Source organism: Rhinichthys klamathensis, unplaced genomic scaffold (genome assembly GCF_029890125.1).
Source record: "Rhinichthys klamathensis goyatoka isolate OS25496 unplaced genomic scaffold, OSU_Roscu_1.1 h1tg000850l_1, whole genome shotgun sequence".
Lineage (NCBI taxonomy): Eukaryota > Metazoa > Chordata > Actinopteri > Cypriniformes > Leuciscidae > Rhinichthys > Rhinichthys klamathensis.
The window spans coordinates 247239-470403 of record NW_026607224.1 but is presented as its reverse complement, the minus strand read 5'-3'; the positions used below and the strand labels follow the sequence as shown (position 1 = coordinate 470403).

The 223165-nt window shown below is 40.3% G+C and overlaps 3 protein-coding genes across 6 annotated transcripts; 2 read left to right on the top strand and 1 right to left on the bottom strand.

Annotated features, from left to right (window-relative positions):
* The first annotated feature begins 9788 nt into the window (after window positions 1–9788).
* On the top strand, window positions 9789–58540 carry dab2ipb (DAB2 interacting protein b). Its single transcript, XM_056243823.1, has 14 exons — window positions 9789–9925; window positions 20427–20580; window positions 21116–21214; window positions 23512–24066; window positions 38296–38440; window positions 40823–40967; window positions 41600–41836; window positions 42072–42273; window positions 47629–47807; window positions 48961–49846; window positions 53398–53520; window positions 54815–55017; window positions 55534–55621; window positions 58115–58540. Exons 2-14 carry the CDS (start codon window positions 20437–20439, stop codon window positions 58280–58282), a joined length of 3174 nt encoding a protein of 1057 aa, XP_056099798.1. The 5' UTR covers window positions 9789–9925; window positions 20427–20436; the 3' UTR covers window positions 58283–58540.
* Window positions 58541–60955: 2415 nt separating this feature from the next.
* On the bottom strand, window positions 60956–88436 carry ttll11 (tubulin tyrosine ligase-like family, member 11). The gene is made up of 9 exons (XM_056243826.1): window positions 87805–88436; window positions 78848–78947; window positions 75438–75571; window positions 73749–74324; window positions 73443–73538; window positions 72546–72661; window positions 67205–67441; window positions 65409–65515; window positions 60956–62093 (listed from the first exon to the last, which is right to left on the bottom strand). The coding sequence occupies exons 1-9, from the start codon at window positions 88333–88335 to the stop codon at window positions 61822–61824; spliced, it is 2169 nt and encodes a 722-aa protein (XP_056099801.1). The 5' UTR covers window positions 88336–88436; the 3' UTR covers window positions 60956–61821.
* A 4271-nt stretch (window positions 88437–92707) lies between these two features.
* On the top strand, window positions 92708–168332 carry si:dkey-34e4.1 (carboxyl-terminal PDZ ligand of neuronal nitric oxide synthase protein). 4 transcript variants are annotated; one of them, XR_008805913.1, is made up of 12 exons: window positions 92708–93213; window positions 95555–95626; window positions 130195–130287; window positions 130440–130498; window positions 130595–130703; window positions 131169–131322; window positions 131513–131658; window positions 136212–136367; window positions 137876–138041; window positions 140304–140559; window positions 151440–151632; window positions 167528–167613. XR_008805913.1 is itself a non-coding variant. In XM_056243841.1 (11 exons), the coding sequence occupies exons 1-11, from the start codon at window positions 93103–93105 to the stop codon at window positions 168054–168056; spliced, it is 1845 nt and encodes a 614-aa protein (XP_056099816.1). In that variant the 5' UTR covers window positions 92710–93102; the 3' UTR covers window positions 168057–168332. The 4 variants fall into 4 exon arrangements, 3 of the variants coding, with proteins under 3 accessions (XP_056099816.1, XP_056099815.1, XP_056099814.1); XM_056243841.1 differs by lacking the exon at window positions 151440–151632 and having other exon boundaries at window positions 92710–93213; window positions 140310–140559; window positions 167528–168332; XM_056243840.1 differs by lacking the exon at window positions 151440–151632 and having other exon boundaries at window positions 92710–93213; window positions 140307–140559; window positions 167528–168332.
* The last annotated feature ends 54833 nt before the right edge of the window (window positions 168333–223165 follow it).

The following is a 223165-nucleotide window of genomic DNA, read 5'->3' as shown; positions in this document are numbered from 1 at the left end:
CACATGCTGTGATCTGGGACTGTTTTGTAATGTATTTGTTTGTAATTGTTTCTAACAGTGTCTGTGATGATGGGGGATGTTGGTCTCATTAGATGTTCTGGGTCACTGGACTCATGTGGTTAAATTCTGATGCCATTTTAGTGTGGAGTCACTGTGGCCAGCAGCAACACATCTGCATTGGGATTTTTAAATAGCTGCATCTGATTAAATTAAGCTTCAATTTAAAGTGTATTTATGTGATGGAGGGTGTGTCAATCTTGTGGTATTAAAATGAATCGTTGAGGATGACTCCTGTTCATCGCTTGCCGCCTGTCACTTGTGTTTATTTTTTTTTTTTTTTTTTTTTTTTTTTTTTTTTTTTGACCTGAGGTTATGAACTTCTCTCAACCTGTCAGCTTGTGTATGTGTGTGTCTGCAATTATATTGCAGCTGCTCTCATTCATAACACTGAGAAACATATTACACCTGTTCATCCACAATCTCCCTCCCTCCCTGGATTTATAGATTTAAAGATTGATTAATGATTAATTAACTTCTGCATATCATGCAAGTGAAATGTAAAGTGAAATTGAATATTATCTGTAGAAAGTGATGTGGAGCTTCTTCTACCTAGTCTGACCCTAAAAGTGACTGTCATTGGTGGAGCCTATTAGGGATGCACGATATATCGGGCACCATATCGGTATCGGCCGATATATGTTAGTTTTTAATGTTACCGTTATCGTCCCAATAAGAAAATTTGGCCAATATATTAAAGTCGATAAATAATAGATTATTTCCTTCAGCTGAGACACTTCAGATGTGCACTGTTCGCCATGATGGTTTTAATTGCTTGAAATATGATTGGAATTACTTCAAAAAAGGTAAATACAGTAAAGTGCAACATATGCAGCGCAAGTCTGTCATATAGGCTTATACAATTATAATGAGAACATCATTATAATTGTGTGCTTGGGACATGGATTTAATGGTGAGACTTTTGTTTTTGTAACCAGGCTCTCAATAATTATCTGAAAATTTGGATTTAGATTTATCGGCCAATATTTCGGTTATCGGCTTTCAAATATAAAGAATTATTGGTTATTGGCATCTGCCAAAATTTTCATATCGGTGCATCCCTAGAAGAGCCTACAGTAGCTGACTGTCCTACGGTCATGGAAAACACGGAAATATCAGGGAATTTAGAATTTCTCATTCAACTCAAGCCCGTTATGTGTAGAATGTATACAGCTTATGGCAACATGCATTGCACACATATGGAAAAAAGTGAGAGTTCCTGGAGTATAGCAGAGAATGTGTAATGGAAGATGCATTTATTTTATTTTACAAACACCTCTAACTGAGTAGAGAGAAAATAATAGATGGTGTGAAAAAGAGGAGGAATGAGAGGAGAGTTTCTCCTCAGTACCAGCTGTTGGTCGACATCTCGTCAGCTGTGCTGGAATGGAAAATTAAAGACAGATAACGTTTGATTGGAGGATATAAAAAGACAATAAAAAAAAACAGTCTAGTGCGCAAAATGTTTTCTAAACTTGCAATACATTCTGCAAATGAATGCAGAATTCATTGCCCCCCCGACTCGTTTTCCCTCAGTCGCTCTCTAATTGCACTGTCATGACCAATCTCTCTGGTCTATTGATTTGTTGTGCGCCGCTGAGGCGCGTCCGTCTACTCCCCTGGTCTCCTGGATCATGAGGAGGGTGGTATAGGGCATCATCTCCTCAGGAGAGGGTCACCTCAGAATGCTCAACCTGACCAGAGCGTCTCAGAGGTGAATGTTTCCGAGTGTCGGATCAGTATAAGAATATAAACTTCCAATGGGCAGAAATGCTTCATGTTAACTGCTGGCATATAAAGCCAGTTTATTTTGTCTGATCTGTTTAGCATGTGGGACACACTCAGAGTGGAATACTACCATATTTGTAAGTGTTATGCATCAAGATAAATACGGAGGAATCTTATCGAGACATTTTAGAACTGTTATTCCTGTCCTACAAGGCAGGAATGAATGCGGCCAGGAATGACAAACAAGTTGAGGGGAAGAAAGAAGATGAGAAATGCCCCCAGTTTAAAATCATCCATGATATATATATATATATATATATATATATATATATATATATATTATAATATATTATATATATATATATATATAATATATATATATATATATATATATATATAATTATTATATTTTTTTCTGTAAGAAAAGCTCCAGCAGGCATTCTTTCCTGAAATGTCTGCTAGTTAAAATAATAAATAGTCGTCTTATCAGTTGTCCAGCTGGAGTCTGAGGTGAGTCAGATCCCCACATATGACGGCAGCAGCAGATCTTACTAGAAAACTACTCTTATTTCAATGCATTTATCTGCTGATTTTCCTAGGTACAGTCCAAGAAACACATTTGCCGATGTATTTGTGATGTGCTGACAGTAACTGGCAGATTGTCACAGTCCCTTCACATTGTGTCATGTACCTTTAAGTGGCGACATGAATAAAATATGTTTGTGCTGTGAGTGTAGAGCTTTTCTCTACATCTGTGCTGCTTCTCCAATGGTTTTTCTGAGACCCAGATATTACAATGGACATCAAGTGGTGACCCAACACTGTGTTGAAGATGTTTATCACTCCTGTTCAGAAACATAAAAAGAAACATAACATTTATTAAGATTACCATAAATTGATTGGCACATCAATATTCAAAATGATTAACATTAAACAGACTGAATAGAAAATAGTCAAAGTCTTTATTATTTATTATAAAGTATTTTTAATGCATTGTGATGCACCTTATAATGCATTGTATGGTCACATACAATACGTATGTTATGCCTTTAGAAAGTATAATTCATTAAAACATGACAAACAACCAACTTCAGATGTAACAAGGAATCTGTGAATTTTATAATGCATTTCAACTTTGGTTAGTTACAATTATTTATGGAAAGATGTAATCGATTATAATGTACATTATAATGAATTATACAGAGGCTTTAAGTAAAGTGCTACCCAAATAATTTCCATAATATCTTTTGATTTCATTGGTTAAAAGTTTATATATATATACACACACACACACACACACACACACACACACAAATATATAACGACTTTTCTCACAAAATTTCCTATTGTAAACTCTTAGAAAAAAAAAAATTCGTTCTTTTTTTAGTTCTTTTTTTCCCTCCCACTGAGGCAATTTCAGGCTTCCATGCTCAACAGCCAGTAATTCAAAGCACAAAACAAATTGTGGTTGGCACAAGCCTTTTTGCTGCAAGCTAACTTGTATTCAGTATAGTCTGTCTTGTATTTTATTTATTTTTATTTATTTTTTATCTTCCACACTTTCGTCATGTTTTTTGGGGGGGAATGGGGGCATGTGTCACAATCTGTCTATGCTGGCATATGTGTAATTTGGCTAGTGTCTACAAAGTGGCAGATGAATATTTTGTGCCAAAATATCATCAACAACAACAACAGATATGGGAGGCGTTTCCTCTTTCTTTTTAAATGTCTATATGCTTATTTATTTGGCTACCCTAACTATGCACAATTATATGGTCAGTTGCATGTTATTATATGCATTTAGCATCATTGTTTTTCCCTGCTGTCTGTGAACAGACCTGTGACCCATTTTTTGACCCATCAGTTGAGATCCACTTACAGTGCTGTCACAGGAACTCATGCCACAAACGACCAGCTTCCAATGGAATATTCACTAGTTCATCAATAAACCAATCAATCGCACCTCTGGGAATGGATGTCGTTGCATGTATTGTCCAGTATGTCTGTCCCAGCATATGTATGGGCATGTGTATGTGTGTATACGTGTGTTTTCTCATGTTATCTTCTCTTTTAGCCTAGAGTGTGGGTAAGCAGCTTTGCCTGGCAGGTAGATAGAGGGATGGATGGATGGAAAAGGGAGGGGGAGTGAGGGATAAGAGATGAATAGATGGACGGACAGCATTATTAGTGGCCTGGCTTGGGCAGCGTGGCCGACTACGGTTATGTAACTTTTAAATCGCACATATGAAAGAGAGAGAGAGAGGAGACAAATACAGAGAAATGAAGCATGCTGTACAATTGGACCGGTAACTCTTAGTTTCTCAGTTTAATGTGTTTTATTGGCATGGCAAAAAGCAAAATCATTTATGTTACCAAAGCAATAACTTAGCTGCATAGAGGAAAAATGGAGTTACTATTTGCAGTGAAATGACACTGGCCACAATGTACAGCTATTTGCACGCTAAAGGCCCATTCGCACCAAGAACATAACTAACGATAACTATGTGCTGCAATTTTGTCATTTGCCGCTTTAATGCTTGAGCTTTTTACAGCAGGATGGATTCTGATTGGCTGTCAATGTTTTTATCGTTCATCAGCTGGAATTAAAATCATTCTGAAGTGATTCCTACGATATCGTTTCACTGTGCCGTTATCATTATAGTTGTGGTGTGGACTCTTCTATTATTTTATATTTAGAACGATTTTTAGAACTATATCTTGGTGTGAACGGGCCTTAATAGTCTGGTGAAACAAGAAGAAGGTACAAATAATACAATTTGCATGTCACAAAGTGGCCTGGACTATACAGCATGTGCATTAGTATTTGATATTGGAATCTAGATGTTAAGATTATACACTGTTAATATTATACATGTATAATAGTATGTTATTCAGTAAATATTTTATAATAAATCATTTAAATTATATACATTTATATACAATTATCTTATATACTATTTTATAACATGTTACACATTGCATTTTATTTAGCATGTTAGCATTTAGACTGGGGTGCAAATAGTATCACATTTACACTGGTAAAGGCGTGGTATCTCATTCCGAGCAGTTGGTGCACTATAAATAAAAGCAGTTTTTTCCAAACTCTGTCTTCATTAAGGGAACATTTAAAGTCCCTGTAAAGTCAAAATTTTGTATGTGTTCTGAGTTTGTCACACCACAGAAAAATGTGTTATTAGCCACCCTGCCAAATTTGAATGATAAAAAAAGCCAGCAAGTACATAAAATAAGCTGATCAAAATCTTGAAAAAATGAGCAGTAGTCTCTGCTCTCAAACGCTGGGGGCGTGTCCGCTGGCTGCGCTGAAACCACGCCCACTCGCGGGAAAGCTACCGTCGCCACACTCAACTCTACAGCCGGAATGGATGCTCGCACGGTGGGCACGCACTGCCGATGATGGCACCAGTTGTCGGCGCGACGGGAGGATGAATGCCGAGGCGGAAGATAGTCGGTTCGGCCCAGGTTCGGCCCCATTAACCACCAGTAACAACGGATTATCAGTGAATGTCTCAGTTGTCTACGAACTATCCCGTGTAAAATGATCACTTACAGAGGCGGGTTTTGGCAGTGATCCTCAGCTCTCCATCAAGGTTGGCTCTTCACAAAATTAATCCTCTTCTTCTTGATGTAATTGTTTTTCGGAAATTTAAATAAGGACACCGATCTGTTTTGTATGTGATCCGGTGATTGCATCCAGGTAGTAGGCCTACGCATTTCCGTGACGAAGGCATAGCTAGCTAGCAATCTGTAGGCTGCTGTATTAACTAATAGTACAGACCGTAACTCAGATTGAGTGGCAAAACTGATGTGAATGTGCTCTATATTGTTAGGGGAGCGGACAGCCTCAGTGGCTCCAGTGCGTCATCAAGTAGGGGCGTGTCCAGGAGCTCAGGGGCTCCAGTGCGTCATCGAGCCCCATTTTAGCCCCGCCCAAAAAATCCGGAAAATTGCAATGGTGAAAAACTGTTTAACGGTCTAACTCCACAATTCAGTACTTCACAGTTCACAGTCTTTGTAATATGTTTTAGCAATACATTTCTAACATTTATAATGTGTTTAGAATTTTTTTTTTAAATTGCCTTTACAGGGACTTTAAAAGAATATATCTACTTGAATGCAGATTATACCTTGACTATTGACAGTTAATAGACTAATCATATACAGAAGAAGCTGACCAACTATGGCCTTGTACACAAGTATAAGCCAATGCTTGTACCTTCTTAAGTGAAGTGAAGGCCAACCAAGATAATGTCACTCACTAATCTCTGATCACTCAATGTCCCTCATGTCTTTTCTTCACGCTGCAGTTCATCAAACACAGTAAATGAACAGACACTGTGCACATTGTATCAGCTGATGGTCCTCACAAACCATGTTTATCATATGGGCCTCTACAGAAGCCACTCTTCTGTCTTCATTCAAAAAAGCAGGATGGATGAAAAAAATCCACCTCGTTGTCATGTCTGTCCTCTCAATAATTCCTGTTCTTGTTGAAGGTCATTGAGGACTTTATGCTTCAACCTCACCACATCCTGCTTTTTTCTCTCCCCTCCCTCTCTCTCTCTCTCTCTCTCTCTCTCTCTCTCTCTCTCTCTCTCTCTCTCTCTCTCTCTCTCTCTCTCTCTCTCTCTCTCTCTCTCTCTCTCTCTGCTCTCTCTCTCTCTCTCTCTCTCTCTCTCTCTCTCATTTTTATGTTTTCATGGCATGAAAGAGCTTGCCTGGAATGTTTCCTTTCCAAGGTCGCATGTTTGTGCATGTTCTTTGTTTTCATCCATTGAAAAAGTATATTTCAGAGAAAAGTGTTTTAGAAAAGAAACAAATTGCTTAAGAGTGCAAAAATAGCCTTGTTTGATTTCACATGAATTTGACACTGCATGCAAACATGTCTATTAAAATGCTTTCATTTAAACATATATACTCCAACTACAGTCATGTTGTATTATTTTAACTTAACATTAACATGCAAATGTAAAAAAGGAGACAGCTATAATCAGATAAGTGATTCATGATGTAGTTATTTTAGATGTAAATGAGACACTAAGAGGATTTTCCAGTTTGTGTAGTTGTATGAAGCAAAAAATGAAAACCAGTGTCATAGATTTATGTTCCATAATCTCTTTTAGCTTGGCAAGTCATTGAGCGTGTCTGTGTGTGTGTGTGTGTGTGTGTGTGTGTAACAAGGAAGTAGCTTGTCCATAACAACCTTTGGTTAGCCTTTAACCAGATGCCCAGTAAACACCAAAGGCTCAACTGTTTGCTTGTGATAAGACAAAGGCGTGTGTGTATGTGTTGTGTGTGATATTGCTTTATACAGACAGGATTTGTTCAGGCCAAGGCTAATTTGTTTGCTGTTTAGCACATTTAGCCCATTTCTCTTGAGAATGGCATGTCTTCCCTCAGTCTGTCATTGTGTTGAATTTTCCCAGCGTCCTTCACTCTCTCTTTTCCATCCTGGCACAAACTGCATCTTTATTTCCTTTTTATATGCATATGGAGTAGCTGGCATCCATCGCCTATGTTTCTCTGCCATGATATAACTGTGAAATTGTCCATTTGGCCCATGTGTTAATGTTAGATGCGAGGGCAGGAGATTGTGTGTAACGCGTTTGCATGAAAGCTGAATCACATCCTCCCTCTTTCACTTTTTACAAAATGGACAAAAAATTAAATGATAGGGAGGTTAGTTTTTCCTAGGGGTGTGCAAAAAAATCGATTCACATTTGAATCGCGATTCAATCTTTACCGATTCAGAATCGATTCATAGAATTCCAAAAAACTATTCATATTTTTTATTTTTTTAATGGCGTGCACGGGCGGAGTGGCAATCGGGTGAGTCGGGACTTTTACCAGTGGTCCGGTAGTGTTTCGAGGCCGCGAGGGCCGGTCTGATAAATAGTTACATTGCAAGTTCTTGCCGCCCGCTGGTCAAACTGTGCAGCCTCTCTGCTCAACCCGTAAATAAATGCATCGATCCGCAGATCTTATGTTTGAGTTCTGTAGATCTTTTGCCAAGCGTGTCAGAGGTTACGGGCTCTAAACCGCACTCGTATAGTTTTTTCTCTCTCTCATCAAAACATTTTATTTTGTGATTTCACCGGAGTCTCCACAACGGCGATAGATTGAAGCGCGTGTCCGAGTGAAGACTGCGCGAGCCACAGAGAACATTGTATCCATGGCACTGATAGCAGCGGAAAACGTGCGCGCAGCTTGATTTCAAAAACAACAGATCTCTTATTTAATAGCGAACTAAATGAATGCTCTGCTAGTTAACTGGAGATACCCGCAAATTACGCCTATGAACGACTTCACTGGATCTAAACAAATCAATCTAACCATAGATGTTACCAGTAGCAGTGGCTTTTTTAAATCTATTTAAAATAATTTCGCAAGGGTTCTATGACATTAGTATATATTTTTAGGAAGTTCAATGTGCCCAGTCGAGTTCACATTTCAACAGTCACCCTGGTAGCTGAAGTAGTCCTTAAACCACATTTAGCATAATTGTTTGATCTGACTACAGCACTTTAAAGCTGCTAAATGTAAAAGCTTTTTATTTAAGTTTTATTTTAAACTTGAATTAAATGTATTTGAAAGCTGGCCAAAGCTTGGCACTTTGCACTTTTTAGTTGCAAAAGTTTTTATTATTGTATGAAAACATATAAAGTAATATCAAACTACATTTCATTTGTTGTGGGGGTTTTTTTCTTTTAAATTGTGTCTACTGCAATCAATCACATAGGAAAAAGTCAACTACATTTATATACTGCGAATCGTTTTTTGAATCGAGAATCGTTTTTGAATCGAAAATAGATTTTGAATCGAATCTTGAGACAAAAATCGGTATCGAATCGAATCGTGATATTTTCTGAATCGTGCACCCCTAGTTTGTCCACTACCTAGTAATTAAAAATCCTGATGGAAACGTTGGTCTATTCCAGGGGTGTTCAATGGGGGTCTGCGGTGGTACTGCAGAGGATCCGCCAATTATTGTTTGATCTCAAAATAATTGTGAAAAATCCAAAGGATACATATACACAAATAAGATACATAATAAGATACAAAGTTTATTTCAACCATGCAAAAAATATATTTTTTATTTTTCCCATCCATTCCGCATTAAAATGTATTGGGTAAAATTAAAATGTGCAAATGCCTCAACGTTATTTTAATGGTGTTGCATCATGACAAAATATGTAAATATTTGCTCTACTCTGTTTTCCACCAAGGGTTCCTTGGCTTAAAAAAGATTGAATACCCCTGGGCTATTGTGTTTGTGCAAACTGTAACACCTGATAGTTATGAAACTAATATATAACTAGTGCCAGTTGATCTGTGTGTAAGTGTGTGTGAGCCCCTTGTAGTGCACGTCTGGATGACCTCTTGACTCCCTCTAACATTATTTTGTCTTGCGGTGCTTCCCCCCCCCTCTTGTTCCGCATATTTTAGTCTTGATGTCATGTCCTTTCTTGCTAGGCACACAAAAATAGATCAGAGAATGTTTTATGTCCTGGACCCTGCCCCTTTCCTTTTACTTTCTATCACACATCTATGTCACAATAATAAAATAAAAATGAAAGTGTGGGTGTAACCACACTCATATAGAAGTACATTTGTTTTTAACTTTATATAGATTTTCCTATCATTTACATAAAGTGTTTTCCAGCTGATTACTGCATGTATAGAGCATTATCAACATGTAATTTGTGTGCATATGTATAGCTCATAAATCATACTGTAGCTAATTAATCAACTACATCATTTGGGATATAACAACTGAATGCTGTTAATGACCGATTTAATCTAGAAAATGTGTCTAATTAGGAACTACGGCCAATGAAAGAGGCATGAAAACATTACACTGGAAAGTTCAAATGTTATGGAGTTTGATGTGGGAAAGGGAGCGCTATCTGTTTAAATGGGGCGTGTGAGTGAGGAGGTGTGTTATCAGTTATCCCATGGGAAGTTCCCTCTCCAGCACACGGCACAGAAGCCAAAGATCCCACAGAATACCCCTCAACAGTCCATGAAGCCAAGCACGGCTTTAGGAATTAGAGAAATGCGCAGACATAACAGTACTTGGCAATATAACGGATTGATCGAGCGGGGTTTCCTCGCATTCAGTGTAAGTGAATCTATCTATTCTTCATGCTTCAGATCTAAGCTTGTTTTGAACACTCGCTTCAGTTGACATTTAATAGTGATGTCCATTGTGATCATGTTTTATGAAATGAAAAATGTGAAATTGTGAATGGTTTTGAAATTAATTTTATCAAAAGGTTTATAGCTCATTTTAACAGCTTTATTTTAGTGTTTTTGCATATAGTCACCTTTGTTCGCCTGGTTTTATAAAAAGAAAAAAAGTAGCCTTGTTTTTAAGTGTAAAATGTGTTTTAAAATGCACTTTAAGGGGTGACTAGTTAAGTTTTAGCTTCTTCAAAAAGTGCGTCTTTATAAACTGCTTTTTTTTCGATAAAGAAAAATTATTTGAAACCAGCCTGCAATATCTTCCTTATCAAACTGTAATATCGTATTGCCGCTGTCATTTACTCTAATGCGAATTGTGCGTTCTTCACGTGGGGACGTGAACATGCTTGTATTACTTGCATTACTTTCAATTTCATTGAGATGTACTATACAGTACAACAAACACTCATATGCGTGCATGTCATTCCATCCCCATTCAGCGAGTTTTAAAATTTATAATTAACAAAGAATGCTTTTAAAAATATTAACTATGTCTTTGATGTTTTTCTCTCTTTCTTGTCTGTCTCTGACCTCAAACAAATAGATTGCAAATATATTAGACAGCAAAGTATTAAAGGTTGGGGGAACCAAATGTGACAGTTTGGGAGTGAATCAATGCAAACCATATTGATGAACCACTAATGTGACTATTGCTCTCCAGTGTCCTTTCACTGTCCTTGTTGTTTAGGGTCAGTGTTCAACTGTCTATTGAACAGATTTATTGCTTAACTATGTATGAACTGTCCAATTGATAGCTATAAACGGAATAGATTTATCAAATGTTCTTTTTTCATCTTTGCTAAATGTGATGATTTCCAGTTAGATCATTATGGGTTGTGCTCTTTTTCCGGGGCTAAAATTGTACCTGTCGGTTAGTTGCCATGGAAACATTCACCTTTTCAAAGTTGCTGCCCATTCGCCAAACCCATGCAACGAAAGAGCCTATAGTGCATTGATCTCTCTCTCTCTCTCTCTCTCTCTCTCTCTCTCTCTCTCTCTCTCTCTCTCTCTCTCTCTCTCTCTCTCTCTCTCTCTCTCTCTCTCTCTCTCTCTCTCTCTCTCTCTCTCTCACTAAATGGGAAGAGTGATGACAGCAAAGCCTCAGGCTGCATGATTAATCATATACGTCATTAATCGACAGTGATTTTGGCCATATCAGTATGCAATGATTAAAGGCTGTTTTTAATGTATTCAATGTAATGAAAGCTGCATCAAACCAGTTACTTCTGGTGTATCTTGGTTTTTTCGTCAGTTGACATGGGTGATTGAACTGTGAACATGTTAAGTTTATGTTCAGTTGGATTCGTTTGGACATTGAGGTTTCAAGGTTTGATAAAAAATAAATCTACTACATTTGTTTTGGACAAAAAATGTATCTTTCTAATTTTAATAGAATAAACCTCAAAATGTATTATTAATTTGTTGTTTTTATTTATTTATTTGCTATTTTATTTGACCTTTTTTTCTAATTTAATTCCAGAAATGCTATATTGTGAACAATAACTTTTTTAGTCGTTAGCACTTAGAAAAATTGCAGCATACCCATACCACATACTCTATTATGTTTATTAATTACTCACTGTACACCAACCAATCTGTTACATCGACAACCCTTATGCCATCCCTGACCCAGTCAGTAACAGTTGTCAGTCTGTAAGCTGTGTTGTGACTCTTAGCAGTGTCCTCACATAACTTATGTGTCTATCAGACCAGAGAAATGTCTTCATAGTGAGTGTAGAGATGTTTACATGTGTGTTTGTATGGTCCCATTTCAGTTTTCAGCCATCCTGCTAAATGTGTTTGTGTGCTGGTGACCTTAACTTTTCATTTCAATGTGAGCTTCATACACCCACACTCCATGCATTTGAAAAGAGCCTGTGATGTGCACTCTGAAAGGCTGAATTGTGTGTATCAAGCAGTGTGTATAAGAGCTGTGATGGCCTGTGTGTCTGGGAGCATGTCCCTGCACATCTTCCTGTTTTTCTTTCTCCTCCCGTTTCTTTCATGTCCAGGTTCAAGGTTGCTTTGATTTGTGAACTGTATTTTGTAGTAAGTGGTTCTATCCTTGCTATAGGTCACCGTGACAGTACGATGAGTGCAGGGGGTTAAGAATTTATAGATGGATGGAAATGTGCTAAAGTTAATCTTTTCAGGGTTGTAGCAAATGTAATACATTTCCACATTCTGCTTTCCTGAACAGTACAAATGTAAATTCACCATCATGCTTGCAATTAGAGATGGATCTTTAGTGAATTTTCTTAATATGTCTTCGATGGATCAACTGGGCTTTATAGTTGGATTAGCTTAGCTTCTGTTTTTAGTGTCTACACAACTAGCCTTAAGGTTTCAACTAATTAATTTCCCCCAAAAATAACTTTGCGCAACAGTAAAAGCTCACCCAACTTATCTACTGTAGAGTCAGTGTAGAGAAATACAAAGTTCTGTCATGAAACTCTAGATGGCACAGGCTAATAGGTCATTTAACCTGTTATCACATTGTTATCTATAGGGCAGTATCTATCAGTAGCCAATGAGCTTGTGTGCTCAACCTTCAAATGAAGAGTTTGGTTCCAAAACGCGATAAACGCCATTTAAAAAAAAAAAAATAGTTACTGCAAAAATCAGTATTGTATCTGGTTGGTATTGAAAAGTCAATGTTTAATTTTAAGTAAAATGCGATATCCGCCGTGTTATTCTGTCATGTTTTCTCCCTTTCTTTCCAAACCGCGACAAACGCCAGTCTCCCTTCTCTGCAGAATGCGATATATCCGCTCTCAACCAATCACAACGCACCATTCCACGCAATGTAAACAGTAACGGCAGCACCTTAAATACACCCGGCTTCCTAGTTTTTATTATCTATTTTGTACTTTTCGATCAACAAACAAAAAAAATGAATAATTTTGACGGCATTGATGAACCTGTGGTTGTTTCTGCGGTGAGTAAGAAACGTAAGGCATCCAAATCGAATCATTTACGTGAGGAGATTAAGGCACTCGGGAGGAGGAACAAATATTTTCAATCTTCTTTACAGTTCTTAATAAAAATATTATACTAATAAACTTACGTTGTTGTGTATTTTCAACAGTTTCAGTATGAAAAAAAAAAACTTTATATTGATTCAATGGATTAATTGCATTTTTAATTTAAAAAAAAATTGGATTTATTGCATTTTGGGGGGGGGGAATAATCAATTTTTATAATAAATCTTTGAAAATCAAAACCTGGATTTTAAATTTTTTTTTGTTATTATGACCTACAAATGCTATGTGAAAGTTTGAAACGGAAAATAGTGGTTTTCATCTTTCCACTTTCTTGGTAAAGAAAACACATTTTTACTCAAATTAATCTAAATGGATTTATTGCGTTTTGGAACCAAACTCTTCAAATACTTGACTAGCATTTGCCTTAGCAGTGCAGCGCGCTTCAGGAACCCTCCACCTTCCCCAGCTCCACCTGTATCTGCTACGGGTAATTCATGTACGCTTGTACAGCAGCTGCATGTCTTACTTGCTCACAGCAGCGTGTCGTGTGTGTATTGGCAGTAGCAAGTCCCGTACTTGCTCTGTAGCCGCAGCAATGACCTACAGCAGCAGCAGCAATAAAAGCAGCAGCGTAGCGGATCTATTCCGCCAAGACCAAAACATACAACATTGTCATACCCATTATACCATGCCAAACACTCCCAGAGTTGTCATGACAGAACTGGGGTTTGTTGGAAGAATACAGCCTATTTCAAAAGATATAATCAAGGATTAAATGGCAAACATGAACCCATTCATACAAAGATATTTACTAAGATACATGCACAATATATCAGTGCTATATTGTTATCAGCCAATGTTAGAGATTGTTTTAATTGTATCAATTCACACTTATTTCCCCTATTTTTAAAATTGATAACCTCAGGATAATCTTCATAAACACTTTACATTATAATATTGTGATGCCTAAATGGATTATATAATTTGTTTTTTATATATATTTAGACAAAATAATATTAATGTATAATATTGATATATTTGTAACATTGTTATATTGGACAATTATCGGCAATCAGCCATAATAAGCAGCTTATTATTATTATGTTTAATATGAGTTTGTAATATCAGGGCATCACTGCTAGCTAAATATTTTTGTTTAATGCACATGTGCAGTAATTATTGTAGAAAATACATTTTATATATTTTTGCAACTGTCTTTTAAAGTGTGGAGAATTTATTATGGATTTTGTTTCATTGTGTAGAACCATCGAGATGTTAAGTGGCTTGGCATCACAGGCAGTCTCTAATTTGACAAATGTGTTAGTCTTCTGAATCCAGTGTTCAGCTGAAAGCAGGAGATCTTACATGACTGGTCATGTGTGAACTTTTTTCACACACTCACTGTGGATTGCCATCTTTTTGCCTTTGCCATCTTTGATAAATCCTTTGTCAAATTTAGAGAACAAGACAAGTGGCTCTCTCCTGGTTTTCTCTTTTATAAAAAGATATTGATTTTGCGTATGGGATTGCTGAGTGACCTCATTGCGTGTTTTTGTTGTTTAGCCATGGGTTGCTATGTTTCTCTCCCTGATTTGGATTCAGATTGTAATCGCATAGTCTGTTCTGTCTGTTGTCTGCTTACGTACCAGACAGAACAGTGCAGGAATATTATCCACTGATGCTTCTTGGAGAAATGTATAAATTTGGAAAATATGCATTTAATCGTTTTTAATCGTCATATTATATAGTTTAAGCCTATTTTGTGTTGAATTTATGCTGCTGTTATAAAAACGTTATTTTGTTAAATCGTTGTTTTCAGTGTCAAAATTATATCATCGTTGGGTAATAATTTCCTAAAATATGTCTTCCTCAAAAATAAGTGTTAATAAAAAACCCATCAAGAAACCAAAATCAATAAATTCCTTTATTTGGTTTGCATTCTGATACCTATTGTTACAAATATAGTTTAAGTCTGTAGCACTGAGAGCATATAATCTTCGTTTCTTCTATCAGTCTCTCAGTTCAAAACATGTATTTATAGAGCATCTCTCTCTTTTTCTCCTTCCTCACTCTTATGTGCTGTCACAGAAATTAAAAGAGCCATTTGCAATATGTCTTTAGATTTATCTATCATGAGTTTTTCATGTTTATTTTCAGACTGAAACATCTTTGGTTTATTTCATTGATTTTTTTTATTTAATAATTATTTTTAAATTTCTAAATTTAAAAAATTAAGCAGTCTGAGTGGAAAAGAAGAACAGAAAAGTAGGGATAGAGGGTGAAGTGTGACTTATATCTGGTGCAGTGTCTGAAATATTTACAGAGACAGAGATATACAGAGCACTGTGAAGACAGGAAGTGTGTGCGCAGGGGATGAATCCATTTGGGAGAAGGGGATTCTGGGTAAATGTGGGGAATAAAATAGATAAATGAGAAGGAAAACATGGCAAAATGTAATGAAAAGGATTAATTTTTTTTTAGGGATAGACAGTTCAGTCGTTTCTCAGCAGACTGGATATGTGTGCTGCTCTGTTTGAGGTGATAAGTAAGCTATGTTGGAGGTGAGCTGTTCACAGTTCAGTTTTTGCGTTAATGCCTCCCCACCTCGAAAACACACACATGGTCCCTTTCATTGGTAGGAGATGCATAACATGAAAGAACTTGTAACACATGCCATTAAGCATGCACACCACATCACTGAGCGCACTAACAGGATCAAATACATTCTCTCTTTCACACACACACACACACACAGCGTACACAGTTAGAGCGAATATATTATCATTCATACGGTGTCGTTCATTGCCTCCAATGCTGACATTAACATTCATTCTGCTAGACTGATGTGACGGTTAACCTTCTAGAGACACACTCCTTGTGGAGTAGTGGGTGTGTTTCCATGTGTTGGTGTCCTACATCCATCTCTTTATTAGCTTCACTTGCCTTTAAATCAGTTGTATTTCGACACATAGACACCCAAGGACGAGTAAACACACACACACATTCCACACAGGGTACACCTCGGCACGATCCTCTTGTCTGAACATGTCCTTTTCCTCTCTTAGGCTCACCTCTAACTCCCCGAATGCACTTCTCTCTGAGATCTGATTTGCCCAGTGGCAATATTTAGATGATCCAGAATGTGCTGTCACATCGTATTAGTACTATTATAAGGTCCTGTTCTTGGGTGTCCTTAAAAAGCATTATTTATAAGATTTGATATGATTATTTATAAGAACTCGGGATAGCACTAATAATGTGGATTTATTTCATGCATAACGCATGACATCCATGCATGAGGGCATGAATCTAACCAATCAGATAATTTGCTAAACCTATTTTACATTTTCTTGCTGGTTTTAGGGTAGATACCATATTTGAATTGGATCGGATAAAAATGATACTCCTCTTAAAGGGTACAGTGTGTACTTTCCGTACTAAAAGTGGCACTGAACAGAATTGCAATCAGTGGTTATACTTTATTTCATCAGTTCACTTTAGACATTTTACTAACTATAAGTAACTCTCAGAGTATTACTAGACTGTTAGGTTAGGGTAAGTACAATAAGTTGGCATGTTCTTTATAGTCAGTAAAATGTCTGTTGTGGAGCATCAAAATAAAGTGTTGGCAGATATTAAGCAGACAGTCGATTAATACTCTAATAATGAAAGTTAGTTGACATGTAGTTGCAAAGTTACTTTTGGTTAGTAGAATGCCCAAAGTGGACATGTCAACATTTGCTCAACCAATGCTGGCTATTTTTAATCTATAAATAAATGAAAGAGGGTATGTTTGAAATGTATTTGTCATTATTTTTGAAATTCTGTTTGGTACTACTAGTGCTGCAAAGTACACACTTCAGTTTTAAGTTTTATATTTTTTTTATTATAAACCATGTTTTTGGAGGGTTTTTAAAAATGTTTTTTAGAAAGGTATGGGCAAGGTACAAAACAATACAACCTACTGAAAGCTCTACATCTACCCTGACTGGTGGGTAATTTTAATTTGTCATTGAACAGACTGTTCTGAAATCAATTCTTAATTTCTACAATGTAAAAAAATATTTTCATGATTTATCACAACAGTTTTTTTTCTTTTGTCAAATCAACTTAGATCATTTATATGGTTCAGATAACATAATATTTAGAGTTTCTGTTGATTGAACCAATCTCCTTCATCGTATTAACTTTTTTATTTCAATGAACTTAAAATTAAAGCAACCAGGTTACTTTAAGTTAAACTAACAATATTTTTTTTTTTTACAATGTACTTAGAGAATTTACATAGCCCTTCATATCCAGGGGTTGAATTATTGTTTCATTTTACATAGAAAGCATGCATTATTTATTTTTATCTTATCTGAGAAAAAGAAGGATCAGCTTTAGCCCATGGAAAGTGCTGAACTGTTCTCTCTTTGTTTCTATGGCACTTGATCTCCTCCCAAACTTGCTGACCAAAAAAAGAGCGTCTGGGTTATTTTCAGTCCTGGTCCTGATCCCTTTTTCTCTCAGGACACGGTCTTGAAGAGCTGATCTTAAGTCCTACTCAAGAAAACTGTCTTTTTCATTCAGAAACCAGAAGCTCATTTTTAAGGAACATTCTTTTGATGTTGAAAGTTTCATATCCAGTGATTAAAGTGATTGACACTTGTTCAGATCAACACACAGTGTTTCTTTCAAACATTCTTTCGCCAAAGCTTTTTGACAGCTATCCCCAGTACTTCCTGTCAGTGTCATCCCATCAATGTTTAGTCAGGAAAACTGATGTTGGTTTCTCCCCGTTCTGGAACTCAACCTGTCGTTTGGACTGCAAGTTTGATACTCTTTCTCTTCAACGCCGTTTCAAGCATGGATCAATCCCAAAATCCCCTTTGCCCCAATTACTCTGAGTCCTCTGCTTCATTTCACCTCAGCCAATCAGAAATAAAACAGTTTGTACACACACACACACACACACGTTTTGCTCTCTGACGCCTCAGTGGTTAAGAGACAAGGCTGGTCTCGGGAGTATAGTCTTACCTCTGAAGATCTTTGTGGAAGAAAGAGAGTGAAAGAAACAAGGAAGTGAAAATAAAGGAGAGGGGGAAGGGAGGTAAAGAAAGGGTTCAGGGTAATGAAGAACTGTAAATAATTTATGAGAAACACACAGCGACAAACAGTTGATGATGATTGTTTATGGAGAGATATGTGGATTGCTTCCTATCAGGTTTATTTGTCTCCCTCTGTGGGGGAAATACGAGTTTCTGTCAAGAAATTGACATCTACCATCAGCATCACCTTTGTGAAGAGATCATACATCGCCCATGTGTGTTAGTTAATATCCACTGAACTGATTGATTAAAAGGGAAAGTGCACTCATAAATGAAAATGTTGTCATTTATTCACCCTCATGTCATTCTAATTCTATATTATTTGATCTTTTCTTTGAAACACAAAATGAGATGTTAAACAGATTGTCCGAGCTGCTCTTTTTTTTTCATACAGGATAAGTATAGAAGTATGGATGCAAAAACATAGAAGAGCAAGCTGTGATGACCGATTCACAATCAAATGCTGGATATTTTTAATGAGTCACGAAAACACTGAAAAAGCCTTGAAATCACTCATAAGTTATCTATTTGAATAAGATTCTACTTATACTTATACACGTTGTAGTATGTAAATCATATTTATACAACAAATACAGTATGTAACTACTATGTTTAAATAATATAATAATTATGTAATAAAATATATTATACAAATATGGTATAATTAATAAAATAATGTATGTAAATAATATTTATATAGTGTCCTAAAATAAATGAATAATGTAATCTAAAAAACCTTCAAGTATTGTACAAAAACTATCCAACAGCATCTCCAGTTGCAACAAATTTATACTAAATACAACTAGAAAAGTTGTTCATTCTGAAACCTTACTGAACCTACTATACTAAACATTCATCACAGCCAGATGCACAGCAACCCATTTTTTAGGGGGTATGCTGCACAACAACATGGGGGTATGTAAATAATGACAGAATTTTCATTTTTGTGTGAAGTATTCCTTGGAGATCAGAAGATGAAGAGTGTTCTGTGCACTTCTCTCTCCGGTTGACATGAAGGGATGAGTAGTGGAACTGTTCCCAGATCAGATCTGCTTTGTAGCAAGCACTAATTAACGTCAGTTCAGACCAACACAGGCTTCATCAGATGAGATGTCCCACTCGAATTACAGCGGTAAACATGTTGGATTTTCCAATGATATGCTTGCTGTCTCCCATCACTGTTTATTATGGATGCAGAACGTGTTGAATTGATGTGACACGAGTGGTATTGGCATTTTAAATGGCTTCATCCTTCACACCTGCATGCAAGCACTCACAACTTTATGATCTGGTATGTTATTTTCTTACTTGTCTTCGTGCCTTAACAGATATTGAAAAGTATGGCAGAGATTTTATAAACTCTGTTTTAGATTATTAGGAGATAATTAGCTGTTTGAATAAGGCACAAATTATCTTGTCAGGGCACTAATCAGTTCCTGTGAGCGTTAACACTGACCGACAGCTCAGTTAATGACACCTGTAGTGATCAAAGCATAGAGCAACACTTTGCTCAAACAGCACATGCCTGTGTTCATTTATATGCCTTGATGAGTAATTAATGCCTTGATGCATTATATATGTCTCAATACGTAGAGCATTTTTAAGGACTCAATGTTGTTGTTTTTTTTGTTTTTGTTTTTGCTGACCTAGTCGTTCACATTTTTTTCGCAAAAGAAAATAATTATCTAATTTAATTTTAAAAAATTGCAAAAAACTGTTTAAAATATGCTTTATTATTCAACAGAAATTATATGTAATCTTTATATTGATATATTTTTTTGAAAAAATTGTGTCCTTTTCAATTGTAAAACCATGTTTTGTATTTTTATGACACATTTTAATCGTTGTGGCTGTTTGACTTCTGTTTATTGTTAAAAAGTTTGAGCCTATGCAAATTAGTTGCAATTTAGTTATACATGTTAGGGTAAAGTATTAGGTGTAATGTTGATCATAATGATCAAATAAAAAAAAAAAAAAAAAGAAAGGCTGGAGCTAGAAACTTTTTAACTACTAAAACTAAAATGAAAAAACTAAAACAAAAAATTATTGCAAAATCATAAGACTCATTTCCAGTGAAATAGGAGTGAGATGATAGAACATTTTCTAAATGATAGCTGTTGTCTTCACACTTTGGAGACTCAAACTATGTTGTGAGACTCGAACATCTATTATTCTTTGACCCCTTATCTTCTGTGTCCTGGGGCCAGTTGCATAAACATAGTTAAGAACTAGTTTATCAGTCTTACTTTTCCAAGTCAAATTATACCAATCTACATTTTTATGTAACTGTGTGTTTCTGTCTCAGGTCTCATCTGATGCCCAGGCTGAAGGAGTCGCGCTCTCACGAGTCTTTGCTCAGTCCCAGCAGTGCAGTAGAAGCTCTGGACCTCAGCATGGAGGAGGAGGTCTTCATTAAACCAGTGCACAGCTCCATCCTCGGCCAAGATTACTGCTTCGAGGTATAGACGCCTCTTTCACTCACTTTACATTATATACACAAACAAATTCACTGATGCGATCTCTCTTGACCCTTAGTACGTTCATTTAAATTCAACATTACAGTATATCGTCATTCATAAGACAATGTTTCCTAACCAGGGGTGTGTTTCCCAAAAGCATCGTTAGCCAACTATGGTCCCAAGTTCCTTTGAACTCTATTGGTAAGGAGTCAAGGACATACCCTGCGACCATATATTGGCTTTGGGAAACGCACCCTGGACAAGTTTCCAGCGAAAAAGTAATTTGTAAAAGTAATCTTCTTGGACTAGGTAAAAAATATTGATTTCCAATTAATCGTAATTTTAATTTAATGGCCCCAGTATCAATTTTAAAATATCAGTCAGTTAATGTAGTTCAGTTTTGCATTTTGTTTCTTTTCAGTAGCATCTTTTCACATGACATTAAAGCATGGCACAGGTTTGCTTTTGTTGCAAGCAAGCCGGAAGCCATGAGATTTCTGCAGTAAGCTGACAATTAATCGCCCCTTTTTTCCAGGTGAGCACCTCCACAGGTAGCAAGTGCTTTTCTTGTCGTTCGTCTGCAGAGAGAGACAAATGGATGGAGAACCTGCGACGAGCCATCCACCCTAATAAGGTAAACTTGCCTAACTGCACCACCACTTATGTATCAGCATAGGCAAATATCATACCTAATGCAGATGCTCTGATTTTAAGTGAAAAAAATGCAACTCAATGCAAAGAAAGAAGGAAAATCAAATAATGTTTCTGTATCTGTAAGAGTGATGAAATTCAGGGCAGTTTATTTCTCTCTCTCTTTGATATAAGCACATGAGACTCAGGAGAGAAACTGCTAAACATATGGCTGCTTTGAACATGGCAAAAAAAAACATACGACAGCTCATTTCACCAATCAATGATTAAGCAAATTAATGATTAATTAGATTGGGGGGAAATTCAAGCGCAACCTTCAAGTTATATTTTGCCTTCTTCACAGCTTGCCTGGGGATGTGTTTAATGTCTCCCCATCGTTCAGTCTTACATTTTAATTACTCAGTGGGTTTCTGAGGTGAACACCAGAGCCAGGCTTTAGAGAGCTTTGCAGTGAACAGATGATGCTTTCAGACAGATGTTGATGCTGTAGTAGTGTGGAGATGATCATAGCTTAGGCATTAGCTGCTGCGGCAGAGGCGCATTTCTGTCTGCCTAATTAGTTCATTATCTGTGATGAGGGCACACAATGGAGCACCTCAATACTGAGATGCAAAATCAATTGCCTTAGTGGGTGTTTATTTGTGTGGGAATATCCATGAGCACTCGAGCCCTACACAATGCCCAGTGCCCTCAGTACAATCAACTGATGTTATAGAGCACTTCATCAGTCAGGCATTAAAGGGTTAGTTCACTCAAAAATGGAAATTGTGTCATTATTTACTCAGCTTCATGCTGTTTGGCAATTTTGAAGAATCGTTATTCAGCTTAGGGCTGCAGGATTAATCGAAACAAAACTGAAAACTGATATGGCTCAGTGCGATTATAAAATCACGAAGGCTGCGATTGAATTAAGTAAATGTATGTTTCACAGTGAAACACGGCACTGTGTTCTTTTACAAGCGAGCGGCTCATGTTTTTAGTTTATCAGAGCAGATCGGTTCACAGTTAATGCTGCTCCAAATAAACTCTAAGTTAGGGTGGTTTATAAGGTGCATTTGGGAACATGCAACATGCTTCAACCCTCTTCACAAACTTGTAATGAGAAGTGCTTATGAACTGGCTGTTGTCAACAAAATAAAAGCTTTAAGAGCCCTGTTGTTTTCTGTCAAAATAATAGCTTGATTTTTTTTTCTTACATATTTGATTTATTTCATAGTAAAATATTTCAATAGTAATATTTCCTATTTTGTTTCATATTAAAAATAGTCGTATTGATATATAATCATAACCAACATTTTTGGCCCAGTAGTGGCCCATAAATTTGTGCATACAACTAGTCTTCTGAAGTCATACGATAGATTTGTATGGTGAACAGACTGAAATTAGAGTCATTTTGTGTGAACCAAGCCCAACTCATTCATTTTGAGGGTTGTGATTTCTAATTTACATTTACAACACTAACCCGCTGTAGACTGCGGCCCACCAAATTTATAATTTTTAAATTACAGAAACCTAGAACGATGAACAGGAAGAAAAATCTCCAGAGATAATGGTAAATGTGTTTAGAAGTGTTTAGAATTAGGCTAAATTGCCCGAATAGTATTACAATTTCCATCAGCGGTAACGTTTCACCCCAGATATAATAAATGCTTCTGCATGACATGACTAATTGTGGGTGGGACACTGTGCAATGGCTAGAGGGTCAGGGACAAGAATTACTGTATGCCGCTGGTGAACGAGGGCTTTAGTCTTTTCAGTTTAGTGATTCACGATGGTCTGTGGCCTCAGAAATAACTGTGACATTTAGTTTTATTCTGATCTCATCCTCCATTGCCTCCTATGTTATAAGAGTATGGAGGGATATCTATAAGTTAACCTCTATTATATTACAACAAAAGCTTACCCTTATACAGCACGATGCAGGTCAACTTTATGGCCGTCCCTCGTATATTAAACCACATGACTTCACACTGGAAAAACTATTCTATTAAAAAGGCCAGTGAATGACATTAACTGCTGATTGATGTCACACAGTATTTACAGCACCATACTGCTATCTTTATGGGAAGGACATGAAGTGATCTAAAATAAAGGGCCTTTTAATTCCAAGCCAAGGGTTGGTGATCTGAAGCAGAGGGTATTTAATCACTGAGCCGAAAAGCACGTCATCTCTAAATCACTGACCCTGTTAGATGCCACACTGATGCGGTAATAATCCGCTACAGCCTTGGCAAGGCAGCCTAACAGTCTACTAACCTCACAATGCCCTTCCGTCTCTAGGACAACAGTCGGCGGGTTGAGAATACACTGCGGCTGTGGATCATCGAAGCAAAAGACCTTCCGGCCAAGAAAAAGTACTTCTGCGAGCTCTGCCTGGACGACGGCCTCTATGCCCGTACAACCTGCAAACTGAAGACGGATAATGTCTTCTGGGGTGAACACTTTGAGTTCAATAACCTCCCTACGGTCCAGAACATCACCGTCCATCTATATAGAGACTCTGACAAGAAGAAGAAAAAGGACAAGAATAACTATGTGGGGCTGGTGAGCATTCCAGCGGTGACTGTCACGAGCAGGCAGCTGGTTGAGAAATGGTACCCGGTTAGCCAACCCAATCCAGGTAAAGGGAAAACAGCTGGTCCTATGGTCCGCATCAAGACCCGGTACCAAAGCATGAACATCTTGCCCATGGAGCTCTACAAAGAGTTTGCAGAGTACACCACCAACAACTACATGCTGCTCTGCTCTGTGCTGGAGCCGGTCATCAGCGTCAAGAACAAAGAAGAGATGGCCTGCGCCCTGGTGCACATCCTGCAGAGCACCGGGAAAGCAAAGGTAATGTGAATGTCATTTAGCTAAGGGGTTTTCCACCTGTGGTCCAGGGAAGTGCTAAAGGGTCTGTGGAAAGCTGAATAAAATTTTTTTTTTTTTTTAAACACAATGCCATTTTTTGACCATTGCAGGGTTCATACCTACAACCTTTTGGTTTCATCTTCAGATGTTTAACCATCACAGACTGAAATACATGACCTGAAGTGTGTGTTTGTCTACTGCACACATACCATTAATAATTCTAATAGATGTAGACTTTAATGTGATGATGGTGGTTAAACATCTAGAGATACTGTAAAACCAGAGGGTTGTAGGTATTTGAATATTGGCCTTTGCAGTAACGTGCATATATTCATCTGGAAAAAGCTGACACACAAATACATGTCACGTGACCCGAAGAGATTTCATATAGTTGTGACCTAATGAGTTTTATATAAGTCTTTATCTTATATATTATTCAAAAGTTTATGGTTTTTGAAAGAAATATCTTATGCTCACCAAGGCTGCATTTATTTGATCACAAATACTGCAAAAAGAGTTACATTGTTAAACTGTATTACAATTTTAAATAGCTGTTATTTTATTTGAATCTATTTTAAATGTTATTTATTCCTGTGATGACAAAACTGAATTTTCAGCAGCCCTGACTCCATTCTTCAGTGTCACATGATCCTTCAGAAATCATTCTAATAGGCTGGTTTGGTGTACAATTTATTTTTATTGTCATACAGTTGTGATGTCAATTTTTATTTTTGCAGAAATAGTGATTCGCCTTTTAAAATAACATCATCTATTTGAAATAGAAATATTTTGTAACATTATAAATGTTAATGTTAAAAAATATATTTTGTAATTTATTCATTGATATTTAGAATAATTGTGAGATTATGGATAATTTAAACATTCACTTATAAATCATAAAACATATGTTTATAATTTATCAATTTATATTTCAATTTATGTGAGCATGTATTTACTTTTTGTAACTATTACAAATCAATTTCTGCCTTTTCCCTGACCCATGTGTTTTTTCCTTGTGCATTTAGCTTTTTCACTGATGCTCTTATGAACTTCAGAGGTCACGGTCAATCAAAAGCAATCCAATTCCAGTTATCTTCTGTTATCTCTGCTGTAGTATCCCGCTGTTATTCCTTGCTGTTTGGGTTAACAAAGGGATACTACATTAAAGAGATTGCTTGTAGTTTGTATTGGCTACATCTGTGATTCTTTGTATTTATGTGCATAGGATTTCTCATGCTGAGAGGTATTTCGGAGGGATTATCTCCCCTGGTTCTCACTGCCTTCCGCAGGATCCAGAGAGCAAAATAGCAAATCTTCCCATTATACCATAAGGGAGGGATTAATACGGCTGCTCTTATCTGTATTGGCTGCTTTAGTTGGTCTGGCCCTGATTGGCAGATCCAGGGTTGATATAGATGGTATGTTTGCAGTGACTCACAGGATGATATAAACACAAAGGCAAAATGACCTTAGATGGAGGTGGATAAGCCTCTAGTATATGTATGGCATTTAGTGAAGAACATGTTTAGACTGCACTAATGTCATTCACTGTTTGAGGGAGAACAGGACAGACAAACAGACTTTTTTAGATATGAAGTTGAGTTTTTCTTTTCTGAATATTCTCATTATCATAACCTGTGTGTGGAGTCTAATTAGACAAACTAAGCATGAAACAAGATTTTCAGACAGTGAATCTACTACGATGTTTTTAATCAGGGTCCAGGCATGAGGGTCATTTCAATGGGCAGCTCTCGGGAATACTGATTTATTGCTGCCTTACAGTCCAGGGTTTTTAATCCAACATCTTGCAGTCACCCGTCAAGTAGTTGAACTGGTGCCATTACCTTTAGCCGTGGAGAATCAGTGAAATGACGTGTGAAACAGGTTTTTTTACCAGGCTATTTGGAGGGAGTTCTGAAAACATAAAAATATGTTTTTTGTTTTGTTTTTTATTCTTAATGGTAAGATCCCTTTGAGAACCCTGATAGCGAACATTCCAGGTTTCCCATAAACCCGTTCAACCAAAAAGTATCATGGAAATAATGGTATCTGGAAAAATCAAGGTAAAATTTTGATCGTGGTAAAGGCATTGTATTTTATATAGTGAATATTCATTTTATATGTTTCATGCTCTACTACAAAATATTCTTCTAGAAATGGAAATATATCTGCTTGATAGGCTGTTGCTCCTGTTTAGTATAAAACTTGCTTCGCAATGATACAACAATGTCCCATTTGTGAGCAAATTACTCATTTCAGTCAGTTCTTTTTTTAGTGAATTTGTCAAACTTGTTCACAAATGGGGTCTCAATCAAAAGCTTTTTGTTACGTCATTTTATCCAGTAATCACAAGAAGTCACATGACTTCTTGGAAATAACAGTCAGTTTAGAACTGTTCAGTGATGTCGTCCTTGGCTTATATTTTCATGTTGGCTGAAGTGCAGTGTAAGTTGTGAACCACCACACTGTCATTAGAGATGGTCACTGGTCCACAAATGACTGACTGATCTGCATCATTATCCTGTGAGTGCTGACTCTTAAGATTGGCTGCTCTTTGCATGTCATTATTAAAAGTCATTAGTGTCTTTTACTGGTCAGTTGCACTTCACTTCTTTAACTACTGGGTAAGAAGTGTCTTCTGTCACTAAACCAACTACTTTTCACAGAAGGTCATCATAAACGGTCAGTGCGTCAGTCATATCCTCTCCTGCCCTCGTCCGCTGGGTCCCGCGGGGGGAGATCAGGCCTGTTAGTCTGAAGCTGTTAATTACTGCTCCTTAATTACTCTGCTTCTCAAAGAAGCCCTGAGGGATATGGGCCGTAACACCAGTGGAATCATCCAGGCTGTCCATGGTCATTTGTTTTGAGGACCGTATTGTAAATTGTAATTATATTTCACATTGTTACTTTTTTTTACTGTGTTTTTGATCAAAAAAAGGAAGTCTTGGTGAGCTTCAGAAACTTTTGATCAAACTTTGAACGGTGTATATTTTAGGAAAAATACGTAGGTACGTGCTACTTATATTGGTTTATATACCAGTAAATGAAAATGGTTAAATATTGTTCTTTCATTTAGTGAAAAACTGTGTGGGGTCATCTGTCATCTTGATGATTTTTGACACGATTTTAATTGTGTTTTACACCTTGCATTAAACATATTGAATATAAATAGCTGTTTGGTCACAAGTTGAAAATAAAACGCTTTGAATATGCTTAAAGATATTTTAGCTATATCGCCCAACCTCAGTTTTGACTTAAATGAGCGTTTCATTCGTGCAATGAAGACTCGGTTTAGTGCTTCAGTTTCCTAACATCATGTCTCTCTGCCTTAAGTGTGTATTCTCTCAGTCTGATTAAATCACTCAATAGTCATGTTATGAGTGTTTAAAACAGATGTAGAGGATGTATTTTGGGAGTTCTTATAGTTCTACATCAGCTGGCTTGTTTTCTGTCTCTGACTGACACATAAGTTGACAGGCCAAAATAAAATTGGACTAAATAAGGTTCAAATGAAGATGTAGCAGACTCGTCTGTGTGGATAATAGCGCTTGTCTGGACACAGTTAGTTGAGCTACCAAACAGAGCCTGCTGTGACAGATTCACGGGGAATGATTTTATGAAGGAATCTCATTGATAATACACACAGTTTGTTTAGGTAATGTAGCAGTGGTCACATTCTATCAGTAAGTAAGTAGATATGGTACCTGTATTCCTCTGACTGGTCCTGAGACCAATGTGCTCATGATGATGTGAAATATGGAGAAGAGATATCCCACAGAGACATCAAGCCCAAAAGGACACAATAACACTCACTTATCACTTGCTTGAGTTTCGTTTGGGTGTGATTTTTATGGCACATCACTTTTTTCTCCACCAATTAAGTTTAAATAAAGGGTAATTGAGGGTTCCTATACAATCATGGGAAAACCTGGGGGAAAAGTAAAAAAAAAGTCTGAAATTTGTTCTAGCTGTGCTTAAAATATTTCATCAGCTAGATATTTCTCTTTGAAAAATTTGCTTTTTTGCCACATTCAAATGTCAGGATGTATTTTTTTCTTACTGGAGAAATTTAGGTTCTTAAAATTGAATATTATACATGTAATTTGCATTTAAAGGAATAGTTCACTTAAAAATTAAAATTCTGTCATCATTTACTCACCCTCAAGTTGTTTCAAACCCGTATGAAGGTCATTCAGAAGAAAGAAATTCATACAGGTTTAAAACAACTTGAGGGTGAGTAAATGATGACAGAATTTTCATTTTTAAGTGAACTATTCCTTTAATTTTATGTATACACATGTCTATAAGTATACAAATATGAATGTGTTTTTTCTGTTCAAAGGTTTGGGTGGCTAAGTTTTTTTTTTTTATGATTTTGAAAGAAGTCTCCTATGTTCACCAAGGCTGAATTTATTTGATCAAAAATACAGAAAAAAACACAATATTGTGAAATATTATTCAATTTAAAATAAGTTCATGTATTTTTTTCCTGTGATGGCAAAACTGAATTTTCAGCAGCCATTGCTCCAATCTTCATTGTCACATGATCCTTCAGAAATTTGCTAATTTGTTGCTCAAGACAATTTTTGTTTTATTAATGTTGAGAACAGTTGTGCTGCTTAATAATTTTGCAGGAACTGAGATTTAAAAAAAATAAATATATATATATATATATATAGTAATGCATTTTGAACTATGTTCTTCGTTGCATTTTGACGTATGCACTGTTATTGTGGCAAAGCAACAGCTCAGCCGGCATCTTCCATCATTAACTTCCTTCAGCGCGCATATCTTTCCTCTCCTCATCCGTCACACTTTCTTTTTTCTTGTTTTCTCCCCATCCTGCCTCTCTCTCGCTCTGCCCATCACCTCTCTATCTCCTTATCTTGTCTCAGACTCGTGCTCTGCCATTCTCTCTCTCTATCTCGCTTGGCTGCACTTTAAGGCAGGCTGGCTCTGAAAGGATGTCATTTCTGGTCTAAAGCAGCACATTGCCCTGACAGCTATTACAGAAGTCGTGCTTCGCTGTAGATGTGACATCCACTTCAGCCGGCTCTCTCAATGCACACACACTTTTCATGCATCTCAAGAGTTTGAGGTTAGACCAGGTATTAATCTGTTTTGTGATATGATGTAATCGTGATGTCATGTCTGCACCCTGTTGATTATCAACACGTGATTATAGATGACAAGAGATGATCATGTGGACTGCAATACGTGAGACTCAATATGCAGATATTGACTGCACAATACAAAACATAGGCCTGTAGCAATCATTACATAATCATCTGATTATCTCTGAAGTGATCCATGACGCACTCTGTGTGAATTGTGTTTACAGACCCCATGAAATCTATATTAAAGTGTTGTCTTTTAATCCTGTATGTTAGCTATGAGGCCATATTTATGCTACTGTATTCTTCAAGGGTTAATTCACCCAAAAATTAAAAAAGAATGTAATCAATTACTCGCCTTCATGTCGTTCCAAACCTAAGACTTACTTTTATCTTCGAAACACAAATGAAGATATTTTAAATGAAATCTGTCAGATTTATGTTCCTCCATTGACAGTCCACTCCACGCAACTACCACTTTGTCACTTCAAAGAGTTCATAAAGAGATTGTAAAACTAATTTGTGTCAGAATAAATTGTGAGGCAGAACGTCATGACTGTGACAGCCCTAATAAAACATATGCTACACATAACACACAATTAAGACATAATTGAGTTAAATGTATGTCTTTTGATTTAAATTAAGTAAACTGATGTGATAAAACCAGCCCGATCTCACGGCAATTCGTACGAACTTGCTAATTCGTATATTTTACGAGTTACCAAATTCGTATGAATTCGTACGAATGACCTACCCCTGACCCCGCCCCTAAACCTACCCATCACGTGGGTTTAGACAAATCGTACGAGTGAGGTCGTATGAATTAGTACGAATTAGCCACCTTTTAATCACTCGTACAAATTCGTACGAATTGGTCGTGAGATAGCGTTGGATAAAACCCCAAATCAGCTTTTTCAGTTTCTAGATGGATTGTGTTGATGAGATGCAGACTGTTTAGCAAGTATAAGATGGTAAATGTTGAGGACATATTGATGTGTGTTCCTTGTCTGTTTGACCCACTTTAGTCATACAACACAACAATCAGTCTCATCTCAGAAAGCACACTGGATAAAGCTGCCCCGCAGCCTAGCATTTCATTAGCAGAGCATTTCTACATTTCACTGAGGGTCGTGAGCGCGCACGGCTGCGCAGAACAGAATCATACGCATATTTGCACACATGCAATAGAGAAAACTCAAGGTTATAGAGTGTGGGTAGATTGAGAGCTGAATTCATCGCTTCTGTGATATTTGACTTCTCTCACACACTCACACATACATTACAGCATACGCTTTCTCTCGCTCTCTCCCGACCCTCCTTTCGTCTGTCTGCTAAATAGCATCTGACCTTCTCTGACCTCTTTTTTTTTTTTTTTTTGCTGGAGAGGGAGCGAGATAACAACTTTCAGTTTTTCAGTGTTTCAGTTTACAGCTTGCCTTTAGATCAAAAGAGAAATGTGCTGAGAATGACAACCAAGTAATGATGAAATTGGAGGAAAGGTATTCATCTTTGACATTTAATGATCGCTCCCTTTTGTTTTTCTCAGTAGGTCATGTTGAATTATTGTGTGCCTGACAAAGTTTAGTGCTCATCTCCCGTGTGTGGGAGAGTGGATTACATGTATTGTGGGATTAAATGGTATACATGCACTTTGTAAGCCCACTTTGGACATTTCACATTTGCAGTTAAATAAAGCAAATTATCTAGCACTAACATATCAGGATAGCTATAGATTTTACACTATAATTTCTTGAAGTCAGCAGCAATATGTGCATTTGTGCATACAAAATAATTTGTTCCCCAAAAAAGTACAACCATCTTTATTAATGTAACTTTACATGTATTTACTTTACATTAATGTATTTTAGTTTTTTTTTTTTTTTTCAAAGTAGGAAATAATCTGTTCATCATCTATGAAAGTAATTAACGAATTAAGTAATTAATAATCATTAGCTTATCATTGTATTCCATTGAATTCTTGTATTGTTGTATTACTAGAAATGTCTGTAGTGAACAGTGAAGTTTAGAGTAGTGAAATTTTGTTCTGTATTTAAAGGGTTAGTTCACCAAAAAATAAAAATTGTCATCATTTACTCATCCTCGTCGGTCCAAACTTGTGTGAGTTTCTTCTGTGGAACGTAAAAGATGATAATTACATTTTTTTGGTGGACTATCCCTTTAATTGACTTTAAATAGCATTTTATTTACTTTAAGTTCTTATGGATTCTTGAAAAAGTCATGGAAAATCTATGGAAGTTCATTGATCAAAAGCAGAGCCATAGAGAGAAAGAGTTGCGACACTCCCATAGACCGCCATAGGAACTTTGGAATGCGGAAGTAACGCGTGTCGTGGAGCAGCCAATAGTTCCAAACACTGATAGTTTCTCCATTGAACCCCATTCATTTTCAGTGCTTCCGAAGTACGCTCGCTGGTAAATTAATGAAATTACTGTATTTTTTTTACTTTTACACACATTAGCCGACCTCTCGTGAATCTAGTCTGTAGTTATATTTTATGTAGCCAGTTTTAGTAAATGTTTATTGGAAGATAATAGGTTAATTGCAGCGATAGCTTACGTGACCAACACTTCACTAACGTTAGCTAACTGGTAACCTGATGTATATAATATATAATATTTTTAATAATATTTTATATGTATATATATATATATATATATATATATATATATATATATATATATATATATATATATAGCCTATATATAATATTATATACATACATACACACACACACAATTAATTTATTTAAATGGGTTAGGGTTATGCATGTGCTTATATGTATTTAGGAACATAGTTAATTCACTCATTAACTATCTCTCCGGTTTAAATTTATGAAGAATATTTTTCGGTTGAATATTTACCGAACATTGCTGTATATAGTCGTTGCTTTCTACGTTATGGGAGCAGTCTATTTCCCTCCTAAATCATTCATTTGTACATGCACAGCGTAATTATTTATATTTTATGTTGGTTGGAGTTCTGAACGGACTGCAGACCTCTTTGCGTGATCACGAAGGTAGGCTAATGGCTGAATCGGAATTTATAAGCAAGATCACGGGAATCAATAGCCTAATACAGCCCAGTTGTGCTAAAATAAATATCATGAGACGTCCATCATCAGATGAATGACATGGAAAAGTTAAGTTAGAGCCGCTAAAGCCGCAGTGCTATTACTAACTTACCCATGCGAACATGAACACTAAGCTTTTCCCTCCAAAAATATAGCCTAAAACTTTTCTAAGTTGTCACCCTGCCTCTCCAAATGCAAAACTGACATGAACAAAATGCAATAACAGCTTAAAAAGTACTTGGGTGTGTGTTTTATTTTATATTTACCGTTTAATAATGCAATCGCTGCTGTCTGTCCATAGAAGAACATGACAGCCCGCGTATGTTGTGGAACTATTGGGGCTTATGTGAACCACGTGACAGCCGTCGCGGCGACATTAAAGCGTGTCGCAACTCTTTCTCTCTATGGCTCTGATCAAAAGGTGTAGGAATTCTTTAGGTCTTTTGCAACAATCTCTCTCTCTCTCTCGCTCTCTCCCCCCGTTGCTAATATTGTCTCTCTCTCTCTCTCCCCCAGAATATCTTTACACAACTGAATGAGTCATCATCTTATGTCTTTAGATTAATGAGGCTGTGTGTGTTTGTGTGTTGTAGTCTCAGTGACCTTTAGTTTTATTTAAATGCCTTTGATAGCGAGTCACATTCAGCTGTCCCGGCTAACACAAACACACAGGGATGTTCATAGATGTCATGCACAAAGAATGGACTTTAATAGGACTCTTGCTTTGTTTTGTGCTCGCACATTTGTGTGAATTTTTACTCCTGAGGTGGGGTAGTCATGATACCAACGGTTCAGTAGTTTATGATAAAATGGAAAAACCATTGAACACACATTCTTTTAGTTCAATATTAATACTCGATGCTCAGTAGCCTACTATGGTACTTTTGAAAGACTACATTTATTTATTTATCACCTAATTCTTTACTAAGAGCTAATGATATTTTCTACCCTTGAACATGAACCTTGAACACAAACCCTTCTGAATTTTTACATTTTCATTAAGACATTATTTAATATGTTCATTAAGCCGCTTTCCAACTGGGGACCACTGACTCACAGGTTTTACAACCCTTGTGGGGACATTTGATCAAGACAATGTAAGCAAAATCTCTCTCTCTCTCTCTCTCTCTCTCTCTCTCTCTCTCTCTCTCTCTCTCTCTCTCTCTCTCTCTCTCTCTCTCTCTCTCTCTCTCTCTCTCTCTCTCAGGTAGAGCTCACAAACTGCTGTCTCGGTCAGATGGTTCCTTCTTTATGAGTTTTTGCTTCCAGGGAATGCAGAGAGACCTGAGGGATTTTATCTCTTCGTTTTAATCCCTCCATCCTCTCTTTATCATTTTTTCCTGTGTGCAACATATATTTCAGTTTTCTTCTGTTCCCCTGTGCAATGGCTTTGCTTTCCTGTGCAGCACCTATTTTTACGCACCTGTTTTATTTTTTGTTTTTCTGCTTTCCTTTCCATTTTAGATTTGAATTTATGTCTCACTGTGCTTAATGTCTTCTCCTCGCTTTCTCTTGTCTCTAACGTTTCCTGTGTTTCTCTCTCGTCTCGTTCTGATTAAGGGTGAGCTATAGTCTAGCTTATTAACTCTGACAGTAATGGACAATTTTCTTGGCCTTTTCTAAAAAGTGCCCACTGCTGTGTGTGCGTGGAGAGTCTCAAGGCTCATGAGATCTCCATCTACTGTGTGGCTCTAGTCTTAATGGTCCTGAGGATATTCTTCCGGCTCTGCTGATCATACCTTTTATAACTTGACAATTGACCGTTCGCAAAAGCCACGCCCCCTAGTTATTGTTGCTACGCCCGTCAAAAAAAACGGTCAAACACGACCAGCGCGACAGATTGCCATGACGGGAAGATTTTTTGGAGCAATACCTCAGCGATATCCTCCAGATCGAGGCAAAGGGGGTTACAGTATGCAGTGGAGGGATATGTTCAAAACATAAAAATACGCAAAGGAGACACACGACTACTATCGAAGCGAATGCTTATACCGGTCTCAAGCGAAATCTGAGAAACCCCATGACCTGTAACTTACCTGCTACCTCAAATGTAGTCTCGCGTAGCCAGACCTTCAGACTGACGGCTGAAGGTCTGGAATTCATAGCAGCTTTCTTTGGCCAAGGCCCGCCCATAAGGCCGTTTGACCGACATGTAAAACAACCAATTACAGATCGTTTCGTTCAGCGTCACGTTTCGGTGCGTGGAAATGTCCCCACAACAACAGACCTGCGTGCAACAAGTCAGTCAGCATAGAAAATCAAAGAAGGAAAAGAAAACTTCAAGAGTCTATGCCGTGAACCGCGCATACTTTTGAGAATCCTACGTTTAGCTGATCTTGATAAATGCTCATTGTCACTCATGTAAACACAACAGTTTTTCTTCCGCAATCACATGTCTGCGCTTTGTTTCCCGGCGGACCGAAAACAAACGCGACACTCGCGCCCCCCGGAAATCCGATAAAATTCAACCAATCAGATGACGACTTCGACATTCCTGAAGTGTTTCCAGTTAAGTGTACCATATGCATCAGACGTTTAGCCAACGTTCCATGGGCGCGTGACGTCTGAGGCTGAGACTACCTCAAATGCAACCAGCACAGCCTTGAAGAAGATTTTATAAGCTGGTTCAGTGGCTAATTGTTTGGAGTTAGAAATATATAACTCGCGCTGCATATTTAGTATTTTTGCCTCAGATACAGGATTATTCGCTTTAACAAGCAGGTTGTTCATTACCACGGCAACCGCTTGCGTGTCATGCTGAATGCGATTTTCGTGTTTAAAAAGTAACTAACGTTATACATAAGAGACGGAAAGATGCAGATAACCATAACGTTATATTATTTAAGGTTATTTCTATTCGTTACGATATTGATATATGAACTGATGTTGTCAAGTAAGCTTCATGCTTTCCCCATTGCGAACGTGCAGTCCTCTAAACTGTAACGTTAACGTTAGTCTACGGGTGCTGCACTGCTGCTCATTTTCCCCTGAGAATATCATGTTAACAACAACTCTTTAGAAAACGTAATTCCTTTGTGGATCCTCTTGATCTTGTTTCTCCATGTTTCTTTGACTAATCTCAGTGTCTCAGTCTCACTCATGCTGCATGCGAGTTAACCATGTTCGACACATTTAACTGGGAGTGGGGCCGTCCACACTGTTTTATCCATTGTAGGCACCAGTCACGTTGTGTTTTCGGCTTTGGAAACGGAAAGAACACAACTCCTCCAGACAATCTCTCGGGGTATCTAGTGTCCGATTTACAAACGCCGTGGGCGCACCGCTTCACCATCTTGCTTGGAGTCAATGTTTGACGGACCTGCTCACATAGTAACGGTTGCTATGATGTGTGATTGGACAATGGCCGTTTTGTGGGAGGGGCCTGCGAACGGTCAATTATTACACATTTAAGAATTAAAATGTAGGAAAAGCTTGAATACTGAGGATTGTTTGTATGCAGCGTCCAAAATTTGCTTTTCTAGCAAAACCTGCGGTTGGTTAAAATTTGCCAAGCATAAATATTTCTTACCCGCCATGAAACAGCATTGTGCATTATTTTCTTTTAAAAAATAACAATGGGATTATTTAGCTGTCAATCACAGCATCCTTTGTTTCTTTGTGAAATTGCACCTCACATTTTTGTTTCAATGGCTCAATGTGAGGTTTATAATATGTGCTACTGGGAAAAAAAACTTTTCTTAGATAAGCTTATAATTGTAAGATAAGGTAAAAGTTGTTAGAAGATATGGACAGTCATAGGTTGGAATCTGACACATGATGAGAGAGCCACTACTTTAAAGTCAGGATTTCTACGATCATGCAAAACCTGGAAATAGTCCGGTCCAGTTACCATGGTGACTGTTCCCTGCATCAGCGCTCATGAAGGATATTTAAGCTCTGAGGTCACCGTACATCCACACTACCCACACTCCCTTTCTCCTATATCCCAAAACAAATGCTTTTGTTTTGACTTACATAATACCTTATTATCGAGTATTTGCATAGGATTCCTCTGATATGAATTCTCTCAGTAATTATATGGAAAAATAATACTTAGTGCTGAAATTCTAAACATTGGTGGCCAAATATTTGTCCACATTTACCGTGAATGGAGCTGTGCTACTTAAAAAAAACAAAAAAAACGTAATATTGTAACGTGCTGGAAAAAGCAGGCGAAGGCGACGATCTATCTGCAAGGTTTTAATGAAATAACACATAGAACAAATAATAAAGAACTTCAGGGACAAAGAAATAAAACCACGAGAAGACCGAACTAGAATCAACCATACATGTACAACAACTGACAAAGTAACAAGTGAAACACAAGGGCTATAAATACACAGGGGCAAACAAGCTTAACTAGATAATGAGGAAACAAGATACACCTGGGGAGACGAATCAACATGAAAAACTACATGGGACTACAAAACTTAGCACAAGACAGGAAATGACAAAAGTACACACAAGACAAGTGGAACACAAGACCGGAATCATGACAAATATTGTGAAATATTATTACAATTTAAAATGACTGCTTTCTATTTTAATATTTTTAACACGTAATCTATTCCTGTGATGGCAAAGCTTAATTTTCAGCATCATTTCTCCAATCTTCAGTGTCACATGATCCTTCAGAAATCATTATAATATGCTGAATCACTGCTCAAGAAAACAGTTGTGCTGTTTAATATTTTTATGGAAACCATAATAAATAAAAAAATCTGAATTCTTTGATGAATAGAAAGAACAGCATTTATTAGAAATCTTTTGTAACATTATAAATATCTTTACTGTAATTGTTTATCAATTTAATGCATCCTTGCTGAATAAAGGTATTCATTTCTTTAGAAAATCTTTCTGACCCCAAACTTTTACTTTTAATGTAACTCATTTACAATCAAGATTGAGTGGGGGAGCTAAGAAAATAATGAGTAATGTAAATAATGAATGACTTCAGGTTCTGGTTTGGTGTTAAAGGAAGTGTCGGGTCGGGTTACAGGGTCTCATTTATGTGCCAGGCTTGGTCTTTAATCCCTGTACAGACCTCTGTTCTTGTCATCATTTCAACCACATAACTGAACGAATCCTTGGTTGAGACAGGAAGAGATAATGAAAGTGAGGCCTTGTCAAGTCTATTTTATTTTCTCCCAAATGACATTTCATTGTGTGCCCTTTTTGACACTTTATTTGCGCAGGGTTCACTGTTAACCTTTATTTAAAAGAAATACACAGATTATAACACAAGACGTGCTGGTATTATACAACACTTGTATTGTATTATATACAATAATGTTTTAACCAAAATGTCCTTTTTGAATCATGCACACTTAACTCCAAAATGGAATTTTAATGAATAAGTTTATTTCTTGCTTTGTTTTGGGCATGGGCCATTAATGTGTCTTTCCTTAGCATTAGGCTGCGTTGACCAAAACAACACAATAGTGTTGAATAAAAAACATACAGTAACTCCACTGAGCGAAATAGGATTTGAGGAGAGTGGCTAAAAGAAAGATTAGAGTGGGATACATTTAGTGAGAAAGAGAAGAGAGTTTTGTTACATGAATTATGGGGAGATATGTTCTATAATGAGAATGACATGATGATATTATTTTTTTTTTCTACACGGAGCCAAACAAGACTCACCACTGTAAATAGAGGCTGAGACACACACTGAATCTTTTTTAGGACACTGAGCTCTGGTGTGTGTGCATGTGCGTGTGTGTGTGCGCGCATCACATGTCAACAGCAAGTAGACTGACTTTTCTGTCTAACTCCCATTTGCTGGTTTCGATAGACTCCCTGCCAGATAGCTTTGATCGGAGCAGCTTTCACTTCAGCACTAGAATCTCCTTTTCTTTTTCTTTTCTTTCATGTTCCAAAAGACATCAGTAGCACAACCGCTTCGATTGCAGACCCTCCATCTACTCTGCTCTCTTTTTTTTATTACTAAGAGTACATTTTCTCACAGATCAACATGTTTTTTTGTGATTGTGTTTTTTTGTATAGGACTTCCTGACGGATCTGATGATGTCGGAAGTGGATCGATGCGGGGAGAATGAGCACCTGATCTTCAGAGAAAACACTTTGGGCACTAAAGCTATCGAGGAGTACCTCAAACTGGTCGGACAGAAATATCTGCAAGACGCGCTGGGTAAGAGCGTGTGTGTGTGTGTTATTTTCTGACATCATATCTGTACCATTTGTTATGACCACCTCCAGGTAACAAAGTGACAGGACCACCAAAATAAATATATTATATAATATAATTATATAATACTAGGGGAAATTTTATCAGTGCAAACTGTCTGTCCAGCACAAACACTAGAAACACAAAGACATTTCCAAAGTGTACTTTGTGGTTCCCCGTATTCCTTTTCGATAAGATTAAATAGCCGTGAAAACGCACACAAACATGCACACGCATATCCGACCTCCTTTGCTGTTGGCTCACTTTGTGTACGATAAGGCCTGTGTTTATTAATACCTCCTTATTTTAGGAATACAATTTTGAAATGTCTGGACTAGCAATTTATCTGCAAAACAAAAATACACACTGCAAATTTAACACGTGTATAAATATCGACTTTGGGGGATCTAATAAGCGTACGTGTGAATGTGAGTGAATACACCAAAGAGAGTGAATCTCTCTTTAGATTTGCATTAAGAAGTCATTTGGTGGTGCTGAATAATGTATAGTTGTTTTTCTTAGATAAATGTGACTTGTGAAGTGCTGCTGAATTATTAAACGGTTCACTCCTAAAGACTGACTTAGTCCCTCAGACATCAGAGCCAGAGAAGGACAGCAAAGAGAGCAGATTACACCACATGATTACATAAATAGCATATATGCGCAAGGGATGGACCTTTTGGTCATTTCATCTACTCTAGTTCTCGAGAGATAGAGCAATCAATTACTTCAGCACATTGTTGTTTTTTCAGTGTCTTGTTGTTCAATTGTTCGAATTTAAAAACTGATCTCATTTTCAAATTGAGTGACAAGATAACACCGAAAACACCAATCACAAAGTAAAAACTAAGGTCCATTATGTTTAGTTCTTGTGAAAATGAGTAATGCTGTAAAAATTAGTCGTTACGTGTTTTCTTGATTGTTCATTGTCACTTCCAAACACATGATTACTTTGGTGAACTAAGGAATTTATTAATTAAATAAATTACTGCAAAAATAGACTGATAGCTAGAACACATTCACACAAACACACACACACACATCTACATATGTACACAAACCTTCTGAGCTAGACGGTAATCCAACTTCCTTAAGGGATTTGTGGTATTACATTTCTGTCATTTAGTCTCTTTATTGGCAAATACTAAAAAGCCATTTATATAAGCTCAGATTGCACAAGATGTTCATATTGTATTACATATAATGGTAAATCAGTTGATTTTCAAGATGTGCTTTATTTTTGCTTTACCATTAAAGGACTCTTGTTTGTCAGCAGATATTGATGATGGGATTTTATCTTACTGGTTATTTGATTAGACTGGACATTTGAGCGATTAGTGTCATATTTGTGGCCTTGAATGAGTTATCTGGGTTTTCCTCTGACCTTTCCAGTCAATATGGGGTTTACCGACCAGAACTATGTGACTGTTTTGTACTGCTTTGTAGTGAGGTTATAGTGTGTGACAATACTGGGAAGTCTGTATCCACCTGCTGGAACCACTGCTGTATGTCCATTGCCAACAATAATATACTCAACTTCTCATATGTGTTCCCATTGCAAGTTATACACTACTTTTCAGAAGTTTGGGGTCAGTAATTGTTTTATTTTAGGAAAGAAATTAATACTTTTATTAAGCAAGGATGCATTAAATTGATCAAAAGTGACTTATAAGTGACAAAATAGTTTGGGTTTCAAATAAATGCTAAACAGATAAACAAAATATATATATGGTAGTCACTGCGCATCTGGTTAGTTTCTAAAAGGAAGATGAAGAACGAGGAGTCCTCTTCCATTCTGGATCAGTTGGGCGTCCACATGGTTTGTGCTACACTAGTTTGATTTTTCCTTGATGCTTTCATGCGCAACGGAACAGAGAGGGAAAAATCGACCAGTACCTGCTCTGAGTCTCTGTGGAGTGGGATCTGGCTGTGCTGTTTGTTTGGGATCGACAAAAAGGTTGTTGTATCTTCCCAGGATGGGTTTTCTCATTAGTTCTGAGTCAGATAACTTGAGAACTTTCACTAGTTGCTTCATGGCGGAAAGGGGTTAGAATATAGCTATAAGCTCAGGTGTGCTGATGTTCATTCCTGCTAATAATTGTGAGAGTTTTTGTTTGTTTGTATGAAAGATGACGGGGGTTTGTACAGCAGGTTCCCTTGCTGACATTTAGGATTGCAAGCATTATTTTGCCAAATACAGAATCATGTCAAAATGAATCAATATATGACAGCGTTCTTTATTGATTTCCTGGAAAATACTATTTCTGTTTAAACAACTAGACGTTACACGGGATTTATTTAAAAACGCCTTTGTCTTAAATGTATTTTCTCTTTCATCCACTGTAGGGGAGTTTATAAAGGCTCTGTATGAGTCTGATGAGAACTGTGAGGTGGACCCATCCAAATGTTCATCTAGTGATCTACCTGAACATCAGAGCAACCTCAGGATGTGCTGTGAGCTGGCCTTCTGCAAGATCATTGAGTCTTACCGGTAACTACAATATGCCCTTCACAGCTGGATGTTTATCTGAACCAGTGACGGATTTTATTGCTCAGATGTCGCTTTTTCTCTGTTATGTTTCTGTTAAGTATCAACTTGGTCTCAGGTGTTTCTCTTAAAGTAAAAAAAAAAAAAAGAAACTAAAGAGACAATATATGCTAGCAGTATAGAGGTATAAAATGAAGTATGAGAATTAAGCATAATTATTATTATTAAAGTACCAATACAATAAAATCCAGTTATACACCGATAACCTTTGATTATGGTGATTCAAGTGATTGGTTTGTAAGTATGTAGTATAATACAATTATTTTGCTTTATACAAATAACCCAAGTGATACTCAATACAATACTTTTAGTGTTGATGCAACAATTTTAGTGTTTTCATAACTGAAGTACAGGTTCAGTCACTGAGATCTAATACTCTGTATTTCAACATATAAAGAATAATAGTTTCATATAAAAAAAGGTTTTTAATAGAAAGCTTTTCCCTCAGGAGTTGTTTGTGAAAGGATAATAAATAGTTTGTGAAATTACTTGCCAGTAAGAATAACTGTTTATAGTTGTGTCAGGTTAATTTGTTTCCATCTAAATTCCATGTTCAACTCTCCATTCCTCAACAGTGTGTTTCCAAGGGAACTTAAAGAAGTGTTTGCATCGTGGAGACAGGAATGTGGTAACAGAGGGCGACCAGATATCAGCGAGCGTCTTATCAGCGCCTCATTGTTTTTGCGTTTTCTCTGTCCGGCCATCATGTCGCCTTCTCTCTTCAACTTGACGCAGGAGTACCCAGACGACCGCACTGCACGCACACTCACTCTTATCGCCAAGGTTACACAGAACCTTGCAAACTTCACCAAGTAAGGATTTTATTTACTCCATTGTGAGTGTGTGTGATTGGGTAGGGAGAGAGTGTTTTAAGGTTTTATGATGGAGCTGAGGAATGAGAGCACTGTGATAGCTTTTCATGTTGTTCTGAGCAAAATACTATTCATGAATGAAATTCCGTTAATAGATATAATTATGATTATAGGGTCATTAGCATTGAGTTAATAAATGCATCAACAAGTCATTCTTGTTCTCACTTTCTGTCAGGTTTGGTAATAAGGAGGAGTACATGTCCTTCATGAATCAGTTCTTAGAGCAGGAGTGGACCAACATGCAGCGCTTCCTGCTGGAGATCTCCAACCCAGAGACCATCTCAAATACGGCAGGCTTCGAGGGGTATATTGACCTGGGCCGTGAGCTCTCCACCCTGCACTCGCTGCTAGCTGAGGTGGTGTCCCAAATGGATCAGGTTAGTCTCTTCACTCTTAAGTCAGCTCCATTTGATTGTTTTTGTATTGTTAAGATTTTCAGCAGGAGTGTGTTGTGCTCCTTCACTTCAGACCTTCAAAAACACTGAAAAATGTTTATTTTTTTAATCAGTCTTGTTTCACAGTAAAAATGTGTTAAAGAAAACAACAAAACAGATTGTATCATACATTTATGACATGGGAAAAAACACATATCTCACGCCATTTTTCTAAAGTAAATTTATGTTAAGATATAATATATATATATATATATACTCAGCAAAAAAAAAGAAACGTCCTCCCACTTTTTAGCTGCTGATTTAGCTGTAAATATTTGTATGTACATAAAACGATTTGACAACTGAGACATAAACTGAACAAGTGAACAAACTGAACATTGGACAAACTAAAAATAATGAGTCCATTAACAAAAGTATCAGTCAGTATGTGGTGTGGCACCAGCTGCTTTAAGGTATACAGTTCATCTCATCTTCATGGACTGCAGCAGATTTGTCAGTTCTTGCTGTGAGATGTTATTCCACTCTTCCACCAATGGCACTTGCAAGTTCTCGAACATGTCTGGTGAGGACATATAGTTACATGTGGTTTGGCACTGCAAGGACAAGAACGATCAGCTGTCCTTACTGTCCCCTTTTAGCACTGTCTAAGGTGTCTGCTTACATTACATACATTGCAGTTTATTGCTCTGTACACATCTGCAGTCCTCATGTATCCTGCAGCAAGTCTACGGCTTGTTCAAGGAGGTGATCAGGGACCCTGGACATCTTTCTCCTGGTGTTTTTCAGAGTCAGTAGAAAGCTCTCTTTAGTTATTGGAACTGTGGCCTTAATTGTCTGCCGCCTGTAAACGGTTAGTGTCACAAGAACTGTTCCACAGGTGCATTGACAATCATTGAAAAAGCATAAAAAACATTGTTTAATCCCTTTCCAATAAAGATCTGTAAAGCTTATTTTGATTTTGTACAACATTATCTTTAAAAATACTGTATCCTGAAAAGTGGACATTCCTTTTTTTTTTCTTCTTCTTTTAATATACACTCACCTAAAGGATTATTAGGAACGCCTGTTCAATTTCTCATTAATGCAATTATCTAATCAACCAATCACATGGCAGTTGCTTCAATGTATTTAGGGGTGTGGTCCTGGTCAAGACAATCTCCTGAACTCCAAACTGAATGTCAGAATGGGAAAGAAAGGTGATTTAAGCAATTTTGAGCGTGGCATGGTTGTTGGTGCCAGGCGGGCCGGTCTGAGTATTTCACAATCTGCTCAGTTACTGGGATTTTCACGCACAACCATTTCTAGGGTTTACAAAGAATGGTGTGAAAAGGGAAAAACGTCCAGTATGCGGCGTCAGTCCTGTGGGCGAAAATGCCTTGTTGATGCTAGAGGTCAGAGGAGAATGGGCCGACTGATTCAAGCTGATAGAAGAGCAACTTTGACTGAAATTACCACTCGTTACAACCGAGGTATGCAGCAAAGCATTTGTGAAGCCACAACACGCACAACCTTGAGGCGGATGGGCTACAACAGCAGAAGACCCCACCGGGTACCACTCATCTCCACTACAAATAGGAAAAAGAGGCTACAATTTGCAAGAGCTCACCAAAATTGGACAGTTGAAGACTGGAAAAATCTTGCCTGGTCTGATGAGTCTCGATTTATGTTGAGACATTCAGATGGTAGAGTCAGAATCTGGCGTAAACAGAATGAGAACATGGATCCATCATGCCTTGTTACCACTGTGCAGGCTGGTGGTGGTGGTGTAATGGTGTGGGGGATGTTTTCTTGGCACACTTTAGGCCCCTTAGTGCCAATTGGGCATCGTTTAAATGCCACGGCCTACCTGAGCATTGTTTCTGACCATGTCCATCCCTTTATGGCCACCATGTACCCATCCTCTGATGGCTACTTCCAGCAGGATAATGCACCATGTCACAAAGCTCGAATCATTTCAAATTGGTTTCTTGAACATGACAATGAGTTCACTGTACTAAAATGGCCCCCACAGTCACCAGATCTCAACCCAATAGAGCATCTTTGGGATGTGGTGGAACGGGAGCTTCGTGCCCTGGATGTGCATCCCACAAATCTCCATCAACTGCAAGATGCTATCCTATCAATATGGGCCAACATTTCTAAAGAATCCTTTCAGCACCTTGTTGAATCAATGCCACGTAGAATTAAGGCAGTTCTGAAGGCGAAAGGGGGTCAAACACAGTATTAGTATGGTGTTCCTAATAATCCTTTAGGTGAGTGTATATAATAAGAATATATTACATCCTCTTAAAAATGTAGTATTTTTACATTTATTTTTCTCCTGGGAAACAGGTTAAAATACTGATTTAGAAAATATTTTTTTCAGTATTTCTTCATTGCAGCGTATGCCGTTGAGTGGTAGGTGAACTCAGGATAGGGTTGTGACGAAACAATTCATACTTTGATTCCACAGAAGGTTCTCAAGTTTTGCTCCAGTTTCGGCGTTCTTTGAGTGGGTGGACTGATGTGAGCAATTGCCTTCAGGCTGTAACAGTCAGGCTTTAAAATCCTTCATTTTGTTGCTTTTAATGTTCAGACCTCATAAGATGTGTTCACCACGTGTTTATTTCTTTATATCTTAATTTATACATATTTTTTAAAGAAATGATCTTCTAATCCTCCTCCTCCTTCAAATGCTAAATATAAACTAGTTTTTGTATTTGCCCAGATTTTCCACACTTAGAGAAAACTTCCAGTCTTGCAAAATGTGTTTGAGCAAAGACACATCTATATGCAGCTCACCTGTGTCTGTATGCCAGTGCAGCACCGATACTGCCTACAACTATGCAAACATTACAAATTAAATTTGTAAATGTTGGATAGTCTCATTGCAGCACTTTGTGTTGAATTATGCAGATCACGTTAAGTGGACATGCTCTGAAAACTCATGACCTCTCAGTTTTTGAGTTCTACATGGGAAGCCCATTAGTCCTTAAGGCTGCCACAGACTCATAGCGGCCACACTGCGGTCAGAGACAGTCGCCTGCTATGTTCCATGTACATGAGAACTGTTAATTGATATGTCACTATTATTTTAAGCCATACATCCACGAACATGCTTTGATTATGAAACATAATTATTTTAACGCCAGAGGGATTCAGCCAACCAGAATGTCACAGAATCAGCCAATTTTCAAACATTTTAATCAGTCAGATTTGAATGTATCTAGATCTAGCCTGTTCCATTATTAAATGCATTCGGGAAATATCAGAAAGTAAAATGTTTGCATGCAAAAAGAGTGTCTCCTCTCATAAGTGTTTCTTCATTTTCGACACATGAAGCGTTCACTGCGTTCATGGAGAGGTTCACTTCCACCTATTTTAATTGGGGCTCTATAAAGTTGTGATACCAGGTGGATGCTGCACATTGGTGGTGGTTGAGGAGATTTCCCCCTTCTATGTAAAGCGCTTTGAGTGCCGAGAAAAGCGCTATATAAATGTAATGAATTATTATTATTATTAATTAAAGGGTTAGTTCACCCCAAAATGGAAATTATGTCAGTAATTACTCACCCTCATGTTGTTCCAACCCCGTAAGACTTTCGTTCATCTTCGGAACACAAATTAAGATATTCTTGATTAAATCTGAGAGCTGGATCACTCCTCCATAGGCTTCTTAAGGGATCGAAACTCTGTGGGCCTCGAGATTTCACGTAGTGGAACTGCGCAACGCTTCTGTGTTGTACGTCACATGTAGACTCGCTATTGGCCGACGCTGGTCATGTGTGTGATGCGTGTGACGTACAACCTAGAAGCGTTGCGCAGTTACACTACGTGAAATCTCGAGGCCCACAGAGAAGGAAATGAATAGTTGAATAAAGTTGTTATTTTTGTTTGTTTTTTACACACAAAAAGTATTATCATCGCTTGATACTTAAGATTGAGCCACTGTAGTCACTTGGACTATTTTGATGATGTCTTTAACTTTTCTCGGCCGGCAAGTTTCGATCCCTTAAGAAGCCTATGGAGGAGTGATCCAGCTCTCAGATTTAATCAAAAATATCTTAATTTGTGTTCCGAAGATGAACTAAAGTCTTACGGGGTTGGAACAAGATGAGGGTGAGTAATTACTGACATAATTTTCATTTTGGGGTAATCTAACCCTTTAATAATAATAAAAAAAAACAATATATTGACCCACGTTCTGTTTTCTATCATGCGCCGTGCACATTTGCGATGGCGTAAGATGTACGCAAACGCACCACGGTTCGGTAGAATTAAGTTGAGTGTAAAACCAGACCAACGCTGCGGGGGTGCCAGGAACAATCGCACTCGGGCTCGGACCGCAGCAAACGAGCCCAGTGTGAAAGCACCGTCACCTGCCTCCGCAATTTTTTATATCAAAGCAGTGAAGGCGGGGGAGGGGGAAGGAAGAGGATAGCAGATTAACCAGCAGGGCGCGCAGAGCACACAGACTGGTGTGTGGAGGTGAATTACAGTGAGCCGTTTGAGACGGGAGACCAAAAATAAATAGCCGGTCAATAGTAAAACGACTCGTCGACTAAAAAAATTGCCGTCGACTAATTTGCATGGTCGATTACGTCGACTAATCGCGGCAGCACTGGTGTCTACACTGGACGTGGCAGCTTGAGGCTGTTTACACTGGAGGCAACAAAGCGACAGTTGCAAATCCATTTGTTATTCATATCAGAATTAGTACGAGTTCTTAGTACATCAGAAATAGAAAGGGGCATCAGTTTACTGTCATAGATTTGTTGTGTTGTGTCATGTCAAGCCGCACCGCATCCAGTGTAGGCAGAATCAAGGATAAAATAGGTTCTATCCGCTTTTGTCATGTCGCACCACTCACATCTTGTGTAGACACGGTTACTCAAAACTCTTGAAAATACTTGAAAACAGGTAGTTTTGCAGTTCAGATTCATAGTAAGATACAGATATCAGTTATGGCTAAATATTGGTTGATTATCAGTCAATCTCTAATATAGCACTTTAGGAAGTAATTAGGTTTGATTTTTAATTTTTGAGAGATGGATGCACCATTTACATTTAAATAATTGCATGCTGCTTTTTTTAATCCAAAGCAACTTTAAATGAATTCAAGCTATAATGTACATTTTATGATTAACCGTGTTCCCTAGGAATCAAACCTCTGACCTTGCTATTGTTAGTGCCATGCTCTACCAGTTCAGCTCCAGGAACTCATTTCTATGCAGTCATTGATGTTCTGTTATCTTCTACCTACTTTCTCAAGGGGGCTAATAGAGAGTCCTGCACAGATATAAGAGATCTTTGAGGTATTTGTTAATTTTCAATGGGATCTTTCATCCATGTCCTTAGAGTGCTGCCTCCAAGCTTGGACCATTACCTAGAATATTGAGGGACGTACATGGAGCGTTAACAAACCCACCGAACATACAGATGAATGTTCCCTCTGATCGTGTGCCCTCCCCTCCAGCCCCTGGATGCAGCATCTCCACTGGATTACAAAAGATGTCCATCGACAGTGACCTACCAGGGTAAGCAGAATTAATCAGATCCACTGCATCAATTTTTTTAACAACCTGTAAGCAATCAGAATCAAGTGTTTATGTAATTGTAGATGGCTGTGGAAAAAATAAAAAGATGCTGTAGATGTCATGATGAATAGGTGTTCTGACAAATCAACCAATCATCTTCAAGCTCAGTGTTATATCAGGCAATGACACTGTAATTGTGAAGAGCATTGCCGTATTTCTTACGTACTCGTCGTTATCTGTCGCTTTCAGCCATTAAGACCGTCCTCATTCCTGTTCTTAAGAGTGTGCCCTCACTTTATCCAGCAGACTGCTCTTCTAAAGAGAGCGGCTCATCTTTATCAGTCTAGCTCGCTGCTAATTCCCAACCGACATTTATGAGAGCCAGAGAGAATGAGAGGCCTGTAATTGTAGTGCACACACACACACACACGCACACACATTCAGAGAAAGGGAAGATAAATATGTTGGGGGATCAAAAGAGATGGAGGCTGTGAGGAGAAAGCATAGAGTGGAGCTTGTTGGTTGGTGTCTGGACGGAGAATATGATGAAATAAATTAGCATTTTTTGCAGATATCCAGACAATAAACAGTCTGGGTGGAAGTAAAGACAGAAAGGAACGCATAATAACCTTGCATTCTCTCTGATGTTTTATACCTGGTCTGGAGCTGTCTAGTATGGCATTTATAAGTGTTTGAAAAAGAATTAAAGTTTCTGTTTCTCAAACACTAGCTACTATATTAGGAGGGTCTAATGATTGTGCGAGATTGTGATGCTGTTCCAAAAGGTTGGCAGCAAATATTATGCGGCCTTCTAAGATACCATCTTGGACAGCAGCACATGCATCCTTTGCAGATACAATCTCAGAATGCATTGCTGTAAGCTCCGTATAAAATCCAGTATACAGATGACGTTTGCAAAATGTACTGAATTATGTCAATAAATAAGAATAAGAATATGAACAAAAAAGAACAACTAGGATGCTGCCTTTGGGAGACAACAAGGCAGCATACTAAGATTCAGAACAAAGAGATAATGCGTTGTCTTCTTTAAATTGATTGCTGTTTGTGTACCGTTTCTCTGTCCTATACTGTGCATGTTTAATTATTCATTTTTCTCTTTCTGGTCCATGTCTCCATCTCTTCGCTTTATTAGCCCGGCGGACTTCACTCGCCTCCCTTCCCCCACTCCTGAAAACAAAGACCTCTTCTTCGTCACACGCTCTTCCGGCCTTCAGGGCTCCCCTGCCCGCAGTTCTAGTTACTCTGAGGCCAATGAACCCGAGCTGGGCCTGGCCAACGGTGGCAAGAGCCTGTCCATGGTAGACCTCCAGGAAGCAGCCAGGGCGTTAGAACCCATCGCCATCTCGGTAGGGATAACTTCAGAAGGTTTAGGTGAGGGTACCATGGTTCCCTGGAATGCACGGACTCCCCAAGGCAACATTGCCGGAGGCCCTACTCTTCACAGGCCAGGACAGACTCCCACTACCCCAGGAGCAGAAGGGGCCCCAGGCAGGCCTACACAGCTCTTGGCCCCACTGTCCTTTCAGAATCCAGTGTACCAGATGGCAGCAGGGTTGCCTGTATCAGCTAGAGGGAATGCGAGTGGGGATTCTGGGTCGGAGTGTCATAGCTCCGTCAGTTCCCATAGCAACAACGAAGAGGGTCTTGGAGGAACCAAGCACACCTTTCTTACCCAGGGGGCTTCAGTGGGGGAGGAGTTTGTGAGACGTTCGGGAGATTTCTCAAGACGACAATTATCGCTAACTGATGCGCAGCACGGAAACCAGCCTATGGTTCCACGACAGAGCAGCTCCGGTCCCCAGCGGCGTATTGACCAGCCGCCTCCACCCACACAGACTGCACCCAGAGGACGAACTCCACCCAACCTATTGAACTCCACCCCCTACCCACGGCCTTCTAATAACACTTTGATGTCATCATCACCAGATTGGCCTGGAAGTGGCGCAAGACTTCGACAGCAGAGCTCCTCCTCCAAAGGGGACAGTCCGGAAACGAAGCATCGTGGACCACATAAACAAGTGCGTACATGTTTGCTAGCATATAAAGTATTGTATGTGGAGTTAAAAATAGACACTATGCTAATGATTACACATTTCTTCATATGTTTTTTTTTTTGTAACATTTAAAGTCACCATGAAATTTGACAGATCTTATTTTTTATGGAATATTGCTGTGTTTATTTTAAATGATTTAGTCGTGCAGCTCATGATTATTTTTTTTATTCAATATCTTTAATCAAAAACATTAAGATGCCCTCTCCCTCGCAACAACATCTTTTCTCTGATGACGTCTGCACTGGCACGAGTGCTGGGCAATAATCCCTCCACTCCAGCAACCTGACAGCAAAAATTAGCAAACTACAACAATCCAGTCAATCCAGAACAAAATCACAAATACGTCGCAATCCGCTAGTTAAGGCTGACGTCAGCGTTTCCAGGTCCAAACGCTCTATCAGATGCCAAAAGCAAACAACAAATGGTGCTAACTCACTGTGTAAACTACCAAAAAATCATGATCCTAACCTTTATTTCCATAGCAAAATCTCAGATGGCCAGAGACAGTGATTCATCCTTTATAAATAGTCAAAATAGACTGCTGTGTACACAGTGAGTTTTTAAATGCTTAGCTTAAATGTGTGGTATGAATAAACAGTGCTCATAAACGGTTGTTGAGATGGTATCCTCAATTGAAATGAGTAGAGGCTTTAACCCTCTTACGTCACAACAAGTGGCAAGGAAAGAAAAGACGATCACAATGTCTGTTTCATGTAGACTTTTAAATCTGTCTGTGATCTGGATCATTTATTATATATCTGAATCTAAACTTAACCTTGAAGTATATCTTGCAGCAGGTCTGAGTTATTATCTAATAATAATCAAAGGGCACCAATCATCAGCCTTTCGAAATTCACTGTTGCCACAGGCAGTCATTTTTCTCAACAGTTTGACAGTGAAGTGGACAGGAAGGGTATTTCCCATATCCACAATGCATTGTTCTCTCTCTTGGGAATTGATCGATTGCCTGAAGTGATTGATGGAAGCGTGTCTATGGAAACCACATGTGCGCACACTTTTATTACATCGCAAAGCACCTCCAGGCTCTTTCTCTGACTGTGAAAGTCACATCTGTGGACTTCCTGTGAATACTGTGGTTGATTATAGAATCCATTACATTATACCTTGGCAGAAAGATTCACATCTTTCATAAGACTGAACTATTATTTTTATTACCTCATTGACAAAATTAGACAAAAAAAAGCCAGTTTGAAAGCTAATGACATGGGAAATGAGCAGCAGTGTTGATCGTCTCTTGACTCAGGTAAACTCTGCCTTTGTTCATAACCACTCCTCGAGCCCCTTGAAACCGAAGTAGAGGCAGATCTTTTCTTCCTTATTGGGACGTACATTCGAGTGAAATGGATTATCGAAAAATAAAAATGTACGGAGGGGACTTGATTCTATCCATTGGTTCAGTGGCGGCTCCAGGATTTATGTCTTGCAAATGCAAAGAATAAAAACTAAGTGCATCAATAACTTCAATTCCCTCCATTTATTCATTTTTATTTTACCTTAAATTATACATTTACAAGGTCACATTGTAAAGTGTGCAAAGTCATTAAGCACAGTGTCAATTTCGCTGAACATCTTTATCACATTATCAGCCCTTTAAATCAATAACGGTTTATTGAAACTTTTCGACATACATATAGGGACTTTGGGACTTGTCAAAGAGAAGTCTTGACATTTTGAATAAAAATAATGTGTTTATTATTTTCCCGCCAGCATTTTTTCTTTAAGTTGCCAGCCACCTCCTGCATTTTTGATCATTTTCACAAAAGTTTCATGGCCCCCAGAATATTTTGTTGTATAAATATCAGAATTTGCAATATATCAAAAGAGTGAACAGACTTTAAAAAAATACATAATTCTAGCTTGATACGTTCCTTTTTAATCAACTCTTAAATGTGGGTAAGTTTCATAAAAAAGCAACATTTTGAGCAAAAAGCTGAGAAACATTTTTGTCAAAGACTACTGTACATCCAGATCGAATTCAGAACGATGATCAAAACATGGATGAGGTAGATCGAGTCCATCAACACCCCTAAAGCTTGCACAGTCCTATAACTCAACATGGGTCGACATTTCGTTCGGTAACATTAGGCAGTTTTGATTTATATGCTGTTGAATGTTGATGATCGCGTTATTTTACTTATGCATGTGCTTACATATGATATCGCTTTTTTCTGCTTCTTCTTTGCCTAAGTTTTGATTAGGAGATTCGCTACTCTTTTAGAGGATTGGCAACAGTCAAAGATGCCAGTTTAACGCATTAGCATGAATGTTAAGATGGAAGACAACATTTGCTCTTTTCCATCACCATAGGCTAGGGCGAACAAAGTGCAATAATTTATATTACAATCTATATAATTTGACGTTTATAACGTGAGTGTATCTTCAAAAAGATAAGGGTAGCAACTCACCAAAAGCAGATTACAAGTTATCTTCTGAGCTATTCCAAAATGTGTCTGAAGTCTGCGGTCTTTTGCTTCATTTTTAATAGCGCTCCATTATGATCACTGTTGATGAGGAGCTTAATATGATCGCCATTCACTAATGCGTGCCACGTACCTGAGCGTACAATTATAGGAACATTAAAACATTTATTAAACATTGTTTTATTTTTTAGGTTTTTAATGACTTTATTTTTTTAATGAAAGTGACTCTGAGAGTAAAAAAACAGGAAAATCTTTAGGATATCCTTGAGAGGGCTGTACCGGTGCTAAGTATATTTCTGGTGGGACTATAACCTCAGCAAGCCCCGGCCTAGAGCCGCCACTGCGTCAGTTGTTGATTGGATGGAGGCAGATCTTCATGTGAGCTTGAGAGAGATTGTAAGAAAGAGGAGGGGTTTAAGTGGATTGGAGAAATCTGTCACCAAAGAGAAGTCTTGACATTTTGATAAAAAATAATGTCAAATCATTCACAATAAGAGGAATAAAATGCTTTTATAAAACAGATTGTATTGTCATGATGACTTTTCTTTGAAAGCAAATCTTAATATCTTGCATAAGTTTGCTTCGTGAGTAAATTTGTTTCAATATTTTTGCTGGAAAACAAGACTTTTTTCGCAGTGTAATTCAAAGCTATGATTTTAAATCGAAGATATATTCACTGAAAACATTAATTTTGCTTCGGATGTAATTTTATTTTAAGGATGATAAAACATAAATGCTGATACAGAAAATCTTTTTTTGCAGTATAGTTGAGGACTATAATGGAAATTGTGTGATGTCATCGTAAACAGTTAGTATGAACTAAGAAAAATAGCCACTAATATGACCCCTTATTTGTAATGTATTCTAACTCAGCACGTTATTATGGCTAATCATGCTCATATTTCATACATGTTCTTTCTATTCAGCCTCACATCATGCTAAGTGTCATCATGTCTGCTTGTCTATGTTGTCTGTTGGGAATGCGATGCCCCTGGCATGACTTCTTTGTGTGAGTGTGTATGTTTCATGTTCAGTTTATTCATGCGTATGTGTGTTTGTGTGTGTGTCCCATAGGCCCCGTCCCCAGTGAACCCTAGTGCATTGGACCGTACTGCTGCCTGGTTGATGAATGTGCCATATATAGAGCAGGAGTCTGAGACGGAGCTTTGCAGAGATGAGCACACACAAGCTGAAAAGGTAACTGACCACCCACACACCATAGCAGCAGAGATGAGGTTTCACTCTGGATAGGAAATGAATCATCATCCTGCAGTAATTTCACTCAGACAATAGGATTCTCTCAGTGTCAGTGATCCAACATGAGTTAGGTGTTTCTGAATGCACAGTTAAGGGTGAAATGCGTAGTTTTTTATGGTAAAATCCAAGTTTAATGAGCAGAAACTCTTAAGTAAACCATCTGTAGGTTGACCTCCTCAAGAGCTCGGTGATACTTTCAACATTGCTCTTTTTCAACAATGGCAGATAGGGAAGAGGTTGTAGGATTGTTTGCAATTCCGTTTGGTGCCCTAGTGGTGTGGTGCAGAAATTTCACAGCTCTTTGAATCAATGTCTACGAGTGCTCCCAGACTTTTGTATGTGAGAGAGAGAGAAAGAGACATAATAGCCTGCTTCCATTTTTACGGTCCTCATTCCTCATCCATCTGTTCATTCTTTCTGTTTCTTGTATCTTGTGACTGTTGTGGAACATAAGCAGTAACTCTGCTATTTTCATTTTATATATATATATATATATACTCTTATAGTATTTATATATATTGTAATGAGCTTTTATTTAGATATTTTCTCATTTTAGTTTGTTTTAGTCATGTTGTTGTGCTTTTGTCATTTTTATTACTTTTAGTTGTTTTGAAATATTCATATTCAGGTTTAATTTATTTTCATTTCCGTTGTGGTTTTGGTCATTTTTGTGCTTAAGTTAATTTTATTTTAGTTAGTTGAAAGGCAGCATTTCTAATATTCTAAGTTTATTTTTTTATTTAATATTTATGTATTTTTTCAGCTTTATTGCAATTGATGAAAAAAATTTGTAATTGTTTTAGTTAACAATATCAACACTGTGCCTCATAAATTTAGTCATCTCAGACTAAACTAATAATTGATTCCAACAGAGTTTGTCATTAGCATGTTGTAGACTTTTACAGCATTTATATGTAAGTTAATGTTAATTTCTACATTTATTAATACATTTTTGAACATTGCAAGCTGTATAAATTAACATTAGTTAATGTATTATGAATTAACAATGAACAAAAGGATATTAATAAATTAACGTGCTGTAAAAAATGTATGATTATGACACTTTATGCAATAACTAATGTTACAATAGTCTACAAAAGGCACACCACACCTAATGCCACATATAGGGTACAGGGATTTTTTTTCTTTGTATGACTCATAGCTCAACATTTAGTGCGGACTGCAGCTTATAATGAGGCTCAACATGAAAGACATAAAGATCCGTCTCTTGCAGTATCAGGCAGAGATCAGCGTGCTGCAGGAGCGGCTGCGTGTGTCGGTGCAGAGGCTGGAGGAATACGAGGCCCGGCTGAAGGGACAGGAGGAACAGGCGCAGAAGATGCTGCTGGAGTATCAGGCCCGGCTGGACGAGTCGGAGGAGAGATTGAGACGGCAACAGGAAGACAAAGATCTGCAGATGAAGGGCATCATAAGCAGGTTGGAGTTTGTATTATGAAAAGAGACTAAACCAGAAGAAAGGCAGGCAAAAACTTCCAGAGCACTCTGATTGGCTGATTACACTGTCAATATCAAGTTCACAACCGGTACACAAATTGGCCTGAATGGGTAAAACTGGTGGAAATGGATGAACAGACATTCCCTTTTTCATATAGTCATTGAGTCAGATAAAAGGAAACTTAACTGACTGAGTTAGAGCATGAATTTACTTTGAACAAGCACAGAGAGCGCACTTTGCCTTTCAGAAGTCCACTACACGCCTCTGATGCCGAGTGTCATTTTGCTTTCAGCTGATAGTGTATTAGTGGCAATCTGAGAAGACAGAGAGCTTTTAGAGACTTTTAGCTTTCCTCAAGGCAGAATTCACTGAGAGCTGCTTTCCTCCAAGACTGATCTTACGGGGCAGCTATTTGTGCCCTTGAGCTCCAGATCAAACATAGAATGGGAGGATATATGAAGCTGGACTGAGTGTGTGTTTGTTTTGTGTTGATGCAGGTTGATGTCTGTGGAGGAAGAGCTGAAGAAGGATCATTCTGATATGCAGGCAGTGGTTGACTCAAAACAGAAGATCATTGATGCGCAGGTATGTCTATACCAGACTTAAAAGCTAGTTCCCAAACTATTTTCTAAATGACTTAATTTTTTTATGTAGTATTTTATGTTAACCTTTCAATAAATCACATTTTGGGTTGTCATCAATGTTCCCAAATAAAGAATCTCACAAGGGTATTGTTTAGGGCTCCTTGCCATTAAAAGGTTTGAAACCCCCTGCTAAAGAAAATATCGGAAATTCATAAGCAATAAACAATCATTTAACTTTGATGGTTTAATGCTTCCTGTACACAATGAATTGACTGTACAAAAACACTTTATGGTTTTCCCAAACCATCTCAGTGCAACAGCTTACTTTTCTTTCATACTATATTCTATTATTGTAAAGAATTGAACTGTCCTGCAGAAGATTTTGTCAATTATTTTTCATAGGATTTCTTGGTAAAGACTGTACAGTTAACAGCACTGTAAAAAAAATATCAGGTAACCTAAAATGTGCTTCATTAAGTGACTTCTTAATTTGTTAAGAAGCTTGTTTTTCGAAAATATGATTTAATACCAATAAGTTACATCAAGGGTCAAATAAAATAGAAATGGCACATTCAAGTTAAAAGTTACAACTGAATGTTGAAACCATTGTGTTTCTATGTATGCTGTACAGGTCAGGCATAAAGAATATTTTTGCTCAGGTGGCGAAAAATGTCCGCCCAATAGAAAAAAGTTTTGCTCAGCAAGAAAAAAAATTAGAGGCAACATTGGTTGTCATCACACCAAAATTTCAGTAGTTGACACAATAGCAGTAAAATTGCATGATACTTGATACTAATTTCTAATAATTAGTTGAATAAAGCATATTAATGAACCAAGAAATAAATAATTAGTGATGAGTAGTTTTCTTGTCAATATCTCATCCTTCCTCTTCTCCCTGTCTTTCCTCTTTCCTTTTTCACTATCCTTGTATGTAAGATATAAAAAGGCAGAATTATTAAATTACACCACCGTTAAAAAGTTTGGGGTCTGTAATGCTTTTTAATGTTTTTGAAAGAAGTTTCTAATGCTCACCAAGGCTGCATTTATTTAGTTAAAATTCAGTAAATATTATTACAATTTAAAATAACTGTTTTCAACTTTAATACATTTAAAATGTAATGTCATTTCTTCAGTGTCACATGATCCTTCAAAAATCATTCTAATATGCTGATTTGCTGCTCAAGAAATATTTTGTATTATTATCATTGTTAAAAACAGATATGCTGCTTAATATTTGTGGAAACTGTGATATAATTTTGTCAATATTCTTTGATAATTAGAAAGTTCAAAAGAACAGCATTTTTTTTTTAATATAAATCTTTTGTAAGTTTTTACTGTCACTTCTGATCAATTTAATGCATCCCTGCTGAATGAAAGCATTCATTTCTTTCAATCAAAATCTTTGAAAACATCAAAAAACATTTGAACGGTAGTGCATATTTGGCAATTCAATTTCACGATCTCACAAACCCCCTGTCGTTCAATAAAAACCTATGGGAAGGGAAACTATGCGTATTTTTCTAAAGAAACAAATGCTTCTGTTAAACGAAATGTAAGTGTTGCTGACAGAATCTGCATCATTAATAATCATCATCATTCATGTTAATATCCACTGTCCCACAGTGACAGCTGTGGAAATCCGAATAAAATAATATTCATCATAATAATATATAATTTCATATATAGAAATAATATATATAGACGTCCTAATAATACTACAATTCACGGAAATATGTATATGCATTTTATGTATGTTTTCCAAGGAAACCAGCTGGTTTGTTTCTTCTCCTTTTATGTACATGTGTTAGGAGAGAAACAGGCAATTAAACACTTGAGTGTGAGTGTCACCACAAATAACATCACAGCTGTGATTTGGTCACAGACATGAGCCAGATCGTCACAGTCGTGATGTTATTTGTGATTATCCTCCAACACAGTTTTATCACTGACTTACAATCAATTTTGCTTAGTAAAACAAATCATCAATCCCTTTTCCCAAAAAGTAGTTTAAAAAAGAGTCTCAAAACATGTTTTCTTTGTACAAAATGATCAACATACAGCTGTTATTGAACAACATGGGTGAACATGGTTTCTCAGCTATTCACATTGAGTGTTCAGAACTGTTGGCATTGCTTGGCTAGAGATCGACTAAACTGAATAATATCTTATGCAGACTCATGTTCAGTAAATAAATGCATAATTACACACTCACTTTGGAGATCCTCATGATTCAGATACATAAATGTGTCAGGTAATACATCGGCAGCAGAGCTGAACTTAATATGAGAACCTAAAAGCTGATGTCCAAAAAGTCCCCGAAAAATCACTTGATCCGTCTCTCTCTGGGCTGGATTCATTGTTCGCCAGGGCACGTTTATTTTCTTCCACTCTCTACTTGTTACCATCCAAACAATTACTTATAAAAATTCTTTGTACCTGCTGAAATTGCTGCCGTTAGTATTTTCATAGGATTTACGATTTTCACTCTCTGCAGGAGAAACGGATAGCATCTCTGGACGCGGCTAACGCGAGGCTAATGAGCGCCCTGTCCCAGCTGAAAGAGCGCTACAGCGTGCAGACGAGGAACGGCATCTCTCCCACCAACCCCACCAAGCTGCAGATCACAGAAAACGGGGAGTTTCGCAACAGCTCCAACTGCTGAACACAATGAAGACAGAGGACATGAGCAGGTGTGCAGCGATTCTGTAAGTGAACACTGAGAGAAATACTGAACACAAAGCCATTGTTTGGAAATGTGGAGAAAGATCCACTGTAAACATCCGCCGGTGAGACTACTGTTCAAGTACTTCATGTTAGGACACACCACTAGACTTTCATTCGTGTTTCACTATAGCTAACTGTAAAATATAAAAGAAAAAAACAATACAGCTGACTTGGTGACATTATACAGATATTAGAACCTTCTAGTCTGCAAAAAAAAAAAAAGTCATTTTACATGCTTAAAAAAATTGGTGTTTTCATACAGCCTTTAAAAAAAGACACTAGATTTTGTCCCATTTATTTATAGTGGTCTCCACTTTAATAAGAAATGACTGAAACTGTGGAGAATTTAGCACTCTCCTCCATATCCTCTTTTATTAGATCACTTTCTGCTTCTGTTTCTCCCTACATAGTGCACTTTGTCTCTCCATCATGAGAAGCCTTAAAATGTTGCATCTGAAATATTTGGGTTTTTTTTGTTGTTTTTTTACAGTTCAGATGAACATTATGATAGATTATAATGTGCAGAGATTTTAAAAAGTATATATTTTACATTATCCATTAACAAGTTTTCTGATTTTTAATCTTGACAAAAATGTTTCAACAATGTTTGTAACAAACATTACAAGTGTCATTTTTGGTCCATTTTTAGATATGCCAAGATTTTGAATTAGCACAAACTGCTCGGATGGAGCAGAGCGAATGTTTTAGACACTACAGTAGACCAATTTTAGTTTTGAAAACTGCCTTGTTTAATCTCGTGTTTTCTTCCTACAATGTTTGGGAGAGTTTTTCTTCATTTGTTTCTCCTTTTTTTAAGCCTTTTTAATTCTTTTGTACATGTGTGTTTATTTTATGTCGCCTCATCGGTCCAAATTGCTGCACACTTTCATTTGGAGCATTTAGAGTTTGTATATTTTTGTATTTAATAATGTATGTAAGAACTCTTCTGCATTTATCATGTTTGGCACTGAGGTGCAGCATGGAGCTGCTGTGTTCCTTTAACTTGTTGGTCTTTGAGGAAGTTAGACACAAGACACGTCTCGATTTTGTTGCAGAAATAAACAGAAACATATTAAGACAACCTGTCGTGGGACATGTAAGATAGAGATGTTATTTTTAAGGGAAAATGTCTCTGGATATGAGCTCTGTGATGGAGTAATATGTGAATAAGTTAATATTATATATATATATATAAAGCAACGTTCACGGTTACTCTAGTGTGAATGACGGTGTTACATGTCTGAAATGTGAGATCAGATTGAGAGGCAACAATCTAACAAGCACAAACCGCATCTGTCGCCCCAGCTTCTCAAATGCTTTGAAGACTATGCACTTTTCCCCTTTGTCGTGTCCACCTGGGTTTACTTCACTCCATGAACATGTAGCAAACTCAAGGTGCTCATTGTTATTATTAATCCAGGGAAGCTCTGATTTGTCATTCGTTTTATTTGTAGCATTATCATTCGTAGCATTGTAGCCAAACGCTAAATCCATACAGTGTAAATGCCATGAGACTAACAATTGGACTGTGTTAGGAACCTCAACCAATCACATGTTCTTTTGATGCCCTGGTAAAGTAGTTTTGCATGTACTGAATGCTTCAGCACTGTCTAAATAAGGCAGATCAGTGTCTAGGGTCATTTAAAATGCATTTGATCAACTTTTAAACTCGGCTTGGGGCTCGTGTTGTTGCACAAAAGGGAACCAATATTTATTTTTCACAAGACTTTTCTCATAGACGCGGCTGTCAACTTCTCAGTTTGTTCATGCTCTGCTTTTAATGAGGTCTGATGTTTTGCAGAGTCATTATGTCTATTTTCATACACATGGGAAGCTACTAGGGAGTCAAAAAATAGTTCTTTAGAAAGTTATTAAATAAAAGTTTTTTTGCTGTCGTCTCAGTTCTTTTCATCAGATGTGTCTTTATCTGGCTTCAGGTCAGTTCTCAAAGTGTAGGAAAGTTTTGTAAGTAAAACTATTTGCGCATCGTTTTTTTTTTTTCAAGCAGTCAATGTGAAATTGTAGCTGTGTGAAATAAATGATATAAAGAGAAAATCTATAAAATCTATAAATGAGTACCTAAAATATGTTGTATGTTTTATAATCCTTGTAGAAAAGATTTTTGTAAGTATGTTTAAAGTAAAGTATTGGCTGGACCCTTGCCTTGTTTTAGGACAATGACAAGAATAATAATGTACAGAGAAATGTGTCCATGTTAAGAACTATACAATTGTGGCTGTGCAATTTATGTACATTTGCAACTAGAATAATTAAAGTTTTATTTAGTTATTTCATATCCCTGCTTTGTTGTCTTCATTACTGAATCATTCACTTGACAAGCATAATGCAACAATCATAAAATGTGGCGTTTCCTACTGATGTTTTTTCGAACCCAAAGTATGACGTTACATAAGCCAACTATTGGGTTAGTAATAAATATATCACTGGAGATTTCTATTTCAAATACATGCTGTTGTTTTGAGTGTTCTATTCATCAATAAGACAAAATGTATCACATTTAAAAAAAAAAAGACCAATCCCACACTTTGGAAAGGGTGTGTGTGTATATACTGAGAACAACTGAAGAAGTGTAATGAAACCATACAGTGTATTGTTTGAAATGCAATGTTTATTCATGACCATAAAAAGTGCATCTCAGTCAAGCCTAATGTGTATATATGTAGATGCCTGCAGCTGCAATGTGATATTAAATGATCTGTGTAAATATGTGCTAATCCTGTGAGATGTCCTCTTGCATTAAACCACAGCAAACCCCTTTTTTCCCTTCTATCATAATTTCTACAAGCAGTTCAGTAAAGCTACAGTAAATGACTTAAGTGAAAAACAATAAATAATAAATCTCTATGGTTATAAATAAAACACAACTTCGTAAACTTTGGGTGCACTTGGTGCCATGCCTGGTGTTAACAACATTCCCTAACGAAAGGCCAGCGTGTTCTGCCTAGTTAAAGGTGGCCATTTGAGATAATTAGCTGCTTTTCTGAAGTGAAGTGGTGTTACGACAGCATCCCTTCCCTTTAAGAAACATTGAATCCCTGGGATATTTTCTCAAGGATGCTTTCTTATCCCTGCAGTGATTGATTCACACAAATACTACCCACATTACCTGAAGGTAAGCATATAGGAGCAACGTGGCACAAGTCACATGCTCACACACACGCTGTCCACTCATTTAGCACTGAAACAAGTGCCTAAGTGTTAGTGTACTGGCATCAGAACACACACATGAATGTATTCTGTTACATTTTTTCTGTGTAGTGTGGTGAAAGAAATATCTTTATCTGAGCTGTGTATAAACAATTCAACTTAAAGCTATTGCACAGAGAGTGAATCTATCCTGGCTTCTATATTTGATGATATTGGGTTCATTATTCTTGTTTATTTATTCAAAAGCACATGGCATTGCCCACTGGACATTCCTCAGAAGTCATGGAACTGTTTGTATGTGTGAGATTGTCAGTTCTCTGTGTTTGCTTTAGCAGAGAGTTGCATCGGCTGTTGCCGTAGATGGTGTCGGCGTGTCAGTGCTGGGGAACTGAACGTGTTTGGCGCTGATGATTGAGTTGGTTGTGACCGGTGTGGCCGTGGCTTCTCACTGTGGCTCTGCCCCTCGAGTGCCCCCTCACACACCTCCAGCAACAAGACCACCTGCTCCCGCAGGGGTACAGCCTTGAACCTGCGTGCTGCCAGGTAGAAGAAGGCCTCAATAAATGCCTGAAGACACATTCCTGAGAGAGAGAGAGAGAGAGAGAGAGAGAGAGAGAGAGAGAGAGAGAGAGAGAGAGAGAGAGAGACAGAGAGAGAGAGAGAGTGAGTGCTTACTTTTATTAGATACTCAAAATTAACCAATCGCTTCCTTAGTTAAAGGGGTCATTTAATGGTACATGCACTTTTACAAGTTGATTGTACTGAAATGTGTGTTGGCAGTGCCTGTACACAACCATCATAAAATGATAAAAATCCATCCAGTGTTTTTGTTTTAATCTCCTTATATGTTTTCCCCGGTCTCAAATCAAGCCGTTTGAGCTTGTGACGTCACACGGTCGGAAGCCCCTCCCGCGATTGTTGATTGACAGCAACCGACAGCAACGTTTCAACACAGACCCGCCCTCGCTTGTGAGCGAGCTGTCAATCATAGTCTGCGCGGACCGGCGCGGTCATTGTTGATATGCTGGAGCACTGTCTATGAGCAGAATGGCGTCTAAGCGATTGTGGTGTTCTGTTCTTGGGTGTAATAAGGAACCCAGCAGTCATTTGAATGTTCCTAAATCCGAACCGCTAATGACGCAGTGGCTGAGTTTGTTTTTAGAGGGAATATTCCCCACGAGCAACGTCAATGCTTTCATGTTTGCGCGAATCATTTCTCACCAGACTGCTTATAAAGGAGGGTCAGTATAAAGCTGGTTTTGCTAAGAAGCTGCTCATGAGTGTAACGTTTTATTAAACTTTATATTAATATTTATATTAATCTTTGCAAATCGCTAGCTGCACGCTTCACAATGAATGCGTCTAAGGTTTACACTTAGGGTACATTACGGCATGTTTTCTATGTATGATGTTCTCAATATAATTCATAATCCCACGTTTATACTGAACAACGCGTTATGGTTATTGTGTTATACACTGTGTACGCATAGAACAGAGAGGCGAGGTGACCAAAGCTCATTATCATTTAAAGTCATATGCACTGAAACGGCGTGCTGAAAACAGAGCTGTTTTTGACCAAGTAAAATAAGTGTTTTCTTACAATACTAATGAGAATTTTTAATTAAAGTATATTACAAACTTTTAATTTAGACCCTAAAGAATCATACTAGCTTATACAAAAATGGCATTATATGACCCCTTTAAAATATACAATCATGTGCCACGTACAAAAGTGTTAGTTTACTGTCGAAGTCAAAAAGACAGATAAGTTAAGTCAGAATAAACATTTACAGATAATGAACATTTACAGAATTGTGAATAATAATATGAATAAATAGAATTAAATTCATTTACAAGGATATTGCACAAAAAAGTGGGGTACTGCACAAGAGGGAAAAAGCCTGTGCGAAGAAACTGTTCCTCTTGACCCATCTTATGACAGTTATGACATTGATTAAAAATTACATGGTCAAAAAAAAGTAAAAAATGAAACCTGCATGGATGAATCATTTGCAATAAGATCAATACGATGCATTAAGAAAATAAGACTGAATTTTCATTTCGTGCCAACTTTGATATGACTCAGGTCCCTCCTTCAATGTAAGTCTATGGAACTTCGTCGCCCATACATGTAACGTATAACAATGACCCTGTAAAATAAAGTGTTACCAAATAATCTATACAAACCAAACAAGACAATACATGTAATTTGTCATTTAAATAGTATACTGAAAAGAGAATGAAAGATTTGAGAAGAGTCATTAGTGACATTATTTCCAAGTTGTAAGAGGCTTTAATCAGAAGTGTACATATGGCAGATTTCCCCTTCTGCTTGTTTATTAATTAATGGGGCTTCATCTGTGTATTATTTAGTGTATGTGGTTTCAGTCATATCTCCACTCTGATGAAAACTTAATCTATATTATGCTCCTGCTAAAAAAACGTCATCTGCAAGTGCAAATCATCAGCAGTGAATTCTCAAGGTCACATCTGAGCCTGAGAGTCGAGGGAGAAAAATACAGACAGCTTTAGTCTAAACAGAAACTTTGAACATTTTAAACATGAAGAAAGAGAGCCGTGAAATTCTCTCTGCACATTTCAATGGAAAGCCACTTGCTGTTAATACAAATATTCAGGTTCTCAGGAACCCTTAGGGGGTTTGAGCCTGAAGATGGATGCGGATCTCTTGTCTGACTACATATACTGAGCGTTAATGAGCCCTCGCTGCGTACATGATGAAATACATCTCGAAATAAAACAGAGGCTGCATGCTGTGCTGGTCAGAAATATGTGTACATTGAGAATGGATGGCGACAATTAATAAAGCAATGCTGTTTCCCAGAAGGAGAAAATGGGTTTCATTAAGCAGACAAATGAAGGAGCGCTTAAAGAACTCCGCATTATCCTGTCAAATGAAGCAGACTGAGCTCTGGGATGGATAGGAGTGAAGAGGGGAACTCAAAGACCGATAAATCCTTCCTTCTTTAAGTATTCGGTCCAAGTGTCCAGTCAGCATTCCTCAATAGTAAATGTATTACTATTAATGAAGATCACGGCAGCGCTATCTCTCCCTTTCCTCCTCGGGGATAAACAGTCTGACCCACCACCGCTTTTAAACAGCTACTTCTATTATTTATAAATATCAACCTTATCCACCAGTTATTACTTTCCTCTCCCCACACAGTTTGTCTTCTATGAGTGTGTGTGTTGATTTCCAACTGCAAGGCACTAATGACCAAATTCAGTGCAACCTTCTGGAATTCAGCTCACGTCATTCCACTCTGGCCATTTAGGAGCTCAGAGACTCAAGTATATATTCATTCTCTCTTTTGATTAGGAGAAGCAAGGCCTGGCATGCATTATTCATTTCATACGTTCCTCCAAGACAACGATGCTAGCATGACCTAACCTAATGCACCGTCACAAGGAATATTACCAGTGCTCATTTAAAAGCAGAAATTACTTGTGGGCACATTAGCTTTGGCACACACACGCACACACTCACACACTCACACACACACACACACACAAAATGTTCCCATTTACCAAAGTATCTTTTCAATGTGAAAGCAAAAAAAAAAACAAAAAAAACATTAAAGAAATTAAAATATGAAAGATTGAGGCAGAGCTTGAAAATTTGGTTATGTGGCATTAGTTGATTGGCCATGTATTTTTCCAATTTACAAGTACTGGGCAAATGAACGAAGAAGTGAATTTATTTGTCAATTATCTCCCCTGACGATCTCATTTATGACTGCATGTGAGGGGAAATGCGCTAAGATGAATGGTTGCAAATGTGTCTTTTATTGGAGGCTGTTTAACAGCTTTTTGATTGTGTGTCAGCCTCGGGAGTGAAGATATGCTGTAAATTGCATCATGATCGGTGGGCTGCTTGCCTGCTTCTCTGGAGTCGGGGAGCATTCCAGCCCAGCGGCGTGTGATGTCGATGTACAGGATGTCCACTGAAGCCATCGAGAAGCTGCTGTTACTCAGCTTGCAGTTCCTAAAGGAGACACTCGATTAATGTGGTACGTGACCAGTGTCGGGGAAGTTCATTTTAAAAAGTAGTGTAATTAGTTACTCGTTACTTCTTAAAAAAAGTAATCCGTTACTTTACTTAGTTACCCCATATGGAAAGTAACTTTTTACGTTACTCGTTACTTTTACGTTACCTTTATGTTGCTTGCCTTTGGGCAGAACCCAATATCTGTTCCTAAATGTGTAGGCCTACATAAAGTTCTACTATGCATAATGCCATAAATGCATAATGCATTTATCAAAAATTTTAATATTTATGAAGAAATGCCCGTTAATAGGCATATGCATTGGGCGGTGCTAGGGAGGGGCTAGAAAGAAAGCCCCCAAGAAAGACCAAAGCACCCCGTTAGCACCCCCAAAAATAATTTCTGGAAGCAATTATATTCAGGCTGTATACAATGGAAGTCCTGAACCGCATGGTGAAGAAAAAAAAAGAAAACTTATCTTGTTATTTCGACATATTAAGGGGACATTCTAATCTGCATTAAGCCAAATTAAGCGTTCTTATAATGGTTTTCTATGGGAGGAAAATGTATTATTAAAATTAATTAAAAGTGTAATTAAACACGTTGCGATCATATTCTGGGCTCATCTGATTTTTTGTACATAGTATAGCCTACTTTATTATGATTTTTGTATCATAATGATTAATGAATGCATGCACAATTATCCGTAAACTTGATAAATGTTGCAGAATTAAATGAATGTGCAGCAAGTTGTACAAATAGAGAGTCTAAGCCTACTATACGTGTTGTTGTAGCCATTAAATAAGCGCATTTAGTTTCATATTTGTTAAAATATTATAATATTTTTTTTTTCCATCTATGTTGATTATGAAAAGTGAACAGCATGAGTAAGATGGATGCGCAATATATCGGGAGACATTGAATGGGTCAGACATGATTTCTGATCATGACCACTTTATTAAGTTTTGTTTTGAAGAAAGCCTTTCTTTAAAGTGAATTTCGTTTTGTATAAATTGTATCTTAATTTTAATCATTTTTTTATCAACCAATTGCCTGGATTTAATGAATAAGCAGCAAATATAGCAGACAATACAATCATGACATGGAGAAACGGTCACTTGTTGCGCGTGAACTGGAGCGCATCTCTTCATAAATTAACCGAAACTCAGCGTATGCCTCACAGACATGAGAAATATATCTATATATAGAAAGCTTGAAATGTCTTTAAACAAAACAATTCAAAGGGAAAAGAAATAGGCTACTCTCTGATTATGTAATCCATTATGTGCATTTCTCTCTGTAGGCGCGTTCACTACGGAGATGGCGATCGCTGTCAAATCTGTCAAATGACGGAGATCGCTGTCAAATCTGTCCCTGGGAAAAGTAAGGTTGCGCCGAATTGAAAATTTTCAGTAGTAGCGCGTTACACTACATTTTACCCGAAAAAGTAGTTATGTTACTGTAACGCACAACACACACAACACTGTACGTGACACTTCAATGTAGCCTTATTCTGACAATGGAAAACACTAAGAGGCTCTATGGAGGCAGAATTGTGTCAATCAATGTAATGGTTGTTGTTGGATTGAACATGTGACAGATGTTGACAGATGTTGCTTTGAAGGTTAGAACATTGGCTTTGCTACTGCCATCCTCTAACAGTCGAACTAAAGGAACTAATGACTTGCCTGATGAAGGTTCGGAAACCGGTCGGCCCCAGTCTCATGGTTCCTTTGACACCAAGGAAGCGCAGGAAAATGGCAGCAATGCGTTCCACGGCCCGCAAGTTATTAAACTGCTTGGTGTATTTGGGGAAGACTTGTTTTAAACACAAAGTTGGAAGAGAATCCATCAAGCCTTCTTTCTCATCACTTCCTGTCTCCACAGCAATACCGTCTTCTGGTGAACCGCCCCCCGTGTTTAAACTGTTGGCATAGAAACAAAAGGTTAAACTCAACACACACAAAATCCTTTGTGTAGACCTGCAACATTGAATCTCTAAATTGAGGAAGCAGCGGTATATACACTCACCTAAAGGATTATTAGGAACACCTGTTCAATTTCTCATTAATGTCAATTATCTAATCAACCAATCACATGGCAGTTGCTTCAATGTATTTAGGGGTGTGGTCCTGGTCAAGACAATCTCCTGAACTCCAAACTGAATGTCAGAATGGGAAAGAAAGGTGATTTAAGCAATTTTGAGCGTGGCATGGTTGTTGGTGCCAGACGGGCCGGTCTGAGTATTTCACAATCTGCTCAGTTACTGGGATTTTCACGCACAACCATTTCTAGGGTTTGCAAAGAATGGTGTGAAAAGGGAAAAACATCCAGTATGCGGCAGTCCTGTGGGCAAATATGCCTTGTTGATGCTAGAGGTCAGAGGAGAATGGGCCAACTGATTCAAGCTGATAGAAGAGCAACTTTGACTGAAATTACCACTCGTTACAACCGAGGTATGCAGCAAAGCATTTGTGAAGCCACAACACGCACAACCTTGAGCCGGATGGGCTACAACAGCAGAAGACCCCACCGGGTACCACTCATCTCCACTACAAATAGGAAAAAGAGGCTACAATTTGCAAGAGCTCACCAAAATTGGACAGTTGAAGACTGGAAAAATCTTGCCTGGTCTGATGAGTCTCGGTTTCTGTTGAGACATTCAGATGGTGGAGTCAGAATTTGGCGTAAACAAAATAAGAACATGGATCCATCATGCCTTGTTACCACTGTGCAGGCTGGTGGTGGTGGTGTAATGGTGTGGGGGATGTTTTCTTGGCACACTTTAGGCCCCTTAGTGCCAATTGGGCATCGTTTCAATGCCACGGCCTACCTGAGCATTGTTTCTGACCATGTCCATCCCTTTATGGCCACCATGTACCCATCCTCTGATGGCTACTTCCAGCAGGGTAATGCACCATGTCACAAAGCTCGAATCATTTCAAATTGGTTTCTTGAACATGACAATGAGTTCACTGTACTAAAATGGCCCCCACAGTCACCAGATCTCAACCCAATAGAGCATCTTTGGGATGTGGTGGAACGGATGTGGATGTGCATCCCACAAATCTCCATCAACTGCAAGATGCTATCCTATCAATATGGGCCAACATTTCTAAAGAATGCTTTCAGCACCTTGTTGAATCAATGCCACGTAGAATTAAGGCAGTTCTGAAGGCGAAAGGGGGTCAAACACAGTATTAGTATGGTGTTCCTAATAATCCTTTAGGTGAGTGTGTGTATATATATATACACACAAATTTTGACAATTTTTTTTACAATTATATATTTTCTACAAGTAACAGAAAAATTAATAAAGCATTCAAAAAAGAAATATTAAAATACAATTTACAAATAATTTGTTTTTAAATTGTAATAGTGAAAACTTTAATGTAAAACTGATAACTTTATAACCACGCAAACTTTAACCATTTTAACTGGTGTCCTATGCAATAAAATATATATTGTACTAAGTTACTCTCTCTCTCTTCCTATCGCTTTTTATATTTTGTCACATTTAAGACGCTAGATGAGGAAAAAAAGTCAAGGTCACATAAGAAACAGCTAAACAAGATTTTGTGATAACAGCATTACGCATAAACAAAGAAAATCTGTCAAGTAGGAGAATGGAGAATTTCAAACCAAAATAACTAAATAAAAAATAAAAAGAAATCCTCAGTGAATAGCATCACAAACCACAAGCCTTACAATTTTCTCTCATTAGACCCCTCTTTCTCTCACTTACCCCAGGACAACATAATGAAAAACAATTATTTAACAATCACAAAACCAACGGAGCGAACTGCAGTCCTCTCATACGTGCACTGAGCCCAGATGGCCGAGAAACCAAAAGCAGTTTGTTGTGTGTAGATGACTGCATTTCAGCTCTGATGTAAGTAACTCTGCACTTTTAGTCTAAGTAGATGCACTTCCATGGCTTCTGACCTGAAGGTTGTGGCTCGAGACTTAGGGTAAAAGTGCTAATGACACTGACATGACTTACTAACACACTTAATAGGTTTACTTGAAGACAGGAAGAGTCTTCTCTCTCACATACAACCTTTAGCACGCACATACACCATCTGAGTGTTTTTTTCTGCTTCACAAACTTAATACAATCGACATAAATCATTTCAACATGTTCTTCAAAATGTTAAGGAGAATTTTTTTTAGTAAAATCCACTGACAAAAAAAACGTATTCAAAATACCAAGGTATTACTATGTGTTTGTACATGCACCATGGTATTCATTTTTATTCTTTGAAGCTTATAATTTTATAAAGCACGCACTTTATTTTTTAGTAATAAACATGCCACAAATGCTGTCGACTGACCTTAACTTGTACTGAACCTGCAATGTTTCCTGGAAGATATCACACTTGTCTCTGTGACTGCCGGAGGCTCTATAAACAGCCAAAAAAATGGCTTGACTTTTAATATAATCTCATAAGATACTGTATGTCTAACATATTTATCGAAACATCGAATCGCCTCAGGGTCATCTGAGCTAATTTCCCACAGAAGCCTCTGAAAATGCGCAAGATAAACTGGTCCAACAAGACACATGATCGACATCACTAGTAGAGGAACAGCACAAATATAACTGAGAACTCTGCGAGGAATAGACTGTCATTATACAACACTAGTGAAGACATTCTGGCTTCGTAAAGCCTTAGTGACTGTCTACTTGTCAGCATTAGCCGTGACAATTGTACTCAGGACACCATAGCTTCAAAAAGCATCAAAGGAAGCGAATCAGAAGAGTTTGTGATCACGGCATGTAGATTCAGACCGTCACTGATGAAGGTTTGTTATTTCAGGTTGACTTGAATGAGGTTATAAGATGAAAGAGATTGTGACTGAGCATGAAGAACTTTCTCTCGGAGTGTCCTTGATTTATTTTATTCATTCAATCTTTTGTGCCAATAAGAGTTTGTTTGCTCGACCATAAGAGACATTCCTACAGGGGAGACTGTTTGTAAATGTATTTATGGCATACTAATATACTCCTTGTAAGAACTAGAAGTCTAGAAGTATTACTGAGTACGTTTAAAAAAAAAAAAAATTATAGCCTTTACAGAGTTTGGAAGACTTTTAGCAATTTTTTTATTTTTATTTTTTTAAATAAGAACAACTTGTATATTTTTTCATTTACTGCTGCCCAGAAGAATCTGCATAACATATGTAAATGTTTCACAAGACAAAATAAATGAAATCACACAAATTAACAAAATCGCAATAACGCAATAAATTGAATGAGTGACAGTTCAGACAGTTAATGTTACAAAAGATTTCTGTTTAAAATAAATTCTATACTTTTAAACTCTATTCATAAAAAAATCCTGAAAAAAAGTATCACAGCTATCACAAAAATAATAAGCAGCAGGACAGTTTTCATCCGTTATAATAAAGAAAACGTTTCTTGAGCACCAAATCAGCATATTAGAATGATTTCTGAAGAATGAGACTGAAGAATGAAGACTGTGGTTGAGAGGGAAACAATTAAGAACCAATAGTACAAGATAATGAGTGAAAATTAAGTTATTTTATCTTCCAGATGTTGTCAAAAAGTTTCCTCAGAACAGTACTAAATAATTGATATACAGTGGTGTGAATAAGTTATTACCCCCATGCTAAAGTTGCCTAAAAAGAGGAATAAAAAATCATCTTTTGGAAATTGATCTTAATGCCTTAATTAGAAAAATGAGGAAAAATCCAACCTTTAAGGACACCAATTTTCTTTGTGTATGAATAATGTATCATAAATAAATAAATGTTCTTCCTTAAAATACAGGGTGCATAAGTCAGGCCCCCCCTATGTTAAATTCCCATATAGTCAGGCAGATTTTTATTTTTAAAGGCCAGTTATTTCATGGATCCAGGATAATATGCATCCTGATAAAGTTCCCTTGGCCTTTGGAATTAAAATATCCCACATCATCACATTCCCTTCACCATACCTAGAGATTGGCATGGTGTTATTTCAGTTAGCCTAATAGCTGGTTTGATTTGCATTGAAAGATGATCTTATGGAAAGTACCCCATGCCAATCTCTAGGTATGGTGAAGGGAATGTGATGATGTGGGTCTATTTTATTTCCAAATGCCAAGGGAACTTTATCAGGATGCATATTATCCTGGATCCATGAAATAACTGGCCTTTAAAAATAAAAATCTGCCTGACTCTATGGGAATTTAACATAGGGGGGGCCTGACTTATGCACCCTGTATTTTAAGGAAGAACATTTATTTATTTATGATACATTATTCATACATAAAGAAAATTGGTGTCCTTAAAGGTTGGATTTTTCCTCATTTTTCTAATTAAGGCATTAAGATCAATTTCCAAAAGATGATTTTTTTATTCCTCTTTTTAGGCAACTTTAGCATGGGGGTAATAACTTATTCACACCACTGTATATATATATATTCACACACACATACTTGGCAGTTTTGAGTAAGAATAATTCAAGGACTTATTCATAATCAAGAACTGAAAACAGAGAGAAAGAAAAGCATGATTAAACACCACAAACCAGACAACTGTGCTAGATCATAAAAAAGGCACATCTAAAGGCTAAATTAGCAGATATTAAACAGAAATGTGCACACAGAGTCTTTTCCACTCTCACGTCTCAATTAAACTCTGAGCTGACTCCACACTTTCCTCGGAAACAATGGCAGCCTGACTTTTATTTCCCCCCAGGCCCAGACACTAAAGTGTAGAAGTGTGGCCGTGTACAATGAGCTACAATAAAAGGATGAATGCATGAGACACAATCCCGCTCATGGGGCACGAGGCCGTCCGCATTTCCATGACTGAGAGAGAGGGGAAGAGTGGCCACACAAGTGATAAATTCCATCAGAGGATTTCCTGAATTTAATTTTCCCATCTAAAAGGCTTATGACTGCAGCTCAACAAGCCATTATTTCAGCTCCACGAAGATGACAACATGCACTGGTAGGCATGCACACACAAATACACACTGCACCATCAACTGACTCAAAAGTCTTCAAGCCTATGACTCACGTTACGTGTTGTTTCCTCTGAGCGGGGTCCATGAGCCGCAGCGTGTCTCTGATCACACCCACTTTCACCTCCTCATCTACTGGACTCGGTACATATTCATACACACCAGGTGACACCTGTAACATACAGTATGGCGTCAATAATCAGCATACTAACAAACTCATGTTTACATCCTCAGTCTGTAAACAAAAGTGCAGTCAATGTTTGTTGGGGGTTAGTAAGACTCTTATGTTTTTAGTCAAAAACTTTTAGTTTTTGTTGGTTGGTTTGTCTTGTGCTAAGCAAGGCTGCATTTATTTGATCAAACATAGAGAAAAAAACAGTACTATTATGAAATACTATTACAATTTAAAAAAAAAAACTTTTTCTATTTTAATTTTAAAATGTCATTTATTCCTGGCAAAGCTGAATTTTCGGCAGCCATTACTCGTCTTCAGTGTCACATGATCCTTCAGAAATCATTCTAATATGCTGATTTGATGCTCAAGAAGCATTCCTTATTATTATCAATATTGAAAACAGTTGTGCTGATTGTTTTTGTGTGAAAACCATGATATATACACAATCTTTTTTTTTCTTTACAGGATACTTTGATGAATGAAAGAATTCAAAAGAACAGAATTTATTTGAAACATGAATCTTATATAATATTATAAATATCTTTTCTGTCACTACTGATCAGTTTAATTCATCCTTGCTAAATAAAAGTATTAATTTCTTGAACAAAAAATCTTACTGACCCCAGATTTTTTAACAGTAGTGTATAGCATGTTTTTTTTTGGACATGTACCATGATGATATATACTATAATCTTTACAACAGTTCTGCCACAGTACTGTTTATAAAGTACCTGTTTATTTGAATCACATCATGTTCAAAGAACATCTGCACCCTCACCTCCTGCTCGTGTTCAATCCTCATGCTGGGATTGGCATTGACCTCTAGTAAAACAGGCTTCAAGTTCTTCATCAGCAGGATATCAAAGCCCAGGATCTAAAATTGGGACACATCATCTTCTGTTATTTAGATTTTAATGACTTCGAAAACCAGCGATTTGCAGAGGATTAGGGGTGGCCTGCTGAAGGAAAAACATAGTTAACAGCATATGGGTGTGTGCTCATTTTTCGCATTTGAATGACCTATATGTAGGACACCTAAATGCAAACCGCATCACAAACACAAAAGAATTCATTGCAAATATACCTGGAAACATGTCGGTCCTGGTTTTCCAGGCGGTATATCTGCCTGGTAATACACCTTCAGTTCAGGCACAAGTGCAATTACTGTTTTGATAACCAAAGCAATAATGTCTGACCAGACCTTCTTGATGTCCACTCCTTTAGATGCTATGCGATAGAGAACGCTAGAGAAGGTGCGTTTACTGCCCGTGCTGCAGCTGTCGGAGTGGACAAAGTTCCCGCTGTGCACATTAAGGGAATAGTTGGTAAGGTGCATAAAAACATGACTGAGGTTCTTCTGGCTGGGTTCTTGGTAGGGTTCTGTGCAGAACCTGGACAGACCCTCTTTAGCAATGTAGATCTCTAAAGGCTCCAACGAGCGGACCAGAACATAGAGGCGGATATCAAACTTCAACTTATCGATGAGCAGGGGTTTCTGGATATATTCTTGAACAACGGCTTGTTTGATCTGAGAACCTGAGATAGCCCGAAGGTCAGCAGGGTCACGGATGAGGTAGATGCCGTCGCCCTGGGATCCGCTGTCCGGTTTGACAATGAAAGTGGGTTTGAGGGTTGAATCGTTATCCTTCAGGAGACGAATCTTGAGGGGGGAAAAAAAGATGACAAAAGTAAAAGCTGCACAGTCATTTGTTTTTCAAATATGCTTGCAAAAAAAAACAAGAAGCCTTTTGCCATCCCTGCAAAGAATTAACCCTTATTACTACTCTAAATTCTGTCCTTAATTATAATCAACCAAAAGTGATCATTTAATTTAACATTATTAATCATTTTATTTTGGACTATTCTGAAATACACGTAAATTTCATGCAAGTTATTTTGAGAAAACTATAAATAAAAGCAAAATCATTGTCTTTCTAATGTGAGGGTCTGAAATGGTTAACATGAACAGTATTTAGCAGTCTCCGGTTAAAGAGCTCTGAATGATAACACATTTCAAGATTATAAACAAAGTAAAACAATATTGATCCAACTGTTCTGCTAAAAAGGTAATACTTTTTTTTTAAGGCAGTGAGTGCTCGTGACTGTCCACTGATAGCATTATGGTTAGTAAACTAAACCTCATATTTCCAACTAATGCAATGGTTTTCTTCAGACAGAATGCATTAGCAAATATTTGTTTTTGCTCCCTTTTTGAAGAACCTCCTGCAGATCTTTGCTGCCCTCTGCAGCTTTTCTCATTTCTAAAGTCTTGCCTCAATCAGGCTCAAAACAAAATATGCATGTACATGTAATAATAAATATAAACAACTAATAATTTATCTCAAATAGAGAAATAAAGAGTAAAAACTTGATTTAAACTAAATTGATTTAACCGGACAGTGTAAGAGAGAATCCCCTTTAAGCAGCTCATCTGAGCAAATGAAGCACGCAGCTAACCGTGACATGCAGAAGGGGATTGAAGATGCAAATCCTGTAACAAACTTGTCATTCACAATTAGCTGTTTCTGGCCAGTGGCCACTAAACTGCTTAACCTGGTTTTACTGTGATTCTGTCCTGACCAATTACTACCACAGCAATCTACCTATAGATACACCACTGAGAGAAACACTGCAGGGGACGACAGCAAATAGAATAGACTTTGACTAGGTATCTAGCAAGAAGAAGATGTGGCTCCTGTAAATGTCCTAGAGTCTAATACCATGTCCTAATCAAGTTGCATGAGTTTGTCTCTCCATTTCATTGAGCTTGTACCTGTGTGGAGAAGAGCTGGTATTCCTCGGGCAGTATCCAGGAGCGTGGGTAGAAGTTGTACTCCTCCGGGAACAGCTCTTGCATGGTGCGCACGGCACGACTCAGGTTTATCTTCCGCAGCATCTCTATCATTCCTGCTGACCGAACAGGACAGTTGATGAGAAAACAGAGTGAAGTCTTAGAGAAACTGTACAAAGGTCAGAGAATGGCTGCAGTTCCCCGTCATTCTATGGCCCTACTGGGACATTATTCTCTCAAAAAGATTTCCCTATTTCCCAGCAGTTTCATTAAATCACTTGTTCATTTGATTTCAATAGCTTCATAGCACACACACTGGCACACAGCTTGGAAATGCTGTCTGTGTGAAAGCAACTGTCAATACAGCTATGAAAACAGCCATATCACATCCAACCCATGAGTCAGCAGCCCTTGAGACTCCTTTATGACTCCACTGCTGAAAACTAGAACAGTCCAGTGATCAATACTCATCATATGATTGAGAACCTGCCTCTAAAAGTAAGCACAACATTACTTACTAACCTTATTTCAAAGAAAATGTGTCTGATAAAAGCTAGTACTGGTTTTTATTAAAATTTTAATTTTATCATTGTATTTCTGTTTTGTTTTTATTATATTTCATATTTTTTGTTTATTTATATACTTAGTTTCAGTTTTAGTAATTATAATTAAAGAAAGAAGATGAACACTGATCTTTGAAACAAGAAACGGCATATTTATTTCCACAGGAATCAGAACCACAGGACAGTAAATGTGTCTGACCTTACTGAAATATCACTCCATGCCCAAATCAGTGGGACGTCTTCAACCACACCAACAGGTCAGATCACTCAACTTTGTGATCCAATGTTTTTAGATTTTTTTATATATATATACTTATATACACTCACCGGCCACTTTATTAGGTACCCCATGCTAGTAACGGGTTGGACCCCCTTTTGCCTTCAGAACTGCCTCAATTCTTCGTGGCATAGATTCAACAAGGTGCTGGAAGCATTCCTCAGGGAGTTTGGTCCATATTGACATGATGGCATCACACAGTTGCTGCAGATTTGTCGGCTGCACATCCATGATGGGAATCTCCCGTTCCACCACATCCCAAAGATGCTCTATTGGGTTGAGATCTGGTGACTGTGGAGGCCATTTTAGTACAGTGAACTCATTGTCATGTTCAAGAAACCAATTTGAAATGATTAGAGCTTTGTGACATGGTGGAAGTAGCCATCAGAGGATGGGTACATGGTGGCCATAAAGGGATGGACATGGTCAGAAACAATGCTCAGGTAGGCCGTGGCATTTAAACGATGCCCAATTGGCACTAAGGGGCCTAAAGTGTGCCAGGAAAACATCCCCCACACCATTACACCACCATCACCAGCCTGCACAGTGGTAACAAGGCATGATGGTTCCATGTTCTCATTCTGTTTACGCCAAATTCTGACTCTAACATCTGAATGTCTCAACAGAAATCGAGACTCATCAGACCAGGCAACATTTTTCCAGTCTTCAACTGTTCAATTTTGGTGAGCTCTTGCAAATTGTAGCCTCTTTTTCCTATTTGTAGTGGAGATGAGTGGTACCCGGTGGAGTCTTCTGCTGTTGTAGCCCATCCGCCTCAAGGTTGTGCGTGTTGTGGCTTCACAAATGCTTTGCTGCATACCTCGGTTGTAACGAGTGGTTATTTCAGTCACTGTTGCCCTTCTATCAGCTCGAACCAGTCTGGCCATTCTCCTCTGACCTCTGGCATCAACAAGGCATTTCCGCCCACAGAACTGCCGCTCACTGGATGTTTTTTCTTTTTCGGACCATTCTCTGTAAACCCTAGAGATGGTTGTGCGTGAAAATCCCAGTAGATTAGCAGTTTCTGAAATACTCAGACCAGCCCTTCTGGCACCAACAATCATGCCACGTTCAAAGTCACTCAAATCAACTTTCTTCCCCATACTGATGCTCGGTTTGAACTGCAGGAGATTGTCTTGACCATGTCTACATGCCTAAATGCACTGAGTTGCCGCCATGTGATTGGCTGCTTAGAAATTAAGTGTTAACGAGCAGTTGGACAGGTGTACCTAATAAAGTGGCCGGTGAGTGTATATTGTTATATCAGTTCATGACATTGAAACTGTTTTCCAATCATTTGTTTTGATCTTTATTTACAACAGTATAACAACCCTGTTTTAACAGCCTCATATGCTTTAAAGAGATTGTTTAATGTTGAATGTTAACTCTTGCCAGGTTAAATGACCAAAGCTATTATTTAGATATTCACTGTATTTTGTCACGGTATATTATGCTAATATCGTGTTTAAAGCAAGCACATGAGCAGTTGCCATGGTAAGGAACAATATGATACCTGCTTGTAATAATAAATGAAAATATCCCACATCTGAGTGAGCCTAAAAAACTACAAATTAAATTAGTCTAAAACAACATGTAGAAAAAATATATTGTGCACTGTTGCTGATTTCCCTATGTTCTCTACTCTAACACCACACTGCATGTTTCCTTTATTTTTGGCAGAACTAATCATTGTGTTTGAATTAATAATTTTATTTCCTTTGATTTTTTTATTTTTCAGTCAATTCAGTTTATTTTTTAGTTTAATTTTTAGTTCAAATAGATAATTGTGGAGCAAAAATTACAGCATAGCACCACCTGCCTTCCGGTAATACCGGATTAACCATTTTGAAAGCAAATACCATTCTGGTTTTAAAATTATGATTGAATGACCTTTTAATAGCTGATCCCATCATCATTTAAATTCTTATAATTTTCTTAAAGTTTTAAGATATTATCAGAGTGGGAATAAGAATAAAATGACTCAAAATGAAACCGTCCCAATTACTAATAGTAGTGTCCTCATTAACTCTTTCCCCACTATTGACGGAACTTACCGTCATTTATAAGACACCGTTTCCCCACCATTGACGGAATTTTCCGGCTTTCCGTGTTTTCACTATTATACGGTAGAGGGCGCTATTACACATCTTCTGAAAGAGTACAGAATCTCCTGATCAAAGCACAGGCAAAAAAAAGGAGCAGAAACAAGCAATAAAATCATTGCTTATGCACGTTGTAGTCCGCGATTTTCTCAGCTTTTTTTTTCAAAATGTTGTTTTTTATGAAACTGTGTTCAAGTGTTGATAAAAAAAGAAAGCATGAACCTAGAATAGCTTAATAGTTTTTTTTTGTTGTTGTTGTTTTAAGCAGAGGCTCGGTTCTTTCTTTTAATATATCGAATGTTCATATATTCATACAACAAAATATTCTGGGGGCTATGAAAGTTTTGTGATTCTCAAAAATGCTAGCACTGGCTAGCAACTTTTTTTTTTAAACGCTGGAGGGTATGACAATATCTCTAAAGACCTACTTTTACATGTCGTTAAGTTTACCTGGGAATTTGTTGACTTGCCCAGAGACGATGTTCTCATTGTCATGAAACGAGACACCGTGCCAGTAGATATCACAGGCTGTCCGCCTACCTATCGGAAACTGCAGGATCAAAAGAAAGAAGAGAATTGAGGCAAAGTACAGGAGGAGAACTATCAATCACAACACAATAAACATGTCATACCCTACTTTTGACAAGGATACAAAAAACAATACATTTACGACTAACTACCAAAATAACAACAGCTCAGTTCTGCAGGAGTCTTTTTTCAATAATTATTTTAGTAAACAACTTTAGTAAAAAATACTTCTACAACAGCAACAGTGTCAGTTACAGAGGCATTGTTTAGATATGTGCCATCATTAATTTACAGCTAAGGTGAAAATGCATTGCAGCTCATGTGGTCAGACCACTGGTTCAGATTTTGGTCCATTAAGGCCCGTTCACACCAAGAACGATAACTATAAAGATAACTATATTAGCGTCCACACCAGCAGACGATATCACTCTGTTTATTCTAAGCATGTGCTTGTCTGTCACTTTAAATTCTCGAGCTCATTGTAGCAGGATTGATTCTGATTGGCTGTCAGTGTTTTTATCATTCATCAGCTGGATAAAATTGTTCTAAAAGTGATTCCAAATATATCATTTCTCTGTGCTGTTATCATTATAGCTGTGGTGTGAACTGCTATTCTTTAATATTGAGAATGATTTTTAGAACTATATCTTTATTGTTATCGTCCTTGGTGTGAACGGGCCTTTACACTGATCACGTTTCTGAGACCCTGTATATGTGACTAGGCTACAGTGTGTGCGGAGCGTGATGCAGATCAAGGACACTAATCAGGATGCAGGTAGTGTGCTTAGTATAGGCTAGGTTACCTGTCTTGAGCTGTATTCTGGGGGGATTATGTCACTGTTTAACAGGCTAATGGAGTGTGAGGAGGTGTTCCTATATTGGTCACCTGGTGCACAGAGGAAACCTGAAATCTGTGATCAGATTAGGAGTTCCCACAGGTTTACAGGTATACAGTTGTGAAAATATCCCCACTAGTGCTGCCACTATATATTTTTCTGTAATTAATCATGATTAATAGCACCCAACATTAAAATATGTAATATTTCATATTGTAATACATATTTTCACACTGAATCTCTTAAATTAATCTCTTTACATTAATATAAAAACAACATAAAGATGTTAATTTGTTTAATGGCATATTTTTACTAAGTACTATGAAGGCCGTATCACTGAATGCTGTTACTGAGGATGAAATGAGTAATTATAGCCATTTAACAGTTTAATTGAAAGCCATACTTTTAGCATTTAACAGGCTAAATATTATAATAACTTTAAAAGTTTTATTTTCACATAATCTTCACATAAACCCATCATAATAAACAACACATTTAACTGTGCCTTAGTGTGTTGTAATAAGTGACCGATACACTTATTACAACACACTAAGACACAGTTAAATGTGTTGTAATAAGTGTATCGGTCAATATCAGCTCTCATTCAAATAGAGATCAGTTCATTATTTCTCCACCAAGATAAGAAGAAAATCACTAGTTGTAAAATCCGGTATCAATATTTTTATGTGAGGATCGATCCTCTCGAAACAACGTCAGCATTGCAAGTACTATCCACAATTAAACCTGATTTTCTTAATCATTGGCTGTGTCCGAAATCTCCCACTCCTCACTATATAGTGGACTAAATAGTAAGCTCGCCATTTTGTAGTGCTGTCCGAATGTATAGTGATGATTATTATACCCTATATAGTCCACTCAATGTATCCCAGAATGCATTTTGAAAAGTAGTGTACAACCGATGGTCACTAACCCAAGCCCTACATACCATCATGCATTGCGCTGATCGTAAAAGACCTATCAGCATCATCTTGAAAATGAAAATATATTAAATATGTGTATTAATTTTATTTATGTTTATAAGTTATAATCATGTGCGGAGTAACGCATTATAACAGAAACGGCCAGAAATGACTTTTAATTTGACAATTTTGGAGAAATAAGCTCAATATAATGTAATGTATTTATAAAAAAAAAAAAATCTATTTAGCCCAGAGCTGGCTCGGCACCAGCTGACAGATGATGGCGCGTTTAATCAACGGCGCCGAGAGACGATCGAGTAGTGTTCAAAAGTGGTGTTTCTATTATGCTGGTGAGCTCACTATATAGTGCTCTACTCCCTACCCCCTACATAGGGGTTAGGGAGTAGTGGTTTGATTGGAGATTTCGGACACAGCCATTGAGACACTGACAGGATCAAAACGGGCAGCCAGACAGAGCTTGAAACACTCCCAAAGAGAAGCACAAGGTGAACACGGCTGATCACATGCGGACCATGCTCAGTCGCTGTCTCTCTCCAACATATGTATGTGTGTGTGTGTGTTCAAAAACACAGACATTACAGGCCGGACCAGAACAATTAACAAGTGACCTTTACTCACTCCAGTTGCTTTAATCTGAAGTACAGCAGTTTTGTGCAGCACTAATGCCCACATGTGACTTTGATAGATCACTGCATGAAACTGACATAAACGAAAATGGTCTCCATTCCTTTTTCCTCTTGAAACACAATGTTTGTTTTTTTTACTTCTTGCATTATGTTTTAATAAATAGTGAGGCAGTTAAAACTGAACTGGGCAGTTCAACTAGATATGCCTTCTTTGGATTAATATTGACACATCTGTCAGATTTAGTGACCACCAGCACTTATTGTTAGTGACTGCACTAATGGCTAGTTCTTAATTATCTTTATTAAGACTGATTTCAGAATTTCACACAAAAAAAAAAAAATTCTGTCAAAATATTAGCATGTTAGCTTTGTTTGATAAATTAGTTTGATGCATCATGATGTATTGCTCCCAGTAGGGTTAGCAAAGACTCTAACGCTCTGTCAGAGTTGCAGTGGAGCAGGTCAGGAAATGGGGACATGCCTTTTCAATCCAATCACTTTTAGCCTTAACTAAATTAAGTTACTTGGAATTGTTTAGCAAAGACACGTGAAACTGTCACGAAACAATGAGAATAAAACTTGTGTGCCAAAATCTTCCAAACTTAGAGAAATTTTTTTTTTAATTCAACCTACACTATATCATCAATGCATTTCATTAATCAGAACTGTCCATTCGAAAAGCACTTTCCTCATTCCTCACTAAGGGAGTTTTAACGTTTTATTTCCATCGATCGATCGATCAATCGACAGACAGACAGACAGACAGACAGACAGACAGACAGACAGACAGACAGACAGACAGACAGACAGATAGATAGATAGATAGATAGATAGATAGATAGATAGATAGATAGATAGATAGATAGATAGATAGATAGATAGATAGATAGATAGATAGATAGATAGATAGATAGATAGATAGATAGATAGATAGATTTGCTGCTCAAGATTTTTTCAGGATTCTTTGATGAATAGAAAGTGCAAAAGAACAGCATTTGTTATATAATACATAAATATAATCTTTTGTAACATTATAAATGTCTTTACTGTCACTTTTGATCAATTTAACGCATCCTTACTGACCCAAAACTTTTGAATGGTAGTGTATAAGCTTTCTATTTAACATAAATGCTGTTCTTTTGAACTTTCTATTCATCAAAGAATCCTGGGGGGGGGGAACGTGCACAACTGTTATTAACATTGATAATAATACATGTTACTTGAGCATCAAATCAGCATATTAGAATGATTTTTGAAGAATCATGTGACACTGAAGACACATATATCATACATATACATGCATCAACTGTAAGTAACTTTCAAGAAGATGTCAACTTATTCTACTAACCCTAATCCTATACCCTCAGTATACTAATACTCTAATGACAGTTGGTTGACATGTAGTTGCAAATTTATTAGAGTTAGTTGACATAGTTGCAAAGTTGCTTAGTTGGTAGATTGTCTAAAAGTGTGCTATCAAAATAAAGTGTCACCCTTTATGATATTTACAACACTACCAGTTAATAAGTCAAAATCTGCTTAATAATGGAACAACAGTTTTAAAAACAGTTTTTTCACTATTATTCACAAACAGGATCTGCATTTTTCCTGGAACACCCAAACTACCTACAGATGTTTTGAACGAGTCATGTCATCGCTTTTCGAGAAGAGGGTGAAAATGCCGGCCTGAGCGGCTTCAACATGCTGTCTATCAGAGACATAACGCACGCGAGTATTTTGGTTACACTTTATTTGAGGTGACTTGGTTACATTGTACTCACTCAAATAAGTACTGAGTAATATTAATGAACTACATGCACTTACTATAGAGTTACGATTAGGGTTTGGTTTAGACTCAACCGCTTACAGTTTATATCATACTTTGTCTCTCACTGCCACAATTGATCTTTGGATCTATGTTTCTAAATAACTTCAAGAAATGATAGTCTTCAAAACTTTTCAAACCTGCAGGAGGGAACTCCTCCTGCCCTTGAATCAGCCTTTGTTGTAGCAGACAGGATAAAAGGTATAATGGATACGCTTAAACTTGAAACCGACCTTTAACAAGGCAGCTTTGAATTACAAAGACTCATAATATTCCAGTGGAGTTGAGTAGAATGGGGTGTAGACATTCATTCAGCAGGACCGTTCACTACCTCCAGCCTGCCAGGTGTTGTGCACCACACAGAACTTCATGCATGGTATAGTTTGACAGCTTATCAATGTATTTATGAGCATTTCTTTTTTTAATGCAGTGACTTCACACAAACGGTCGAGTGTAACCAAATACGGGTGTTCGTCAAGTGTGGAAGGACAAGGTTAAAGACTGGTAATGTCTGTTGAAATATATAGCCTACAGGCCATGAGTAAGTGTTTGATTACATTGTGGGAGCCTAAACAAACTGCAGATACGTCCAATGGATTCATCTAGTATATTTATAAAAATATTATGAAACACAGAATAACAGATACATTAAAAAGTATAGCAATTCCAGGCAGAATTGTTTACCTTTGAAATATTTGGAACAGTGAGATCTTTCAGTGACAAATTAAGACTTGAATACACTACACGACTGATCAGGCTCCAAACAATAGGCATCATACAATTGCAGACTTTGAAAACAGTTACAGAGGAAAAACTGCCATCATACATTAAAAGACTGAAGATCACACACTACAAGTCTTATAAGTCGTTCCAAATACAACAAAATTATACAGAAACATGTGCCATGTTGCTAGAAGACACAGAGCAAATTAAGCAATATGTGTTTTAAAATTGGCTCAAAATATTAGATTAGTCTGTGATACTAGATTAGTCTGTGCCCATCATACACTAGCCAATCAATGCAAAAGTTGTGTAGTGTATTTCAGCCTTGTAGGTCATCATTTGAATAAAAGAAGGGCAAATGAAAGATCTATACTTCCTGCAGTAAGTCTATTAAGGGTCTTGAGGGGTGAGCTTATGGTGACATCAGGGATAACTGTAGGATTAAAACTGATACTAGTTTTATATTGCAGCAGTTAAGCTTCTGTACAGGTAGTGTTGCATCCACTGGTTCTTACATTTTATGACCAATATATAGCTAGACTGATTTGCTAAGGAATCAATCAAATAAATGTTTGAATTGGTTTGACTTTTGACTGATGCATTCAGTAGTACTCAAATTAGAAATCACTTTGTCTTACGGGTTTTGAAAGAAATACCAAGACAATTAAATATTTTAGACTCAAAAACATAACTCAAAAATATACATTCGTTATAGTAATGTACTTAAGAATTTATAACATTTCTATAACTTTTAACCAAGCCTGAAAAATAAAATTTTAAGACAGTACACATTTCTTAACCAGACGTTATGTTCTAACAATCATTAAAAAAAAATGTGTTCAACATAAATTACACAGTCAGACCTAAAACTTTAACGTTTTTATTATTATTATTATTATTATTATCATTAAAAAGACTACAATTGCCTGATTTGTTAAGCACATTAACTCACATCCTTGTGGTTCTAGTCCTTATTCATCAACTTGTTGTATAATGTGTTCTAGAACAAAACGTGAAAGTCTCTTCTAATAAAGTTAAAGACAGACCTTATTTTACTGATAAATCAAAAACTGATGTTTAAAACCCCAGGAAGGAAATTCCTCAGGGAACCAACAACTGGTTCAAAAGTACTAATTGTTTCCGGGTTTTATAACTACAAACTGAACAGCTCTATTGATTGATAGTTAAAAGGTGACATATTATGCCCCCTTTCACAAGATGTAATATAAATCTATGGTGTCCCCAGAATGTGTCTGTGAAATTTCAGCTCAAAATACCGCCCAGATCATTTATTAATAGCTTGTCAAATTTGCTCCTTTTTGGGTGTGAGCAAAAATGCGCCATTTTTGTGTGTCCCTTTAAATGCAAATTAGGGCTGTCACTTTTTATTCGCTATTCGAATATGCATTCGAACATGACGTGAAATATCCGTAATCGAACTATAAATAAACTAACCGGTTTTTAAAATGCCATGTTTAGCGCATTTTTTACAGTCTATGATTTAGACCGTTTGTTTTTTATTTTATTGTTTGCCATCTCATCCAGTAGCTGGCACTCTAAACGTATTGTAGCGTAAGCTCATGACCAAATCAAGCGAATAATAGCCAATAGCCACCCTGTTTTGAAAATGGAAGATATAACGCGCAGAACGGCCAGCCTGAGCGGACAATTTCTACCCCAACTCATCTAAAAAGTAGTGTCTGGAAATGGACAATCGATTGATGAATCCGAACACGGTGTTTACATGAACGATACATAAAGTAATGTGCGCGTTATATGTCACAAGATTCAAATCGGAATTGATTTTTTTGACATGCGCACTGCACGAATATGCCGCTGTTCGCGCATAACTATTCTCCTCTATCGGTTCTTTATTTGTTTTAAACAGCAGACTTAATATTTATCCGTCTCTGGTCATGATTTGGAGACGATAAGCATGATTTGCCGTGCTGCTTGTTGATCACGCAGTAAAACCCCGCGCCCAAAACCAGTCGTCTGTGGATTAGAATCTGAAACAAGCACTGGTGGGACGTTGTCCTGCTTAACTTCACAGTGAAATGAGATTTTTTTAATAACGGAACACTCATTTATATGACACTTTATTCAACAGGAAGAACAGCTCGCTCCGTGCGTAAAACGTCATTGCACATGCGCAGTCCTTTTAGTTTCGGTTTTCAATCCGATGAAGTGTTTACATGTTCTCTCGATCGGATTACAAAAGGAGTAAACCATCGGATCGATTAAGGTGTTTACATGAAGGTTTTTTAGTCCGATTGAGCCGTCAATCCGATTATAAGGGTCCATGCAAAGACGCGCAAATGTGTGCCAGGCACGTGTGCGCGCTCCGAGCGCGTGTTCTCCACCGCGGAGAACATCGTCAATAAAAGGAGAGCCGCACTTGATCCAGATCAAGTTGATAAATTGGTGTTTCTAGCAAACAATATTAGGAAATGAATTAGGCTAGGCTATATAGGCCTTACTCCTGCTGCTGTTTAAGTTGTCACGTTATTGTTTGTGCCGTGCTGTTCCGCTTCAGTTTTTCCCCATGTAGCGCCTAATTTTGTGATTGGCTATGCATACTGGCACTTCATATAGATTAAGTTGAAAACCTGCTGTTTAAAACATTAAGTCAAAAAAAAAAATTTCAGACAGGCCTGAGTCCTGTTTATGACTGTCAGACTGTTAATAAATGTGTGATCTCCTTTACGGTGGGTTTTTTTTTTTTTTTTTTTTTGGGTGGGTGGGCGGGGCTCGTAGATATTCGAATATATTCGAATACATTGCTTGATATTCGATATCCGTTCGAATTTGATTTTTCTCAAAAGTGACAGCCCTAATGCAAATGAGCTGCTGCTCCCTGCCTCCGTTCAGAAGAGAGCCGATTTACACGAGCTTCAGATACTCCGGTGTTGTGCCGAATTCTGACCCCCGCCAAATTATTACCTCCTAGTTTTGGTAGGATTAGGATTAGTTGTGGGGGAGGGGTTAGGGTTGGAGGAGGGGTTAGGATTAGGGGTGGGGTTAGGATTAGGCAATCAGGTACTGACTTCAACAAGGGGGTAATAATTTGGCAGGGAGTCGAAATTCAGCACAACACCGGCAATAACAAAACACATGAATAATCTCACTCAAAATCTCAGAAATAACTAGCGGAGTGCAGCCTTATGGAGTGACTCAGGAAGAGGTTGCAACTTTTAGACAGAGACTGCACCTGAACGTTTCTGAATGGTTAGTGGACTGGATACATGTAGTTGCTGTGGAGTTACACTGATTTATCTCACCGACTTGCATGTACCATCATGTTTAACTTTTACACAAGTTGACACAGTTCCCTGAGGTCCTTATAAGACACATGTGACATTTTTTGGTCAAAATACCACAAGGATGAACTTGAAGCCTGAGCGAGAGATGGCAGGCTTTGCTCGAACTTTTGCCATTGCATTAGAACTGGTTACACTGTTGTCACTTGCGAAAACCAAATGGCGGCACAGTGGGTGGAAACGTGCAGATTAAGGGGCGGTAATATTATAATAAGATCCCCTTCCTACGTCAGAAGGGGAGCGAAATCTGATTGGCTTATTTTTTGACATGCTTGCAGAGAAAGGCTTACCAAAACAAAGTTACTTTTCCAATTTACCAAAACCTTTTCTACAAAGGTTGTCACTTTTCACATTTTCTGGGTTGGTAGGCTATGCACTGGGGACCCGATTATGCACTTAAACACGGAAAAATCAGATTTTCATGATGTCCCCTTTAAAATCCGCTAAGTCAAGCCAGGCTACTTTAAAATTAATGGAATAAATAATTAATTTTTAAAAACCCAAATCCAAGAATTTCCTTATCAATGGTTGGTGGCATACTATAAAATCTAAATAAAAAGTAAGTCAAAGTTTGTCAGGCGTCAGAAGAACATATGGGGTGCTCTCACCTCTTTCCACTTCAGCTGTCTGATGCTCATTTTCAGCGCTTCGAGCGACGTCTTCGCTTTGGAGGTGTCCACCGTCACAGCTCTCCTCTTTTTGGCCACCTTGCTCCCGTCCTCTTTCCCATGGTGCTCACATTTCCCTTCTGTCTGTCTCTGGCATGACTCAACGTGACCGTTTGCCGCAGTTTTGCCCTTTAAAAGACTTAACGTACCTTTAATGTTTTGCTCGTTGCTCGCACGGCTATGTCCTTTTTCCTGTGAATAGTCTGACTTCTGTGGCGTCAGATCTGACATTAGTTTGCCGTTCACCTGTCTCTCTTGACCGTCAGCTTTGCTCCTACTTTTACTCCGACTTCTCCCATTGCCGCTACTTCTGGAGAGGTCTCTCCGAGCCGCGAAGGAGGCGTCAGCGGGGACTGAAGACACTGAGGCCGGGGACAGCTGCTCTTCGTCGGCCGCGGCCTCGCTCTCCACCGCATTCATCTGCTGGAGCTCAATCTTCACTCTCTCATAGTGATCGCTCATAGTGTTCATTAATGGTCGGATGGTTTGTTATCTCATTTAGGTTGGTGAATATGTCAGGATAATCTACTAGCATAAGGTGCTAACATGGACCAGCTGGTGCTGCCCAAACTAAAGCACAAAAATAGAAAACCAGTCTATAAAACAGTCAACTATGGAGCCTGATAAACTAGCGTAAATACACACGGACACGGCCACCATTATTACAGTCTGAACATTATAAAGACCGTATTAGCTCTGACAGATAGCACATCACTACAGTGTGCTGAATGTTTTGATGGCGATCTAACGGGACAGGAGTGGCTCCATGCACAAGAGCTGTCCAGTTTCCTTTAACTGGGGAAAATAGGCTCTTGACTGCAGTAACACTAAACGCTGCATATAAATGCAATTGTACTTAATTCATCCCATTCTATATAAAATACTCAACTAACAGCACATATTGGGGGATATATATGGGGAAGACTAGCGCAGGGCATAGCTGGGCGCATCACCGCATTCCCCCTGTCAGTTTCGTTCAGTTTTAAAGTGCCGATGAGCACCGACTGCTCTCGCGCTTTTAAACAGTCGCCGTATATCCAAATAAAAACATCGCGTGCATTCCGTTTATCTGCTGTTTGCTAAGACGTGGCAGGGTTAATGCAGCCGGACAGGTGAGATGTCAGCTGATGGCCAACGAACTGACCAGAAGTAAAGCTCCAGTGAGCTGTCGCTGCCGGGTCGCTGCTTGTGTTTTGGTCCTGTTGACAACGTAACGCAACTGACGGAAGCCGTCTAGGCACAAGGCAGCAACATATTGCACTGGTTCGTTCTATTCGCGAAGCGAAAATTCCATTCTAGCCATTACCGCCTAACAATAAAAATGGAAATAAATACAAAAAGTAGCCTACATGATTTTCAACATATATATATTTATAGTATTTTGTCCTTGTTATAATGTACTTTTTAAAATTGCCTCTTTTTCATGTTCATGATTTTATCAGACAATCATATGTCAATACGTCAATATGTGTTGCAATGAATGGGAAACATACAAAAACGTGACATACAAAATCTCAGTATCTGATATCTATCCTAGTCTTCTATCTTAAATCCCATAATGGCCACATTGTGCCTCTGTGATGCAGCAGAGGGAGCACTTGTGTAATTATTGAAACACAAAGCTGTCAAACTTTTCTCTCACACTCTCGCTTGCACTTTATACGTGAACTTTCAATGTACTTAGAGTGTACTACCCACAAAAATGCAAGGAGTGTAAGGTTTAAGAGTAATGTAAGGCTTAAGTTAAGGCTTAGGGGTAGGTTCAGGGTTAGTACCTTGTCATCACAATACAGTATGTTCATGCGAAACAGGACTGTAAAATAAAGTGCTACTACACTCTCTCTGTAATGTTTTGCAGAATCCAGTGACTTGAAAACAGACTCTTTGAGACAGATGCATGATGAGAGATAAAGACAGGATAAGTGCATGTTGCAAGACCACATCAGCAGACCAGCAAACTTACTGTCAGGGACTTTAAACGCCTTTCAATAATAACAATAATAAGTTTGCATGTATTGTGAAGATGGGGGCTAGTTGTGCTATTTATCTTACAGGAAGTTGTCACAAGGGCTATAATAACACAGTAAATATAAGTTGTGTGTGTATGTGTGTGTGTGTGTGGGGGGGGGGGGGGGGTAAAGGGGGTAAAAATGCAGAAAGTTGGGTATGGGTTAGGGGTATAGGGTTAGTGTAAGAGGATAGAATACAGTTACAGTATAAAATCCTTATGTCAATGGAAAGTCCCCATAAAACACTGGGAAAACCCAATGTGTGTGCGTGTGCGTGCGTGCATGCGTGTGTGTGTGTGTGTGTGTGTGTGTGTGTGTGAACAGACTCATAGACTTTGTGTTTGAACTGTTGAACTGTGCTCCAAGGTCACTTTATTAATTACTATATGTAGTTGACAAAACGCTAATTACATACAACCCCATTTCCAGATTATTTGGGTCATTTTGTAAAATGCAATAAAATCAAGAATCACAGATTCTTGATTTTATTCTTGCTTTTGATACAAGACAGCTGCTCAACAGTCTGTGTATCACTGTCCGGTTCTCCTTTTCATGATGGGTCATACATTTTCAATAAGTGACAGATATGGACTGCAGGCAGGTATCAGGCACATCTCTTGTCTTGGTAAGTGTCTAGAAACCACTCAGTTTTAGCATGAGGCCTGCCATTGTCTTGCTTCCCAGGAAAGATGGCAGTTTATGTCTCTGTACAATCCAAATGTATGCCACTATGTCAGTGATGCCTTCACACAAATGCAAGTCACCCATACCGCTTGCACTGATGCACCCCAATACCAGGACAGATGTTTGCTGATGAAAGTCTGGTTGGTCCCTTCATCTTTGGGACTGAGAACTTGATGTCTGTTTTTCCCCAAAACAAGCTGAAACATGGACTCATCAGACCACAGCACACATTTCCTTTGTCTTCTAGACCATCTGAGATGAGCTCGGGCCCAGAGAGCTTGACAGCATCTCTGCATAGAACTGATGTAGGCCTATAGCTTTCTCCTTGCAGAGATTCAACTGGCATACTGTTAAGTGAAAATGTTTTTCTAAAGTACTCCTGAGCACATGTGGCTGCATGATGGTTTCTCATGCAATGCCACCTGAGGACTCGAAGGTCACGCACATTCAACAGAGGTATCCTGCCTTGCCCTACACAGACTGAGATTTCTCTGGATTCCCTGAATCTTTTCACAATATGTGAGCTAGACGGTGAAAGACATACATTCTTTGCAATCTTGCATTGAGAAATTTTGAATTGTTTGACAATTCTCTCATGATATTTGGCACAAAGTGGTGAGCCATGACCCATCTTTGCTTGCAAAGACTGAGAAGCTCCTTTTTCACCCAAACATGATACCCGGCCTCACCTATTACTGTTTCAAATGAGTTGGGTAATCTAACCTTTATAATCTTTTCACTTTTAATTTTGCCTCTGTCCCAACCTTTTTGTAGTGTGTTGCAGCCATCAATATCAAAATGTGTTTATATTTACAAAATACAATTATCAGTGAAAACTTTTGTTTGTACTTTTCTCAGTTAAAAAAAGGTTCAAGAGATTAACAAATCTCAGATTGTGAATTGTATTGCATTTTACAAAATGTCACAACTTTTCTGGAAATGGGGTTGTAATTAACAACATTTATTCATTTGTTTGTTTGTTTGTTTGAACAGCAGCATGACATTTCATTGGCAAGAATGGTGCAAATGTTTAATAGCTTTTTTGTAGTTGAAAATCTATGTCAAATTGACCTGTTCTGAGAAATACAGTCTCTCCTGTATAGCCTCTCCAGTAAAACTCTCCACTAGTTCTGGGGTTAAAGGTAGATTATAGACAATTTCTGAGATGTTAGCAATAGCAAGCCTCAAAGCATACTATAAAATCTCAATAATAATGAACGTATAGCAGCCTAGATCTCTGACTTTGTACCACCTGACTGCTGCAGATTCATTTCGGCGTTGATAGTGTTGCCATAGAAATGCATAATTCAGAGTCTGTGAACAGCTGGAAGTACGAACATCACCTGTTGCCATCTATTAATAATGGTAATTACATCAGCATGCTAAAGCAGCATAAGCTCGTTCTTTTGGTTCAGGAGGAACTGTAAAGGTGGCTGCTGTTTGTTTGCAGCACTCGTGACTATCTGTCTACAACTCTGCGTAGCCTTGCGGAACGTGCTGATGACGTGGGATGTCTGTGTGAGCAGGGTGCGTGGAATATATACATATGGAATATATACATAAATATATATATATATATAGACAAGTAGGACATCCATTGCATTTGGACTGAATGCAATGATTGGACGAACATTTTTTGATCCTGAGTCTTCCAAAAAAGATATACAATATGCAATTTTGTAGTTAATATTTAGACCACTTCTAGTATTGATTGCTATCAGGATGTGAAGAGAGTTTAAACAGTATAACAAAAAGTTTTTATGAAAAACATTGCATTTACCTTTAAATCTCGGTCAATTCAGTCTGGTCAGACCCAGATCTCTTCGCTGTGGAGCAAAAAAGCCAATTTAATAGAACCTGTTCTGTTCTGAATCTGTTTTCAAAGCTGCAGAATCTATACACGACTTGCATATTAAAATATCAAAAACTTGTAGCTAGGTAGTCCACCAAAATCCAGGACTAATTGTTGATGTTTTAACCTAGGCCTATATGAGAACTTTTAAATAGCCTATAGGCTATTAGAACTGGTTGTGTTCTGTTGAAATTCATCAATGATGAACTATAAGGAAGTGCGCTTTTATTATGCTAAATGTGGTGTTTGAAAGACTTGAATGCTGTTGTTCAGCAGACGGAACTTTGCTCCATGAGAATTGCATCAGAGGTAGAAGAGAGCAACGCAAATAAAGCATGTCATTAGGACACGAGGCGTGCAGAATTCACCCATAGCACATATTTTAATAAACTTCCTCGCTGAGGCACTTCAACAACTTGAGCCGAAGCCAGACTTGTATAAACGCAGCTGATGTCTGAGGGCTGAGAGGGGGATAGAGGCGCCCAACCCATTTCTTTTGTGCTGAAGAGCCTGTGATTTCATTGAGCTTTTCCCGGGCTGCTACTATAATGGGCTCCCTCGCTTTGAATCGCTCTTGTATCGGCGACCTCTTTTTTGTGGTTGAACTAGAGCTATCTTTTTTTAGTTGGCAGTAGTTCTGAAGCTTGGGGACTGGCAGAAGAAATTTCTCGCCGAGCATCCGGACGGGACCCAATGAAAATGCACGGGAGAAACAGGTACAACCTGGTGGACGATGTGGCGGATTCGCGAGTACCGCTTCACAACGAGGAAGCGTATCAACACGGAATACACTTCCAAGCCAAGGTGAAACTGACTATCTCCACTTAAACGTAGCCATTTACATTGTTAGTTACTATTTACCGATACTTTTGTGTTGTCGTGTAGGCTACGTCAAATGGGTCACTGCTGTGTGGGGTAATTTACACATCAGACAATCATGATGATCATGTTTTGGGCAGACTCCCGGCTGCGCGAAAACAAGTGAAAATGCCACCGAATAGACGTTTGGATATGTAGCCTAATAAATAAGTAGTCTAGCCTATGTCCGAGAGAAAAAAAAAGGAGAAATACTTTATAAATCGAGTTTAAAACACACGTGCCAAGAAATGTAGTATATTATTTTTTTTAAAGAAATATTTAAATATATAAATATATATTAAATATAGCTAGAATGGTTATAATAAGGTTATAATATTTTCATCACAAATATTTTGAAATTAATTTTTTTAACGGTACCCATTTAAGAGCATTTTTATAAAAAGGTAAGATATTTAAAATATTTAATATTTAAAAAACCTCACTATTTAATTATTTCTTGTTATGACAACCATGTTTTCTGCATGTTGGTTGCGCCATGCTGAATTTGGATAATTTTCGAAAACAACATTGGTTAACTGATATTTTCCCCTTCTTTTTTAGTGATAAAAATAGCTGAACTAGGCTACTTAAGCTACCGTTTCACTCCCCCCAAGCCAGCCTTTTTTTAAAAATAAAAAAATAATCAAATTTACTTTTAATTCAGAATCTGGAAACATTTTCACCATGCCTTTTAATGTATTTTTTATTAACTTCATAGATCCAGACAAGAAATGCCACTGACCCATATGCAGACAGTTTTTTCACCGACACTATTTTTGGTGTCTGGCTCAACTTTCCCATTAATGGCTGCACGGCTGGTTACACTGGTACTTTAACTGAGCCGAGATGTCTTTAAAACTCTGGAGGGTATTTAGTTTCTTCAGAAGCTGTGGTTAGATCTGACTTTGACATTGAATCATTAACATTTCATTTAATAAACCCCTACTTGGCTGTGTCTCAAAAACATATTGAGCTGCCTTGGTATAGCTTGACATTGAACATCAATTTCCAAGGTTTTGGGACAGTAAGTGTATTTTTTCCACAAAAAGCAACAAACAGCTGCTAGATTTTTGAACCCTATGCTGTAATACATTTCATTACATGAAATCTTACTATAAACCATTTAGGATTGTAAATTGGTTTTATTTATTGCCTATTCATATACACCAACCAGTGTCATGTTTGCCATACTCGCAGCATTTCTGACTTCCCTGCTTATGACCACTTGATAAATATTTAAGTTCTGCCCATTAATGAAAGCCAGCACATGCTTTAATGTTATATGTTATGTTATAATGTTATACTGGTGTTTTCCTATAGAGCTTATCTGCAAATATATAGTTTCAAATCTGCAGACTGTTAAATGTCCCAGGAAACCTAAAGTCTTTGTATACTGAGCTACTCAAAGCCTATTGCTGAGTAATTTTAGCTCCAATTAGTAATGCAGGATTATCTTCCAGGAATTTTATTGGCTGGAAAGCCAAGACCTAGAACCACTCACATTCGAAATCACACATTCTGACTGCAGTATTGCGGTCTTGTCTTTCAGAGCTTAAATCAGCTTGTTGCTATTTTTGCTGAACTGTTGTCAGTATTGTTGTCCCTCTCAGCTGGATTTAGACTTTGGAAGCTGGAGATAAGTATTTAAGGTCAACATCTCCGTAGAACAGGTCATTAAGAACACGATGTTGTTTGTAAACACAGATCCTATACTTGGTTAAGTGTGTTATTTGCGGCTGGCACTGATCTACACTTCACATTTACAAATATATAATGTTGGGTCTTGCCCTCATTATTTTGTGACCCTGAGTCCCTGATTTTCTTTTAGATTGTGTATGCAAATAATCAAACTTGAGGCATTATACATTTGCAGATTTTGCACAGGCATATTTTTAGTATGTCTTTTGAATAATTTAGCATATTGATGTTGCCTATGCAGTTCTAATATTGATACATTTTTTATTTGATTTTAAAGATTTTTTTTTGTAACAACTTTGGTATGGTCACCACTTATCTATATGTGGGTCTTGAAGCAAAATCAGTTGAGAACGATTTAATTTCGATCGATGCATTTAAGCATAAATAGACTTTGAGAAATGAGGCTGGCAATGTCCTGCCGATGCAAAAGTAACTTTGCACTCATTAACCTAGAAAGTGTGTTTATGTGTGTTTGTGCAAATGAAGCTGCCTCATTAATTTTAGGCCGGTCTATTCCTCTGTTGCATTTAATATCAGAGTTTAAACAGAACACTCTTCATCTAACATTCAAGCATGTTTTTTTTTTCAGTATGTTGGCAGCCTGGATGTCCCAAGACCCAACAGTCGCATGGAGATTGTTGCTGCTATGAGAAGAATCAGGGTAAGTCTTTCAGACACTTTCTCTCACAGACACAGACTCTTAAGTGCTGAGTAATCACTGCTGATTGGCCCACAGCAGCTGTTTTCTCAGACACGTCTTTTGCAGTGTAAGACTCATTAGCTAGGGAAAAAAACAGTCTGTTCCTCTATATTTATCTCATACTCTGCAGAGTCTGTGTGTGCTTAGTTTAGGGTGTGTACTGATAGTATTTTTGCACCTGAGGTTTCATATTTCATTCCCTGCACATTGATAAAAGAGAGATCACACACACAGACTAACAGAGACTGGGCCATAGAAAGTCTTGTTATTTCCCATGAGTGATCTCTGCGGGGTCTACAGCTAACGGAAATTGGAGATGACTGCCTTTATTTTGGTTGATTGGTCAGTTTGTGTGTGTGTGTGTGCTAGTTTTCTATATGTACTTGCCTTGTACTCACACTGAACCTTGTAATTCAGACTGAAGGCCATTTCTAAGACAAATTAAGTTGGATTTGTGGCTTGATGACAGAGAGCAGGAATTTGTGCATGTGCATGACTTGTTACCTTTAGAGCTTGTGACAGGCCTGGAGATCAAAGTGCTTCAGCTCCATTTTCATAAACCTTTCTATCCTGCTTATATGTATTAGTCTCTCTTCTCTTCTCTTCTCTTCTCTTCTCTTCTCTTCTCTTCTCTTCTCTTCTCTTCTCTTCTCTTCTCTTCTCTTCTCTTCTCTTCTCTTCTCTTCTCTTCTCTTCTCTTCTCTTCTCTTCTCTTCTCTTCTCTTCTCTTCTCTGGTTATAGTTAGAGTTAATCACAAACTCTGGATCAAACCCTGAGTTGACAGAGTTGACGTTTAATCGTTGTGAGAACCTGATCTAAACCAGGTTGGATTTGTATGGTTTTGTCATCTCTAAACGTACTCTGAAACTCATGCTTCTAGCTTCATGCATCAGGCTTTAGGGATTATGGACTTGATTGTGGGTGTAGAAAAGTGAGAGAAAGCTTATCCTTCTAGACAGGACCCAGTGATAGAGTTGTTCTGGACTTTTTAGGGGAATGTCAGTGTCAGTTTGTTTAATGTGTTTCACATGCTGACAATTTCTGGGTTAGCGGGTTTCCTTCAGAGACAAATCTAGAATTCATGCCTTTGTTGTGTGGAATTCTGCTGAAAACAACAGTAAATAATTCGTACTGACCTTCTTATACAGCCTATTTCTTTCTCTTTTCTCTCTGTAACATTTTTCCCCCTTATTAACAAGGAAATGAGCTTTCATAAATATCATTGGATGATGTTTTGTGTGACAAATCAGACCTTTAAATCAAGCCCTGATGAGCAGCTTTCCTTGCACACCTGCTGTGAATGTGTGTTCATGAAACCACAAAGTAATACTAAAAAATAGCTTATTTTATGCAATGGAGAAGTTTTCCATGACGGGGCTTAATATAAGCATGCCTGAATGAATAGTTGTTACAGCTCAAGGTTGTGTTGAGAGTTTTTGTGTTTTATTTAATGTGATGATACCGGTACCCGCTGATAGCCAGTTGCTTTAAAATGCTCCCGTGAGTGTTTGTGTTTGGGCTCTGTGGAGAGCGTCAAAGGTTTCTATTTACAACATGTTTTTGTAGCGTTGAGATTTGTAGCCAATCACAGACATAGGCTATCTGTTGAACGTCTGAACCGAATGGCCAATCAGAGGTGTTTAAGTTTTTGTTCAGCGGGTGTTTTCTATTCCCGCAAATCTTTTCATTATAACCAACAAAGCATAAACATAATGTCAAAAGAAATTCATTGCAAAACGCAGAAAGCTTCATTGAGTATAACAGGAGTTTTCAAAAGAGTGCAGCTTCAGTGATAATAATGGCAGTGATCTTTGCTTGCTTTCTGCATATAGGCTAATATACATTTTTCATGCTGCTAACAACAAATTGCAGTTTCTGGATTGAGAACTGTATTTAAATGCGCAGTGTGATGATAACTGTAGCAATGGACGGGGGAAAAAATCTGACAATGTATGTTAAATGATCTGTGCATTAAGTCTTGGAGTGTACAGGTAAATGCATTTCTATGAAATATGTTACTTAGTTGTTCTTTTTGTTACTAACTTTTCAAATCAGTCACTCAGTGACTTTTTACATGTAAATTAATTTACAGATTTTTAAAAATAGAATCATTCTAGACATTTTGTTTTATGATCTGTCTTGACAGTGATTATTTTTATTAATAAACAGGATACGTTAAAGGTGCAGTGTGTAACATTTTTGAGTATTTATACAGAAATGCAATATGACATCCATAACTATGTGTTCAGTAGTGTATAAAGAACTTACTTAATAAACCGTAATGTTTTTATTACCTTAGAATGAGGCATTTATATCTACATAGGCGCGGGAATCCCCTTCTATGAAGGTCGCCATATTGTGACGTCATGTTTCTACAGTAGCCGAACGCAAACAAACAACGCTACAGAGCGCGTTTCGTCACTACCTTGAAAGAGAAGCCGCAGGAAGCTAGAAGAAGCTAGTCATAAACACCGTGAGTAGTGACTTTTCCCTTGTCAGTGGTGTAAATATGTAGTTGGATTGTTTCATGTAACTTAATTCTTCTCCCTCGCTGTGTTATGGCTTTGCTATGTGGGGATAAATGTGCTGGTTAAGTTCGTGAGACAGCTGATTAGTAGGCTAACGTTACTCTTGTCATTGACCGTAAAACAGTTACAGGAATCACCAACCCGTCGATCTTGGAAGCATTTTAAGTCGATCGAGTTTCCAAAATCAGAGAAAAAAAGCCTATTGTGTGTGTCTAGGGGATGCGGAGGCGCGCGCGCTGTTACAATCACGTCATTTTTGCCGCACGCACCTTTGGGCTCATGCGGACGCGTCGAGTTTAAACAAGGCTTTACGCTTTAACCAGCTCAGCCACAGTAACAGCTCATATTAGCCAGCTAAACTTTTACTACCCTGTTAGAAAAAATATATAGTTGCATAGTTTCATGTGGTTCTTCTCCCTCGCTGTATTATGGGTTTGCTATGTGGGGAGAATGTGCTGGTTATGTTCGTGAGACAATCAGCTGATTACTATTATTATATTATGTATTAAGACCTTTGATCCTCACCTGAAACTTTATCCATGATGTGGTTTATAATGGACTGTGGTACAGAAACTTGGTTTACGCTGGCTATTCTCTGCCGTTTCAGATGACGATGTTTGTCCCGTTTTAGCCACCGTAGCTTCTTCGAAAGGGAGGGGTTAGCGGTGGGCTGAGCCCTTAGTGTAAACTCGCAACCGAACCGCTAGATGTCGCTAAAAATCACACACTGGACCTTTAATATTACAAACTGTTTCTTTGCATTTTTTGTGGATTTATTGTCAGTACTGAGCTCGCAGTTCACATGGGAAGGTTACTTTGTACTTTGTGTGTAGATGGCCAATTGGCCATGTTCGTCAGTCACCACCGAAGACCAATTTTGACCCAGGAAAAACCCTGGATGTAGAAGAAAGGAGACTCATCATTGGACCAGGCAACCTTCTTCCACTGCTCCAGTTCAAGCTCATTGTAGGCGCTTTCGGCAGTGGACAGGGGTCATCATAGGCACTCTGATTGTTCTGCGGCTAAGCAGGCCCATATGCAGTAGAGTGCAATGCACTGTTGAATTTGTGACACATTCCTCCCATAACATCATTGAAATTTTGTGAAGTGCCAAAGAAGACCTTCTGTTGGCTCAAATATACAATCCTTTAGAAATCGATTCTAATATGCTGATTTGATTCTAATATGCTGATTCTCCCTTTTCTTGTTTGGGACTAATTTTGCTATATTTTTTCACTTCTACATATAAAGCAAGCAGCCCTACCCACTCATAGACATGAAGATATACAGTATATGCACATGGTATTCACACTTTTCTATTGTTGAACTGTAAGCATTTTCATAACACCCAGACCTTCTGTATGTGTGCGTGAGTATAAGGCGGACGTTGAAGATTGTGTGGATCCTCCGTGGACCCTCTCTGAGGTCATTCAGTAGATACATAACTTGACAGCATTCTCTTTCTGTCTGTCCCTCTGTGATGATTGGGTGAAAGGCCAGCTTGCAGAATGTCTCTTAGGAATGCCAGTATGTGATTGACAGCTCCTTAGGTCTTATGTTATCAGAACTAAAAATAACTGGTAAGTGGTCCGTTTCCAATGAAGGAAACAACACATAACCATGTCTCTGACCTTTGCAAGTCTTTTAAGACCCTATCCCCTTTCCCCCCTCTTTCTTACGGTTACTCCGTCATTCTATCCCTTCCTTTTGGGAAACCCCATCTATTTTAACCAGGGAATACTGCAGTCTAACATAATTAAGACTTTAATTGTTTTGTGCCTTCATTTCTCAACGGATCTAATCCGTAGAATGAAGTCATGAATAGAACATAGTGCAGTGTGTGTCTTTTGAAAGATAAATAGTAATGTTATTATACACTCACCGGCCACTTTATTAGGTACCCCATGCTAGTAACGGGTTGGACCCCCTTTTGCCTTCAGAACTGCCTCAATTCTTCGTGGCATAGATTCAACAAGGTGCTGGAAGCATTCCTCAGGGAGTTTGGTCCATATTGACATGATGGCATCACACAGTTGCCGCAGATTTGTCGGCTGCACATCCATGATGCGAATCTCCCGTTCCACCACATCCCAAAGATGCTCTTTTGGGTTGAGATCTGGTGACTGTGGAGGCCATTTTAGTACAGTGAACTCATTGTCATGTTCAAGAAACCAATTTGAAATGATTAGAGCTTTGTGACATGGTGGAAGTAGCCATCAGAGGATGGGTACATGGTGGACATAAAGGGATGGACATGGTCAGAAACAATGCTCAGGTAGGCCGTGGCATTTAAACGATGCCCAATTGGCACTAAGGGGCCTAAAGTGTGCCAGGAAAACATCCCCCACACCATTACACCACCACCACCAGCCTGCACAGTGGTAACAAGGCATGATGGTTCCATGTTCTCATTCTGTTTACGCCAAATTCTGACTCTAACATCTGAATGTCTCAACAGAAATCGAGACTCATCAGACCAGGCAACATTTTTCCAGTCTTCAACTGTTCAATTTTGGTGAGCTCTTGCAAATTGTAGCCTCTTTTTCCTATTTGTAGTGGAGATGAGTGGTACCCGGTGGAGTCTTCTGCTGTTGTAGCCCATCCGCCTCAAGGTTGTGCGTGTTGTGGCTTCACAAATGCTTTGCTGCATACCTCGGTTGTAACGAGTGGTTATTTCAGTCACTGTTGCCCTTCTATCAGCTCGAACCAGTCTGGCCATTCTCCTCTGACCTCTGGCATCAACAAGGCATTTCCGCCCACAGAACTGCCGCTCACTGGATGTTTTTTCTTTTTCGGACCATTCTCTGTAAACCCTAGAGATGGTTGTGCGTGAAGATCCCAGTAGATTAGCAGTTTCTGAAATACTCAGACCAGCCCTTCTGGCACCAACAATCATGCCACGTTCAAAGTCACTCAAATCAACTTTCTTCCCCATACTGATGCTCAGTTTGAACTGCAGGAGATTGTCTTGACCATGTCTACATGCCTAAATGCACTGAGTTGCCGCCATGTGATTGGCTGCTTAGAAATTAAGTGTTAACGAGCAGTTGGACAGGTGTACCTAATAAAGTGAGTGTATATGGTGTGTATTAGGAAGTCTCTGTTATAAACTTTTAGTTCATTCCTAGGTGTGTGAAGTAGAGATAGCATTTTACAAGATTTTATATTTGACCGAATGAGAAAAGCAAACACAAGAAATATCTGTATGTAATGTAAAGGAAAAGGCTTTAGATGATGAAGCGGCTGATTTAGCCTGTATTAGTTCTGATGCATCTATGACACTCTAGAGCACATCAGTTCAGGCAAACTGCCAAATGAAAGAACGTCATTCTTTTCCCCTGTAGTGCATATTGATTTTTATATGAAAAAATGACACTATAGCAACAGCGATGTCCGGTGACCCCACACACTCACACGTTTATCTAAATGTGTTCATACCATAGACGTCTATTGTTGTTATGTAATAAAGCAATATGACATATGCTCTGCTGTCCCTCATCACCACTCACATACTCCGGTCAGAACACTGTGGACACATACCGGCAGAGTGATACAAACTTTTAAACTCTGCTTGTCCAATCGGATTAGAGGACTGGAACTAAATATTGTCATTAAATTAATTATAATGACTACATACAAACCCAATACCTCATCCTATGAGTCAGATTGTTTTCATATGTATAATTAAGATTTAGATTTATGGAATAAATCAATTTCTGAATAATTTTTCTAATTGAGGATGTCAGCTGAACGCAACCACAGGGAGGTTTTGTTAGGTTTAGCCAACTTATGGGGGGAGTTTTGTATATTTGCGCACAATTTACTTAAAACAAAGGAACAAATTAGCAAAACGTGCTGACGTGTTAGTAAATTGTGGGAACGAATTGCTAATTGGTGGCCACGATATACATATTTTTTTCCAGCATGTCATGTGCAGGGCTCCATATTTGAATATGCATTCATCTTTGTGTGTTTGTGTGTGCGCAAGTAGCCTAAAAAATGGTAACCTAAAATGTATAACATCTAATTTAACTGGTCAAGTAAAAAATATATTATTTAATATTGCTGAATTAACCTAAATACATTAATTTACACCAACAAAATTCATTTCTATTCATTAAATTAAGTTAAAAAAATCCCAGCTCTTTAATGTAACATTTGCTGGTTACCATTTTTTACAGTGTATCTTTATGCTACAATTCGCATTTGTATAGAAATTGATACATACAATATTAACAATGATCTTGATAAATGAATAGTGTACTGATCCAGAAATCATGTCTGTAGTTATTGACAATTTCCAAATCAAAACTAAAATGTAATTTAAACTAAAAATTATTTAAACAAGAATTTCAATAGCACATTGAGTTATGTTGTCCAATTTAAGTGCTCAAATGAACTTGTCATATTTAATTTGATAACTTCATTCCTACATCTGCCACTGTCAGTCACATGATTTTATAGGTCAGTGAATGAATGCATGGATACGCAAATATAAGTTAAGTATGACTCATTGGTTAAAGGGAAATGTTCACTTTGATTTCAATGAATACTAGTGTTCCTCCATAACTTAACTTATTTCATTAGAACTTCTTCATTACACCGAAATAACACTTAAAAATAAAAGTGTTCGCAGTGATGCCATAGAAGGACCATTGTTGGTTCCCTAAAGAAACCTTTCAGTTCTTATAAGAACCATGTTTTTCTTTGTGTTAAGAACATTTTAATAATCTTTCAGAGTACACTCTGGCGCATGCGCACTATCTAGTGGACTTTGTTTTCAAGCGATCAGGTCTCTCGCACATACGCTGTTATACAGACACGGACAGTACGCGTTGTACAGACAATGTGAACGGACATCTGCAGACCCTCCTTATGATAAAAAAAAATATGTCACACTTACGGTGCGTGGACTTTCGGGGAACGTGGACAGCTGAAGTACAGTATACTAAGTTTGGACTTAAGAATGAATGATGGTGTTTTACTTAAATTTAATATCATATTTCCACAGTACAAAAACTCCACATCACTTAATGAAAAATCCCATCTGGACTTCATTTATAAATAAATATGCCATTAAAAGTTTTTTCCTGGACAAAGTATTTGTAAAGGTATTTATCCATTATTTATATATAATTTATCCATTATCCATACATTGATATTAAAGGATTAGTTCACTTCAGAATTAAAAATTTCCTGATAATTTACTCACCCCCACATAATCCAAGACATTCATGTCTTTCTTTCTTCAGTAGAAAAAGAAATTAAGGTTTTTGAGGAAAACATTCCAGGCTTTTTCTCCATATAGTCGACTTCAACGTGAATCAACGAGTTGACGGTCCAAATTGCAGTTTCAATGCAGCTTCAAAGAGCTCTACACGATACCAGGCGACGAATAAGGGTCTTTGTCATAGATTGCACCCCTGTGGCTCTCTCCAATCACCGAAGGACACTGTCACCAGAGTATTGAACTTAATTTCCCATCAGCCCCGTACCTAGGTCTAATCACCTGCACAGGTGCATCCACTTCTCCCCTCTATATAATCTGCCTCCGAACTCTTAAACATTGTGAAGTCTTGTTTTGCCCCGGCTAACATTTCCGAGCATTTATTCTACTTTGATTGCATCCCTGTGTTCTGATCCTTGCCTGTTTACTGTTTCTCATCTATCGTCTGCCGCGACCTCCGCCTGGTATTGTCTATGATTCTGGATTTCCTCTGACATTCCTGTTTACTGATCTCTGTATTTTTGCCTGCCTGACTATTGCAAATGGATCCGAACGTCCCTGAGTCTGCATGGATCTCACTAGCTCCTCGGTCAGTGATGTCAACTTTACGAGCTGTTGCTGGTGGGCAGCCAGTATAGAGGCTTGAGATGAAACTTCAGAGGTAAGGCGATACATAGCTGCTGGATTCTGTGTTGGCGAAGTCTTCTGTGATGCAGACTCCGGGACGTTCGGATCCATTTGCAGTATTTAATAGAGAATAGTCAGGCAGGCAAAAATACAGAGATCAGTAAACAGGAATGTCAGAGGAAATCCAGAATCATAGACAATACCAGGCGGAGGTCGGGGCAGACGATAGACGAGAAACAGTAAACGGGCAAGGATCAGAAAACAGAAATGCAATCAAAGTAGAATAAATGCTCGGAAATGTTAGCCGGGGTAAAACAAGACTTCACAATGTTTAAGAGTTCGGTGGCAGTTTATAAAGAGGGGAGAAGTGGATGCACCTGTGCAGGTGATTAGACCTAGGTACGGGGCTGATGGGAAATTAAGTTCAATACTCTGGTGACAGTGTCCTTCGGTGATTGGAGAGAGCCACAGAGGTACGATCTATGACAGTCTTATCTAGCGAAACGGTCGCCGTTTGGGATCGTGTAGAGGTCTTTGAGGCTTCATTAAAACTGCAATTTCAGCCCCGTACCTAGGTCTAATCACCTGCACAGGTGCATCCACTTCTCCCCTCTTTATAAACTGCCACCGAACTCTTAAATTGCAGTTTTAATGAAGCCTCAAAGACCTCTACACGATCCCAAACGGTGACCTTCAACCCGTTGATTCCCGATGAAGTCCACTATATGGAGAAAAAGCCTAGAATGTTTTCCTCAAAAACCTTAATTTATTTTTGACTGAAAAAAGAAAGACATCTTGGATGACATAGGGGTGAGTAAATTATCAGGAAATTTCAATTCTGAAGTGAGCTACTCCTTTAAATAAATCTTAAATCTTCCTGTGTTCGTGTTCGATTGTGAAGCTGATGCTAATGACTGTCTTACAAAACCAGTGAGAGAATGTGAAGAGGTCAGGAGGAGAGGAGAGGAGAGGATAGGAGAGGAGCGGAAAGGAAAGATGAGGGGAGAGGACAGGGAGAAGAGAGGGAGAGGAGGTGGTAGCAGTTAGGGAGTAAGTGGTGTGTGTGTGTGTGTCTAATGGGGAGGGGGCTGATATGGGGCTACAGAGAGAATGAAAGGCTTCATTGTTGTGCAGTAGCCCATGGACAGATGCAGTGTAATGGCCTACATGCACTAGCATCCATGAGCTCAACATATCTCCCTCCAACCCATACCACAAGCTGTCATGATTCACATAGATGTGATATATCTAAATTGAGTAATTGAAATCCTCAGGACATCCACATACATTTTAATGTATGTATATTCATGGACACAGGCTTTCCACTGCATTTTGAATTCTTCATCTTAATAAATAGACATAAACAGTCTCAAAATGTTTGTGTTGTCATTTTTGTAAGTCTTAATAAAATGAATGAAGCCCTGAGTAAATCCTCCATCCCACTGCTCTCAGTTGGTGCGCTCAGCAGGGTTCCTCCCTCTTTTGCTGCTTTTCTTCTACTCTCATTCACTCCCCTCTCTCTCATACTCCCTTTCACTTCTCAGGACTATTTCTATCAGTGTTAACCAATTACGCAAGACCAGTACCCCCATATCACCATGGCAACCCCCCCCCCCCCCCCCCCCCACCATCTCTGCTGAAACATGTCCTGAGTCCTGAAACTTTAAGGGTGTTTGAGCATCTAAAACATTTGGCCAAACTCCACCCACACAAACATACCACACTTTTAACGTTCACCTACATTCACTGGCATGCTGAAACAAACACACTCTATCTGAACTTCACTATCTGTTGGGTTTTAGTTTGTTTGTTTTGTGATTGAGAAAACTGCCTCAGGGTTTGAGTAAAAGAAATGGAAAGAGAAAGAGAGAGGTGGTTGCTCTACTTGAGGGAGATTGTTTATCTCTCTCTCTCTATAGGAGTGTCTCTCATTCCCTGTTTCTGCTCCTGTCATTTCTCCTCTTCTTGTGTTTCCTTTCACTCCTCCTATTCCCTGATCTACGCTCTCTTTGCTTCTTTCTTTCATTTCTACTTTGTCACGGAAAGCCATTTGGCCTTTATTTGTGTGTGTGCGTGTATAAGAGAGAGACAGAGAGGGGAAGTGCGTGTGTCTGTAATAGTCTGTTAGGATGTCGTTGCTGAGTAAATTGAAAATGGCATATAAGTGTTTGTGTGAGTCATTTTATGAAATTGGTGATTTGTTCATTTTGGAAAGGAGATTTTTAAAGCAAATTTCTGCCAGATGTTAAGTTCTAATAAGACACTGAACAGATGCAGGTAATTTGCACCTACATCTCTCTTCTCTCTCTCTTCGAGATAATTAATTCAAATAAATGCTATAATTTATTTAAGTAAATGTAATCTTATGCACTACTTTATCTCTGTCTGATTCAAAGTAGGCAGAATGCTAGATTTAACGAGTCATAACTGACGAAAATAACTATTTCAGTTATTTCAACCCTTCCGGTCAAATATTGCACTGCAAACATCAATAACAGCTTTAAGTTGTCAATGCTGGCAAATGACAATGGTATAAGCGGGAAAGTCCATGGCTACCTGTGCATTAAACAATTTAAATGCACTTCACGTCGGGTGGATCTTTGCCTCCACATCGTGTGTTAAAATTGTTTAATGCACAACTAGTCATGGATTATACTTAATTCAGTATACCAATGTGGAAACCAATTCACATTTTTTCATGGCGAGGTTTTAATGCTAAGAATTTATATAATAATTTGTATGGCTGGCTGTACAGTATGGTTACACGGTATTCCAGTAGGCCTACTGGAAAAATATCAGTGTAGGCTATATTATATTTCAAATAGTACAATATCATGATTTTGATACTTTCGGTACTTGATACGCTGCTGTTCTGAAGTTCACCGCTATGCACCAGTGTGTTACACAAACTGATTTAAAAAATGTGACAACAAGATGGGATAAACAGATTGTCATAATACTGGGTGTGTGCGTAGGCAGACAAAGACTCAGAAGAAGAATATAATTCCAAAACAAAATGTAATAAATCCACACAGGCAAGATAATCCAATAAAGGCAGAGAAACACGCCTAATGCGAACATGACCGAACAGAGAATGAATGTGAAGGTTCAACTTATATAGCAAACACAAACGAGACCAGCATGGCCAGCATGATAGACGCTCTGGACTGTCACTGTCCCAAACGGGCCAATGCTGAATCATCACGAAAGTTTATTATTTGCAAGTTTATTATTTGCATGTTTTTAAGCCCTGACAATTTAAATATTCAAGCACAAGAAGATGGCCCGAATGAAATGATAGGATGTCATACCAGGATGCCAAGCTTCACGCAACACTCGCACAGACATCACAACTCATCAGCGTGTTCACATTGCTAGAGTCACCGAGCGAGAATGGCAGACAAACAACATCCACCTTTTACAGTTCCTCCTAAACCAAAACAAAAAGTTTACAAAACCCCTTTGAGTTCTAACAATAACTGTAAATAGGCTAAGTTGCATTTGTTACATTTGTCATTATTGTAATGTTATGTTCTTTGTTCTGCAATGCTGTCTCACTGGGGAATGAGACATGAGGGAATTTGAAAGCATTGTGTTCCACCCTCCATTAAAGGGTTAGTTCACCCCAAAATGAAAATTCTGTCAGTACTCACTCTCATGTTGTTCCAACCCCGTAAGACTTTCGTTCATCTTCGGAACACAAATTAAGATATTTTTGATTAAATCTGAGAGCTGGATCACTCCTCCATAGGCTTCTTAAAGGGATCGAAACTGGCCGGCCCAGAAAAGTTTAAGACATCGTTAAAATAGTCCAAGTGACTACTGTGGCTCAATCTTAAGTTTATCAAGCGACGAGAATACTTTTTGTAAAAAAAAAAAAAAAAAAAAAAAAAAAAAAGACTTTATTCAACTATTCATTTCCTTCTCTGTGGGCCGTGAGATTTCACATAGTGGAACTGCGCAAAGCTTCTGTGTTGCACGTCACACGTAGGCTCACTATTGGCCGACGCTGGTCATGTGTGTGATGCGTGTGACGTACAACTTAGAAGCGCTGCGCAGTTACACTACGTGAACTATCTCGAGGCCAACAGAGAAGGAAATGAATAGTTGAATAAAGTCGTTATTTTTGTTTGTTTTTTGCGCACAAAAAGTATTCTCGTCACTTGATAAACTTAAGATTGAGCCACTGTAGTCACTTGGACTATTTTAACAATGTCTTTAACTTTTCTGGGCCGGCCAGTTTCGATCCCTTAAGAAGCCTATGGAGGAGTGATCCAGCTCTCAGATTTAATAAAAAATATCTTAATTTGTGTTCCGAAGATGAACGAAAGTCTTACGGGGTTGGAACAACATGAGGGTGAGTAATTACTGACAGAATTTTCATTTTGGGGTGAACTAACCCTTTAACGGTGTCTCTCGTGACACTTTGCAGAGTCTGCTCTGGCTGGGCACGTTCATGTTTTGAAGAAGGCATGGCTTTGGGAAGCTCTCTGAAGGGAGGGTTTTTGTTTTATTTTTTTATTTCTTTCGAAGCTAGCTTGCTATTGTTTGCCTCTACAAAACTGCACACTCTAGTTTTTATTTAAAAATAGACATTTTTTATTGCATTGTAAATGTCTTTCCTGTCACTTTTGATTCACTTAATGCAGCCCTGCTCACTAAAAGTATTAATTTCTCTCCAAAAAATATTCTTCCTGATGCAAACTTTTGAAGGGTAGTGTATATAAAATGTTTTTGACCTTGTTATTTAACAAAGATCTGCCCTTAATCTATAAAATCATAATCCTTTATATTTAATCTTTGCACAATGGACATATGACATGGACGCTTGAGTGTTGACATTGTTGTTCAAACACAAATGCAGACGTGCACATGGGACAGATGGTGCCCTCATACTTTGGCCCTGTTTTTTGAGTTGTCCTTCTGTGTGGACATATGTCCAAACACCACACTACATTAAACAGAAAGAAACATGTCATTTTGAACTGTGCAAACCTGTTTCTGTGCTGTTTATACACATGCAGTCCAGGTCATTCACTGATGGGTCTGAAATTCTGACAATATGTTGTTAGGCTCAAACTAATTCTTGACTAACATGGATTTTTCTAAGACCAATTCTCTTTCTCTTCATTTCTATCACATTTACACATACACATTTGCACACATGAACTCACCTCTCCAGCTAACAGGGAATGTTCTCTTCTTTTTTAGTTGGTCTGTTTTTTTGTTGTTGTTTTTACAAATTAAATATTATAAATTATGTGTTTCAAATGATTCAGAGAACATTTAAATGTAGCATTCCCATAATGTTTGCAAATTGATCAAACGGATTGAACCCTCTGGGGTTTGACAAACGCGGTTGTGCATTTTGTTGGATTTTTTTCCACATAGCAGCAAAATAGACTTAAAATACTCCTTAATTTATGGTCATACAGACTTAAGAAATATGAAAAAATAAACTGTTAAATGTCTACTTTTTTATGTGCCCACTTACAATCAAAACAAAACTTTGTGGTTTTGTAAAATAAAGAAAATAAACAGGGTATGCTTTCCGCACGTCTCTAAACTTAAACAAAACTCAGCGAATACTAGTCACACAGGTAAGAGCAATATATCTTTATTATCATTTAAGTGTTTATTTTGAAATGATCTAATTCAAAACGAAAACAAATATTCTCTGTTTATGTAATCTGTATGAAAAGAGAGAGATGTCAGTTGTTCTCATGGCAACTCATTATCTGCTAATGTGAATACACCTACTGAGAACGCGTGCTATTGAAACGCAAATGATCTGAGGCGATCCATGCAAACCTGTCAACGCCCAAATCAACTCGATAAAACACACCAAGTTTAATCAGATTCATGTGCTTTACATCGTCTTGCAACGCTGTGAGGAATAATAATATAATCCTGGAAAAATTTACCTCAGAAGTGCTGGTTTCGGTTTCATTTCGAGGAGCAACGGATCCAGCTGAGGATTGTGAATAGTACGTTCTTTATTCTTAAGGGCTTTGTTCTACTCGCAATATAGTGTATGTAAACCGCAAAAAGACAGTTTAAATTTGAATCGCGTGTCTATGTGTGAATGAACGGCACAGATGCGCGCTGTTGTTTACTACAGGCACTTACAACAAGCTATTTTTACATGAACATGAACATCTACTAGTTTAGCTTTTCCCTTACTATACTGAGATGAGTAAAAATCGACTGAAATATGTTGAAATAAAATGTCTTTGTATAAGCAACGCATTAAACTGCAAATTAACATTTATATGCACTATATTAATATATCATAAAAACTGTATGTTACAGACGAAATATAAATGTTTAGACAAGATTTCGTTACTAGTTTTGGATAGATTATGAAGTTTTTACAGTAAAATAGACTACCGTCACATCAAATAAGCCTTTGTTCGCCATTTTCTGCTCATATGTTAAATATAGGCCTATAGTATGGGATGTTTTGTCACAAATAAAGTAGGTACAGTATATTGAATTATCAACTAAGATGATATTATAGTGTCTGTTCCAATTCAAACTAATGAATCCTTAACTTTGAAATACGTATGATAAAATGTATGTTTTTTACAAAGAAAGATTGCACTTGAAATATTGTTTAAATTGTCATTGTTGTTGATTTACATGTGAAAACTATTTAAAGGGGTCATATAATGGTACATGCACTTTTACAAGTTGATTGTACTGAAATTTGTGTTGGCAGTGCCTGTACACAACCATCATAAAATGAAAAAAATCCATCCAGTGTTTTTGTTTTAATCTCCTTATATGTTTTCCCCTGTCTAAAATCGAGACGTTCGACCGTGTGACGTCACACGGTCGGAAGCCCCTCCCACGATTGTTGATTGACAGCAGCGTTTCAACACAGACCCGCCCTCGCTCATGAGTGATCTGTCAATCATAGTCTGCGTGGACCGGCGCGGTCATTGTTGATATGCTGGAGCACTGTCTATGAGCAGAATGGCGTCTAAGCGATTGTGGTGTTCTGTTCCTGCGCACCCCCTTCTATGTCCCAACCGGGTTGGCACACCCCCAATCCCCACTTAAAAAAAAAAAATAAACGCAACAAAGCTTTGTTTTATCGCCATATAAAGACTCATGTTTAATCATGCGCAAATAACCACATCAACAAAGTTTCAATATAATGCAACAAAGCTACACTCAAGCTTCCACTTTTAACCCTTTCGTAAGTTTCAAATATTCTAACTGACCCCCCCAGCGTGAGTTTTTCAAGGCGACTGTTATTTAGTCACTTTAATGTTGTCCGTAAACTTGTCACTTTAAAGGTGCCCTAGAATGTTTTTTTTTATTATTTTATAATGTTTCCTGGGTTACCCTTATAATGTTAGTATGTTTTTTAGATAAAAAATATTCATAATTTAGAAATAAATGGCATTTTTCCTAGCCTGCTTTTAGCCTCTGATTTGAACACTCTGTTTGAAGGGGCGTGTCTGCTGTGGGATTCAGTGTAACCGCGGCCACTGCTGTGATTGGCTGACATGCTTGCATATGAAATAGCAACGCATTACATGTGAAACTCTCTCCCGAATACTTTTACTACTGCTATTATACGTTTTTACTATAACAGCTATCGAGATTAACGAATCGTGAGATGTTTTTAAAGTATTTAGATCTATTCCCATCACATAAAATGTTGCTGTGATGAGCATTGAGCAGATGACAGTGTTGATCGCGAGAATGAAGATCTTATCATTGCAAAGCAGTTTCTGCACTCTCTCTGCTTTCACCAATGCAAACACGATGATGTAAATACAGTAAGAGCTTCGTTGTGCAGTACCGTGCGTCATTGATTTCATAACGAGTTTGGCAAGTGTCCAGATAAACTCGCGCTGTGTGGAAAGATTGTTCTTTGATCGCTTTCTGTATATAATTTGTTCACAATTTAAATACGATTATTTTCATCCTACTAAAAGAAACGATGTGAAGCTGATATTTTAGTCACTGGTTTGACTTACTGATGCATAAACAGTATTGAACGATTTTGAGAGAAAGATTACCTGTCTGAACTTGAACAATTACACATCAGAAAGTGTTGCTTGGTCGATCCGAGGCCAGCTCTGTATTGGCCCAAGTTGAGGAAACACTCGGTGAAATGTTTGGAAATTTCCAGAGAAAATAAAATTAACCCATTGTTTCTTCAGAGGCTCAGATGAAGGAACTAAAAAATACTTTTGTGTTCATGTGTACATCCACACTGAGCAACTGCCATGCTTCGGCTGCGCAGTTCCGCCTGACATTGAGGGCTGGCATTATGCAAATATTTGGAGGCGTACATATTAATGATCCCGACTATTGCGTCACAGTGGGTATTGTGTGGAGAACCGACCGTTTTTCAGGGGTGTTTTTCATAAACGTGAATTAAATGAGAACGCGAAAACAGTCCAGTTTGAGATTCACTCTGTCATGTCCATGCACTGAACTCTTGTTATTTGACTATACCAAGGTAAATTCAATTTTGAATTATAGGTCACCTTTAATGTTTCCGTGACGCGTCATTGCTTGTCACGTGACACAGCGCAACCACAACACAGCGCTGAATGAATGATGATCTGCTTTTATGTCATATACCTGACTGAAAGGCTCATTATGCGGGTCATTGTCTTCTCAGGTGTGAATCACATCATTATTCATGATCATTCAAGCACCCATGGATATTGCCTTTCCAAACAAAAAGTGTCTTACAAAATTTAAATCAACGTATTGTTTTATGTAAATAATAATAATAATACATTTTATTTGGCGGACGCCTTTCTAGATACACAAGGACATGTTTAAGAGGGCATAAAAGAAGGAATTACATTAAAATACATTTAGCTTCATAATAATACATTTTACAAAATAGACAACATCTGAAAAGTGCTAAGAACGTCAGAAGAGCAGTAAAAAAGTGTGTCGGGAGGGTTACTGTGGCGATGTAGTACTCTGTAGATTTAAAGATTAAAAGCTTTCTTAAAAAGGTAGGTCTTTAACTTTTTTTTTTAAATGAATTGACTGTGTCTGCCTGTCAAATGTGGGAGGGGAGGGCATTCCAAAGTCTTGGTGCGGAGCAACTGAAGGCCCTGGTCTCTATAGTTGAGAGGCGGAATGTGGGGGTAACAAGAAGGCCAGCCGAGGAAGAGCGGAGGGAGCATGCAGGGACATGACCTAGTAGGAGGTCAGAAATGTAACTGGGTGTGAGATTATGGAGTGCTTTGTAGGAGATGAGGAGGGTCTTAAATTCAATACGGTAGTGCACAGGGAGCCTGTGTGGAATGATAAGGATAGGTGTGATGTGTTCAGATGTTCTGGTACCAGTGAGGATTCGAGCAGCAGAGTTCTAAACAAGTTGAAGTCTGTTTGTCAGCTTAGAAGGGATACCGATGAGAAGGGAGTTGCAGTAATGACAAAGGCATGAATTAAGGTTTCGGTGCTGGATTGTGACAATGAGGGTCTAAGCCTGGAGATGTTGCAAAGGTGAAAGAACGAAGTCCGGGTAATTGCTTTAATCTGGGATTCGAATAAAAGGGAACTTTCCAGAATGACACCAAGGCTTTTGACTTGAGTTGACAGAGGGACAGAGATCTCATCTATGGTAATATTGAAGTTATGCTGTAATGAAAGAGAGGATTTGGAGCCGATGAGCAGGACTTCTGTCTTATTGACATTAAGTTTCAAAAAGTTTGTGTTGTAGTAGAGTAAATGAGTAGGCAGGATAATTTTCACATCACTTTGAAGCAAAAACTCTAGGTGAAAACATCCATTAGTCAAAAGTCTTGTGGACACATATTTAGTATGTGTTTTGTGGCCTTATTTCAGAAACTTTATTTTTGATTTTTCAATAACCATGCATAAACATTATTCTCTAAAAAATACAAACATGTACATACATGTTGCTCACATATTATGGTAGCCCTGTTTGTGCTGAATAGAGTGTAATGACACCTTTGACATTAATGTGTTTATAAGCAACTGAAAAAAGCACAAATGGCAGGGCATGTCAAAACATCTCAAGGACCCCAAAAACACCTTAGACCCCTAAGGGTTAACGTTAACCCTTAAGTATATATAAAAAAAAATGTTTTGAACATTCTGAGAACATTCAAAAGTAACATTTTATTAACTTAATGGGAACATTAACAAAACGTTTTTAGAACATATTTTTGTGGCTGGGTCTAATGGCTGAGGTTGTTGTTAGTGACATGGTACCACAGGGAGTTCCTGTCAGTACACACGTCTTGTCATCTACTCAGTCAAGCACATGCCCATATATAAACCTCAACATCAAAGCAGCTTACATTGGTGAGTACAAAAAAAATCATAAGTTTCCTGTTTTGTATGCATGTGTAACATCTGTAAAAATTGAGTTGTTGACAAAAGCTTGTCGGAGAAAACCCAATTCTGTCTGTTTCTATCTCTCTCAACGTTTCTCACGTACACACTTTTTTTGGAACTTCAAATGAAATTTCAAGCCATTCTGGTGCGCCAGCGCAGTAAAGGTTGTTAAATCCCGCCCATGGGATGTGTGACATCAACTGATTGGCCCTCATCCCACTCCCAGCAGGTAGCTCTGCCGACTCAGCTCCCAAGAAATGAGTTCGGAAGTCTTTTCACTATTTCCTCTCTCCCTGTCTGTCACTCTCTCTCTCTTGCTCAATTCCTCAAGCGCACACTCTGTCAAAATGACACACACTCCCCATTGGTCTGAAGTCAAGCGGAAATCCCAATCAAGCAGAGAAACTAACTCGCTCTCAGCATCCCATGCAGGTCAAGGTCGTTTCCAATGGCAGCGTCAAATGGAAGTAGTTTTTTGCATCCCTAGTGCCAAAGGTGAAATTCCTAAGAGAACGAACAGACAACATTACAAATGCATTTTTTTTTATTGTGTGTGAACAGTTGCATAACTACGGCCATTTTATATGTACTGCATTTTTTGATGGCTGATCTCATATATTTTACTTCCCTCTTTGTCTTGGCTTCTTCTGCCTTTCATCCAGTTGTCTTTCTCCCTTCACCGACAAGCAATGTGTCGATAAAAAGCTACTATATCCAGATTTATTTACTATATTCAGCTTACATTTTCATTTATCCCGAGTAATGTTGTCACAATACGGGAATTTCATACAATACCTTTTCGATTCAATACCTCCAAAAATATATATATATACCATTTTCAGAACCACAGGCTAGTAATAATAGTAATAATAAATGTATAATTATTATAATTTATTTATTTATTATTTCTCTTTAAACGTACAATTGAGTTCTAAAGATACTAAAAACCTGGCCACTATTATACAATAATTATAAATTAATATGAATAAAATACACAACCACAAAATAATAATGTGTTAGGCAGTGCTCGGGACAGTTGATGGAATTTTCACTTGCTTGATCGAGCCGGTGCTCGGTCGTCATGAAAGTTTGCATGTTTTTTTAAGTCTGGTAAATTTAAGCATTCAGTCGATTTTTAGCCATTCAGATTCAAGCATAAAAATATGCGAAAGAGAACTAATTTTACTACTCACGCAAGTCTGTGAGAGACAGCTTGCCAAAAAGGATAGCCTACTGAATTGAGTTTTCTTTCGCGTTTTTTTGTGCTTAAACAGAAAAATACACACAACAAAGCATGTCAAACTGCCCACCTTGCCGAGTATTCACGTAAACACTGTTGGTTATGTCTTAACTGAATGTGAACAGATGAGAAAGAAAACACATGTGTAACAGTATATTATATATGTGTGTAACAGGATCCGTGCATTCGGTATTAAAGTGACAGCAGCCTAATATTCCTGCTGCCGCCTGTGTCATTAGTGTTAATCAAACAACAAAAGACAAAGAGAAAATCACTCACTGATCTTGACAGAAATTTTTTTTGTAGCCTTAACAAGGATTAATCTATATTTAATTTATACAGGGAAGACTATGCAGTGTTATTTTACATTTGATTCAATTTGTGTACCTGAATACTGTTAGACTTCACCGGAAAAACTTAAAACACTGTTTACTTTTTCTTTGTTCTGTTTTATTTATTTGAGCTGTTGCTTATAATTTGTTTATTTGTTCTTATTTTATTACTGAAGACTATTAATAATGTTTGAACTTTATATTAGTTAGGTTAGTAGTTTTTTGCTGGGGTATTGAAATTGGAATCAATCAAGTTTACCGGTATCTAAAATGTTGGTGGCTTATTTATTAGAATACATGTTATTTATTAGAATACAGTGTTAAATGGGTCAAAACAACAACAACAAAACTTTAATTTATTTATTGATTTATATTTTTTTAGTGGGGGCCAGTAAAAAATTTGGCAGTGCAAGTGAAAGTTTGAACCACTGGCTCAACTGGGCCATTTGAAAAAATCCTTAAAGCGTTGAGCTCTGATATATATAAACTGGTTTAAACACATTGATACTAACTAATATATAGAAATATGCATTACATCCATTTTGAAAAAAAAAAAAAAAACTTTTTAGAAGCTTTATTTGTCATTGACCCCAATGTAGTAGAGGTCCTGGGTAAGATTTGTATGCACTTCATTTAGCGGAGAATATCTCAACTGTTATAGACTGACCCTATTGAACAACGTGGGATGTGTGCCAAAATCTCTACCCGGGACGAAAGTCCTGAAAATTACCACAACAGGGGACACTATTATCACAGTACAGGTGAATGGGACTTTTTTTTTTAATAGATATTCTCATACATTTCTACCATTTATAAGCATTTATATTAATCAAATGCTTGCAAAAACAAGCATTTGATTAATATACAGACATTTTATATCCAACCTTGCTATTATCATTGGAACGTTAACTTAAAGTGAAAAATACAAAACAACAGGTTTATTCCCTGTGTTGCAAGGTAAAACTTTCACAACAGAGTCCAGGTATGGGGATGATGATGAGAACTCATTCAGTGATAGGATTTTTACAACTATTGCCTCCCTTGCATTTGCAGTACTTGCAACAACGGATACCAGCTACCCGACAGGGACACCCATCCTTGTGTGCACACTTGCCACACGAGCAGGGATCTGGCAAACCTTCAGGTTTTGAGATTACAATCTCAGGGACTAATAAACTGCCCTTTCTTACAAAACCATAAGCATCTGCATTTAAGATCGAGGTGGCGTCTGTAAATGGTGCTTGGACCCAAAGCTGCTGTTGATAATAGGCTCTTTGTTTATGCTTTCTTGCATTAGTTGAGGTGCAAGCGGTCCTCTCAAAGTCCATCTTAAGGGCATTACTATCAAACGCAGCAATGCGCAGGTCGTCAAATGTCTCCATGTCCGTTGATGGTTTGAGACATTTGACCAAGAATGTTTCCGCCATTTGTATTGCACTCTCTGTTAGCTGTGGACAGTTGAAATTGAGAATCAGAGAAGAGTTGTCTGGTTTGCGGACAGTGTTCAGAGCTGCAAGTTTGGTTGATATTTTGCTGGTTGTATCGCACACAGTCAGCGCATGTAGTGCTGGGAGACACTGTGTGAGCTCGTCTCCCAGCGCTATGCAGATGGTTGTTTCCAGCATAGTCTTAGTAATACAAGTGCACTGGATTCTTGAGCATTGAGTTTCTGAGTAAATTCTTTTGATGACTGTCATAAAAAACAAATGGTGATGTCACTTGTAGTCTTGCAAACCGAGAGAGAGAGATCAGTAAGGAATGTCATTAAGTGCTGAGTATGGCAGCTTTGTCAACTTTAAGCCCAGTACTATGGGCACTATGCAGATGCTTTTTAATAAAATGGAAATTAGACATAGATGCAAGACAGGATTATAGCAGATTCAGCTCTTAATCCTGAATTTGAAGTCTGACCCCCCTTGGGGATTTATTTAGTTTTATTTAAAAAAAAAAATCTGCTGCATTCAGCTGCAGATTTTAACTTAGCACAGAGAACAATGGCTATGCAGTATATCTTAAATATTTCAATGCACTTTGCACTTGAGCAATAAGATTAAAATTTCATTCTTGCAGACCCATTTTGTCCTGTAAGGAATGCTGACACAAAATGTGAATTATAAAAAAAGTAGTCATTTTAGTTCAATTTTGACATCTTGACTTTTTGCACAAATGTAGCAAAAGTGGAGCAGATTTAAGTGAGCTGTTGTCATGGGGCAAGCAAATCTTCAAAGTGTTGGGTCATAAATGCAGTAATGCTCACTGCTACATGTGCTTAAGACATGCATAAAGATGTGACTCTTAAGCCGAGATTTACCACTTCCTCAAAGGTGTAAGGCTAGCCTAGTAGAGATGCATCTGCGTGTTATATAAGCTTGTTTTTTAATACTTCTAAAGATGCTAAATTATTGCTCGCAGTTCAAATCATTTCTCACAATCTAATTGTGGTTCAGGACTACAGACAAATGCGATTTTTACAAATAAACATTATCAACCATGATCTTTAGTTTTCTTCTTTAAGCTCTTCTTTACTCATTTATTGAATTGCCAAAAGTTAAGACATGTTTTACAAAACTGGATAAAATGCAAAATGCGTGTACTGGATTAAAAAATTCAATAATATAATGTATTAAAATAATTGTGCATATATTGTATATTGCATACTGCTTCACATGCTACTATTTAAAAAACAATGTGCAGTATGAAGTATACACTGAGTAGTATGTAATAATCAGCAGTGTCACAATAGTATTTCATTCTCCAGATGTCACAATCAGAGACATTTATATTTTGGAAAATATAAAATCAATAATTTTGGGGATTACATCACATCACATAATCCAGCAAGGATAGAGGTCCTCGTTGAGATCTTGAGACTTGCATTCCTATTCATTCTGTCTCACATAAACACACGGGAAGGGTGCATTATTATTTAATGTGGCCTTTGGATACTGACAACCACTGTTAATTATACAGAAGGTCACGTAACACCAGTCAGGAGCTGTTGCAAGACACGACAGGTTAAAGTGGTATCCAAGGACTAAAGAAACTGCAAATTAAGTGTTAAAGAGCATTATAGTGTTAACGTAACATTTATTTGTTTTTGTTTTTATTTATTTGTTCTTGTTTTTATTTATTTGTTCTTTTTGACTCCGTTAAGAGTGATATGAATGAGAAACCCTGAAGTCTGAATGATCAATTGGTGAGCATTTGACAAGTAGCCTTATTGTGTATTCACTATTGGCCATGTCTTGTCCCTTGACTCACACCTTTTTTTCCTTTCGCTTTTATTTTGTTTGGTCTTGAGCTGTCCTTGGTCCTAAACGTCTACATGCATACTAAGTATTGTGCATCTCTGGTCAGAGGGCATTCATTTCAATGCTCTTGAAGTTCTGGCTGCAGTATTACATCTTTAGAAAGCTGTAGTGTAGTCTTAATACTGCACCTTGTGTTTTCCTAGTTAAATTATTAATATACAATCAAAAAGCAATATCTTAACTTGACTATAATAAGCAATATCTTAACTGAAGGAAATATTAACTGCAAGGCAGCAAAAGAATAGTGTTTAGCCTAGATAAGCTCACTTGAAACTTTGTACAGTGTAAAAGTGACTATAAATTGTTAAATATATGCAAAGAAGACAAGACCAATCACAATTTAGTATGCAAATGTAAGACCAATCATACACGTTTTTTAAAAAGGACTCTGTTTACGTGCACCCTTGGCAATACAGTGATTAATCCCATGTGAACACAATACTTTGATCAAATTGATACGATTAAGCCCATAATGTAGTAAAATATGTGCCGTATGCCAATTTTAATTCCAGTAAGAGGCATGTCAAGTCAACACTTTAATCGCACCTATTCCACTCTGACCAAAGTATGCATGTGCTTGTGATGTACACAGATTAATTTAGATACATTTTTTTATTCTTTTAATATGTTCTTTGGGGTTCACTTATAATGTTAATAGTGAATTTTTTTTATTTTTTTTTTTTTCATTCTGACCCTCTGTCTGAAATGATCTGTTTTTTAGGGGCGGCTCCTTTAAGGCTTGTCAGTAAACAGCCACTGTTAAGATTGGCTAACGTCATTGCATAGGAAATAGTATCAACACCTACTCGTTATTGCACGCGAGTAAGTGCTTTTGAAAACATTATCCATATAAAACCATCATTCACACACACAAATACATTTTGTGATGCAGCTGCTGTCAGATCCAATACAGCTGACTGCTTCATCGGTCAACAAAAGTTTCTTTGAGAAGTCTCCATTACACTGTGGCTCGTTTACAAACAATCGGCTGTCAAATTCTCCAAACTGGGCTGTCACGATTCCTCGATTAAAATCGAGTACTCGATTTAAATTTAAATCGATTGCAATTTACCCGTGTCGAGTATTGGTAAAATACCGGAAGTGGCGCATTCTACGGACAAGAATCCATGAACCGCATTATTAGACCGGTTTCTAAGGCTGCATGGTGTATTAAAACCATTTAAAAAACATACTATAATATTGTGCTATTGTAAATTCACAAAGGCAGATTTGTAAAGTAAATCATTTATAAACCTACGCCAAAACAAGGAGAATATATCAATATCTTTCTAAATATGCGAACTGTTCATCGCGATTTCAAAATAAAAGTTTAAACCCTTGCTCTGAGTTAGCATGTTTTGATGTCCACATATTCTTGTTCAATAAATTAGTGGCTTTCGCATTTCTATCGTAAAGAGGTGGCCAAATATTAAAGATTAAAGGCACAATATGTAGGTTTTTTTCACCACAAGAGGGCGCAGTTTCCAACAATAACAAAGGTGTAGGTTTATGACACAGTGATGAGCTGAATGATAAGACTTGCTGTCAAGCTGATGATGGATCTAATAATGTTTATGGATGAGTGCAAACATTCATGTTTTTTAACATTACAGTGGTATGAAGCAGGTCACGATTGCTAAAGAGACAGAGTCCCGCGGATATAAAGGAATAAGGACATTTAATTCTACCGAATTACCCGCAAGTGCTGGATTACTCACACTGGTCAGTTTATTAGACGAATTAAACTTGTGAGGTAACGCAGCGCTGTTTCACTTGGTCTAACGTTACACTATCACACTAAACGGCATTTAAATGTGTGTTGAAAGTTTAAATGTGTGTACGTGTTAGTTCGTTTGCTATACGAAACTAGCAGTAAGCTAGATCAACATTAGAATAACATACTGACCATATTCTAACATTTCATCATGTTGAGCTAACGTTATATAACATTGATTTGTTTTATGTACATTTGCTCACCTGTCTAATAAAGCTGTCAAGTCGCGACTCGTGAAGCTCTGTCAAGTCCAAGTTAGTCGCGGACGTGGAGCTCTCGGCATCTCAAAAACGCCACGCTGATGTTGATCCTCATTTTAGTTCTCCTTGTTTGTCCCAAAGTCTGCTTGCCATGGTCTATGTTTGAAAGAAACAAGAACTGCGTGCCGCTAAACGTTACGCACTACGCAGTTGTCCACATCTGTCGCCATGGTTACATCATGGCTATGGCAGTATGAACGGAAACCGAGGATAGCGCGGATATTGCGTCATTGACAGGCGACATTTTTTTCCGGGACGGCCACTTATTTAAAATAGGAATTTCTCTGAAATAAAAAATCTTTGGAGACTTTTGGGATATTGTAAGTACACAACTGCAGGAAATATATCACACTGTGCAAGTGATTTTTGGATATTTTATTACAAAATTCGTACATATTGTACCTTTAAGTTAACATTTGAATTAAATGTGTTACGTTCCCCTAACCGTCTAGGGGTCGGGAGGGGAGGTAACAAAGGTAAAAGCGTAAAATAAAAAAAAAGGAAGGCGAGAACACACTTCAATCCTCTGTCCCAGAGTGAAGACAACACCAGATGATATATAATCAAAGAAATGATTATATTTAATAAAAAAAAATTTAAAATCATAAAAAAAAGACCAAAAAAATAATAATGACAGAACATAGGTTACTAGGGAGCAATGGCTCAGGGGAGAGCAAGGCCTAAAATTACAAACAAAACAGCCCACTAACTAATTTTGGGAGGAGTCTTAACTAACCTAAGAAAGGTTAAACAAAAATAAATAAACTTCACTCAACTCCCTTGTTACACAAAAACAGGGACAAAAGCAGTATTAAAAGAAAAAGGCACTCACCCCCTACAGCTTCCCTCACAATAGTAACTATTAAACAGGTTAACAGGAACACAATACCTTCTGCTTAATTTTTAGTTGAAGTGAGATCTATAGGGGTCACTGCTAAACTCAGTTAGCCACCGCTAACTCACAAATACGGTCTCTGAATGTCAGAAGCAAACATATTTCACAACAGCGTTCATTCTGGAGCAGAGGAGAAGTGCGTCTCACTGCTGCAAACACTGGACTGCCCCATTATACTCTCCGTCTCAGGCACACTCACAAAATAGTTACAGGTGCTGATGATTAGGCCTGAGAGCGAGTAGAGAGAGAGAGAGAGAGGCTGCGTTCGGAATCGCATACTTCCCTACTATATAGTAGGGGAAAAAGAGTAGGCGAGCGAAAAGTATGTACGAATCATAAAAGAGTGGGCGAGAATAACCTGGGTGACGTGCTAATTATCGCGAGATTCGGACTTAAGTGCGTTCAAATATGCCTACTTTCCTACTATATAGTAGGCGAAAATAGTACGTGAAGGAAGCAGTACGTTCGAAACATCAGTATTCATAAAAGAGTAGGGGAGAAGTTCCCGGATGGCTTACTGCTTCCGGCCCGATTTTTGAGTGCTCAACCGATGGATACTCTTCTATGACAGGAGGCCACGCGAGAGCATACGTCATTATCAAACATCACGGAGATCAGCGACGCCGGGGGTTTTCAAATGTGAGTAAACACGGTTCCTTATGTGTTAAACTACTATAGAGTAAACGTTTTAACTGTTGAAGATGTAGTTAGACAGTATAGTATAGTTGTGATTTTGCTGTAAAAACATGTTTTGTATAGCTAGCTAACAGGGGAGCTCTAAGCACACGTAACGTCTCTAAAGTGGATTTACATAACCATAATTAAACACGCTTATTTAAAATGTCTATTTACATCTGAAAGGAAAATATTGTAAGTATTGACATATTGCAGATGAGCACATCACAACATGAAAAAGACATCTGAGTGATGTGTGGCATTATTATAGGATAACGTTAATTCACTGTTGTCAACACTGTTGACATTTGACAAATGTGCTGTAAATAAGGTAAATAAACAAATCTATAAAGTAACTAAACATGTTTTTATTCAGACTGGTGTGAGCACTGAGGATGAGGAGCCCAGAGCTGAATCCTGGAAACGGTGCCATGGATGAGACGCTCCATCTCTCCATCTGCCCTTATGAGTCTCTCCATCTCTCCATCTGCCCTTATCGCCTCAGATTGTGAAGCGCAGCGCAGCAACAAGCTCCGGCACGAAGGCACGGTCACCTCTGGTGAATTCATCAGAATAAAGCCGCAGAATGGGAACCGCTGTGTTGAGATGGCAGTAGATGTGGGGCTCAGCGCCTGTAAATACATGCTTGTAGTTTGAATAAAGATTTGTTTCATGTGTTGTTGAATTGTATATGCATTTGTTTATTGTGTGATGGTTACTTTTATTTGTTCTTTTACTCATTTATTCATGTTTCTTATTGTTGTCAGTATATAAAATATAATTATTTAATGTATGCATTAATTCATTGCTTGACTGACAATTGACCGTTCGCCCCTCCCCCAAAACGGCTATTGTCCAATCACACATCATAGCAACCGTTACTATGTGAGCAGGTCCGTCAAACATTGACTCCAAGCAAGATGGTGAAGCGGTGCGCCCACGGCGTTTGTAAATCGGACACTAGATACCCCGAGAGATTGTCTGGAGGAGTTGTGTTCTTTCCGTTTCCAAAGCCGAAAACACAACGTGCGCTGTCCCTACAATGGATAAAACAGTGTGGACGGCCCCACTCCCAGTTAAATGTGTCGAACATGGTTAACTCGCGTGCAGCGTGCGTGAGACTGAGACACTGAGATTAGTCAAAGACACATGGAGAAAGCAGATCAAGAGGATCCACAAAGGAAGTACGTTTTCTAAAGTGTTGTTGTTAACATGATATTTTCGGGGGGAAATGAGCAGCAGTCACTAGCAGTGCAGGCAGCACCTGCAGACTAAGTTACAGTTTAGTACGTTAGAGGAGTGCACCGTGCACGTTCGCAACGGGGAACGCATGAAGCTTACTTGACAACATCAGTTCATATCAATATCGTAACGAATAGAAATAATGTACGGTTATCTGCATCTTTCCGTCTATTATGTATAGTTACTTTTTAAACACGAAAATCGCATTCAGCATTACACCCAAGCGGTTGCGGTTGTCGTGGTAATGAACAACCTGCTTGTTAAAGAGAATGTATCTGAGGCAAAATGACTAAATATGCAGCGCGAGTTATATATTTCTAACTCCAAACAATTAGCCACTGAAACAGCTTATAGAATCTTCTTCAAGGCTGTGCTGGTTGCATTTGAGGTAACGTTACAGGTTATGGGGTTTCTCAGATTTCGCTTGAGACCGGTTTGAGAGCATTATTAGCCTCGATAGTAGTCGTGTCTCCTTCATTGCGTATTTTTATATTTTGAATATATCCCTCCACTGCATACTGTAACCCCTTTTGCCTCGATCTGGAGGATATCGCGGAGGTATTGCTCCAAAAAAGGTCACTGACGCACCTCTTCCCGTCATGGCAATCTGTGGCGCTGGTCGTGTTTGACCATTTGTTTGACGGGCGTAGCAACAATAACTAGGGGGCGTGGCTTTTGCGAACGGTCAATTGAGATGTTCACGTGTATTCATGCATAACTCATATGACAAAAATTACATTTTGCTTGTTTTATTAAATTATATCATTTTTTGTATATAAAAAAGTAATATAATTAAGTATTGGTTAGCATTTAATATTATTTTGTTTAAGTTTTGGGGTGGGCTAACAATGCAATTCATTCTGAGGTAATATTAATTTTTAAGGAGCTATACTTACATTTTTCGAGTATAAAGTCAACAGTTTTCTCCAAAGGAGATCTTCGAGCAGCGGCCCGTCTCCTTGTGCAGACATTACAAACGCTGAGGAAAACTGTTCTAGGTTGTGCTGTCGGGTTACTGATGTTATGAAGTGTTAGTGCACCTGCCACTCATATAATTTAAACTTATAAACTTATTACATAAAGATCATGGAAAGATACCATAGTTGTATCTAACAATGAACAATCATAATGACAAAACAGAAAACATAAAGATCATTGGTTTGTGTATATCATAATATGATATTTATACACAGGAAAAAAGAACAATAACAAGGCTAAATATCTTTAAATAGTTCTTCATAATACATTAAAAATTGTTTTGTTGTTATAAGTCTGAGGGATGAAACGAGAGGTAAATTCATCAAGAAAAGAGGAAAACTTAAAGGAGAAACTTTTTGGGTATAAAATAAAGAAATTAACGACATATTCAAGAGGTGACGATTTTGGGGTTTCTTAAAAAAAAATATCGTTATAAGGATAAAATTGTGAGTCACATTAGTAGGGTTTAAAATATGACAACTTAAATCAACCCTAAATGTATTCACAAAATAAATTGGCAGCTGTTTCTTCAACAATACCACAAGATGAGCAAGTTTCATCAATATCAAGATATTTACAGATAGATGAATTAAACGTGTCGTTCATCTTTTAAGTTGTTGCGCTTATGATAAGGCGTCGTAGGTCACATGATAACGTCAACATGGCGGATGATGTCGGATCGCATTCATACTCAACGAGATTTGGCTATAAAGGTACCTACTCTTTTAGCGCTCGTTAAGTAAGTACTCATTGAAATTAAGTACCTACTCATTGAGTATGCGATTCCGAACGCAGCCCGTGAGAAAGAGAGACAGGAAGCAAACAAAAACACAGGGCACACAACCACGCCCACCCTTTCAGAAGTAACGCAAATCAAAGAGGTTCAGAAGAAAATAATCATAATATTAATAAATAAATAAATGAATACGTCCTTGGTCCTTGGACGTAATAGTTGTTTGGCAAATATTAAAGGTAGGGTAGGCGATTTTTTGGAGAGGCTAGCAATAGCAAGCTAGCTATAAAAGCATAAGATTCTACCCTCCCTTCAGAGCACTCTCCAAAGCCACGCCTCCTTCAAAACACAAAAAGCTTCACGAGAGACGCCGGTTAACTACCTCATAACTACCTCAAAGCACATAACATTACAATAATAATGAACGTAAACAACTTAAAGAGCACTGAACTGTATCACCTGACTGCTGCAGATCCATTCCGGCATTGATAGTGTTGCCATTGAAACGCATAAATTTGAGTCACAAACCGCTCTGAATATAACGTCACAGGTTTCCATCTGTTCGAAATTACAGTAGTTATGGTGTGAACGAAGCATAAGCTTGTGGTTTTGGTTCAGGAGAAACTGTAAAAAGTGGCATCTGTTTCAATTGTGTGATCGGTGACTGAGCATGAAACACGCGGATGACGTGTGTATGGAAGTAAAATAATGACAAATGTTTTTGCTTGAAAAAAAGCTTGTTGAATTGCACTACTTGAAAAAATATTCATTGCATTAACCCTGCTTGCATTTTAATGCATTGCATTTTTAGGGCTTGCATTTTTATGGGCTGAAATTCAACATGGTTGTATATTTAAGCTGTGAATAATCCATAATCACCTTTCAGATTTCCCTTCCAAAATGTTCATTCTGTTTAAAAATACAGCCTATAATATTCGACAGGCAATTTTCAGTCCATTTGATTTCGCTGTACAAATTCGCTTCCATAAATTCAGTGGTTCAAATTCGACAGAAAATTTGACATTTGACATACGGGAACGGCAGGAATATCAGTAGATTGCCGATTGATAATCTCCATAACTGTTTAGTCGACCTCACCAGCAGGCACTCACCCCCTTTAAGTTGCAAGCGACTGTTGACGAAGACTAGAGCAACGGGTGAGAGTCATTCATTCATAAAAACGGATTTACCGAAATGGAGCAAGCGGTCAGTATTTGTGATGATTATCAGGGCGGAAAAGCTGATAAAGACTCAAAACCTGTGTTTACATTGAAGTCTTCGCAGTTAGTTTTGCATGTAAGCAGCTTTCTCTACCGTGAACGAGATTATAATGTTATTCCCCGATGCTGATGTACAGATCAAACATTAAATAGACATATATTTCTCTCGGTTGTTTAGTTTTCTTAACTTTATATCGCGGCGTTGTGCTGCAGAACTGAGGATTCCCAAAATACGTCATTCTCCAGGATACCCCTGCGGTCAGGACACTTAACGCTTAATGGACTAATACAGTCTAAAATATATAAAAGACCTCGCACCTTATTGGGAATGTAGGCTATACTATAGGGAACAGGCTTGATTAAATAAATGCTTGTTTATATTGAGGAGGACGTTTTAAGCTATGCAATGTATATGTCAAAAGATCAAGGCAAATTTGATTTCTCATGTCATGGCCCCTTTAAAACTAGCTAGTAACACACCTACTGCATGTGAGTTCATCCTATATTCTGTGTATATGGGTGTGTGAGTAATGGTGGTAAAAAATAAACACAATTCTTTGTGAATAATCAGAATAATGAAAATTGCATGTAAAAGGGAGTGAAGAGTTTTGCTTGAGTCATGTAAACATCTTACTGCTATTAAGTCCTTACTCTGTTTATTGGAAATAATCACGTTATTGGTGCACGTTAAGTCAATGGGAGATTCTTAAGGTACATTCACATTTACTGTGCTCCTTGAATTCATTCTAAATAACAAATTCCTATGGATAATTTGAAAAGTAATAAATTCTCCTTTAAATATATATTTTATTTTTACCAACCATGCATAAACTCACATATTATCATAGCACATTTTGTACGGAATACAGTGTATTCAGACTTTAGCCATTAAAACGTTATAAGTAGCAAACTAAGCCACAAATGCATGTTGTCGCAGAAAAGGCAGCATCAACCACTTCGCCAAAACAACTTATTCTGGTTAAGTACCGTCTGAATAACATTTTTAAAGTACAAAAACAAAAGGCGGAAATTATCCACTACTATAGTGTATGTTTGAATGGATTTGTAGCTAAATGTATTCCTGTAATAAAGCAAATGTGTATTTCCTCATTGAACAGATGCTATAGCCCAAAGCAATTTACAAATAGAGTAATTTAACACGAGTGGCCTAAGTGGAAATAAGCATCTCTTCTAGTTCTAATAGGGAGCCATAAGCTGATTAACTCTGACAAGGTAGTTTAAAGTTTTAGCTACTTCAACACACTCAAGCTCTTCAGCAAGACTAAAGGTTTGTAACCTGCACACTTGGACAGGCCTGTCATGTCCTTTTCCGGTAGTGCATCTCATACAGTCTTCATGCTTCCACCATCGTTCCTTGTTTTCCTCTAGTTTTCAAAAGATGGACAGATCAGCATAATGTTTCTGCGAATGAGGAGCTCTCTCGGTTCAGTCAAGGACTTGACTTCAATAATGAATACTATGTCTTTCAGCAGAAATGATTCATGCACCAAGTTTGAAAGAACCCAAAGACTAAAAATGTGCCAGTGTGAATCATTCAGATTGAAGACATTTGGAATTAGAAATAAGATAGATAACTCAAGGAATCATTTTATGCCAAGTTGCAAGAATTAGTCTTCATCCCGACCTTTCAAACGAGTGGAATTTGCTTACCAAGCCACTCCCCCGTACATACGGGTATATAAGATGGCGGCACGCATCCACTCATTCAGATTTATGCTGAGGATCCTAGACAGGGATCCCGGCCATTCAGCGGTCATTTCAGCGCCACAGCTACTGAACTGAGTTACGAGTGTTGGCGATGCAGATGCTGGCAAGCTGTAGTGTGCCATTTTGGCAACTGCCCTTACACAGTCGTAACCTACCCAGCGCCCCACTTAAGGCCAAAAATTAATAGTCCTCCATGCCAGCGGGATGGAATGGACAAGGCTTAACTCAGAGGTGATTGGGTCTCCCAAGTGAGTTTTCAGTCTTCGACATTTACAACGGGCTTTATTTCCTTTTTAAAACCCTGTAGGCCTGGAAGATGACAGTAAAGATTTTGAAAGGCCATAAGCTCTGTTTCAAACTCTAGTCTACATATGATCTATGGAACCTCATAAATGACTTGCTTGAAACACCAGCAACGAATAGGCAACAACACTCTTAATTGTCACTCATGCACATTACACAAATATCTATCCTTGCGTAAAGTGGACAAGAGACGGTGATAATGCTCAGAGCTGATTCCAGTAGTTTGGTGTTGACACGTCAGCTCCATGCTCTAATAAGCAAAACATAAATACACAAATATATACATTTCTCTCGACTCGTCTGTTATCATGAATCTATTGATTTTTTTCACAAAGCTCTTTGCAGTTCATTCTTGGAACATACAGTACATTATAAAATACAAGGGCATTATAAAATGTATCAGTTAGTTAAAAAGTGTAAAAAAAAAAAAAGAAGAAGGAAAATTGACATACACTATGACTGTTCAAAAGTTTTGGGTCAATTTATTTATTTATTTTAAAGAAATTAAAACTTTTATTTACTAAGAACTCATTCAATTGATCAAAAGTGACAGTAAAGTAATGTTACAAATAATTATATTTAAATGCTGTTCTTTTGAAAAAAAATATATATATATTTTGCAGCACATCATGTTACACTGAAGAAATAGCTGCTGAAAATTCAGCTTTGCCATTACAGGAATAAATAACATTTTAAAACATTAAAATAGAAAACATTTTTTAAATTGTAAAAATATTTCACTTATAAATTGCAATAATATTTCTGCTCTTAAAAAAGTTGTTGTTTATGATAAATACTTATCATACGTATTCACTTTTAATAATTTGATATACTTACTTTTAATTAGGCTCATATGGCAGGACTGATTGTTGATTTCTTTATGTTCATAATTTAGCAGTTTATGTGCTAATTATAAATAACTGATTTAAAATTGGTTCCAGGACTTCAGTCTGCATCTTAAAGTGTGATAAATAGATGTTAAGTACGAATGTTTATTTTTTTATTTTTTTATGGAAAACATTAGAAAAGGTGATATGGTCCTGTGTTTGATCTTTGAAAAAGTCTCTCTAAGCATTTAATTTACTCTGTTTTTTTTTTCTTGCAGTACGAGTTCAAGGCAAAGAGCGTGAAGAAGAAGAAAGTGAGCATAGGGGTTTCTGTAGACGGGGTCAAAGTGGTGCTGCGCAAGAAACCCAAGGCATGTGTCATCAGACCTACACCTCTGACATCACACATTGACCTTTACTGAATATCCTTATTCTGTATAACTACAGTCCTAGAAATTAGGAGTTTATATGTTTGTTCACATGCATAACGAGACCCTGACACTTGTCTTGTTTTGACCTCCAGAGGAAAGAGTGGACGTGGGATGAGAGCAAGATGCTGGTTATGCACGACCCCATATACAGGTGAGACAGAAATTGTAACAAAATAAATTGTATTTCAACCGTATATATTAAAGTTTAGCCTATGCTTTATTCTTTTTCTCCTCTTTTTCCTCTAAGGATCTTCTATGTATCCCATGATTCTCAGGATCTGAAGATATTCAGCTACATTGCTCGTGATGGATCCAGCAACTTGTTTAGATGCAATGTGTTCAAGTCCAAAAAGAAGGTAGAGTCTCCTTTCACTTAGAAAGAAAAGAAATGGTCTTCTGTTACTCTCTTTCTCTGCCCCGAACCAAAGAATAATATCATGCATGCCATTTTTTTCAGTCCGTCTTATCCTTGAGCGAAGGCCTTAACCATGAAATCCTTCACCTGTTTGTCTCTGTTGTCTCTGCTTTTCCTCTCAATTGTTGCACTTTGCTTTTTTCATAGAACTGTAGTAGCACAGAATGAACAATAACACAAAGCACAATAAAAGGATTTTATATGATACAATCAAGAAAAGCATGTCAAAAAGCTATCCTGCAATATCCTATCCAAAATATTAAGAAAAGAAAATATATATTTTATAAATATTTTTGGTCAGTGTATTTTACGAATAACAGTATATAAGGTATATACTGTATATCTTGTACATATAAGATTCTCTAAATGTCTCTAAATCTCTATTTTCACCTCTCTCCCCGCTCAGAGTCAGGCCATGCGGATAGTGCGGACAGTCGGTCAGGCGTTTGAGGTGTGCCATAAGCTGAGTCTGCAGCACGCTGAGCAGAATTCAGATGAGCAGCCAGACGGCCCTGCAGACGGCCAAAGCGATCAGTCTGGAGAAGAGCCCAGCCCTGAAGGTGAGACCATGCCTTCACATCAGAGCATTCATTCCTTAAAACACGCCATCATAGAATAAATCAAAGCTGTGGAGCTTTGTCAAAGCTTTGACAGCATTTCGGTGATATTTTTCATGTGATGTTTAAACGTGCTGATCATTGTTGTATAACTAGTTTCATCATATTCTTAAAATGCTGCTGTTGTTTACAGGTCGTCAGCTGACAGGGATGGAACAGGGAATGGAGGATGTCACCGGAATGGAGTCTCATTCCCCAAAGCTCAGTGAGCAGGCTATGGATGACATTCTTCAGAGCCTGTCAGAGCTCAACATGGTGAAACCTGGACAAACCCATCAGGTGAGATCGCTCTTGAGTATGAGCATGACTGAGTGTTTTAGCAGAAGAGAAGCCCTTGCATCATTTCTTCCCACAGACGTCTTTCGAGTATCGCCCGTCAGCTGGTAATAATGGCTGTTTATAAATAAAGAGGAAACCCCTTTCACCTCCTCTCTCTTCTGTTTTTTACCCCTTTGTCTCAACCTTGTTCCTCCTTCGGGTATTCAGTTAAACTGTTATGATGCTCCAGGCCTGCATACTATTTTCAAAATCTTCATCTGACTTTAACCACTTATCACTGTCTGAACTGGAAACAATATCATACAGCCTCATTGAGACAGGGATTTCATGTGCTGGAGTGAAATTAGCTAGCAATGCACCAATATCCTCTATTATTTAAGTTTAAAACCCACTCATTCAGCAAATCTCAGTTTCACAAACTTATAGAAATGCATCTGCATATGTAACTTTTCCCATTATTCTCAATGGTAATTGAGAATATTAGATTATATATATTTTTACCTACCTTGTCAACGACTGGGTCACTATTAGGTAGGCCGTTGCACTACTGTTTAAAAGTTGGGGTCGGTAAGATTTTAACATTTTTTGAAAGTCTTATGGTTATGCTCACCAAGGTTGTATTTGTTTAATCAAAAATACAGTAAAACAGTAATATTGTGAAATACTATTAGAACATAAAATAAGTATCATGGGTATATTTGTGGCAATAGCCAACAATACATTGTATGGGTCAAAATTATCGATTTTTCTTTTATGCCATAAATCATTAGGATATTAAGTAAAGATCATGTTCCATGAAGATATTTTGTAAATTCCCTACCATAAATATATAAAGCATTTATTTACATTGTGAGTGAATGCAGCACAATCGCGAAAATAAATGGAAAACATTAAAGGCGATTTTCTCAATGTTGCGATTTTTTTGCACCCTCAGATTCCAGATTTTCAAATAGTTGTATCTCGGTCAAACATACATCAATGCAAAGCTTTTTTATTCAGCTGTCAGATTATGTATACATCTCAATTTTAAAAAATTGACCCATGTGACCCATTTTCTATTTTATTGTTTGTCTATTCTATTTTATTCTAATTTATTCCTGTGACGGCAAAGCAGAATTTTCAACAGCCATTAATCCAGTATTCAGTCACATAATCCTTCAGAAATCAATATGCTGATTTGGTGCTCAAGAAACATTTATTTTTATTATTAATGTTAAAAATAGCTGTGTTGCTTAATATTTTTGTGGAAACCACAATACTTTTTTCAGAAATATTTGATGAATGCATCCTTGCTGAATAAAAGTATTAATTTCTTTCAAACAAAACCTTTTTATTTTTAAAGTAAATGAAAGCAAAACCAATGATTTACTCACCCTCAAGCCATCCTAGGCGTATTATGACATTCTTATTTCAGACGAATACAATCAGAGTTATATTAATTAACACCCTGACGCTTCTGAGCTTTATAATGGCAGTGGATTGCAACCATTGCAAGCCTCAGATTGAAGCTCAAAAAAGTGCATCCATCCATTATAAAAGTGCTCCACACGGCTCCGGGGGGTTAATTAAGGCCTTCTGAAACGAAAGGATGAGTTTGTGTAAGAAAAATATTCATATTTAACACGCTACAATGTAAAATTCTAGCTTCCGGCCAAATGCAGTCTTACGCCTAAAGCGCAACTTACGCAACTCATGACGTCAGAAGTAGCGTAGTACGTCATGGCGTGGTGTAAATATCAGCAGTGCGTCACATTACTCACATAAGTTGTGCTTTTGGCTTAAAGGCACACTATGCAAGAATTGTACCTTAATATAACAGCTTCAAAGTCATTTCGGTGGTAAACAAACTCATAGTAGGGCAAATCATCCTGGTAGTAAAGCTTGGGGGGGACGCCGCTGGAAAAACCAGCAATGCAAGTTTGAGAGGAGCGCCCCCGACAAATCTCGCGAGAATCACGACATGCTTTATATATAGGATGTACCGAATATTCTTCAGTTTTATGCATAACAGAAATACGACAAATAGAATATCAGATCTCTGACATATGGCCAAAAATAAATGCAAAAAAAAAAAGAAGAAGCTTTTTTGCATAGTTGTGTTTGACAACACGATGTAACCTTGCTCTCACTTGAAATGTGTCCCCACATTAAGTCCTTGAATTTGAGGGTATTGGACCTGGAAAGTCCTAGAAAGGTTTTTAAATTTGAAGTTAACCATTAACCAAGGTGTGGGAACCCTGTATATTGTTATTATCTTTTATTTTTGGGGGGGGGGGGGGGGGGGTGTGTGTGTAGGGGATGTTTAATTGTTTTTTGTTTTTTTCTCGGGGGGTCAGAATGGTTAAACTGACCATTCAAGATGATTTGACTGCAGGTCCTGTTCAGAAGTTCATGCAGTAAATTATACGAGAGGAGACAGCCATAAGGATTATTTAAATAAGGTCAAAGTTATATATTAAACGAAGTCAAACTTAAAATGGTTTGATGTTTGATATCTCTCTGCCGTTCCTTACAGAAATTCCCAGTGCAGATGGCCTGAAAGCAGATAATGCATTCATTCATTTTACATATTCATTTAGCAGCAGTCCATTAATAATGCATTCATGTGTTCGTTGTCTAGCAAACATCAAAGATCCAGTGGTGATCCATTAGCTTTGTAGCTGACATTCATAACAAATGGATCTACTGGAGGATAAATGAAGACAGAATGGGAACATTCATTGTTGCCGCTTCCTTTTTTTTTATGTAGTACCTAACTGGTATCACTTTGCCATCCTGCTCATGGAAGATATTCCTGTGTGCACAATGGAGATAATAAGTGACATTAAAAGACTGTTTCATATTGGAAGTGTTTCTTACTTTTGCAGACGTGCTACTACCTCCATCCTCTGCCTCTCTTCCCTCTCATATACCCCTGAAATTAAACCTCCAGCTCCTTCTAGTGGTTAACATTGGATGTTGCACAGAAAGAGTAATTGTGTTGTTTCCTTTACTGCTTTTAGATTGAATTATGATGTGTCATGCTTGGTATATAACGTATAAAGGTTTGTGTAAGGGTAATGTTCAGGGGTGGGGACAGAAAATATCATTAGGTGAGAAAGTAGAGAGCGTTTTGATGTTCAAATCCCTAGAGCCATGTCTCTGTCTCAGTCCCTTTTATGACAGACAGAGTAAAGCTACTTAGAGAAAATTACTTTCTGTGTGTGTGTGTGTGTGTGTTTAAATGTAATTATTAGTAAATGTTCCTCTTTTTGCACTTGAGTTGACCGTTGCTTCTGTGGATCCACATATTAAAGTGCTCTTAATGCATGCAAATACGCATACACACACACACACAAACTAATTAACCCTTTACTCTTCTCTCTTTTTGCATGACTAAGAAATGGCAGCGACCAGGCAACACTGACATCATTAAACACTTACCATGACTATTAACATGCAATATTACAATTTATAAAATGGACAAGACTGTAAAATGTAAAATAAAACTTAACCAAAATCTCTCTATATTTTCTTCAATAAAAAACAAGCAGGAAAATATTATTGACTGTTGTTAAGGAGCCTCCACAAGCTTTCATGCTTGGGGTTGCCAGATGTCAAGAGTTTAAATCTCCCAATCAGAGCTTTTGTCTTAAATATATACACTATTAGGAATTTCACTGTGAAAGCTTTTGAGAGAAGCATTTTGAGTTTTACCAGTTTACATAATGTAGAGATTGTTCATTTATATGACAATATTTTCTGTCAGGAAACTAGATGAGTAAATGAGTAAAATAAACCATGCGAATGAGTTGACATTGTTTTGATTTGTGCCAATAGATGAAAGTGCTATAATTCTGATGAAATGACAACAAATCTTAAATGACAACAATCATAATCAGTAATCAAGATTACAATATTGAGCACAATAATTGTGATTATCAGTTTAACCATTATGCAGGATAATTAAAATATGACTTAGAAGAACAAAAAGAATAGCAGAGTCCACATCACAACAATAACAATAATGTCACAGAGAAACGATATTGTTGGAATCACTTTCAAACGATTTTTCCAGCTGATGAAAAAACATTGACAGCCAATCAGAATCCATCCTGCTTTAAAGAGCTCAAGCATTTAAAGCGGCAGATGACAAAACTGGAATTAACAGAACGATATAATTCGCTGGTGTGGACGCTAATATACAGTAGTTATCATTATAGTTATCTTTATAGTTCTTGTTCTTGGTGTGAACAGGCCTTTAGGGTTAGGGTTAGTTTTTTTTCTCACTAAAATCACAGACATTTTAGTCAACTAAAACTTGCCTAAACAAAAACAGGATAGGTTGACTAAATATGATCAAATCTAATATAATTAACATTAACTAATAATTAACTAATATAAATATATATACATACAGTATATTTAACTTAGACTTTAAAAATAGCTGGCAAAATGAATACTAATGTAAACTTCAAAAGTTGATGTTTCACTGGGAAAAAATGTTTTAGGAAGCAAATAGTGTTAACTTTTTTTTTCTCTTCTCTCTCTTATTCTCATTTTCCCTCTCTCAGTCTTTACAAGACCTGGAGGGTGTCTCTCTCTACACGCTATCCCCCAGCAGCCCTTGCTCTCCTACTCTCACACCTTTGGCCAGCCATCACCACCTGCAGTTACTCCAACAACAGCTGCTACAGCAGCAACAACAAACCCAGATCGCTGTAGCACAGGTAAGATGTTGCTTCTACCCTTTCTTGACACTAGAAGGGGCTACAACTCCATAGAAAATGCAGCAGTTGATTTCATATTTTCAGGCATTTTCACAATCATTTGCTTTCCACTCAGAAAACAGATTTTCTCCACAACCCTGTTCATTTTTCTCTGTTGAAATTATTTCTGATAGCCTTTGTTAAAAAGCTCTCACATACTCTATAAGCCCATATCATTCACCATATAGAGGAAGCAAAGATGAATATAGAGGAGACAGAACACAACGCTGATATGGGCAATCACCAGGCTTCTGCCACTTCATTCATTCGCCTGTTCATTTATTGGGTCCTTTTTGTCATTCTGTCTCCGACTAAAATAATATTTGTTCTCATTTGGGATACTGTATAAGGTTCAGATGATATTATAGTTCTAATGTCCTGTGTGAGAGAGAGGAAGCTGATGTGCTCTCAGCTCTGATTCAGCACAGTCATGCTACTGCATAGCAATAGCTTGGAAAAGGAGATTGATGTGCAATCACCGCCCACCCAGAGAAAAATTATATTGCTCAGAGGTTGCTCTTTCACATGGGACTTAATAGTTTTTAGTTTCTTTTAAGTATTAACCTTTTCTCAGATGTTTCTCCTAAAATTCTTTAGAAAATTTCTTAAAAAGTGAGACTAAATCAATGTGGATAGCAGTTTATTTTTAAATATTTGAAGTTTGCTAAAAAAACAAGATATTTTAAATCATATTTCATATTTTAATTCATTCCCTTAACAAATTCCATTTTTATTTAAGAATCTGGCTACTCATTATCTTGGACAACCTGCATGCATGAGGGAATTTTAAAAGTGTGATGTCTAGACCTGGAAAAGTCGTGAAAATTAATCAAATCATAAGTAATTTGATTTAGTTTTTTAATTATAAATATATAAACAAATATATATATAAACATTTTTTCAATCTCTGTAATATTTTATTGGGAAATTGCTATTTGCAAGTGTAATTATTTTATTGAATTACTTGATTATATTGCCACAATTAGTTTCTGTAAATAGACGTTTTAAAATGAACAGCGTTGTCATTATAGCAGACATATCAGAAATTTCTTCAAATATTGTCATTGACAATAGCGATAAACCTTGGAGGCAAAAAGTTTAAAGAGATCTTGATTTTTTTAAAGAGATCTTTTCCTTTCTATGGGCTGATCCTCTGCACAAATGATGAAGTCAACAAAATAAAGGTCTCTTTCATTATGCAGGAAACCACTTTAGATTCCTTAAATAAATATTGATTAATAGTGTTTAGTTGATTAAAAGTTTGATATATGTCATTGCTTCTGACACACACACACATACAACACAAGTTAGAAGTTAGAGAATCAACTCTGTAGGACCTTGATTACCTGATCTAAGATTCGTTTCACTCACCATAATCCTCAGATCATATCCTACTTGTAAGTCATCATATCTTTCAGTAAGACTGGCGTGATTCCCTATAGTCTTGACTGAGCGTGTCCCTGCTGTAGGTGCAACTCCTAAAGGATCAGCTGGCCGCGGAGACGGCTGCCCGCATGGAGGCGCAGGCCAGAACTCACCAGCTGCTGCTGCAGAACCGAGACTTACTGCAACATACATCTCTGCTGGTGAAACACCTCAGCCAACTGGAGGTCAGAGTCAGTGGAGCCACAGAGAGTAAGACTCACAACACTACCCATAATCCTGAGAGGAGTCACTTCTATAAAGCCATGCAAATGATCGAATAAAATTAGTCTCGCTACACAAATGAAATATTTGAATATTTTGCAATAAACAAAAAATATATTGTATTTTAAATTGATAATTAATTACTGATAGTTTATTGTTTTATATTGTACCATTGTTTATGATTCAGCAAGGACATATTAAATTGATTTAAAGTGACAGTAAAGACATTTATAATTTATTTATTGCTGCCGAAATATTAGCTTTGCCATCATAGAATTTTAAAAAAAATTATATTAAAATATAAAATGATTATTTTAATATGTGATATTATTACTGTATTTTGTATCAAAATTGAGTTGAAGGGAAGTGTATATTAATGAGAAATATATTAATGAGATTTTTGAAAATACGATTTTGCTTTCAGTTAAACATTATATTGTTGTGATTTATCTATGAGCTAGTTTGTTTGGTTTATTGCTAAGAACTTTTTATTTAAGATTTTTCTGCTAAGAAAATGAATGGGAAAAATACTTCCAGTCAGATCCCAGTCTGCTGAAAAAGTGGGCAGTCTATTGCACACCTTTACAGTCATAGACGCGCACACATTGTTTTTTGGCAGACTGGGATGTTATTGAGTTGGTTGGTGTACACTAATCTATTTCAGAGTTTAGTGCAGGAGTTTATTAGGTTTGATTCTTCAGCACTGGGCTCCTTGCCAACTCTCGCACTCTGAGAGAGAGAGCGAGAGAGAGAGAGAGAGAGAGAGAGAGAGAGAGAGAGAGAGAGAGAGAGAGAGAGAGAGAGAGAGAGAGAGAGAGAGAGAGAGAGAGAGAGAGAGAGAGAGAGAGAGAGAGAGAGAGAGAGAGAGAGAGAGAGAGAGAGAGAGAGAGAGAGAGAGAGATTTTTTTTTTTCAGATATCCCCTACGTTGTGGGAACAAAATGTCCCGACAAAGATGGCAATATCCAAAATCTTTGTCCTTGTGGGGACACTTTTGGTCCCCATGAGGAAAACAGCTTATAAACCATGCTAAATTATGTTTTGTGTGTGTGTGTCTGTATATACAGTATATAAGCTTATGCTTGGTGCAGTGGTGGTGGTGTACTGGCTGGTTGCTGTGACCTGTCATTAAGGCTGCGTTTACACTTAGCATTAACATCCGACCACTGTGGTCCGATCAAGCAGATCGGATCATTAGCCAATCAGGACATGGCGCGTTTACATTTGTTCACATTAAGTAGCCTCTGTATCTGGATAACCGATCGGATTTCTGTTTCCTGCTTAATATTTAAATTAGGTCTGTGGCACGACACCAGATTAAGAGTAAAGATCATACAAATTAAACAATGTCCCAATCGCTTTCTCGCTCACTTTACTTAACTCTGCAATCTCCAGTCTTAGATAAAATTAAGTTTTTTGAATGAAGGAATACTTCCAGAGTTGATCATAAAAAAATAACGGGGTTGATCATGTTAAACAAGTCACATCATCGATCATCTGGGTCTAAAGGTTATAGCCTGCAATGACTATATCTGGGAGATTGATGAACATGCTGAAACAATAAAAACATTCAACATTTAAAACATAAAAAAAAAATCAGATTCTGATTATTCCTCTGTCAAAGCAGAGTGCAGCTCTTCATTAAGATCTCATGACTGACTCTGATTGTACAGACTCTGAAAATTGACACGCATAGTATCATGTAATACAATGTTTATTGTAAGGTTCAAATAAGTTTAATTTCTTGTCTAAACTGCGTCTGGCCATTATTTTCTGACAGCCACGTGGGGAGACTGGGCGGGGATTTATATGACGTCCACCTGTGAATGCAGACTCGATGGGTGTATTGTGTTGACATTACACTGAAATCCGATCACAATGCGTCCTTGACTACCTCGGAACCTGGACAGGCTGATCGGATAACATTCCGATCAGATGTGCGTTTACACTTGTCTTTTCAATGTGTATGTGGACAACATCCGGATACAGGTCGCATGTTAATGCCAAGTGTAAACGCAGCCTTAGAGTTATTGAAATTTTCTGTCACCATTATGCCCTTGAGTGTCTGTAATTAAAGGACAACTGTACTGCCAGTCTCCCAATAGCTGATTGTTCAGTAATAAGCTTCATTTACATACTGTAAGTGTTCAAAACATTCATTTTAACATAACATCCCTTGTTATTGACTGTTTCAGGTTGGCTATTAAGACGTTTACTTTATGCCCTAAATTTGAATCTCTCTCTCTTCTAGAAGAAGAATCAATTTGGAGTAGTCTGCCCACTCGTTCTCTCTCTCTCAACCTGAAGAACCTCTACACTCCTCACTCAGACCAGCCCGTCACCTCCACTCCAGCAGGACAGCCAGAAAACCCTCCCGTCTCCTTCCACGCTGAGTCCTACCTCAATCTGCTCAATCCAGCAAATGCAAGGAGTGATGCTGGAGTGGATGCAGCGAGAAAGGAAGTTGCTAAGCTAGAAACTCGGAATTCAACTGCACTTGATGAGAGGTGAAGACACATGACAGTAGCACTTAAATGGACACACACATATGGATTAATTAGTTTTAATCTGGCATAACAACATTTTGCAACTATATATATATATATATTTGTTGCAAAAGTTTGAAGTTTTTGGAAAAAAAATACTACTTTTATTCAACAAGGATGGATTAAATTGATTAAAGGTGTCTGTAAAGACATTTATAATGTTACAAAGATTTTCTATTTCAAATAAATGCTGTCATTTAAACTTTCTTAATTTTTTAATTTATTAATAATAAAAAAATAACTGTTTCTTGATAAGCAAATCAGCATATTACAATGATTTTGAAAGATCATGTGACTCTGAAGACTGACGTATTGGCTGCTGAAAATTCAGTTTGCCATCACAGGAATAATTTACATTTTAAAATATATTAAAATAGATCAACGATATTTAAAATTGTACTTTCAAATGGTGAGCATAGGAGATTTCTTTCAAAAGCACAAAAAAATCTCCCACAACAAAAAGAAAAGGAATGTGTGACAAAGAAAGAGATCAGGAAGTGCAGAAAGGCAATGTTAGAGCACTTTTGATTGTGTTAAAAATCAGACCAATTGCTCCTTTCCGATCTGTAATTTAAACATACAGTCGGTTAGATCTGAAATTTGAGCTGTAACATCTGGACAAAATAATCACAAAGTGTGTCAGTTTGTGGAACAGAGTAGAGCAGCACCAAAACAAACCCAGAAATACAACAAAGTTAGTGAGATTCAGGCATTATGGGTCTCAGACTCTCCAAAATGTTACAAACGATTGAGCAGATGTTTATGTTTGTGAAAAATTTTACCACATTTGGCTGGTGTTTGTGTTTTCTAAAACTAGTTCACACAATCCCACCTCCTCTCTGACCTCCTCCTTTCCTCTCTCTTCCCTCTGCCTCCTTACTCCATACACAGACAGCAGACTTGTTGAAATGGATATTGGTTGTGAGCAATGTAAACAAATCTAATGAACGTGTATTAGAAGGCAGAGAGCAATTTTTTCCACTCTGTACTTCTGGACAGGTTTCCTTGAACAGTAATGGAAAATTTTGACCTTTGTTTGCATACTGCACATTCATTGCTCTCTGTGTATGGTTAGCGTAAACAGTTGTTGAGCTTTGCAGCACACATTTACACCAAAACACATTCCTTCTCTATTGCTTTTACTGCTAGTTAGAGATGTTTTGTTGCTTTACTTACCTGTCTTGGTTAGTTGTTTGTCTTATATGGCTCTATTTTGTGTAGCAAAAAGAGTGAAAGAGAGTCAATGTGAGTTTTTATGCGAATATATACGTATGTGCTTGCTTGTCGATTTGTGTGTGTCTATAAATGTTTTTAAGAGTACTATATGTGTGCGTCTGTCTGGGAGAGTGATTTATTTTACAATTATCGGTGTCCCTGTGGGTAGCTGCAGTCTCTCGCCCACAGAAAACATTTATTTTCACACTTTATTAGAGCAATTTAGATCTTGTAGAACACCACACACACACACACACACACACACACACACACACGCATACACACACCTACTGATTTGTTTATATACTCTGACAACACTCACAGCGCCAGGGAAAGACTTAAAGGATTAGTTCACTTCAGAATTAAAATTTCCTGAAAATGTGCTCACCCCCATGTCATCCAAGATGTCTTTCTTTCTTCAGTCGAAAATAAATTAAGGTTTTTGAGGAAAACATTCCAGGATTTTTCTCCATATAGTGGACTTTAACTGTTATCAACGGGTTGAAGGTCCAAATTGAAGTTTCAGTCCAGCTTCAAAGGTCTCTGCATGATCCCAGCCGAGGAATAAGGGTCTAATCTAGCGAATGACTTATCTAGTCATTTTCTAAAAAAAATTATACAAATACATATACTTTTTAACCACAAAAAGTCTTGCAATAGCTCTTCGATGCGCGTCCACTACTTCACGTAGTCACGTTGGAAAGGTCACGCGTGACGTAGGTGGAAGTACCGACCCAGTGTTTACAATGCGAACATGCAAAGACTAAGTCAAACGCCCTTGACAATAAAAAGGTAAAACATCGATGGCAGACGATTTCGAAGTTGGATGAGAAAATTAGATGGTTTTTGAACCGGAGTACACAGACAAAGAACTTAGACAGATGGGTGAAACTGTGTGTTCAGTGTCCCCACCACTTTTTGCCAGGGTTGATTGTGTCCCCACCACTTTTGAAACATCTCGCGGCACGGATGTACCAATACAAATAAATAAAACATCTCCAGTTAACTCTAGCAGAGCATTCATTTCGTTCGTTTGTTAAATAAGAGGCAATCTAGCGCTGAAATGTGTTGTTTTTGAAATCAAATGATCAAAGTGCTCACTGCCGCTGCTATCAGTGGCGCGGATACAGTGTTCTGTTGTGGCTCGCGCAGTCTCCACACGGACGCGCGCTTCAATCCGTTGCAGAGAGACACTCTATTCGTTACGGTGAAATCACAAAACATAATGCACACGAACGTGTCCCTGCTTGTTATATAACCACTGATAAACAATCGGTTTTGATGAGAGAAAAAAAACCTATACTACTTAGTGGGGATTAGAACCCAAAACCTCTGACACGTTTGGCAAAAGTTCTGCCACTGGACAATTAAAGTACATAGGCAAGGCAAGGCAAGGCAAGTTTATTTATATAGCACATTTCATACACAATGGCAATTCAAAGTGCTTTACATAGAAGAAATTAAAATAATCAAAACAAATAAGAATAATTAAAACAGTTTAGAATAAAAAATCAAATAAAGTAGTACTGGTCCACCCCTATCTGAGATGGAAGAGATTGAGCCGGTTTACGGTGCCACTGGACCTCAAGCCCAGGGACGTACTCTGCTGGGGTGGTGCTACACCAGTAATGCCCAGCGGGGCCCCCACAGAGCACGCTTCGTGTGCGCTGTCTGCTGCCGTTACCCTTAACGACGCTCTCAGCGACTTCTTATACAGCAGTATAACTTACTCCTTCACTCGCCTCATTGGAGTGAAGACTCTCCCGCTCTCCTTCAAAATCTCTTCCAGAGATTATAAAAATAAGTAAATAAATAAATTAGAAATTAGAAAACAAGCAAAGACAAAACCAGTACAGTAAAAACACTAGGACGGACAGTGGCACAGTGCTCATTCAGTAAATGCATAGCTAAACAGATGTGTTTTGAGTCTGGATTTGAAAGTGACTACTGTAGGAGCACATCTGATCTCCTCTGGAAGCTGGTTCCAGCTGCGGCTGACATAATAGCTAAAAGCAGACTCTCCTTGCTTAGAGTGAACCCTTGGTATTTCTAACTGATGTGATCCTAATGATCTGAGTGATCTGTTAGGTTTATATTCAGTGAGCATATCTGCAATATATTGAGGTCCTAGCCCATTAAAAGATTTATATACCAGTAATAATACTTTAAAGTCAATCCTAAATGTAACTGGGAGCCAGTGTAAAGACTTGAGGACTGGTGTGATGTGTTCATATTTTCTGGTTCTGCTCAGAAGCCTGGCAGCAGCGTTCTGTATGAGCTGCAACTGTCTTATGGTCTTTTTAGGAAGGCCAGTGAGGAGTCCATTACAATAATCGGTGATAAAAGCATGCACAAGTTTCTCTAAGTCTTGATTGGAAACAAAGCATCTAATTCTTGCAATATTTTTCAAATGATAGTATGCTGATTTAGTTATTGCTTTGACATGACTACTGAAACTAAGGTCTGACTCTAGAGACACACCAAGATTCCTGACTTGATTTTTAGTTGTTAGACCCCTAGCGTCAAGGTATGCATTCACCTTGAGAACTTCATCTTTGTTTCCAAACGCAATAACTTCAGTTTTGCCTTTGTTTAACTGAAGAAAGTTTTGGCACATCCAACTGTTGACTTCATCAATGCATTGGCACAGGGAGTCAATGGGGTTGTAATCGTTAGGCGATAGGGCTAAGTAGAGCTGTGTGTCGTCTGCATAGCTGTGGTAAGCAATTTTGTTCTTTCTCATTATTTGGCTCATTGGGAGCATATACAGGTTGAACAGGAGTGGTGCAAGAATTGAGCCTTGAGGGACTCCGCAAGTCATGGATGTCCACTCAGACTTATGGTCTCCTATACTCACATAATAACCTCTCCCTTCTAAGTATGACCTGAACCATTTTAGGACTATCCCAGAAAGCCCCACCCAGTTTTCCAGCCTGTGAAGAAGTATGTCGTGATCAACAGTGTCAAATGCAGCACTGAGGTCGAGTAGTACCAGCACTGATAATTTGCCTGTATCAGTATTTAAGCGAATATCGTTTATTATCTTTATGAGCGCTGTCTCTGTGCTGTGATGCGATCGGAAACCAGATTGAAAATTGTCAAAGTATCCATTTGAGCTTAAGAATTTGTTCAGCTGATTGAAGACAACTTTTTCAATGATCTTGCCTATGAAAGGAAGATTTGAGATCGGTCTATAGTTGCTCAAGATGGTCTTATCCAGATTGCTCTTTTTCAGGAGGGGCTTGACAACTGCAGTTTTCAGGGAGTTTGGAAAACTCCCAGAGAGAAGTGAGGCATTTACCACTTCTAGGAGATCTGCTTCTAAGCTGTTTAACACACTTTTGAAAAAAGATGTGGGAAGTGCGTCAAGGGCGCAGGTTGATGTTTTAAGGTGCTGTACGGTTTCTTCCAAAATTGTGCCTTCAATTTCTTCGAAAACAGACAAAGTAACTACTTTCTCAGGTTGTGGTCTGATCTGTCTGACCCCAGCGCAACTCAAGGATGAGCTGATCACCTTTCTAATATTATTGATTTTCTCAGAGAAGAAAGAAGCAAACTCACTGCACTTGCTGTCTGAGAGCATTTCACTGGGAATCTGGCTTGGGGGGTTTGTCAGTCTCTATAGTAGCAAAAAGTGTGCGTGTGTTGTTTAAGTTTCTGTTTATAATATTCGAGAAGAAGGTCTGTCTAGCTTTGCCTAGTTCAATATTAAAAGCATGGATGCTGTCTTTGTAGATGTTATAATGGACTACCAGTTTTGTCTTCCGCCACATGCGCTCTGCTCTTCTGCATTGTCTTTTCATATTTTGCACAGCTGTTGAGTTTCTCCAAGGTGCTTTTTGTCTACCACTATTCTTCCTGACTTTCACAGGAGCAATATCATCAATTGCACTTTTAACTTTTGAGTTAAAAGAATCAAGGAGAAAATCAACAGAGTCAGCAGCAGATATGCTTGGTTTTAAAGATATGGCCTTCATAAATAGCACACTAGTGTTCTCATTTAAGCATCTCTTCTTGACAGACACAGATCTAGCTTCAATGGCAGGAGAGATCAATATATCAAAGAAAATACAGAAATGATCAGACAGTGCTACATCCTTAATAACAATCGATGAGATGTTTAAACCCTTACTGATAAGTAAATCTAGAGTGTGTCCATGATTGTGTGTTGGACCATGTACATGCTGAGTCAGATCAAACGTTTTTAAAACAGTTTTGATTTCTTTTGCCATATTGTTTTCTGCATTATCTATGTGAATGTTAAAATCTCCAGCAATGGCAAAACAGTCAAACTCTGAGGAAATTGTTGATAGCAGTTCTGTAAAGTCCTCAGCAAAGGCTGGAGAGTATTTTGGAGGCCTGTAAATAATGATAAGTAAAATACGTGGAGCACCTTTTAACACAATACCCAGATATTCGAAAGACGGGTAATTCCCAAATGATATTTTGTAGCCTACGTAAATAGTCTGATATATGTATTTATTCACGTGAAAGACAGACCCTGTGCAAGATCAGGGAGGACGAGGAGCAGGTCATATTGGTTGCGCCTCATTGACCCAGCCGGACCTGGTTTTCCGAACTTGTACTCCTCGCGACAGCACCTCCCTGGCCAATTCCTCTGAGGAAGGACCTCCTTTCTCAGGGACGGGGCACCCTATGGCACCCTCGTCCCGATCTCTGGAACCTCCACGTGTGGCTCCTGGACGGGACAAGGTAGGTTTGAGTACCCTACCACCAGCGGTGGTGGCTACCATCACTTCCGCTAGAGCATCGTCCACGAGACATGCCTACGCGTTGAAGTGGAACCTCTTCGTCTCCTGGTGCCTGATAAGTGTCGTGCTTTCCTTCCTGCAAGATGGGTTGGAGCGAAGGCTGTCTCCCTCCACCCTGAATGTGTATGTTGCCACTATCGCCGCACATCACGACGCAGTCGAGGGTAAGTCTCTGGGAAAGCACGACCTGATCATCAGGTTCCTGAGAGGAGCGAGGAGACTGAATCCTCCTCGCCCTCCTCTCGTTCCCTCTTGGGACCTCTCAATGGTTCTAACTGCCCTGCAGAGTGCTCCCTTTGAGCCTCTGCAATCAGTGGAGCTTAAGTTCCTGTCAATTAAGACAGCACTCCTGGTTGCATTGACCTCCATTAAGAGGGTAGGGGACCTGCATGCATTTTCTGTAGACGAAGCGTGCCTGGAATTCGGGCCGGCCTATTCTCACGTGATCCTGAGACCCCGGCCTGGATGTGTGCCCAAGGTTCCCACCACTCCCTTTCGAGATCAGGTGGTGAACCTGCAAGCGCTGCCCCTGGAGGAGGCAGACCCAGCCTTGGCACTGCTCTATCCAGTACGCGCCCTCCGTGCTTACGTACCTAAGGACCTCAGACCAGCTCTTTGTCTGTTATGGTGGGAAGCTGAAGGGAAAGGCTCTCTCCAAGCAAAGGTTGTCTCACTGGATAGTGGACACCATTGCTTCAGCTTATCAGCAGCAAGGTCGTCCGTGCCCCCTTGGTGTGACAGCCCACTCCACCCGGAGTGTGGCCTCCTCTTGGGCTCTAGCGCATGGCGCCTTGCTAACAGACATCTGCAGAGCAACACATTCGCCAGATTCTACAATCTCTGAGTGGAGCCAGTGTCCTCCCATGTATTCGCTTTAACCAGCCGGTACTAGGACCCGCTCAGGTGTCTTCGCTTGCTCGCCATTCCACTCCACGGACTGGATACGTGCAATATTCTCCTCAGGTGAGCCTCACAAGCCCTGAGTTCCTCCAGCGCTGTTGACATCAACGCCAGAGTTATGCCTCCGGCAGCTTTCGCGATTGGCTAGGTGCCGCCATGTGCATGATTCCCCCTCTGGGTGACCCCCACATGTGTATTTCCACTGTAAGCCTCTCTGAGCATGTGTCTTTCCCTTGGCAGGCCACTCTGCCACCCCTGGGGTTGAAATATTCCACCCTGCGGGCTGGACACCCCAGTGTTCTCCGTATGCACCCCCCCCTCCGGGTCATATGTGTATTCTGTAAGAAGTTAAAAAAGTAGGCCTATACTAATACACAATGAAATCAATTCACCAAGTTTACACCAGAAAATAACATAAAATTAGCATCAATATGCACTTTTTGTTTACATAAACATTAAAATAATAACATTAAAGATGATGGCCAAATTTTAAAGGAGTGTCTTTTATGTTATCTACTAACATGTACACGTTAAAATAAAGTTGACAAAAAAGGTTTTATAAAAAGATAAACCTCACATATTTCAGTCTTTAAATCATTTTTATAAAAAGAATGAGTCAAAAAAGATAAATTACTGACATTTACAATGCACATTAGCTTATCTTTTATTATTAATAGTACAATTCGGTCAGATTTTCCAGTGGCATCTGTCGTTGCTATGCAACCATGCACTGCGCTCTCCACAATGACAAAGAAGTTTTAGTAGCTAATGGATTTCCACCAAAAAAACGCTTGCTGTAGCTCTGCTACAAGATTTATTTACGGAGAAGAGAAAAACACCCACGTGTTTGGGTGCACCCCCATACTGAAAAGTTTTAATTTTTTCATCTCGCTGCCCCTGGAAAAAATGAGCTTCCCGTGCGCCTACATTTGAAATAACAAACTCGAGTGCGCAAAAGACGCGATATGTGAACGGCCCCTTGGTGAGTCCTCCAATCTTGAGACCCCCTTGACATAGCTTCTGTGCACGGTACCTTCTCAGCAAGCAGGGGCGCCATTGCCAATAATTGAATTGAAATTGTAGAAAATAGAAAACCGCTTCGCGGCGCAGAGGATTTTTTTTTTAACTGCTCGTGCCGTTTTATTTCTTTCGAAGATGAGAGGCTTCTAAGCGAACCCCATTCGTAGTCACGACGTAACGTCTCCGTTCCCTACTCAGGGAACGAGGGTTACATCCGTATCCGAGACAATCTTCGCAAATCGCAACGGAAGTGAATCAATCAAAACTAACTTTAGCTGGACAATAACTTTAATGCTGTTGTAAAGCCTAAACAATCTGTTACGGTATTTTCTATTATAACTGTAAAGCTGCTTTGAAACAATCCATACTGTTAAAAGCGCTTTATAAATGAAGGTGACTTGACAAATAATTGTGTGTGTGTGTGTGTGCTGGAGCTCAGTGTGTGTCCAGCAGTGACTCCTCACTATGACTCATAATGGTTTTATGCACCTGCCCATCAATTGTTGATTTATCAGTCACTCCTGGTGTTAATGTCAGCGTGAACTTATCTGCTGGAGCTGGAATCTGTCCATCCCTCCAGTGCCAGTCATAAGTGCCATCTCTTTTATTTCTTTATTGCTTTGAAACTCCTCGCGACTTGCTCCCCTCTGTTCACGTCTGTGATGTTCTTTCATCCCTCTCTACATGTGCTGTTGCTTATTTATTATCTGCCTGTCCAGAATGCAGAATTTTTTTTCTCTCATGAATTCAGCTCTGTGGGTCTCTGTGCACTAAGCCACTTTTCATGGCCTCGTGATTTTGAGCTTGTTTGTGTGTCCATTTATGTGTTTGTGTTAATGTAAGGAGGGATGAATGCATGGATGGATTTAATGTCATGGATTAGCCTATCTGCTGTTGTATTGATCTTCTATAATCTCCACTCGCTGCTTGATTACTGCTACTGAGACTAATAACAAGTGTGTGTGTGTGTGTGTGTGTTTACTTAGGGCTGGAATACACTACACGACTTTTGCTTCAGTTTTCAGCCTGGACAAGTCATTCTAGTTGGGGATACCCTTACGGAACAAAAATATATGGGAATATACTGAAAAAATATATTTTGCAATATATGCATTAACCTATACATTGGCTATATATTAATACATATAAAATATTAATAAATGAAGACAAAAATAGCATTACATGTAATATTCACAAACGTTTATTCTTTATTGTGTACATATATTGCACATGCATGTTCCCATATAAATTAGAATGTACAGTATGTTCACACATATATACACACATTCACGGAATGAGTTACAACAGATTTCTAGTTCACAGCATGCTTTGCTTCTGACTGTTAAAGGAGAGCAAATGTTAAAATTAAGTTTAATTTAATTTGTTTTGCTCAATATTAATTTAGGGGGAGATCTGTTAGTGTTTAATGTTCTATTATTTTGAAGTTTAAAAGGATTTCTGGTATGTGTGAGTTTTTGGGGTTACCATTGTGCTGAAGAGTAGAGCCTGTGGTTCCGTTGACGATTGGCGAAGTCCAGAGTGTATAATTACTAATTACTATATTTAAAAGTAATGTCTATGCAGTCCTCAGCACAGTGTTAGTCTCTTCACTCTCTTGGTCAATACTTCAGTACAGGCAGGTGTGCTTGTGGTTTTGTTAACTAGCTTGAAAATATGAAACATATAAATAATTAAAAAAAATATAAATATATTACATTATATATTTCTCTATATATGTGTTTATGCTGCATGAGTAAATATATCTGCAATATATTACACATGCAGTACCATATCAGATCACATATACATATTATGAAGTGTATACTGAATATTTATTACATACAAAATTACATACATTATGATATATTAGTAAATATATTGTCACATATTTTTCAATATACTGTATGAAAAGCGGCTATTCTTTATGTATTATTCAATATATTGTAATATATGAACACAATATATTATTCGGTATATGTTCAAATATACTGTTAAACTATTTAATATATTGATCATTCATATATAGGTAAATATATTTTCTTTTCATAAGGGTAGTCAGAGCCAGTCTGCAGATTTTCAGCAGTCAGAGTTGACAGATTGCATAATGAATGAAGGGCAGACTGATATTTTAGCTTCAGACTTTCATTCCATTCAGTAGGAGCCAGTGACAAATATGACAAAGCCTCAGTTTAGGAACATTTGAGGAAGTCTTCAGTTGAGAAACCGATTCATAAATAAAGCAAATATTGTTTTGTTTTTGTTTTTTATTCTCCAAATTTTTCTGTTAGGGTTCTGTACAGTACATACCAAAGTGTGTGTGTGTGTGTGTGTGTGTGTGTGTGTGTGTGTGTGTGTGTGTGTGTGTGTGTGTGTGTGTGTGTGTGTGTGTGTGTGTGTTCATGTGTCTTTGTGTGTGTGTGTGTGTGTGTGTGTTCATGTGTCTTTGTGTGTGTGTGTGTGTGTGTGTGTTTGTTCATGTGTCTTGTGTGTGTGTGTGTGTGTGTGTGTGTGTGTGTGTGTGTGTGTGTGTGTGTGTGTGTGTGTGTGTGTTTGTTTGTTCATGTGTCTTTGTGTGTGTGTGTGTGTGTGTGTGCGCGCGCGCGCGCGTGCGTGCGTGCGTGCGTGCGCACACACACATTGGGGAGAAAAGCCCCACAAGAATAAACATACTAAATGTCTTTATGAAGATATAAAGATACAGAAAGATGATGTAAGAGTTAATTTATTGGCTAAGGGATAGATTAAGTCATTAGCTCTATATAAAAACAATAGACGTCAATGGAAAGGGAATTGGGCATTATACAGCGATAGTATTTGCAGTGTTGCAGTGGGAGTCAGATCAGATGATTTTCTAGATGACTTTCTTAGGTTTTTAGGTGAAGAGGTTTTGTGCATGAAAGGGAGAGAGACTTATTTGTGTTTTTCTCTGCTCAGGTGCACGTGTGAGGAGCCTCCCCTTCTGATTATCCACTTCCTCCTGTAACAGCCTTCTTCCTTCTCTCTAATCTTTTTCTAACCCTCTCTGATACCCTCTATCCATCTCATACCCTCACCTGACCTCTCTTCCTTTGTCTGAAATCGCTGATTTCTATTTCCTCTCCTCTCTTCTCCACTTTACCAACCTCCTGTGAGTATAACTGTAATTGTACTTTCTTTAATTACATTGGCATGCTGAATGGATGAATGATGAGTACAGGGGTGAGCGCGTGCTCATGTCCAGAATGATGGATTTACTTTGTGTGTGTGGTTCAGTTATACCCAACGTTGTGAGGACCAAATGTCCCCACAAAGACAGAATTTTTTACATTGTCTGGACATTTTTCTGGTCCCCATGAGGAAAACAGCATACAAGTTATACTAAATTATGCTGTTTCGAAAATGTAAAAATGAAGAAAGTTGTCTCTGAGGGTTGTGTTTAGGGGTAGGGTTAGGGGATACAATATATATTGTGTGTACAGTATCCAAATAATTATGCCTATGGAAAGTCCCCTTAAAACGTGTGTGTGTGTGTGTGTGTGTGTGTGTACTGGTTTGACCTACATTATGAGGACCCAAAGTCCTTATAGTGTGGTGGGTATTTAGGTTTCAGGCCAGGCCCCCTACATTATGAGGACATGCCGATGTCCTTGTAATTCAAAACGCTACATAAACATACAAAAAAATAAAAATGCAGAAAGTTTTCTGTGATTAGGGGCTAGAAAATGTGATTAGCTACTCAGTATAAAAACCATAACACCTATGGAATGTCCTCATAATATCAAGGGATGCACTGAACTGATTTTTTTTTTTATGACTTATATTCTATACAATTTTTCTATACAATCCTATACTACTTAAATAATTTAAATAAAAACTTTTAAGGGTTATTGCATTTTTTAGATTAACTTTAAGTGAGTTTTATGATAACTAAGGTAATCTGAATGTAAAAATGAGAATGAGCTTAAATGGTCTGTGTATTTTTTTGGTCATTTGATTTCCTGTTGGGAATGGAATAACGAGAAATGAAAACCAACTCGTTTATTCGTTTTTTTGTTTAGTTTAAAAAACAAAATATTACATTTTGGCTCGATTTTTTATTTTTCGTTTGTGGTTTACAAATCAGTTTATGGTTACAAATCAGTTTATGGGTTCGATATTTCATTTGCACACGTGGGCGGCGCTGAAACGCCCCTTTCATCTGATTGGTCAAACCGCTCCGCCTTCAGTACGAGCTTTTCTTTCTGTCAGGCAGAATAAGAGTCACGAGTGCGGCACTGACAAATGCACTTTAATAAAACAATGTCTGAAACCACAACTCACTGTTAATTACGCACAATATTTGAAGCAGAAATATGTTGCTGGCCACGTAACTCGTGCTGCTGCGACTTGCAAGCGACCCCAGTAATGTGAGCCACAGTAGGCCTACATATGACAGATTATTTTAGCATGATGTCTTTCCCATTGATAAATACAGTGCAAATAGTTCCGTCTCTTTGGATAAAAGGGAAGTGGAAATAACAATCAATAATAGACTGAACTGTAACATGATAATATGTTCATAACATTTACCACTCTCGTCTTTTATTTACATCAAAAGGTGTGTGTGACGTACAGTATAGGCCTAAATAATTTTGAAAATTGAATAGAAATAAAGTTTATATTTATAAATGTAAGCATGTGTAGCCTACTCAGTTCACATGAAAAGAACGAGCTGCTACTCCGTAACATTAGATGTCCGTAGATGACCTTCCCATAACGGTTACATTAGAGTTAGGGGATAACACAGTTTGTACAGTATAAAAATCATTATGTCTAAAGTTCCCATAAAACATGAAAACCCAACAACTCAATGGGAATATATCCTTGTTGTGTAAAACATCTGTTCATAATCTGTGATTACACAATTCCAATACGAATAGCACCGGGAGGCGTCTGGAATAACTGTGCAATGATCAATCCGCATTTTTAAGCCAGCTAATTTTACAGTAGGCTAATATTCAGAATGTCCTTCTCGTATAACGCACAAATGGGCTTCCTTTGTGATATATAGCAGACCACCTTTTTTAAACTTATTTAAGATATATTTGTGCATAAATGTTTTCATTCAAGTTTTTCGTATAGTCAGTCACTCAGACAGATAGACAGATAGACAGATAGATAGATAGATAGATAGATAGATAGATAGATAGATAGATAGATAGATAGATAGATAGATAGATAGATAGATAGATAGATAGATAGATAGATAGATAGAACCTTTGTAAGATATGCGCTCGTCTTCACAAAAACTACATGCAGGGTTTTTAAACATCTCGTGTGGAGAAAATATTCTTTATTCTGTGCAGTATGGCAAGCCATGGCAAAAAGCAGGCTAACTTGTAGGCTATAGGTTCAGGTTCAGGTTCCTTTATTTGTACCCGTAGGTAGATTTGTTTTGCAGTGTCAGAGTTATCCACACAATTTTTACGACAAACACAGACAATACACATTTGACAACAATAAAATAAAAAAGATAAAATAAATAAAAATAAATAAAACATAGCTTCTGTGTCATCTGTGCATTTTGTTCCTCTGATTGATGGCAAAACAAATTTGATAGCCTTGAAAGGAAAACAAATTTGCCGAGTTAAAACAGAGTTTTTGTTGTTGAATCATATTTTTTCTAGTGCATCTTAAAATATAGAGCTCATGTCAAATAAAAGTTCCAGATGGACAAATATTAAATGCAAAAACTAACAATATCTTAAAAGAAACTAGAGAGTGGCAAACTTTGAAGTAGGGTTCAAGTTTTAATTAGTTGTACAGCTTGAAATGTAAAGCTTGTTCTCACACACAGATATGGTCTATTTATGAATGAAATTCATGCTTTTATTTGTCATTTATAAAAGTGTAGAAAGACGTATTATCCTGTCCCCTCTAGTGGACAGCATTAAGTATTACGACTTCATTGCTCAGACAACGCAAGTCAATGGATTTTTTTTTGGGAAAGTAAGTCTGACCAGTTAGAAAAGATATAAGCGATTCAGACCAGTCTGAAGGTCTGAGCAGAGTTTGGAAGCATTAAAGTTCTAGGCGGAGTCAATTTCTCATAATAATAATAAATAATAATAATGTTTAAATATATGCTGGCTTTCTCAAGCCATAAACAGAACTCAGAGAAACATCGACCAATTCAGTATGTAATAAAATTGTATTAGTTTTATAATAAAACTAATAAAATTTTAAAGGTATGCCGTGCTCTTCAACTGACATGATTTTAATTAATCCCAATTTTGTAAGTACGTTCTGTACGTTCACTAATTCTAGCTTCTCTCTTTTCTGTCTCGTTCTTTTCATGTGAACTGAGTAGGCTACACATGCTTACATTTATAAATATAAACTTTATTTCTATTCAATTTTCAAAATTATTTAGGCCTATACTGTACATGTCACACACACCTTTTGATGTAAATAAAAGACGAGAGTGGTAAATGTTATGAACATATTATCATGTTACAGTTCAGCCTATTATTGATTGTTATTTCCACTTCCCTTTTATCCAAAGAGACGGAACTATTTGCACTGTATCAATGGGAAAGACATCATGCTAAAATAATCTGTCATATGTAGGCCTACTGTGGCTCACATTACTGGGGTCGCTTGCAAGTCGCAGCAGCACGAGTTACGTGGCCAGCAACATATTTCTGCTTCAAATATTGTGCGTAATTAACAGTGAGTTGTGGTTTCAGACATTGTTTTATTAAAGTGCATTTGTCAGTGCCGCACTCGTGACTCTTATTCTGCCTGACAGAAAGAAAAGCTCGTACTGAAGGCGGAGCGGTTTGACCAATCAGATGAAAGGGGCGTTTCAGCGCCACCCACGTGTGCAAATGAAATATCGAACCCATAAACTGATTTGTAACCATAAACTGATTTGTAAACCACAAACGAAAAATGAAAATCGAGCCAAAATCTAATATTTCGTTTTTTAAACTAAACAAAAAAAAAAACGAATAAACGAGCTGGTTTTCATTTGTCGTTATTCCATTCCAAACAGGAAATCAAATGACCAAAAGATACACGGACCTTAAATAATTAAACATCCAACATTTGCCTGTTATTAATAAGACATTTTAAAAATGTCTAATATAGCCTGATAAAAGGGCTGTACCATATTAAATACTGTCTGTAAAATCTGTGTGTGACTTCCGAAATCAAGAGCGTAAACAAACAATGGCTACCAAAGCGCATGTTAGCTTAATGCTAATTCCAGTACTCACCAAGTTGCTGAAGCACCTCCGCTATTGTTCACCAGCATTTTTTTTTTTTACTTTGTCGTGGTAGTCCTTCGAGGAAACATCATAAAGGCAGGAGGAGTATGTTATCATAGCTCCAAGAACCTTTCCTCCATTGCATAACTCCATCTAGCAGCACCAATACCATCATCTCTCTTTCGTTTCACCATGTTTGAAAGCTGTGTAGCCTACCGAAGAGCTTCTGTGGCCCTATTGGTCAACGGCATAGATGTGACGTAACTTGACGTGGGACCGGAAAAAATTAAACACACTAGTCTTTCTTTTGTTACATCATGAAGAATCGCAGATGCGGCGTCGGTTGTCATCCACTATGATACACTATACAAGATGAAACGCTGGATTCTTCCTTCCTGATGCTCATTGTCGTTTACAAATCACCACAATGCCAAAATCGGACTGATATTGTGTAGTCTAGACCCGGCATTGGGTTTAAGGGAAGGGTGTAGTAAATCGCATTAGTATGAAAACCATTGCCTCTATGAGACCTCACTAATATATGTTATGTTTTAGCTTGAATCATGCAGTACACTGGCATACAATCTCATTATCAAAGTGAATTCATCAAATTAAGTTTGTTGTGTATGGGTTTGTGCTTCTCTTGGTGTCAAATATCAACAGGATTTTAAAGGGAATAAATCAGGATTAAAATACTTAATTATTCACATATGTGGACTTCACACACACTAAATTCCTCTTCAAGAATTAAATATCTACACATACTCACACATTACCATGATCAGGAGCAAGACTAATGTTCTCCCTTAGGGAGCTTTAAATGTTTAATCTGATGACACAATATATCAGTAGCAGCCCTTATCCACAGCTCATGTGGCTTAACAAGTGCAACATTGAATAATGAGATTTTGCATTATGAGGAGTAAATTAAGCTTATTCATTATTGATGCTATGGCATTTTACTTAAGGTTATATTGTTAGACTTATTAAATGGCTAGTGCGACATTTCATCACAATTCTACACCGCTATTCAAGATCTAATATTCACAAGATTTATCAGGGCTTTTTACATTTACAAACACACACTCACACACATATATAACAGTACTGTACATGTACACTGTAAGTCATTGCAATACTAGATAGGAGAGGCATACGTTATGGAAAAACATTGAAAATGAAATGACTTGGCTTTGGACACCCACAGGAAGATGAGTCAATGTGAGGACCCTGAGATGGGGAGATGAGTGCTCTCTGGAAAGATGTGGGGGAGGAGATGTGACAGCGCTTGGTCGGGGGCTAGACGGGATTGCTGATGTGATCGTATGCTAATTAGGGGAAGGAGAGAAAGTGGAAAAGAAACAGAAAATTCTTACACTAGCAGCCAAGGTCCAAGATCAAATGGCAGTAGCTTTGCTTGTGAAGTTACACTGAATATGTTGGATTGTATGTGTATTTATTAGTCTACCATTGTACTATTGTTCATACGTAGGACTAGGGATTTGAACACCTTGTGTTGCTGATTAAGGGAAAATATATTATTACTTACACTAACAGATCAGACTCAAAATTTTGATAAAACAGATGAAAAAAATCCCATAGACTTACAATGAAGGCTGCTCCCAAGTTGTACAGTATCTAGGGAGCCGAACATCATAGAGACTTGGGGGTGGGCTCTTTAAACTTGAAACAATAACCAATCACTGACCAGACACCTAGCAACTGCATAGCAACACATCAAAAACTCCTCCATACACATTAGAAACTGCATAACAAAACCCTGACAACCACCCATGAGCACTGTGGCGACTTTTGCATTTAAAATGTTTAAATCTAACTTAAGTTGCTTTTGCATGCGTTTAATAAGTATGAGTGAGAGAAAGAGACAGATAGTCTTATGTTGTGCTTTCTCTGTCCTATGCTGAGTGACTGCATTGCAGTTATTTTTAGTAGAGCCATCAATACAAGAACCTGCAGCTCTGTCTCCCATTTTCTCTGTCTCCCTCTCTTTTCTCTCTCCCCTCTCTTTCTCTACTTAATTTACCCAGCAGGGGAACTGTGGGACAGAGATAAGTGCACACACACACACACACACACACACACACACACACACACACACACACACACACACACACACACACACACACACACACACACACACACACACACACACACACACACACACACACAGAGAGAGAGAATGTAGACTGTGTCTTAAAGAATTGTGTATGAGCTCTTATTGATGATTCAGCATTGTACACTACACAAGCCAAGCCCATCTCCCCACTGGGATTTCCCTATAACTGTGCATTTAAAAATCAATGATCAATTAAAATCAATATTTTTTTGTTTGGCTGTGGGTGTCACGTCACATAGTAGCTAAGGGGATTCACTATCTTTCACTTAAAAGATTTGTTCACTGATTTGTTCAGCAAAGTCACTTGTTAAAGGGATAGTTCACCCAAAAATGGATCACTCCTCCATATAGGCTTCTTAAGGGATCGAAACTTGCCGGCCGAGAAAAGTTAAAGACATCGTTAAAATAGTCCAAGTGACTACAGTGGCTCAATCTTAAGTTTATCAAGCGACGAGAATATTTTTTGTGCGCAAAAAGTTTCGATCCCTTAGAAGCCTATGGAGGAGTGATCCAGCTCTCAGATTTAATCAAAAATATCTTAATTTGTGTTCCGAAGATGAACGAAAGTCTTACGGGGTTGGAACAACATGAGGGTGAGTAATTACTGATAGAATTTTCATTTTTGGGTGAACTATCCCTTTAATGTAAATCACTAAAACATTTACTCAGCTGATTCAAAACAATGAGTCATCTTATCCGAATTTATTAATATTTGCATGATTTTACTGCATCAAGTAAGAGACTCTAGAGAGCGTCATGCCATGTACAAGAATCTTAAACGGTTTACCCACAATTGACAAGCATATCTATCATATTTGTTTTTATTGTCCTCTACTTTCTGGTCATGACATTTATCAAGCTATAGAAAAAAAGACAATAAAACCCAAAAGACTTCGTACTTCGGATTTAAGGTGGCTAGAGAAAGAGAAAGAAACCGTCTCATGCGAACACAAGGATTTAAACATCGGCGGGGCTTTTGAAAAGTGCGTGAACTCCGTGTTTTGAAGGGGTTCAAAACGGAAGAAGAGACGGCTTTTTTCTGCTGAACAAGTAAGACATTTCAATAGTTCAATCGTGTAACAGTACGTTTTCTTAATTCACACAGTTATGGAGTTTCCTTTGTTGTGCCTTTCTCGTTTTGCTATTATGGAGAATATGAATTCTGAACTACACAGGTAACCATAAAACACATAAAATTTAACATTAGTCACGCAATGCTGATGTGATGTTGTTAACATGAACAATTTGAGAACAAAGTAGGCTATAATTTGGACGGTTGCTGTAAATCGCGTTGATTAAATCTAACGAAGCTTATCATGTCGAATGCTTTTTCCCCCTTAGTTGGTCAGAACAAAAATGGATGTTACTTGTTCAGAAGACATTTTCTTATGAAAATTCTTATGTTGGTCAAACTTTCAAAAAGTGAATCTGTGATTCTGTATGACAGTATCCACACAGCGCGGTGACTGACAGCACCACTCGCCTCAAAACACTGTGTTCAACCGCGCTGTTTCATGCCGATTTACAACCCACGTAAAGATAATAATTCCGCGAATCACTGCAGTTACAGATTTCGAACAGAGAGATGGCGACAAAGAGGAAAAGTTACGGACTGCAGCTTTAACAAAAGCTATTTTTAATAGTTTTAATAATAATAATAATAATAATAATAATAACTTTAATTTATATAGCGCCTTTCATAAAACCCAAGGACGCTTAACAAAAGCAAGAGGGGGGAGAAGGGAGGGATACTAGGAGAAAGGTGAGAGGCCAGGAGAGCTAAAGCCCATAAGCCTCAGTGAAGAGGTGTGTTTTAAGCTGGTTTTTAAAGGTCACTAGAGAGGGAGCAGAGCGGATGGCATGAGGAAGCTTGTTCCAGAGTGATGGAGCACCAACACAGAAAGCTCTATCACCAAATGTCCGGAGCCTGGACTTAGGGACAGCGAGCAGGTCCTTGTCAGAGGACCGCAGGGACCGTTGCTGAGTGTAGGGATGGAGTAAATCAATAAGGTACTGAGGTGCAAGTCCATGGAGAGATTTGTACGTCAGGAGGAGGATTTTATATTTGATCCGAGACTTAACTGGCAGCCAGTGAAGCTTCTTCAGGATGGGAGTGATGTGAAGTCCAAGCTTTGTGTGAGTGAGCATCCTAGCCGCAGAGTTCTGTACATACTGGAGTCTGTCAGTAGCCTTGCTAGGCAGACCGAACAGGATACCGTTACAGTAATCAAGTCTGGAGGTGATGAAGGAGTGAATGAGGGTCTCGGCTACAGAGTTGGAGAGACACTGTCGAAGTCTGGAGATGTTCTTAAGATGGTAAAAAGCAGTTTTAATGGTGTTTTTGATGTGTTGTTGGAAGGAGAGAGTGGAGTCCATGATGACGCCAAGGTTGCGTACTTGAGGAGATGCAGAGATTGAGCAGCCATCCACATCCAGTATAATGTCATCAACATTTTTAAGAAGTGACAGCGGGGCAAACACCATAAGTTCTGTTTTGTCTTTGTTGAGTTTTAGAAGGTTGCTGTCCAGCCAGTTCTTTATGTCCTTCAGGCAGTTGATAAGTGGCACTGGTGGAAGTGGAGTAGAAGGCTTAGTACTGATGTAGAGCTGGGTGTCGTCAGCGTAGCAGTGGAAGTGTAATCCATGTTTCCGGATGATCATCCCAAGAGGTAGCATGTAGATATTAAACAGCAGTGGGCCAAGCACCGATCCTTGTGGCACACCGTGTAAGACTGGCGCAGTTTCAGAGCAAATGCCCTTAAGGGTGGTGTATTGTTGCCTGTTGGTGAGATAGGATTTAAACCAGGAATACACAGTACCAGTAAGGCCAATAAGTTTGGAGAGTCGAGTGAGAAGAATGTGGTGAGAGACTGTATCGAAGGCTGCAGAGAGGTCTAGAAGAATTAAGATGCTGACATGGCCAGAGTCAGCTGCCATGAGAAGGTCATTTGTGATTTTGATGAGGGCAGTTTCTGTGCTATGATGTGTTCTGAAACCAGATTGAAATGGCTCGTAGAGGTTGTGCTGTAGCATATGATGGTTGAGTTGGGAAGCCACAGCTCTTTCCAATAACTTGCATATGAAGAGTAATTTGGAGATTGGGCGGTAGTGGTTTGGGTCATCTTGGTTCAGGCCTGGTTTTTTAAGTGTAGGGATCACCGCAGCAGTTTTAAAGCTGGTGGGGACCACCCCAGAAGACAGAGAGGTGTTGATGATGTTGACCAGTATGGGTCCCAGAGTTGGAAGACATGCCTTGACCAAGGCAGTCGGCATTGGATCCTGTTTGCTGGTCGTTGCCTTTGCTTTTGACACTAGCTCAATAACTTGAGCTGTTTTGAGCGGGGAGAAAGAGGAGAGGCAGTCTTGTGGTGTGGAGACAGTTAGAGAGTTTGTGTCAAGCAGCGGTGGTGTGGTTGGGTGAGAGGAGCTGGACAGCTGCAGTTGCTGGTGGATGGTTTCTACCTTTTTCTGGAAATAATCCAGGAATCTGGAGCATAAGCCAGCAGCATCAGATGGTTGAGGAGGGTCAAGTGGGCCAAGTAGGCGATTGATAGTGGAAAAAAGCTGTTTAGGTTGACGTTGTTGGTTACCAATAAGTGTAGAGTAGTACTTATTTTTCACCTTGGACAGAGCATCTTTGTAGCTCTTAACATGGTTGTTGTAGGCTACCTGGTGGACAGTGAGGCCAGATTTTTTATAGTACCTCTCCAGCCTCCGCCCTGTGGCCTTCATAAGGCGGAGTTCAGCAGTGAACCAAGGAGCAGGACAGGAGAAGGAAACAGACCGAGTGATGAGGGGGGCAACAGAGTCCAGACTACGTGACAGGGCCAGGTTGTAGTGATTAACCAAGTCATCAACTGTGCAGTTTGGGGGATAGTTGATAAGATGGCCTGCAAGAGTGTAGGATAATTTATGTATGCACACTTGTTTAATGTTTCGATATTCAATGATCCTTTTCACACACTTCCTGTGTGTGTGCACATGAACAGAAAACATGACAGCAAGGTGATCAGAAATAGCTAGGTCAACAGTTTGCAGATGGGTTGGTATTGTACCCGAGGAGCAATAACATTACTTACCAATAACATCACTTTCAATTCTTTTATAATTCTTCCACTTCTTTTTTCCTTGTGAAACACATGTCGAAATGAACTAGGAACACGTTCAATCAGGAAGCAGATTGAATGAAAACAATTCTTTCATGTAAAAAAATATTTGTTAAAAACGTCTCAGGTTACGACTGTAACCTCTGTTCCCTGAGAATAGGGAACGAGACAATACGTCATCGACGCTATGGGGAACGCCTCAGTCGTGACAGGTGTCTGAAATCACTATCAAATCACGTCAATCACATTGACCGGCGACAGCCCGTGAATCATTAACGTGAATGATGAACGTGCGACCTGGAAGTATATAAGGGCGCCTTGCAAACATGACAAATCACCTTATCGTCTGAAGGGACTGTACGGTAGGCAAGCCCCGAGGCATGGCAGGGAGACGTATTGTCTCGTTCCCTATTCTCAGGGAACAGAGGTTACAGTCGTACCTGAGACGTTCCCTTTCGAAGGGAACTCAACAATACGTCATCGACGCTATGGGGAACGAAATACCCACTCCGCCATGCTGAGGGGAGTGCATGCCCTCAGGCAGTGACAACTGTCAGAACCAGCAACTTCAAATGAAACGCTAGAACCACTCACCCTCAGGTCACACTGGGCTGTCAGTGACAGCATTCCCTACGGTCATAGCCCAAGCTATAAGACTCACAGGAAAACCTCCATAAACATAGTTAAATGAAAGGGCTACCTGGGCCTGCTCAAAGGCCTAGGACCACAACTTCAATTAGAAGAGGTCCCTTCTAGGGAATGTGGCTAGGGAACCCGAAGGAACCCCAGCCAATCACTATTCAGGGGAACGTACTCACCCCGAAATGCCACCAGGACGGCCTGACCTGGCGTCAGAGCATAGACACTTAGTCTGGCCACTTCCTGTCTGTCCGAAGACAGAGCCTCTGGACACTTGCCTTAGGTAAGGCATCCCACCCGAGGGACTGCGTAGCTGGCAGTGAACCGCTCGGCCCGGATCTCAGAGACGGGATATCCCGGAGAGTATGACTCAGCATAGTCCTTTCCAACCCTTGCTAGCGAGGGGAGTTTCTCTACTCGATCCACGGATCAACCCAGTGTCTGCGTTTCAAAACACTGAGGAGGCCTGTGAAGGCCTAAGGACTGATCTAACTGGGAGGCCTCGCGAGAGGCCTACGACCGTCTGACCAGACTCAGGAGTCCGCGTGCTCACAGTGACCCTCAATGAGGGGAGCATATGGTCCCCCTGGTAGGCAAAACCAGGCTGTAGGCAGGAAAGAGGTTCCGAGAAGGAACCAGTAGCAGAGAATGAACACTTTAGTCGAGCCAGGGCGCAAGCTCGCCTTCAGCAGCTGCCTGATAAGGCCAGCTGAAATGATAGCAAGAGGCCTCTAGCTTCCTGAACCCAGCACCGCTAGGGAACCACTCACAAGGAGGCCTGGTGAGGCCTACTACCTGATAGCAACAGTATGTGGTCACCTACAGGGAGGCCTAGAGAGGCCTACTACCTGATAACGATAGTACGTGGGGAACTCACCCTCAGGGAGGCCTGGTGAGGCCTACTACCTGACAGCCATAATATCTGGGAGCTTTTTCTGCTACCCGATAGAAAGTCAGGCTAGCTGTCCAGTTGTCTGTCCTTGGGCTTGACTCCAGGGAGGCCTGGTGAGGCCTACTACTTGATAGCCAATGTAGCTGGGGATTCGCCTTCAGGGAGGCCGGGTGAGGCCTACTACCTGATAACCATCTTAAGTGGGAATTCACCTTCAGGGAGGCCTGAGTGGCCTACTACCTGATAGCAACTGGTAGCTGAGTCCGGGTGACAGTTCCAAGGCGGCCTGCTAAGGCCAGCCAGCTGGGGACTCGCCTATCAGGGAGGCCTGGTTGGGCCTACTAGCTGATAGCAAGTCAATTCTCCTACAAAGGAACACTGTTGGGAACCATACTACACCAACGTAACTATTGGGCCCACCCACAGGAGGCCTAGTACGGCTAGCTACCTGTAGCGGCTATAAAGTATGTCCCACAATGTTGGGACTCATCTCCAAGGAGGCCTGTTTAAGGCCTACTACCCACCGGTGAGCCAACTGCCCGAACCACCAAGGCCAACCATTTCTCTCGAGAAGTGGCCTACAGCGCCCTATTGGGGGCTGCCCATACAAGGAGGCCTGCTGAGGCCTACTACCTGATGGCGCAGCCTTCATTGGCAGATAAGCTGTTTACACAGCGCCTACAGCATCCTGGTGCCTAATCACATTGCCCACTGCAGTGTACTCAGCAAGAGAGCTTAGCACCCTTAAAAACAAGGGGAGTACAACATACGCCACTCTGCCTCAACGGAGGCCCCAGTTAGTCAGGGGCCTACCATCTATGCATGGGCGTCAGCTCAGGGCAATGCTCTGGCTACAGGGGAGCGTACTTCGACCAAAGAAGAAGTGAAGGCTTACTTCATACTCGACCCAAGCCATAGTGGTGCGAGGTAGGATAAACAGAACTGGGAGTGAAGTACTCAGACCTACCCTGAATCACAGGGGAATACTCACAGCTCACACTGAGGTTATCAGGGGGCGGGCCTGCCAGCGGCTCTAGGGGTGACAGAAATGTATCTGTGCCCAACCTAGGGGAGTGGGGCTTGAATGAAAGCCAACCACCTACAACCTGGCGCTCGAGCAGTAGCTCAGCGAGGTAAGTGAAGCCCATACTGGCGGCCTAAATCCGTAGGCCAGTTCTGCACGGCAGGGTCGGGCAGGAGACTCAGTCTTCTTCGTGAAGCGAAAGACGGCCTAACCCTGCTCAAAAGGACTTATATTCCACGGAGGCCTAACTGAGGCCTACCATGTCCTTATGAACCATCCTCTGCACCACGCTGCATTACTCTAGTCACCCCAGAATGCAGAGAAGGGGGCGGGCCTTGGCCTAACGACTCCCATGGGAGGAGGCTGATTATACAGGGATGCCAAAAACCTACATTCACAAAGTGAAGGGTCAGAGGAAGAAATGCTAATTTTAGCAGAACGCCTCTAATATCCCTGGCACAGCCTAGGCCAGCTACAGAGGCGGCCCTGGTGAGGGCCAGCCTGTAAGCATAGATCTATCTGAAGGCTCGGAGGAGCCACAGCCTACTAAAGAATATAGTCTGTATTATTCCATACAAAGGGCTGCAGAAACGCTCAACCTAATGAAAACTCAACAGAGCTCAAGGGGCGAAATACTCAGAAAAGTCAAAAACGGTCCCATGGGCCGGACATAAGATCTATCTGAAGCTCTAGCGTCAGTCACCCTCTAAGTAACACATCCTATAGAGGGACCAACTACTCTACCCTGAGGTGGCTAAAAAGCCCGAAGGCTAACATAGTTATCGTTCTGGCCACTTAACGGGGAGCTTCAGGGCCCTGATAATCCAATAAGTTCTCTTACCTTATTCTTTATCTTGCCTCTTTACATGACCCCATAACTCTATACAGGGAACAAGGTCTGTAAAGAGAAAACATATTATTTTTTATCACAAAAAATACTTTTTATAAAGACCAGCAGCTCACCTGCGGCGTGCGAAGTGAAGACTCGCCAGATAGTTCTTACTAACCTGGGATCCGCCACTTTACATGCCTGAAAGGGGCGTTTCCACTAACCAAGCCTAGGTGGGCCATCAGAACATAGTTCTCATCATAGGCCCATCCCCAGGCCTGATGTAATGAACGCCTGGGGGTCAGAGGAGAGAGGGCAGATTTCGAGACCCTCCGAGGAGGTTATCCATTACCGACGCAGTGTGCGTTTGTGCTGGATAACCTCCCTCAAATCTCCTCTGTTGCGGGAGTCACGCGTCCTCTGCGACCTTCTCCTCGAGGGAGGGGGCGCACGAGAGGCGACACTGGCTCGCTGGCCCTGCCTACGGTCCTCAGACCGTGAAGGGCCAGGCTCTCCCGCCTGCCCGGGTGCGGAGGCGGATCTCAGCGGTATGCAGGTCTTAAATGCTGCTGAGCGCGCCTTTCGCCTCCCTGAACTTCTCCACCACCGCCTCTACGGAGGTGCCAAAGAGTTCAGAAGGCGAAACCGACGAATCGAGGAGAAAGGCCTTTTCTTTCTCCCCGATGCCGGCTAGATTTAACCACAGATGCCTCTCCGTGGCCACCATCGCCGCCATCGACCGGCCGATCGCGGCGGCGGTTTGTTTGGTAGCCCGGAGAGCCAAATCCGTGGTACGGCGCAGCTCAGCCACCGCCTCGGGGGACATCCCTGCCCCCTGGTTGAGATCCCCCAGCAGGTCGGCCTGGTATCCCTGCAATACCGCCATAGTGTGCAGTGCAGCACCGGCCTGACCTACTGCCGTGTATGCTCTGCCATTCAAACGAGCCGTTGTTGTCAGCGGTTTGGATGGCAGGGTTGGAGCTCTCAGTGTCGCTGCCCGCCCAGATACGAGATAGTTCGCGAACGTCTCGTCAATGGGCGGCATTGACACGCACCCATACTCTCCGATCCCCTCAACATCAGCGAAACTAGCCCGCTGATGTTGGTGAATACGGGCAGATTATGGGTTCTTCCATGCCTTCTCGATCTCCAAGTGAAGATCAGGAAGGAATGGAAGGCTCACCCGAGCTGGTGGTGTATGGCCGGGGAGAAACCGATCATTGAGTCTGCCGCGAGCGGTCTCTCCTCTAGCGCGCTGCCAAGGCAACTGCAGCCTTTCAGCAGTGCGCTCCATCACATCCACCAGCTCTGCATACACGGGGCAGGGTGGCTGAGGAGCTTCAGGATCTATCTGATCATAAACCTCCTCACCCATCTCCTGCGCGTCCGGAAGAGCCGCAACTGCAGGAACAGTCGGTGAGTAATCGCCGTCGAATCGTCTGAGAGGTTAACAGCCCTCTCGAGGCGATCGACGAGCTCCATCTGGGAACCCCATGACGTAAGTCGTCGCTCGGCCTCGGCACGAGCGGGACCTGCACCATGAGGACCAGACGCTAAACCCCCTTCACTCGAGAAGAGGGATAGACGAGAGCGGAGCGTTTTAAGAGAAAAACGCTCTCAGTTCGCACAGAGGGCTCCCTCGAGAACCTCCCGTGCGTGCTCTTCTCCCAGGCAAAAAACGCACAGCTCGTGTGTGTCAGAAACCTCGGACATGGGTCGGCACACTTACGAAAACAATCCGCCTTTGCTGTGCGTTTCATCTCTTACCTTTTTCTGACCTAAGCTTGAATAACGTTTCATACAAACAGTCCCTGAAGACGATGAGATGATTTGTCATGTTTGCAAGGCGCCCTTATATACTTCCAGGTCGCACGTTAATCACTCACGTTAATGATTCACAGGCTGTCGCCGGTCAATGTGATTGAGGTGATTTGATAGTGATTTCAGACACCTGTCACGCCTGAGGCGTTCCCCATAGCGTCGATGACGTATTGTTGAGTTCCCTTCGAAAGGGAAGCACATATTTGTTGTCAAATTGGACTGCTTCATTGTGCTTGGTTAGGACAAATGTACTATAAAAAATGTTATGGTATTCTGTGTCTTTTTAAAATTTTACCCAGACAAGCCGATTGACCTACAAAATTTGCTTCCTTTTTGTGTCCGCAGGTATAAACAAACCATTCCTAAACTGGACCCACCTCCTCAGCCCCTGAACCGCAAGCGGTCGAACAGGACTCTCTCTCCGGGTGTAGAGGCAGAGTCAAGATCTTCAGCTGTAGCCACACCTGTAAATGGGAACGCATTCACAAACGTGAGCGGTAGCTCCTCGTTTCCTGACATCGCGCTATGTTCCGTTTCTCCGGGGGATTTCTATTCTCACACCAACGGCAACAGCGTGTCATGTTCAACCAGCGAGGATTCTGGCGTGCGCTCCAATGACAAATCCCTTGTATCCCCCCAATCCAGAGACGACCCCTCTGATGACCAGAGCTCTGCGTTCATCTCCACATCCAGTACCTGTAGCAGCTTACCTGAGGATCATCCAGCTGTGGATGGTGGGACCACACCGCTGGGCTATGAGCAAACCATCCCATTCTCTTCACCTATGAATGACACCTGCCTTCATATAAGCCTGAGTGAAGATGAGTTTCTGGAGGACGGCACCTATAATGTCACCACCCCATGCAGGAGTTAGAGTCTCACACCAAATCCGAGGGAAATCACAATAATAATGACTTTCACAGTGTTGAGAAACTCCACAGAACAAAAACAGAATAAAGAAAGGAGGATTTTTTTTGTATCCTAATATCATATTTTTCTTTACCTACAATGCCCTAAAATGATTTCATCTATAAGATTTGCTGAAAGAAGATTTAGTATGATACATAGACTACTATTGACAGATGGATAGTGTATTTTTTAGACTGAAAATAAATAGTTATTTTTAGCCAATAAACAAGCAACGAATGAAGTGCATTGGAACTGTTTCTGTTAGTGCTGCCAAGTTGTTTGTGTTTTTTTAATATTATAAGTTCAGGTCCAATGTTTTTTTGCGCAAATTGATTTATATATTGTTTGGATGTTATTTGGATGTTTACGAGCAGTTATGTAGCAAAGAAACTCAGAAGTATGTTACATAAGGCTGGTGAAGGAACATATAGAAATATGAAGAAATTGAGGTGGAAAAATGTATTTTGTTGCAGGAATTCACAAACTGCGAATTTTGTTTCATGTTTCAAGATGTGTTAATGAATAACTAAGACAGCTTGAGTGATAGATGACTGCAGACAAAAAAAGGACACCATTATGTCTAGACATCTTGAAGGGCTAAACCTCCTCTCTGATTCTGAGGCTTCACCAATCAAGGTAAAATGAGGGACCATCATTATCACTTTTTGCAGGTGGAAAGGCTGCAAAGAAAAAACAAAGGGAGAGAATAGAGGTGTTGCATTAGCAATAGATTAAATAATATTCACATCCTATGAATGTGTAGTCGCTTCACAGATCTCACTGCTTTTCTCAGTTAACTAGTGTCAAACTGTTTTCCTTATGAGACCTTCTTTAATAAATCACTAGATCATCTGCTTAGGAACTTAAAAACAAAACTGAGGCTTAGTAAAGCAAGTGTTTCTGATCATTCCCACGTGTCTGAGTCAGTTCAACTCTGAATGCTTTTTTCTTATTATTGAGTCTGTATCTCATCTAATTCAAATAGAAAAAGTACTATAAATATATATTGACTCCAGATTATGGTTAGCTTTATTTTATACATACTGGAACACTCAAAACTTCTATGACCTAAAACTGTGGAATAAGTGTGCCACTTAATGAAAAACAAACAGTTTTGTATCGTTTCATAATGAGACATGCACCGCACAGAGCCGTGGATCACACAAAACTATAATGTATCAGGGTGAATGATAATGAAAAGAGGCAGATTAGAGGAAGGTTGGACAGAAGGATGAACAGGAGGGATTCGTGTCATTATGAAAGCAATGGTGAGCAGGTGCTTTTTGCTGATATGGGTTAGCATGACACCTCGAGAAGAGGGGAGGGGAAGAGAAAGGGAAAATATGTTTGTAAAGGAGATGGAAAAGAGAAAATAAATGGTGTTTTTAAATGTATTGTTCAAATAAATACATTGTTATTGCTGTTATGGCAGAAAAAGAGATGAATGAATAAACTGGTCATTTTGTTTTTGGACCAAAATGTAAATCTTCATTTATTTATAAGTTCCCCTTCGAGGGAACTCGCGCTGCGTCGAGAATCGACACTTTGGGGAACGCCTTCAGCGTGACCCGTCTGAAGCCTGTATGGAACTAGTCCAATCTTGATTGGTGTTGTGTGATGACGTCACCCGTGACGTTGCATGTGACGGTGAACCGCGTCAGCTTTCTGTTCTTCAGCAAGCGTTCTATGTGACTGTGTGTCTTATTTGGTGTTGTTTGTACGTTACTCTTTATATATTATGGCAGAGAAGCAATTCAGACAGTGTGCGTCTCCTTGTCCACGCTTTTTGAGCGAGGGTGACACACACTCACTCAGTGTTGTTTGTTTGGGAATGGAGCATGCACAGGCAGCGCTCGAGGGCGCTGTCTGTGCTAATTGTGATCTCATGCCTATGAGAACGCTCCGTTCCCGCCTGTGCCTGTTCGATAAAACAGGCCAGGCACGCGCTTCCCAGGGATCAGGTCCCGCGTCTGTCGAGGCAGTGCGGCGTCTGCATTCTTGGGGATCGCATAGGGATCTGGTTGGGGATGATGAGACGGCTTCGGCCCTTTCCCAACATTTATCGACCAGTTCCCATGGTCCTGCTCACGGTTCGGGAGCCCGCACTGCGGCTTCTTCCGCCCGTGAAGAGGACCAGATGCTCAAACTGTCTGCCTCTGAGGAGGCGGATGTTTTGAGCATCGATGCAGGGGAATGTGAGGATCTGCCACTCCATTATCCTGCATCTGAGGAGCTGCTGGAGGTTGTGACTAGGGCTGTGGCCAAGTTAAATATCAATTGGCCACCAGAAAAGCAGGAAGCGACAGTAAAAAGCAAACTCGATGAGCGCTTCCTGCAAGCCCGGTCACAGCCTTCGCGCCGGAGTCTCCCATTTTTCCACGATCTCCACACCGAGGTGTCGAGATCGTGGGAAAAGCCCTTCTCCTCTCGACTTTCCAGCCCCAATGTACACGTTTATTCATCCATTATGGGGTCGAGAGAGATGGGCTATGGGACGATGCCACAGGTTGAAGAGACATTTGCATTTCATCTCTCGCCCGAGGCTGCATCGTCCCTGAGAGCTCCGGCGCTTCCCTCCAAGCCCTGCCGTACAACATCGGCCTTGGTTGGGAAAGCATATATGGCGGCAGTTCGGGCTGGTGCATGCCTGCACACAATGGGGCTCCTGCAGGCATACCAGGCCGACCTGTTAAAAGAGGTGGACGAAAGCGGGGAGGTCGCCCTCGACGATATTCAGGAAATGCGTGGAGCGGTTGACTTGTCTCTCCGTGCTACCAAGGAGACGGCCCGTGCAATCGGCCGTTCAATGGCAGCTTTGGTAGCAACGGAGAGGCATTTGTGGCTGAATTTGTCGGGTGTCGGGGACAAGGACAGGGCCTGCCTCCTCGACGCCCCGATTTCGTCTTCTGGCCTCTTCGGGCGAAGCAGTCACCACTGTCGTCGAGAGGTTTCAGGAGACGAAACTACAGTCAGCCGCTTTAAAACAACTTATCCCCCGCCGTCGTCCCAAGTCTCGTGGGTCTGCTGCCAGGGGGTAGTCCCACGAGGCTGTCGCCAGCTCCTCACACCTGCAACAGCAGAGAGAGAGTGTTGCTTCTCGTGCTCCCCGAAAAAGGCCTGGAGCCAGAGGCAACACTCTCAGCCGAAGCCTTCCTAACCCAGGGCAGATCTGAGGACTGTCATCCAGGCAAGGAAGGCTTCGACAAAGAGGTCCTGACGTGTTGCGCAGGCCTCTGAGGGCGTTCCCCCCCCCGCGATTGAGCTTCAAAAACGCGCTCCTTCGTGGAGCCCTCAGGAAATCGATGTTTGCTTCCCGCCGCCAAAGGCGCCTCGGGACGCATTGGTCTCCAGCGAACGCATATCACAGTGTCCGCCCATAAATTTGGCGGCTCTGTCGAGTTCGCCTCCTCTCACGAGGCCTGCAGAAAAATTATTTCGGTTAAGACCTGCCAGTCAACTGCTTCAGGTCACCGAGGTCTTAAATATAACACCAGAGGTCAGTCTCGAGAGACTGATCCCCCTAGTACATTATTTAGACACCTGGAAGGGTCTTCAAAATATATCTCAGTGGGTCCTGCATATAATAGAAAAGGGGTACAGAATCCAGTTCGAGTATCGCCCACCGAAATTCAGTGGGGTCGTGCACACACTGGTCAGCCCCAAGCAGGGTCAGGTCATGGAACAGGAAGTCCAGTCCCTCTTAGCGAAGGAGGCCATAGAGTATGTTCCTCCTCAAGAGCGAGAAACCGGGTTCTACAGCCGGTACTTCATAGTTCCCAAGAAGGATGGAGGTTTACGTCCCATATTAGATCTCAGGGTATTGAACCGGTCTCTGTGGAGATACAGGTTCAAAATGTTGACCATACCTATTATCGTGAGTCAGATCAGATCCGAGGGACTGGTTTGTCACGATCGATCTAAAGGATGCTTACTTCCATATTTCCATCCTTCCTCAACACAGGTAGTTTCTAAGGTTTGCTTTCGGGGGAAAGAGTTCTTCCATTCGGCCTAGCACTGTCACCTCGCACCTTCACGAAATGTATGGATGCTGCTCTTGCTCCTCTCAGACTTCAAGGCATTCGCATCCTCAATTACATCGACGACTGGCTGATTCTAGCAGAGTCGGAGGTGATGGTGGTTCAACATCGAGATGTTGTTCTGCGCCATCTAAGGTGCTTGGGACTGAGACTCAATGTCAAGAAGAGTTCATTAACTCCTCTGCAGAGAACTATTTTCCTGGGGGTAGTTTGGGACTCAGTTACGATGCGGGCAGAGTTGTCTCCTGCTCGTATAAATACCATCTTGACCACAGTAACGAGTTTCAGGCTGGGCCAAACCATCGACACTTTGGGGAACCGCGTTCCCCAAAGTGTCGATTCTCGACGCAGCATCTCGTTCCCTAAGGGTTACAGTCGTAACCCGAGACGTTTTGCTAAATTAGTGTAAAATAAGTTCAAAATAAGTTTTCTTTTTTAAAATATGTATGTGTAAAATATTTAACACAGACCAAAACTTTACTAATCTGAGAATTAGGATATTTAATATTACTAAATAATCCCGAGCAAAGCAAAGCTGTTCGAAGCAAAATGCGTGTGTGGATAATTTTACTCCTCGCTGACAGCAGGGTTTTTTTCTATCAATATTCATCTTTTTTCAACAATGTGATATTCTATTTTTTCTTACTGTCTATCAATCTGGTCCAACAGACAAGTGGCTAATTTATGAGCTCAAGACATTTAAGCCAATATTTCAGATTATCAGATTTATCAAGTATTTGGTCTATAGCAGCTTCCACCATTTTACTCTTTAAAAACATGATCTTAGGCTGTATCTAGATTTTTTTTTTTTTTTCAGAAATGAGAAATGAAAAAATTAGAAAATAAAATCTGTCTCATGGTATAGGCTGTGGGTCTCTCCCTCTTTCCCATTCCACTTAAAGCAGAGAGAAGGGAATCACTTTTCTACAGGATACTTATTTCACAAGGAGCACAGGATATTCCTCTTACTTCATTCTCTTTGAGAGAGTAAGTGGGCAGAGAGAATGATAATAAAGGATAAATGCATGAAGGAGAGGGAGACTCTTTAGTCGAGTCGATATTTAAGCTCATGTGAGCCTCTCACTATTGCAATTATATGCAATTTTGGGCCCATGACTGCTGCACTATATGGAGACTCTAGTCTAGATTCTCTCACTTAACCAAATGGCTGCACTCAGGATATTTCCTGAAAGAGAATATTTTACTACAAGTATTTATTGTATTTAATCTGTAATCTAGATTAATCTTTCAGACATTTTACAATACCTGAGAAAATAAGCAAATACAATGGATAGAATTATATGTTTTAAAGATAGCAAATGAAGTGTAGATTTAAGTTTTTTGCCACCCACTGATAATCGTTTTACCATTTATATTTGCCACCCCCTTTTTATTCACACTCCTTGCTCACCCAGAAAAAATTCAAAGCACTTTACATATAGATGAAATAGGTAGAATAACTTTGGTGAAGGACAAAAAGATCTGTTTTCTAAGCTAAATAATAAAGAATTCAGTATTAAGATAGATGCCTATATGCATTTTGCAGAGGCAAATAAGCCTAATAATAATAATAATAATAATGGGCACTCGTTTAAACAGCATACACATCAGGACATTTTACTTCACATCAGATATTTTACATTATTGATACTGCTCACAAACGTAATGCAAAGGACCGGTCTACGGGACATAAATTAAGCCTTTAAATAAAAGGGTAATTGAGCTGTTTACACTGTCATATACAATACAAGAGCCTGCAGCCACAGGAAATAAAAAATGAACACACAAACTGCCTACCTTATAGACCTTATGTAGCCCCACCCCTTTTCAGCGCTGCGCTCGTTGTCTTTTGTCTTCCGGTCTGTATTTCCACAGCGATCTTGCCTATTTATGAATGAACGGCTCGTTTTAAAATCTCCTCGGTCTACTGACATTTGTTAAGACATCTGCTTTAAACATTACAATCCTCATGATAACTTTCGTTAACTTTACATTAAGTAAATCCACTTCAAAAGCTAATTACTCCTGGACAGCGATGCCATAGAGATATACAGAGCGACCGCAAAAACGGAAGTTCAAAGACAATATTCTAAAGATGTAAGTGCTCGCACTGGACACAAGAGGTTCAGCTTTTCCTGGTCCGAATAGGTAAAAGGAGGAGGACAGAAAGCCTGCAGCACAATAGGCCTCGGAATCATGGTCGGCACCTTAGGGATGTATCCCTGTTTTGTATATAAGAATGCCTTGACCATCCCCGGTGCAAACTCAAGGCAAGTGGGGGAAACCGAAAGGGCCTGAAGGTCTCCGACTCTTTTGAGGGACGAAATAGCTAGCAGAAAGATAGTCTTAAAAGTAAGAAATTTCTCTTAAACCGAATCTAAGGGCTCGAATGGAGCCCCAGACAGGCCTTCTAAAACTATTGCAAGGTCCCAAGCCGGCACCCTAGTGCAAGTTGCAGGCCTCAGCCTCAATGTGCCACGAAGGAAACGTGTGATCAGGGGGTCTCGACCCAACAATGTACCACCCACCAGGGCGTGGAAAGCCGCTAAGCCACTAAAAGCCGCTAAGCCGCTACTAAACTCTCCATTTTAGTGCATAAAGTTTCCTCGTAGCGGGAGCTCTGGAGCTTAGAATGGTCTCAACAACCTCAGTTGAGAGACCACTCTCTATGAGTTGGGCCCCCTCAGGGGCCAAACCCACAGTTTCCAAATCCCCTGCCGGGAGTGCGATATTGCGCCCCCTGCCTGAGACGGAAGGTATCTCCTGATCGGGATCGCCAAGGGAGGGCCGTCGAGGAGAGGAATTAAGTCCGCAAACCAAATTCAGCTCGGCCAGCGTGGTGCTACTAGCAGTAGGCTTATTCCATCCTGGCGGATTATCTCCAGAACTCCTGGGAGCAGAGCAACAGGGGAAATTGCGTACAGACGCAGCCTCAGCCACGTCTGCACCATAGCATCCAGCCCCAAGGGGGCTGGTTGAGTGAGGGAGAACCAAAGTGGACAGCGCGTAGTGTACTGAGAGCAAACCGATCCACTTGTGCCTGGTAATAAATCTCCCATATTTGCTCCACCGCCTCGGGGTTGGAGTCCATAGTCCCCTGGCCTCAGCCCCTGCCTCGACAGGGTGTCTGCTTCCATATTCCATAAAGTTGAAAAGATCCGTTCCCTTCTCTCCAGCCCCCCTGCCCTCCAGTCCCCCGCTGTAACTGCTACCTCGCACCCGCTCCCTTTTCTCCCTAGCCCCTCTGATCCTACAGTTACATCCACTGACCATCAATCTGGGACTACACAGCCCCTCTGCCGTTTTACGGACATCACTCAGCATGACATCGAAGAACTGCTAAGGAAGATGAAGCCCTCCACCTGTGACCTGGACCCATTTCCCTCAGCCCTGATAAAAAGCCATTCCCCTGCAGTAAGTCCCATGATCACCAAAATCATCAATCAGTCTCTCCGATCTGGCCATGTCCCTAAGTCTCTGAAAACCGCAGTCATCAAGCCAATACTCAAAAAGCCCTGCCTTGACCCCGAAGTACCTGCCAACTACCGCCCCATCTCCAACCTCCCTTTTCTGTCAAAGGTGCTGGAAAAGGTAGTTGCTGCTCAACTCCACAATCATCTCATAAAAAACAGTCTTTATGAGAAGTTCCAGTCTGGTTTTCGCTCTGGCCACAGTACGGAAACTGCCTTGGTCAGGGTCACCAATGACCTGCTGATGACGGCTGATGCTGGCTACCCATCACTTCTCATCCTTCTCGATCTCACCGCAGCATTTGAAACTGTGGACCACCATATCCTTTTACACCGCCTCCACTCCTCCATTGGACTCTCTGATACTGCTCTGGCCTGGTTTACATCATATCTCACGGACAGAACTGAGTATGTAGCCCTGGGTGCTGCTAAATCGGACACACACTCTGTCACTTGTGGTGTCCCTCAAGGATCAGTCCTTGGCCCCACCCTCTTCACGCTGTACATGCTCCCCCTTGGTCATGTCATCAGCCGGCATGGAATATCTTTCCATTGCTACGCTGATGACACCCAAATTTACATCAAAACAAACCCAAATTCCTCTGCAGCCCCTTCCACACTTTCCACCTGCCTGGAGGAGATAAAGACGTGGATGGCTGCTAACTTTCTACAACTCAACAGCTCAAAAACGGAAGCCATTCTTGTTGGCACCCCGCACCAGACCCGGTCATCCACCATCACCAGCATCACCTTCTCTGGTCATGACATCCACCTTTCATCCTCAGTCACAAACCTTGGTATCAGAATGGACCCTCACTTGACCTTTGAGGCCCAGATTAAATATCTCTGTAAAACGTCCTACTTTCATCTCAGGAACATTGCAAAACTCCGCCCAATGCTCACTTTCCCCGATGCAGAAAAACTTGTCCACGCCTTTGTCTCCTCCAGGCTGGACTATTGCAACGCACTCCTCATCGGGATCCCAGGCAAGAACATCAAGCAGCTGCAGTACATTCAGAACTGTGCGGCTAGGATCCTGATGGGTGTGCGGAAGTACCACCACATTACTCCCATCCTCAAATCGCTCCATTGGCTTCCTGTTCAGTACAGGATTGAGTTCAAAGTTTCCCTTCTGTCTCACCAGTGCCTCCATGGCACTGCCCCCCTATATCTCAAACAACTCATCACCCCCCTTTCCTCATCACGTTATCTCCGCTCTGGACAGGCCAACCTCCTCCAGCCTTTGAGGACAAGGCTTCGTACTATGGGTGACCGCGCCTTCTGTTCAGTTGCTCCCAGTCTCTGGAATGCTCTCCCTGTCCATCTAAGGGCCCCACAGTCTGTGGACTCTTTTAAAAAAGGCCTTAAAACCCATCTTTTTAGAAAAGCTTTTTATGGCAAATAGTATTATTTTAATGTTTCTGTTTTAAATATTTTTTTTTTTTTTTTCATTGTAGCACTTTGAGGTCATTGAATTGATGTAAAGTGCGTTATAAATAAAATTTATTATTATTATTATTATTATTATATTCTGGCCCCCTGGAATATACACTGTCCTCAGAGAGCGTATTTTCCTGAGGGACCAAAAATAAGAGGCCACCAGCGTGTTGTCTGTCCAGAGCAACACATGATGGCCCCTCAGGTCTGGGAGGAGATGTCTCAACGCATTGAAGACGACCGTCATCTCTAGGCAATTCATGTGTCAAGAGAGATGATGACTCCTCCACAAGCCCTGAGCTAAGGGGCCTACTGAGCGGGATACTGCCGCGTGATCTTGATCGTACAGAGTGGGTTTCCCCACCACTGCAAAGGTCTCACGTACAGCAGGCCAAAGGGTATCACATTGGACGCTGCTGCCCTGAGGCCTAACAGTCTGTTTCACAGTGCGTGACTGGCCTAGCCTTAGCTCTTTTGTGGCAGTAAGGATAACAGCTACACGAGCGGGTGACAGAATGGCTCGCATCGTGACTGAATCCCAAACCACTTCAAGAAAAGTGGTCCTCTGTACTGGAGAAAGCACACTCTTCTTGGCATTGAGCCTCAACCCCAACCTTCGCATATAAGCGAGGACGACATCTCGATGCCGAACTGCTAACTGTTCTGATTCCGCTAGAATCAGCCAGTTGTCTATGCAATTCAGAATGCGTATGCACTACAGCCTGGACGGGGCCAGAGCTGCATCTACGCACTTCGTGAATGTGTGGGATGATAGAGCTAGACCGAAAGGAAGTGCCTGATATTGGTGTTCTTTGCCCCTGAAAGAAAACCTCAGGAACCTCCTGTGCTGAGGGAGGATGGAGATATGGAAGTATGCGTCTTTCAGATCTATCGTGACAAACCAGTCCTCGGATCTGGTTTGAGTCACGATCTGTTTGAGTGTCAGCAACATGGACTTGAGCACCGAACACTCCAACAGAAGAAGATTTAGAACATGATGCAGCTCTCCATCCTTTTTTGTAAAAATGAGATAATGGCTGTAAAGATCCGACGCAATGTCGGGTGAGTACACCTGCTCTATAGCTTTCTTTGCTAACAGGGCCTTTACCTCTTGCTCCATTACCAGAGCCTGCTCGGGATGCACTACCATGAGCAACACCCCGTTGTAGCCTGGAGGAAGAGAACCAAACTGGAATCTGCCTCTTGCTACTAACTGCAGGACCCAAAGAGATATATGTGACCTGATCCAGCAAAATGAGTCACAGTGACCCAAATTTAAACATTGAGATTTTAGTATTAATGGAAAGAGGAGACCATAAGCTTTCAATTGATATCCTAGTCAAAGTCATACCTTGAATGGTTGTAAAGATATACACATTTGAATTATGGTCGTCTGCCCTCTTTTTCCAATTGAAAACCTGAGAAAATCGCTTTTAAAGTTTTTTGCCCGTTTTTTGTTGATATCTTTCAAAATCCATTTCATTTAAAGGGATAAACTATTTATTTTACAGCTTAATTTGACCAAAGACATTAATATATAAATGCTATTAAACCAGGCTGAAGCTCAAATTGTTTTAAAGTTTTTATTTGAATAAATAATTTAACAGTAGGCCGACCTTTTACAAAAATGTACTAAAATCAGAAAGATTGAACAGAGGTGCTACATTGCTTGAGAGAGAGGGTGTGTGTGTGTGTGTGTGTGTGTATGTGTGTGTGTGTGTGTGAGAGAGAGAGAGAGAGAGAGAGAGAGAGAGAGAGAGAGAGAGAGAGAGAGAGAGAGAGAGAGAGAGAGAGAGAGAGAGAGAGAGAGAGAGAAGTGAGAGGCAGAGAGACAAGGAAACAGATCAAATAATGCTAGTCTATGCAATCATATCTTAGTGTAGGCTAGTTGACAATAACAGCGTAACAAATTCATAACGGAGATACCAACAAATTGGGTTAATCAAACACATTAATGGATTCTCCTTGCAGATAAATAGCTACACTCATTCACATTTGTCAATCACGTTATGTCAATCACGCGTGCACACTACGAAACTTTCATCCGTTATATAAAAACAATCGTAAGTTTTTCGCATCCGTAGCAAGCAGTTTGAATGGTGTTTTGACAATTCGGAGCCACCGAATCAATACGAAAAAAACGCATACGAAAAAAACGCGGACTCAGTGTGCAATGGCCAGGGGGCTTGATGACGCTTTGGCAACTTTGCTCGCTTTTGACAGCGACATTTCTCAAATTAATAATATTTAATCTTTCTGAGGAGATCTGCTAGCTTGTTTATTACACAGAGCGCTCGCTGCGAGTCTGACAGGAGGGTGACTGGACCAATCGCGTGCCGGTCAGTCGAAACGGCTTCCCATCGACAAATGATCAGCATTTGTGTACATTTCTAAGCTTTTTGATTGGTTCTACAACGTGTAACACCATTTAAAGAGCAGAGATAGTGACGTTTCAGGGGATACCCGGAAAATGCTCAGAGGTGACGAGAGGAGTTGAGAAAAGCAATGTTCATTTCCACCGAATTTAGTAAAACTTTGTAAACTTTAATAGTAATTTAAATACCTTTACTCAATTATCTGGACTACGAAACTTTGGGAGATTATTTTTGAATGTCTGTTCTTTGAAATTAGCACACAAAAAAAAAATCTATTATTTCATTGTTTTTCCACATAATCGGCCCATATCTTAAAATAGAACGTTGCGACTTCCGACTCATTTCGCCAGATCGGGTCACATATTTGGCAGTAGCTTCCGCGCTGCCAGAAAATCTACCAAGGGAACCAGCCTACCAAAATCTACCAGCCCCTCGAGGCTGGCCTCTGGTGTAGTTGGACCTGAAGCATACTGGCAGGAACTACCCGAACTGACTGTTTTCGAAGCCCCCTCAGAGGGCGCGAGTCTGACGCAATGTTGAGTTGACACTGCGCCAAAGGCTCGCTGGAGACCGCTGCGCCCCGAAGCACCAAGGGTGGCGGGGTTGGCAGAATGGTCTCGTGAGGACACCGAGATGGAACGGGCACCGTATAATGAGGTGTACACCGTTCCACCCCGGTTGGGGCTGCCCTCACTGGTCTGACGCCGGTGACGCCATTTCTTTTGAGCCGAAGCCTTCTCAGCGTGAAGAACGGCCCTCGGAACCGGCTTCTGCTTCGAAGGCTTTGGCTGCTGTGGTCTGTATGAGAAACTAGACGGCTGGAGCTGCTCATGCCCAGCAGCCCCAGGGGGTTGGACATAGCGAGGGAGAGATATTTTAACCGCCTCTCACTGTAATTTAGCCTCCTGGAGACTCTCAACGACCGAAATAACCACGTCGCCGAAGAGACCAGAAGGATTGATGGGTGCATCAAGAAAAAAAGCTGTATCTTTCTCCTTGATCTCCGTCAAATTGAGCCAGAGGTGTCTCTCAGTGGCCACAAGGGCTGCCATAGACCGCCCGATTGCTCTGGTCTCCTTAATTGCCCTGAGAGATAAATCTGTGGCCCGACGAAATTCTCGAACCCCATCGGGCATAACTCCCTCACTTATGTCCAAATCCCCCAGCAGGTCAGCCTGATATGCTTGTAACACTGCCATAGTGTGTAAGCAGGCTCCAGCTTGACCCACTGCCGTATATGCTTTTCCCACTAGATTAGAAGTAGTTTTCTTTAATGGTTTAGTGAGAAAAGCCGGCGCCTTCAGGGACGATGCTGAACCGGGAGACAGATAGCTCGCAAGCGTCTGTTCTACCAGGGGCATTGCCCCATATCCATACTCTCTCAACCCCCTAATATTTGAATATACATGAACTTGGGGGCTGATACAAGATGAGTAAGGTTTTTCCCATGATCTAGACAGCTCGCTGTGCAGATCAGGAAAAAATGGAAGGTGCCGTGATGGGGGTGAAACAATAGGGGGAAGGAAGCCCCTTTTATCTGATGGCCATTCAATATTTAATTTATCTAAAGCCTTAGTAATCACATCCATCAGCTCCTCATATGCTGGGGAAAGAGATGGTGAATCCTCTTCCCCCGTGATTGTGTCACTTTCAATGCCCTGCATATCTACCTCCTCGGCGGTAGATAGGGCCCTATGATTTCCGCGATCACGGAATCGCGGACGGAATTACGGAATTGGACAATTAACGCGGAATCTAGTGTTAACGCGGAATTTCGTGGAATTTTACATATTTGGATTGAAATTCTGTTTTTGTTTGGGAGAAGAACGTATGTCTGGTGAAAATGCAGACCGGGGGAAGCAAATCTGGGCGACACAAATCCCTCCCGTCATTTCAGCTCCAATGACGGCATCAAAACAATGAAAGCATGGCGAAGCGGCTCTCCACGGCTCTGCTTTCCTCGGCGAAAAAGTTAAGAAACTCGACGCTATAAGCCCTCAGTACCGAGCCGAGCAGTTCGCACGTGACTTTTATGCAGTGTTTTTCACACATATAGACTAATTTGCGGCCACAAAATCAACTCCGGCCGCCACATATTGCGTTTCGTTAATTTTTTTTACGCTATTTAAAACACGCGGCATATTCTTTCCGTTGTATTTCCTTTCCCCGCTCTCCCTCCGTCTGCGTCTCTCACATACACGCACGCACACACAAACACACACCGCGTCTGTCTATGAGGCGCCGGAATGGACAAAAGCGAAGCGAACTCCGCGAGCGACACTGGGTGAGAGAGAGACAGAGTGTGACTTTTATTTAAACTTTAAACGAATATAATTTATTTTACTGAACAGTTTAAAGCTCATAACCATATTTCGTTGTTACTTGAAGAGTGCAGTGTCATTTGGCATCATGCAGTATTTGTCCTGAAAAGGCTACTGAGTAAATGTCTGTAATTTAAGGTCATTCCTATTTTATTTGTATACATTTTAATCATTACCTTTAAAAGCACACTCTTTTTATGACTAAAATAACAGTAAAGGGTAAAAAAAAATGAATTCCCAAAAATTAAAACGGAAAAAACGGAATTTGGGAAAAAATAAAACGGAATTTGGGAAAAAATAAAACGGATTTCATAGGGCCCTAGGTAGAGCACTGAAGCATTGGTCTCTCTCCCCGGGCGGAAGTAACCGCGGCGCGGGCTTCCGATACCGGAGAGAGAGCAATGTATCCCTCGGGAAAGGGAGGAGAAAAGATCCTCGGACCCGTCTCCACCCCCGTAAAGAGATCCATTTGCGATCCCCAGGAATGCATTCTCCGCGCTGCCTCGGCAGACGCGGGTCCTGCACCCTGAGAACCGCAAACCTGAACACTTTCCTCGAAAAGTGACAGGCGGGAGCGGAGCATGCGAAGCGAAAGCTTCTCACAATGTTGGCAATCAGCCCCCTCGAAGGCTGATACTGCATGCTCTACTCCCAAACACATCACACAAAGCTCGTGTATGTCCCCACTCGTTAAATAACGCAAACAGGGAGAAACACAGAGTCTGTGCAATTGTTTCGCCATAGTGTTTAGATATATATATCAGACAGACAATAGTAAATATAACAGACATATTGACACAGATCGCTTGCTGAGGCAACAGAAGCTAATGCCGGTTTGCACCGGATGTGCTTTATCTCTTTCCTGGTCATGACGTCACCCGCCCGTGACGCTCATTCTTTCCATTGGACTAGTTGACATAGATGCTTCAGACGCATTCACGCTGGAGGCGTTCCCAAAGCGTCATCGACGCATCGCGAGTTCCCTCGAAAGGGAACGTTTAAAACTGACGAGAACAGAACAGACAAATAAACTGAACAAAACACAGGGCTTGAAAACAACAGGCAAAGTAATCAACGAAATGAACGACCGGTGCAACTGAGAGTCAAATCAATGAAGCCCATAACTATCTTCAAAAACTAGAACATGTGCAAAACCCACCCAAAACAAACAAACATAGATTATCCCTTACAAATAATGATATTTTTTTAGTATGAATATGTTAGCCTTACTGTTATCTATAAGCTAGTGTGCACATTTAGAAGATTTAAGCATTGAAAACTTACAGTCTCTTACTTCCGCTAGAATGGATCTATGATTTTGATGACATCACTCTGCACTTCAGCTTCTCATCAGATTTTCTGTCCAATCAAATACTCTCTTGAATCTAAAGTGTCCCGCCCCCTAAATTATAAGCAGACTCTGAAGCTGGGGCTGAAATCGGTCACTTGTTCACACATTTACTATTTTTTATATCGCTAATGGCACATAATGCACTATATAGGGGATAGGGAACGATTCAGACAGTGTAAATATGCTTTCCATTGGGGGGTGTGAAGTCTGGTTCCATATGAACCACTTCCACGTGCATACAGTCTGCTCTTAAAGTGTTAATTCACCCAAAAAATGTTGTTATCATTTACTCACCGTTATGTTGTTCCAAACCTATGGGTTTGAGTTTGAATTAGTCTGAAGTGTATTTGCCATTTATACATGCACAGCCAGTACGAGTGCATAGGAATTTTTTAGCAAAGATATGGAAGTCAATGGCTACCGTCAACTGTCTGGTTACCAACATTCTTCAAAATATCTTCTTCTTTTCATGTTTGGAACAACATAAGGGTGAGTAAATGTTGACAGAATTTTCTTTTTTGGGTGAACTATCCCTCAAGGAAAGGTTCCTAGAACTCTACTGAACAGAAATCTAATATTTTACATATCAAACACTATCCATGTTAAGGTCAAGGGTTCAATTCCCTGATATTATGTCACTTTTTGCAAGTTCAGACAACTACAGCAAACTGTTTTAGGCTATTTTCACACCAATTAAGTAAAAGGCAGTTTATTATGGCACATCTGTGGTTGCCTTATATTTCATTTTCAATCTGCTAGCTGTACCTTTGCTGTTTTAAGTAATGTGAGATATTTATCTATAAAAATGTTTTAACTTGAGCATAAAAACATGTCAGCAACATACACAATGCAACATTTTGATCAATATCTGAGGTATCAAATTACTCATATACAAATTCTGTTTACCGAAACATTGGTCAGAATCATTGAGAACGGATGCAGAAGATGAACTCACCACAAACCACAAAGACCAATAACGTTATCTTGTCATGCACAGGAACAGCTTCTTGTTTATTAAACAGAAACCTGTTTTTAATGGACATTATCCATGGAATTATTATTCAAAACATCTCAAATGCCTGCACTTTAAGTAAATGCTGTAAATGAACCCAAGATCAAGTGCAAAACTAACAAACTTAACATATTTGTATATATTGTTTGTACAGTATAAAAATCATTAAATCATTATGTTTATGGAAATTCCCCATAAACATTTAATATAAATGTTTTTTAGTGCGCTCTCTTTCTCTCTCTCTCTCTCTCTCTCTCTGTGAGTGCCGATGTTATATATTTTGTTTAGTTGATTACTTACAATATCCCCAATGTTTCCAACTATTTGTAAATCGTGAGAAAATTGCGATTTTAACCAAGGAAACGGGACGTGTGAGCAGGGGTGACGAGTCGCCAGTCAATGGCATCATATCCGCGTTACCCTCGGTTTCCGCTCGTACTGCCATAGTAACCATGGCGACAGACGTGGACAACTGGGTTATGCTTAGCAGGATGCTCATGCTGTTGTTGTTTTGTTGTTCAAACATTATGGACCATGGCAAGCAGACTTTGAGACAAAAAGAGGACTAAAACGAAGATCAACATCTTTCGAGATCCCGAGAGTTCCACGTCCGCGACTAACTTCGACTTGACAGAGACGCGAGTGTTGCATGTACTTTATTAGACAGGTGAGCAATTGCACATAAAACTAATCAATGTTATTTAGTTCAACACGATGAAATGTTAGAATATGATCTGTATGTTATTCTAATGTTGATTTAGCTTACTGCTAGTCTCATATAGCCAACTAACAACCAACCTAACTATTCAACACACTCAAATGCCGTTTAGTGTGATAGTGTAACTGTTAGAGCAAGTGAAACAGCGCTGCGTTACCTCAAGTTTAATTCGTCTAATAAACTGACCTGTGTGAGTATTAATTCAGCTCTTGCGTGTAGTTCGGTAGAATGAAATGTCCTTATTCCTTAATAAGACTCTGTTTTGCACGTTTCTGTGATGGGTGGGTTTATAGGGGTTGGGTCTTACGGAACAAAAAATATATGGGAATATACAGCAAAATACACTCACCTAAAGGATTATTAGGAACACCATACTAATACTGTGTTTGACCCCCTTTCGCCTTCAGAACTGCCTTAATTCTACGTGGCATTGATTCAACAAGATGCTGAAGGCATTCTTTAGAAATGTTGGCCCATATTGATAGGATAGCATCTTGCAGTTGATGGAGATTTGTGGGATGCACATCCAGGGCACGACGCTCCCGTTCCACCACATCCCAAGGATGCTCTATTGGGTTGAGATCTGGTGACTGTGGGGGCCATTTTAGTACAGTGAACTCATTGTCATGTTCAAGAAACCAATTTGAAATGATTCAAGCTTTGTGACATGGTGCATTATCCTGCTGGAAGTAGCCATCAGAGGATGGGTACATGGTGGCCATAAAGGGATGGACATGGTCAGAAACAAAGCTCAGGTAGGCCGTGGCATTTAAACGATGCCCAATTGGCACTAAGGGGCCTAAAGTGTGCCAAGAAAACATCCCCCACACCATTACACCACCACCAGCCTGCACAGTGGTAACAAGGCATGATGGATCCATGTTCTCATTCTGTTTACGCCAAATTCTGACTCTACCATCTGAATGTCTCAACAGAAATCGAGACTCATCAGACCAGGCAAGATTTTTCCAGTCTTCAACTGTCCAATTTTGGTGAGCTCTTGCAAATTGTAGCCTCTTTTTCCTATTTGTAGTGGAGATGAGTGGTACCCGGTGGGGTCTTCTGCTGTTGTAGTCCATCCGCCTCAAGGTTGTGCGTGTTGTGGCTTCACAAATGCTTTGCTGCATAACTCGGTTGTAACGAGTGGTTATTTCAGTCAAAGTTGCTCTTCTATCAGCTTGAATCAGTCGGCCCATTCTCCTCTGACCTCTAGCATCAACAAGGCATTTTCGCCCACAGGACTGCAGCATACTGGATGTTTTTCCCTTTTCACACCATTCTTTGTAAACCCTAGAAATGGTTGTGCGTGAAAATCCCAGTAACTGAGCAGATTGTGAAATACTCAGACCGGCCCGTCGCGCCGCACGCTCAAAATTGCTTAAACTTTCCCATTCTGACATTCAGTTTGGAGTTCAGGAGATTGTCTTGACCAGGACCACACCCCTAAATGTATTGAAGCAACTGCCATGTGATTGGTTGATTAGATAATTGCATTAATGAGAAATTGAACAGCTGTTCCTAATAATCCTTTAGGTGAGTGTATAATGCAATATATTTCCATATATGGGAAACTAGTGCTTATATTTTTCAATATACTGCAATATATACATTGACCATGTGTGGCTATATATTAATACATATAAAATATTTATAAATTAAGACAAAAATAGCATTACATGTAATATTCACAAAGTTTTATCCTTTATTGTGTACATATATATTGCACATAATGTCATATTAATGTGAATGTATGTTCACACATACATTCACAGAATGAGTTACAACAGATGTCTAATTCCCAGCATGCTTTGCTTAATATAGGGAGGAGATCTGTTAGTGTTTAATGTTCTATTATTTTGAAGTTTAAAAGGATTTCTGGAATGTGTGAGTTTTTGGGGTTACCATTGTGCTGAAGAGCCTGTGGTTCCTTTGACGATTGGCCTAAGCACATAGAGTTTATAATTACTATATTATAAAAGTAATGGTTGAGCACTCCTCTGCACAGTGATAGTCTCTTAGCTAAATACTTTAGTACATGCAGATATGCTTGAGCTTTTATTAACCAGTTAGAAAATATGAAATATTTATAATGTAAATAATTAGAAAATAAGTAGTATGTTATTATATTACTGTCACGGGTTGTGTAGGCAAAGGAAGACGAGAAGTCCACAATTCCAAAACGACAACTTTTACTTACAATAAACAACGCACAGGGTTCAGACAGGCAGAAGGTACACACTCATGTGATACACATAAGAACACATAAGACACTGAACTGAAGACAAGCAGGAACTAAATACACATACTAATTAACAGAAACAGGTGGCACAGATGATGACAATGCCTAAACACAGGTGACGATGATGACAAGCAGGTGTGTAGACAAGAGGGATGCTGGGAAGTGTAGTGAAGAGGCGGAGACAAGACAGACTGTAACATTACTCCTCCCTCCCGGTAGGCGTGACCTCACGCCGTGGAACAACAGGGGTAGAGGGGTGGGGGCTTGGATGGGTGGGCGCCCTGAAGGCTGATCAGGGCCAGGCCTCACAGGAGCAGGAAGCCTCCAGGGCGGAGCAGGATGAGCAGGCGGCCAGGACAGAGCAGCCAGAGCAGGTGACCACGGCGGAGACGCCCCTTCGGGTGGCCATGGCGGAGACACCCCTTCGGGTGGTCCAGGCGGAGGCCTATAGCCCCCTCAAAAAACAATTTATTGGGGAGTGACAGGCTCTGGAACAAGCTCTGGGACAGTCTCTGGCTGGGCTGACGAGACGTGAACAGTCTCTGGCTGGGCAGACGGGACGTGAACAGTCTCTGCCTGGGCAGACGGGACGTGAACAGTCTCTGGCTGGGCAGACGGGACGTGAACAGTCTCTGGCTGGTAGGCGTGACGTGAAGCTCTGGCTCGGCCGGCGTGACGTGAAGCTCTGGCTCGGCCGGCGTGACGTGAAGCTCTGGCTCGGCAGGCGTGACGTGAAGCTGGGCAGACGGGACGTGAACAGTCTCTGGCTGGGCAGACGGGACGTGAACAGTCTCTGGCTGGCAAGCGTGACGTGAAGCTCTGGCTCGGGAGGCGTGACGTGAAGCTCTGACTCGGCAGGCGTGACGTGAAGCTCTGGCTCGGCAGGCGTGACGTGAAGCTCTGGCTCGGCAGGCGTGGACGGGACCAGCGGTGAAGGCTCTGGGCTGGACGGGACCAGTGGTGCAGGCTCTGGACTGGACGGGACCAGTGGTGCAGGCTCAGGGCTGGACGGGACCAGCGGTGAAGGCTCTGTGAAAAAGTCTATTAAATTAGTGCTGGACGGGACCAGCGGTGAAGGCTCTGGACTGGACGGGACCAGCGGTGAAGGCTCTGTGAAAAAGTCTATTAAATTAGTGCTGGACGGGACCAGCGGTGAAGGCTCTGTGCTGGACGGGACCAGCGGTGAAGGCTCTGTGCTGGACGGGACCAGCAGTGAAGGCTCTGTGCTGGACGGGACCAGCGGTGAAGGCTCTGTGCTGGACGGGACCAGCGGTGCAGGCTCTGTGCTGGACGGGACCAACGGTGAGGGCTCTGGGCTGGACGGGACCAGCGGTGAGGGCTCTATGAAAGGTCTATTAAATTAGTGCTGGACGGGACCAGCGGTGAAGGCTCTGTGCTGGACGGAACCAGCGGTGAAGGCTCTGTGCTGGACGGGACCAGCGGTGAAGGCTCTGCAGGATGAGACTCGGGGCTCTCGACGAGTCCCACAGTGAGGGATGATCCACAAAACCATAAGGTTCGGTCGATGAACTCGATAAAGGAGAGGTGAAGATATTCCACCAACAGTATCTGGGCGAGTATATCATCCATCCCACCCAAGAACTGCTGTTTAAGAGACTCCTCATCCCGTCTCACGTCCTGATATAGGTCGATGTAAACCTCCACATATTCCTCCAGCGATCGACCGTCCTGACAAATCCAGTACTCCGCTTTCGTGTTAAACTGGTCCGTTCTTCTGTCACGGGTTGTGTAGGCAAAGGAAGATGAGAAGTCCAAAATTCCAAAACGACAACTTTTACTTACAATAAACAACGCACAGGGTTCAGACAGGCAGACTGGCAGAAGGTACACACTCATGTGATACACATAAGAACAGACACTGAACTGAAGACAAGCAGGAGTAAATATATCTGCAACATATTACACATGCAGTATCATTTCTGATAACATATACATCTATATATTATGAAGTGTATTACTGAATATAAAATTACATACATTATGATACATTAGTAAATATATTGTCACATATTTTTCAAATATATGAAAAGCGGCAATTCCGCTTTATTCAATATATTGTAATATATTAACACAATATATTATTCTGTATATTTTCAAATATACTGTTAAATCATTTAATATATTGATAGGGAAATATATTTTCTTTTCGTAAGGGGGGTTAGGCCATAGAAAATATCATTAACCTTATATAAAATCAATGGAAGTCTATGCAATGTCCTCACTAATATAATGAAACAAAAACAAATGCGCATTAAAGCACAGGCTTAGAGCTACTGCCCCCAGATGGCACATCATAGATAACACAAATGTTTTCATATTGTTTCTGAGGTTCTCATAGGACATGCTGTTCATCCAAACTCTGTTAAAAGTATTGTATTACATGTGGCATTCAGTGTTATGATATTTATAAATGTGCCTGTATTAACCAATGACTGTAACTAATAGTAACTATTGTAACTAATTAACTAATAGTGAATTATTGTTGTTTATTTCTGATTTAATTTACTGTACAAGCCTTTTCCCTTTCTGCAACACAAATCAATCTAAATGAGGACAGAGAGTCTGGCTTTCTTAATAAGCTCTATTGACCTGCAGACTCTCATCAATGATCCAGTCAATTGTAAACACACACACACACACACACACACACACACACACACACACACACTGCTGACTGCATTAGCAGTAGTATATATATAAAACAAGAAATAATTGTTCAAAAAGCTGTACTGTATTTGAAATGGTAAGAGATACGTCCACGCATACACATACATATTCACTGAATTCCAGTGGTAGAAATTAAACATCTTCTCCAAATAGCATTTTGACCATCTTTTTTTTTAATGCATTTCTTTCTTTTTTCAAAAGGATCTAACCATTTGTATGATCCTTTAATCAGTTCCTTTTCATGTCTTATATTGTTTTCTGTTGTTTTCACCATCTCTATCAATAACTGGCAATATTTGTTAGCTTTTTTTATATTTAAAATTAAAAAAGCCATTTTTGTGTACACTGAAACACAAATTGTTTCACGGTCGCTTGTTTAAGTTCTCTTACGAGAGTATCTCTCGTACTGCGTAATATCTTACGCTATGGGGGAAAACCTCTTTTCCACGAGATATTGAAGCCAAAAATTATCCTTCATTTTGAATTAATGTAAAACGCTGTGCAGCAGCATGCAGACATAGGCAGGACGGCTCGCGCGCCTATTGGCTTCCCTGCTGCAACAGCAGCAGCCTATCGAGAGAAGCGCTGCATGACACCATATCCAATGGGGGCATTTCGCGCCCATTTCGTCACGTCCCGCCAGAAAGGGCGTGGTCTCGCCCTATAAATATAGCTCGATAAGGCTGGTACACTGATTTTCATCTCTTCAGCGAAGCGTACGCATCGCTGGATCCGGAGTGAGAAGCCGCGCCGTCGACGCAAGCCTTTCAGCGGGACGAGCTTCTGGAGTCGCTGGCCTCGCCGCCTTCAACTGCCGTACCTGCTGCGCTTTCCGGCGTACTATATATCCTTTACTCTGCTCTGTGTGTATGTGTGTGTGTGTGTGCTCGCCCCGCGACTCACACGTCTATCATCTAAAAGAGCCGCGTCTTTTTAAAGATGCCATCCTCCTGTGGCTCGTGCCGAGCCACACTCAGCGACGGGGACCGCCATGTGATGCGTTTCCTGCCTGTGAGAGGATCATGCAGCTCTCGCGCTCGCCGACGGCGGCTGCCCTCACTGCGAGCGATTGCCTACGGTGACTCTGAGGACTCGCCTAGCATCCTTCAGCGAGACTGCACTTCCACCCGCTGCAGTGCCGTGCCGTAAAAAAGCGCCGTACTCAGCGGGTCCCCGAGCCTTCTCCAGCCCGTGAAAGCTCGCCGGTTCGCCTGCCAGCTTCACCAGCTTCACTCGAGTCGCTCACTGACGGATAACGGCCGCCGCGCGCCGCCGCGCGCCGCCGCTTCCTCCATTAATGACGACGAGATAGCTGCATCTGTAGAGGAGACCTGCTGCTCTATCCTGGCGTCGGACAGTGAGGACTGGGCGAGCTCTGTGGGCCTCCCCCTTCTGTCCGCGAGTCGTCAGGGAAACGGGCCAGCATCAAGACCGCGAGCTAAAACCGCGGCTAGCTTTCTTTACGTTATAAGAAATCTACCCCGCCCCCCATGGGCGTGCGTCACCGGCAAAATGAGAAAAGAGTGTGTTTTAGTCCCGCCGAGGCCGGACTAATCTCCATTTCTCAAACATTTCTCAGCTCCTAGTTGAGCGGCTGAAAATGTCATTATTGCAGCAATGAGCCTGTTGTATAACACGCACACCTGCATACAAACGCCGACACACACAAAACTGTGATGACACTCTCTTATCTGCTTGCGCTACTGTAGTTCTCCCTGTGGCTCAGTGGCGGAACCCGAAGCCTTCGCGCGAGACACCCGTGTTCGATCCCGGCTCTTGCAGCAGATAAAAATTTAGTCTCGCCGCGGCCAGACTTCCACCGAAACTTTTCGCTCGTTCAGTTCCAGAAAATGCGACTGTTCCAGTGTATTTTGCAGTAAACAAGCCGGTACCACGGCCCGCTTGCCTGCACATAAAGGCCGTTTCCACGGCGACCCAGGAAAATCATGTAATCATTGTATTTTCTGGTTTCTGTAAAACGAAACCAACACAAGTCTTCCTAGCCTTCTAGGAAAATGCCGGTGTTTCAGTCTCGCCGCGGCCAGACTTCCACCGAAACTTTTCGCTCGTTCAGTTCCAGAAAATGCGACTGTTCCAGTGTATTTTGCAGTAAACAAGCCGGTACCACGGCCCGCTTGCCTGCACATAAAGGCCGTTTCCACGGCGACCCAGAAAAATCATGTAATCATTGTATTTCTGGTTTTCCGGCCACAGCCGATGGTGTTATAAGTGTAATAAAATGCTCACAGCCCAGTGTTCATTTCTACACGCAAACACAGCCCGCCACGGTACAGGGCTCGCACAGATGAAATCGACGCATGTCAATTGGGCATTAAATGTAGTGAATGTGCCCACAATCCAGTGCCCACAAACACTACCACGGTTTCTGTAAAACGAAACCAACACAAGTCTTCCTAGCCTCCTAGGAAATCGACGGTGTTTCAGTCTCGCCGCGGCCAGACTTCCACTGAAATTTTCGCTCGTTCAGTTCCAGAAAATGTGACTGTTCCAGTGTATTTTGCAGTAAGCAAGCCAGTACCACGCCCGCTTGCCTGCACACAAATGCTGTTCCCACGGCGACCCAGATAAATCACATAAACAGTGTATTTTCTGGTATTCCGGCCACAGCCGATGGTGTTATGAGTGTAATAAAAATGCCCACAACCCAGTGCTCATTTCTACACACAAACACAGCCCGCAAAATGCAGGGCTCGCACAAACAAAATCGCCTCATGTCGATTGTGCACTAAATGTAGTGAATGTGCCTACGTCTCAGTGCCCACAAACACTACACACCACATGTCCCACGGGTTCTGTAAAAACGAAACCAACACGCATTCAGTCAGCTCAGGCCGACGGTGTTTTTCAGTGCAATAAATGTGCCCGCTGTCCTGCGCCCACATTCACTCACAGACATGTTAAGCCCCACGGGGCTCGCCCCGCTCTCTCTCCCTCAGCAAACTGCTTTAAGGGTTTTGAGCGCGGCCAGGCTGCCCGCCGCGATCGGCGCGCCCCCCGCCTCACACACTGTAAACACAGTGTCTGCGTTACAGCACGCCGGAGCTCCCTTGCCGTCACTATGTCACGGCCAGAGCCCAGATCTCATTCTACCCCTAGCTATTCACGCGAAAGTGTGGGCACAGCTTCCTGGGGTATCAGAATGGGTGCTGAACACTATAAAAAGAGGCTATTCGCTACAGTTCGCTCGACGTCCCCGCCGTTATACGGCGCGCGTCGAGACGACGGTGAAAAACGAAGTATCTCATCTACTTCGAGCCGAGATAGCGAAACTACTGAGCAAAGGTGCTATAGAACCTTTATCTCAAGCTCAGAGCGAATGGGGCCTACATAGCAGATATTTTCTGGTACCGAAAAAAGATGGAGGTCTCAGACCCATTTTAGATCTGCTAAAGCTGAACAGAGCGCTTGTGAAGCACCAGTTCAGAATGCTTACAACCAGGAAAATCCTCGCGCAAGTTTGCCAAGAGGACTGGTTTATGTCAATAGATCTGAAAGACGCCTATTTCCAGATACAAATAGCGTCCCATCACGCTATTTGATTCGCCTTTGAGGGCCAGGCATATCAATACACAGTCCTGCCGTCCGGCCTGTCCCTAGCACCCCGTACATTCACGAACTGCATGGACGAGGTTCTCGCACCCCTGAGACTCCGGGGCATGCGAGTTTTAAACTACTTGGACGATTGGCTGATTCTAGCTCGATCTCACTCAGAGCTCATAGAACACAGGGCCACATTACTCGAGCACCTCGAGAATCTGGGCCTCACAGTCAATCGGGCGAAGAGCTCACTGTCCCCCAGTCAGAAAATTTGTTTCTGGGTACAGTGCTGGACTCGCGATCCATGACAGCACGCCTGTCATCGGAGCGCGGACTAGACATTCAGCGTGTCGCGAAATCCTTCCGCCACGGCTCTATAGTCCTGCTCAAAAGGTTTCAGAAAATGCTGGGCCTGATGGCCTCAGCAGCCTCTGTGCTCCAGCTGGGCCTGCTTCACATGTGGCCACTGCAGATGTGGCTGAAAGCGCGAGTTCCGCCCTGGGCACGGACCGCTGGTCTGTTTCGCCTCAGGGTCGATCTAAAGTGCGTTTTCAGCTCTGAAACCTTGGAAAGTAATCGACTGGTGTCAGTCAGGTGTGAGTCTGGGGACCGCCTCGAGTGTGCAGGTGGTGTCTACGGACGCCTCCACCTCGGGATGGGGAGCGCTGCTCAAGGGCAGACCGTCCGCTGGCCTGTGGTCAGAGCGGGAAAAGCTCCTTCACATAAACTGCTTGGAAATGATAGCAGTCGACAAAGCGCTACGGTGCTTCTGTCCCCAGATAAAAGGTCACCACGTCCTGGTCCGGTCGGACAACATGTCAGTGGTGGCACGCATAAATCGCCAGGGCGGCGTCAGGTCCCGAAACCTTTACAGGTTGACGGAACGCCTTCTGGTCTGGCAGCGCATGTGCCTGGTCACCTGAATGTGGGACCAGACAGACTGTCCAGAAACAATGTCCCAGCAGGGGAATGGTCGCTGCACCCGCAAGACGATCCAACTGCTGTGGAAAACGTTCGGCAGAGCGCAGGTGGACCTGTTCGCGTCCCACGAAAACGCTCACTGTCCGAAATATTTCTCCAAGAGCAAGGACGCGCTGGCCCACGTCTGGCCCCGCTGTCCCCTCCATGCTTTTCCCCCCGTCTCGCTCCTGCCTCAAGTGCTGGAACGAATCAGGGAAAACGGATGCCCAGTGCTGCTTGTGGCTCCGCTCTGGACAAACCAGACTTGGTTCCCAGTCCTGATGCGGCTGACCAGCACTGCCCCGTGGCCAATACCGTTGAGGAAAGACCTCTTCTCTCAGGCCAAGGGCTCGATTTGACATCCTCGCCTGCAACTATGGTCCCTACATGCATGGGCCATCAACGGGTACCCGCTAACCTCCTGGAGGGAGTGTTAAACAAGATCACGCAGGCGAGAGCCCCGTCTACAAGACGGCTCTACTCCTCGAAGTGGTCTGTGTTCTCTGCCTGGTGTCAAGCTCAGGGCTTTTCACCCATAGACTGCGGGGTCACGGAAGTACTCTCCTTCCTTCAAGAGCTGCTGGATAAGGGCAGGACCCCATCCACGCTCAAAGTGTACGTGGCGGCCATAGCAACGTTTACAAAACCTGTGTCTGGCCAGTCACTGGGGAAAAACGACCTAGTCGTGCGATTCCTTAAGGGAGCTTGGAGGCTGAACCCTCCCAGACCTCCTTCAGTCCCGGTGTGGGACCTTTCTACGGTTTTGGAAGCCATGAAAGGTGCCCCGTTCGAGCCAATCCATTTGTCAGACATGAAGCATCTGTCTTTCAAAACGGTGTTTCTTTTGGCTCTCGCTTCAGTGAAGCGCATAGGGGACTTACAAGCGCTTTCAGTAAGCGCGTCATGTATGGAGTTTGGGCCTAATGACTCAAAACTCATACTCAAACCAAGGCACGGGTACGTGCCCAAATCCCTCAACACACCGTTCAGGGCCCAGGTTATTTCCCTGTGCGCTCTCTCGGTTCATGATGAGGAGGAGGATGCGAGTCTCCTTTGCCCTGTCAGGGCACTGAGAGCTTATGTGTCCCGCTCGTCTGTCTTCAGACAGACCGAGCAGCTCTTCGTTTTGTTTGGCGGACGCTCCAAGGGACTGGCCGCATCAAAACAGAGCCTATCCAGATGGATAGTCGACGCCATAGCACTGGCTTACACTTCTAAGGGCCTGCAGTGTCCTTTGGGTGTCAGAGCGCACTCCACGAGAGGCGTGGCCTCGTCGTGGGCGTGGTATAGTGGGGTTACCTTGCAAGATATCTGTACGGCCGCGGGCTGGGCCTCGCCGTCTACATTTATAAGGTTTTATAACCTAGAGGTTCCCGCCTTACAAGCCAAGCTTCTGTCGGTATAGAATTCAATGCTATCTGCCCCGCTGTACCGGCCCAGATGCTGAGTTTTGCTTGTGCATCGCTCACTGAGCGATAAAACAGCTCCATGGGTGTTGAATAACCCGTACTGTTACCCAGTTCAGGCTGAACACGTTCACCCTGTCTGTGTGAAACACTGTTAACATAACTAGCTCCTGTAGGATGCTATTTCATGGGGAATGATGCTTGCAGCCTCTCTTCTCCGACTCTCTGTGAGTCTATGGTGGTTATGCACTACATGAGCCCCGGGCTACTGCCCTTGGGACTTTGGTGTCGGATCCCAGTACGCACGGCGTCTTGCATTGTGTTCCCCATAGCGTAAGATATTACGCAGTACGAGAGATACTCTCGTAAGAGAACGTACTCGGTTACTAACGTAACCTCGGTTCTCTCTAGAGAGGGAACGAGTACTGCGTATCTTGCCGTGCATACACAGCTCTGGTTCGCTTCGGCGATGAAAACCAGTGTACCAGCCTTATCGAGCTATATTTATAGGGCGAGACCACGCCCTTTCTGGCGGGACGTGACGAAATGGGCGTGAAATGCCCCCATTGGATATGGTGTCACGCAGCGCCTCTCTCGATAGGCTGCTGCTGTTGCAGCAGGGCAGCCAATAGGCGCGCAAGCCGTCCTGCCTATGTCTGCATGCTGCTGCACAGCGTTTTACATTAATTCAAAATTAAGGATAATTTTTGGCTTCAATATCTCGTGGAAAAGAGGTTTTCCCCCATAGCGTAAGATATTACGCAGTACTCGTTCCCTCTCTAGAGAGAACCGAGGTTACGTTAGTAACCGAGTACGTTTTGGTACCCTACCCGTAAAGAAGCACAGTCTCTTTTTCTCCTTCAAACATCTTACACAGTTCTGTAAACATAAAACAGGCATCTGGGACATGGTGATCTCTCTCCAATGATGGATTGCTCTCTCTCTCTCTCTCTAGGTACATTGATCTGGATGAGGGTGCCAGCTGTGCCTAACTGTGTCTTCCTTTCAAGATGACAGTCTTTGCTTTTCCAAGGCTTTGCCATCTTGTTTTCATAATAGCCAAGCACTGACCACCTCAAATATGGTTCTGGGCCAGAAAATGCAAGAACCAATGTCTGGACCAAAAGCTGAACTTGTTTTTGTTAAGAAGTTGAGCAGATCAATACCACCCATGAAGAGGCTCTCCTCACAATAGATTCTCAGCTTACTCCCACAGAAGATGTGATGGATTTGTCCCAGCATTTTAACCCTATTTTTAAAGAGGAAAATCATATGCCTGAGGTGTCTAGCTGTAGAACACTTTCAACTTGTTTTGTGCACCTAAACTGAACATGGATTTTTTTTTTACTGCAATATAAATTATTCTTTTTTTTAAAGTGGTGATTGCTTTCAAAATTATTAGGCCTAAATTATGATTAAATACTATAGTTTGATACATTTTTATCAAATAGATTTTTTTTAATTCCATATGGAGGCCTGATATTGCATTTTTGTCATTTTCCTAAAATTGTTAAACTATAGTATTTAATATACATACTGTAATTATGTGTTGTTATACCATAATAGCCTATAGAATTAAATAAAACAGTGTTGGTTATTTGGGGATGTTATAATATTTCTATCATAGAACATTTGAAAGTTTGGGTATATAATACGGTACTTTCAAAAGATCATAAGGACAACTGGATGCAACAATGATATTTGATTTTGGCTGGCTGAGAGATTCAAAAGGAAAGTGTATTTTACTCAAATATGTATAAATAATGTAACATTTGAATGTTTTATTTAAACACTTGAAAGTATATGGAAGTATAACATTTAAAAATGATTGTAGATTTGAATGTCTTCAGATTTGTTTGTTAATCTAAGGGTTTAATATCCTGGCACCCTGTGGCATGTATTTGAGCAGCACAGGAAATGAGGCAGATGAGCACCCTTTTTAACAGCTCTATAGCAGTGTAAAGACAATTAATGGCTTATTATAATAATAAAATCATTCTTTTTTTAAATTGTCAATCATGCACGTAGAAAGTGGAAGATTGTTTCTGCAACTGATCCATCTTTTCACCACAATCAAAACAATGTCAGCAGTGAGGCAGAGAGAACAGTTAATGGTGAGCTAACATTGCATGTGCTCTCTTGTTTTTTTTATTCATTAGGATTTCTACAATCAATTAAGTATTCACCAACGAAAATAAAAGTGCTTCTTCACCGGAGTGCTTTTGTGTGTAGGACCGTTTAACCTTCAGAGAGAGCAAGTTGTTTTCTGTTGTGCTTGTTGATCGTATAGTCGAAATTACAGATGTAAACCTTGTCCATTACAGGTTAACAAATGGAAAGAGAGAAGCAATGTTACTCATTTAACTGAGATCCCCTTTACAATGAGTACCTGCACCACACACACATGGTCAAAATGCACTGAGCATGCTTTAAATGGCTATTTTTAACAATTGGAGGAGAGTGGCTCCCTTGTTCCCCATAACACTTTGGCTCCACTTAATAGCATGTTATTTAGTGGTCTCTCTTTGTGTGTGTGTGTGTGTGTGTGTGCGTGCGTGTGTGTGTGTGTGTGTGTGTGTGTGTGTGTGTGTGTGTGTGTGTGTGTGTGTGTGTGTGTGTGTGTGTGTGTGTGTGTGTGTGTGTGTGTGTGTGTGTGTGTGTGTGTGTAAATAAATACACAATGCTGTGAAAATGCAGATGCAGCAGTTCTTAAGGGGACGAGAAATGTAATTTCTCACGTAGAGTGTGCTGTGTCAGGGTGTTGGACATGCACACGCGCCATAAACAAAGGGCGAGAGGGAGAAAAGCAGAAAAAAAAGGAGATTCAAACCCCTTGCCCACATATGAGGATAAGTGATTGATAAAATGTTATCCTCAGCATATGGCCTTTTGTAATTTTAGGGCATTAGTGCCATTATTGAGAACAATGCAAACAGTTCCACTTGTTTATGACAGAGGGGAGGGCAAAGGACAGCATTAACTCTTGAGTTCACATGCAGCACATTTCAGCATCACCAGACTACAAAGAAGAGGCATGACAACCTTTCAAAATGGCATTTGTTTACAGTGAACACTATAAATGCTGCACCTTCTGAGCTTGAACAGTTATTATATAATGGGGTCAATCAAGTGCACATATTTCTGCCCATCATAATGCTTCTACAAACGCTCGTTGATGTTGCACTCAGAAAGCACTGTCTATGGTATACTGTACAGTCCAGTATATTTATGTTTGTGCACATTGTTTGTCAAAAACAGAGATTGAAGCTGCCATAATGAGTTATTTCATATATCATTATATAGCCCAGTTCTGAAACAGACAGCCAGTCTCAAGTTCATGTTCTGCCTGTCAAGTTTTAGTTAGCAATTAGAAACACAATTACCTATCATTCCCTATTATGCATGATGTTGTCTATTTAATCCACCTTCACAACAATTAATTTACATTTACACAATTTAAACAATTCAGAACATAAGACAATGCAAAATATGTCACATATATTTAACATAAAAAACTTATTTTTATTGAGTTATTATTGCTCAATAAAAGGTTTTCCATTTTTTTCCCAAATACAAAGACTCACCAGATTCACAAGGACCGTCATATGACAGTCAATTCATTTGACAGAATTATATACTGAATCTACCTTCTTTCAACACGAAGGGCAACTCAACATAAATAGTTTTCATTCAGATGTACATTGCTTCCATTTGGGCTCTTTACACCAGTTATGGATCACACTGCCTAATATTAATGCCACATACAATATAAGCCCTACATCAAAAGTCAAAGTCACACACACACACACACACACACACACACACACACACACGCACACTTCACTATACAAGTTCATGTTGCTATGGTGATCTTCCCATGGGGAAAATTACAGCCCATTATAAGACTAAAGCATAACAATACACACAGGACAATAGTTCAACCTCCATCACACTGCGCAGAGACACAAGGTATAATGTGTGAAGGAACAGCACATACATGAATGTGAGTGTGTGTGTATTAAATATCAGAGATGGAGAGCCAGACTCCGCTACGACCTTAGTTTAACCTCATGGCATGGTTGTCTGAATGTAGCAGATGGCACAGAACTGAATGCGACATGATCTATCATTCATTCTCCCTGCTTGTCTCCTTTATTTCTCTCTCACCCTCCCTCTTTTACTGCTCATTTCTTCTAAATCCTTGGTTGGTATTTTAAAGAGCCAAAGACACATCTGGATGTGAAAAGAATACAGCCAGATATGAAAATATTTATAACTTAATACACTTCTTTAATTAAACATTATGTTATCAGAATTACAATTGAAGTAAAAAATTAAATTGGAAAACTAACAATAACTTCAGTATGGCAAGTAGGGCGAGGGCGAGAGCCATGGGAACGGAGCGAGGCCGGTGACGCAAGCGTCAGCTGCACGCAAAACCCTAACCCCAACTCCTTCTTCCCTGAACTTTAAACCTTGCTTCATTCAGATTTGGACTATAAATCTCAGTCATGGTAACACACATAATAAGACAATATTAGCTAAATGTAAATCTTCATCAAACTATGAATACCTTCCTAAAACTTTTATAGTCCTTGCAAGTAATCATCTCAAACTCAATTTAATTTGACCTGAGCTGTAAAGCATGCTGGGTAACCATCAGTGCCACAATATTATAATATTAGACATACTCATTACCAGTCAAAAGACAGACACATTTGACAGAATTTTGTTTCTCATGAACTTAAAGCCATTTTGATCTGCTTAGATACTTGAAATGATTTTTGTAATATTTTACTGCTCTTTATTCATTTATGATTGGATACATTTTTGTAATTTCATTGCTTTGATGCTTTATTTTTATTCTAAAATGTGGAATACCAATATTAAAGAATGAGTAAGTGTGCCCAAACCTTTGATTGGTACTTTATAAATGGAGAAATGCAGAATTCACCACTTTATCTCTCAAGCTTGAGCCCAGACATTTTGGAAAGCAAGGGGTTACATTCCTCAAATTTGTCATATATGATTTAGTGTGACCTTTGAGATTGGATGACCACACTTGTGATCAGGTCTGGATGATTTCTTTTTTTGCTCAGCTAGTTTGTGCTCTGCCGACAGATCTGTTAATCTGTTATGCTCATGGGCCCAAACAGAAAGGCACACAGAAATAGCTTCTGCAGGTCTGTATTAGACCTGCTGCCTTCTAATGTACTGGATGTCTTTTCTTGCATGGTAAATTATGCAAATGAGATTGATTTTTCAACACTTTGGCCAATTGTAGCCAAAATAAATTCAGTATTCGGCTTGTATGTGTGTGAGAAAGAGTTTTTGATTGGCTAGGCAAATTATGAAGAAATGCAACAGTGGAATGAAAGAAAGTACACATAACATCCTATCTACTGAGACATTAATACCAAAAACAAAACATCCATCCATCTGTCCATCAGGGTTCCCACGGTCATGGAAAATCTGCAAAGATCAAGGTAGGAGTCATTTATATACTATACATTTATATAATATTTCACCAGTTGTATATACATACTTTAGTCAGGGTAGGCACCATATTGGATATACTATATAATACTATATAGTAGAAGTAACATTTTAGTATATTAAAGGTATAATCTGTAATTTTTTCGCCACCAAAGGTCGCATTTTCAAAACAATAACCAAGCCTTGATGACGCTATGAAGGAGAGTGAAACGATGGGAGATGTCGTTTTCACCATCCAGAGATGTATGGAATTCGCGAATCATATAAATTATACATCAGCTAATAAATTAGTTTTTGTATTACCTGTACGTTTGATCACACTATTTTATGTCATCGTAATGAATTAGCTGCAAGCAACGTGAAATGCTATTACTCCTGTTACTAATATGTGATTTGTCAAATGATTTGGTGGGTTAATGCTGCGCAGTTTTACACGTTTAGAACAATCGTACTAAAAGTACATTTGAACAAACCCACAGTATTTGCAAGTAATGGCTAAATACGCTTCCAAGGCTGCAATACGCTTTGTTCCCTGCCAACTGGCATCCCAGGTGTTGAAATACTATTGGGTGAACTGGCAGTGGGCGAGATCACACAGACCAAAACAAAAACCGACTGACAACACGGAACGTGTAAAACAATCAGAGGTGGGTAGAGAATCCAAAAACTGTACTCAAGTAAAAGTACAAGTACTTATAGAAATATTTACTCAAAGTAAAAGTTAAAGTAATAATCTTAATACTTGAGTAAGAGTAAAAAGTATCCAATTAAAAAACTACTCAAGTAGCTAGTTACTTCGGATCATAGGCCTATGTATGTATATATATATATATATATATATATATATATATATGTAACCCCTCCACCCGGGTCCTACTCGCCCCGCTCTGTGCGGGCCTCGAACCCGGGTCTCCGGCGTGAGAGTCAGGCGCTATAACAAGGAGGCTAAAGACTGCAGCCTCTAGCGTCTGTCACTAGAGCACCTATTGAGATCAGAGGAGTGAGGTTTACTCGCACAGCAACTACTAGCTGGCCTCCGTTACACTCACCCCCCTAAACCTCACTCCCATCCGGGTCACGGCACCAATGTGACGGGTCACTCCATCCTACTGTTGCTGCTACACATCACCACGGACAACCACTTGGATCAGGTTTCTTTATTGCTGGAACACAGTATGACAGTGTTGAATCTTGGGTTCAGCAAATAGATCTCGGGACAACAATCCATTATCTCTTTATCTCAGTGTCGGTAAATGCTATACAGATACAGGAATGTATTTGTGCTGGTTACAAATGTATGTGATACTTCTAATGGAAAATAAACCAAATTAGATATCAAACATATTCACAACAAAAATGCATAACTTGTATGTCTATGAAATAAAATAAAACTGTGATCGTATAGTGGTTTTAGAATATTTAGGCTAAATTATAATTTCTACATACAACATACAGTACATTTCAGCAGTACAATAATGAAACTGCTTGATCCATTTTACATTATATTGAAATAACAAAATAAGGAACATTATCATTGCAAACGCAGCACTCGAGCACATGTTTGGCTAATCTCAAGACTACCACGCTGGTCTGCAAGATAGCTAAACTCGATTTGCACACAACAAATAACATGACGATAAAACCATTTACACAACATAAGATTATTACCTTGAACACAGTGTGACAGTGTTGAATCTTGGGTTCCCTTTCGTAGTCACTCCGAGTTACGTCGGATGACGGAGAATGGGGGTTTCGCCAGAAAGCCTATCATCTTCGAGTATTAAAAAACGAGCCTATGGCAATGAAATGCCATGGGTCTGCGGAATTTGCATAATGTATCTCCGCCTCACCGCGTGAGTATTTAAGGAGAGACACCTGCAACAGCAGATCATGTTTTCGCTTCAGAGCCAAGAGCATCTCTTCACTCCACAAGCCAAATCCTGAGTTTTCTTCAGTGACTACATCTCTTCGAGACGAGCGAACTCTCCGGTGTTAGTGTGACGGCGGTATCCAGCGAGTTTCACATTGCCTGCGATCTGAGCAGTGGTCTGCCAGTCTGTGTGTTCTCCCTGGTCGCTTCAACATCCGCAGAGTTTTTCCTCTCACTAAAGAGCTGCACGCGGCACGTCTTTTTAAAGACGCGTCTTTCTAAAGACGATCTGCCCGTGTATTTCTGAGTGTGGTATTCTGATAGATTCAGCTGATGGGTGCGAGCGCTGTTTGAGTGTTTGGGCTTTGATCGTGCTCAGACAGCGCTCGTGGGTGTGTCACGTTCTCTCTCTGGGAACGTGACCATCGCAATGTAACGCTCGAGACTCGATGAGCTCAATAGAGTGAGAGTCCCCTCATCCACACCCCGATCTATTTTTCTCCACGTGAGATAATACTTCGGCTGGTGGCCAGGGTGACCTAAGACGGCAGGTTTGGAACTAAACCGACGAAAATTCCTCGGTCCACACCCCGTCTTTCACATTGCAACCCGTGTGGTCCCGGGTGAGTTCGCCGGCCCGCCCGCGGGCCCGCGGTCTCATTCGGTCCCCCGGCTGATGAAATCATGTATATCACCGCATCACAAGGTGAGCTGGAGTCCTTTAGAGATGATGGCTCGTCTGTGCTGCCGTCCTCGGATGTGCTAGCATAACGAGTTTGATCCAGAGTGCACAGCTATGCTTTCCCAGGCTGCCGCGAGTATCGGGCTTGTGTGGAACCTTCTGCCATGTCCCGAGCACTTAAGGCTGATGATTGGTTTTTGGGGGTGGCGAACCCAAATCCTTTCTACCTGGACGTGCATGAAGAGATCATGAGATCGTGGAAGTCTCCTTTGACTTTTCGCGACTGCTCAGTGGCCTCTTCCGCCTTCTCTGCCCTTGTAGAGGCCGCAGCCTAGGGTACACTGGGGTTCCCCCTGTGGAGTGTTCTGTGGCAACACTTATGTGTCCCCACAGCACCTCCACCTGGCGTGGCGACCCTAAGCACCCCTCCAATGCCTGTAGGTTCTTGTCTACTCCGGTGGCGGGGACCTATAGAGCTGCGGGGCAGGCTGCTACCTCACTGCGTGTTATTGCCATCCTTCTGGGTGTTCAATGACATGCATGAGGGTAGGGCTGATTCAGGGCTCATCCTTGAGCTGCCTGCCGTCACCGACCTTGCTCTACGAGCGACGTAGGTGACCGCACGCTCCCTGAGTCAGGTGATGTCCACATAGGTGGTCAGACATCTCTGGCTAACCTGGTTGATGTGCGCGAGGCTGAGTGAATACGTTTCCTCAACTCCCCCATATACCAGGCTGGCCTCTTCGGCGGCGCGGTCGAGGACTCTGCCCAACAGTTCTCGGCCGCCCAGAAGTGGACTGTGGCTATTTGTCTGACCCCGCGGCTCTGCTGCCTTCAGCCGCCGGCTCAGACGCCTCAGTCCGCTTGCTGCCGAATGCGCCCTCCTGCGACTTCCGCCCCCTCCCGCCCGGCCCCCAGCAGCACCGGGCCGCGCCGTGGAGGTGGTCGCAGGAAGGCGCCCCTGCCCGTACCAGCCCCGCAGCCCCGCTAACGCCAGGCTTGCGGCACTCCCGTTACGGGCAGCTCAGATGTGGGTTGCAGTTCTTCAGGGAGTGGTTGCAGGGCCACTCCTTCCCCCGGTGGAGGGCTGGGGGAGAATCTTTCTAAACCAAAGAGCTGCATCCCATCTCTGAGCCCTCAGAGGGCCGGACGACAGTGCGCGACGCTCCCGGGCCTCGCCGCTCTCGTCCCCCTCTGTCTCTGAGGGCGCGGATGACAGTGTGTGCCGTCTCCGGACCACACCACTCTCGTCCCCCTCTGTCGCCAGACCCCTGGCAGAGCAGACCCCCGTGGAACGCTGGTCCTTCCCTGGTCTCCTCTGTCAGGACGCGGAGTATGACCGTGCCCCCGCACCGGGCCGCTATGCCACCCACGCCTGGACCGGTCACTCCGCTTCGCTGCCCCTCCGGGGGGACGTCTGTGGTTCGGATGATTCCGCTGGTTCAGTTCTTGGGAGCTTGGTTAGAGCTTCCCAACCTGTCCCGCTGGGTCGCCCGAACTATCAGGCTCGGCTATGCGATCCAATTTGCACGGTCTCCTCCCCGCTTCAGGGGAGTCCGTTTTACTTGGTCGGTGGCAATGCCCCTATCATGAGAGCGGAGGTTGCCACCCTGCTGGCGAAGGGTGCAATCGAGACTGTCCCTCCAGCCGAAATGAGGTCAGGGTTTTACAGCCCGTACTTCATCGTCCCCAAGAAGACCGGTGGGTTATGGCCAATCCTGGATCTGCGCGTCTTGAGCCGCTCCCTTCACAGGCTGCCGTTCAAGATGCTCACGGCCAAACGCATTTTCGAATGCGTGCGGCCACAGGATTGGTTTGCAGCGATAGACCTGAAGGACGCCTACTTTCATGTCTCCATTTTACCTCGACACAGACCGTTTCTTCGGTTTGCTTTCGAGGGGCAGGCATACCAGCACGCGGTTCTCCCATTCGGGTTGGCTCTGTCTCCTTGCGTCTTTACGAAGGTCGTCGAGGCAGCCCTTGTTCCCCTACGCGAACACGGGGTTCGCATCCTGAATTATCTCGACTACTGGCTAATATTAGCTCACTCTCGAGATCAGGTTTGCGAACACAGAGACCTTGTGCTCCGGCACCTAGCCCGTCTGGGCCTTCGGGTCAACTGGGAGAAGAGCAAACTTTGCCCCGTGCAGAGGATCTCTTTTCTCGGTATGGAGATAGACTCGGTCGCCATGTCCGCGCAGCTTACGAGCAAGCGCGCACACTCACTGCTGACTTGTCTTCGACAGTTCGAGGGCAAGAGTGCGGTCCCACTGAAACTTTTTCAGAGGCTCCTGGGGCATATGGCATCCGCAGCCGCGGCAACGCCACTCGGATTGCTTCATATGAGACCGCTTCAGCTGTGGCTTCGCGATCGGGTCCCGAGGTGGGCATGGCATCGCGGTACGCTCAGAGTTCCAATAACTCCGACCTGCCATCAGACCTTCACCCCGTGGCGGAACCTCAGCTTTCTATGGGCCGGAGTTCCCCTAGAACGAGTTTCCAGGCATGTTGTTGTCTCCACAGATGCCTCTGCCACGGGCTGGGGCGCCATGTGCAATGGACATGCAGCCGCGGGCTCCTGGACAGGACCCCAGCGCCTCATGCATGTCAATTGCCTCGAGTTGCTGGCAGTACGCCTTGCCCTGCACCGCTTCCACGCGTTGCTCCTGGGTCAACACGCACTTGTCCGCTCGGACAATACCGCGTCTGTAGCGTACATCAACCGTCAGGGTGGTCTACGCTCTCGCCGTATGTCGCAACTCGCACGCCACCTCCTCTTATGGAGTCAGAAGCACCTGAGGTCCCTTCGTGCTATTACATTCCAGGAGTGCGGAACCTTGCAGCCGACGAGCTGTCACGGCTCCGGCCAACCTCTGGCGAATGGCGACTCCATCCCCAGTCGGTCCAGCTGATTTGGGACCAGTTCGGGGACGCACAGATAGATCTGTTTGCCTCCCACGACTCATCCCATTGCGCCCTGTATTACTCCTTGACCGAGGGCACGCTCGGTACGGATGCACTGGCGCACAGCTGGCCGCAGGGCCTACGCAAGTATGCGTTTCCCCCAGTGAGCCTTCTCGCACGTACTCTGTGCAAGATCAAGGAGGACGAGGAGCAGGTCATTTTGGTCGCCCCATACTGGCCCACCAAGACCTGGTTCTCCGAACTTATACTCCTCGCGACAGCACCTCCTTGGCCAATTCCTCTGAGGAAGGACCTCCTTTCTCAGAGACGGGGCACCCTATGGCACCCTCGTCCTGATCTTGGAGACTCCACGTGTGGCTCCTGGACGGGACGAGGCAGGTTTGAGTACCCTGCCACCAGCGGTGGCGGCTACCATCACTTCCGCTAGAGCATCGTCCACGAGACATGTCTATGCGTTGAAGTGGAACCTCTTCGTCAACTGGTGCTCTTCTCGCCGAGAAGACCCCAGGAGATGCTCGATCAGTGTCGTGCTTTCCTTCCTGCAAGATGGGTTGGAGTGAAGGCTGTCTCCCTCCACCCTGAAGGTGTATGTGGCCGTTATCGCCGCTTATCACGAAGCAGTTGAAGGTAAGTCTCTTGGAAAGCACAACCTGATCATCAGGTTCCTGAGAGGAGCGAGGAGACAGAATCCTCCTCGCCCTCCTCTCGTTCCCTCTTGGGACCTCTCAGTGGTCTTAAATGCCCTGCAGAGGGCTCCCTTTGAGCCTCTGCAATCAGCTGAGCTTAAGTTCCTGTCAATGAAGACAGCGCTCCTGGTTGCACTGGCCTCCATCAAGAGGGTAGGGGACCTGCACGCATTCTCCGTTGACGAAGCGTGCCTGGAGTTCGGGCCGGGTCACTCTCACGTGATCCTGAGACCCCGGCCTGGATATGTGCCCAAGGTTCCTACCACTCCCTTCCGGGACCAGGTGGTGAACCTGCAAGCGCTGCCCCGGGAGGAGGCAGACCCAGCCTTGGCACTGCTCTGTCCAGTACGAGCTCTCCGTGCTTACGTAGACAGGACGCAGTGTTTCAGGACCTCAGACCAGCTCTTTGTCTGTTATGGTGGGAAGCTAAAGGGAAAGGCTCTCTCCAAGCAAAGGTTGTCTCACTGGATAGTGGACGCCATTGCTTTGGCATACCAGCAGCAAGGTCGACCGTGCCCCCTTGGTGTGACCGCCCACTCCACCTGGAGTGTGGCGTCCTCTTGGGCTTTAGCGCATGGCGCCTCGCTAACAGACATCTGCAGAGCTGCAGGCTGGGCGACACCTAACACATTCGCCAGATTCTACAATCTCCGAGTGGAGCCAGTCTCCTCCCATGTACTGTCTTTTTCAAGCTAACATGGGAGCCGTTAGGTGTCTTCGCTTGCTCGCCATTCCACTCCACGGACTGGATACGTGCGATATTTCCTCAGGTGAGTCTTCCTCTCTGAAGCCCTGAGTTCCTCCAGCACTGTTGACGCTGGCGCCAGTGTCTATTGCCTGTGCGTCGGCTAGGTGCCTCCGTGTGCATGGTTCCTCCTCTGAGTAACCCCCACATGTGTATTTCCACTGTAAGCCTCTTCGAGCATGTGTCTTTCCCTCGGCAAGCCACCTTGCCACTCCTGGAGTTGAAAGTAGATGCCACCCCACGGGCTGGTCACTCCAGTGTTCCTCCATATGTAGCCCCCTCGGGCCATATGTGTATTCTTAAGTCCTCCCTATAGGTAGGCATGCTGCGGCATATCTCCCCTGAGATATGCTTCCCAGTGTACCTTGGTATTCCTGTGTTAAGTAGGACTCCTTCGTCCGTGCCTATATCACGACAGGGAGGTCAGACTTCGCAGGGCACTGGAAGACAGCTGTGAAGGTGGCGTGATTACACGGGGACCCCCATTCTCCGTCATCCGACGTAACTCGGAGTGACTACGAAAGGGAACGTCTCGGTTACGGATATAACCCTCGTTCCCTGAGTAGGGAACGGAGACGTTACGTCTCCCTGCCACTTCCGCTGTACCGCTGGGTAGACGCCTGAGTTCAGTCTCGGCTCCTCAGCGAAGACATGATCTGCTGTTGCAGGTGTCTCTCCTTAAATACTCACGCGGTGAGGCGGAGATACATTATGCAAATTCCGCAGACCCATGGCATTTCATTGCCATAGGCTCGTTTTTTAATACTCGAAGATGATAGGCTTTCTGGCGAAACCCCCATTCTCCGTCATCCGACGTAACGTCTCCGTTCCCTACTCAGGGAACGAGGGTTACATCCGTAACCGAGACGTTCAGCAAATAGATCTCGGGACAACAATTTAAATAGCATGTAAAGCAAGTGACAATTAGCACGCTAGTTCACATGAAAATATGCTTGGTTGCAAATCTCTAAAACATGGCTTTACAAGACACATACATCATCAACTAAACTCAAAATAGTTAACTGAAATCATTATAAGTACATCGCGTGACAAAATACGAGACATATGTACTTAGAATTATAAGAAAACATTGATTTTCCCAGACCTCCCAAATTGCGTGACTTACCCATTATCTCTTTATCTCAGTGTGGGTAAGTGCAACGCGATTCCCACAGTCACACTGAATCAAACTACCCCTAGATGGCGTAGTTGCATCACTTTTAATATAATTTAACTAGCAACTCTTTTTACTCCGTTACATACACCCCCCTTAAATTATGTTAAAATGGGGCAACATCCATGAAAATCTGGTAGACAGAAAGAAAGGAAAGGACCAAAAACAAAAACAATAATAATGTGTATCACGAGCACTGATGTACCAAAATCTCAATATCAAAAATTCTTCCATAAGAAGTGCGTAAACACAGGGTGGTACCAAACCTCGTATTTATCACAGAGAAATAGAGATGCCATCTACACCTCACAGTGTTGTACATAACTTTGCCCTTACAGTTTAGAGAATGTCAGGAAATAATCACAGATCCAGATCAGGCTGGCAATGAGGAAAAAAAACTAAACAAAAAAACAAACAAAAACAAAGTCTAATTGGACATACTAAACTCCCATCGACACTGCAATGAAACTAAATGCAGACCCTAAAATGGGTTCAGTATTCCCCAACAATCTTTGGCCTGACATCTCACAAATTAGCCTATTTGGATTCCTGACACTTCTTCCACATCTGGTGACAACTGAAGGGGCTTGTGTGTTAGGAGGATGCACACAAACAACTTGGTCTGGTCTAACCTCCACTAGATGTGGAGTGTCACTAAGGGACACAGATCTATCAACAGGTAAGTGTGCAATGTCGTATTCTAGGTCTGGTGACTTGTCAGTGTGTGCATGAGTGATTTGGTCAGTTACAGAGTCATCAAGAACACTGTCCTGCCGTTCATCTGACTGGTCATCTCCAGAGGCATCTACGGATAAGGCCTTCTAAACGACGTCTTCCTCAGAAACACTCTCACTCTCCGCTAAGACCGGCGACTGCATGAGCCAGTTCATGGTGCGCGTCTGAGAATCCTCCTTATCAGCCACTGCCACAGAGCTCTGTGCACCGGCACACCAGTTATCAGACTGTGACTCCTCAAGGGATGCCAGGTTCCCCTCCTGTCCAGGGAATGTCAGGAAATCTACAGGGAGCAGCATGTTTCTGTGTACGACTTTTTCCTTCCCTGTGACAGTATCTCTGATTCGGTACACATTGACTGCGGATCTCACAGACACCACATCGAAAGGAGTTGAGTCCCACCTGTCCGCGACTTTTCTCTTTCCTTTCTCACCACGTTTGGCCAGCAACACGCGGTCGCCCAGAGCCAACGGCATTCCTCTGACCTTTCGGTTGTATATTTTGGCATAAAGGGCTTGTTCTCCGGTTGCATTCTTTTGGGCAATCCGCGCTGCTTCAGATAGGTCCCTCTTAAGGTTGTGCACGAACTCATGGTGGCTGATAACATTGGCGTCTTCCAGAACATGGTGAAACATGATATCAACAGGCAAGCGTGGGATCCGCCCAAACATCAGGAAAAACGGTGCAAAGCCTGTCGTCTCATGCACCGTGCAATTATAACAGAAGGTCAGCATTTGGAGCATCTGTGGCCACCTGGACTTGCACTTCGGAGGAAGAGCTCTTATCATGCCTCCAAGAGTTCTGTTGAACCTTTCCGCAATGCCATTGCCCATGGGATGATACGGAGTCGTATGAGATTTATGCACACCTGCCATCTCCAGTAGATCTTTAAGAAGCCGGCTCTCAAAGTTAGCTCCTTGATCTGAATGGATTCTTTTTGGGAACCCATAGATGCAGAAAAATTTATCCCAAAGACATCGGGCAACTTGTTTTGCAGACTGGTTCCGACAGGGGAAAGCGAGAGCTAGCTTCGAGAAATGGTCTGTAACAACAAGAACATCAGTAGTCTTCTTGTCACCCAATTCCGCTGTCCAAAAATCGATGCAAATCAGTTCCATGGGAGCTGAGGTGCGGATATTCTCGAGAGGAGCTCGAGCGTCTGGCTCAGGAGTTTTCCCTAAGATACATCTCTGACAGTGCTTCACGTAACTCACAATATCTCTCTGCATGCCTGTCCAAAAAAATCGTTCACTGGCCAGAGAGAGTGTTCTTGAGCGGCCCTGGTGACCAGCTATATCATGAACTCCATGAAGCACTTGTTGTTTCAAAGCTTCTGGGGTGACAAACTGAAAGATCTTCCTGTCCATGTGACGGTCCCTCTTCACTCTGTAGAGAAGTCCATTGCGCACCCTCAACTTCTTCCAGTGTTTCAACAGCCTGAGTACAGGGCTCGGCTCCCCTGCTCTCTCACAACCATTTGGCTTCCTACGCCGCTGTACATACAAGAGGACTCTGCTGACTACAGCATCTTGCTGTTGTAGATTGTGCAATTGGCTGAGTGGAATGGCAATGGATGGATCTTCCCCAGGCAGTTGCAGTGACTCTGGGCCTGTGCAAAACAGCTGAGAGACCCCCCCAGTGCGATGGGCATCCATGACTGCTGACACCTCCTCAGCACTGATCGCACCTCCAAAAGGCAAACAGGGATCCGGTTCGGGACTCAGGACTTCATCAACATGGTCATCGGTAGTCTGAACAGCTTGACAATTGGTGGTCATCCGAAAAGCATCTTGCACTGTGTCGGTGACAACTCCATTGACTTCATTCAACAGAGACAAGTAAGGCTGTTTCATCAGACGATGACTTACACAGGACTGGACAAAAGGTTCACGGCTTAGGGCATCAGCAACGGTATTCTTCGGTCCTGGGACATACTTCAAATCAAAGTCATATGCAGCTAGTTTCGCCACCCATCTTTGTTCACATGCATCCAACCTGGGTTTCGTTAGAATGTAGGTCAAGGGATTGTTGTCAGACCATGCAGTGAAGTGCACACCTTTCAGCCAGTGGGAGAACTTATCACATATAGCCCACTTCAAGGCAAGGAATTCTAATCGATGCGCTGGGTAGTTCAATTGGGCACGTGACAGTGTTTTGCTAGCAAAGGCCACTGGCCTTGCAACCTTTTCACCAGGCTGAAGCTGGGAGATGACCGCACCAATCCCATCAAACGAAGCGTCTACTGCCAGGATGAACGGCTTCCCGAAATCAGGATGGGCTAACGTCACAGTGTGTAATAGATCATGCTTTAAAGTGTCAAAGGAATCCTGACACTCGGGGGTCCAGTCTTCTGGCGTGAGCTTCACAGGACTGGAGGACTTTTTCTTAGGTTTCCTTCCTCTCTGAGCTTTCCCCCCATTGTTCTGTTCTGAGAGAAGCTTGAAAAGAGGTCTGGCCTTAGCTGAACACCCTGCAATGAAATGTTGATAGTATAGCACCATCCCTAAGAAGGACCAAATCTTCTTCTGCGAAGGAGAGACCCCGTCACTGTCCATCAGATCAGACACCTGTATCCGGCCAATGGCTTCAACCTTTCCAGGGTTTGTCTCCACTCCCGACTTAGTGATGACATTGCCAAGAAACCTTACTGTTCTCCGCAGAAAGTAGCACTTTTTCGGAGCCAACTTGAGGTTGTTGTTCTTCAAACGAGAGAAAACCATCTCCAAACGGTCAAGTGCTAGCTGTTCAGTAGGAGCAAAGACCATGAGGTCATCCAGGTAAGATAGGAGACTGGTGAAATTCTCATCTCCGAAAATGGAAAGCATCATTCGCATGAATGTAGCTGGACTGTTCGACAGACCTTGAGGCATCCGGTTGTATTCATGCAGACCAAAAGGGGAAGAGAAAGCAGAAAGTACTTCCTATGGTCTTCATGTAAAGGCACATTGTAAAACCCAGAGGTCAGGTCCATGGTGGAAAAGTAGACATTTCCACCAAGTGCAGCGAGAGCATCGGCCTGGTGAGGCAGTGGGTGTGCGTCCTTAACTGTCCTTGCATTAAGCCATCTATAGTCCGTACAGATGCGCAGATCTCCATTTTTCTTCCACACAAGAACCAGTGGCGACGCATACTCACTGTTGGATTTACTAATAATGCCTCTTTCTTCCATATCATTGAGAGCTGTTCTTAGCTTTTCATAGTGATTTGGCGGCACTCTGCGGTAAGGCAGGCGGAATGGCTTTTCATCCACCAAATGTATCTTGTGCACAAAGTCAGATGCCTCTCCACAGTCCAACTTGTGCCGCGAAAAGATTGTCTCATATCTCTCAATGATCTGCAAGAGCTTGTCTGTCCACAAATCAGAGACTTCACACGCATCCAGATCCAGGTCATGTAGACCAAGCTCATCCAATGCTCTCTTAATATCTCCTCTGGACCTTGTCGTAGAAGCACCTGTCACAGCTTGGGAGAAAACTTGAACGCTGTCAGGCTGAGATAAGTCTTCGGCAGCGATGCAGAGAGAGACATCTGCTAATTTTGTGTTTCTCTTTAACACTACCAGCTCAGCGGTGGGGTTCATGATCTTCACTGGCAGCCATCTGTCGCCCCACATCGGTGTAACAACTCTACCAACCAAAACCTTTCTTGGCCTGCATCTTGATTGAGTTGGTTCTACAACCACAGTGCTGCCTGATGATATAGGTGCCGATGCAGGCAGTTTGCCCCACACAAGATGCTCACTCTCTGGTTGTAGAGTCACACACTGTTGCAGCTTCAGCGTACCAACCTTGACAGGTACTGTGTCACCTCTCCATTTCTCCATATTTGAAAGAACAGAGAAGAAGTGATGACAATCCTCATCAATGCCACCACTGGGTTCAGACATCAACCGCCAATAGCTGTCAGCCTTTCTCATGTAATGAAGGATCTTCTTAATAGCATTGCTACCCAATATTACTTCATCAGTCTGGCCAGGCACCACAAGCATTGGGATGACCATCTTGCAATCGTACACCACCACATCCACATCATATATAGCTTTAGGCGTGACTTATTGACCGCCACATTCGACAATGATGACCCCATCAGCAGAATATTTTCTCAAGCCTGAGTTATGCTGCAAGAGGCATGCTTCTGCTGCTTCGCTCAGTGTGCACGCCATGGAACCACTATCTATCATTGCTTTCAGAGTTATGTTTGCTGCTGAGATAGTGGTATAGAACAAACTATCAGACCTCTGTATTTTATGTAGGCCTTGAAATACAACGGTTATGCTTGGGGGTACTTTGGAACTGAATGACTGATATAGTGACTCAAAATCATCTGTATCGTCAGTAGGAGGCTCACAAACAGGGTCTGCACTGTCCTCCTCTTGATGCAGACCCATCAGTTTCCCGACTGAGCGGACATCTGTGCTGGGCAGTTGCGTCTAGAGTGGTCAGGTGAATGGCACAGGAAGCAGAGTTTCCTGTCACGACAGTGAGTCAAGGCAGAATGTGCAGCATCACCACATACAGCATATGGCATGCTATTCAGACCCTCAATCCTGGGAAGTCTAGGCTTAGACACCCTGTTTGACATGGCCTGGGCAGGAGTAGCTCTCTGAAGTAGAATCTTTTCTAACATTGTGATGACGCGGTCAAGAGCAGGGGACTCAGTCAAGTTGGCTGCATGAAGGTCTTGTCTGTCAGGTGAAGACACACCAGCGCACTGCATTTCAACCTTGTTCACGTGAACCTTCTCATTGAGTCTCTTATCCACAGCAGAGGCAGTGCCCTTAGAGCAAATCTCAGTGTGATATTCATCTAGCACATCTTGGACCTCTTCAACAGACCACTTATCTATTGTCTTTGACCTGAACGTCAAGGCAAGTTCTCTAGATGGACAATTTTTGATAAACATGCGCGTCACTTCCAGGGCGGGGGAGTCTAGTGTTTTACCCTGTTCTTTAAGCCGGTCAGTAGCAACATCCGCAGCCTGATGGAGCCGTAGCCAGTAGTCATATGCACCCTCATCACTCTTTGGCAGTGTAGTGTAAAAGTCTGCTAGGGGGAGGGGTGAACAGGGGACAGCAGCAAAATGTTTACGCAGAATACCATAGATGGCCTCCGGGTTCTCAATTACTTTAATTCCACTGTTCCTCATCCCAAACCTCACGACATCTTTTGCTTTGCCTCTGAGATGCGTGAGTATTTCTTCTGCCTGTTGCTCTGCTCTGATATTTATTTTCTTTATGTAACTCCTCATTAAGTCTTCCCACTCACAAACATTCACTGTGTCTGTGCTATCCCCTCTGAAGGTTGGAGGCTCCTTCACCTTCCTGTGAGGTACCAGTTGGACTTGAGACACGTCCAGACTCTGTGTGGATGTGTTAGTGGGTGCGCTGAGCATGTGTGCTGTGCTAGGCGTGGACACTGCTTGTGTTGGGCTGAGGCGCGCGATAACGCTATCTGCCAGCTGCTGACCAACATTCCTTATTATGTCACTCAATTGACTCATTATGTCAGGTAACAGGGGAGTAGAAATAGGGGTGGACGTATCAACAACTTGTGCGTGTGGTACATGTTCAGTGGCCTGCACCCCAGCAGAATCGGAGCGGCTGTTCTGTCTGACAACATCTCCAAGACGTTACACACCGTATGACTAGAAAATCAAATTCCAAATCACAGTCTTTGCTGTGCCAATTTAATTGATATAAGTAGTGTAGAACATTACATAGAAACTGTGTCTATTCCTCGTTTAGTGAGGCCAAATGATAAATCCACTGTAGGATCTAGGAAAAATCGTATTGTAATTAAACCTGAAAATCTAAATATCAGTGAACAAAAACAATTTCTAAAACTAGGTCTTCTAAACATTAGATCACTCACACCTAAGGCGGTTATTGTAAATGAAATGGTCACAGATAATAGCTTCGATGTACTTTGCCTTACTGAAACCTGGCTTAAACCAAACGAGTATTTCGGTCTAAATGAGTCTACCCCGCCAGGATACTGTTATAAGCATGAGCCCCGTCTGATCGGTCGTGGCGGCGGTGTTGCAACAATCTATAGAGATATTATTAATGTTACTCAGAAAACAGGTCACAGGTTTAACTCGTTTGAAGTACTTGTGCTAAACGTTACGCTCTTAGATGTAAGAAATAAATCCCTATTATCTCTAGCCTTGGCTACTGTATATAGACCTCCAGGACCATATGCTGATTTCCTAAAAGAGTTTGCAGACTTTCTCTCAGATCTATTGGTCAATGCCGATAAAGCAATAATTGTTGGAGATTTTACATACACGTAGATAACACAAACGATGCGTTAGGGACTGCGTTTACAGATTTATTAAACTCCTTTGGGGTCAAGCAGAATGTCAGTGGTCCCACTCATCGTCTAAATCATACACTAGATTTAATTATATCATATGGAACCAATCTAACCGATATAGATATTATACCGCAAAGTGACGATCTCACCGATCATCACATGGTAACTTGTATAATACGCACTGCTGAAATTTGTCATGTTGCGCCACGTTATAGACCAGGCAGAACAATCCTTCCGACCACTATAGATAGATTCTCAAATAGCTTACCTGATCTATCTCAGCTGCTCAGAGAACCCAAACAAACAGATGAACTAGAGGAAATGACTAGCAGTTTGAGCACCATTTTCTCTAGTACATTAGATATTGTTGCACCAATTAGATCAAAAAAGGTTAGAGAGAAAACTAAAGCACCATGGTACAACAGTGCTACGCATGCTATCAAGAGAGAAACTCGTAACCTAGAGCGTAAATGGAAACAAACTAATTTAGAGGTCTTTAGAATCGCGTGGAAAGACAGTATGTCACGTTATAAAAAAGCTCCAAAAGCAGCCAGGGCTGAGCATCTCCGCAAACTAATAGAAAATAACCAAAATAATCCAAGGTTTTTATTTAACACCGTGGCTAGACTAACAAATAAACAGACATCACCCGAGCAAATTATTCCGTTACAGTATAGCTGTAATGATTTTATGAACTACTTCAATGAGAAAATAGAAAGCATCCGAAACACAATTGTAAATGTACAATCCTCTATGGTGTCTTATGATTCAGCCTCAATTATCGCCCCTCAAGAACAACTACACCGCTTTACAACTATAGGACAGGAAGAGCTAAATAAACTTATCATTGCATCTAAACCAACAACATGTTTATTAGATCCAATACCAACTAAATTTCTGAAAGAAGTGTTACCTGTAGTGGAAGAGCCTCTTCTTAATATTATTAACTCGTCTTTATCTTTAGGTCATGTTCCAAAAATATTCAAGCTGGCAGTAATAAAACCTCTCATTAAGAAACCGCAATTAGATCCAAATAACTTAGCAAATTACAGACCGATTTCAAATCTTCCATTTATGTCTAAAATACTAGAAAAGACTGTGTCCGCTCAATTGTGCTCTTTCATGCAAGAAAATGAGATATATGAAAAATTTCAGTCAGGATTCAGACCGCATCATAGCACAGAAACTGCGCTAGTTAAAATTACAAATGATTTACTTTTAGCTTCTGACCAAGGCTGTATCTCAATATTAGTTCTACTCGATCTTAGTGCTGCGTTTGACACTATCGATCATAAAATACTCTTGGATCGACTACAAATCTACACTGGTGTTCAGGGACAGGCATTAAGCTGGTTCAGATCGTATTTATCAGACCGTTACCATTTTGTTTGTTTAAATGGGGAAAAATCGAAGATAACGTCAGTAGACTATGGAGTGCCGCAAGGATCGGTGTTAGGCCCTCTGCTATTCTCAATATATATGCTGCCACTTGGTAATATTATAAGAAAACATGGAATTAATTTCCACTGTTATGCTGATGACACTCAATTATATATTTCATCACGGCCAGATGAAAACACTAACTCATCAAAATTGACAGAGTGTCTTAAAGATATAAAATGCTGGATGACGCATAATTTCCTGCTACTAAATCCAGAAAAAAACGGAGGTATTACTTGTTGGTCCAAAAAACTATCCACAAAACCACTTACAATACAACTTTAATATAGAAGGATGTCCTGTTACTTTATCCTCTACGGTAAAAGACCTGGGAGTTATACTAGACCACAACTTGTCTTTCGAAAATCATATTTCATATGTTACAAGAACAGCCTTTTTCCATCTTAGAAACATTGCTAAATTACGTAACATGCTATCTGTTTCCGATGCAGAAAAGTTAGTTCATGCATTCATGACCTCGAGACTAGATTACTGTAATGCTTTATTAGCCGGTTGTCCTGCATCCTCAATAAACAAGCTACAGTTAGTGCAAAATGCAGCCGCTAGAGTTCTTACTAGGTCAAGAAAATATGATCATATAACACCAATTTTATCATCTCTACACTGGTTACCTATCAAGTTCCGTATCAATTACAAAGTACTATTACTGACCTATAAAGCCCTAAATGGTTTAGCTCCTGTGTATTTAATGGACCTTCTATCGCCCTACAATCCATCGCGTTCTTTAAGATCACTAAATTCGAGGCTTCTAGTCATTCCTAGGATATCTAAGTCCACTAAAGGAGGGAGGGCGTTCTCACATTTAGCTCCTAAACTCTGGAATAGCCTTCCTGATATTGTTCGAGGCTCTGACTCGCTGTCCCAGTTTAAAACTAGATTAAAGACGCATCTCTTTAGCCAAGCATTTACATAATGCTTACCTTTTATAATACTGCTGAATCAGATCAAATGCATTTAATACTATAAAACTTGAAGAGACTGTAGGTTATCTGTATAGGTTGCATAGTATTTGCAGTCATTACGCTCCTGTGTATATTGCGTGAATGACGGGTGGTTGGGCAGATATTGTGTTGCGGTAGGTAGTATGCCATACGGAACCGTTGTCCACTGAAACTGCCTATTCACGCACCAGTGGGGCTCGACAGCCTTAGTCAACGGGTTGGCGCGTATGGTTGGGTTGCGGAGAGATTGTGAGATTGTGGTTAGGTCTCAGCAGCAGGAGGGACGTAGAGGTCAGTAAGCTGGGCTGAGTTGAGTGGGGGACGGAGGGGGGTGATTTTGGGACGCAAGAGTCACTGTCTTCATGTTTTGTCATTTACGCCTGTGTTATGGAAATCATCATTATGAACAGCAGCTACGCTAATTATTTTTCCTTTGCTTTTCTGCTGTTATCTCGGGACGCGAGTCCCGAGAAAATGGCGTTCGTCAGCTCCAGTTTGTATCCAGCCTCTCACGGAGACTTCAGATGCTCCAATCACAAAGCCTATGAAGTGACGACTCAACACGGGCGATATGGACTCTCTATGGTGGACGGAACTGATCCTCAACAACTCGTCTTAAGACCGGCGTGCATACTTGGACTTCCAAAAAATACTCTAAATGTTCCGATCCAATCTGACTTGTAATGCTGCCCGAATCATGCACTGTTCCTTCGTTGGCCAGAGGAGAACTGGCCCCCCGACTGAGCCTGGTTTCTCCCAAGGTTTTTTTCTCCATTCTGTCACCTGATGGAGTTTTGGTTCCTTGCCACTGTTGCCTTGGCTTTTGGCTTGCTTAGTTGGGGACATTTCATATTCAATAATATTATTGATCTGCCTTACTTAAGGTGGACGTTGACGCAATTTCTTTTAGAAACAAACTTTGTTATATTGTTTTCATGTTATCACTGTGAAGCGCTTTGATACAATCTGTATTGTAAAAAGCGCTATATAAATAAAGGTGACTTGACTTGACTTGACTAGTGATTCTGGGAAGAAAATCCGACCCCACTAGCTATAGGGGCCGCTGCAGCAATCTGACTATCCCCCATGACATGAACGTCACCTTCCTGACCAGGACTATCAAAATCCCAAAAAATCGGAGTCCCCCTTCCCCTACCAATGCCTTCACCAAAAGGTGTGCTGATATACCCTTGTCTGTAGCTCATATTGGCGTAACATGCAGCATCAAACAATCAGTAACACAGTGTCAGCCAATCAGTAAAAACAAACTGCATGAAATATATTCAGAAAAGACTAGCAAAGAAAAATGTATCAATAAATAAAAGCAACTGAGGCCTATACTAATGTGCGAAACGATATGCTGTCCACCTGACAGCGTGATGAAGCCGTCCAGTAGAATGGTCCCAGGTCGGGGTGAAGATCCAACTTCAAATCGATGAGTCACAGCACCAATGTAACCCCTCCACCAGGGTCCTACTCGCCCCGCTCTGTGCGGGTCTCGAACCCGGGTCTCCGGCGTGAGAGTCAGGCGCTCTAACAAGGAGGCTAAAGACTGCAGCCTCTAGCGTATACCTGTACATATATATATATATATATATATATATATATATACATATATACATATATATATATATACATATATATATATATACACATATATATATATACACATATATATATATATACACATATATATATATATACATATACATATATATATATATATATATATATATATATATATATATATATATTATTTAGATATTTTTACATTCAAAGGCATGTAAAGGCAGGGAACCATTGACAGAGAAGAAAGAGTTAAAACTCTTCACATGTGCTCGCGCTCATGACCGCTACTGAACATCTGAACGCAAACAACGATCAAATGCACCGATCCTCTTCCATCTGTTCTCCAAAATTTAACCAAATGTATATTTCTGCAAGCATGTTTAAACTGGTTAACTGTGTCTAAGGCAGTTGATCTACGTTTACGTTTTTTTTGGATTTTCTGTCCTCGCCATTCAATAATCGTGGACCATGATGACTGAACGACACAACAGCAGCGTGCGAGATATTGTATCATATGTATACAGATCACTCATTAGCGGATTAGCGGCCCATTGAAACCAGGGGGGTAATCCACCAGCCGGAAACTGAAGCTTCGCTTGGGGGCTGCCATTGTAGCAGACCATCACCTGCTGTTAGCATTCCATTGACTCCCATTCATTTTGGCGTCACTTTGACAGCGAATAACTTTACATCTGAGGCGTCCAAAGACTCCATTTGTCCATTATTTATTTCTAAAGAAACAACACGACAAAGTATAAAAGGCTGCATTACTTTGTATCTTACGTTATGCCCACGTAGAAGCCATTTTTGTAAAAATAGGCTAACGATTGCGTCATAACCACGGGACACTCTGTCGCACAGTAGAGAAATTACCGTATAGACAAAAGGAGAAGCTCGTAGGCAATCTTTTACTGTCTATGAGGCAATCGGGTGGACATGGAGGCATAAAGTCAAGGGAGAAGCCCATAGATAGAGAGTCCATAAAAGCAACGGGACAAAATATTTCAACAACAGATTTGTTTCAGATTTCAATTCAGATTTGTCTTGACACAGCTACTAGAAGGTCAGACCGGTTGCTCACGTCACATCTACGTAGTCGAGCTCAGTTTGAGCCTGCGCAGTACACTCAGCCATCAGGAAGTGAGTGCTTCTAATGGGCTTCAATTTTCTCCGTTGAAATCTATGGGGTCGCTGAAATCTTTCTTTTACTGTCTGATTGCAACAGCCGCTGAGTGATCTATGTATTATATCTATGGTTTCTACAAGCGGAAACCGAGGATAGCGCGGAATCCGCGGATATTACGTGATTGATATGCGACAATGACAAGGGACGAACCATTATTTAAAACTGGAATTTATCTGGATTTACAAATCCTTGGGAACTTTTAAGTAGGCCTACACAACTGCATGAAATATAGGCTATAACACTGTGCACGTGGTTTTTGAATATTTTATTTTAAAAAATCGTACATATTGTACCTTTAAAACATGTGTTTGAATAACTTGAATCCCATGAGCTATAGATAAAATGTACACACCAATCAGTGTTGTGGTCCTGATCAACCTGTTGGAGCTTATTTTACGAGAATGTTCAGCTGAATCTACATTTTCCCATACAAAATTATTAAATAAATCTTTAGCCAGTTACCATGATTAACTGGAAAAGTTATGGAAATTCAAACTAATCGAATCTACCTATTTGTCCCATTTACTCTAAGATAAATGTACCTCTACTTGTTATCCTATTCCCACGATAATTGACATAAAAGATGTGTTAAATGGATAATGTTTTCCCACATTCAATTTGTTATTGGTTCTAGCATGTCAAGGCTCATTGGCCACATTTATTCATGAAAGTGTCTCCATCTCTAATGCATTAATTCATTAGATTTGTCCTTGTTCAATCAAAATGAATGTTTCATTCGCATTCATGTTTCTCCTCCAGTAATAATCTCATAATGAAGTACTCAGTAAAACCAGCTCTAGTTTAGGGCCTCTGCTGGGCACATAGTGACCAGCTGGAGGGGTCAAGTGCACCAAATGTGCTTACGGTTGCTATAGCAGTGTTCTTAAAGAAGTCACTTTAGAGATAGAGGGAAGCGATGAAGACTTGACAAAAAAGAAAGTTCTGGTAAGATGAAACTCATGCAAATTGTACTGCCAGGAGTGGGTAGGAGGTGAAGAGGAGAGTGGGAGAGAGAAAAAGAAGAGAACCAGAGCGTGAGTGCGTACGAATCTCAATGACTTGTTGAAGTGAGTCTAATTAATCTCTTAGTAGCTCTCATCTTTCCTCCAGATGCCCCAGGGACACAATGTACCCTGTGTGTGTCTTCATGTGTGTATGTGTGTGTGTGTGTGTGCGTGTGTGCGTGCGTGCGTGTGTGTGTGTGTGTAAATGCATTTTTTTGGTTCAAGGATTAACCTTAAGACTGTCTGAGCAGAACAGCACCCTGGGTAGAACATCAAAACAAGCACCCCATGTCAGTGGAAAAATTTCACTAGTGTGTGCGTGTGTGTGCGCGCCCTTGATCTTTGAGAAAATGCATGTGTTCCACTGAGTGTTTATGGAAGTGTAGGAAAATTAAGCACAGAACACAGAGACTATTTCTTGCATTTCTACATAAATTGAGCTCAACAATCTAATGTACAATTCCACATTCTAGCTGGATATACATGACTCATTTAACACTGACTCAACAACTACATTTCACAACAACAACGAAAAAAATATTATGGTATTCATCCAAGGATGTCTATAATAGCCCACCTGGAGAAAGATATCTGCTAGCATTCCCATTCATCTCAATGGCTGTGAAAGTCCCTGGAAGCATGTAATTTGAAATTCATCTTTGCTCATCGTACCATAGAACTTGTCAATCAAAATAACGATACTGGTTACTAACG

Bases quoted from the DNA above. Each gene is read 5' to 3' on its own strand.
- dab2ipb (XM_056243823.1), top strand. From the start codon at position 20,437: ATGCCCAGGCTGAAGGAGTCGCGCTCTCACGAGTCTTTGCTCAGTCCC. The intron at 38,441-40,822 runs GTAAGAGCGTGT...CATCCACTGTAG, and splicing joins ATATCTGCAAGACGCGCTGG to GGGAGTTTATAAAGGCTCTG. The intron at 41,837-42,071 runs GTAAGGATTTTA...ACTTTCTGTCAG, and splicing joins AACCTTGCAAACTTCACCAA to GTTTGGTAATAAGGAGGAGT.
- ttll11 (XM_056243826.1), bottom strand. From the start codon at position 88,335: ATGAACACTATGAGCGATCACTATGAGAGAGTGAAGATTGAGCTCCAG. The intron at 74,325-75,437 runs GTACAAGCTCAA...TCCCCCCTCAAG, and splicing joins ACCAGCTCTTCTCCACACAG to ATTCGTCTCCTGAAGGATAA. The intron at 67,442-72,545 runs GTGAGTCATAGG...CTATGCCAACAG, and splicing joins CAGAGGAAACAACACGTAAC to TTTAAACACGGGGGGCGGTT.
- si:dkey-34e4.1 (XM_056243839.1), top strand. From the start codon at position 93,103: ATGAAAATGCACGGGAGAAACAGGTACAACCTGGTGGACGATGTGGCG. The intron at 130,499-130,594 runs GTGAGACAGAAA...TTTTCCTCTAAG, and splicing joins ATGCACGACCCCATATACAG to GATCTTCTATGTATCCCATG. The intron at 131,659-136,211 runs GTGAGATCGCTC...TCCCTCTCTCAG, and splicing joins AACCTGGACAAACCCATCAG to TCTTTACAAGACCTGGAGGG.